We start from the raw sequence: 288,358 nt of genomic DNA, 5'->3' as shown, positions 1-288,358 counted from the left end.
TTGTCTCTGCATCTCTGGATAGGAAAAATATTTTAAGAATAAAAAATACACTTCACCTTTAAGTACAGAATGTTCAGGCACTTGTTGTCTTCAAATTATATTCCATGAGTAATGGTGATGGAGTCTGGTGAGGTTTTTGAGAAAAGAATCCATTGAGCAGATTTATTGCACAAGCCTCCAGCTGTGTGAATAGAGGAATATTGGTTGCCCTAGTACAGTATTCCAAAAAGTGGTGAGACACTTAGTTCTGAAATGAGAAATGTCCCTTTGTGAGACCCAGTTCATCCTTGTTTATGAAACATCCCTTCCATCTCCCCAGTATTCGGCTGGCGCAATGAAAGTGATAACAAGCCACTCTTTATTGGAGTGATTTTTGCAGCCCTGACATGCTGCCTAACATCAAGCTGTGGTGTGAAAGGGGGGGGGGGGAGTGTCAGATATGTTTAAACAGCCACTTTTCACACTAACTCCACTATTAAACTCCAATATACAGTATTATTTTTCAAATAAGATATGTCAAATCTATGTGCTGTGAAGTCTGTTGGAATTTTCTGGAGGGAGTGCCCTCCTCGGGAACTGGGCCTCAGGTAATTTTACAAGAAATAGCTTTTGGATTCATTTAAGTCTAGGAATGTGAGGCGCAATTATTGTTCCAGCATTTGTGACATTTCATGGAAAAGGGAGGTTACTGTCAGAATGTTTTGTTAATCCACAAGGAATGCAATTAATTAAGAATTAATGTTCTATTTTTTTCTATAGTGTTTATTTTAGCATAGCTATTGTCCCCAAAACAGGCACTCTTTTTCTTTATTTTTCCTCCAAAAAAAGGCTGAGCTGCATCTGAACTGTTAATAGCTGAAGCATGGTGTTTAAAGAGATAAGCTGTTTATTGTTCCCTATTACTGTATGCCTGCACTGTGACTTTAAGTTAAAAGGCGAACCATAAGAGCTCATATATGTCTACAGTGTATAATTTTCTAAGTAGGCCACTTATTTTATCACAAATTGTATTTTTGTTTCCCTGGTTTCCTATTCAGTAAAACACAACCATGTTCCAAACCAACCAACTCTATTCTAACAAAACCAGGCTGTATTTTCCAGCGATGCATTACAATGGTCTCAGTTTTCATCATCTACCACAGTGTAATGAATTCAACCATGACATTTCTTTAGCAATTGTTTTGAAAACCATTTGTGAGTTTTGGGAGCAGGAGTGAATTGTAGACAGGGCCAGTGTCCCAGAGCTTCAGACTGTCAAGGGCAGGCATGTGCAGAGGGGGTGGCTGTAGGGGCTCGAGCCCCTGTATTTTTGCTGAGGTGCCCTGTTCCAGGATGTTCAAATGCCACCCAAAATGAAAGCTTGCACATCTGAATGAAAGTAGGTTTTATTTTATTTTTTTGCAGCTAATACTTGTAGGGGTGTAAAAATGTATCAATATTATGCTGAAACTTTGATGCATTCATTACAGAATTTAATAATCAATTATAATGACTATTAACACCCAAGGTGTAACAAGAGGCTGTCTCAGATTACACACGCACAACAGAAGCAGGGTGCGTGCCTGAGGAAACAAACGCACACTTTAAATTAAGAAAGTTAAGTTCGGATTTATGCCTCAATGTTCAGAATTGCACTTGTCTATATAAGCTAAATAAGTATAAAAATAAGGCATAATCTACAATTATGTTATTAATTTAACCTGCATAATAATGACTTTAAGACATTCTAGACATCACAGCTTAAATTTTTGTTACAGCATGATTTTTTTTAAAGCTGCTTTGAAACAGTGTGTTGTGAAAAGCACTATACTACTAAAAATGACTTGGCTTAATAGTTGTAATTTTCTTACAACAATTAACATAAAACAGTATTGTATTTTTAGTAAAAGTATTTTTATAATGAACCAAACCTCCTTGTACTCCATATATACAAATAATTTTCATAAAAGATTTAAGCTGAGTCTGAAACCGTGTTCTGTCAGAGTATATACTGTATTTGATGAAGGACGCTCTTATCTGTACAGTACATTATTTAGGTATGCATGTAAGTAGTATGAATAGATTTCAGAAATACTTCATCCGAAGATGTGGGCATTGACCCATGACCCAAATATATGACGTAAGAACAACAACCACGAAAATTATCTGATTGTATTTTTTTTAACAAGCACCATTTATGCACAAGGAACATTGTATATGTAGCAATTAGAGTTTAGAAGAGCCATATGACTCGCAGATTACGTCGCCTCAGCTCCCGAGGGATTATGGGATCGTAAAGTGTCCAGTCGATCCGCACTTCAGAATCTTGCTGGTTTTTCTCGCTTACTGCTTCATAAATACTGTGGATTCTGAAATACTACATTGACATACTGTTTCTGGCATACTATATAGTATAGAAGTATGGATATTCTGACACACCATTTGAATCTTTTTACAGTTGTGCATTCTTCTGTTCAACACAATGCATTATGCATTTTTTTCTTATCCACAATTAAAAATATTTTGCCAATTATCTTGTAAAGTTAAAATGATCCCATCATTTATATTTTTGACTTCAATATCTTTTGGAAAATAATTATAAATACAAAATAATTTAATAAAATATTATGACTAATTATAGGGCACACACAAGCAGAAATTAATCAACAATACTCCAGTGGTTTAATCCATATCTTCAGAAGATATATCATAGATATGGGTAGGGAAAAATATCAATATTTAAATACTTTCAACTACAAATCGAATTATTGTAACTTAAATATTTATTGTTTCTCTGCCACATCTATCATATCACTTCTAAAGACATAGATTTAACCACTGGAGTCATATAAATGACTTTTTTGCTGCCTTTGTTATTTGTTATGCTTTAAGTATCTAGTCACGATTCACTTGCATTGTAAAGACCTACAGAGCTGAGATATATATATATATATATATACAGTGAGGAAAATAAGTATTTGAACACCCTGCTATTTTGCAAGTTCTCCCATTTAGAAATCATGGAGGGGTCTGAAATTGTCATCGTAGGTGCATGTCCACTGTGAGAGACATAATCTAAAAAAAAATCCAGAAATCACAATGTATGATTTTTTAACTATTTATTTGTATGATACAGCTGCAAATAAGTATTTGAACACCTGAGAAAATCAATGTTAATATTTGGTACAGTAGCCTTTGTTTGCAATTACAGAGGTCAAACGTTTCCTGTAGTTTTTCACCAGGTTTGCACACACTGCAGGAGGGATTTTGGCCCACTCCTCCACACAGATCTTCTCTAGATCAGTCAGGTTTCTGGGCTGTCACTGAGAAACACGGAGTTTGAGCTCCCTCCAAAGATTCTCTATTGGGTTTAGGTCTGGAGACTGGCTAGGCCACGCCAGAACCTTGATATGCTTCTTACAGAGCCACTCCTTGGTTATCCTGGCTGTGTGCTTCGGTCATTGTCATGTTGGAAGACCCAGCCTCGACCCATCTTCAATGCTCTAACTGAGGGAAGGAGGTTGTTCCCCAAAATCTTGCAATACATGGCCCCGGTCATCCTCTCCTTTATACAGTGCAGTCGCCCTGTCCCATGTGCAGAAAAACACCCCCAAAGCATGATGCTACCACCCCCATGCTTCACAGTAGGGATGGTGTTCTTGGGATGGTACTCATCATTCTTCTTCCTCCAAACACGGTTAGTGGAATTATGACCAAAAAGTTCTATTTTGGTCTCATATGACCACATGACTTTCTCCCATGACTCCTCTGGATCATCCAAATGGTCATTGGCAAACTTAAGACGGGCCTTGACATGTGCTGGTTTAAGCAGGGGAACCTTCCGTGCCATGCATGATTTCAAACCATGACGCCTTAGTGTATTACCAACAGTAACCTTGGAAACGGTGGTCCAGCTCTTTTCAGGTCATTGACCAGCTCCTCCCGTGTAGTTCTGGGCTGATTTCTCACCTTTCTTAGGATCATTGAGACCCCACGAGGTGAGATCTTGCATGGAGCCCCAGTCCGAGGGAGATTGACAGTCATGTTTAGCTTCTTCCATTTTCTAATGATTGCTCCAACAGTGGACCTTTTTTCACCAAGCTGCTTGGCAATTTCCCCATAGCCCTTTCCAGCCTTGTGGAGGTGTACAATTTTGTCTCTAGTGTCTTTGGACAGCTCTTTGGTCTTGGCCATGTTAGTAGTTGGATTCTTACTGATTGTATGGGGTGGACAGGTGTCTTTATGCAGCTAACGACCTCAAACAGGTGCATCTAATTTAGGATAATAAATGGAGTGGAGGTGGACATTTTAAAGGCAGACTAACAGGTCTTTGAGGGTCAGAATTCTAGCTGATAGACAGGTGTTCAAATACTTATTTGCAGCTGTATCATACAAATAAATAGTTAAAAAATCATACATTGTGATTTCTGGATTTTTTTTTAGATTATGTCTCTCACAGTGGACATGCACCTACGATGACAATTTCAGACCCCTCCATGATTTCTAAGTGGGAGAACTTGCAAAATAGCAGGGTGTTCAAATACTTATTTTCCTCACTGTATATATATATATATATATATATATATATATATATATATATATATATATATATATTTTAATCTTTATGTTCTTGGAAGAAATGGTATGAGGGTGAGTAAATGATGAGAGAATTATAATTTTTGGGTGAAGTATCCCTTTAAGAGGGGCTTATAAATTAATGACTCACTGTTTTGTAGGCAGTACAGAGAGGCCATTTTATAAGCTGTTCAATCTCGCCAAGGCCCTTTAAATATTCATTCATAAACTCCTGAAGCCATCAGTCCACATCAAACAGTCAACCCACAGGAAAGGCACTGAAAAAAATGTTGGAGGCATATGAAATTTGTCTAAATATTTTTGCTCTAAATATACCACACAGTCCAGTGCCTACTTAGTTTATGAGCTACAATATGCATCCTGATCAATATAGCCCATACAATTTCATTTATTTTTATGTTGTTTCAGATCTCTCTTCTTATATACTCAGCTCAGGTTTCCAATGATTAATTTTAGATGAAATGTGCAGTGATGGACAATAAGTACATTTCTGAGTAGCTAGGTGCTAGCTTTGCTAGTTTTTAAATCAAGTAGCTTTTCAGTAACAAAGCTATATTTTTGATTAGGTTGCAGTGTAGAATTGACAAAAGCTACAACGATACATCATACATCACACCGGTGATTACTAACGCCAGTTCTGAATCAGAACTAAAGTTGTCCGACTCACAATTGAATAGCGCATCTGAGTTGGTCGTTACAATGAATTGGTCAAACTTCATAGCAAAGCTGTCTGAATCAGTTCATGATTCAATCTGAATGATTCAGAAAGCTCATGCACGTGCTACTGAAATATTTGGTGCCTGCACTCACTTGCCAACATGCTCACAGAATATTTTAAAATATGAAAATATAAAGATAACGCTGGTTGCAGTGGATCTACAATCAATGGAAACCAAACCTGAAAATGATCGTTTGCCAATGATGAAGAAGGTCTTTATTAAGTTCAACACGTGTACAGCTTGAACTGGACTGTAGATAAATATTTTACCACCAAAATAATTTTAGCCCACAGGAAAGCACATCCAAAAAGTACCATGGCATTACCATGTGTTTTGGACATGTACCATTACCGGGGAGCACCATGTTAATACAGTGGTATACGAGAAAGGTAGTCATTTATTGAAGTACCATTAGTACCATGGTATTCTTTGAATTACCTTGAAGCACCATGTACATTTAATTGTAAATGAATGTAGTAATCATATATACAATTACTATGGTATTAATATGATTTTCTTTTAAGTACTTTGAAGCACCATGTAAATACATAATAGTACAAAAACATGGTAAAAGTACCATGGATACCATCAGTAATCACATGGCTATTGCCCAGATGTGCTCACAAACACAAGAAATTTGGCCTCTGATCAGAAGCTTCAGAAATACAACAGATACAGAATAACAGGATCAATTAATAGTATATGTAGAGTCTTTATACAGGAACATGCAAAGGAAATTATGTTAAAATGTGTTTGTAGAGGTATTAGAATAAATATGAAAACTCTAATGTAAAAATAGTGATTTTTCATTTTGAACACATGGTACAGGTAAATGCATAAATATTAATGTAAATGTTTTTACATGCATATAATTTGCACAATACTGCATTCCTGATACTGTATGTTTGCACTATACTGTACTATGCTTATCTGTGGCTTTGATAAACATTATGTGAATAAGTATTTTAGATGCTTTGTCTATGACAGTATGCTCTGTGCATCTCTATGAAAAAAATATGAAGTATTTTAAATGTATGGGGCGGCTGTGGCTCAGGTGGTAGAGCGGGTCGGCTGGCAATCGCAGGGTTGATGGTTTGATTACCGGCCCACACGATTCCACATGCCGAAGTGTCCTTGGGCAAGACATTGAACCCCAAGTTGCTCCCAATGGCAGGCTAGCCTTGTCAGCTCTGCCGCCATTGGTGTCCGAGTGTTTGTGTGAATGGGTAATTGGGACATGGTGTAATGCGCTTTGGTAACCTCTAATGTTTAAAAAAAAAGTGCTATATAAGTGCAGACCATTTAAATGTAGCAAGCTACTTTTGGTGTTTAGCTTGTAGTGTAACTTGATACTACCTCTGAAGTGAAGCTTTTAGCTTCATACACTGGAAATATGCTAATCAGTGACGTGCTGTCCAAAGCGCCTGCAGTCTGTCTCCTTATCTAAGTTCTCTAGATCACACAGTCAGACGTTAATTTTTGTGGCTACTGACCAGACAGCAGTCATAAGGAGTGGTCAGTGACCATTTAGATAACATGCACGGTCTGCATGATATTGGTACAGTAGCTTAAAAAGCACTGCAGCACACTGCCATCAGAAAATCATATGGGTTCCTTTTTTGGTGTTTACTGGGTGAGTAAACACCAAAAGAACCCATATGATTTTCTGTTTTCCATGTAACACTGTGGAGAGGAGGGGGGCGGGGCTGGGTCGGACAATATCGCATGCCCGGTCCCCAATCGGCCTGATGAGGCGCGCGAGGGATAAAGGCGGCCGGTGACGATGGTTCGAGAGAGAGAGAATTATGGGCATGTCCGTCATGTGTGTGTTTATGTTCATGTGTTTTGGTTTTGAGTTTAATTAAATATTATTTACATTGACAAGCCGGTTCTCGCCTCCTCCTTGCCCATCCTTAACCGTGTTACAAACACAAAAGGAGAATTTTTGCGGAACTCGTTGCTATTGTCCATACAATAAAAGTGAATGGGGATGGAGGCTGGGGCTGTTTCCTGGTGAAATGAACACTATAGGCACTGAAACAGCAATGACACAAATTTACTTTCACACAATTCACAAGAAAAACAGTAGCTTAATTGATAAAGCGGTGAATTTGCGATGCAAGAGTTGTACAAGTCCTGAACAGCACACAAGTCAACATGTCAGCCAAAAGTGTCATAGAAGCAGCACAAAATGACCCATTTCCCATTTCATTTTTATGACACTATCTGTTAGGTTTAGGTTTAATGTTTAGGGTAGGGAGATTTCAACCTCGATAGAGCATTAACTTCAGAGGTGCTCTCATTAAAGAAGTTTTACTCCTAAAAATAATTAATGCAATTTTGAAACTTGTATAAAATAATGATGACTCACATGAGATGAAGACTCCAGTCATATCAGTAACCTTATAAAAGCTGTATAAATTTGCATGGAGAGGGTCCCCTCATGGGGGCTGTCATGTTAGGATCACATGACCAGCTGAAATCTACTCAATTGATCTCAGTAACCACCCTGTTATTGGACGTTTTCACACGTGGATTAAATGAATCATGGCTGATAGTGAATAGAATGATTTTCTATTGGCATTTCGACTGAAAACTATTGCTTTGAATAATGCTGCATCCATGCCCCTAGGTGTCATTGTACACTCACCTAAAGGATTATTAGGAACGCCATACTAATACTGTGTTTGACCCCCTTTCGCCTTCAGAACTGCCTTAATTCTACGTGGCATTGATTCAACAAGGTGCTGAAAGCATTCTTTAGAAATGTTGGCCCATATTGATAGGATAGCATCTTGCAGTTGATGGAGATTTGTGGGATGCACATCCAGGGCATGAAGCTCCTGTTCCACCACATCCCAAAGATGCTCTATTGGGTTGAGATCTGGTGATTGTGGGGGCCATTTTAGTACAGTGAACTCATTGTCATGTTAAAGAAACCAATTTGAAATGATTCGAGCTTTGTGACATGGTGCATTATCCTGCTGGAAGTAGCCATCAGAGGATACATGGTGGCCATAAAGGGATGGACATGGTCAGAAACAATGCTCAGGTAGGCCGTGGCATTTAACGATGCCCAATTGGCACTAAGGGGCCTAAAGTGTGCCAAGAAAACATCCCCCACACCATTACACCACCACCACCAGCCTGCACAGTGGTAACAAGGCATGATGGATCCATGTTCTCATTCTGTTTATGCCAAATTCTGACTCTACCATCTGAATGTCTGAGACTCATCAGACCAGGCAACATTTTTCCAGTCTTCAACTGTCCAATTTTGGTGAGCTCTTCCAAATTGTAGCCTCTTTTTCCTATTTGTAGTGGAGATGAGTGGTACCCGGTGGGGTCTTATGCTGTTGTAGCCCATCCGCCTCAAGGTTGTGCGTGTTGTGGCCTCACAAATGCTTTGCTGCATACCTCGGTTGCAATGAGTGGTTATTTCAGGCAAAGTTGCTCTTCTATCAGCTTGAATCAGTTGGCCCATTCTCCTCTGACCTCTAGCATCAACAAGGCATTTTTGCCCACAGGACTGCCGCATACTGGATGTTTTTCCTTTTTCACACCATTCTTTGTAAACTCTAGAAATGGTTGTGCGTGAAAATCCCAGTAACTGAGCAGATTGGGAAATACTCAGACCGGCCCGTCTGGCACCAACAACCATGTCACACTCAAAATTGCTTAAATCACCTTTCTTTCCCATTCTGACATTCAGTTTGGAGTTCAGGAGATTATCTTGACCGGGACCACACCCCTAAATGCATAGAAGCAACTACCATGTGATTGGTTGATTAGATAATTGCATTAATGAGAAATTGAACAGGTGTTCCTAATAATCCTTTAGGTGAGTGTAAGTCTAAGACGACATGAACAACCTACTGTGTGCAGCTTTAAAAACATCATCTGTTTAGGGTAATGTTTAACATGCTTTTAGTGCTACTCAGTTGACATTTAACCTCGGAAGTGCCGCAATATGTGTAATGACCCGCATAATATTTTGCAAAAATGTCACCACAGTCGAGTAAATTTCACAAGATAAGCGTCTGATTTTTGGCAAATAACCACTCTGTTCCTCGCTCAAAGCTATCATATGGCTGCAGAAGACTTAAAATATAGCACACAAGTTATATGGACAACTTTTGTGGTACTTTCATGGGTCCTCATTAACTTTTAATGTTTGTAAAAAAGCAGCCTGCACACTATACTAAATTGTTCCTTTTGTGTTCTGCAGGAAAAAATGTCAGACGGTTTTGGAATGACATGAGAGTAAATGACAATAGAATTATTAGTTTATTTTATTTGTTCTTTTGGTTTTCATGACATTGAAATTTAATGTCCAAAAACCGGAACATCATTACCCTGAACCAAGTTCAGTACAGCTTTACATTTAAATACAAATTGTTTTTGTTAATATTATATTTATTCCATTGCATTTCACCAATAAGTGCATTCATGCCCATTGCTGATATTTTAAACACTATTAAAATATTGTAATGCTTTTTAAAGGAGCTGTAGTTCTGCTACTGTTTGTGATAGTCCATGTAGAGTTATCCACAGTGATAACAGTGCTTTAAAGCCAGAAACCGCTCACTGCCTCTTATTAACGCCTCAAAATTGTACAAGAACCATGCAAGGGAGAAGTCTGTAAGCTCTGTAACCTGCATGAATCTCGCCCCCACGCAAGTGCAACTTGGACTGAAAGGGGAAAACAGCCATCAGTCTGTAGTCTAATGGGTTAGAGGCAGGGTGTAATTTTCACATTTAGATTCAGTGATGTGGATGAGCCTGGCAGATCAACAAACAAAAAATCCCAACACAAACACTGGGCTGTCATGGTGGTCCTGTCGGCTTTCAAAATGTCTGACATGTGATGTGCTGTCTACAACAATTCCCTGTCTGACAGTCTCATTCTCTCGCTCTCTCTCCTTTATATTCTTTCTCTGAAACATTCAATCTTTACTATCTGGAATGTCCCAGTTAATACACTTTGGCATGACAGAGTTACACTTTTAATTAGTGGGACATTACAATAAGAGTGTCAGGTGGTGAAGAAGGGATGAAATGAAGGAGGAAGAATGTGATTAAAATGCAGCCAGGGCTGGGGAGGATGAAAAGAGCAGAGCTCACAGAGAGAAAGATTGGATCATGTCTCACTGCGCTAGAGCACAAAAACACAACCAGGGCTCAGACTCAGTATCAAACTTAAATTTGACTGTCACTGCCTATTAAGCTGGGATAGGAGAAACATTTTTAACATATACATTTAAAAATTACACACTTCACCTTTAATCGTGCTACTCCACAATCAAAAAGTATGACAGCGGCTTTTCAATCTACCATCATACAGACTCCTCACAGCTGGGTTAAATTTTGCCAAAGCATCCTCTTCTCTCTCTCTTATTACTTTTTCTATCTTTATCTCTCTCACGGGTGGACTGAATACATTTTCAACTGTCTTTACTTCCCTGACCCTCTGCTGAACCATGTTTTTTTTAGCGCAGTTGAAATTGTGAAGGCAAACACTATACAGCGCTTCCTGTTAAAGCAGCAGATTCTGCAGCAGCAGGCCACCATCTGTAATATTAATGTCACTTACCTCAGCATAGCACACTGTGACAGGCAAAGTGTGGAGAGAAACAATATCTTTTATGAAACATAAATACACCTCTTTAAACCCTATATGCTTTAGCTAAGTGTCAGTTTTTATTTATTTGTTTTTCTTTTTCGTCTGATTTTGAAAATGTACATGGGTGGTTCTTCAACTACTGACATGATATATAATAAATTAGATCCCCATAAAATACAATACATAATAAAACTAGATTTAATAAAAAGTATATTTGCCCCATGTAAATCACAACATATAGGAACTGTATCTAAAATAAATAAGGTGTGATAAATAAATTCTAATACAGCAGGCTGGAAAAATAGACATTTATTAATTTAAATATCCTATATATATTTTGAATATGTTGAAACTTGACACCGAGCGATGCATCCTGAAAACTGCACCGTTAGAATGGTTTAATGCTGAAGAGATACTTTAAAGTACGCTTTCTCTCTCTCATAAATGTAAACGAGTGTAAATGTCAACATCATACTGTATGTCGACATTATTGATGCCTGTCATGCAAAACATTAGCTCAATGATGTCATAAAATATCAGTCTGCTTTTTTTATTTCATCCGTTACTCCTGATCAGAGGCTTCCGTAAATGATTAGTTTATACGTAGGGTTACATTCTACCTAAGTTTAACGATGCAACGCTCAAATATTTAGCAGTGCGTAAATTGTGACTTAGTGCCCATTTATGCCACAAGTAGGCTAAGTTGTAACTTACCTATAGCTGGTGCAACTGGCCTTCTTTCCTGAAGAAGGAAAAATGAGAGGGGACTAAGCAGGAAAACACACAGCCAATAACTGTAACAGCTGTGTGCACAACTCCACAGTCTTTCCTCTCCAAAACCATCCTGAAAATAGAGAAATGAAAAACATCAACCCTGAATGAGCCAGCCTCAAATACAAATCCCCCCAGAGCCAGACAGGACCATCAACCACAAATCAATTAGATTTAGTCACATATTACCCATTTTACAGCAGTAAACTCGGGTATATGGGCACTCACGAATCACATGGAGAAACAAGCCATACAGATGTCAAAACAGAGTTTTCAAAACAGATGTGGGAAGATGTGGTAGGACACGGCAAGAAATTTAAATCCTAATTTCAAAGGGATAGAAAAGATGCTGGACACTGAAACACATCCCCCTGCAAACCCCTTAGGAGGGCAGAAGTATATAAAATCTATTTTGGTGAATGTCTGTACATATAAAATATAAAAATGATGAGAGATGTGTCCAAAATCGTCCCCTATCCACTATATAGTATGCTATTTTAGGTGTCGGACATTTTGTTGTAGTGTCTGAATTTATTTCCTACATCTTGTTCACTCATTCTTACCCACAATGCTAATTTCAAGTGAACATTCGATGTACACTCGATGACGGTTAATTGCCCATAATCCACCGTGGATAAAACGTACAAGCTGGGAGTTTAATGCTTCCTTCATTCTTGCAATGTTTATTTCATGCTGAATGTATTAAATAACTTTCTGATAAATCATTACTTGATTCAAATAACATATAGACAGTGGCAGGCTGTGCATTGAAAGTCTAGGCCTTCAGTGTGATTCATGTCTTTAAGAAAACACAGTTTCACAATAAATAAAACACCCTTTGGGCATCATACATTATGTTGCAGCTAACTAGTATAGTGGAGCGGCTAAGTGATATAATCGTTCAGTTTATGATACAAGCATGAAAATTGGAGTGAGCAGTCTCCATGGGTCACTTGACAAGTAAATTGTCAGAGCCACTTGAAATTTCAAGATGGCGGCCATTTTTCAAGATGGCCGACACCTGGATCCTCAAAAGATCAATTTTCCGATAGAAATGTATTGGTTTTTTTTTCATTAAGGACGATTTGGTGTCATTTTATTTTATATGTTTTAGATTATTCAAAAGAACAACTTTTAACGCATCAAAATACAGTTGTGTTGATTTGTTGATTATAGATAGATTAGACAAGAGTGAATATCTGCACTACCAGGGCACACTGGTGAGATATCACTGCTGTTAAACTCAGAGTGGGGTTCAATGTCAGCTAATTGTAAAGTTAGTATCCCAAATGCTGTGCAATCTACCCCAAAACAGTTAGATAGCAGCACCTGAATTGACAGGTTGTGCCAGCGCGGGAGAGCCGAGCCAAGGTTAATGGGGTTTTAGTTAACCGGATGGTGTACAGATTGCACAGGATATAAATGGCATTGGATGAACGATCGGACTAAGTGTAGGGTTAAGGCATGAACTTAGTTGTATCCCATACATCAAAGTGCTTGGTAAAAGGTGGTAAAAGGATAAAACCTCGGCCTCTGCCTATACATTTGCTGCAGACATGGCAGAAGCCATCATAACAGTTGAGAAAACTAACTGGGACAGATGTTTCATTTGTCAGCAGGACACCAAGGAAAAAAAGATATCCATGAGGCCAAGAGGATCCCAGCCCTCGAAAGTTTGTGCTTTATATGTGAAGATGAGAGTGCAATGTCCCCCTTACGAGAAGCAATGACGATGAAACTTAATGAAAGAGTCAATGAATGTGCCCATCAGAGACTGCTCATGCCAATTTTCATGCTTGTATCACCAAATAAATCACTTAACTGCTCCACTAAGGTGTCGGCCATCTTGAAAAATGGCCACCGTCTTGAAATTTCAAGTGGCTCGGACAATTTTCTTGTCAAGTGACCCATGGAGACTGCTCATGCCAATTTTCACGCTTGTATCATAAACTGAACAATTCTGCAAAACATAAGCACTTAGCTGCTCCACTAGTAATGTGGAGCAGCTAAGTGCTAAGTAGTCCTCCTTTCCTGTTCAATAAATGAAGCAAGCACATGGTCATGCAGAACATCTCAGGTTTTTAAATCCATAAGGATCTCTTTCTTAATGGTGATGAGGCAGTGACAGCTGACTCGTCAGACAGCTTGATCTTACGCTTTTCGCTCTCAAATTACTTACATCACTTAGGCTAGGCTCAACTGGGACATAGCCATGCATCACACCCACCAAGAACAAATAAATCAATCTGATTGGCTGATGAATCTGACAATCTGACATTAGTTGCCTTTCATTTGCACTGTTGAGGGATTCTGTAGAAATTCTGAAGGCCTGACAGGGTGGAGCTCAAACTCAAGCGATTTGTGATTGAAAATTAAAGTATGTAAAATATGTATTTATTTGGCATGTTAGGCCAGCAGAGAAGGCTTTGATGGCCCTGAGAATTCACCACTGCATCTAGAGAGGCAAAACATACAGATACATTTTAAAATGCACTCTTTATTTATACAGAATTTTGCAATTAAGCTGAAGACTTAATTTATTTACAAAATAATTAACTGAGTTGATATTATTTAGACTCAGGAGGTGTATAAGTCATCGTTCGAATTCATTCACTGCTGAGAGTGCACTCAATGCCATTCACTATACAAGAAATAGTGAACACAGCATAGATGTACTTGACATCCCTGAGCTGTGAAAGCCTTGTGTGAGAATTAATTGTCTAATCTAAAATTGGTGAACATTGTGAATAGCTTAAAAACAATATGCAGGGAATGATAATCCAAAGGTATGAAATCTGCATTCTATCATTATTATGTCGTTTCTTTGACATATTTTTAGATATAAGTCATAGTAAAAGTTTATGAGTACCTAGTTACTGAAGTTTTTACCTGGATGGGGTATCAGTCCGACAAACTCAATCCAAATCCGATACTGCATGTTGTTCTTGACGTTACTCTCAAGCTCAATGACAAATAATCTTCAAACCTCCATTAAAGTAGTCCATATAACTTGTGTCTTTTATTCAGGCACTTACAGTCATCCAAAAGCTTTGTGAATGGCAAAAGGCTGTTTGGTAATAAATATAGAGTCAGCATGCACAGCTAAGTAGTCTCTGTCACAACGCTTTACTGAACAAGCGCCGCTTTGCCGACACACCCACAGACAAGCTGGAAGACTGCGGTCAAGTGGGCCGCGCATTGAAAATACACGGTCAAGCCAGCCGCACATTTTTTTAGGATGCGCGTCTACTCGTGTACTTACGGTATGGGTGCTGGAAGCGGTCGACATTGTTTTTAAGACTCTATTTTCCGCTATTTTACATTTTATTAGGACACAAATAATACATTTTCATAATTTTTTTTTAAAAGTATGATTGTTTTATTATTATTTTAAAGTGTGTAGGCCTATGAGTTACATTAATTATTTCATAATATATTCATGTTCATAGTAATGTCAATTAACATTAATAATTTTTACATTTTTATTGTTAATTTTAATGTTTTTAGAAACTATTTTCTGCTATTTTCCATCTCATTAGGACACAAATAATACAGTTTTATGATTTTTTTAAAAAAAACCATTACTTTTTTTATTATTATTTTAATGTTTGTAGGCCTATATGTGATTCATTAATTACACAATTTATTCATGTTCATATTAATGTTAATTATCATACATCATACATTTTTTACGTCTTTATTGTTAATTTGAATGTTTATATATATATATATATATATATATATATATATATATATATATATATATATATATATATATATATATATGTGTGTATATATGATTTTAATGTTTTTATATATAAAGTATACATTAATTATTATACATAATGTATTAATGTTTATTTATTTATTTTCTTACATTTTTTATGTTAATGTAAATGGCAAATATTTGGCAAATAAATGGCAAATAAATACAACAGGCTTTTGGTGGCTTTTAATCTGTCAATTATAATTGAATTGCATATATATAAGCTATAAACACCTTTATACAATCTATGAAATATACATTCATACCTGAAGTATGAAATATGATAGGCTACTCAAAACACACACACACATACACACGCATGCACACGCACACACAAACACACACATACATTTTATATATAATGGGAGTTTTGCCATTTTACTTCAACTTCTAGCACTTACATCATGTCCCATATTCAAACATTCATAAAAAGTGTTCCTTCATAGGTTTGCCCATTCTTTCATTTGATTCCTGTTCAGAGTGACCCTGACTATTACTGTATTTATTTTCAAGTAATTTTACTGTATAGTTTTGGAGAAAAGTAAAGGCAAACTCAACCCCATCCATCAAAGTGCATTATAGCACTTACACCATGTCCTATATTCCAACACTCATAAAAAGTGTTCCTTCATAGGTTTGCCCATTCTTTCATTTGATTACTGTTCATATTGACTCTGACTATTACTGTAATTAGTTTCAAGTCATTTTACTGTATAGTTTTGGAGAAAAGTAAAGGCAAACTCAACCAGAAACATCAAAGTGTTTTCTATCACTTAACACCATATCCCATTTTCAAACACTCATAAAAAGTGTTCCTCCATAGGTTTGCTCATTCTCTCATTTGATTACTGTTCATAGTGACTCTGACTATTACTGTAATTAGTTTCAAGTCATTTTACTGTGCAGTTTTGGAGAAAAGTAAAGGCAAACTCACCCCAATCATCAAAGTGCATTCTATCACTTAACACCATATCCCATTTTCAAACACTCATAAAAAGTGTTCCTTCATAGGTTTGCCCATTCTTTCATTTGATTCCTGTTCAGAGTGACTCTGACTATTACTGTAATTATTTTTAGGTAATTTTACTGTGGAGTTTTGGAGAAAAGTAAAGGCAAACTCACCCCAATCATCAAAGTGCATTCTATCACTTACACCATGTCCCATTTTCAAACACACATAAAAAGTGTTCCTTCATAGGTTTGCTCATTCGTTCAAATGATTACTGTTCAGACTGACCCTGGCTATTACTGTAATTATTTTCAGGTAATTTGACTGTATAATTTTGGAGAAAAGTAAAGGCAAACACCCCAAACACTTACTAGCATTTACACCATGTCCCATATTCAAACACTCATAAAAAGTGTTCCTTGATAAGTTTGCTCATTCTTTTTATTGATTCCTGTTCAGAGTGACACTGACTATTAGTGTAATTATTTTCAAGCCATTTTACTGTATAGTTTTGGAGAAAAGTAAAGACAAACACCCCAAACACTTTCTAGCATTCACACCATGTCCCATTTTCAAACACTCATAAAAAGTGTTCCTTCATAGGTTTGCTCATTCTTTCAATATTTTCCTGTTCAGAGCGACTCTGAATATTACTGTAATTATTGTCTAGTCATTTTACTGTATAGTTTTGGAGAAAAGTAAAGGCAAACTCACCCCAATCATCAAAGTGCATTCTAGCACTTGACACCATGTCCCATTTTCAAACACTCATAAAAAGTGTTCCTTCATAGGTTTGCTCATTCTTTCAATATATTCCTGTTCAGAGTGACTTTTAATATTACTTTAATTATTTTCAAGTCATTTTACTGTATAGTTTTGGAGAAAAGTAAAGGCAAACTCACCCCAATCATCAAAGTGCATTCTAGCACTTGACACCATGTCCCATTTTCAAACACTCATAAAAAGTGTTCCTTCATAGGTTTGCTCATTCTTTAAATATATTCCTGTTCAGAGTGACTCTTAATATTACTGTAATTATTTTCAAGTCATTTTACTGTATAGTTTTGGAGAAAAGAAAAGACCAATTCACCCCCAACATCAAAGTGATTCTTTCAATGGATTCCTGTTCAGAGTGACCCTGACTATTACTGTATCAATTTTCATTTCATTGCACCATTGTTAAACACTAAATTATTTTCATTTTTGAAGGCATTGTTGTGCAAACATACCATGCTTATTTTGTATTTCATAATTAACTTACAGTATTTAATGTACAGTAGTGGACAAAATTACATGGAAATACATCATATACACAATGTCTTCTTGCATTTTACGTATTATTGTCATTTTAATTTAGTGAAAACCTTGTTTTTAACTATAAGAAATGATTATGTTCATCATCCGTTTGAGAAGTAATTTTTTTTTGTCAATGGTTACTACCTCACCTTTAGTTTCTTATGTCTACGTTTTATATCCTTATGTCTATGTTTCTTTTGTTGTTGTTTTTTTCTTTGTTTATGATGATTAAGTCTGCAAAACTGTTTTTTTTATGTTTACCTTAATCTGCAGTCTATTGAATCTGCTCAACTGGAATTTGTCATTTCCCCTCCTCCTTGACAGAATCATTACAAACATATGGTATTGAGATGAACTTTAAAATGAACTTTCTAAATGAAAATCCATATACAGCAAGTGTCACATCATAGAGATAAGGAGAAAGAGTTGATAACACAAAGAAAAATGAAACTTATGCAGTGTCATGTCCTTGTCCTTGAATATGATCACATTTTTATTAATTATTTGCTTTTCTTATTTCAGAAAACAACTATGTCCATCTTGCAACACCACTTTCGGCATGCTGTTGTACTCATGTACAACCCATCAGACTGCAAGTGTCTACTGTGGCTTTGGCACCTGCGTGGCATTGACTGGCTGCTGCACACTAATGCACACACCTAAAATAATCTTCTCATATTAGGTTTTTGTTTTATTACTTAAAATTACGTTTTTGCATTTGTATCTATTGTGAAATGTCATAACACAGGATACATAATACCTATCACACCATATTTCTGTAATTCTGTTTATAAAACTCTTGTTTAAATTTCATTAGGTTGTAGCCTACTGTAGTCTTCTGATAACCATTCAATACTGTGCTTGTTAGGTGTCATTGAGTATTAAAGGTGCCTATAAATAAAATGTATGATTATTATCATTACTATATTACAGGATAAGCTGCAGGAGAGGCTGTGGCAGACTGACTTTTATGAGTGTTTGAACATGGTGTAAGTGCTAGAATGCACTTTGATGATTGGGGTGAGTTTTCTCCAAAACTATACAGTAAAATGACTTGAAAATAATTACAGTAATAGCCAAGGTCACTCTGAACAGGAATTAATTAAAAGAATGAGCAAACCTATGAAGGAACACTTTTTATGGGTGTTTGAAAATGGGACATGGTGTAAATGCTAGAAAGCACTTTGATGATTGGGGTGTTTGTCTTTACTTTTCTCCAAAACTATACAGTAAAATGACTAGACAATCATTACAGTAATATTCAGAGTCGCTCTGAACAGGAATCAATTAAAAGAATGAGCAAACCTATGGAGGAAAACTTTTTATGAGTGTTTGAAAATGGGATATGGTGTTAAGTGATAGAAAGCACTTTAATGTTTGGGGTTGAGTTTGCCTTTACTTTTCTCCAAAAATATACAGTAAAATGACTTGAAAATAAATACAGTAATAGTCAGGGTCACTCTGAACAGGAATCACATGAAAGAATGAGCAAACCTATGAAGGAACACTTTTTATGAATGTTTGAATATGGGACATGATGTAAGTGCTAGAAGTTTAAGTAAAATGGCAAAACTCCCATTATATATAAAATGTATATGTGTGTGTTTGTGTGTGCATGTGCGTGCGTGTGTGTTTTGAGTAGCCTATCATATTTCATACTTCAGGTATGAATGTATATTTCATAGATTGTATAAAGGTGTTTATAGCTTATATATATGCAATTCAATTATAATTGGCAGATTAAAAGCCACCAAAAGCCTGTTGTATTTATTTGCCATTTATTTGCCAAATATTTGCCATTTACATTAACATAAAAAATGTAAGAAAATAAATAAATAAACATTAATACATTATGTATAATAATTAATGTATACTTTATATATAAAAACATTAAAATCAACAATAAAAATGCAATATAAATGTATGATAATTAACATTAATATTACATTTCATTGAAGTTAATAAATAAAGTACAATGATGTATAATATATATATATATATATATATATATATATATATATATATATATATATATAAACATTCAAATTAACAATAAAGACGTAAAAAATGTATGATGTATGATAATTAACATTAATATGAACATGAATAAATTGTGTAATTAATGAATCACATATAGGCCTACAAACATTAAAATAATAATAAAAAAAGTAATGTTTTTTTTAAAAAAAAAATCATAAAACTGTATTATTTGTGTCCTATTGAGATGGAAAATAGCAGAAAATAGTTTCTAAAAAACATTAAAATTAACAATAAAAATGTAAAAATTATTAATGTTAATTGACATTACTATGAACATGAATATAGTATGTAATAATTAATGTAACTCATAGGCCTACACACTTTAAAATAATAATAAAACAGTCATGTTTTTAAAAAAAATTATGAAAATGTATTATTTGTGTCCTAATAAAATGTAAAATAGCGGAAAATAGAGTCTTAAAAACAATGTCGACCGCTTCCAGCACCCATACCGTAAGTACACGAGTAGACGCGCATACTAAAAAAATGTGCGGCTGGCTTGACCGTGTATTTTCAACGCGCGGCCCACTTGACCGCAGTGCAGGACGGCTCTGATGCACTGCTCAGCAATGGTCGCTCCACACAAACTCCATCTCAGAAGTAGATGATCAATAGTTTGGTCTGCCTATAACATACAGTACATTGAGAACGGCACCAGACAAGCATCTAACCAGATGTTAAATGAAAAGGGTATTAAACTACTGTGAATTAGCCTACAAACAAACACTCAAACATTGACTTCCTGGAGCACTCAGCACTGGACTTTCAAAATAAAAGCCTTAAGAAATTACAGCTGAAATGTTTCACCAATGTAGAGTAAAATTATTATTATTATGATGATGATGATGATGATGATGATGATGATGATGATGATGATGATTATAATTATTATAAAAAATTACAACAAAAAAAAAATTACTGTGTGATTGAAAAGTTTATATATATATATATATATATCACCCTGTGAAAAAATAATAATTAATAATTACATAATAAATTAACCACTTGCTTGATCTGGACAAAGTAGGTGTTATTTTAAAGCTTACAATCTATGCATATAGCTGATCCTATCCATTTTTAAATAATGCTTTATTCATTTGCTGATAAATAAGAACTGTTTCATTCTCATTCTTCATTTCATTCTAACATAATTTGTTATAACAACAATTATTTTCAGAGTTGGTTAAACTATGAAAAATATGAGATAGCATGTGGTATGTACTGCTGGAAAAGTATCATTAGTAAAATACAATGATCTGCAATGATGCAATGAATTTGGATGCTCCTGAATGCTTAATATTTCTATTTGTTGTCTAATCCATTCATTCCTAATGGCCTGTAATTTTAAAAAGTGTAACAAAGTGAGAGAAAAAAAGTAAAGAAAATTGTATACATTTGTTTTGTGTTTTCAGATACCATATGAGAAAGTCAAGAAAGTAAAATAAATAAAATAAAAAAGGGTGGCAGCAGAATTGTAATTTTAGAGTGAACTATTCCTTTAAGAATCTACAGAACGTGTATACACTAACACATGAATGTTTTCTTATTTTTCCTTCTTCCTCTACATTCCTCTACCCATAAGGATATGCTTTCTTCTTGCTCACATGCAAATTAAACAAATTTGAACATCACATACTTCAGGAACTCTTTCTCATTCTCATTTTTCTCTCACTCACACAATCTCTCCCATGCTTTCTCTCTCACCTGTCTGCCAAACATGCTGTCAGTTCTGCATTCAAAAACAGCAGCTGCTGTTATGAACGATCAGTTGAGGGAGTAGATGCTGTCAGGATAACAGTACACACACACACAATTTCACACATTTCTAAAATAATAGCACAGTTTTTCTTGAGCCATTGTCAAACTACCTATCAGTTACATTTTAAGCATTACCTAAAGATACTCCTAATGTTTGAAAACAAAGTTTGCTTAAATGAAACCAGGGACTATTTAGAAGATTTGACTATACTCAAAATTTGTCCTAGGTAGCCCCAGAAGCTTTTTTAAAATAAAGCAATTCCATTTTGTGCCATTAGTGGCACTGAAATTACACACTTTAAAGTAAGTAAACACACATAAGATCTATTGCAAGCTAAATGGAGACTGATTAGGCCACTATTACAAAAACATGGCAATCCTTTGATAATTTAAGACATGAGGCTGTAGTTTGGTTACAATAACAAGTTGTGTACCTCAAGGTCCAATATTAAAATGGGCCTCATCTTTCTCTGTCCATAAAGCTGCTCTCATTCCAGCACGTATAATAAAAGAGGATACACTATATAGATGACTGTCTACTCCCAAGGGGTTTAGGAAATCACACAACCTCATGGTGACTGGTGGACGGAAAGGGACGTGTGCATGTGTATAATGTTTTATGTTAGTGATTTGTGTGTAGAATTTATGCCAGATTTATTGTAGTCAAGTTCCTGTCTCTGCCTCCTGTCCAGTAAATCACAGTCACAGCTGGAGCTTTAAACCAGCTCGAGTTAAAAGAAAACTCACCAAACATGATGAAAGCCAATTAACACTTATAACAAGCCCATATGAACCTCTGGCACTCAGGACAAAGCTACACAAACCTTTCCAGTGAGCTAGTGATGGAGTTAGGTTTATGATTTCGTTTTTTCATTTCTGTTTATTTTTCATTTGTCCTTTCAATTTAGTTGAGTTTAAGTTGGTTGTCACTCTTTGACTATTAGCTTTAGTTTTGTTTTTTGTTATTGTTTTTTCAGTTTAGTTTATTTTTTATTTTATTTTTTATTTTATTTTTACATCGTTTTTTACTTCTGTTTAATTTAGTATTTGTCTCTTCTGTTTAGTTGAGTTGACATTAGTTTTCACTCTATATTATTAGTTTTAGTTTTTTTTCTCAGTTTTCTAGTTTCAGATTAGTTTTCATTCTTTAGTAGCATTTTAGTTTTTATTTTTAATTTAGTTTAATATTTTAGAGGCTTCCAGTGCCAGGAGTAATCTGATTACAAAGTAATTTGTTAAGTGGTGAAGTGGTGGAGTGGTGGAGTGGTGGTGGCGTAGTGGCTAAAGCACAGGGCTGTTAATCAGAAGGTTGCAGGTTCTAACCCCACAGGCACCACCATTGTGCCCTTGAGCAAGGCACTTAACTCCAGGTTGTTCTGGGGGATTGTCCCTGTAATAATTGCACTGTAAGTCACTTTGGATAAAAGCGTCTGCCAAATGCATAAAAAATCTAATTATTTTACATTAAAAAAAGTAGTATAACTCATTTAAATTTTTTGTTATGAGATTACAGTTACTGAATACAAGTTTAGTTAATTACTTTTAAGTACACATTACAGATTTCTAAATATTATTATAAATATCATTTTATATGTTCACATGTTGGTCTGTTTTTGTTTTTGTTCCAGCTAAAGGGTGTGCAACAGTGAACAAGGATGAAAATATACACATTATTTTGAATATGTTGAGTGGAAAGTAACTTAAAAGTAAAGTAATTTGATTGATTTTTGGTGAAGTTATCAGTAAAGTAATCTGATTAAAAGTTTAGAGATGTAATTAGTAATTTCTTCTGGATCACTTTGTTGGAGAAAATTACCCACTACTGAAGGCTTCAAAATGGTCAGATAATGCATTAATTGATATAATTTAAATATGTTTAACAGCTATCTAATGGCATGTTCATGTTTAATGAAGGTAGGTCATTTTTCCAATTATGTTTTTCTTTCAGTTAATTAAAATATTTTCTTTGAGATTTTGTTTCAGTTTCTGTTCATTTGAATAGAAACTTGAAGTGTGTTGGTTTGATTTGTTCAACATTGCATCACACATTCCACAAGTCCCATATCTGGAGGCATACGATGTTATATAAGTGTAATATTTATGTGTCATGTTAACGTTTTCAGTGCTTTACATACTTTGCTTCTCAGATATTGCCCACATAAATTTGGACATTTATCAAAATAAGCTGTAATAAGCTGACTAACTGACAAATAAAAAAATAAAAAAAATGAAAAACTGAGCACAGCCGTCAGTCATCAATATACTGTATTTTATCCTAGGGCTCATAGAGCTGGAAGCTGAAGATGAGTTGTCAGCACACACACACACACACACACACACACACACATACTTGTAGTTTAAAAACATATGGTCATGACCCTTTGTTGCCTCCAGATCCATTTTTGTCATCACTCTTTGATGAATGACCTCAGTCGCATAAAGAGTAGAAGAAAGAAGAAGGTATTCTAGTGCAAAGTTCAGGGAGTGAAATTCAGTGAGTGAAACTCCACTGCTAGTCCATCAGAATTAAAACGGCTTTAAGGTTCTTTCATAAATTGGTGTCTTTTATTCAGATACAGTATATGGTTTGCTCAGTTTTACAAGGTCAATTATGTTTTCATCTCTCCCTCTCCCTCTGTCTCTGCAACTCTCTGTTACTCTCCTTTTCATCACGTGTGTTTGTGTATATCTTTGTATGTACTGAGCTAGTTTGGTGGAGCTAAATCTAAAAATCTCCCTTTTGGGACAGTCAAGAACATCCACTTTCTGGAAATTGTTTCATATAAAGTAAATACAGTTTTTTCAGTAGTTGCGGGTTAGGCATTGTCTGTAGAATACTGACCATAATTAGCTTTAGATAAAAACAATAGAAGTCTACGTCTATGTTTAGAAAGCAAATAAATGTTTGTGTATGCCAGCCTGTCTTAGTTTTAGATTCACAAATTCACATGATCATAAAATCCTTGAGCTAGATTGTTAATTTTAAGGACCTTGACAATGTATTTGAATGTATTGTATTTAACTTTTAATGATAACAGCACCTGGTGTGGTAGTTGTTAAAACATTTCAAAACAGCGTATGACTCTAAACCCTTGAATATACATTTAACACTCAGCGTCATCTATCATTAATGGCCATAAACATTTTTGGTCATCAAACCTCATTTTGTTTTACATATGTACATATGCACACTGTAACATCGGGTCTCATCAGTGCAATATAGGCAAATGTTATAGGCAATATAAGGCTATTAGGTAGGCAATTAAGATCACAGTTATGAAAACATAGGACACTATAGAGATCTTTCTACTGACTCTGAAAAACACCAAAAGAAAGATGCCCAGGGTCCCTGCTCATCTGCATGAACATTCCTTAGGCATGCTGAATGGAGGCATGAGGACTTCAGATGTGGCCAGGGCAATAACTTGCAATATTCTTACTGTGAGACACCTAAGACAGAGCTACAGGGAGACAGAAAGGACAGCTGATCATCCTCGCAGTGGCAAACCACGTGTAACAACACCTGCACAGGATCGGAACATCCGAAAATCACACCTGCAGGGACAGGTACAAGATGGCAACAACAACAGCCCAAGTTACACCAGGAACACACAATCCCTCCATCAGTGCTCAGACTCTATGCAATAGGCTGAGAGAGGCTGGACTAAGGGGTTGTAGGCCTTTTGTAAGGCAGGTCCTTACCAGACATTACTGGCAATAACGTCGCCTATGGGCACAAACCCACCTTCGCTGGACCAGACAGGACTGGCTAAAAGTGCTCTTCAATGACGAGCCGTGGTTTTGTCTCACTAGAGGTGATTGTCGGACACACGTTTATCATCAAATGAAAGAGTGTTACACCGAAGCCTGCACTATGGAGCAGGATCGATTTGGAGGTGGAGGGTCCATCATGGTCTGCGACGTTGTGTCACAGCATCATCAGACTGAGCTTGTTGTCATTGCATGCAACCTCAATGCTGTGCGTTACAGGGAAGTAATCCTCCTCCCTCATGTGGTACCCTTTCTGTAAGCTCATCCTGACATGACACTCCAGCATGACAATATCACCAGCCATACTGCTCGTTCTGTGCATGATTTCCTGCAAGACAGGAATGTCAGTGTTCTGCCATGGCCATCAAAGAGCCAGGATCTCAATCCCATTGTGCACGTTTAGGACCTGTTGGATCGGAGAGTGAGGGCTAGGGCCATTCGCCCCAGAAATGTCCGGGAACTTGCAAGTGCCTTGGTGGAAGAGTGGGGTAACATCTCACAGCAAGAACTGGCAAATCTGTTGCAGTCCATGAAGAGGAGATGTAATGCAGTACTTAATGCAACTGGTGGCCACACCAGATACTGACTGTTACTTTGACTTTTATTTTTGGTGGAAAAAAAAGCAGTTGAAAGTGAGAGGACGTTTCTTTTTTTTTTTTTGCTGAGTTTATTTTCTGCATCATGAAATCTGAGCAACATACAACTAATCTCAAATAAGTACATCACTAGCTACACACTTTATACAAAAGTTGCTTCCTCCCCAAGGTCAGCCATGCATTAAGCCAACATGGTCATTCCCTAACTGCCACCGCAGCATGACCTGGATAAATGCAGCAGTTTTCATACATCCCAAGAAATAAGTGATGGAGTTGAATCATAAAAATGAGAGATGTAAAGGTGGGAGGTTAAAGCTTGTTACATTTTTCAAGCATTAGCCCATAATTCATCACAGTGGGCACCCAGTAATTTCTGATGATACAGTGACATTTCCCAGCCAACCACAACCCAGGCTTGGTATAAATACACACACAGATATCTTGCACAACCACTAAATTATTGGCCTTCTTCAGAAAAATCCACTGTAAACACAATGTCTGGCAACATGCATTTATTCTTTGAAAATGTGAGGATTTTGCTTGGCCATGGCATGGGGTGACTTCAGTGGTGTCTTACTGCCATTGTATTGTCCTATGTACTATGGAAAGTTTCATTCTATGAACAGGAAAAAAATGCAAGGCCCACAGTTACAACAGAGTTAATCTCACATAGTCAGACCTTTGACTAAATAGCAAAAGGTCTGGTCCACATTGCAGTTTGTTCTGGCCAAGAACCACCTATTTAGACAGGAGCAGCTGTCTGACTGGCATGTAAAGGGGGCAATTTTTCATGCTGTTTAGAGGTGGATTTATCTGTGATAGATTATTATTGAATGGCGTGGAAAACAATTAATTTGAATTGAGGCCTGACAGTCTTAATGAACGATTGGACCAGCCTGGTCTCATGCAAATTACAGAACCGTGGCAAAAAATGTCAGTACGAAACTAAGTGCTTCATTATATGTTTGTTGCAGTTTCCCAGTGAAATATCCAGCATGGGGCACCAAAAGCAGGTGAAATTGTTTCATAATCAGGTTTTAATGAGTGAAATGTACCTCCCTAACCAAAACCTTTAACCTTAACCTAACCCATAGGTCGGCAACCCGCGGCGCTAGAGCCGCATGCGGCTCTTAAGCGCCGCCCTAGTGGCTCCCTGGAGCTTTTTCAAAAATATGAAAATGGAAAAAAAAAATTTTAATAGAATTTCTGCAGGAGGAAAAACATGACAAACATTCTTAAAGTTTTTCAACGTTGTAAAAATTTGTGTAATAAATATTTAATTTCAACATTTCTGTCAACGAAGAATTCACGTCATAGACTGCGACACACGTTTTTGTCAGATCGGCGTGACAAACAAACAAACCGGCGGGTGTGTCATGGGCCATGGATCCCAAGGGATAAAAGAGAAAGATAGCTGAGGAGAACAGAGGATTCAACAGTTCTTGGACCGAATCATTTGCTTTCATTGCCAATGCGGAGGGATTGCCTGCATGTTTGCTTTGTAATGAGAAGTTGTCAAATAACAAAAAGAGTAATGTGGAAAGACATTCCCAGGGAAAGCATGCTACATTTGCAGTCAAGTGCCCAGTTGGGAGTGAGAGAAAAAGTGCGATTGCATTACTTCTGGAGAAATTAGAGGAGCGCAAAGATAAATTTAAGAAGTGGATTGCATCTCCAAACTCCGTGGCATTTGCTAAAGAGATGGGGACAATGCACAGAAATCGAAGTTAGACTGTATAATTTTTGTCAAGGGCATGGGCTGCTTTTATGTTTTTAGTGCGTTTTACACTGTTTTAATGCATGTTTTATGCATGTTTTAAATACTTTTCCAGTTCGTTTCAAAAGGCTGCTGTTTTATTGCACTGTCTGTTGCCCAGATAAGGGGGGAAAGAGAAGAGGATTTTATTGTAGCTTATTGTATTATTGAGGATTGAAGAGGACTGCATTTTATTTCCATGGGGAGGTCTGAAATTACAGGTGGCCTATGCACGTTGCACATTTTGTTGTTGTTTCGAATACTAAAGTAAAAATGACATCAAAAATCTGATTTCTTTATTGTATTTCTTTAATTTCATAAATGCAAGGAAACAAAAAACATTACAATTATAATGGAAGTGAAACTTAAAGCACCACCGTACAGTAGATTAGTCACGTGGTGCGTCATTCTCTCCAGGATGCGCTGCAGGGAACATAAACATTTAATCATGAATGTTATGTATTTGTAGCCTACTTATCATTTTGATACTAGGTGGCAAACAAAGCTAATATAACACTTACAGCATGTGTTGCATTCATTATAAGGGTTATATAAGGCTTTTAATTTTTTGCAGCTCCAGACAGATTTTTCTTTATTTTATTTTATTTATTTTTTTTTTTTTTTATTTATTTATTTTTTTGTCCAATATGGCTCTTTCAACGTTTTGGGTTGCCGACCACTGACCTAACCAATAGTGTTCACAAGCTAATCTTGTTGGAATAAGTGTGTAAATCGTTTTTCAAATATAGAGTAAATGTCTTTTGATACCATAGCAATGTCAAAGTGATAAAGCAAAAAATAAGTGTTTATGAAGTCATAATTAGTCAATGCACTCGTGATTTGAGTAAAAGTGAATAAAAAGCACAGTTGTTGAAGCACCTCTAGTGTATATTTTACCCAAAAAAATGGCTAAATATAGAACGCGTCACTTAAAACTCCATTTGCAAAAATGTAGTTATAGTAACATCAGATCTGGCTGGTTTGGGCACAAAATACTGAAAAAAAGCAGTAAATGTGTTGAGACTTTAAGCTCTGTACAGTACAGAATATATGTATATTCAATAAACATATCACAGATCTCATGAAAATGAAGTGACTCTTGCAAAATCTTTGCTAAATTGCATCATATTATTCATTACACCTATCGTAGTAGTTCCGTTGTGAAATGTTCACTGAGTGGTACTAAAAGTGAGTTAAATTTTCTCCCAAACAGATGACGTTTTTAAGGTTAATACTCTTTCGAGTTTTAAATTAATAAAACCTACCTCCCTTCCCTAAACCTGAAACCTAACCAATAGTGTCATAAAATACAAAAATGACATGAAAAGACCAACTGCTGAAGCAACCACATGATTTTGCTGTGCTTCTATGACACTTTTGGCTCACATACGTGCTCTTCAGTGCTCGTACTCCAGTCCTTTCCTTCATAAGTGCAATGATCTATTAGTTGAGCTACAGTGCGATTTTAAAGTAAAATCAAGCTTATAAAGTAGTTATGTCATTCAAACACTAATATGTGTTGCCTTACAAGTCATCGTATGTATGGTGCAACCCCAATTCCGAAAAAGTTGGGGCAGTATGAAAATTGCTTATGTTTTCGCCCTTTGCTATATTGAAAGCACTACAAATAAACATTATATGATGTTTTACCTTATGAATTTCATTAATTATCTTTTATTTTTTTATGTAAAGAAATGTAAAATCGTCTCGGGTTACATGTGTAACCTTTGTTCCCTGAAAAAAGCGGAACGAGATGCTGAGCTTTGCTAAGCGCTTTTGGGAAAAATCCTGCATTGTGACCAGCTGTGAATATGTGTGTAACACGTCAATGAACATTGACCGGAATTTATAGCCTCAGCTGGTGAGATCATTAGATGCACCTGTGGTCAGGCTATAAATAGACGCGTCAGCAGCGTGTCGTCAGATATCTTTTTCTGAAGAGCAGTCCTGGGACGTCTCAGTGCGGCAAAGAAGCGCAGCATCTCGTTCCGCTTTTTTCAGGGACCAAGGGTTACACATGTAACCCGAGACGTTCCCTTTACAAAAAGCTTCACTATGATGCTGCGCTTTGCTAAGCGCTTTTGGGAACGCAATACCCACGCTGCTGCACTGGGGCTGTCCGGACCCCTACGGTTGTGAAGTGTGCTCTCAAGAACGCGAGAGGTCTCAGACATGAGCTTGAGATGTGGACTCAAGGACGTAAGAGCCCGGAGTAGCATGAACATCTAAACCATAAAATTTGACGAACGTGTGCGGAGAGGACCAGCCTGCTGCATCACGAACTTGTTCAGGCATGAGCCTGCCATAAAAACTGATGAATGTGCGCGGAGAGGACCAGCCTGCCGCGTCACAAACTTGTTCAGGCATGAGCTTGAGATGTCGACTCAAGAATGTAAGAGCCCGAAGTAGCATGAACATCCAAACTATAAAGTCTGATGAATGTGTGCGGAGAGGACAAGCCTGCCGCATCACAAACCTGCTGCAGAGGGACCCCTCTAGCCAAGGCTTTAGAGGAGGCGACCCCTCTGGTGGAGTGAGCCCTGACACCTACTGGCAAAGCTTGACCACGCACCTCATAGGCCAGGGCAATAGCATCCCTCACCCAATGTGACATAGTCTGCTTGGTAGCGGCCGTCCCCCTGTTGCGGCCCCCATAGCAGACAACTAATTGCCCTGACTTATGCCACTGGCTAGTGCGGTGGACATAAATCTGAAAGGCACGGGCTGGGCAGAGTCCGTGAAGTCTTTCCTGCTCCGGCGCTAAAAACGGCGTGGAGCAGAAGGCTCCCAGAATGACAGGATGTAGTGACGAAAAAGACACCTTAGGAAGGTAGTCAGGATGAGGATGCAGAATAGCTTTGGCCATACCTGGGGCAAATTCTAAACAGGCCGGCAAAACAGACAGAGCCTGTAGATCCCCAATCCTCTTAAGAGAGGTAATCGCCATAAGAAAGACCATCTTGAGAGTCAGAAGTCTGTCAGACGCTGACTCTAGAGGTTCAAAGGGGGTCTCAACCAGATCCTCCAGGACTATTGCTAAGTCCCATGAAGGAGTTCTGGTCCTAACAGGAGGCCTCAGTCGCATGGCTCCACGAATGAAGCGAGCGAGTAGAGGATGCCTCCCCAAAGGCACCCCGTCCATCAAGGCGTGGCAAGCTGCAATGGCGGCCACATAAACCCTGAGAGTAACGGGGCATATGCCTGCTGATAGTTTTTCCTGCAGAAAGTCCAGAACTGAAACAATCTGGCAGTTAACTGGATCTGCACCATGTGAACTGCACCACTTTTCGAAGACACCCCATTTATTGGTATAGATTCGTCTGGTAGAGGGAGCCCTAGCACTTAGAATGGTCTCGATAACCTCAGGTGACAGCCCTGTGTCCCTCAGTTGGTACTCTTCAGGGGCCAGACATGAAGTTTCCACAATTTGGGCCGGGTATGAAATATAGTCCCCTGCGCCTGAGACAGAAGGTCCCTCCTGTCCGGAATCGCCCAAGGCGAGCCATCGAGGAGAGATATTAGCTCCGAGAACCATACCCTGTTTGGCCAGCGCGGCGCTATCAGTAAGAGGCAAGATCCTTGCTGGTGAACTCTGGCCAAGACTCCCGGGAGCACCCAGGGGGGCTGGGTGACTCAGGGAGAAGTAGAGGAGACATTGCGCTGTTCATAGTGTCACGAACCCCGCTCCCTCGCTCCGCCCCCTCGAGCTTCCACGCTCATTTTGCTCCCTCGAGCTCGCACGCTCGTTTTGCTCCCTCGGGTTTCCACGCTCGTTTTGCTCCAACGAGCTCTCATGCTCGTTAGCAGGTCTCCCTCCTCGGGCTCGCATGCCCGCTCCCAATCGCCAGAACATTAAATACACCTGCACTCGTCCCAATCACCACATCATTGTTTACACCTGCACTCGCCTCTATAAATACCACAGCACATTCGTCTCACTCCTGTTGGTTATTGTTCTAGTTTACCCCTTCGCTTTGCCACCGCTAGTGTTCCCCTAGTTCCCTTGTTTTTTCATCCCGCTAGTCCCGTCTAGTTGTGCTTGTTTCCCGGCTTCGACCTCCCGCTCTCGTTGACCACTCTCTCCCGGATTTGCCCCCTTGTTTATATCTTGATTCCCCGGCTTTTGACCTAACGCTCACCCTGACCATTCGTCACTGGATTTGCCCTTTTTGTACTGTTGCACGCTTTGTCTTTAATAAAGCTGTTTGTATTCGACATTGTAACTATCTCTTCTTGTGCGGGTTACACATAGAGGCGAAGAGGTCCTCATCTACCCTGTAAAATATCACACAGATTTGTTCCACTACCTAGGGGTGGAGTTTCCACTCACCCGTCAGTATTTTCTGTCTGGACAGAAAATCTGCTCCCACATATGGGCATCCAGGGATATAAACTGCCCTGAGTGACAGGGGCTTGCCATGGGCCCCAAGGAGAATCCGACGTGCCAGAAATGTAGCTGACGTGAACGTGGACCTCCTTGATGGTTTATGTAAGAGACTGCCGCTGTATTGCCCACACGCACCAAGACATGGTAGCCTCTGGAGGAAGTATTTCAGTGCCAGAAATACCGCCATCAACTTGAGACAGTTACTGTGACAACCGAGCTGACGACCCTCCCATCCCATTGAGCTGGACGACCACTTAAGACCGCTACCCAGCCCGTCAGGGAGGCGTCTGTCGTTAGCAGCATGCGACGACGAGACACACCTAGAGTGGGACCCAAGGTAAGAAACCGGGGTCTGAACCACATAGCAAGGGAACGAAGCACGCGGCGCATAGCCCTTATTAGCCCTAGGGGACTGGCCCTTGGATGAAATCCTTGGGTTTTTAGCCACAGCTGAAACAGTCTCATATGGAGCAGGCCCAAAGGGATCACCGTGGACGCAGACACCATGAGACCTAGTATTTGTTGATACTGGTGAACAGTGCAACCTTGACCTAGCCTAAGTTTGCTCAGGGTGTTCTGAATGGACGTGATACGAGCGGGAGACAACTGTGCCCGCATCGTTATCGAAGTCCATATAACCCCCAGATAGTTGATTCCCCGGGTGGGAGAGAGAATGCTCTTTGACGTTGAGTCTCAGACCTGGAGAAACCAGATGAGCTAAGACAATATCCCTGTGCTGAACTGCCAGTTCTTGGAGCTGTGCTAAGATCAGCCAGTCATCTATGTAATTCAGAATGCGGATGCCCCGGAGTCGCGAAGGAGGCAGTGCTGCATCCATGCATTTCGTGAATGTGCGGGGTGATAGGGCTAGGCCGAATGGAAGAATGAAATATTGGAAGGCTTCGTCCCCGAAAGCGAACCTCAGGAACTTCCTGCGCTGTGTCAGAATTCCAATATGGAAATATGCATCCATGAGATCGATCGTGATCAGCCAATCGTAATGTTGGATCTGAGACACGACCGTCTTGACAGTTAGCATCTTAAACTTGAACACCCTGACTGAGCGGTTCAAGCCTCAAAGATTTAAAATCAGACGCAAAGATATCTGCTGTAATAACCTGACTCTTTCTCTGGAAGGGGAACACGTACTCAGGTCTTTCAGTAGGTCAGCCTGGTATGCCTGTAACACGGCCATGGTGTGCAGCGCAGCACCAGCCTGACCTGCCGCTTGACAAGCCCTCCCCACTAGCATGGAGGTAGTCCTGCATGGCTTAGTGGGGAGAGCGGGTTTCTTGAGTGATGATGCTTAACCCGGTGAGAGATAGCCCACAAGCGTCTCTTCGACCGGCGGCATCATTGAATACCCCCGTGTCTCAGCACCCACGATAGTCGAGTATAAAGACGTCGAGGGTACGTGAACTCGGGAAGTATATGGGTTCCTCCATGAGTGAGAAAGCTCATCATGGAGGTCATCAAAGAAAGGAAGGGACTAATATAGCGTTCCCTTTTTTAATTTTTTTATTATCATTATATATTTTTTATTTCACGCTTCAGCTTACAAGAAGGATCAGCTGGATCTGAGGAGAGAGAGCGAGCGATAGGGACGGACCCGTCTCTCCCTCCTCAGCCAGATATATGCGAGAGCCCCAAGATGAAAAAGTGGGCGCTGATTCCCGGAAGCGAGGCGAGCTCAAAGCATTTCGCCTGAAAGTAGGTCGCAGTGCGCGCACTCGCCCTGCCCCAACGTGAGAGCAGCATGCTCTTCCCCCAAACAAACAAAACAAAACTGATGCGTGTCCCTGACAGTCATAGAACGTTGACAGGGAAACACGCATCGTTTGCTTTGTTCTTTGACATTTTTCCACCTTTTTCTTTTCTATTTTATATATATATATATATACACTCACCTAAAGGATTATTAGGAACACCTGTTCAATTTCTCATTAATGCAATTATCTAATCAACCAATCACATGGCAGTTGCTTGGTGTGGTCCTGGTCAAGACAATCTCCTGAACTCCAAACTGAATGTCAGAATGGGAAAGAAAGGTGATTTAAGCAATTTTGAGCGTGGCATGGTTGTTGGTGCCAGACGGGCCGGTCTGAGTATTTCCCAATCTGCTCAGTTACTGGGATTTTCACGCACAACCATTTCTAGGGTTTACAAAGAATGGTGTGAAAAGAGAAAAACATCCAGTATGCGGCAGTCCTGTGGGCAAAAATGCCTTGTTGATGCTAGAGGTCAGAGGAGAATGGGCCGACTGACTCAAGCTGATAGAAGAGCAACTTTGCCTGAAATAACCACTCGTTACAACCGAGGTATGCAGCAAAGCATTTGTGAAGCCACAACACGCACAACCTTGAGGCGGATGGGCTACAACAGCAGAAGACCCCACCGGGTACCACTCATCTCCACTACAAATAGGAAAAGCGCTTATCAAAGCGCAGCATCATAGTGAATCTTTTTTAAAGGGAACAGATGATTGCAACACGCTCCAAAAAAGTTGAGACAGTCGAGTGTTTGTGTTTTGGACCTGATGCTGATAACAGTTTGGATAGTCCTTTTCCTCTTTTGCCCAGAGAACATGATGACTGTGTTTTTCAAAATATTTTAAATGTGGACTCATTGGGCCAAAAAACACAGTTCCACTGTTCTACTTTCCATCTAAGATGAGGCTGAGAGAAGTCATCAACGCTTCTGGACAGTGTTGATGTAGGGCTTCTGCTTTGCATAGTAAAGTCGTAACTTGCATCTGTGTATGCAGCGGGTAATGGTGTTGACTAACAAAGGTTTAGTAACGTAATCCCAAGCCCATGTTCATGATATCCATTATAGATGAATGATGTTTTTTAAGACAGTGTAATGTGTTACTATGAGACCGGGTTGGAGCATACAGTTTTGCTCATATTTATCTAGTATAATTGTTTATTTATTGAACTTGCTAAAGTACACAAAACTGATTTATTGTTAAAAAGATTTATTGTCAAACCTCTGCAAATGCAGTGATTATTTCTTCTTGAAATGTGCTCACTGTATCAACCCAGTACTTTATAAACATGACTTTATTTCCAGATAGACAGTTCAGAGCCAATGGGTAGTTGCACCCTTGGGAATTTTAAAAGGTGTGCTCCTCCAGACGTTGTGTCATATTAACTAATCAGATTACAGGTTGCAGTCAGTAAACGGACTGTGGGTAGTCTGTGCATGTGCGGTTTGATACTGAGACTTCTGTCAAATAAAATAAAATAAAATCCAGCCATGTTCAGACCCTTATGCTTTCTAGCTCTTCTTCTTCTGACATATAAAAAAAATAATGCAATCTTGAATGCTGTACAGTATTTTACACCCCACAAATCAAATAGACACGTGCCTTGAAGAACTGGTGACTACTGAGAGGAAGTATCCTGCTGTGGATAGGAAGAGATGGGGAGATTGTCTTTGATTTCCTGCATGGGTGATGTGGAACCAGTCTTCATGGCAAGGTCGGGCATTGTCAGTGCACCTTATAAAACCCTAATTAAAGGTGGCTGAGTCAAGGCATGTGCTTGAGTTTGTGCATGTGTGTGTGTGCGTGTCCTTGCATGTGTGTTCATGACAACAAAGGCCAAATTAAAACCCACCACATGCCCTCTTTCTCTAATCTCAGCATAGAGAGTGCAAGCCAAAACAAATTGCACTGTAATGGCCTCGGCTAAATGAATGGAACCGGACCTGGGATTTTCTCTTTTAACGCTGTAAATGCTGCAGTCATGGAAAATCTCAATAAATAATCTTGAGATTTTATATGAAATACAGATGAGGACAGCAATAATATAACCAGATGAGTCATCTGGATCATCATGAATCATAACCTCAAATGACTCGTTAACACTTTACCATAAGGTTGTATTTGTTAACATTAGTAAATGCATTGGGTGTAATAAACTAAATAGATATGTAATATTTGTCAAGACAAACTATGTTGGCTTAACAAAAGATTAATGCTTATACAGACATTACAGTAAGACAAACCACCACCAGCTAGCTACCTAGATAGTCAAACAGAACATTGTGTAGCTAGTCAAATAAAACATAATATAAATAATCAAAGTTAGATGGAGAGAGAGTGGGAGAGAAAGAGCGAGAGAATGCAACTTTGTTTTTTTGTTGTTTATTTTTACATTTAAAGTTTGACAGTTTGAACATTCCTTTGGTCTGTTGTAACATTCCATCAATGTTGTCCCAAATGGCACACTACTGACGTGTTTCATGGCAGCCGCCATATTTGTGACCATCATCAGAAGGAAACAATGGCGGTGAATGTTAAACTCCTGAGAAACTATATCGCTTTTGATCCATTCCAAGTCCCAGGAAAAGTTCATACAGGTCTGAAGGCAGCCCAAGTATTGCCAAATTGAACTTTCATGGACATTTAAATCCACGATTCAACTTCGTACAGCAGCGTACAAGTTACAAACACTTTTGTGTTGTTTTGGTCTGATTTAATCACAGTAGTACAAAACGTCTATGTTGATCCCATCTGTATGAATGTAAGAACTTTTTTTAACGCCTGAAGAAGGCTTTTGTTGTATCGCAGAGCGCAACACATACAGTGCGTCACATGAAACAGGTCAACACAATTTGCACTTACATAATATACTATGCACTCAGCCATATACTGTATGAATTTTCAAAGTGTAATATAGTCCCAAATGGAACAATTAATATTTTGTTTTACTACACGGAAGCATTTGGCATTTAACAGCTGACAGAAGTGATGTTTCAAACGCATTTGATGTGTTGCTGCTGGCTTTAGCATCTCAGCTAACCTCAGTTCAACACTTGTATCTCAAAAAACGTACACATTCACACAGCGTTAGGTGATGGTAAAGCATTTAACTTACATTTATAAGGTGCTGTCATCACTGAAGTTGCTCCAGTTGATTCTCCATTATTTACAACTGCTTTGTCAGACCAGTAACGCTGCCAGGTAACTCTGCCCCTTCCGCTATGGAAAGCAAGCTGTGAGCGCTAAGTGCACGAAATGTCCAACATTCCACACTTCGTTTTGACGATTGAAGAAGTGCATCATTCGGGTACTTGTAGTACACTTCTATTTGTTGCATATTCATTGTTAACATAGTAGTTGCACTACTTATATTGCAATATGACGTAGAATGGTGCAAAAGTGTGCGGTTTGAGATTAGTTACGCATAGCAATGCCCTGGCAACCACTAACATTACCAAGCATCATGGTGGCAAGTTTTGCGTTAGCAAACATCACTCATAGTAAACGGGTAAATTGCAAGTAGACAGCTAATTCCTATCCAGATCTTATTACTTCTCAGAAACTGATTGGAAAAGGTCAAGCATTGACCAATATATCTGTTCACCTTCTGTCTCTGTGAACTGCCTACATGAGCTACGTTGAGAAGTTAACGTGAGGCCACAGTGAGGTCATGACCCCCCACAAGAGCAACAAGAAGGCAATACTAAGAGCCATGCTTATATACTGGGTGTTATGCTGGTTTGAAGGGTCATATCAAGTTACAGCAAAACACTAATTTATCACAGATACATGATAAGCAGCAGACACAATTTGTCAAATACAATAAACAATCTCAATTCAACAGCTTCCCAGGACAGAAGTGCTGATGTTGGATGAACATCCTTCCTCAAATATTATATAGCTCATATAGCATATATCTATGCCACTGTGTATGTTTAAAAATATATAGCTAGCTTTTTAGAAGATAACATGTGTGGTGCTTGCCCATGCAAAACTCGCTGACACAGTGCAGAGTGTTCAGGACGGTTGCTAAATGGTTACTTACTGACTTACATGGCTCAGGTCCCTCCTTCAATGTATTCCATTGGAATTGTTTTCACCTATTTCTGTTTCTGAGTGAAATAATAAAGGCACTTAAAGTGTTCTTACTTTGGACATTTTGGCATTACAAACATTATCCTTGTCTGATCAGCATTATATTTGTGATTCAGACCAGTTACATTTCTGAATCAACGTCGCAAAAAAAAAAAAAAATCTTAGAAGTATACATAAAATAGCTTGTATTTTTTCTAATACTTTGGCAATGATGGCTGTATAAGTCACATTCCTGACGTTTGGAGTATTATTTTGAGTGTTATGAAGGGTAAAGGTAATCTTATATTATCTTCATGGTACTGTGCTGTCTCAAAAATACCTCACAACAGCCAGACTCCTTTGCCTTTTATGAGGGTAGGATGAATGGTTCAGGTCTCTCAATGTATACACAGACTTCTCTAATCTGACGAGAGGCTGTAATGTTTACATGTAACAAGTCAGCCACACTTCTCCCGTTTGACTGAGGTTGAGACTTTAATTCATCATTGAATTTCATGTCTTAAGACATCCAAGAACTGCTTAATTCCTATTCATAAGAGAGTCGTGTGGACACAAGGATTGGGCTGCAATTATACACATTAAATTATTCTGCACTGCTCACAACAAAACCATGGCAAACAGGTCCCAGAGGAAAATGGTATCAGAATGGTTGCTCTGTGATACCTGGAGACTTAAAGGTGAAGTGTCTCACTTTTGTTCAAATGTTAAAATATTTATTCCAGCTTAATATGCGTAGACAACTAAAAGAAAAAGAATCGGTTACTAACGTAACCTCGGTTCTCTCTAGATGAGGGAACGAGTATTGCGTAAGCTAGCTTATGCTACGGGAAAGATTCATCTTTTCTGAGATATTGAAGCCAAAAAATTATCCTTAATTTTGTATCCATTGTCAACGCAGTGCGGCAGCTGCAGACCTTGAGCGGGCTAGCTAGCGAGCTCATAGGTTGCTCTGCGGCAACTGCTGCATAAATGTATTCTTATTTTTTTTTTTTTTCAAATGTATCAGATTTCAACCTCATTGCACATTATATTCCGAGGCATAGAATAACTGCAAACCAGAAAGACAAGTAGTAGTACTTGTACGACTTAGTAGACAAGCTTGGGCGTAACTCAGCATCCAATGAGAGGCGTCCACACACTCACTGCATCAAAGCCCGCCAAAATGGGCGTGACTAGAGTGCATATAAGCGTAGTTCGTAGGCTGGAACCCTGGTTTTCATTGAATGAAGCGTAAAAATCGCCGTGGCGCTGAAGCACGGCCGGTTACGCAATACTCGTTACCTCATCTAGAGAGAACCGAGGTTACGTTAGTAACCGATTCGTTCTCTTACGAGAGGTTCTCTCGTATTGCGTAAGCTAGCTTACGCTACGGGAACCCTTTGTCAACGCCGTCGCTCAAGCATCCACTGCATGAGCCCCAGGGAATTAAGGGGGACCCGGGGAGCCCTTGTGAGTGGGGAATTAATATTTGGCTGGCAAGAGTGCGGGCCAGTGTGTGTGTAGTACATAAGCACATAGACAGAGCGGCGGTGCAGGTCTGTGTGGAATGTGTCCCATTAATGCAGCTCACCAGGGGAGCTGTAAGCGTATTAAACCGCTAGCAGTTTAGCCTGCAGAGCGGGTACTTCCAGATTGTAAAATCTGACAGAGGTGGAGGGGAAGCCCAGCCCACTGCCACACATATGTCGTGAATGGAAATCCCGCTGGACCATGCCCACGAGGAGGCCATGCCTCTAGTGGAGTGAGCCCTAATGCCTAGCGGGCATGGTAGGTCTTTTGACGCCGTACGCGGCAGCAATAGCGTCCACTATCCATCTGGACAGTGTCTGTTTCGAGGCGGCGAGACCTTTGGTGCGCCCTCCAAACGAAACGAAAAGCTGCTCAGAGCGCCTGAAAGATGCGGAGCGCGCAGTATACAATCTCAGTGTTCTGACTGGGCAAAGGAGATTGGCGTTACGTTCGCTATCAGATGCTGGTAGCGCCGACAAGGAAATTATCTGTGCTCTGAAAGGAGTACTGATCACCTTGGGGACATAGCCGTGTCTAGGCTTTAAAATGACCTTGGAGTCACTTGGTCCAAACTCAAGACACGCAGCGCTAACAGACAGCGCGTGAAGATCTCCCACCCGCTTAACTGATGATAGGGCAGTTAGAAAACGGTTTTAAGTGAGAGGTGTTTCACATCCACGGATTGAAGCGGTTCGAAGGGAGGGGCTTTCATAGCTTCGAGAACTATAGAAAGATCCCAAATAGGAACCGATGGAGGCGCGGAGGGTTCATCCTTCTAGCTCCCCTGAGGAAGCGGATGACCAGCTCGCTTTTACCCTGTGACTGGCCGTGCAGGGGTTCAGCGAACGCCGCGACGGCCGCCACGCATCACTTTGAGCGTGGATGGGGATCTGCCCTTATCCAGCAGCTCTTGTAAAAACACGAGCAGCGGCGATACCCCACATGTCCGTGAGTCCAGGTCTCTGTCGGTGCACCATTTTGAAAACACAGACCAATTTGACGCATAGAGTCTTCTCGTGGAGGGGGCTCTAGCGTGTATGATGGTGTTTATTACTCCTTCTGGCAAAGCGACGGGTAGTCGTTGATCACCCACGCGTGTAGCGCCCAGCTCTGGGTGGGGATGCCAGATCGTGCCGCGAGCTTGCGAGAGGAGATCTGCTCTCACTGGGATGGGCCACGGGGCTGTCAGTGACAGCTGCGTAAGCTCCGGGAACCATATTTGATTCTCCCAGCGCAGGGCTATGAGGAGCACCGAGTGGCGCGTTTCCTGATCCTCTGCATTACCTGTGGCAATAGCGAGACGGGAGGGAAGGCGTAAAGCGGGCGGTTGGGCCAGTCCTGGGCCAGTGCGTCCTCGCTCGAGAAAAATATTGGGCAGTGAGAGTTCTCTTCTGACGCAAAGAGGACTATCTCTGCTCTGCCGAATATGCGCCATAACGTCTGGACTGTTTGAGCGTGCAGGGACCATTCCCCTGGGGAATATTGTCTCTGGACAGTCTGTCTGGGCCGCCATTCAGGTGGCCTGGCACGCGCGTCGCACTCAGCGAGCGCAGGTGGCACTGGGACCAACTCAGTATGCATTTCGGTCAGATGGAAGAGGTTCCTGGATCTGACACCACCCTGACGGTTTAGATAGGATACCACAGATCTGTTGTCCGAACGGACCAGGACGTGGTGACCCTGAATGACCGGGAGGAAGCGCACAAGCGGCATTTTTCAGAGGCGTGAGGCTGTTCATCTGAAAGGCCGCTGAACACGGCACGCGCGCTGTGTAGATAAGCGAGCCGTCATTGCCACTGAGTCTAGTTCTATTCCAAGGAAGGAAATTGCCTGACAGGGCTGTAGTGAGCTCTTGGTCCAATTGACTGCAAGGCCCAAACTGTTCAGATGACTGAGGAGAACTGTCCTGTGAGACAGGAGCTCCGTATGTGATTGTGCCAAAATCAGCCAATCGTCCAAATAGTTCAGAATTCGCAAACCCTGACTCCGCAGGGGTGCAAGCGCCAGCGTCCATGCACTTCGTGAAAGTACGGGGTGCTAAGGACAGGCCGAACAGAAGGACGGTGTATTGATAAACCTGGCCGTCAGGCTGAATCTCAAGAATGGCCTGTGATGGGGATTTATCTGAATCTGAAAGTTTGCATCTTTTAGATCGAGAGAAATAAACCAGTCCCCCTGGTGCACATGCGTGAGGAGTTTGCTGGTTGTAAGCATTTTGAACGGTCTTTTTGCAAGCGCTTTGTTCAAAACCCTGAGATCTAATATTGGTCTGAGGCCGCCGTCTTTCTTGGGGACAAGAAAATAACGGCTGTAAAACCCCGACTCGCTCAGAGGCGGCAGCACTCTCTATGGCCCTTTTGCACAGAAGGTTTGCTATTTCTGAACGAAGCATTCATGCTGCTTCCGTGTTCACAGTAGTTTCGAGCCGCGCTCTGAAGCGAGGAGGACGGCGATCGAACTGTAGCAAATAGCCCTGTTTTATTGTGCTTAACACCCATTCAGATATCCCTGGAATATCTTCCCACGCTTTGAAGCGTAATGTTAGAGGGTGAATGGCCAAATCGCCCTGATTGCCGCACACAGCCGCTGAACAGAATGTGTGAGCGCTTAGTGTGTTTATGCATGACTGCTCGCAGACAGCAGAGACAGGCTGTTCTGTGAGTGACTTCCGATTGGGATAAATGGGGAAAGAGTCACATCTGATAAGTGATGTGCGAGCATAGTCACGGGCACGGGACTTACATGCGGAGAGGTGTTTGCTGGCCGTGTGACAGAGCGGGCAGAGGAGGGACGCGCGACGGGCTCGTGGGCGCGTTTATTAACTCTAACACTCGAGCGGTTCGTAACCGCTTTATGTGAGTGTGCTCTGATAGGGACACGGGATGTGTAATGCTTGTGTGTAGGGGTGAACACTGGGTTGTGGGCACATTTTCTACACATAGGGCATGTTTGCTCTTTACAAGATTTCTTTGGGTCGCCGTGAAAACGCCGTTTGAGCGCAGGCAAGCGGGTGTTAACACCGGCTTGTTGGCTGCTGAATCTACCACTGTAGTAGCATACATAAAATAGCTTGTATTTTTTCTAATACTTTGGCAATGATGGCTGTATAAGTCACATTCCTGACGTTTGGAGTATTATTTTGAGTGTTATGAAGGGTAAAGGTAATCTTATATTATCTTCATGGTACTGTGCTGTCTCAAAAATACCTCACAACAGCCAGACTCCTTTGCCTTTTATGAGGGTAGGATGAATGGTTCAGGTCTCTCAATGTATACACAGACTTCTCTAATCTGACGAGAGGCTGTAATGTTTACATGTAACAAGTCAGCCACACTTCTCCCGTTTGACTGAGGTTGAGACTTTAATTCATCATTGAATTTCATGTCTTAAGACATCCAAGAACTGCTTAATTCCTATTCATAAGAGAGTCGTGTGGACACAAGGATTGGGCTGCAATTATACACATTAAATTATTCTGCACTGCTCACAACAAAACCATGGCAAACAGGTCCCAGAGGAAAATGGTATCAGAATGGTTGCTCTGTGATACCTGGAGACTTAAAGGTGAAGTGTCTCACTTTTGTTCAAATGTTAAAATATTTATTCCAGCTTAATATGCGTAGACAACTAAAAGAAAAAGAATCGGTTACTAACGTAACCTCGGTTCTCTCTAGATGAGGGAACGAGTATTGCGTAAGCTAGCTTATGCTACGGGAAAGATTCATCTTTTCTGAGATATTGAAGCCAAAAAATTATCCTTAATTTTGTATCCATTGTCAACGCAGTGCGGCAGCTGCAGACCTTGAGCGGGCTAGCTAGCGAGCTCATAGGTTGCTCTGCGGCAACTGCTGCATAAATGTATTCTTATTTTTTTTTTTTTTTTTCAAATGTATCAGATTTCAACCTCATTGCACATTATATTCCGAGGCATAGAATAACTGCAAACCAGAAAGACAAGTAGTAGTACTTGTACGACTTAGTAGACAAGCTTGGGCGAACTCGCATCCAATGAGAGGCGTCCACACACTCACTGCATCAAAGCCCGCCAAAATGGGCGTGACTAGAGTGCATATAAGCGTAGTTCGTAGGCTGGAACCCTGGTTTTCATTGAATGAAGCGAAAAATCGCTCGTGGCGCGAGCACGGCCGGTTACGCAATACTCGTTACCTCATCTAGAGAGAACCGAGGTTACGTTAGTAACCGATTCGTTCTCTTACGAGAGGTTCTCTCGTATTGCGTAAGCTAGCTTACGCTACGGGAACCCTTTGTCAACGCCGTGCGCGCCAAGCATCCACTGCATGAGCCCCAGGGAATTAAGGGGGACCCGGGGGAGCCCTTGTGAGTGGGGAATTAATATTTGGCTGGCAAGAGTGCGGGCCAGTGTGTGTGTAGTACATAAGCACATAGACAGAGCGGCGGTGCAGGTCTGTGTGGAATGTGTCCCATTAATGCAGCTCACCAGGGGAGCTGTAGCGTATTAAACCGCTAGCAGTTTAGCCTGCAGAGCGGGTACTTCCAGATTGTAAAATCTGACAGAGGTGGAGGGGGAAGCCCAGCCCACTGCCACACATATGTCGTGAATGGAAATCCCGCTGGACCATGCCCACGAGGAGGCCATGCCTCTAGTGGAGTGAGCCCTAATGCCTAGCGGGCATGGTAGGTCTTTTGACGCGTACGCGGCAGCAATAGCGTCCACTATCCATCTGGACAGTGTCTGTTTCGAGGCGGCGAGACCTTTGGTGCGCCCTCCAAACGAAACGAAAAGCTGCTCAGAGCGTCTGAAAGATGCGGAGCGCGCAGTATACAATCTCAGTGTTCTGACTGGGCAAAGGAGATTGGCGTTGCGTTCGCTATCAGATGCTGGTAGCGCCGACAAGGAAATTATCTGTGCTCTGAAAGGAGTACTGATCACCTTGGGGACATAGCCGTGTCTAGGCTTTAAAATGACCTTGGAGTCACTTGGTCCAAACTCAAGACACGCAGCGCTAACAGACAGCGCGTGAAGATCTCCCACCCGTTTAACTGATGATAGGGCAGTTAGAAAAACGGTTTTAAGTGAGAGGTGTTTCACATCCACGGATTGAAGCGGTTCGAAGGGAGGGGCTTTCATAGCTTCGAGAACTATAGAAAGATCCCAAATAGGAACCGATGGGGGGCGCGGAGGGTTCATCCTTCTAGCTCCCCTGAGGAAGCGGATGACCAGCTCGTTTTTACCCTGTGACTGGCCGTGCAGGGGTTCAGCGAACGCCGCGACGGCCGCCACGCACACTTTGAGCGTGGATGGGGATCTGCCCTTATCCAGCAGCTCTTGTAAAAACACGAGCAGCGGCGATACCCCACATGTCCGTGAGTCCAGGTCTCTGTCGGTGCACCATTTTGAAAACACAGACCAATTTGACGCATAGAGTCTTCTCGTGGAGGGGGCTCTAGCGTGTATGATGGTGTTTATTACTCCTTCTGGCAAAGCGACGGGTAGTCGTTGATCACCCACGCGTGTAGCGCCCAGCGCTCTGGGTGGGGATGCCAGATCGTGCCGCGAGCTTGCGAGAGGAGATCTGCTCTCACTGGGATGGGCCACGGGGCTGTCAGTGACAGCTGCGTAAGCTCCGGGAACCATATTTGATTCTCCCAGCGCGGGGCTATGAGGAGCACCGAGTGGCGCGTTTCCCTGATCCTCTGCATTACCTGTGGCAATAGCGAGACGGGAGGGAAGGCGTAAAGCGGGCGGTTGGGCCAGTCCTGGGCCAGTGCGTCCTCGCTTTTCGAGAAAAATATTGGGCAGTGAGAGTTCTCTTCTGACGCAAAGAGGACTATCTCTGCTCTGCCGAATATGCGCCATAACGTCTGGACTGTTTGAGCGTGCAGGGACCATTCCCCTGGGGGAATATTGTCTCTGGACAGTCTGTCTGGGCCGCCATTCAGGTGGCCTGGCACGTGCGTCGCACTCAGCGAGCGCAGGTGGCACTGGGACCAACTCAGTATGCATTTCGTCAGATGGAAGAGGTTCCTGGATCTGACACCACCCTGACGGTTTAGATAGGATACCACAGATCTGTTGTCCGAACGGACCAGGACGTGGTGACCCTGAATGACCGGGAGGAAGCGCACAAGCGGCATTTTTCAGAGGCGTGAGGCTGTTCATCTGAAAGGCCGCTGAACACGGCACGCGCGCTGTGTAGATAAGCGAGCCGTCATTGCCACTGAGTCTAGTTCTATTCCAAGGAAGGAAATTGCCTGACAGGGCTGTAGTGAGCTCTTGGTCCAATTGACTGCAAGGCCCAAACTGTTCAGATGACTGAGGAGAACTGTCCTGTGAGACAGGAGCTCCGTATGTGATTGTGCCAAAATCAGCCAATCGTCCAAATAGTTCAGAATTCGCAAACCCTGACTCCGCAGGGGTGCGAGCGCCGCGTCCATGCACTTCGTGAAAGTACGGGGTGCTAAGGACAGGCCGAACAGAAGGACGGTGTATTGATAAACCTGGCCGTCGAAGGCGAATCTCAAGAATGGCCTGTGATGGGGATTTATCTGAATCTGAAAGTTTGCATCTTTTAGATCGAGAGAAATAAACCAGTCCCCCTGGTGCACATGCGTGAGGAGTTTGCTGGTTGTAAGCATTTTGAACGGTCTTTTTGCAAGCGCTTTGTTCAAAACCCTGAGATCTAATATTGGTCTGAGGCCGCCGTCTTTCTTGGGGACAAGAAAATAACGGCTGTAAAACCCCGACTCGTTCAGAGGCGGCAGCACTCTCTCTATGGCCCTTTTGCACAGAAGGTTTGCTATTTCTGAACGAAGCATTCATGCTGCTTCCGTGTTCACAGTAGTTTCGAGCCGCGCTCTGAAGCGAGGAGGACGGCGATCGAACTGTAGCAAATAGCCCTGTTTTATTGTGCTTAACACCCATTCAGATATCCCTGGAATATCTTCCCACGCTTTGAAGCGTAATGTTAGAGGGTGAATGGCCAAATCGCCCTGATTGCCGCACACAGCGCGCTGAACAGAATGTGTGAGCGCGCTTAGTGTGTTTATGCATGACTGCTCGCAGACAGCAGAGACAGGCTGTTCTGTGAGTGACTTCCCGATTGGGATAAATGGGGAAAGAGTCACATCTGATAAGTGATGTGCGAGCATAGTCACGGGCACGGGACTTACATGCGGAGAGGTGTTTGCTGGCCGTGTGACAGAGCGGGCAGAGGAGGGGCGCGCGCACGGGCTCGTGGGCGCGTTTATTAACTCTAACACTCGAGCGGTTCGTAACCGCTTTATGTGAGTGTGCTCTGATAGGGACACGGGATGTGTAATGCTTGTGTGTAGGGGTGAACACTGGGTTGTGGGCACATTTTCTACACATAGGGCATGTTTGCTCTTTACAAGATTTCTTTGGGTCGCCGTGAAAACGCCGTTTGAGCGCAGGCAAGCGGGTGTTAACACCGGCTTGTTGGCTGCTGAATCTACCACTGTAGTAGCCTGAGAGAAGGGGACTGACAGGGGCGAAGCTTTGACGGTGGTCCGGCCGCGGCGGGACTGATCCGTCGTTTTGTCAACAAAGCTAGGAGGACTTCGGTTGTTCAGGTTTCAGCACGATTCTAGGCCGAGGCCCGTGGGGCGGCGGTCTGCGGCGGCTGTCTGAGCGCAATCGAGGGCGGCCGCCCTGTCGACGCTGAGAAGTCTGGCTTTGCTGAGTTGAGCGCTGTGAAGAGGCTCGTGCAGGAGGCTCACGTGGGCGGCCTGCAGAGGAGTTAGCGCGACGAGGCAGAAAGAGATTCATGGCTTGTGTGGCTTTTTGGACCTCTGAAAACCGGTCAATGATACCACTCACCGCGGAGCCGAAGAGACCGGATGGAGAGAGCGGTGCGTTGAGGAACGTAGAGCGCTCTGCTTCTCCCATGTCGGCTAGCGTTAGCCACAGATGTCTCTCGGTCACAGTCAGCGCGGCCATGCACTTCCCTATAGCTTGGGCTGCAGCTTTGGTAGCGTGGAGGGCGAGGTCCGTCGCACTTCTTATGTCTGCAACCGCCTCTGGATGCCTGCTTTCCTCATCCCACTCCCGTAGAAGGTCCACTTGGAGGATCTGTAAAATGGCCATAGAGTGCAGAGCAGATGCAGCTTGGCCGGCGGCGGAATAGGCGCGGCCAACACAGGCGGAAGTTGTTCTGCAGGCCTTAGACGGGAGCACTGGTTTAGACCGCCATCTCGCGGAGGGCGGGCAAAGGTGTGCTGCTACCGCATCCTTGACCGGAGGGATGGAAGCGTAGCCCTTCTCGGTGGCGCCGTCCACCGAAGCAAGAGAGGTGGAGACGTGGGATTTGACCCTGGCCGAGAAAGGCGCATTCCAAGATTTGGAAAGCTCAGCGTGGAGTTCCGGCAGGAAGGGAGCGGCCCGGGTAGTGGGTGCTGCGCGGCGGCGGCTCTGAAGAAAGCAGCCGTCGAGTCTGTTGGGTGCCTGCTCAGGGGGCGGTGACCACTCGAGCCCAAGGCGGTCGACGGCCTGTGTGAGGAGGCGTGTTAGTTCCCCTTCGACTCCGGCGCGGGTCCTGCTGGATTCCTGGACCGAGGAGGAGGCGTGTGAGCCTGACCACTCCTCGTTGTCTGAAGCCATGATGGAACACGCTTCTTCGTCCGAGATGGCAGCAGAGCAGCCGCTCGGCGGCAACTGCACGTCCCGGGTGGGCGGGGAAGGTGAAGGCGATGCTCGAGGGATGGGCTCCGGCGAGGCAATCGCTTCTACCACTGGTTCCGGCAGCCTTTGAGAGCGGCGCTTTTTTCTGCGCGGCTGAATAGAAGGCGGCGCGGCGGCTTCGGTCCTGAGCGCTTCGAGTCGAGCCCGCAGGGTCGACATCGGCAGCTCCTCGCAGAGATCGCATCCGCCTTCAGCGAGGGCGAGCTCTGCATGCCCCAGTCCCAGGCAGAGAGCGCAGATGATGTGGCGGTCTCCGGTGCTGAGAGGGGCGCGGCATGAGGCGCAAGTGGAGCGAGGCATCTTTAAAAAGACGCTCGTACTCTTTTGTGAAGTTCTTAAGAACTAGCTTGCTTTAAAAAGGATACGTCGCCGGATGGCGTAGCTCGCAGGACGGCTGAAGGTGGCGAAGACGGCCGGCTTCTTCGAGCGCTGTCCACGCTTGTTGATGCCCCTCGAAAGGCGACGCGGCTTCTGGTTCAGAGATGCGAAGAGCTTCGCTGAAGAGATGAAAATCAGGGTTCCAGCCTACGAACTACGCTTATATGCACTCTAGTCACGCCCATTTTGGCGGGCTTTGATGCAGTGAGTGCGTGGAAGCTCGCTAGCTAGCCCGCTCAAGGTCTGCAGCTGCCGCACTGCGTTGACAATGGATACAAAATTAAGGATAATTTTTTGGCTTCAATATCTCAGAAAAGATTAATCTTTCCCGTAGCGTAAGCTAGCTTACGCAATATGAGAGAACCTCTCGTAAGAGAACCATATGTAGGTTAACTTCCCATGAAGATGTAAACACTGTGCACACATGCTATCAAAACATTGCTCTGTTTTTTTGAGCATCCCAGCCAGTCCGACACAGCAATATTTGGCTTGACTAATGGCATGAGTTTGGGGCGGGACTGTATAATGGGCAGATTTACACACTACATGCTTTTTGTCCTAATGCTCACTGCAGCATGGCCAGGCCGAATATATTAAACTGTTGTGCTAAAGTGCAGAGAGTGAATGAGTGAGAGAGTGAGTGAGTGAGTGAGTGAGTGAGTGAGAGAGAGAGAGAAAGAGAGAAAGAGATTTTTGATTTTCAAAAACCCTTTTTATTACAAATATTTACATGTCACAAACCAATATAAATAACAAACAAAACCCATAAAAACAAACAATAAAAACATCCTAATTAAAAGGGGAAAAATAACTCCTCTTCAACAATTTCACAAATGATTCCATTTAAGCACCAAATTGCTTCAAATGATAAAAGATCGTGCATTAATCTGTAATAATGATAATCAATCAGAACTCTGGATTTAACTAATTTTACAAAGACAGCTTCTATACTACTAAAAACATTTTGTTCCATTTTCTCTTTCCTTGTGGTGTATATTGCCATTTTTGCTTGACCTATTAAGAAGTTCAACAATTGACACTTCTGACGATGTTTCTTAACATATTTAAAACCACAAATAAATACTTTCATTGAAAAAATTTCATCAAAAGAAATGAAAAACATATTCAGGATATCAAATAAAGGTTGTAACCTGTCGCACTGCATAAACGCATGGAAAATAGTCTCTTTTTGTGAACAGAAAGGACAACCTTCAGTAACGTCAGAATTTATCAAAGAAACAAAAGCATTGACAGCAATGGCACCATGCAACAATCTCCACTGTAGATCTCCAGTTCTTTTGACTAATGGTGATTTATATAGTGCTCTCCATTCAGGCTTTTCATTTACATTCAGGTTAAGTACATTTCGCCATGGTGTGTCACACTTGTTATTTAGAGATTTTTTGTTAAATGCTTTTACACAACTCTTGTACATATCTTTGCCAAGTGCAAAGTTTGGACCCACAATTATTAAATCTTCACAATCTAACAACATGCTACTGCACTCACATAAAACGGGAGATAGACTCAAATACGGAAAAGGGTCTTTGTAATCAGGATAAATAGATCCCTTTGAGTATCGATCCAACAGTTCTGTTTCATCTTCAGTGAGGGCTGACCTCCATTTTTCCATTGCTATAGTCACAATTCGGTGTGATTTGATACTGAGACGCTCAGCAATGGCATTCACATCTTTAAACGCAGACCCTGCTACTTGATGTAAGTGTCCGATTGATAATACCTCGGCATCACGCAAAGTCCGTTCAGGTATGGCAAATGACATCTCGCGAGATAAGTCCAAACGTGAGCCAAGGACCAATGGTTCTTGTAGTAACCAAAACAAGGAAGACACATCGTTTTCCCTGCTTGTTCTAAATAAGGACCAGACTTTGAACAAATTGCGATAAAAGACTGGAGAATCATGCAGTTTTAGTCTTTGAGGATCCAGCCAGAATAAAGCTTTGTCCAGTCTTAAACCTTCAATACTCCGGAGAATTGCACAGGCAGCACCCATCCAACTCGACTCATCAGAGCACCTTAAGAGTCTTTGTATGTATTGCAGGCGAAATGCAGCCGTTCTGCTCTGCAGGTGTATTAAGCCAAGTCCCCCTTCATCTTTAGACAGGTACAAAACACTTTTTGGTACCCAATGCAGTCTGTCCCAGAAAAAGTCAATTAAAATGGACTGAATTTTCATTAAAACTTCAGCTGGGGGGTCTATGCAGGCCAAACGGTGCCAAAGTGCAGAGGCTACCAGATTGTTGATGATCAGAATGCGTCCTTTGTAAGACATTTTAGGGAGCAGAAACCTCCACTTATCCAGTCGCCCTTTTACTTTCTCAATAGTACCTTCAAAATTCTTTTTCACAAAATGTTCATCACCTAAAAAAACACCCAAGTATTTGAAGCCATCTCTGGTCCATTTTAACCCGTCAGGAAGGCTTGGTTTAACCTTTAACCATTTCCCAACTAATATTGCTTCACTTTTTTCCCAATTTACCTTTGCTGAGGACAGAGTTTTAAAATCATCTAAAATCTTTAACATAACATTGACATCATTAGAATCACTGATTAAAACAATAACATCATCAGCATACGCTGATATTTTAAAAGTGTTATTGCAGTTTGGTATAGACAGTCCATGCACATTAGTTCTTAGCTTGTTTAATAAGGGTTCTATGGCTAAAGTGTACAACATGCCTGACAGTGCACAGCCTTGTCTTACACCCCTATTTACCCTAAACGGAGAGCATAAATCACCATTAATCTTTAAAATACTCTCAACGCCACAATACATAACTTTAACCATGGAGATAAAATCAGAATTAAAACCAAAAGCTTTTAAAACATTCCATAAATAAATATGTTCGACTCTGTCGAAAGCTTTCTCCTGATCAATTGAAATCAATCCAAAATCCAGATCAAAGAGTTTACCACAGTCTAAAATGTCTCTAATAAAAGAGACATTATCAAAAATTCTTCTCCCTGGCACACAATATGACTGATCAGGATGAACTATAGATGCAAGAACTTCACCTAATCTAATTGCTAAGGCTTTAGAGAGAATTTTATAATCGTTACATAGCAAGCTAACTGGCCTCCAATTTTTTATATCATTTAAATCTCCTTTTTTAGGCAAAAGAGTAATAATTGCTCTACGGCAGCTCTGTGGCAGTTGTCCATTAACCAAGCTTTCATTAAAAACAGCTACTAAATCTGGACCCACCTCTAACCAAAAAGATTTATAGAAATCTATTGTTATTCCATCAATGCCCGGTGCTTTTCCACTCTCCATTCTTTTAAGAGCATCCTCAAGTTCTCCTAAACTCAGTGCTTTACCGATTTCTCTGTTAGCACCTCTAGTTACTTGTGGTAAATTTTCAAAAAAACCAAACCTTTCATCTTTAGCCTCTAAAATCTCATTTTCATACAGTTCTTTGTAAAATTGTACAGCTCTTTTTCTGATGTCTAGGGGATTTGACAATAAGACTCCAGTTTCAGACTTCAAACCATGAATAAACTTTTTCTGTCCATTTTTCTTTTCCAGGTTAAAAAGAATTTTGAGGGAGCATCCATTAAATCAGCACTCTGAAAACGGGATCTAATTATTGCCCCTTGTGTCGTCAAACCCAATATATCGGCCAATAGATTCTTTTTCTTTTTAATGCTTTCTGAAAAATTGACACCTTTTATGGAGTCTGCAAGCCCTTGTATTCTCATTAAATCATCTTCCAAGACCCTCATAGACTTATTTATGTCACGTGTAGCGTTGTGAGTGTATTGCTGACACAACTGTTTGATTTGAACTTTTGTAAAATCCCACCACTGCTGTAATGTCAAGAAAGAAGATTTCATAGCTTTGGCATTTTTCCAGAATTCTTTAAAAACATCTCTGAAAAAAGAATCACTCAATAAATTATTATTAAAATGCCAATACGCACTTTTTGATTTAACATGATTTTTTACCACAATACATTTTACCAAACTATGGTCAGAGAAACTTACTGGGATTATTGAGCATTCCCTGAACATACTTAGCTGGTGCTTAAACCCATAAAATCTGTCAAGCCTTGCTAATGATAACTGATTATCATAAGCATGAGCCCAAGTATATTGTCTCTGCGTGTCATGGAAATTCCTCCATATATCAATAATACTGTGAGACTTCATCAATTGAATTAAACTCTTTCTTGATTGCATGTGTGGTTCGACATGATTCCTGTCTAAGCTATTTTCAGTACAATTAAAATCCCCTCCCACAAATAAAAGCTCATCAGCATTACAATCATTTAAAACATTTCCCAAAGTATTTAAAAAGATCATTCTCTCTAAAGCCACAGTTGGAGCATATACACAGACAAATATAAAAGTGCTATTTTCAAATGAAGCTTTTATCTTCAAGAGCCTTCCTTTAATTACTTCTTCTATATTATAGGAATGTGGAATAAAATTCTTAGAAAATAAAACTCCAACTCCACCACTTAAAGAAGTAAGATGACTTAAAATGACTAAACCATCAAATTCTCTAGCCCAATCTGTAGTATTTGATGTATCGCTGTGGGTCTCTTGCACAAACAACACATCAAATTTCTTACACTTCATTGTTTCATATACCTGTGCTCTCTTCTTATAATCTCTTGCCCCATTAACATTCAAAGAAGCAAGGTTTATTTCCTCCATTAAAAAGAAAAGAAAAGAGCAACAGAGGCAAAAAAGCCAAAAAGGATATACTATGTTATCCATTATTAAAATTTTGCAATAAAACTGCTGACTAGTTATTTAACTTTGTAACAATTTTCTTTAGACGGTAAACCTCCTGATCAGCGAAACGGTTTTCACTTCTGAAAAGCTTTACTTTTTCAATGAACTGCATAATGTCAGGGAAATACTCATCTACTTTCACATTCCTCATATTTTTCGTCACTTTTAGGAAGGATTGTATTTCCTCAACAGTGTACTCTCTGCTAGAGAAACCGCTTTGGGGTAAACTGGCATTAAAACTACATTCTGACATATCATTTTCACTCTCATTGTCAGTCTGGTTATCACAATTACCATCTAATCTTTTAGCTTGTTTGTCAGCATGACAACCCAACAATTTCCTTTTTTGGGGAGTCTTAAGAAAACATTCTTTGTCCTCTAACTCAGAACTCTCCATTTCTTGTATCACCATCACATTTTTCGAAGCCTCATCTTCACTGTCGCTGTTCTCCGACTCATCTGAGTCACACACCTCTTTTTCAGTTCTCAAAACACTTCTGACTTCTTCCTTCTCAGCTGCAACTTTTCCTTCTATTTCAACCGTTTTTCCTGGAATCTCAGAACTATCTTTCGATTTATTTAAGCCAACCGGTGCCCTGCTTGGGCCTGGCATCTCATCATCATTTGCAACAGTGTCATTCCTCACTTCAGCTACATTCTCAGGAGTTACATTTAAAACGGTTTCATTTTGAATATTTGCACTTCTTGGACAAGCACGTACAAGATGTCCATTTTCGCCACAACCAAAACATTTCATTGTGTTTGTTGTAGCGTAGATCACATAATTAAATCCCTCATGACTGAAATTAAGGGTCAGATCAAGTTCATTAACATTTTCTTTCAAGACCATATATACAAAACGTCTGAAAGACATCACATGCTTCAATAAAGGTGACTTGCTTCCAATTGGGATCATCTTTATTGGAGAGACCATTTTCCCGTATCTAGCTAGCATTCCAACAAGAACATCGTTCTTTATAAACGGCGGCACATTAGACAGAGTTACTCTTTTGGAGGGAGTAGAAAGAGGGAGTACAGGTGTAAAAATACCACCTATCTCAACTCCACTCTCAACCAACAAATTTGCTAAATCAATGGTCTTGACGAACAGAACATTAGCGCTGTTCATACGCGATGCTGACAGAACATTATCATGCCCGACAACTGTACTAACCGCTAAGACACATTCCTCAACACTTGCGGTAGTATCGATTTTTACCCCGTGACGTCTTGTCAGAAACTCCAAACTTTCCACACCTGGAGCGGCCATACTCCCAGTACACAGACTGGGAGTTAACAACAGCCCTCCCTAAAACAACCGCTATACACTAACCGAAACTACCAAAAAACAACAACAAAAAGAAAAGAAAACACAACGTCTACTAACCACAATAAACAGATAGAAAAAAGAAAGAAAGAAAGATACCAAACACTCGTACCTTACTCAGCAACCAAACACTCCGCATCCACGCTCCACACTCGCTCAACGCATGCGCACACACAGAGAGAGAGAGAGAGAGAGAGAGAGAGAGAGAGAGAGAGAGAGAGAGCAAAGATAGCATAAATGGGGTGGGAAACTGGAGCCAATCAAGTCTCTGGGAGGAAGAGTGGCTTTATTTAGGCCAGGCTGCTGCGTTTACATAAACTGAGAGTGCCTGTTTCCCCTCTTGGCACACATACACACATGATCGAAAGACTATGTACACTAATATTTAACATAACACTACTCAGATTCCCTGGCAGCAGTTCTCAATGGCTTTACAACATACGCACGTCCAACTGTACAGTGCATACAAACACACCCACACTACTGAGCTTCCAAGCAGCTATCTTTAACATATCTCCAGTAGGAGCTAAGTGTGTTCAAGTGTTTAAATATATGTGGTTTAACTCCATATTGATAAGAATGATCTCTGACTTAATCACTCTCCATCATTTGTTTTCTCTCAGTCTTTCTTTTTTTTGTTTTTTTGTTATGAGTGTGTTTTCAAGTAATAGTTCACCTGAAAATGAAAATTCTATTATAATTTACTCATTGTCATTTTGTTCCAAACCAGTAGGACTTTCTCTCTTCTAGCTAAAAAAAAAAGCACAATAAAAGTAGCACACATTTATGTGCACCATATTTTAGGTCTTAAAAATACATGATAGCTTTTTGTGAGGGACAGACTGAAATTTATATCATCAGAAAATACTGCTTTGAAAATCTTTCTTGATAGCCTTGGTAAACATTCACTTTCATTGAATATAATCGAGCAGCTTTGACATTGTACTATAAATACTCAACAAAACTCCTTTTTGGGTTACATAGAAAAACATTATACGGTTTTGAAAGAAATCAGTGAGATTGAATCATGACAGCATTGTAATTTTTGGTTGAACTATCCCTTTAGTCAATGTAGATAGAGGTTCCTGTGTAATATATGAACATGAGAGAGTGAATGAGGGTTTAACATTACATGTTGCTCATATGTCTCTTCTCTGGAACTGCTTTATTAAGACTAGCTGAGTTTTTACCCCTGTTGCACTCTTGGTGTGGACTCCAGGTCTAAGGTTTCAACACAGTTTCCATATTGACTGTGACTCTACCAGACTCTAATAAGCATATATACTTGAGCCAGCTCTCTTTTATTTTACAATTTATAACTAATTTTTACTGCCCCCCACCCAAACATATCATCTTACACAGTAAGTCACTAAACATGCATTATTCTCACAATCACATAAAATACATAACAACATACACAGGATATATTTAAAAGCATAAGACACAATTAAAATATATGCATGTCACTGCATTATATAAAAAATATTAACATAAGTGGCATTTATTTTACAGCATACCACAAATACACTTTTTAAGGAAATATTTTCTCAAAAAGAAGTTTGTTAGGCTTCAAATTGTAAAACAATAATTATATTTGTTCAAAATAAAGACAAAATATTTTGTGACACGTTGGGGCTGTCAAATGTTAGTAGAACAATAGTTAATGCAATGTACTACATCTGTGGTTTCTCTCCTAGCACACCTGTGTAAACTTGAGGGGAATTGACATCATACAGCTACTAAAAATCCCCTTGCTTAAAAGAAAAAAAATTGGCTTTGAAAAAATGAAAAGTTAAGTAAGTTCTAAAAAAGCTCTATTTGCAGATGCTACTTGGTTTGATATTTTGTTATCTAATCCAATGAAGTTCATCCTTTTCTAAGTTTGACTGAAGTGTTCAAAAATGTCCTCATACTTTTTGGTGCCTCTGTTCTTTTGTTGACATAAGCATGCACACATACCGTACACATGCACACACTCATATACACACACACATATATATATATATATATATATACACTCCATAATTGCATACTTGGCCTGGGGTCTTAAAAAAACAGTGTAATTCCCTTACCCCGTCTTGGGCAGAAGAGGGAAAGTACAGAATCAGAGCAGAAAAAGATCTGTCAGGGTGTTTCAAAATCTTCGCGAGTTCAGCATAGTTCAGTTTCAGTTCGCTCAACCCTGGTGGCTGAGTCTGCCACCAAAGTGCTGGGAATGTTTGTCAAACAGAGTGATGATATAATGCAGACGCAGAGAGGTTGAGCCATCAAGGTAGAGAACAAAATAGACTGTCAAGAAAAGACAAAAGAATTCCAGCTATATATATAGCCAATATAAATTTAGCTTTAAATCTTCCTCTTCCCTATCTGGGTAAAGCTTTTTTATAGCAGCCTTTTAAAATCGCAAGGATGGGGGAAAGTTGATGATGTGCAGTGAAAAACAAGGCTAAAGAAGAGAATTTAAGGACAGCAGGTGAAGCTTTGTGAGGCAGGGGATTTAATGTACTATTTTAGGTGAACCATGAGCCTATGACATTTGTGGATTGGTGTGAGTGACAAAGACAGGCAGGCACTTAGCAGAAGAGGTACCAAAACAATGTTTATAAAGAAGCCACGGATTAAAGGAAAAGTTCATCAAAAAATGTCATGTCATTCCAAACTTGTACATTATTCATTTTTCCGTGGAACACAAAAGCTGAATTTATTTTTAAAATGTTTACACAGCGCTTGACCCAACGAAAGTTCATAGTGACCATGCTTGTCAAACCCCAAAAAGGAAGAAAACAAATAAAAATGACCACAATTGAAGTATTCCATGTGACTTGTGTGCTATATTCCAAGATTTCTGAAGCCATACGATAGCTTTGTGTGAGAAGCAGATGGAAATTTAAGTCATTTTTCACTGATAATCACTTCCAAAGCTTACGTCAGATTCAAAAATGGCACTTCAATGTCATTACCATCTATTAACGACTTAAATTGTTGTCTGTTTCTCAAACAAACTTTCAGATAATATGGAATACAGTACACAAGTCATATTAACTACTTTTAGCATACTTTTATGATGGGGGTTTTTGTGTCATTTTTGGAGATGGTCATTGTGTGGTTAAGAGCAGAACAAAGATTCTTCAAACTGAAAACTAAACCCATATGATGTTAAAAAAAATAACAGCATATGGGTTTGGAACAACATTAGGGTGAGTAAAGAATTATGGATTTTTTATTTATAGACAGACAAATGAAATGAATGAAAATGACTTCTAACAAAATAACTTAAAGCATTTTATAAATTTTAAATCAGCCTCGTGGTTATTCATAAAACAATTACTGCATATAGAACCCTTAAAGCCAAACCATTGGTTTCAGACCAAAGCAAAGCTAATGTCGTAATTGATTGGAGAGCAACATTTGCAGTCTGCTTCTTGGGAAATCAAGGAAGAGAGCAGGGATGGTGAAATTCAGCGTGTAGAAATAAGAGGAGGAGAGAGAGAGAGTCAGAGGAAAGACATGTCAAATCATTGGCAGTGTTTGCTGTTCATTTCAAGCCCATCATGAGGAATTGAGCTTGTCAAAATCCTTTTGATAAAGTGAGAAGTATGTCACACCAAGTTATTTGATGCTGCTTTGTTTAGCCCTGCTTTCATCCATGAAGATATTCCACGCCAAGAGAGCTTTGTGGATCTAGAGAAGAGCCACAGAAAATCAAGAGGGAAGCCAAGACGTGATGGAAAGAGGCTATTCCTGATCCATAGATACAATTTAGTTCAATCAGAAAACTCCTTACTCCTTACCTGCCATAAAGGCTCTACCTAGTGTCAATCTCAGACAGCATACCAAAAGAACAACCACAGTCTTCACATCTGATTGACTGATGTATGTTGTACACAAAACTAGATTTGCTCAATATGGCTGGCTTTGATTGGCTGATTTTATGCAACTTCTGGGAGTAGGAGCATGATTAGTCCTTAAGTTGTTTGTACAAGGAACTGGGTTACAACAATGAGTACTTTTGAAAGTTAAACAATCACTCGATTTGTATTAAATTCATAAAAGTTTAGACGAGTTTTGCTTGAGGCACTTAGTACAGACTGATCTCACTGTTAATTTGACAACAGTATGTCAAAAGTTTTGCCTCTAAAATCGGTCTGTGCATACCGAAATATGAATCAGTACCCCTGTGGTGAAATGACCCTCCATTCCCTCTCGTCATCGTGGCCCCACCTCTGAGAGCTGTCCTTCAACAAGGCTCATTATAGGAGGTGGCAGGAGAGAGAAGAGGCCCTCATTTGGGCAGTGGGGTGGAACAAGGCACACATGATGGGTGTTTGGCCTCGTCACCTTGCCATATAAACGCAAAGCGCGCCTCTTCTCAAGGAGCCGGCTTCTATTCTCCATGTGTGCACACACTAGGATCCTCGCAGATCCAGGAGCAGAGCGGGGAGGGTCCAGCCGAGTTAGATGCATGCCGAACCCTTACAGCTGGACCCCTGGCACGAATTTGATTCCACGCTGGGGGATTGAAGCACGTGTCACGGCCGACGGGCACCGATGCCGGTCTGTTTTCCTCTCACCTACACCCTCGGCTCTGCAAAGATAGGCCACAGAGGAAGCTGCCACACCACGCGCCATGGACCATGATTCTCCTGGATTCTCCTGTGGAAACTACCCCTTCCTTCATGAAGTTACCTTCACCATGAAGACACCAGATTATTTTAACACCATTCCATCTGGACACTATTTTCCCCTTTTTATGAGTATTATATGTTTATTATTCTCAATAGATGCTTCTCCGAGGCTTGACGCCACACCCACTGTATCTGTCTCTTGCTCACCCTGCCACACCCCAGAGTGGCCAAATCTGGAAGTGTTGTTGAACGTATGGGCATGTGTGAGATCCAGTTTCCAGTAAAACCAAAAGCGAGTTGTAAATTATGTTATCATATTAGCCTGATAGCTAACTAGCAGCTACAGAGAATCATCAAAGCCTTTTTAGCAAGTCAGTTCACTTGTCGGCCATCTTTGAAACGCTCCCGGGCAGCTATTTTTATATGTAAACAAGCGGCATACAGTACAGCTCCAATCTACTTAATGGGAAAAGAATGAAATCTCCAAAACTGTTGGTCAAGATTACCATAAAATAACATAGGCCTGTATCAAATCAGCAGTAAAATCTGACAACACTGGAATCATAAATTGTGCTTCTTTACCTCAGATTACGCTAAAAAACTGGCTTGTATAGTTAATGCGCATGCACATTCTCGAGTTCATTGACAGTCTGTATCTAAAAGGTAATTTTGGTCTGGAAAAATCTGCAATGTGGACCAGACCTTTTGTTGTTTAGGTCTGTCAATTTAAAACTCCAGTCAATGAAAAAAATAACACTGTGCAATCCAAGACCAGGGTTTATCTGCATTCAGGAACAGAGCTTCATTTGTTTAACAGGGCCTATGTTGTTTGTGCGTGGACATGGTGTTTAGCGTATAGTGAATTTGCTCAGGGTCAATCCTACTTGAGCATATTGATCCCTCGACATAAACAAGCAGCGAGCAACTAGAGTTTAGAGCAGAACTGGGAGCCAGTAGCATGTGGTGAGTGTTACTGCAGACATCTGCTTCAGGAGCTGCCCACGGCAATCCATAAAACCATTCCACCTCAGCTACCACTGCACGCTTCTGTCATTACAACCTGTAATACGTTCACAAGTTGTAATTTTACCATGATTTGAGGCACTCCTTAGATTTAGAAGTTTTTATATCACAAAAACACATATGTGTTTTATATATTTGACCCTGAATAACGAGACTGGTCATTCACCATTTGGTCCTCCGAGGAATATTTAGGGAGTTAGGGAGATCGCATTACAAGGTGTGTAAAGTTTAATATCACAGCTGCACTAACTACACGTATAGTTCAGACTGCAAATAAACATTGGCATTTCTGCTATAACTCAAACTACCATAACAGCCTTTCAGCAAGTTAAAATGACCAATTTATATGCAATCTTTATTTTAATTAAACATAATTTCAAAATAGGCCATTGTTTTTCCATATACAGTTGGTTTTCAAATAACAGCTTGATTTAAAGGCACAGACAAGGCACAGGAAATGGAACTAAACTTTGGGGTATGGTTAATGCGGAGCTAAGGATAAAAGATTAATGTTGTCATTAAATTTGAGCTTTGGCTCATTAGCCCTTTGACGCTGATGCATGTAAATCCAGCATAGTGCTAATTAAAACATAGTTATTTTGATTGCTTGTTTTTCATTAGTGAGATGAAACAAAGCCTGAATCAGTTCTTTAATGTGATTTTCTCACTAAAAACCATTGTTGTGTAAGAGGTTGCTTGACTGACCATAAAGGGACCCAAAATCACAAATCAGGTCTTTTTTATATCTCTGTTGTTTATGATAGACAACAATGAGATAAAATGAATAGCACAGTAGACTTTAGCTCCTGCTTCTCTGATGTCTGCAATCAAAAGTCAGAGATTGAGTTAAAAATGAGAAGTCTTGTTCTGAGCTATGAAAGAGCAACCTATTAGCAACAAACTCCTCCTCTGAGGAGCAAGAAAAAAGGAGATAACGAGATATGTAGGGTCTGTTCCAAAACTTAGTGAGCTGCCTCACTATCTACTGCCAACCTTAGAGTTGTCCAAAACAAGATACCTTAATAGGCAGCATAATTAAGATGACTAGCTTTTGGAACAGCCTTCATGTTGGGAGCGTGCCTATGATGCCTAAAATGCTACCTCCGGAGGACGCTCACTAGGTTTTGGAACAGACCCATAAAGTTGTGCTGGTGTTAGAGAGATGCTGAGATGGAACACATTGAGAAAAAGAAAGGAAATGTTTGTTAAAGGTTCTCAAAAGGCAAAACTTGGACTGGCTACATGTTGGAAAGCCCTCATTGGGCGGCCATTTGGGGGAGTGTGTTTGGATGTCCCCTGTTGGAGAGATGCAGGCACATATGTACACTTTAGATAAGAGCAAGAGAGAGGAAAAGAGAGAGATTCGGATGGAACAAGTTTCACGGTCGAGCTCACAATCTCCACATCTGTCTGCCACAGCTGTTATCCTCTCATAAAGTGCATAGAGTCATTTTTGCATTTATTTTTGCATTCTGGTCAGCTGAAAGAGAGGTACAAATCTGCTCCATGTACCTTCATCTAGTGTGATACATGAACAGAAGCAGTATAAACAGGCCAAACCAGCCCCTGGCTCTCTGGGAGCTGATAGTCTTTCATTAACCTTTAAAACTCTGACACATCCACTGTGAAGTTCTTTGTGTTTACACTGTTTGCAAACATTTGGACATCACCCACGCTACTAGGCCCAGAGTTTTGAGGATCTTATGAGAAGCACGCAAGTGATATCAGATTATATGTAAAACATAATTGTGACTTCTGTTAACATGATTTTGGACATGGTAATACTTCTTTGTCTAACTTGTGATAAATGGTAATACCATGGTATTATTTAAAATGCATTGGATTGTCATGTAAAGCATTGGCAAATGTATAAACTACGCATTCAGTACCATGGTATATATCAAAGTACCATTACATTTCCAACTAGTATCACTGTAATCTGAGATTAAAGGAATAATTAATTCAAAAATGAAATGAAAGTCAGTCATCATATACTCACCCTTATGTTGTTCCAAACACATATGACTTGCTTTTCACTGTGTAAAACACAAAATTAAATGGTGACTCAAACATTCCGCTTAACATCTCCTTTTGTGTTTAAAGGAATGAAGAAAGTTTTATGGGTTATGAACAAGATGAGGGTGTGTAATTGATGAGAGGGCTTTATTTTAGGGTGAACTATCCCATTGAGACATTTTAAGACCTGAATTGCATTGTTTTTCAAGGACCAGGAAAGAAATGGACTTTCCTTCTCAATAAATTTGGCTGTGCTCCTCAGGCACACGTGTAGCCAATGTGTGTGTGTTTTGGTGTGTGTGAGTATGTATTTGCCCATCTGTGTACTGGTATTATGCCGTGAGCACCTGCTGTCATTCTACACACATCTTTCTGTGCTGGATTAACTAAACAGGCTGACAAATCACTATAAGACCACTCACTATCTATCTTTGCGAAAGTGAGGGAGTGTGATGGTGTTGTCAGTTCTACCAACTGTCATTGTCCTGAAAATCACTGCTGACACCCCAAACAGTTATCTGTTCACTCTATCATCAGCCAATCCACACAAACACTTTCAGAGTATTGTCAGTATTGTCGCCTACACTAATCTACACACACAAATACACAAATCTTTTTTAAATCATGTGCAAAAAAACAAAAACAAAACAAAAACACCATCTACACACATGTTGGTCTACCTATCATTATGAGGACTTTCCATGGACATAATTATTTTTATACAAACTATAGATTCTATCCTCTAAACCTAACACAACCCCTAAACCTAACCCTCACAAAAAACTTTCAGCATTTTTACATTTTCAATAAAACATTGTTTAATATGTTTTTTAAGCTATTTAAATTATGGGGACACTAGAAATATCATCATAAACCACATTTATAGCATAATACCCTTGTAATTACCGGTTTGTAACCTAAAAAATTTTCCTCGTAAACCACACACAAGTGGTTGCATTTAATTTTTTGATCATAGTGGGGACATTGACTATTTGTTATTATTGTTTTTATATTTAGCTATATAAACTAAATTATTAATTTTCTTCCATCTACAACATCCGCTAAACCTCACGGAAACCTTTATAAAATTTCAAATTTTCATTAAGACATTATTTCAGTAGTATGTTCATTAAAGGAATATTTCACCCAGAAATTATAATTCTGCCATCAGTCTTCTCAAGGCATGTGATGATTATCTTCTGTTGTTTTGATGAGAAACAACCCAAAATCAAAGTCATTTTACAGTGAAAATGTAAAAGGATACCTGTTGTGCATTCCTGAGCACTACGAGAGATGCTTGTTCACAGTGGCACGTGTTTACACGAGAAAGCGTCTCCAGTTACACATAGGTGTATTTCAGACTGGGCCAATTGGGCCAGAGCCCAGGGGCCTTTGACTACAAAGTCTCGTGGCCCATCAACTTTGAAAACAAATGTTTATATACGCCTGAATATGTAGGCCTCACTGCTTATAAAAAGCCCCATCAATAGGGCCCTGTGAATATGAGGGTACCTAGCCCTTTTATAATAATAATAATAATAATAATAATAATAAAACCTTTATTTAACCAGGTAAGCACATTGAGAACACTTTCTCATTTACAATGGCGACCTGGCCAAAAAAGACCTTTATAGGACCTTTTTGCCTTCTTGTTTCTCATCCAATTTTTGAGCCACTCTTTAAGACCCCTTAGACCTTGGAGGGTTAACACTATTATGCCGTGAGTATCTTATTTGGGGTGGGGGGACACGGAACCTTATGCACTTTGATGTGGTCAAAGATCGCTAAAATGTGCAATACCAGTAAGACAGCATGTCAGCTTCGTCGTCTAACTCAACATGATATGTTTTTGATATAAAAAACCATGCAAAACCTGGCAGCTGTAGCAAAACTTCATGAAATGTCACTCAACTGACCAGAGCCTCTTTACATAACTGCATGAGGATGAAGCGCATCAAACTGACTGTCGCATGGCCAAGTGCTTGTGAGTTTACTTTTCCTGGATTTTGGAATAACTGCAACATCATAACCATGCACTACAAGACTGCAAAAACGTATTAAAACTGCATACTTTGTTGATGGGTTAACGCAATATAAGAAGACCATCAAAAGGATACAGGGCACTGCATCGGGGTGAATGAAATAACAGTAGAAATGAGTTAACAGCAAGAAATGTTAAAGTATCGTGTCTATTGAGGTTATGTAATATCCCGCTGCATGGCAAAGAATGCTCATTCCAAAAAATCTATATGTTGTAATACATTATTTTTATCAATTGTTATACTTTTGCTTTATTTTTGCATTTATCACGGCCTTGGATGAAGGTGCTCCTTCTCTCGCAAGCGAGAGATGAGATATGACACAAAAGCCCTGCATCCCTTAGTTACTGACGCCCTCAAGTTTTCCTGTCGGCATCTGTTTTAACAGAAAGCACAGAGAAATTATTAAATTACCTCAGCAATTATTTTATAACACATTTGTCAGAGAGGGGACAGGTGAATCTTTTGGAAATACCATCTGCTGGATGGTGTCCGTCGACGGCAAAGAGAGGGCTGTTAAAACAAGATGATTTTCGTAGTCAAGACGAGATGATGATGGTCTTGAAGGAAGAAAATTCTGAAGAAATGGTGATTGAGTGCCCACTTATATAGGACAAATGCGCACCTAAAATGACAGGGCTCAATCTCCATTGCCAATCATAAGATTGCCGTTATGATACAAGGGCTTCAACTAGGTCATCATCGAAGGAATTCCTAAAGCGTTTTATCGCAATGTCGAGAGAACGGAATCGATATGGAACTTTTTTGTGCTAAACTACGCAATTTCTCATGTGAACACACACACTCATACATAAAACACTCTCAAATCACCACGTGTATACCTGTATGTGTGCATTAGTAAAGGTCTCTGAGGAATTGAGAGTGGGAACCTTTGAAGTGAAGGATTATATCACTGTCGAGAAACTACTAATTTTCATTGACTCGCATGAGTGTGTGACCTCCAGGATTGCACTTAATTGTTTAGCCCTTTCATTTAACTGTAAGCTGTGTGCCCTGCCTAACTCCAGTGGTCAGGTGGTCACAGGTGCTTTAAGTGGCTGGGAGTGTGTGGACGAGCATGTTATTTTGTTTAAAAGCAGGGCTAAAGCTTAGCAGGCCTTCACACACACAGCAATGTGAATATGAGTGCCTTGTGTAATCTGCTTAGCGGAGTGCTGATTTACGTAATATGCTTCTTAGACCCCTTTCAATTTTTACTACCTAATTCCTTAATTCCTTCTCTCAATCTCTCTCCATTTCTTATTTATCTGTGAATCTCTCTCTCTCTCTCTCTCTCTCTTTCTCGCCCTCTCTCTCCCTCCCTTTTCAATTTCACAGTGCTTTATTGCCTTGAATGTTTTACTTATAATATTGCCAGAGTATCTATACAAACAAAACAATAACTTAGTAATACTAATGAATAGGAAATATATGAATAGTAATGCTTTATTTTGTTTTATTTTTTCATAAATATTTAACTGAACAGGACATTGGTGGCCATTAAAAATACATAATTGTATAGACATAGACAACAAAAAATACGGTGATTAAAATCTCTTTTAGTGGATAGGTGTACATTGAAGGGTGAGGTGTATTTGTGTGAATTGTTCTGCACTGGTTGCATAACTGCCCTTCTCTAATATACATTTGTAAAACTCGTTTTCAAGGAGGGAAGGAGGACACAGGAAACAGGGCTTCGAAAATACAGGTAAGGCTTTAATTGCCGTTTTCTCTTTATCTGTAAATATAACACAATGATTAATAAGCGCATTGGGTTGGCTTGTCAGACTCTCTCTCTCTCGACTGGAGGATCTGTGGCTGCTTTTATGCCGCTCTCTAACATATGGACACATACATAAGGGTGGAAAATTGTCCACAATGTTTTTCTCGGATGTTTATAAATGTATCACCATGAAGGATAAAGTGTACCTCAGTTTCCTCACCAGTCTCGCAGTGACTACAGAGTCTTTCTTCCACAGGATGCTGTGTTTGTTTACTGTACGTCTGCCTTTTTTCTGTGGCTAGACAGTGGTCACTCAACCTGTACTTGGTAAGGCTCTGTCTCTGCTTTATAACAAAGTTGCAGATACACAATTTATATATTAATCAAATGGCTGAATCTGTATTTATGGTTCTGTGTGTGAGCAAGACTGTGTTTTTGCATAGAGATAAGCAAAAAAGAGCATCACATAGAATAAACTGTAATGAATTAGAAGAAACCTTTTAGATTAGATGTATTCTCAGTATGTGATAATCCATTCAATTTCTGAGAAACCTTTTTAATGTAATACCTCAGACTGTGACTGTAATGACACACACATACATACGCAGTGGCTTGATCTCTAAAATCATTACTGCATCTGAGTGAAGCATAATTTTCAGGATTATTAGTCTTTCACAGTAACATCACTGGAGGAATTCAACATCATTTGTGCATAAAATACACAGGACGCATGAAAAAATAATGATCATTTTTGGAAAAACCCAAACAAAATCACACTGTACACTGCAAAAATAAATAAATAAAATAACGAAATAATATTAATTATATACAGTATATTTAAGCAATATCACACGAGCTAGAGTGCGATATGGCCCTACATCAGCACTGCTGTAAGGCACAAGGCCGCAGTTCGAGTGCCGTAGGTAATTACAGCAGTGCTGATTTAGGGCTTTAGGGCCATATCGCGAGTGTGATATTGCTTATATAAAACAGTTCAAAGAACAAGTACATTTTAAAGAATTAGGAAAAACTGAGTACGGTCATAAAAACGCATTTGTGCATGGAACTACTTTAATACGCGACCGATCAGAATCTGCCGTTGCTGGTTTCTAACAAGTCATTGGATAAAGAAGGATAGACAGATGGATGTGTGTGTGTGTGTGTGTGTGTGTGTGTGTGTGTGTGTGTGTGTGTGTGTGTGTGTGTGTGTGCGTGCGTGTTTTTGTTATTTATGAGGACAATTTTGTAAGTTACAAATTAGTAATTACAAGGGTATTATGCTATAAATGTGATTTATGAGGACATTTCTAGTGTCCCCATAATTCAAATCGCTTAAAAATCATACTAAACAATGTTTTATTGAAAATGTAAAAATGCAGAAGGTTTTCTGTGAGGGTTAGGTTTAGGGGTTGTGTTAGGTTTAGAGGATAGAATCTATAGTTTGTACAGTATAAAAGTCATTATGTCTATGGAAAGTCCTCATAATGATAGGTAGACCAACATATGTGTGTGTGTGTGTGTGTGTGTGTGTGTGTGTGTGTGTGTGTGTGTGTGTGTGTGTGTGTGTGTGTGTGTGTGTGTGTGTGTGTGTGTGTGTGTGCGTGTATTTATCACTTTGTGGGGACCAAATGTCCCCATAAGGATAGTAAAACCCGAAATTTTTGACCTTGTGGGGACATTTTGTCGGTCCCCATGAGGAAAACAGCTTATAAATCATACTAAATTATGTTTTTTGAAAATGTAAAAATGCAGAAAGTTTTCTGTGAGGGTTAGGTTTAGGGGTAGGGTTAGGTTTAGGTTTAGGGGATAGAATATAAAGTTTGTACAGTATAAAAAACATTATGTCTATGGAAAGTCCCCATAAAACATGGAAACACAACATGTGTGTGTGTGTGTGTGTGTGTGTGTGTGTGTGTGTGTGTGTGTGTGTGTGTGTGTGTGTGTGTGAGAGACAGAGAGAGAGAGAGAGAGAGAGAGAGAGAGAAAGAGAGAGAAAGATGGAGCGTGTGCAATCACCTGTTGCCACACCCAATCAGAGACACTTACAGCTTTCTGAAGGTCAGTTTTCTCAGTGTAATATAGACGTCCAAGTGGGGTATTCCTCTCTATTTTGGGGTAGCTTGTGTGCAAATGTCACTCACTATAGAAACAGCGATGTCCTCTGCCATTTTAAACACTATGTATCCAATGTGGAAACTTACAGAGCGCTGTTCTATGTAAACAATGACTAACGAATTCACTTTAAGGCACCAACTGGCTCATATTACACATAAAAATTACATTTATCTTGCAATCTTGTAATGCTTTTCATCTAACATGCGCAGCTCTGTTTCCCGCTATTTGTGGAGCAGGATCACCCGGTTTCTCTTGATGTCATGCGTTTCAAAAGTACACATCACCACCCTTAATAAAATAAAATATTCTTTATAGAGATTACTTCAATCATTAAGAGCCTTATGAAGTGTTTATTTTCTTTTGATATTTTTACTCACGTATAATTTTATTTGTTGCATTGCTTTGAGAAAATGTTGAGTTTCCTGAGGAAAGTTTATAATAATAATATTACAGCGTTATATATATTACTATATTACGATATATTATTATTATGTATATTGTATCATAATATAAAATTGTGATATACTGTAAGGTTTTGATTACCCACACCAATGAATTACTTTTATGCTCCATTTACTGTACATGCTTTTTGAAAATCAAAATGTTGGTACCCAATCAATTGCATTTTATGGACCTATAGAAATGAGATATTCTTTCCTGTTGTCAAACTATTTGGAATGTACACTGGCCAAAATTTTGGAATAATGTACAGATTTTGCTCTTATGGAAAAAAATTGTTTCTTTCATTCACCAAAGTGGCATTCAACTGATCACAATATATAGTTAGGACAGTAATAACGTGGAAAAATTGGAGGTCACATGACGCCATGCAAGGTTCGGATATGTAAGAGGTGAGCTCTGTGCACTTTGCTAGTTTTAACACTTTTAATGATATAAACCGGTGAGATTCGTTACATCATGTTTCATTACTGTCCCAGGAGGACAATATGTAAAATAATTCATAAACCTCTGGCTCTGTAGTAATTAAAAGACACTTATGTGCTCAAGCTGACATGCCTCAGGAGGCCTCGAGCCAAGGAACTGATTTGGCTGGAGAAGTGAGGGAAATTCAGTGAGAATTGTTGAACATGCCAGCAATGCTGATGAAGGTCGTTGCTGTAAAACGTCGATCCATCACTGCCATGGAGACGAAATTCACTGAGGTGGTCGCAAGAGTGGGGGATATCAAGAAACGGAATGATTATCTGGAGTCATCGGAGAGGGAACTAGCTGCTAAGCCACTAGCAACCAAGGTGGATTTGGAGCGCGTCTGGGAGAAATTGGAGGACTTGGTGAGCAGTAACCGGAGGAATAACATCCGAATCGTCGGAATTCCTGAAGCTGAAGAGAGTCAGGATATGTTGAAATTCCTGGACAAGCTTTTTCTGAATTTGCTTGACATAACAGGCCATAAGCTGGAAATCGAGTTCACAGAGTTCAGGCTTGGTGGTCCGCTGAGGGAGACAGGCACTGATCAATTCTGGCCAAATTTCTGAGATAGTCCAATAAAGATCTCATGTTACACGAGGCGAGGAGTACAGGAAGGCTTTTTTGGAAGAATCACAGCAATTTCTTGTTCCCAGACTTTGTGAATTCGAAATGAGAGAAATGTGATCGATTCAAGGAATTCAAGAAATTCTTACAACAACTTTTGCACTGATGTTCAAATTGCCAAATTGAGAATAGATGCTAAGGATGGCCACAAAACATTTACATGTCCCCGGCAAGTGATGTCCTTCATAAAGTCAATGGACTAAGTCATTTTATGGTACTCACGTTGTAGCCGAATGGACTGTCTCACTGAACATTCACTTGACTGTTCGAGGAACTGAGCGCCTTTTTTGTTTCTTTTTGGTGCTGGTTCTGCCTAGCGGCTGGAGTTTGTTTTGTGTAATAATAAACCTTCGGGACAGTTATGTTGATGTATCTATAAGTTCTTTGTGTTTATTCCGCCTATTGGCCGGAGTTTGTTTTATAGATTATATTTTGTTGTGTAACTGTCTCACAAAATGTTTATAGAAACACCGGACTTGAGCAATCCAACAGCAAAGTTGTCGCGGGGGTTCTCGTAGGTGTACATGGACTGTTTGAGTTTGGAGGGATGGACGCCAGTTGGCACTGTCGTGCTTGGGGTTAATGCGCTCATTTTCCTTTTATCAATTTGTTTGGTTCTAGGTTCAGGGTTTGATTGTTGCACTGATATTGGAATGTGGTCTTGATAATTTTGTTTTTGACACACAATCTATTTCTTCTCATATGTCAAATTGTCAAATGTTAATATGAGTGAATTATCTCTCTCCACATGGAATGTGAATGGGTTGGGGCACCTCATAAAAAGAAGGAAGATTATTTCTCTTCTTAAGCATAAGAAATATAATATAGTATTTATTAAAGAAACGCATCTTTCCCCAAAGGAAACTGAAAAATTTGGGGGGTGGACATATTTTCTTAAGTGCTGGCTAAAGTGAGAGCAGGGGAGTCATTATACTGATAAGCATCTACAATTCATATGTCTCAAACAGAATAAAGATTCATTAGGAAGAGTAATTTTTGTTTTAGCAGAAATTCAGGGGCAAATTAATACTTTGACTAATATTTATTCACCTAACTTTGATGATCGGGGCTTTTTTTATAGATATTGAAGGGATGTTGCATGCCACTGGCACCCCTCATGGCATAATATTAGGAGGAGACTGTGGCAGGGTGGAGGGCGGGGCCGGGTCGTGATCCTACACACCCGGTCCCGTATTAGGCTAATCAAGCCTCCGAGAGGGATAAAGGTCGACTGCAGAGGATCGTGCGGGAGAGAGAGAGATCGTTTACGGACATGTCCGTCATATGTGTGTGTATGATTTACATACACACAGATTTGTGTGTGATAGATTTGCTCTAGAATAGATTTATATATATATATATATATATATATATATATATATATATATATATATATATATATATATATATCCCTCATTTCATCTGTTTCATCAGGACTGAAACATTTTATTCCTGGTGAGTTTAGAGGTGTTGCGACATATGGAGAAAAGGAAATCATATAGTTGGCGCCTTAATGTATAATATAATACTATTTTGTCAAAGAAGGGGGAGTTTTGGCTATTCAGGGCAAGAGAGTCATACTTTGAGTCAGGGGACAAGGCAGGAAAACTTCTGGCTAGATATATAAAAGAGAGAGTCTTTTTCTACCATTCCCTCAGTGAAATCTGCTGGTGGGGAAATGTTTACCTAAGCCATTGATATTAATAATGCTTTTAAAAAATTATATCTTGATCTCTATAGTTCCACATCTTCATCTAATGGTTCCACATAAACTTTGTGGAACCATTAGAACTTCCTAAGCTGATGGCTGAGCAAAACAATTATCTTGATTCTGATATATTCTTGGAGGAGCTTGGCGAGGTAATTAAGGCCTTGCCTACAGGCAAGGCTCCGGGGCCAGATGGCTTTGCCGGTGAGTTGTTTAGATCTTATGGTAAAGAATTGGCTCCACTTTTGCTAGAAGTTTAGATGAAATCATTAAAGAATGGAAAGCTTCCGCCAACCATGACGCAAGCCCGAATCAGTCTGATTCTTAAAAAGATCAAAGATCCAAGTGAGTGTAAGAGTTACCGTCCAGTTTCCCTGATCCTGATAGATGTAAAAATTTGTCAAATATTTTGGCTAAACGATTAAGTAAAGTTATGACATCTGTTCTACATATAGATCAAGTGGGGTTTATTCGGGACCATAACTCTGCTGATAATATTAGGCATTTCATCAATATCATGTGGTCAGTGGCGAATTATCAGGCTCCGGTCACTGCCATTTCACTTGATGCCAAAAAGGTGTTTAATATGGTAGAGTTGAATCTTTTTAAGATTTTGGAATTGTACAGGTTTGGGAAAACATTTATTGGTTGGATTTAGTTTCTTTATAGACACCCGGTAGTGGTGGTACAAACGAATGGATTAATTTCAGATTATTTTACTCTTGATAGGTGCACCCAGCAGAGTTGCCCACTTTCCCATTATTGTTCTGTCTTTCCCTGGAACCATTAGCAGCCGCAATAAGAAAGGAGGATGATTTTCCAGGGGTTGTGACGGGAGGTGTGGCGCATAAACTTTTGCTTTACACAGATTATATTTTATTAGTCATCTCCGACCCTACTAGATCTATTCCTTGCCTCCACAGAATTATTAATTATTATTAATACTGCCCGGTAACATCTTTTCAGCTGGGCACCATCCAGTGGCCCAAAAAGGGCACTAAGTATTTGGTATCTTATTCCCAGCACATTTGTGTGATTTAGTTCATTTTGACCCTTTAATAAAAAGGTTTGAGCGATTTGGGCAGGTGGGCTTCATTACATTTATCTATGATTGGGAAGGTTAATGTTATTAAAATTAATTGTGTTCAAAAATTCAACTACCTGCTACAGTCTCTCCCTATAGATGTCCCCCTGTCTTATTTCAAGCAATTTGATAGCATAGTGAAGTCCTTCATTTGGAATGGTAAACATCTCAGATTACATTTCAGTAAATTGCATAGGCCGATTGACAAAGGTGAACTTGGCCTACTCAAGATTTTGTTTTATTATTATGCTGTCACAAACCCCATTCCTCTGCCCCATCTCCGCTTCCTCACACACGCACACTATCTCCCTTCTCACACACGCGCACTCCCTTGTGCTTACTCGCTCGTTCCGCCCCCTTCGAGTTCGGACACTCGCATTGCTCGCTCGAGCCCTCACGCCCACTATGCTTCCCCGGGCTCTCTTGTTCGTAAAATATCTCCTCCCTCTGGCGCACTCGCCTCAATCAGCCTGAACATTATGACCACTTGCACTCACGCGCTTCCTATCTTCACACATTATTTACACCTGCACTCACGCGCTTCTTGTCCCCACACGTTAGTTACACCTGCACTCGTCTCGTCACCTGTCATTGTCTACACCTGCACTCGCCCCTATAAATACACTATCCCTCCGTTTGAATCCCGTTGGTTATTGTATTTAGTTCCCCGTATCGTTGCCCTGCTAGTCTCGTCTAGTTTTGACCACCCCTCTGTTTGATTACCTCTTAGCTTGCCAACTCCCTTTTCCTCTCGTTTCCCTGTCTTTGTTCCCGCTAGTCTCGTCTAGTTCATCGCCCTACTTGTTAACTGTTTTCCCCGCTATCGTTCACCTCCCTCATTGGATCTTCCCCCTTGTTATGTCTTTGATTCCCCGGCTTTTGACCCTACGCTTCCCACGACTACTCTTCATTGGATTTGCCCCTTGTTTGTACTTTTGTCTGGACTGCCTTTTATTAATAAAGCAGTTTTCATCCAACATTGTGACTGTCTCATCTTGTGTGGGTGTGTTCGCTACAGAATAACCAACCTCACCGTTGACAGTCACAATGCCCCGCGCTAAGGATTCGCGCGGCTCAATAGAGCGGAGGAACACGTCACATTCAGCGCGAGGAGCTACGGTGTGGAAGCATGATCGCGCGCTCACAGCCCAGGGCCAGCAGGTACGTGCGATTTTTTATTTTTGTCACCCTGCGTCACCTGTGTCTGCCCCTGAGCCCGTTTATGCTTCCCATGCGTTTTTGATCGCCGTAAGCTCTCCACCCCCGGAGAGGTTTTGCGGCTCTTCAGACGCTGACCAAGGGGTTTTTATGCGAGGCAGCGGTTGTGTAACCCATAACCCCGCCCTCGGCATTATGGACCCAGCGGCCCAACTCGTGGGTTTGCGTCAGGGGAGCCAAACCGTGGAGGCTTATATTATGGATTTTTGTGTCCTGGCATACCAGGTGAATTTTAATGAGGTGGCTCTGAAGACCATTTTTCAATGTGGTCTGAATGAGCCAACCTCATCATTAATGCCTGGTGGTCGCTGCCCCCTTAACCTGGCTCAGTTTATTGACCTCGCCCTACTGTACTCTGGTTCCTCGTTCACTGTGGGGGAGGCAGACACTGAACCAGTGCTCCACACCATGGCCCCCGTCTCGAAGCCGACCACGGCCCCGTCTCGAAGCCTACCACGGCCCCCGTCTCGAAGCCTACCACGGCCCCCGTCTCGAAGCCTGTCACGGCCCCCGTCTCGAAGCCTGTCACGGCCCCCGTCTCGAAGCCTGACACGGCCCCAGTCCCTAAGCCTGACACGGCCCCAGTCACGAGGCCTGTCACGGCCCCAGCCTCGAAGCCCGCCACGGCCAGTGAGCCAGCGCCCATGCCCGCCACGGCCAACGAGCCAGCGCCCATGCCCGCCACGGCCAACGAGCCAGCGCCCATGCCCGCCACGGCCAACGAGCCAGCGCCCATGCCCGCCACGGCCAACGAGCCAGCGCCCATGTCTGCCACGGTCAGCGAGCCAGGCCTGTAGCCTCGACCGTCCCCATGGCCACGTCCCCTGTTGGCCGAAGACGTAAGAGAAGGAAGAGGGCCCCTTCTCCCCAGTCTCGTCTTGTGCTCAAGACCGCAGAGGGTCCCGCAGAGTCTCCCACGGCTCTGCAGACCTCTGCTCCGCCCTCAGGGTCTCCCACGGCTCTGCCGGGTTCTGCTCCGCCCTCAGAGTCTCCCACGGCTCTGCCGGGTTCTGCTCCGCCCTCAGAGTCTCCCACGGCTCTGCCGGGTTCTGCTCGCCCCTCTGAGCCCTCCCGGGCTCCGCCTCACGAGTCTCCAAGGGCCCCTCATGAGCCTCCTAGGGCTCCTCCTCACGAGCCTCCCAGGGCTCCTCAAGCCTCTCACGGCTTCGCCTCTCGAGTCTCTCAGGGCTCCATCCCTAGAGTCTTTCATGGCTCCACCCCTCAAGCCTCTCACGGCTTCGCCTCTCGAGTCTCTCAGGGCTCCATCCCTCGAGTCTTTCATGGCTCCACCCCTCAAGCCTCTCACGGCTTCGCCTCTCGAGTCTTTCAGGGCTCCATCCCTTGAGTCTTTCATGGCTCCACCCCTCAAGCCTCTCACGGCTTCGCCTCTCGAGTCTCTCAGGGCTCCTCCGCCTCTCAGGGCGTCCCCTCTCGAGTCTTTCATGGCTCCACCCCTCAAGCCTCTCACGGCTTCGCCCCTCGAGTCTCTCAGGGCTCCTCCCCCTCTCAAGCCTCTCAGGGATCCCCCTCTCGAGTCTTTCGGGGCTCCTCCTCCTCTCAAGCCTCTCAGGGCTTCGTCTCTCGAGTCTTTCAAGGCTCCCCCCCTCAAGCCTCTCGAGCCTCCCAGGGCTCTGCCTCCCGAGCCTCCTATGGCTCTGCCTCCCGAGCCTCCTATGGCTCTGCCTCCCGAGCCTCCTACGGCTCCCCCTCCAGAGCCTCCTACGGCTCCACCTTCCGAGCCTCCCAGGGCTCGGCCACTAGAGGCTCCTATGGCTCTGCCTCCCGAGCCTCCTACGGCTCCCCCTCCAGAGCCTCCTACGGCTCCACCTCCCGAGCCTCTCATGGCTCTGCTCCCAAAGACTCCAGAGCTTCCTAGGGCTCCGCCTCTCGAGCCTTCCACGGCTCCGCCACCCGAGCCTCCTACGGCTCTGCTCCCTAAGACTCCAGAGCCTTCTAGAGATTCGCCTCCCGAGCCTTCTACGGCGCCACCTCCCACGGCGTCACCTCCCCGGCTCTGCCTCCAGAGCCTACCAGGGCTTCACTCCTGGAGCCTTCTACGGCGCCACCTCCCACGGCGTCACCTCCCTCGGCTCTGCCTCCAGAGCCTACCAGGGCTTCACTCATGGAGCCTTCTACGGCGCCACCTCCCACGGCGTCACCTCCCTCGGCTCTGCCTCCAGAGCCTTCCAGGGCTTCACCTCTGGAGCCTCCTACGGCGCCACTTCCATGGGCTCCACTTCCTGAGCCTTCCAGGCCTTCGCCCCTAAAGCCCCCCTTGGCTCCACCTCCAGAGCCTTCCAGGCCTTAGCCCCTAAAGCCTCCTTCGGCTCCACCTCCAGAGCCTTCCAGGCCTTCAGCCCCTAAAGCCTCCTTCGGCTCCACCTCCAGAGCCTTCCAGGCCTTCGCCCCTAAAGCCTCCGTCGGCTCCACTTCCAGAGCCTTCCAGGCCTTCGCCCCTAAAGCCTCCGTCGGCTCCACCTCCGGAGCCTTCCAGGACCCCACCTCCAGAGCCACCTACGGTGCCACCTCTGATGGCTCTGCCTTTCACGGCTCAGCCCGGACTTCCTGACCCTCTACCTGTCCTGTGGCCTCTTCCCTGGCCTCCGGACCCTATTCCTGTCCGGTGGTCACCTTCCAGACCCCCGGACCCAGTCCCTGTCCTCCAGTCGCCTTCCAGACCTCCTGACCCAGTCTCTGCCCTATGGCTGCCCCCTAGACCTCCCGACCACCCGCCTGTCCACTATGTTCCCCCTGACCTTGTCTTGAACTGCCCATTGACCCCCATGGACTGTTTCATTTCCCTTTTGTGCCTTCTGCCCCCGCGAGCTCACACGCTCGTTCTGTTCCCCGCGAGCTCACACTCTCGTTCTGGTCCCCGCGAGCTCACACGCTCGTTCTGTCCCCTCGAGCTCACACGCTCGTTCTGTCCCCTCGAGCTCACACGCTCGTTCTGTCCCCTTGCGCTCCTCGCAGCCGAGCGCGGCCGTCAGGAGCCGTCCTATTCAGAGGGGGGAGTACTGTCACGAACCCCATTCCTCTGCCCCATCTCCGCTTCCTCACACACGCACACTATCTCCCTTCTCACACACGCGCACTCCCTTGTGCTTACTCGCTCGTTCCGCCCCCTTCGAGTTCGGACGCTCGCATTGCTCGCTCGAGCCCTCACGCCCACTATGCTTCCCCGGGCTCTCTTGTTCGTAAAATATCTCCTCCCTCTGGCGCACTCGCCTCAATCAGCCTGAACATTATGACCACTTGCACTCACGCGCTTCCTATCTTCACACATTGACCTCAATGTACATATGCATTCAGTCTCAGACATTTGGCCCATTGGTCGCTTCCACCTGAGAGAGCCCCTCCCTGGTTTTGTGTTGAACAGGAAGCTCTTGCCGCTATTTTGCCATTGCAAAGACTTTCTATCAAACTAAACATAGAAGTTACACCCCTTTATCTCGCATTTGCACTTGGTATGGACAAAAGTATCTAGAGTGTTTAATTGTGACATTTATTTAAATGTTGCCTCGAGCATATGGCTGAACACAAAATTATGTATTATTGAGTCCCCTTTCTGCTGGTCAGAGTGGATTTTGAGGGAGGTTAATACACTTGGTGACCTATATGAGAGTGGATTGTTAAGATCCTTTGAAAATTTGCTTCAACGATTTGGGATTCCCAGATCTCAGTTCTTTAGGTATTTACAGCTGTGCCACCTGCTCTGTACTATTTTTGGGAGTAGCATACACCCCCCTCTATATGCCCCTATGTGGGCTAGGATTCTAAAAAACGTCAAGTCTGCATCTAGAGATTCAAGGGTACGCCTTATGCAATTCAAGATTTTACATTGATTCTATTGGATCCCCTCTAGATTGTATAGGCTTTGTCTTAAAGACACACCCACCTGCTGGCAATGCCAATCAGAAGATGGAGACCCAACCCATTTTTTTAGGTGGTGTGTTAAGATCCAAGAATTTTACGGGCCTGGGTAGATAAGCGAGTAAAGACACTGACTACCACCCCTGGAACTGCGAGTTCGAATCCAGGGCGTGCTGAGTGACTCCAGCCAGGTCTCCTAAGCAACTAAATTGGCCCTGTTGCTAGGGAGGGTAGAGTCACATGGGGTAACCTCCTTGTGGTCACTATAATGTGGTTCGCTCTCAGTGGGGCACTTGGTGAGTTGTCTGTGGATGCCGCAGAGAATAGTGTGAAGCCTCCACACGTGCTATGTCTCCACGGTAACGTGCTCAACAAGATTAGATCCGCATTGATGGTCTCTGACATGGAGGCAACTGAGATTCATCCTCCGCCACCCAGATTGATCCTTGGCATAATAGCTGTCAGTTTGTGCAGATAATCAGGTGAAATTTCTTTTCTGATCCCACAAAAGCTCAATGGGGTTAAGATCCAGAACACTCTTCCAATTATCTGTTGTCCAATGTCTGCATTTCTTTGCCCACTCTAATATTTTCTTTTTGTTTTTCAGTTTCAAAAGTGGCTTTTTCTTTGCAATTTTTCCCATAAGGCCTGCACCTGAGTCCCTGAGTCTTCTCTTTACTGCTGAACATGAAACTGGTGTTGAGCAAGTACAATGAAGCTGTCAGCTGAGGATGTGTGAGGTGTCTATTTCTCAAACTAGAGACTCTGATGTACTTATCCTCTTGTTTATTTGTATCTGGGCCTTCCACATGCCCTTGTTGGAGCCTATTGTCCTTTGTCTTTGAAAACTGTAGTGTACACCTTTGTATGAAATGTTCAGTTTTTGGCAATTTTAAGCATTGTATAGTCTTCATTCCTCAAAACAATGATTGACTGATGAGTTTCTAGAGAAAGCTGTTTCTTTTTTTACATTTGTTACCTAATAATGATCCTAAGAAATGCCAGTTTATTGCATACTGTGGCAACTCAAAAACAAGACAAAGTTAAGCTTCATTTAACAAACCAAATAGCTTTCAACTGTGTTTGATAAAATGGCAAGTGATTTTCTAGTACCAAATTAGCAATTTAGCTTGATTACTCAAGGATAAGGAGTGATGGCTGCTGGAAATGGGGCCTGTCTAGATATTATCAAATATTACTTTTTTCAAATATTAATGGTGCTGTTTTGTACATCAGTAATGTCCTGACTATCCTTTGTGATCAGTTGAATGCCACTTTGGTGAATTAATGTACCAATTTTCGTCTGAAACAGCAAAATCTGTACATTATTCCAAACGTTTGGCCACCAGTGTACATAATTGATGTGATGAACTACACCTGTGGTTACAGTACACCTGTGTAAACATGAGGGAACTGACTTCATACATCAAATAAAATGATCTTGGCCAACTTGGCAGTGGTGTCACTGTGTTTGATATTCTGTTTTCTATGCAAAAAAAATGAATTGTAGCATTAGTGTCCAAATACTTTTTAAGGCCACTTTACATCCATTTTCCATTGATTTACGTGATTCACTTGCAAATGTGTCTGATGTAATAGTCCCTTTTATACAAACCCATACACACATCCAAAAAAAAGACAGGTAAAATGAAAGAATCCACCCACACATACAACACTGTTCTCCCACAGCTCCAGATGACAGGATTTCAGTCTTGTTACAAAAGAAACTATTATGTAAATCCAAAGCAATTACAGTTATTCTCTAAAAAAAAAAAAAAAAAAAAGGTAAAATTGCAATAATACAACGCATTATGCAGTTCTGATTCTCAGGGCACTTCAGGTGGCTCCGTAATGCGACATTCAGACTCTGACATTTAATTTTATGGGTTTGATTTTCTATCCAGCAGGGCCGCTCTGTGCCAATCTGGTGGTGAGTGGAGTCACCGAGCTCCCTCTTCATTAAAAAGTGCTTCGTTCTAAGTGAATGGATAAAGATGAATTAAGGGCAAAAAATAGATGAAAGAGAGATCCAGAGAGACAATGAAAGGCTTGAATGGGAGAAAAGGGAATGATGCAGAGAAAAGAGAAGGTAAAATATGAAGACCTTCACTGTAATACCAGTGTGTATTCTTCTAATACCAGGGAGCATTAGGGCAGACTCAGAGGAAGTCCAATAAAGGTCTTTGTGTACCCTTTGGAGACGAGTGTGCATGTGTACATGTGTGCATGTGTGCGTGTGTGTTAAATACCAAGAACTCTTAAAGGTGAAGTGTGTAATTTCTGCTGCTCTTGGCAAAATTGATCAAATCTGTTTTAAAAATAGTTTCCTCAACACTGCACTATGACTTTGACATCCAGTCCATTTTAAGTTGATTTAGGATTGATTTATAATCTAAACCTGTGTGACTTACTTTCTTCTGTGGAATACAAAAGGAGTCTTTTCCATACAAAGAAAGTAAATGGTGACCACAGCTGTTAAGCAAGATTTTCAAGGCAATTTTCAGTTAATAATATAATGTCAGTCTATTCTACACACAAAGAAATTGTTTGGTTTTAGAAGACATGGAATATATTGCGCAAGTCATATGAACTACTTTTAATTATGCTGTTTTTGCCCTTTTTGGAGCTTTACAGTCCCTGGTCCCATCCACATTCATTGGATCCACTTTCATTGAATGCTTGGTCCTTCTGCTAAACTTCTCCTTCAAGATCATTGAAGTTCAGATGAGCATCATTTTAGACTGACAATATTACATCAAACCACCTTAAATTTAATATTATTACATAATCCCTCTCAGGCGTTAAAGTAATAGTGTATCACAACAGTGTAGTGTTTTACAGTGTATCCTGACAGTGATGTCATCACTTTAAACCACTTGAAAGCAGAAGGCGCTGGCTGTTTATGTGAACATTTGAGGAAATGAGACCCCAAGATGTTGTAAAACCTCAAAAGGTTTCCATCAGCTCCTGGGGTCCCAAGAAGACTCTCTTCTAATGACTTCACGTAGATGTGCTATGTATAGTCTAAGAGAGAGGGAAACGTGCAGTGAACAGCAGGCTTTGATTTTGGTTTCCTTAATGTGTTTCCTGTTCTATTTGGCCTCAGATGTTCAACTGAAATGGTGAGCATGGAGGTCAGTTCTCCCAGCACTCTCGTACTGCATAATTTGGTGCTAATGGCCAAGTGTATTTTTATAGGCTGCTACAAACAGCCACTTGAATTTTACTAGCTACAATTTTGGTGTGTGTGTTTTATGAACGCTAATGGCAAATGCTGACCTTTCAGCAAGGTTATTATCGTAAACTAAAACGAATATGAGAACTAAATGTAAAAAAGCATTTTTGTGAACTGAAATAAAAATTAACCTACTTGGAAAAACTGAAAGTAAACTAAAATAAATTTTCATGGCTCTGATTTTTTTTTTTATTATTATTATTAAATAATAATCGTAAAAAATATTTAGTTTTCCTTTTTGTTGCAAAAGGTTTTTAAAACTTTAAACCTGCTATGACCTTAACACGAAGATGCCACTAGGTGGCAATAGCAGGAGCAGATGCCCTATTGCCCTCATTACACTAGCAAAGACTGAGCAGGAGGTAATCACTACAATACATCATGGAGAGAAGAAAAGTAGGTAAAAAAAAACTAGGGTGACCAGAAATCGGTTCCAGTTTTACGAGGTGTGTCCCAGTGTCCTGTCATTTCTTTAAAAAATGTAATTCTTTTTTTAAATTAAATATCCTTTACATCCTTCTTGGTATTGATTGCAGGGAAGGGAAGATATTTTATTGTATTGAACGATGATTTGACGATATTTTCATTCTATTAAAATGCAGCAGTCTGCTCAGAATCTGGTTACCATGAAAACAACTCATGTGCTTGGCGCTCTCTGCTGCAATCTTTCATCATCCAATGCAAATTAGAAATGCCCAAATGAAAATGTATGTTCAACAAGCTGAAAGAAGCCAATCTATTTCTTTGCACAACATGTGAAAATGGAATTTAAATGTTTTGCTGTCTCTGTAAATGTTCACTTTACAACGGCCACAGTGTTAAATAAGAGATTGCAGGTCATATTCATACAGCTTTGTCTAAAAATTTGTAGCTGACAAGAAATTTCAAGCACTGACAAGTCATATAATTATTACACATACAATATGACATCATAAGGTTAGAATAGGCTATATGGAATTTATACGTTACAAATGTCTAAAATGTCGTTAAAATTGTTTCACATACTAAAAGATGTTGTATTGTTGTATTTAGCTACATATTTTAATACAATGTATGTATTCATATACAGTATATATACACCATATACTGTGTGTGTATATATGCATGTATCACGAACCCCACAGGTGTCCCAGTTTGCGACTTTCAAAGTCTGAAAGTAATGGCCTAGATGTGTCTGAGACTTCAATTATGACACATTTTTACTTTTATTTGAATGACTGTTTGTGGTGTTGCCAATGCATTATGTTAAAACAAAGAGAACAGAAACAATATAATATCCAGTAATGTAGTCTGACACTCTCTCTCTCTCTCTCTCTCTCTCTCTCACTCTCTGGTGTTCTTAAAATGTGAAAATCTAGTAAAGACACTGATTGAAAGCGGAATTTGCGTCAAGGAAACTTGCATGCCTGTAACACCTTTATATGCTCCAGCTACAAAGGTTACCTTCTCAAATATACCACCGTTCATAGGTAATAATGTAATTATAAAAGAGCTCACTAGATTCTGTAAAATTGCAGGTGGGGTGAAAGTGATTCAGCTTGGATATAAAAATGCCTCACTCAAACATGTGATGCCTTTTAGAAAACATGTTTACATGCTTTTGACATCTCCCGACAAAACGCTTGATGTATTTTTTCATTTGTTTCAAGGAGAGACCATATGGTGTATGCAAGCACAGAAAGTTTGCATTGTTTTGAGTATGTAGACATTGGACATAAACTATTTACCTGTCTGCACAAAGAGCACCCTACTGAGAATCAAGGCTCAAGCGGTTGTGGAGAATCATACAGGGCCGGAGGATAGTTCGCAAATAGGGATGGTCAATTCTGTGAAAAGAATCTGATGTGTTAAAGATTCAGAAAGATATCAACACTGAGGTAAGACAAAAAGTTTTTGTTGTTAATGATAATTAAACGCCTAGTGGGAGTGGTGTTGAATGTGTTGAGCAGAATATTGATGGTCCGGTTTGTGAAGTACTTCTGGATAAGAGAAACGATGAGGAGTGTAGTGATGATGAAATGGACAGAATGTCAGAGGTTACTGTGGGTAGTATAGATGATGTTTGTATAATGTATTGATGGTGATGTAGGTAAGGCCTGTGAAGGTGAGCTGTATACAGTTGAACTGATCAATGCTTTCTTAGATGAAACAAAAGGAAGGAATTTGTAACTTTGCAAGTTTTTCCCGGATCCAAATATATTGACAGAATCAGTGATGAAAATACATTATAGTAGAGTAATGTATTGAAATGCTGTCTCAGCAGAAGACATTTAGGTTAAAGAAATATACAGTATAATGGCAATCAGGCAAGGATCAAAAACTGTTTGGACTAAGGGTCGGACTACAAGAGGCAAATCTAAATAAGAGCACATGGGTGTCTATCTTGTGTTTCTTTTAACAGCACTGGTTTAATCTCTCAACTTATTTTTTATGGATGTCCTAAGAGTATGGTCCTTAAATGTAAATGGGGATAGAGAAAGGAATTAATTGACTCATAAAAGAATGTATTAATGTCATGTTTCTGCAAGAAACACATAGTGACAAAATAAATTAAGTAGACTGGGTTTTGTGGTGAGATGGGGAGTTTTTTCTAAGCCATGGCACTAATTTAAGTGCATGGGTGGAAATACTCTTCTCATCCATCCATCCATCCATCGTCAACCGCTTATCCTGTGTACAGGGTCGCGGGGGGCTGGAGCCTATCCCAGCTAACATTGGGCGAAAGGCGGGGGACTACTCTTCTCATCAAAGACTAAAATTCATATTTTATCTATATGTGAATTAGAAAAAGGATGTTTCCTGTTTTTAAAAGCTGATATAAAGAATAAGGTTTTGCTTTTATAAATGTTTATGCTCCTACATTAGGTAGTGACAGAATAAGACTTTTTCAGAAGATTTTTTTGCACTTGTGATCATGATGATTTTTTAATCATTTGTGGGAGGGCATTGAAACTGAACTATAGATTTTATTAGTGACAGAAATGGGGAAGAACTCCATCCCTTTTCTGTGTCAGCAATTGTTGCTGATATGAGACAGGAGATGTAGGATCTATTTGCAGGCTTTAATAAACAAAAACAAAAAACAAAAGGAACTCAAAACAACAACAAACAACAAGAACTGAAAAAGGAATGCAGAAACTAAAGGGTATTATACAAACAGAAGCTAATGAGGGAATGTAAAACAGGTGAGAACAATGAGGAACAGATGGAAGTGGTGAGGACAGTGCATGATGGGAAACGTAGTCTGGTGGAAACACTTCAAAATAAGAGTTGTAGGAAACATGAGGGAGACAGACTGTGACATAACCCCCCCCAAAAGATGGCTGAGGAGGGCAGGAAGATGACCAGCATGCCAGGGAGGAGACCCCAGGGTAAGGATTGGGTCAGGAGGCCTGGGGTGGCCACAGAGCTAGGACTGGTTCAGTTGGCCTGGGAGGTGGCCACAAGGCAGGGACTGGGTCCACTGGAGGAGGGGCAGGCAGAGCCGCTGTAAGAGGATTCTCCGGGAGGGTGTACGGAACCACTGGAGGGGGAGTCTCCGGTTGAGCGGGCAGAGCTGTTGAAGACTCTGAGGGCGGAGCTGTGGAAGACTCTGAGGGCGGAGCCGGGAGAGGCTCAACGAAGGCAGGCGGAGCCGTGGGAGAATCGAGGGGCGGAGCCATGGGAGACTCGAGGGGTGGGGCCGTGGAAGGCGGTGCCATGGGAAACTCAAGGGCAGCAAATGGGGAATGACCTCCGTGGTCGTGAGCACGGGCAGAGACTGGGGAACGACCTCCATGGTCGTGAGCACAGGCAGAGACTTGGGAATGACCTCCGTGGTCGTGAGCATGGGCAGAGACTGTGGAGAAGTTGTCCTTTTCCTTCCCGTCCTTTTCCGGACAGCTGGGAGCATATCAAATTTTATGGGACAATTACCTCAGACCCTCAAGAGATGAAAAGACTTGCGGTGGATTTTTATTCTAATTTATTTTCAAAAGAGGACTCTGGGTCTTGTCTTTCAAATGATAATGAACAATGTTTAGAATCCGATCTTTCACTTGAAGAAGTGACTAAAGCTGTAAATCAGCTTGGCTTAGGAAGAGCAGCAGGCACTGATGTCAATAAAGCTTTTTGGGGATTAATTGGACAATATTTTTTCAGTGTTTTAAAAGAAAGCTATAAATTGAAGATACTCCCTAAAAGCTGGCTGTGAGCTGTTCTTTCTCTTATTCCAAAAAAGAGATTAACGTGTGCTTAAGAACTGGAGGCCTGTGGCTGTTCTTACCACTGACTATAAGATACTCTCAAAGTGCATTGCTAAAAGGTTTAAAAATGTTTTAGAGAGTTTAATATTTGAAGACCAATCTTACTGTATACACAAAATATCTATTTATGACAACTTGTTTTAAATGAGGGATATTTGAAACTATTCAGAGGTGTACAATGGTTCAGTGCCTTGTTTCTCTAGATCAAGAGCAAGAGTTTGATCATGTTGATCACCAATACCTGTTTCATGTTCTTAAGTGTTTTGGTTTTGTAAAACTTTTTTGTCATGGATAAAAATGTTGTATCAAGGTGCTTCATGTTTGATTAAATTGTGGTGAGTTGAGTGTCCCTGTATAAATGGGAAAAGGTATTAGGCAAGGTTGCCCAATATCAGGACAACTATATATTTTGGCAATTGAGCCATTATTAAATTTTTATGTGGTTGCTACCCCAGTTGTCATATAGGGGAAGAGCACTGTTACCAATAACTTAATAGCTTCAAAACTCTGGCATCAATTTATGGTTCTTGATATACCATTACATTTGATTGGAGGAATTCAAAGGACACGGAATTTGGTCAGGACAGCACTGGCTATGGCCGGCAGTCCTCTATTTGCCTGTGCAGGAAGGTGGACAAGGACTCATTGATATAAGATTAGCAGCTTTTTGTTTACTGGCTGCTCAGCACCTCCTTTATCATCAACATCGTGTCAGGATCGATATTGTATGTTCTCTTCTGAGCAAGGCTGGAAGAATGGGCCTGGATAGGAAATTGTTTGCAATGAAAATGAAAGGAACATCACTGGGAGGTCTTACACCATTCTACATTGGAATTTTAGAAATATAGCAAACTTTTTCTCTCATTAGAGAGGAAAAATCCTGAAATATGTACTTCTGAAGAACCCATGATGAGCAGGAGGTCTCCAGTGGAGAATTGTACATGGGATATTAAGTACAAACATACACCTAGCACTGCTAGATCCTTTGGAAGGGGAAGGACGCCCTTTCTTTAATGAAATTGAGATTGTTCATGTACTCATGCAATGTTCTTGTCTAAAAAACAATTTGGAAAAAATGTAGGAGTTTGAAGCTAATGGGTAATTTTAATCTCAATTTGTTTATTTATGATCCAAAGTATTCAGTCGATAAAAAGCTGAAAGTGGTTATTCTCTGTATGGTATGACTAAATTATCAATTTGGTGATACTATGAGAAACCTATATATGATCAGCAAGCGATTTAAAATTCTGCACAATAGGCTTCTACTGTTAAAGGCTTTTACAATACTGTAAAATAACCAGTGATTATGTAACACCTCTGTACAGATGTAATGGATTATAAGGTCAGCTATTAAATAAATTAAATTCTGTGTCGTGGCCCACACCATAGCTTTATACCAGATTATCACACAAAAAATATATAATACTTTACCAGGAACACAACTATGCAACTACAAGTAACTTGTGCAATAAGGCCTGTTTGTTTTTTTATTTTGTTTTTGTATTTTCATCAGTAATGCATTCCCTATAACTATCAAAGGATAAAACTGGATAAGAGCAGCAGAGATTAACAGTTTGAATGATTTTTCAGTTTTACCCACAATGGAATATTACTGGATGTGTGCTTTAGTGTTGTTAATAATCTTTGAACGGCCTCAAATGTTCTGTTAATTGAAAATTAATGCTATAAAGTCTATACTGTTAATTGTCTATACTAAACATTGAACTATATTATTGTTTAAAGGTACTGCAAGTATTTAAGCCATTTTGCTAACTTAATGCACATGCTCTCTTTCTAAAATCCCACCCTTTAACTGATGCCAACAAATCTGAACATGCAAAATGATTAACAGGTAAAAATTGTTTCTGATTAGCCAAAAACAAAGTCCCTGCCGCTCTCCCAACCTAGGAAGTAGGAACATTTTATGCAGGGTATTGAAAAATAAAACACATCTCTTTTAATTTAAACAACCTGGTCTCATAGAATGAATGTTACTCTATATACATTTTTGCAAACTGACTTTTACGTGCCTCTCTCTACGTTTCGCTGCAGTTTCCTGTTTAAATGAACACAAGAGGTGCTACAACAACTGTCCGTTTTATTCAGTGTCACACAAATCTGTGTCAGTACAAGTAATGATTATAACTTACTTTTTTACTCTATTTGTCACCCCCTGATATGTTATGAAATCAAAACACTTTTACTTTAATGCTTGATTTAAAAACTTTAACACTTGTATTACATTGCCACCTACATTTACACACTCATTCCTACATACATCATTAGCATGTTTGGTAGCTCACTTGAAAGAGTGTTGGACTTATGTCCTCCTGATGACTGCAGTTTGAGACCAGCCAATGAAGCAACGAAAGAGAAAGTGGCATAGATGTGACACAAAATGATGAGGATGGTTCAGTAAATGTATTTCTTATTTTATTTTATTTAGAATATGCATTTGCATTTGCACACTATCAGTTAGGGTTAGGTGTTAGTTAAGGTAAGGATGTCTATTTTGTTAAACTCTCATTTATCTTTTCGGACACTATTGGTTGGGTTTAGGCTAAAGTTGTAAGTTAGAGAGGTACGTTTACTTAAAAACCTCCATCTAAAATTCACCTTAAAAACCGTGTCTGATCCCAACCCTAATTTAACTTTGTTTTGTCGCACCCCACTGGAAATGTAACTTTAAATACATTTTATTGTTATTATACAAATTTTGAGAGATGATTTTGTTTTCTGAGCCGTTAATGAAAACTTCAGATTTATGTTTACTGAAAGCTGATTTTTTGTTCTCACAAATAGGTTGGTTTTTACAAGCTCAAAGGCGAGCAACAATGCTCTTCAAAAGCAATATGGATTCTGTGTGTGTGTGTGTGTGTGTGTGTGTGTGTGTGTGCGTGCGTGCGTGCGTGCGTGCGTGCACGTGCGTTAACACATCAGCATACGACATATAAGGTGTTGATACATTTTTGATTATGCTCAAAGGTGTGAAAGTTTTCTATAAGAATGGCATAGAAAATACAAAGAAACCTGGTGCATTATTCACTTTGCTGGTGGGGAAGCAGATTGAGAAGATATCAAAAGATCTCTGTGGATTCCTGAACAATGTTTTCTCACTTCTTTCATAAAAACTTCCATTGCCTTTGTTATTATGTAATGATTATCCTCTTTATATGTGGAAAGGGGGGCTTTCTAGAAAATAACTTTGATACACACACCTTGGCTTGGTTACATAAGGTTTACAGGTGGGACATCGTAGTACAAATAAGGTGTAAAAATATAAAAGACAATCTATCTATCTATCTATCTATCTATCTATCTATCTATCTATCTATCTATCTATCTGTCTGTCTGTCTGTCTGTCTGTCTGTCTGTCTGTCTGTCTGTCTGTCTGTCTGTCTGTCTGTCTGTATGTCTGTCTGTCTGTCTGTCTGTCTGTCTGTCTGTTGCCTTCAGATACTGTGAGCTAAAACAAGATGTGTTTGTAATATTGGTTTTATCCTCAGGGGAGGAGGAAAGATTTCAATGATGTCTTTGAAATGATCTCATCAACGATTGACTTCGATGCCTAAAGCTGTGAAATGCTTTAACCCTCTAGACAAAAAACTGCTCTCAATTAACAATCGTTTGAACAGAAACACTGATTGTCATCTAGGGTTCCACATTCATAGTAATGCTCTTTCTGACTATACACGCGGTGCATTGTAGCACATGTCTGCACTTGTTAAAATGAGTGTAAATGAATAATTTACAAACCTCTTCTTTTGTTTAGAAACTTCCATTTAGGCAGCATTATGTTGGATGCCTACCACACTTACAAACAACACAAACAACCTCACAACAACATGTATGAAGAAGAACTGGCAACGCAATTGGAGAGACTGATTGGATGAGCTTTAATTTAGAACTCTAAGCACATCAAAAGAAAGGTCATTTGTTCAGATAGAGAAGAAAATCAGAAGTAAAGACAGATAAGCAAATCCTTCCTCAAGGTTTTCAATGTTATATGAAGGAGAGGTACATGATAACTGGCACCAGTCCTTTTAGAATGGCACAGATTTAAATTAAATATAAACCAATTATAAACCTGTAAATCTGTGTTGCATACAATCTCATTACCTTCAATTATAATGTTTTCTGGATCAGAAGCGTCTTTGTTATAAGTTGTGTTGAATTAAAACCTGCTTTTTTATCCAAAGTTAACAGCTAATGGGTAAAAGGAATAATTAACCTAAAAATAATCTACTCACCCTCATGTTGTTTAAAAAAAAACCTTGACTTCTATCTTCCGTGGATCACCAAAGGGGGTTTCCGAAGAATATTCAGGCCACTCTTTTCCATTTCAAGAAAATGAATAAGGACTGGGGCTGTGAAGCTCTAAAGTGACAAAAAAGCACCATTTAAAAATTATAAATGTGCTCTATATGACTTGCATATTCCAAATCTTCCAAGTTAGAACAGACTGAAAGTCGTTAATTACTAAAATTCTATTTCTATAACAAATGAGTTGTTAAATGGTACATTAAATAAACATTATAAATACTGTTTTTTACAGATGACTCTGGCAAGAACAGTTGTTATATTATGGCCCTCTAATGAATTCAGCTTTGAAAACATTTTAACCTGGAAACCGCTTCAGATAAATCATTCATGGTGGAGCCATCCATGTCTCTGACACAACAGGATCCAAACCTCTTAAATTGCCTCATGAAGCCAAACAATAATGGCTGAGACCGAAGGAGGGGAAATCATTGAGGCTGGATTTTTATCTAGTCTGAGAACACTTTTAAACAGCTTTCTCTCCATATGCTGTCCGCACTAGAGAAGGCGTTGATCCCTGCTGTTATTGATGCACCATTCTGAGACCTGTTTTTTTTTTTCCACTAGCATTATCCACACTAATGATCACAGATACTTGCGGCTTGGGGTGAGAGGACAAAACATATTGCAATAACAGACAGATCAATAGGCAGACGAGAATAGGCCTGATAGTTAACTATTACTTCTTTTAAAGGCAAGGTTATTTATTGGCAACAGTGGCTGACGTCAAGGAGCTTATCCTTTGGACCTTATGTTCAACCAATGTTTACCAAGATTAGATTGCCTAAAAAAATCGAATAGACTACTACTTGATGCTATCTAATTGTGCCAATTGTTTATATGGCTAATGGAGTCACATCCCTTTTTAAATATCATATAGCTTAATATTTGGTTGACTTTGACAAAAAAATTGACAAATTAAAATGGATAAAATAAAGTCTGTAACTATATTTTTTTCATCATATATTTTATGAGGATGCCTCTTGTCCTGTCCCCAGTCCAGTGTTTCCAACTTCTCATCGGGAGTTAGCAAATATGCACATTTTGAAAAAAAAAGGAAAATATTGAAATAAATGTTAGAATTTAGTATTTTATTCTCTCTAAAATATGTTTATGTTGTAGTGGATGATGTATGTTTTAGAGACTTTGAGATGTGCCCCCAAGTTATGTGTCAACCCTGTTACCATCATAAATTCGCATATTAAAATAATATGAAAATTATAAAATATATAAATAATAAAAAACTCTACAATTACAAGTGTCTCCTCTTTTTCATAATTTTATCTTGTATTTTCGCTGGTTTGTCAGTAAGGAATGGTCTTAAATTGTCATTCATGTTACCATGATTTTGTACATAAAGCAACTGATTATTAAAAGAGGGATATATGTAGAAATAACAGCTTTAAATTCTCATCCTAATAAACACCTTGTAGTCTCATGACCTTCAGCATAATTCTAGTAATGGCTAAATTAATTGTTTCCATCAACACTGTTAATTTTTAAAGAATGACATAGCAATATCCCAACATAAAGTAAAAATATATAGGGTATATAAATATATATAATTTAACTTGAGATGGTACTGTGCAAGTAATTATAATATTACTTTAAAAATCACCTTTTTGAAATTGAAAAGTTGCAGATTTTGCGGAATGACCATATGTTCTTTTGTGGTGTCAAAAAAACAGATTATTTTCAAAGGACCAACAGTGGGAGAATGTGGTTTAAACATTAAAAACTATTTTATAAATTGAAATGAAAAAAATTAATTTGAAGTAATGAATTGATGATTAGATTCTGATTTTGAGAGGCTGTAGTAATTAAATGCATTTTAAAGAACTCTGTAGTAGAAATACACAGTCTGCATGCCAATCGAGAGAGTTAAAAGGGATTCATGAAAGAGGGGAGGATGATAGGGTGCTCGGTCTCTAAAAATTGCCCACAGCCTCACTTTGTTGAGATAACAGAATGCTGTCACCGGGGGCAACGGCGGACACAGAATTCAGATTACATTGTTGATTGTGAGTGAGTGTGTGTGTGTGTGTGTGTGTGGGTATTTGCCTGTGTGCATGGAAAATCCTTCGTTTCCCTACTCTTCTGCAGTCTGTGCCACTGGCATCAAAGGCTCTCAGGTAACCAGATGGGGCCATCATGCTTGGTTAAATCAAGGCACAATTCAAGGCAGTGGCAGAGGTGCTGGGCTTCTGAAGAGGACACAAATGCTACACACTCATAGTACTTAAAGGGGGTTTCAAAACACAGCAGCTAAAACAGCAGGTGAAACGGGTGCCTTTTCTAGTTTAATAAAGGGATTTCTAAAGTATATTTATGTACTATTTTTAACATTCTGCAAGACAAATATTGTATTTAAGTGTTAACATTGTACCATCTCGACCTCGATTAATGAATTTGAATGTGTTAGGATGTTATATGCTTAATTTCAAGCCCTGTGCTGAATATTATGAAACAACACGATGGTATAGAGAATTGTATGTTTGCTGTAATTGTATTTCTACAAATATAAATTTTAATTTTCAGTTGTTCACTACTCAAAAACATGTTGACAGAGTTGACATTTTAAGACTGTCATAAGGTGCTAAAAAAGGAGACTTGTACTTGTCCTTGAAGAATTCACTTGTTGAAAGGATGGGGATTACTATGAAATAGTAATCCACTATGAAATAGTTTTTCTTTTTTCATTTATCAAACAGTTCATTACTGTAAAAAGGGGAATATATGATAAGAGGGTTGACACGCAACCTATAGGTGTACAATTTTAAGTATTTTTGATGTATTATTATCATTATTATAATCAACCAATATATATATATATATATATATATATATATATATATATATATATATACATATACAGTATTAAACTACTTCAAAGTGTTCTCATAAAAAAATCCTCCATGTGCAGCAATGACAGCTTTGCAGATCCTTGGCATTCTAGCTGTCAGTTTGTCCAGATACTCAGGTGACATTTCACCCCACACTTCCTGTAGCACTTGCCATAAATGTGGCTGTCTTGTCAGGCACTTCTCACACACCTTACAGTCTAGCTGATCCCACAAAAGCTCAATGGGTTTAAGATCCATAACACTCTTTTCCAATTATCTGTTGTCCAATGTTAGTGTTTCTTTGCCCATTCTAACCTTTTCTTTTTGTTTTTCTGTTCAAAAGTGGCTTTTTCTTTGCAATTCGTCCCATAAGGCCTGCACCCCGAGTCTTCTCTTTATTGTTGCACATGAAACTGGTGTTGAATTGTGTTGAATTGAATGGTGGGAGGAATTCAATGAAGCTGTCAGCTGAGGACATGTGAGGCATCTATTTCTCAAAATAGAGACTTTGATGTACTTATCCTCTTGTTTAGTTGTACATCTGGCCTTCCACATCTCTTTCTGTCCTTGTTAGAGCCAGTTGTCCTTTGTCTTTAAAGACTTTAGTGTACACTTTTGTATAAAATCTTCAGTTATTTGGCAATTTCAAGCATCATATAGCCTTCATTCCTCAAAACAAAGATTGACTGATGAGTTTCTTGAGAAAGTTGTTTCTTTTTTGCAATTTTTGACCTAATATCGCTGCAAAGTAATTTTTTACACATATCTATCTATATACATATATTTGAGTGACACAAATGGCACTCATTGTGTAGAAAGACATAAGTACAGAAATAGAGATGCATTCACGAAGAAGATAAGAAGAAAAAGAAAAACCAACTTGCCTTAAAAAGGCAAAACATCTTTCTTAATCCTTTATGTTCATTCTGAGTCACTTGAGGGGTTCACTGCCAACATGGCAACATCCTCCATTCAACCTCTTTCTCCGTTTTTGTGTTTGCAAGAAGGGCCGCACACTCAAATGTAGCAGGTATGATTAGACTGTAGCACCATGAATGGGTAAAGGATGGTTCTGGAATGCTTTTGAAGTGGAGGAATGCGCGAAGAGAGGCATTTATGAGAGATGGGCTGAAATTCCTAAAACCCTTTGAGAATTGTGGTCACATGGTGTTTTTCCTGGTCTTACATTCAGCTAGTCTCAGTGCCCTATGGCAAAAAAAAATGGCTTAAAAAAGCTTCTCCCTATAAATTGATACTGTGCCTCAGGGGCGTCATACACCAATTGTTTTGTAGGGGCATCAGTGGCAATCCTAGTTTACGTGATAAAAAAAAAAAATCTATAAAACAACTTAGCAGTTTTAAAAACCTATGTCTATGTTGTGTTGTAAGGCACCAGATGAGAAGTGTCATGCTGCGTACACACAAAAGTTACCAAGGTTTTTCCCTTCTTCAAGAATGAACAATGCTAGAGTAAATAATCTATGTCCTTTGATAATTGTTTGGGTCATTTGTCTGTCTGTCTGTCTGTCTGTCTGTCTATCTATCTATCTATTTATCTATCTATCTGTCTGTCTATCTGTCTATCTATCTATCTGTCTGTCTGTCTGTCTGTCTGTCTGTCTATCTATCTATCTATCTATCTGTCTGTCTATCTATCTATCTATCGATCGATCTATCATCTGTCTGTCTGTCTATCAATCTACATGTATCAGCTGGGCAAACACACTTGAACCAGCTAATCAAGCTCTTGAAAATAGAACTAAACCATGCAGGAAGGAAAATCTCTGCCATAAAGGTTAACATAACAGCTAATAATGACATAGACTAGACCCCAACTTTATGGCTCATTTACTGTAAAACAGTGCAAGGCTCATTTGTAGCAGCCCTTGTACCATATTTCATTAAAAAAAAAGTATTGAGTTTAAAAGTTAAGACTATTTCAAATTCTTTTTACACCTGCTCAATCCTTAACTTACACCATCTCTAGAGTAACTCAATAAATTAGTATTCTTTTTTCTCTAGAGCTTAGCTTTTAATTAAAACATAATTATTATAAACAGACCCATCAGAGGGTCTTAATCACAACAAACTTTAATTTCCAACGGTGCCACAATGAGCTTTGCATATTTAAATTAAACTGTGCCGTCATGTTGTAGCATAGACATGGCTCAAAACGGCAGAGAGCCCAAGTTCATAAGAACTGATTTTCCAAATCATATCAAGAGGAACTAAGGTGACATATTGGCATTCATTACCAGTCTGTGTTTATTCAAGAGAAGGAATGATTAAGTGACAAACTGAGAAGCTTGTCATTCCTATAAACTGAGTTTGTTGTCAGGGAGAGGAATATTATTCATCTTTTTCACCAAGTAATTTTACTTTGAAAGTTTAAACCCCTCACTTGAGAGTTGAGGATTATGCAGGGTTTGGTAATAATCTTCTCACATCGTCAGTGAATTGCACCTGCGTCACAGATTAGAAAAAGCCTAAATCCAATCCTCCCTCTTAGAACTGCCATTAAAATGGGGCAGGTAATTGTTGTTTTAACTTTCGATTGACATACTTGACCTCTGCCTTGGGCTGGTTTTAACACCCAAATTAAAAAGCCTTCCAGGGTTGAATGGAATTCATATGTAGTTCAAAGCATTTACTTTTTAAAGAGCGAAATGAAAATATGAGTCAAATAATTGGAACCTAAAACATGGATCAGAATCTAAGTCAATTCCAAATTGTTTGTAATTGAACAGTCCTAGGAAATACATTAACACAAGCCAGAAAACTGCACTCATCAAGTTTCAGGGTCTTTAACACGCTAATTAAAAAGCCCTCAAGACTCTTTCATAATGGAACCTGGTGTTATGAGAAGTCAAACTAATTCTGTACAAGCTGGCTACATCGTATGAAATCATACAAGTTTGTTTGTATGAATTCGTACAAATTTTAGACGTGCAAATATATGGAAGTGCAATGTTGAATTAAGTGAAAGTTCCACGTTTCAGACTCTATGTACATGCTTATTAATTTGATGCCCTAACCCAAACCCCATACCTAAACCTAACCATAGAGTAGAGTAGAGTCTGTAAGGATGCTTTGAATCCTATTGTGAATGACGGAAGACTGTTATTGCCATGTTTTAGAAGGAGATGAGGGAGCATCACCTGATTTGCTGTTGTAAAAGTTGTATGAATTTGTACATCCAATGATTTCATACAATTTAGCCAACTTGTCTTTTTAACAGAACTCAGGAACCCCTTATACTGTACTTCATTAAAGATTTGTACCAAAGTTTTTACAATAATAAGATCCATTAATTTAAAAGTCAAGAGACAGTCTGTCAATGTAAACAACTTTTTACAGGTTACTTCTATCAAGTTACCTTTAAAAGGTTCTGACATCAGTTCTCTACTGGGACAAAATTCAGAAAACATGATAATGAATGGCTTCTTGTAGAGAAATGTCAGCTGCTTGATTAAAGCGCAATGAAAATGTTTCCAAAGTGACACTCTTCACTTCCGTGCATGATCTCCTATGCCCTACTAGCGAAGAGAGAAAGCCCAAGTACACCTCCCACCCACAGGGACCAATTACTCTGGCATCAAGCCATTTTTTTCTCCACCAGTCAAAACTTTAATCCGGGAGAGTGGATCCTTCCACAAATGAACACTGTGTAGAGTTATCCCTAGCGTGATGGCTTTCAGACAGAGGCGACGGGTGCATTCAAGAGTCTAATACTGACTGTGCAAGCAGCACATCTGGCCACTTGGTGGATGAGAGACAGAGACAAAAGAACTCTACTTCCAGTATGGGGTTTGATGTATAACCTGTACCAAATGTATTGTAACCGTACCATGCTAGTGATGGTATCAAATGGTAATACTATGATGCTTTGATATATATCCTGCTACTGAAGGATTACCATATTCATGTACCATGCATGGTATGTGAATGGTATGTGCATGGTACTTCAAGGTTCTTCAAAGAATATGACAATAGTGCGTCTATATTTTACAAGACCAACAGTTTTTTTTTTTGTTTTTTTTTACATTATTATTATTATTAATGATCTAATTTGAGTGGAAATCGAAAAATAGTGTTTTGAAAAGAATGTTAAAAATCCACAAGGTCATTACCAATTATGAATGTCTTAGCGTCATTGTAAGAGATTTTTTTGCAATATCACATAAAATTGTGCAACCTGACAGATATCACTGAGAAAAGCATCATGAGAAGCCCTGAAAAATCACAGTCACTCTGTGACAGTGCTAGACTAAACAGCAAAAAAGAGTTCGGGAGTGGCTTTTTTTTAAAGCCAATTAGAAAACTAGTCCATCAAAAACCCATTCCAGTCCTCATTTTGTATTTGGGTTGGTTGGCATGTTTTTACAGGGAGCAGATTTGTAGAGTGGGTGTGGTTAATGTTAGCACAATGATGGAAGTTACATTTGAAATTACTGTAAAAAAAAAAAAAAGTCAAAGACGAAATAGTTACAACTAGAACTTTAATAAATAAACAACTATATTTATAAATAATTATTAGATATTATATGTATATATATATATATATATATATATATATATATATATATATATATATATATATATATATATATATATATATATATAATATATAAAATATTTTATGTAGATATTATCTAAAATAGTTTTTTTTTTATTTTGTTAATATGCTCTAATGAAGCCTAGCAGTATGTTTACTTAGCATGGCATTTCCTTGAAGTTTCTGCATGGTTTGACATCTACGGTTGGCCTCTTTAGTGAATCAGCCTTGTTTCTTAAAGAGTAGCCCTGGTGGCCTTTTGTGCTCCAAATGCATTCTCTCATTCTTCTGCCCTTTTGCCCCCTCCTCTATCCCTGCCCCTATTGAGAAAGCCCCTATAAATTTAATGGACACTTATCAAGGAGCCATAAATTCAAGGAGCACTCATAATCAGTACAACACAAATGGGGCGACTGAACTAGGTGAGAGGGTGAGAAAGAAGGCTGACTGGGTTGCATTCCAGTTAAAATGTTTTAATGAGACTGGCACGCAGGCAGATGCTACAGATCACAGTCTATAAAGTAAGCCATGCGCATCTGCCAAGGATAAGGCTATAGGCTTGACCTCTTGATTATATGGGAAAAAAACACCATTAAAATTTAAATAGAAAAAAAAAAAGGGGGTTGGGGGGCTAAGCAAATGGGGGCTAAAATAATGTTATTATTGCAAACAAACGTTTTCAGATAGAAAAGTATAGAGCTATTAATGCTTACCAATTACTTATGCACTGTAAACATACATATTTCAATATTATTAATTTTATAAAGAATGTTTGATATTAAAGTATTCATTTTACAAATATTAAAATTTTTATATTAAAATATCAATATCAATTAAAAATGTCATTCATGAAGTAACATTTAAATAAACTGTTTTTTATTTAAATCAAATATAATATTTAAAATCATTTTAAGTCATATTAGGGAGCTCTTTAAACTGCTCTCATTCACTTTTTACTGTACACTAGAACGGATTATAATTTACTAAGACTATATTTTAACACTGCCCTCCCAGTTAATTAAAAAGACTTGGCAATTTGGTTGTTGTGAATATAAACACAGCCATGATCTTGGACAGTAATATTCAGATTTGTTTCCATAAAGGTCAATCATTTGTATTGCACCATCCATGACATTGATCTGAATAAGAGGGCCACTGGGATTAAGCTTTGGCACAGTAATCCCAGAGGAGAACCAATAAAGATTAATAAATACAGAAGTAATCTGCGGTGCTGAGCCCATGTGAAAACACTCTCAGCATTAATCCCTATGGTTCCAATTTTACAGTCCCTGCATGAGATTCCAGACACGGGGAAAGAATTTTTAATACATGCCATGCCAATTCCAATAGTTTGCTTTCAACAACCTGCAATAATTAGACAGACAGCCAGAGAGATAGAGATGGATAAACAGACATTGATAAATAGCTGGCTAGCTAGCATGCTAGATAGACAGACAGAAAAAATAACAGTGCAAAAAGCAAAATTAGGCCACAATGTTTATTCAGTAGTGTTGTTTTAACTTATAGGTACAATACTGTCTGCTTTTTGTACAACAAAAAAAAAAAAGTTACCATTTCATTCTGCTGTGCTTACACGATAGCGATCACTGTAGCCATTCTGGCATACACATTGCCTCAAATCAAGACAGACATTTGCATGTTTCCAAATGGTAGGCACTTTGAAGGTTTAAAACATTTGTGAATATACATTTATATATAATTCTATATAGATTTTTTCCCCATACATGAATAAGTAATTGGACTCGATGTCAGATGTCTAGTCAAAACCCAAACAAAAACTAAGTGTGGCCAAAGGAAAATGCAGCAATGTGAAAATCAAATGAGTCTTTGGGTTTGCCTATGTTTTCTCAATACCTTGCTTTGTTCAGCTCCAGCTTAGATGGGTATGGGTCAGTACAGTCACTGAGGGGTGTTGGTCACAGTTGGGTACAGTTTTACAGAGGAACAATGGGGGAGAGAAAGGACAGATTTTAAAATCGAACAGGACTTCACAACCTTTATATGAATCTAAAGAGAGAGGGGCAGTGCTTCTTTAGTTATACTGATCAGTAGAGGACATTACTTTTGATTACACCATTACATGTCAACCTCATTTCAGCAATGACAACTGTTTTACAGATGCAACTGACAGATTTTATATGATCACCAACCAATTCCAAACTAATACCATTGGAAACCACATTCAAAATTAATCACTTCTCAATTTTCAAAAATGATTCCCCAGTGGTGATTTCATGTATATATATGTTGACTCATCTTGCTAGCTTGTTTAGTCCCGGTAGGACAGCTGCTCCCTGTAACAGTAAAACATCCGTTCTACTTTCTTGATGAGCTAATAAAAACAGATCAGTACAGAATCTCTAGCTTTTCATCACTGGAACATCAGAACTGCACTTTGATCAAAGGAACATCTAGGGGTGGGCAGGCCATGTCAGCGCCCCGAGTAGAGCCAGTCTGAGCTACCTCATCCTCTTATTGTAACGACAGAGTAATGGAGGGAAGGCTACGGGCTCATCAATTCGATAAATCTAGCTCTCTGCAAACATCTAAGGGCAGATTTACAGTCGGCATGACGTGGATGAAGACAACTGATGTATGGGAGTGTACAAATGGCACTGGTAAATTTTTTTAACCCACAAACACTGCTGGGCTCAAGCGCAGATGAAGCCTCAATGCTCAGCGAGCAATCACAAAAACATTTGCAAGACGTGTGGGTCTTTTAACACAATTTTTTTCGTTCTAAGACCAAGTACAGAAAAAGCGAACATAAAACAAAACACCATAAACGGTCGTTCTACCAAGTTGTTGTGAAATAAAATAACAAACCTGCAGAGAAAAAATGTACATTGACTCGTTAAGAGTTAATACAAACTACAGAAAGGCATTTATCACCATCCGAGAAAAGATAAATTAATGAATACACACTTATGATCAACATCAGACATGCTAGGACAAAAAAATAAAAGAAATAAGATGAGAAATGAAAACAGGACTGATACAGAACAATTATATTCAATTATTCCACTTTAAAAATTGTCTTTACAAATACATACTGCTACAGTTCAAAAGTAGTCAGCGACTAAAAACAGCTCTTTTGACAGAAGACGGATGTGGAAATTTTCTCACCTTTACAGATTGTGGTTGTCTTTTCAGCCATTTCATATACACAGAAAATCATGTTTAAATACAGAGAGATTTGCCATTAAATAAGCAACACTTGCTTTTTTTTTATAAAAAAAGAGGAAAGAAAATGTCTTAATTACAATACTCTATGCAAAAGCTTTCCTTTGTTATTTTTTTCCCGCAATCATGATTTTACTTCATAACTAGTTTGTCGTAGTCATTATTATTAGACCACCACTCTGGTTGGTGAAGCTCGGTTTCTATGAGCGAGTCTATGCGTAAAACTCCTTAGTGGGAGCTTTCTGATAAGCCGCTCCGGAGGGCTTCCTCTCACCGAGGTCGTAGCTGCCTTCATCCTTCTTTCTCATGCGGTACACCAACAGGAGGATGAGGAAGATGGCAAAGAGGAAGCCGATAACTCCACCCGCAATGACAGCTGAAATAGAGGATATAGGGAGGTTTAATGAGTTTTAAACGGGAGTCAGCTATTTCTCATGCTGTATGTTGACAGCTGGTGGGCTATATGAATAAAGTGTTATCTGGGATTCTATGGCTCATAGAAAGCACATCTTTTACTCATCCTACTCAGCTTGGTCTTATATACAGTAATTGGATAATTAAATAAGGACCCCCTCAATATTGCTTCAGGGTCAAGAGATTTAGAGATAGGAATTGTGTAAACCCCAAACAGGAAGACTTTATATCTTCACGTTCGGGTTCTGTCTACATTCTACAGGATATTAAACAGACAGCCAACAAGCTGAGTGTAGTTAAGATAAACATTTGACCCTTAAGAAACATCAATAAATTGATGTTATATTTGAGTGGGTTGTATGGTAACATCTTTTGCATGTGTGCTAAGATGAAGGATTAAGTGGGCATTCTGGTAAGAGAAAAAAAAAAGTGCAGTAAACTCTGAAAGCTCCCAGTGAGGGTTGCAGCTAAAGTTCGAGAAAGTGCATGCTGGGACACCATAAATTATGTGCAAGAATTCATCAGAGCTCCTCAGAAATCCTCTATTCAAAACATCTGTCATTACTTGTTTGGTGTATCTAAAGCCTAAAGTTACTCAGAAGCATCTCACAGTGCTGCCGTAACTAAGTAACTGGCCATACTAACATACTGATGACGATTAACCTACCTGCCAAAACCTCTGTCCTCTGGAAGAGATTTTCAGACTGGACATCAAGGGGATCCAACGGGGATCGAGGGAAGCTGGTGGTGCTTGTGACTAGGTTTCTGCTCGAGTCCTCTGTGGCAATAACTGGGGGCTGATTGTAGACATTGAAGTGTTACAATAAGTGAAAGATGAATTTCATAATAATGGGCTTTCTGCTGGATAACTGCACATATAAACCATTTACACTCAAAGTTCAACTTATGATGGACTTTACAGCACACTAAGCTAGCACTCACCTCAGTCCTAACTCGTTTCTTTTTGTCTTTGGGGACATCGCGGGCTGTAGATGTCTCCACTTTCGGTGTGAAGTCTTTGGTGGAGTCCTGTGTGGGCTCTGCTTTAGGCATGATGAACAATGTGTTTACTGTGAAAGCTTCCTCTATCTCATCTCCACCTCCTGAAAGACAATGAAAATCACATTTGATTGATTCATTAGATTGTGAATCTAGAATCAATTATGGTTGATTCTACTCTGCTTACAACAGCATCAATTTCCATGTTGTGCCATGTTCCACTGCAAAAAAAATAACTTTTTTAAAACCATTTTTTTTTTCATTCATCCACATTTTTGCAGTCAACTTATCTGAACATCTTTAAAAGGATAGTTTACCCAAAAATGAAAATTCCCATATCATCAAATTCCCATTTATTCACCCTCATACCACCTCAGATGTGTATGACTTTCTTCAGCAGAACACAAATGAAGATTTTTTGAAAAGTATTTCAGCTCTGTAGGTCCATACAATGCAACTGAATGGTAACCAAAACTTTGAAGCACCATAAAAGTAATCCATATCACTCCAGTGGTTAAATTCATACCATATACATTCTGAAGTGATTTGATAGGTGTGGGTGATAAAACAGAAGTCCTTTTTTACTATAAATTATCCTACCTGCACAGTATGTGGCACAAAGATTGGCAAAAACAAAAGAAGAATGTAAAAGTGAAGATTGATAGTAAAAAAGGACTTAAATATTGATCTGTTTCTCAACTACACATACCATTTTGCTTCTGAAGATGTGGATTTAATCACTGGAGTATGAATTACTTCTATGCTGCCTTTATATGCTTTTAGAGCTTCAATGTATTGGACACCATTCAGTTGCACTGTGCGGACCTACAGAACTGAGATATTTTTCTAAAAATCTTTGTTTGTGTTCTGCAGAAGAAAGAAAGTCTTTCACATTTGGATGGCATGAGGGTGAGTAAATGAGAGAATTTAAGTAGCAAAATTGCAAATGCTAATGAAAATAGTTTTCAGAGATTGTATCTTGATTCAAATGTTTTTTTTAAATGTTGTTTAAAACAAGAAAAACATTTCCAATGTTTTAAGAAAAATACATTTATTTTAACATACAATATCTGAAGTCTTATAATCTTATATCAGAGTTTTGCTTTTTTTGTAAGTTTATCTTGTTTAAGGATGTTTACTCAAAAACAAGATAAAAAATAATAATAATTAAGATTGACATTTGACATTTTTGCAGTCTGCTGGTCCAGTGGTACAGCTGGTTGACAGAATAGTCTTTCTGGTGAAGCTGGATGACCAAAGTAGTGTTACTGTTAGTGTCATACTTAACTTAACAGCCTGTTTGGGGACAAATCATCACACCAGCATTCCATGTTGGAGAATTGCATCTAAAACACAACATATGCCAGCCTTGCTGGTAATGTCTGCAGGGAAGGCACTCCTTCTGAGCACAAAATGTGGAGATGTTACCTGATCCTGATCCAGAGCTGAAGTCATCGTCATCTTCGGGGTAACCTCCTGATCCAGCCTCTTCCAGGTATAAGTCATCAGTCGTGGAGGGGGATTTGGCAGCTGAGACTGCTATCTGCAATGGCAACAGTTAAATGTGAGTCATAAAAATGGAGGTTAAGACAGAAAGAACAGTGTTTCTTCTTTCATCGTCTGTCCATATTACTCAAACACCTTGACACAAGGAGGACAAATGAAATAGATTTTCTTTCTCAGTAATGTTTCTGAAAGCAGTAAACTTCCTATTTTGCCAGTGTGAATGAGTCCCTTACTTGTCAGCTCACTGCTCAAATTTGAAAGTCAATATTTTCTGCCTTAATACGTATTATACACCGTCTAACCTTGCCATCAAAATCCTCTGCACTGACACAGGCCCGGTAGCTATAAGTAAAATGTTCTCCATAACCAAGCTTTCAGAATGAACTGCAAGCTTAGCTACTTCTATAGAGCCACTTTAAGATGAGACACTCCACACCATTTTATAACACATTAGGAAGTTCACTTTCCAACAACAAATTTACTCTTCCAGCAGGAGCCCATCAAATCAACTCCTCAACCCTGCCCCTATTCCACTAAAAACCATCTAGAAGTGTACAAGCCAAGGGTTTATTTTCAATCCAAAAATTGTTGGAATATATAGAGCTAATTGGATGGTTGACTCTGCATTGTTTGCAACCTCAACAACTAGGGCTGTCACGATTACTCGATTTAATTCGATTCCTTGACTTAAAAAAATCCTTGATTACAAAATTGCTCAAATCGAAAATAAGGCAGAGGTGATGCAGTCCACAGATGAGGGTGCGCGTGTAAAGGTAGCTGGTAGGTAGCTGTGCAGTGTGTAAAACTCACTCCCCGGCCTCAAGAAGCACACTAGTGACTGACACTAGAGGCCGTAGCCTTATGCGACTGCTGTGCAGCGTGTCCAGATGTGCGAGAGATGTTGAGCCTTTCATCGCAGCATGGGACACGCTGAACTCAGCAAAAACACCACAGGTGGGCGGGGGGGGGGTGCTTACCCTGAGGGAGAATATGCCTCCCCTCTTCATCGTGCCTCCACAGACCTGCTGGGGCCGGCTCTACTCTGTACACCTCACTTTTTAATGCTCCTCATGTTAGATGGCCAACATTCACACTCCTACTTAAGAATTAGGGTGTGCTGAGTGGAGGGCCTGAAGAGGTCCTGCACTGTTGCCCCCCACTTCTTTTTAATGCATCTCATATCATTCACTTAATCACACAATCAGTCAATAGGTAGGGAAATGGGTGGTGCTTGAGGTGGATCTTAATAAGTTCTACCCCTTGCGCCGCACCTCTTTTAATGCACTTAGACTTAATTTAGACCCTAGAAGACATAACACAGGGATAGTGAGGTGGGTAGATGAGCTGGCCCGTCAATAGAATAGCAACTGACGGCGGGACAGAGGAGAGCAGAAGTGGAGAGGGGTTCTGGCACTGTGTGCCTCTGGATCGGGTCCCCAGCCCCCCAACGCGTTCGAAGCCTCACTCCCCCTATCTCCTAGGATTAATATGCTCCTTGGCCCCGGTGAGGGCTGGAGCAGTCAGAGGAAAGATCCGTTGAGCCTGACCCAACCCAACCCATTCCCTCTTATAACTAGGACACAGTACTTTAATTACAACAATTCATATTATACCAATCCTGCTGATTCCAACATTTCAATACAAAATACTCAATCATACACAAACTTACACGCATGGTAATGTCCATTCTAGCACACACACACACACACACACACACACACACACACACACACACACACACACACACACACACAGCCTTCCTTCTCTACCCTCTTGGTAATCTATCCAAAAAAAAAAAAAAAGGGCGCTATTTTTTTTTCATTATTATTGTCCTGTCAATTACTGTTCTTATTTCTGTTATGTTGAATGTGTGACAGAAATAATAAAAATTATAAAAAAATTTTAAAAAAAGACCACAGGTCTGACTGTATGCTCAGTCAAAGCTCAACGCGAGTCACAGCCACAGCTGCGCATCTCACGCCACACAGACGCAATACAACTTTTGGCTTACCTGAGTGAGAAATGGCTATCTCCGCATGTGAAATGATTACGTTCTTGCTCAGTAACGAACTGAATGTCTTGATTCTTAAGGGCATTTTACACGGTATGTGGCAGGTGACAAGCTTTTTGCGATCTGCATGCAGCACACACGTAACAATGCCTCAACTGCTGCAGCTCAACGCGAGAGTGAAAAAATGTATCCCACGTGAATATGTATCCCGTTTCACATGCAAGTGATAAAACAAAACAAAATGGCTTTTATATCTCTATAAAATAGTACATAACATACAAATAACTACATAACTTATCTTCAATAAACAAGATTGGTGGGCAGATATTGTTTCTGAAAAGATACAATATTATATTTCCATGGCCTGTTTTTTCCATATTTGAGTTCTAGTAAAAAATGGCTAGATCATGTTGAAGTAGTTAAAGGGTAATTAAACCCTAAACCAACTTTTTTTAGTTAATGATCTGTAAGCATGGGGCTTTATTAGTACTGGTCATTGATTCAAGTAATTTTTTTGACATTTGTGTATAAAGTGTTTTAATTCTACAATATATGGTGTAAAAACGTCTGAGTGCTGCCCTCTTCAGGTTGAATGGTGGCTACTGCAGTTGCATTTTCCTATTGGCTGTTTGCGGTACTTCGTGACGTAAGCGGTGACAGCTGACGTAAGCAGGTTCCAGCTCACCATGCCAGATTCATGTACATGTCGTCTTGCGACCGTGTGAGGAATAATAATAACATAGAGTCTGACAGCAGCTGTCAATTAATCCGTCACTACGAGTCTCAGGTGCCCAGGTGCCCAGGTGCCCCCCCCCCCCCGCTCAGCACCGCACTCGGTTCGTTCCCTCTATCCCCGCCGGGGTCTGCCCACTTTTTCTGCATTTTCAAATATTTCTAGTGGGTGGAGTCAGACTCTGAGCAGGTGTTTAGTTACCCTTTAAAGAAAAAAGTAGATCCTGCATTTAAAAAGTTGGGCACACCTGGAGAAGCCAATCTCTGTCAGCTTGAATAAACATCTTTTTATATTATAGATATGCTTTGGGTGTCTGTTGGCTTTAGATATTGTTTGCACAATTGTTTTGTTGTTGTTATTCAATCGTAAAACACATCAAAACTAAGGCTAATTAATTAACTTTAGTCAAACGTGACCTCACCTAGACAACTTTATGCAATCTGAGTTATTAAATTTTTTTTCTGATCACTCGATTAATCGAACAATTGTTAGATTACTCAATTACCAAAATAATCGATAGTGACAGCCCTATCTACAACCAGTGACCAATCAATAAAATCACTATTGAAATATCTGTGATAAGTTGTAATGCAAATGGGGATATATAGGAATGGGAATCATAAGTAATTTAACAGATCTGTTTCCGATGGCTCTAAATGATTTCGATTCATAAATGTTACATTAACAATTCTTACTTTTGAGGAAAAAACATATGGAAGTGAATTTTAATTGCATTAACATTTCAGATTAATGCATCTAATAATTGGTCCTACTTTAACTATATATTAAATATAAATTCAAATCAAACAAAAATGTTTTAAGATCTTTAAGTACAGCATTACATATCAAAGTAAATTCTTGGTTCATTTTGAGTTGGTCATAACTTCTAGGTCAGTGAGATTACGTCAGTCAGTTTTCTGGTCGAATTGCTTTTGATTCACTACATAGAACATGCCCATAGATGCCCATTCATCCTGGAAGCGCATTACACTGGTTGCACTGTGTGTTTCACCCTGTGGAGTCAAAAGAACAGGCTCATAAGAGTCATTCGCTAAGGAATCGGAATAAAATCAAACTACACTCTGTGTTGCGAGACATGTTCCGGATAACATATTTAAATGGAACCGGTTCTGAATAAAAATGGTTTTCGACTCCCAATCCTATTATATGATGTCTACAGACAGGCTATTCAGATAATTAAAGTCCACTTTGAAAATATGGGATTCAATTAAACCTGAAAAAAATATATACTAAATATTAAATTGTCACAAACCTCTCGGCTGTATCATTGTGTGCATGAAGTATGCTGTGTGTATGTGTGTGTTGTCTTTCTCTCTCTTTGTTGATTGCTCTCATGTGTGCTGTGGCCAATGGAGCTGATTATTGTTGGGGCATATTGACAAGTTGACTCAGACATTTGAGCCCCACTGTATATACAGTATGTGGTAAATATCTGTAGAGGATTTTGTAGTTGTGCAAATCAGGATCCTTTGTGTTATCTTTTGGTCTTAGTGGAGAAGTTTACCAGTCTGATGGAAACCAGCATTCAGGGCCAGTCCTGCCCTACCTGAGACGATCTCTCCATACTGATGCAGCTTTAGAAAAAGTCATAATATCAGTGGCATAGATTCCAAGGGGGATGTGAGGGAGGTAAACCCCCAAATAACCCCCAAAAATCAAGTACAACCCCCCCAACCCAATATTTATACAATAATGAATGGAAATACCCCAAATATTCAAGACAAATCTATGCCCTTGCATAATATGGTCACCTATAAATAATGCTTGAGGGCTCAGGAGTTGATTACAGACAGTCTGCAGCACAGATATTGGTATCTTTGATCCAGAAGTTGTCCCTGTTTGCAGCTGATATAGCCAGAGTGTTAATGAACACAAATTGATTTTTTTTTTCTATGGGTGGGAGGACAGGAGACAGAGGAGTGTTGGAGATTCCAAAGTAAAGAGTTTTCTTTCTACTGTAAAAATATATGTATGACTCTATAAGGTATTACTAAACTGTGTATTTGTTTGTATGTCTTTGTGAGACCTAGCCTAAAAAAAAGCCTTTATAATTTCTTATAAAGCGACAGAGCTGCAGATAGGACACAATGATAAACCAGAACCATATCTGGCTCATTCAAAAGCAGCAGTGACTTCTCAAAGAAAAGCATCTAAGGCAAAGTCCTGATCAAAGAAGGAATTTGTTCAAAGCAACTTTATCTTAACCTCTATAACTCAGCATTGCTATTCTCTCTGTGGACAATTCACTTGCCTGGCCCACACAACACCACTGATTGAAATGCAAGGTACAAAGGACACAATTGTCTGGGCCACACACAGGAGCATCAGCTGGGATCAATATCCTCAGTCACTTCTTTGTCAATGTAATTCTAGTTAAAGTTCTCTGATGAGGTGTCTAATGTGTCTTTATGCATTGCTATGGACAATCAAAAGCCCACAGAGTCCTTCAGAGGTTTTAAGACCTTTTCAAGGAATGCATTTTACTTGAGTGCTTTTGAACAATTATCAATTTTCTAAATGTCTAGCTTTGAAAAACTCAAATGCCACCAGATTAATGGGATTCTTTACAGTCTCAAAGTGCTTTTGTGTTTGAATCATGTATTTATATTCTTCAATCAGCATGGAAAATGAAAAAGCAATCATCACTAATTGCTTAAAAATCACTAATTGACTTTGTGGTCTATTCATGAATGATACCTCAAATAAATGGTTTGTTGAGGAAAGATGAGCTATTACTTTCTCAGCCTGGTCCCCCTAAACCGAATGAAATGAGGCTGTAATCAGAGGAGGTTTATAAGGTGAAATTTAGATGGAGGTGTTTATAAGTAAATGAACCTCCCTAACCTGAAACTTTACCCTAAACCCAACCAATAGTGTCCGAAAAGATAAATGAGAGTTTAACAAAACCTTACCCTTAACCAACACCTAACCCAAACCAATAGTGTTTTAAAATGCAAATTCAAAACAAAACAAAAAAGAAAACACACATTAACTGATGCATTCATGTCATTTTGTGTCTCTTCCATGCCACTTTCACATGTCATATAGCTGGTTTTGAACAGTAGCCGTCAAGCTCAAAGTCCAAACCTCTTTTAAGTGAGCTACCAAACAAGCTGAAGACATTGGAATAAGTGTGTATTTGTAGGTGGGTCTGTAATACAAGTGTTAAAAGATGCAGTTTTTCAAATCATGCGTTAAAGTAAAAGTGCTTGGATATCATAAGATAGCGGGGGGTGAGACCAGAATGTAAAATACGTTTTTATAAAATCAAAATCAGCAATTGTACTTGTGATTTGTGTGACAATGATTAAACCACACAGTTGTTGTAGTGCCTCTAGTGTTCATTTCAACAGGAAACTGCAGAAAGATTTAGAAAGCGGTACATACAAGTCAGTTCGCAGAAATGTATATAGTGTAACGCTCAGTCTATAAGACCAGGTTGACTTATTTTCATCTCGCAGATGATAAAAAGAACTTACATTTAAGGAGCAACCAGAATATCATAGAGATTTGGGGTAGGCTCTTTTGACCTGGACCATCAAGTAACCATCACCATCAAGAAATCCCCTAGCAACCAGCCACAACACCCTAACATCACGGAAGTTGCTTTTGCACCACTCTAAATAAAAATTTAAAAATTTAAAAAACCTTTCTTTAAACTCAGACATTCACTACTCAGATAATCAATGTATCATGCCTTAAATATTTGCTATATAAGATGGTTAATTGATAACCTTTGAACTATACTTTTATTTTTTTTAGATTAGACATATGCCAGAGCACAGTCTGATACAAAGACCCAATAACGCCCATTCACCTCCCCTGACACATGCTCTGAACCCTAACATCATCGCAAACTCACCCAAACACAAGCCCACAGAGTGGAGTTTCTTTTGGACATTTCTTTATGTTTAGTTTCAGTATTTTCCAGATATGTTTTAATTTTTGATTGTTTTAGTTTTAATAGGTTTAAATTGAGTTTTAATTTAGTTTTCATCATGATAACACTGGTTTCAATCAGATGACCAGATGGTGTCACCTTCTGTCACTAAAAGACATATAAAAGTTATCTAAAATAATTTTAGTTTTTGATATACAGTAGATTATAAAATTTGAAACCTTTTAAACCCACCTTCATTAAACATGAAAATGCCACTAGGTAGCAATAACAATTGACAGCCATGAGAAATTTAAGATCAAGTTAAACAGTTAGAAAACTAAAAAAGTCACACAGTGAAAATGTATGGAATAACAAATAGAAAATAACACGGAAATAATAATAAAAACAAATTAGAACTTCAAAACTATAATAACCCTGCCAACAACACAATTTCCATTTCCCAGAGAAAACTCAACGAAGAGTTGCCGTGGATGACTTTTTCCAGTCGTGGTAATGGCGTCATATCCCATGTGTTACTGAATGCAAATCAGTTCACGTCTTGATCAGTGAGGACAGTGACTGAGGGAGTGATAGAGCAATGAAGGCCCTAACGAGCACTGTAGAGTGGCCTAGTCAGAGGGGGAGTTGGCAGTAATGAGGGGGCCAGCAGTTTGTGGCCCCCATTATGAAATAGTCACAGAATTTACTTTTGTGTGTCTTTAATGAACAGGCAACCAGCAGGAGGCTGCTCCGTTTCCATAGTGAGCCTGGGTGTGAAAGAGAGAGACGGAGAAGCCAGGGAGGGATGAGTGAGAGAGGACAGTGACGGCGAGTGAAGAAAGAGGGAGGGAGGGAAGCGAAAGAATACCGCTGCTATAGACAATCTGCTGCTTTCAGGTTACGTTGCTAAAAGCCTGTGAAATTGCACATCCATGCCTAGCAACCTTTGAAAGGCAAAAAAGACTTCCTCTGTCCGATTTATGCTTTAAGCCATGTTATTGTTAAAGCAGGCAGGGGAAAATGGAGGGAAGGACAAAGATAGCTGACTGGTACACTTTTTGCAGCCTGACCCTCCCACACTTTGCTATTCTTAAAAACTGATGCATATCTTTTAAAAGCAGTCTGAGTGGTTGTGTGTGTGTGTGTGTGTGTGTGTGTGTGTGTGTGTGTGTGTGTGTGTGTGTGTGTGTGTGTGTGTGTGTGTGCGTGTGGTCATATACTATGGTGTCTTACTGCCTATTCAGGCGGATATACCTTTCTAGAATACAGGCTTCCATAGACACCTTATGTCTGGGTAATAAAACTCAATATTTTGGAGTGAGAACTCTATTTTCTGTTACTTTTACCCCAAAAACATGCTGAAGCCTTTAAGTTTATCTATACAAACAGAGTGGAACAGCTCTTTTCCACAATCAAAAACAAACATTGCAGTGGTGCAATCAATACTGACATTTTATCCAAACCTCAGGCCCAGGAGCTCCATCAATCAGCAGTGTGTTTATGAGGGTAAAGGAGAGGGTCTGTAATGGAGAGTGGGGAAGAGCATTTAGGTCATTTTAACTGCTTGATTACGTGACTGATAATAAGCTGAAAACTTGTGCACTTAAAGTGGGACTTAAAGTGGGACAGGCTTTTCACTTCAATACGTAAAAAGAAATGCGCATAATATTTTTGCACATAGAATAACCTGGTAAGAACGCTGGTAAAGGTGTTCAAATGCAAAGCGAAATCAGGGGAAGTGGCAAATAGAAAGAAACTTTAAAGCATTTACATTACCTTACACGTCGTTAGCTTATTAAGCATAATCGTGCAAGATCGTGCATGTAAACGCACCCTTTGATTTAGAAACATGTTTTGAGTTGAGTTTTGAGTACACTAAAGGGTAAGACCAAACTTTTTAATTTAGCACAAAAAACTTACAATGCATTTCTGTGTCTAAGTGAAAAAAAATTATGTTGCAGACATTGTTAAAGTTGCCTCAATAAAAGATTGATGTAAAATGGAAGTTACACATGGCTTAACTGGGCAGTCAAAAGTACTTTTAAAGCAGAAATTGTCTTAGGAAACTACATTGAGGCAGAATTTAAAGTAGACCGGTGTAGAAGGGGTATGATCACTCTGTTCTTCTAAGCCTGAGGTTTTATTGCCCATCAAAGGTTCATAATCAGGAACTAATTAACAGTCTTTCAGGAAAATGAGGCGAGGGGAGCAGTTTGGAGCTTCATCAGGAAGTAGACACCAATCAATGTCAAGCTAAAACCCAAGCGGGTCTGGAAAACATCCAGGAGGAAAGTTTGTGAGGTGACATCATTCATGGACTGTGAGGAGACTAATCTACAAACCAGAATCTCCTCATCCCTCCTGTGAGACACATGAGGCCCTTCCTCTTTCTCTGTGGGGAGGGTCGAGAAATGCTTTGAAGCCGACTTTGACTGATCAAGCGACTGATGGCGAGCTACATAAATGTCTAAAACTTTGAGGGAAGTGCTTATTGAGGTCTAATCCTTGGTCTAGCAGAACACAATGAGGAATCAACCACATGGACCTCCAAAGTAAGTCTCTGCAGTTCTGTGCTCCAGAGGTGACTATATTAATCACAAAGAAAGCCAACAAAGACCCTTTCCACTGATTCATTTAAGACTCTCTGTCATTTACCCACAAGAAAGTCTCTATTGTGAAATTTACAGTCCTTCGAACAATATTTCAAGGCCTGTATTCATTCCAAAAAATAAAACATTTATCAAATTTTGAATAGAATATAGAGACAGCTACAGCTGAGAGAGCTGAAAACAGACAATTCATCACCAACAAATCTGGGATTCAGAGAGGTAAATGTAAACAAGGGAGCTGAGGATCTCAGCAGGCTGAATGTCTTTGGGCGAAACTGGCAGCCTTTTGTCCACAACTCTGTTCTGCCTTGCACTTTCATTGCCAAAAGTGCGAGTGAAAGCATGTTGGGCAGAGAAGCAAGTGCACTGGCCCAGCACAGATTAATACCCTCTCAGATTCCAAAACAAACGGCTGTCTGACATACACGGGCCGGCGCCACATTCCTGGGCTTGTGCCCCATATAAGGATACGAAGGGTCTCCTTCCCAAAGCTACAGGGCCAAAAACGTTTCCAACGATAGAGCAAGCACTCTGCCTGTCGTTTATGCAAAATGTGAGGGTCTATTCAGACTTCACTATAAACAACAACATATTTTAAGCATCTCTGCATTTTCTTTTGGCTTTAGGGATGCATTTGAAGTCTAGCAAACAGGTAAATCTGTTTCTTCATCAAAGAGAGCTATGAAAATAGCAAATATTTTAGGCAGTGCTGAAGCTTTCACGTGTACAGAGCATATATGTGGCTCCTTGGCAACCTTCTACGCTGTAACCTGGCATTATACCTCATAAAGGACTGGATGACCAGCAACAGCCAGGGCAGATAGCTGCCTGACCCTGAAACTGACCAGGGCCATAAATACCTAATCCTGTGGCTCGTGAATATGTAAAGGCAATCTGACAATATTTGACAGACTGTCTTTGACAAAGATTAGGCAAAGCATTTGGTGAGTGCCACAGTTTCCCATTAAAAGAATTATAGCACACTTAAGATGCTCTTCAGTAGATAATCATCAACATTTTAATTTAAATGAAGCTAGCACTGTGTAACACGGTTAAGGATGAGCAAGGAGGAGGCGAGAACCGGCTTGTCAATATAAATATTAATTTAATGGAAACTTAAACCAAAAGCACAAACATAAACACACACACACACACGATGGACATGCCCATAATTCTCTCTCTCTCGAACCATCGTCACTGGCCACCTTTATCCCTCACGTGCCTCATCAGGCCGATTGGGGACCAGGCGCGGTATTCCGATATTCCGACCCGGCCCCGCCCCCCCTCCGCTCCACACACTGCAGACATCCTCTAAAGCTTTTATGAATATTTATCATTAAATAATCCCAAAGGTTAGAAATCAAAATGTTTAACAAGCCCACTTCAGTCATTGTCATGGGACCCTCTTAATAATTAACTCATAAATGCCATTATAAATGTTTTTAATCTAACCTTCAAGATTACAAACTCCTTGTGACTCTGCTGTGGATGGTACCTGCTCTGTGATACCTCTACCTAGTCAAACAGCTTTTGATACTCGCAAGAAACCCAAGATTTGTTTTGAGAGTCGTGAAATGTTATACGCTGTAAAATGGGCTTCACCCTTCCAGTGAAGTTCAAAAGACAGTTAAAGATTTGTAGCAGAGCGGCAGGTCTGACGCCTCTGGTTAAAGGAATAGGACAAGTGTGTACAACACCTCACAGGGATTCAATTTCACATTTGATTTCATGAAACACTTCTCATACATCTCATCATCATGAGGGATGAATACAAATCATGTATCAGAGACTGATGAAAATAAGAACAGTTATTCAATAATCATATGCCTCTGGGAAAAAACTTGAATATTTAGAAATGCTGCCATAATTTATACTTTATTATGAGTGGTACACACTTTGCATTATGGATGGACATCAGCAGGGACATGGCGATACAATATTATAGTTCTGGGTCATGATTAGATATTATTGCAAATATTTATGTTCAAAGTATTGTGATACCACAGTATGTGTCGCCTTTCACATACTTGCTCTGAGCAGAGATCTCTTCCCCAAAAAAATATTAATCTGAAAAATATAATAAAAAAATTAGGGCTGTCAATCGATAACATTTTTTTTTACTAATTAATCCAAAAAATATATATAAATCACTATGAAATTATGGCACAAGATACATTACAACAAACAATAAAATTCATCATAAATATATTTACTTTATACTTTGTCTCATATAACATGCAAAAAGTTAGTTAGTCATAATTTATTTTTATTATTTAAATATGTACATGTTCAGTTTTGTTTTTGTTTTTTTTGTGGATATTGTTCATTAGACATATTTTTTACAGAAATTAAAACTTTTACATGCATACATTGCATGCCATAAAATCAGTGGACATTTTCCAATTACAATTTGGGCAAAATGTTTCCAGTGGACTATTTTTTTTTTAAATAGGATCAAATGGGAAAATTAAATTCACATTCTTTATCGAGTACATTGTCAATGTATTATTAGACACCATACATACAAATATAAAACATATTGAATGCTGAAGTTTAATTTGCTGAAGTTTAAAATCTCAAAACTATTATTTTCTCTGGTTGCCGTTCAGTCAAGTATACTTGGCTGCAGCTTGCTGAATGGACGGGTCCTTCTCAGTCTGTATTGCGTGCACGCTGGGTCTCACTCGGTCGGTTTAGTTTCTGAAACTGCTTCAGATGAAAGTATGTGAGAGTTTTCGGGTGATGTGAAGCAAACCCCGACCTAATCGTAGCCTTTAAGGCTGAGTAGCTTGTCAGAAACAACTCAGGACATCTTTCTTCTGTCACGTGAAGTTTCAGGAAGTAAAAAAAACGGATACTGCTTTAACTGTGTTAATGTTTTTTAACACATTGAACAAAAAAAATTAAAGTGTTAAATTTCAAAGCCCTAAAAAAAGGCTTTTAAACTAGCTTAACCAGCTTTGTCAGAAAGACCAGCTATTTTTTGCTGGTGAAAAGCATGGCTATTGTGGTCCACCAGCAAGACCAGCACCAACCAGCATGACCAGTCTAGACCAGCATGGGCTGAAAACCCTAATAAGTTGACTTTACTCAATTTATTTACTCAATCGAATTTACGTCATAAAATGTATTCTATGTGGTAACATTGTATCTGTTTTGGTTGTGTATTTTGGGGTGGGAATGTTTAGTTTTGCATGTCTGTTTTTCCCATGACTTTTCTACTCTCTCGTTCTCCCTCTTACTCTAATCACTACCAGGTGAGAGCACTAATGAGGAGTTCTCCTGATTGGTCTGGCTGTGAGCTGATGGGAGGATAAAAGCTGCTGGAATGCTTCATTTATCCTCTCCCAGCTCAGATGTGTTGTTATACGCTCTTGTGAATTTGTGGAATACTGCTTGTGATTACGTTTGTGCCTATTGAGTGAATTGTTGTTAAAAAGGTATTGTTCTAAATGCCTTAGACTGATTACTTTGGGAGTGTTTGTAGGGAGGTGGGTACCATTTTGTTTCAATATTGGTATTTAGCTTATAAGTTGATTAACTTTTTTTTTTTTTGCTCTTTGCCCCCTCCTGAAGCTTTTAGTGCCTCCTTTCTTATCAAATGAATGACTCCTTTTGCTTTTCAAAAAGACTGGGAATGTAACTATAACCATTTACGGCAATGTGAGAAATTGCTCGCATATGCAAACAAATCCCGTTATGCAGCCAAAATGTATATATTTGGCGACTGGCTGGTTTTTCATTTTAAAGACTGTTTACACCTTTTATGCACACTACAACAACTTTCAGAAATATATTAGTGCATGCTGATTTTTATAAATGGAATTTTCAAACAAAACTGATTAGAGTGGACAAGAATGGAAAGCACAAAAAAGAAAAACAAAATGCAATGTCCAAAGATGCCTTACTCAACTGTATGGCTTATTGATCTGTTGAATACTCAAGTACAGAAAATAAACAAAATCTCTGGATGTATGTGCTACCTTCTAGTTGATCTTACAGAAAGAACATTGCAAGTTTATCTAAAAGAAAATATCATCATCGATTCAGGCACAAGAAATACGCCTTGAGCAAGGTATACAACCTCATTAGGAGCCTTAAAGACATTATCTGAGAGCTAAAGCGCACACAAAACAATCAAGGCACTCAGGACACTGTGTTGTCCTCAAGGCAGAGGAAAAAAAGAGATACCCTGATATAATTTTCTCTCCTTTAGCGTTTTCAGAAATCTTAATACTCACTTTTACTCCCATGCTTCAACGAATAGTTCACCCAAATGTTAAATTTCTCTCATGATTTATTCACCCTCATGCCATCACAGATGTGAATGACTTCCTGAACGCAAAGTGTATCACAATTCTGAATTACTTCCGGTTGCTCTTCAATGCATGTTCATGTGAGGACAGCGTAAAAGCAACCACTTGTGTGATGTAGGCACGTTGGCATGTTCAAATGAAAGCAAAACCAATGAAGCTTGCGAACAGCATTCTGTTGTAAATAAACCAAGCTGCACTTCCAGTTGTAGCGTGTCAGTTCAACACGCATTGGACAGGGACCGGAAGTAAACAGTTATAGTAAAAATTACTTAAATATTGATCTGTTTCTCTCCCAAAGCAATCGTATTGCTTTAGAAGACATTCATTTAACCATTTAAACTCTGGATTAGTTGTAATACTGTGCTTTTTGGGAGCTTTAAAGTGCTGATCACCATCCACTTGCATTATATGGACAAGAGCTGAAATATTCTTCTAAAAATCTTTGTGTTCTGAAGAAGAAAGAAAGTCATACATGTCTGGGATGGCATGAATTAGAATTTTTGGTTGAACTTTCCCTTTAATGAATTAACCTTTTCATTTTAAATGAACTATACATACTATACCCAGGCAGTGTATTTTACTGAAGTATGGCTAAAACTAAAATAGGCTAAATATTAACCTTTTAGCGAAACTTTGATGTTTTAAGATGTGAATAAAAAAAAATATGTATATATATCACAGTTGACTAATATTTGAGATAAAGACCCCACAGAAGACATACAGAACTCGTAATAGATGTGTTAAATAGACAACTGGTGCAGCAATTAGCAAGAGCAAAAATTATCTATTTTGGAGGATTTTAGATTTCAAGAGAGTGATCTTAACAACTTTCAATCAGATTTCCTTTAAGGGATAGTTTGCCCCACAATGAACGGTTTGTCATTTCTTTAATCTCACATTATCCTAACATTTACCATAACATTCTCCCCAACATCTCCTTTTGTGTTCCACAGAAGGAAGAAAGTCCTTCGGGTTTGCAACAACACAAGGGCGAGTAAATGACAGAATTTGTTTTTGTGTGTGATCTAACCTTTTAAGCTATGTAATATGTTTGCTTTTTTTTAACTGCATCTAATGTACCGGTAAATTCTTTTTTGATCTGAATGGGTAAAATGTTTACTAAGTGCACAGGTTTAAATCTAATGTAAATTCTGCAGTGCTCCAATGTGAGTTTATAGAACAAACATTTATCTTAAAGACAGCAAATGGCATCTTTATATCAACAACCCTGAACTGCTCTTTAAAGTCTTGTAACATCTAAGGTTTACATTGACAAGACAGGTTAAATTGGTCAAGACAGGAAATAAAAAATCAGTACCTTGTGCTGGCAGGTACTCTCACAGGAGCCCAGAGCAAGGATCAAGGTGGCTGTTGTAGGAAACAGATGCTTCAGCTATGTAGTGTTTCCATTTTGAAAGCCCCTTAGAGACAACAACAGCTAAACCGCATCAGTCCGAAAGAAAAGAGCTGGACTAGATGGCCTGTTGGCGTGTAGTTGCAACCTGGTCTCATAGTGAAAATGTCACTCTTTATAAATTTTTACAAAGCTTGTTATACGTGTCAACAGGTACAATTCCCTGCAGTTTCCAATAGAAATTAACACTAGAGGCGCTACAACAACTGTGTTTTATTTACTTTCACATAAATGATGACTTAAATGGCTGATTATGACTTTATAAATACTTATTTTTCTCTCTATTACTCAGACCCTTCTATTTTATGATCTCAACACACTGTCTGTTTATGAGTCATTGAAGAGGCACAAAATGAGTTGGCTGCTTCAGAAAATTTGCTTCTGCATTTCACTTCTGCATTTTAAAACACTAATGATTAGATTTAGGCATTGATAAGGTAAGGATTTTTTTTAATCTTCTCATATATATTTTAAAACACTAATGGTTAAGTTTAGGCATTGATTTGGTAAGGATGTCGTTTTAAAATGTCTCATTTATATTTTAAAACACTAATGGTTAGGTTCAGGCAAAATTTTAGGAAGGTAAGTTTAAAAAAAAATTGTATCTAATTTGCATCGTATTCGCATCTGAATACGACACCATTTTACTTGCTTTCGGTGCCCCCAGCTGGACATTTAATTGGAAACCTGCAGCCAAACGTGATATACAGCATGAACATTTTGAATTGCAAACATTTTGTCATGTTCACATAAATTTCATGATACCAGACTGTGTAGTTTTGCTCTGAGCACCTTGCTGCTCTGCTCTGATCCACTCTGTCAGTGTTTACAAGACATTCATGAGATGCAGAACAAGACAGGCAGGAAGTCCCAGGCAAGATATTGGCAATAGGTCCATTAAAGGGTTAGTTCACCCAAAAATGAAAATTATCCCACAATTTACTCACCTTCAAGCCATCCTATGTGTATATGTTCGTCACATCTCACCAGAGTTTACGCTACGCCTACGTCATAACTTGATTCTCTTGAGAACCCGCGGATGGCCGTTACCGGAAGCCAGTGATTATAGTTTATAAAGTTATAAATATGGATTACTTTTTTGATGGATGGGTGTGCTTTTTTGAGGTTCAAAATCTAAGGTACCATTCACTCCCACTATAAAGCTTGGAATATGTTTTAATATAACTCTGATTGTGTTTGGCTGAAAGAAGAAAGTCATATACACCTATGATGGCTTGAGGGTGAGTAAATTGTGGGATAATTTACATTTTCGGTGAGCTAACCCTTTAAGGACAAGGTTTACTGATATTGAAACTCAAATGAAAATGTTATTTTTTATTTTAAATAACTCTGTAGATGAGACAGTTAATGTCAAGTATGGCCTTTTAACGATATTCAGTACATATCTGTTGCCAATCAAAATGCTTCATGTAAAATATAGAAACAACCAAGATTTATTAAAAAATAATCAAGGCATGTTTTCCATACTGCGATTGTTTTAACTAAACACATGGAAGAATGATGTTAAATCATTTTCATTTATATGCAATAATTAATTGCATACATTTATTCGAAAACATTTTAAAATGTAAAAAAATATCATGCAGAGCTTTCAGTGAAAATTTCTGAGCGATAGCATATGAATCATTGAATTTTTACTTGATTATTTGAAATGGACAATTTCAACTGACAGGACTTTATTAAAAATAATTTACCAATTTGTAGTCTTTTTTAAGAAATTAAGAGTCTCAGTAAATTAGCTACTCAGTAAATCCAAGAAAAAAATGAGTGAGTGTACTTCTCGGGTAGAAAAGTATAATTTTTAGTTTTTCTGAAGTTAGATTATTTTTAGGCCACCAGGCTGCTGAATGTCCTTTTTTATGAGCTACTTAGGCGTTTTACTTTAGAGAAATGTATTGAACTTCATACTCCAACAATTTTACTTGTTAGTTTGAATCAGAGATGCTATTAAAACATATCTGTCTTAACGCTCTCAAAGCGAGTCTAATGACAAGGCCGTTACGAATTGTAATGGCAAAAAAAAAAGAACATTAAAATCATTGTGATATTTAAAATTTTGCTTTATTTTATAATCACCAAAAAATCATTGCGATTCACAAATATATCATCCATACTCAATAAATCACCCAGCCTTAATGTCACCTCGGTATATAGTAAGCAATTTCAAATCTGCAATTGAATTTACAATAAGCTGGTATTGAGAGTCCAAAAATGAACCACATTCTAAATACTGCACAATTTGATACCTGAAGAAGCAAAAGGGAAGCCCATGTGGCCACATGAATATTTAACAAAGGATATAAACACACATGTTCCCGAGCAGACCTTTGCACAGACTGTTCAGTGTTGGCACAGCATCATGAGAGGGATGAATGCAGCATTTCAGGCCAGAACGTGTCTGGCAAATCCCCCAGCTCTCTAGAAACACAGGTGGTGTGTTGGGAGGAACCCAGGGGGATAGCATCTTGACAGCCTATGTGATTAGCACGGTCAGTGTGTGGACAAGCAGAGTCAAGCAGTCAGCTTTGTGTGCAAATTGAAGAGACCCGTTTCACAAGGTGCAAGACCACTGGATAGATACAGATATCGCAAAATGTCTGTTGCTTATGAAAAGATCCAAAATACAATATATAATAAAGGCTCACACTCATGTCCAAACCACTATGACCTTCTTTCTTTCGTGGAACACAAAAGGAGTTAAAGATTTCAAGCTTCAAAAAGGATCCAGAAGCACCATAAAAGTATCATAAAAGTGGTCCACACTAGGTATGTGCACGGATAGTTGACATCCGATTAACCGTTCGAAGTGCCACTATTAGAATATCAAAATCACTATTTGGTTATTCTACACATGCAATAGACCCAGACTCAATGAGTTCCGTCAAACTGCTGTGTTATCCGACCAGGTTTGGGTCAGTTTTTCATGTATAGGGCAAGTTAGGAGCTGTTCAATCATGTTTTTGTGTGCATCTGCACTGTTTTTCTAAATGCTGCTAACACACGCACTGGATGGACGTCCTTGACTGTTGCACTTAATCTCGTTGTTTTTCCTTTCAGCGTCTTGCACATTTTTACTCACTAAGTAAAGTTAAAAATAACTATTTCTAAATGCATCTTCAAACACCTGCATTGTTTCATTCGTTGCGCCGCATTGTGATAAATGTTCTTTATTCCTGCATCCCGAAAAAATTATAAACTGTTTGTAAAACCTCATGATTAACTGAATGTTAAAAACAGTAACCATGCACATCCCTAGTCCACACAACTTTTGCATTATATTCCATGTCTTCTGACGTATTTACAACTGCTTTGTGTGAGAGACAGACTGAAATTTAAGTCGAACATGGAAGGTAGAAAGCCATGGGGGCTTGGAATGACACGAGGGTGAGTAAACAATGACCGAATTGTTCAATGTTTAACTGAACTATATACAATTTCAGAACAACAATCTCACTTTGTCAAAAAGGTGCAACGGTACAATACGATCTACTGGCATGGTTTTTGCAATACACAAAGCTCCATTTAAAACGTTCTTATGATTCACTGGGACTGAGGGTCAAATGTTGCACCATGCAATCAAAGATAACAAACCCCCGTCATGTGACTGAGCCAGTGAGCCAACTCTAACGGTCCATGTTTCCCTTAGTGTGCATTGATAAAGGCTTGGCTTCAATTAGCATTAGACCTGGGCTTTGTGCTCACAATCTCCAACCACCACTAAAAACTTCAGGCTGCCCTGTGGACAATGATGTATAAATTAGCCAGATCAAAGTTTAATTGATTCCAGATTCCAGCCACTGCTAAAGTGGAGCAAAATGGTTTAGAAAGTAGGTGGGATGTATTGTCCAGTCTCACGCCCTCCTGTCCACCCTCCTTCACAGACAGGAAGCTCTGGAAGAGTGCTTTAGTTTCAGCTCATTAACCTCTAAGTGGTTAGAGAACCCTGAGCATGAAATAGTCTCAAACTGAAAAAGAACAAAGGCCAGAACACGACAATGCTACAATGTCCCCTTAAGAACATTAAGGAGACGAGTATTGGCTCTGTTTTCTTACACTCTCTGGTCTGTGGTGTTGCAGTCGTCACTTTTAAGGTTTTTAAGGTTTATTTCATGAAACTTTTTAGCACAAACTTTTGGGAAAAAGCTCCAAGTCAATTTAGATTGCTGTGCTAATAGGGAATCATGTGACTATCTAGAACTTTAAGGGATAGTCCTGCCGAAAATTACAATCCTATCATCATTTACTCACCCACATGTCATTCCTAATCAGCATGACTTTCTTTCTACAATGGAACACAAAAGAAGTTTCGAAGAATGCCCAAGCTGCTCTTTTCTATTAAAGTGTATCATAGGGATGTCACAATTATGAAATTTGGCTGACAATTAATTGTCAAGCAAATAATTGTGATTATTACGATTCATTGTCTGTATTAGGGCTACGATGATGAATTGTGTTTTTAGGGCTTTCACGATTAATTGTCATATAAATTGTAATTTTTCTTAAGTATATATTTGTTTGTTTATATTTTTGCAGGCATTTTGCGCGAGCCTTTGCTGACAGGATGCGCATCAGAGCACTTGAGAAGCGATTCACGTGCTATTCCAAACAGGAGCTGCTGTGGTTGACATCTGCGTTATGGCTCAGTGACTCTCGAGTTCAACTGAATGACACACAAATGTGTTGTTGATGGCATATTATATATTCATTTGAAATTCCCTTATTTGGGAACTAAAATGTGATATGATGTGAATAACCGCTGTGGAGGAATGACCTCCCCCTCTCTCTCGTCATTGTCGCCCTGCCTCTGAGGGCCATCCTTCAGCCAGGCTCACGGCGGGAGTGGACAGGAGATAGAAGAGGCGCATAATTAATAAGCCTTGTTTGGGCAGCAGGAAAATGAGTCTCACCTGATTGTGTGTTTAGCCTCATCACCGCTGCCAATAAAATGCCAGACCCCCAGGTGCAAATTAGATGGGATGCTGTGGAGGACAGCACGTGTTAGAGGCTGGGACGCCTTACCCTCTCACCTGCCGTGGGCCTGGGAAGACATGCCGCCAAGGACGCCGGAGGGGAGCATGTACAGCCGTCGGACACCGCTCACGTCTAGGCCATTCCTTGGACACTTCCCCAACCTACACGGATCCTTGTTTCACTGCATGGACACCAGATTCCCCTTTATTTTGATCTCCATTCTCCCTGGACACTATTTATTCCTCTTTTTTTTACACATTTTGTTTATTATTATTTTTATAAAATGCTTTTCCGAGGCTTGACACCACACTTACTGTGTCTGTCGCTTGCTCAACTTGCCACAGTGGTGGAGAATGGGTGTAGACGGTACAGTTGTAAAAACATGGTGACATCACTTTTCTTCTTGTTTGCCATTTAGAAGGAAAGCTTGGAGTGGTATGGTGAGAAAACAAGGACAGCCTCCCAGCCACAGCAAAGGGTAAGTGGCATTTAATAAGCATTTACCCTGCGGTTGGTTGAGGCTGCCATATTAATTTGTGTTTTCTCTGTTTCCACCCGGGTGCGAGCGAGAGGGATAGCTGACCCGGAGAGGTATCCCCCATATGCACACTCTGACCGTAGGGCCTGGTTGAGGAAGTAGCATTCCCGTGTGGGCAGAGAGGAGGGTGCACCTCCGGCTCTGGGATTTGTGTCCGGAAAGGAGCATGGGCGTAGGTGCTGACAGAGCGACAGTTGGGGAAGGGGGGTGGATGTGGCGGAATTACCTGCCCCTCCCTCTCGTCATTGTTGCCCCACCTCTAAGGGCCGTCCTTCAGTCAGGCTCATGACCGGAGTGGGCAGGAGAGAGAAGAGGTGCATAATTAATAAGCTTCATTTGGGCAGCGGGAACAGAGCCACAACTGATTGTGTGTTTTGCCTCATCACTTCTGCCAATAAAACATACAGCATGCCTCTTCTCAGGAAGTCGGCTTCTATTCTCCATGTGTGCACACACTAGCATCCTCGTAGGCCCAGGAGCAGAGCAGTCAGGGTTTGGCCACATTAAATGCATCGGTGGACCCGCTCCTTGGACCCACAGCACGAATTAGATGCAATGCCGAGGAGGTCAGCACACTTAGCGGCCGACATGCTAGAAGCCGGGGCCCCTCCCCTAACACGGGCCGCCAAGGACGCTGCCTCCCAACATGACTCGGACTAAGGAGGGGAGCGCATGCGGCCATGGGATCCTGCTTACGCTTGGGCCATTACATGAACACTTCCCCAACCTAAAACGGACCCCCATTTCACCATGAGGATGCCAGATTCCCCTTTATTTTGATCACCATTCACCCTGGACACCATTTATTCCCCCTTTTTGGACATTTTATATTTAATATTGTTTTTAATAATTGCATATCTGAGGCTTGATGCCACACCCACTGTGTCTGTCATTTGTTCACCCAGCCACACCACTATCAGACGATTATTTAATAATCACAATAGGCCTAGCAGTTAAGCTCCAAAAAATTACAAAAGTACCATAAAAGCATCTTAAAAGTAGTCCATATGACACCATTTGATAGCATTGTGTGAGCAACAAACTAAAAGTCATTGCTTGACAGCTGATGTCACCATTCACTTTCATTGTATGGAAAAGAACCACTTGGACATCCTGATATAAATAATTCCCTTAAGTGTTCCACAAAAAAGAAAGTAAGAAATTGATATGGGTTTGGAACAACCTGAGGTTTAGTAAATAATAACAAAACTTTTATTTTAGTGAAGAATCCTTTGAGGTTTAGCTAGTCCTATAAGCACAGGAAAACTGATAGACTTTTTCCAGAAAGATTGTGCTGACAATTGTTTTGGCCTTCCGGTTGCATAGGCATCAAAAATTATGACCTGCCAGTTGTTCATCACTCGGCACTGCAAATGGGGCCTTATCTGCAGAGATAAAAGCTGGAGGTGATTTCGATGCTCAGTGGCTGATCTGCTTCAATCCTCACTCTGTCACAATTGAATTCCCCTCCAACCTTTCCCTTAAGAGGATTTTGCTAAAGGGAGTCAGGAGGCCATGGCATTTAGGAAGAGGGGGATGGGCAAAGCCGGTCACAAAGACTCAAAAATCCCCAAAAGACCCAAGTTAGGTGAAGAGAGAGGTGGAAAGGGCAGGGAAAAGAGGACTTAAGACAGCAAAAAAAAAAAGTTATTAAAAGTGAATGGTTGGCTTTCTAAGAAAACTCTTTCCAACTGCAAATTATTTAGATAGAAATAAACATATAGCTGCGTAAAAAAAAATTTTTTTGTTCAAGCTGTCTGGCGCACCAGTCTGGTGCATGCATGCTTTTTTAGTGGAGCGAAAAGGTGTAGCACTGTGGCACTTACTAATAAAGTCAAAGAGGGATCCAGACCACGGCAGAAAGCTGCAGGTGGTGATCTCTGATCCCATTATGTGTGGCTAATCCACAAACTGGAGCACACATTCTTATTACAACCTACAATTTCTGTTCTGGGAACAGTAGCACCTTCACATGAAGTAGCCCAACCTAATCTGCCTCTGTTCTAAAGAGAGCCACAACTCTGTTCCAGGAACAGCATCTATTAGGTTTCACTTCACCTACACAATCAACAAAGAGAAGCAGTGTTCTGATCACAAACCAAAGGATTTTGATATTACCATAAAGTGCGGGCACTTTTTTAAAGCGTAAGGGAACTGTCGTGCAGTAGATAAAACTGTGAGTTGCTCTTTCACACAGAAGCAAAGTTGCATTAGGGATTAGAAGTTTGTCGTGGCATCAAGGTTATAGTGGCACATGCAAGAGATTAGTTAGATTGCCAGGGTTCACTAGGTAAATCAGGCCACATGCTAAAGAGTCAACAAACAAACCTATATTCAAGTGCTTCAATCCTGATGCACTGACAATGATTTTGACAACATTGCTGTGCTAAACCATATGTTCAAGAAATGTAATAATGTAATAATGATAATGTAAAGACAAATGTAAAACAGGATAACAGACGAGAGGCTCTTTGGCAGGGCTCGACATTACGCATGGTCAACTGCTTGTCCTTCGGACAAGTAAATTGGTCATTCACTTTTCAGAGTAAAAAGGTTACTTGTTCGGAGACAAAAACAAAAGGAAGTAAGAAATAAAAAAAGAAATGCCTGCGTCGTCATCATTTACACCTGATAGGAATTAAGAACACACTGCAGAAAGACAGTCAATTATTACTCACCCTCAAGCCTGTATGAATTTCTCTCTTCTGAGGAACACAAAATTAGATTTTTGGCAGAATGTTACTCAGTCACTATTTAATGTCACTACGGCTGAAACGATTAGTCAACGTTATTGACAATGTAGACAATAAATCATTTTCAACAAAATGTTTTCGTTTGATCTCATTTAACGTAACATGAGATCACATTAAACTCTAATAATGACACACGAGGGCAGCACTGCAATTCGTGCCTGAATGAGGAGAGGACGAATTACACAGCTCACAGTCCAGATGCACTCTAAACTTTCCAAACAGCTTCAGATGATGTTGATCGCAAAGTATGAGGGAATTATAATGCAAAAATACAAAAATACAGAAGTACTCTAGTTGTGGAATAAGTGGAGCTGGAGCTGCCACTCCGCTGAAGCAAAACATGCACGTCGAGCGCCTTTAAAGGAAACCCTGACGTTACATCTTTAATGCAGTTATATATAATGCGTTATAGGTTTATTAAATTTCAAATAATATGGAAGCAGATCATGTAAATAACTACAACCTCCGAAACCGTAATTTCCCTGTGCGTTCAGCGCCTCTTCTATGAGTTGCGTGAATGTCCCTATTTAAGGGGGAGAGATTGAAACTGCACCCAGCTGAGGCAAACACTGTCGCGGGGACTCTTGTTCCTCATGTGCACTTGCTGCAGCAAGATTATAACGTGATGGCTCACGACTTATTGAATTATAATATGTCACTGTGCATTTATTATCGTGAAGAAAATTGGCAATACGCAGCTTTATTAATAAGAGAGAGTTTGTTTTTTGTGAGTTAAAGATGGATTGACGTGAACAGAAAGGTGAGAGAGGACGTCTTCACCCCATTATACACTGCAACAAAACACATTTTTGATTTGTTTTTGTTTTGGCTTGTTTTCCTAACCAAATATCTAAAACTCCTTTAAAACAACATACATTTTCATCCAGTCTCTTTAAACCAAACCCCCTGCTCTGATTGGTCAGCTGGCCTAGTCTGTTATGACTGGTCAACCTTGTAGAAGCTGTGTCAGAAATGTAATGCCCCTTGCTATAACTGAGTTTCAGGCTTCCTTAACAGCTGTAAACACTATTGTAACTATGGTAATGGTGGCATCAGTTTTTTTGCTGTACGCAGTCCGAGTCCGATAATGAAAGTTTGGAAGAACAAGCTGACCGACCCAAACCACCGTCGCAAGCATGACTTGAGCAGGACGTTTCACAGTGGTAGGTTTTAATTACGTAGCTTTCTTAAAAGTGCACTGTTGATTATTGTGAACCTAACAAAGCTTCAAGTAAAAGACTTTGATAGTGCATCTAAGTTAGTCATCTTTTGCTGGAATGAGTGTAGCCGAAGGTTTTTCACCCGAGATATGAACAGAGAACAGAGAGCTTCCTCCTGGTTAGTGAGCAGCTTGTAATAATTATATAATTATATAAGACTCTTGAGATTGACCATTTTGTTACACAGTTTTAGGTAAAAACTGGCCCACAGCTGAACGGTAAACCCTTGCCAAAACAATAACATTACATAGCAAGTTAGCTTATTAATTATGCACCTCTTCTCTCTCCTGGCCACTCCGGTCGTGAGACTTGCTGAAGGACAGCCCTCAGAGGCGGGGCAACAATGACGAGAGGGAGGGGCTAGTCGTTCCGCCCACTCCAACCCCCCGTCCCCTTTTGCGTGGAGTTTGTGCTTTGAAACTTTGCAGACATTTTACATGCAGTTATATTACACACTAAAGAGAAGATAAAATCTCAAAAAGCATAATAGGGCATCTTTAAGGATTTTAGACTATTTTATATGGAAAACAAGTCAAAAAGACATGATAACAATAGGATATTTAGCAGTGAATTTCTTTAGTGAATTAAACTTAAAGAATTTTTACCCTTTAATTCAGTGAATGTCATTTAGAGGTATTTTTAAATATATCATGGACAAATTTATCATGGACAAATATATCATGGACAAATGATTTTGTCCACTTTATTGTTAGTAAACACATTTAATACATCCTTTTTAAGCTGGGGCAAAAGCTGAATAATCTGTTAAGAGCTAATGATTAATCATTGCAATAATCGCAGAAGAGTCAAATAATCGTTCTAATAATAATTAGATTAAACGATTATCAAAATAATCGTAAATTGCAGCCCTAACTGTCACTGCATCCTTTATCCATTCAATTAAAGTGAATTGAGACCGAAACTAACATTCTCCCTAACATCTCCTTTTGAGATCCACGGAAGATAGAAAGTCAGACAGGTTTGGAACAACATAAAGATGAGTAATAATGACAGAATTTTTGGTAACACTTTACAATAAGGTTCCATTCATTAACATAAGATAATGCGTTAGCTATCATGAAATAACAATGAACAATATTTTACAACATTTATCAATCTTAGTTAATGTTAGTTACTAAAAAAATGGTTTATTGTTAGTTCATAGTGCATGAACAAATGTTAACAAATACAACTTTTTATTTAAAAAAAAAACTTATATTAAAAATTATTAAAATTTTGGAATTAACATTAACCAAGGTTAATAAATTATATTAAAGTGGTATTTATTGTTAGTTCATGTTAACTGATGTAGTTAACTAATGTTAACAAATGGTAACTTTTTCTTGGGGGTAAGAGTTTTATCGCATCGCTCGCTTATAGAGACATGGCACAACACCAGTCGCATGTCAATTAACAGGTTTATACCTGTATATATATATATATATATATATATATATATGTAAAATCTAACAATCCATACATATTTTACAAGTTGGCTATTTCATATGATTTCGTACGAGTTCGTTCACATGAATTTGTACGATTTCATCACGTGCAAATGCACGCAAAAGAAGTAAGCGTGAGTTTTGCGCACGAGGCATTAAGGACATGCTTATTAATATGATACCCCAAACTCCTTATCCAAACCTAACCGATCAGTAGTGTGTAAACATGATAGGAAGCTGTTGTGTGTGAAAGCAGCAAGTAATTGTCGTGTACCGTAATTTCCGGACTATTGAGCGCACCTGAATATAAGCCGCACCCACTGATTTTTAAATAAAATATTATTTTGAACATAAATAAGCCGCACCTGTCTATAAGCCGCAGGTGCCTACCGGTACATTGAAACAAATGAACTTTACTCAGGCTTTAATGAAACACGGTGTGGCAGCAGGGGCGTGGTCAAGCGCCCGTCCGGGAGAGAAAAGCGGTAAGGGCGCTTACACCTGAGCTAAATTATGTCTAACACCGGTGTCTAATTTCAGTAAGCATGGGGAGAGCGGCATAAAAAGGCAGCAGCCACAGAGCTGAGAGAGTGACACACGTCAGTCTAGTGTTGGCGCATAGAAGAATTGAGAAATTTTATAAAATTGATTGTAAACATTGCTGTGGCCATTAAAAGCCTTACCTGGAACGTCAAGTGCCCTGCTGAAAACTGTCACACTGGTGCCCGTGTGACAGTTTTCCCAAGAAGGACACGTGAAGCAGGGCACTTGAAATTAGACACCGGTGTTAGACATAATTTAGCGCAGGTGTAAGCGCCCTTACCGCTTTTCTCTCCCGGACGGGAGCTTGACCACGCCCCCGCTGCCACACACGGCTTGTAATAAAACATTTGCAGTAAACAGTAGCCTACCAAGAAAGTCATTGGTCACTATCTTCCTCGTTCTGTGCACTGAAACCACTGAAGTCATCTCCTTCGGTGTCGGAGTATAGCCTCAGATTTAGTTGTCTTTTTGCACTGAGTCAATTCCTCACGCTGCTGTTTCCAACGTCTTATCATCAACTCATTAAGACCAAGCTCCCGTGCAGCAGCCAGATCAATCGCCTTCAACTTGAAAGCAGCATCATATGCGTTTCTCCATGTCTTTGCCATGGTGAGGGTGACAAAATTACTACCGTTATCAGAATGATGGGAAGTTTGAGCGCGCTCGATTTAATCTAAAAAGTAAACAAAAAAAGTTGTTTTGACCTTAACCCGTTCGGCAATTTCATTGGTCTAATGAAAGCTTCACGCCGCCAAAAAACTGAGCACGTCACAGAATGTTTTTTTTTTTTTTTTTTATAAAATTTGAAAGCGGGAAAAATCCATATATTAGCCGCGTCACTGTATAAGCCGCGAGGTTCAAGGCGTGGGAAAAAAGTTGCGACTTATAGTCCGGAAATTACGGTATTAGATGGAAACGATGCCCAGCGATGTCAATGGCTGAAGCAAAAGTCGTACGAATTCATACGAGTGCAGTCGAACGATATCATATGAACTAGCCAAATTTAGAAAAGTCATATGAATCCTTATGATTTCTCCAATCTAAAATTCTGTAATTATGCACTTCCCCACTGCACACACTCAAAAGCTGCTGAATGCTGCACCATGAGTGAAGGCGAGAGGGAGAGAGGCCTACGTGATAGAGGGAATACCCTGCATTTTGAAAGTGAAACATGCAGGAATTATTAAAATTGTGCTCAATCCCCGCAATCCAGCGCTACTGAGCTAGCATTCGTTATGGAGATTTTAAGCAGGCTTCTTGTCCGGTCGGGCAAGTAAAATTCTCTTTAACTTGCCCGCTCAAAATTCCACTTGATCTGGACAAGCGGACTAGCATTAATGTCGAGCCCTGTATTTGGTTAGCCTAATTAAAAACAAAGTAACAAAAAACTACAAACTGCAACTAAATCATACTACAAATTTTTAATGATGCACAATGAAAAGAGCAAAATAAATGTTTGAGAAATGTTAAAAATTCAGTTTTCAAAAGGCTTCTTGCAATATACACATTGGGGACGAAATGTCTAAAACCACATTGAAAATCTGTGTTTTTTATTTCATCTGAACCAGGAAAAAAAAAAGTTATGACAAAATTAGATTCTATAAGTGTCTGCATTATTTCTATGTCACTAATCAAAAGTCAGCATATTTGTGACTGATAATATTAACTCCCTTCCATTAAAGCACAACATATGCTCTTTGAAAAATTCTTAAATCATGAGATTTTGCACAAACTTCTGGAGTCCATAAGTGCTGTCATTAAACCAAAAGGAGAACCCAACAAATATTTAGAAATTCTGATATTAATTGAATCCAAAATGCAACATTTCACTCAAATTATAATGCTAACAATATTTGTAGCAAAATTTTGTAGATGGCAAAAGAGAGGCATTTTCCTTCTGCCTCAGCAAACACTGCATTTAAGATTGTTGACAAACTGTATCACAAAAAAACAAGATTCAAATCTCTGCCAAGCCTCACACACACTGTTCAGCCCTGCTCTTTTTACTCTCTGTTGTAATTCTAAAGGAATGCGTGTGGTTTAGGAAAGTTGCAAGTCTCCTTTTTTCAGTCCCAGAACCATTGAAAGCCCCCTTCAACTTTACTGATACCATATGGCTAACCTGCCTTCAAAACAGCACCAAGAGCCACACTGACTGGGGATCCGGATCTAATGTTTACAGATAAGACTCGATTTGATTGTTGTATGGAAACACTGAGTCGTAATTGATAGCTAATGTTAGTTTGTACATCAAACAACCAGCGATCTGATGTTTGTCAGGCTAATTGGTAACAGGCGCGGAAAGCAGTGTGCTGAATTAGCACTTGTCTAGTGGCTATCCAAGCCACACCAAAGAGGAAACATCAAGAGTTCCCCAAATGGTGTCTCAGTCCGCTTCATTATTAATGCATAACAAAGAGTAAACATTAAATTAATTATCCCTTGTAATTCAACAAGAATTGTTCAGGTTTTCTCAGCCAGTACGTTTACATGCACTTTTAAAGTTTGATTTCAGATGGACTAAAACAATGATTAACATTTTTAAATTTCATGTAAATGCTATCGTCCAGAATAAATTTAATTAGTACGTTGCATTGAAGTAACATTACTTCAATAACGCAAGTGTAGCTCAGCTTCGTCCAGCATGTATACACGTTAATCGGCCCATAGATAGCTTTGTTCACTGTGGCATATAACTCAAAAACAAAACAAAAAACGCATTGTGTAATATAATGTCTCCTTGGGCAGACAGATCAAGGATGCAGAGGGGTGTAATGGTATGAAAAGTTCAAGGGATGATAACCTTCACAAATAATACAGCGGTGTTATGGTAAGACTGTATTAAGATGCCTTGCTACATTAATAGCAGTTTAATATTTAATTATGGTATAATGAATTTTCCTGAAATAATGTCGCCTGAGTCCCAACTTCCCTTCATCTGCCCAACATGTGCGACACATTCTGTTATCAAGATTGGATAAAGATTACCTCAGGAAATACTCATCTCTATGCTTTGTAACTCTATGTGTAGACAAATAAGCAGCTTTTAGTTTGTGAGAAAAACAAATAGCCTGTTGAATTCTATTCATTCTTTAATGTTAGCTTGTCTATAAATATCTATCTGTGGATATTTCTTATGTTTGCAAACCTCTTTGCTGTGCATTAATTATCCGTCTGACAGAATGTTCTTACTATGAGTAAGATGAAACTTAGAGTTTGTTATAAAAATAATGTTATGCTGGACAGAATCAACCTTGTCTCATAGAATGAACGTTACTCTATACATTTTTGCAAACTGACTTCTATGTGTTGCTTTCTACAATTTGCTGCAGTTTTCTGGTGAAATGAACAAAAGAGGCACTACAACAACTGTGGTTTAACTATTGTCACACAAATCATGAGTACAATTGCTGATTTTGATTTTATAAAAACGTATTTTTCACTCTATAACTCATCTCCGCTAATTCTTCAGTTATTGTGTGTTTTCTTCATTTATTTCGAATTTGCAGGTGTTGGTTAAGGGTAAGGATGTCTGATTTGTTAAAATCTCATTCATCTTTCCAGACACTCCATCAAATTTCGTGGGTGTCTTTATGGAAAACACTAACAAACGTTGCACTCGGTGCATTGTCATTTGTAACTGCAAATCTCAGCAATAATATTAATAAATTATGTTGTCGAATAGTCGCTTGATGTCATTTAACATAACTTGAGATAATATTAAACTATAATGATACATGAGACGAGAGGAGCGCTGCAGCTCGATTGTCTGATAGAAACACAGATCACAGCTTGCCGATATATCTTTATTTCATCCTTAATTAAAGTTAATATAATATGGGAGCGTGCCAGGTAAAGAAACACAAACTCCAAAACTGTCATTCTCGGTGCAGTCAGAGCCTCTTCAACCAGTCGCAAAAGAGACCCAATCTGAGCGGGAGTCGAGACGGGAGAGATTTAAAGTTCTGCCGGCTGATGCACACTCTAACACGGAGACGCTCGTCTCTCACCCCCACTGTGTTCAGCTCACAACATGTTGCATCATTGATGATATCAATCTTATGTGAAAAATAACACTAAAATGACAACAACAATAAAATATGTGTGTGTGTGTGTGTGTGTATAATGGTTTTGGATAGACAAGATTGACAAATGCATATCAATAATACTCTCATGGCTAAAAAATGTCAACAGTTTTCATTGACTACATTAAAAAGCCCAGACTTTGTCAACTAAAACTTGACAAAAAAAAATAAATAGGATAAGGTTGACTAAATATGATAAAAACTAAAAATGACATTTGACACAGGACTAAGACTAAATAAAAAAACAGATGATAAAATTAACAATATTATTCAGTTGCCAGGTCATTAGGAGTGTATTAATGCAAAGCTAATGTTTACGTGTTCTTAACGTCACTTTTTTGATCAGTATGTTACCACCGCCACCTCATTTTGAGCCAGGAAAAACCCTGTATTGGTTAGGTTTAGGGTACTTTTTACTTATTAAAACCTCAATCTAAAAATCACCTTAAAAACTTGTTACATCCTCATTTCATGAAATGTTTGGACATTCGACTTTAAAATGGCAACCAAACGTGTAATGAAGCAAATAATTTCAGTATTGCAAAAACGTTGCAATGCTCACATAAATGTCATGAGACCAGGCTGGACAGAATATGTAAACTGGTTGTATAAAGTACTTGAGTGTAAGCTTACATGTTTTGGTGTGAGTACATTTTAACGGCCAACGTTAATTATGTATAAATTATGTATATACCGTAAGTTGCTTCGGACTTTAAGTCGCAGGGCCTTTCAGATGATAAAAATAGACGCAACTTATATTCTGGAAAATACAGGTAGTCATTTCCTGTACAGTTCCCTGCCTGAGCCAACACTTGTTTTCAACAAAGTTAACAAATTGGGTAACCATCAACATTGATGGTGCCTTGTGGGTCTTTTAAATAAACAAAATATTCCCACGCTGCAGACTTCAGCTGCTTGGCGAGGGGAAGTAAAGTTTCAGGATTTTACATTTTAGTGCACTGCTCTCTCCCTGCCATGCAGTCTGGCTTTTAAAATGAAGTGATGGTTGAGTGAAACAGGAGACATACGTATGTTGCAATTTAGAGAATAATTTGATCAAGTTGATGCTGTGTAAATTTTGTCAATTCTCTCTTAATCTAACTGATATTTGCAATGGAAACTTTAATTCATTTACTTGGATTTTGCCGTGAATGCAATACCGTGAATTATAAATGTCAACGGTGTACAAACAATCTCTTTTTAAAAACATAGACCATGAAATCATGACACAGTTACATCCCTAAGCTCGACTACGCAAAAACCTGCTTTAGATCAATAACAACCGTGCATGTAAACTTACTAAGTTTTTCAATTGAATGGGGCCCCGGCTATATAGAAATGTTTCAAATCTGATTTATATTGTCAGTGCAGCATGAAAAGCGGAGAAAAAAACAACAACATTTACTGTAGGACTTTGAAGAATAGCTAAGAAGGTGATACAAAGCAGGAACAGATGCAGAGTACAACTAAAGGAAGTTCACAGAGCCAGAAATCTGTGTTTAAAATCCTATGGGGCCAATATGCAATAGCAAAGGATGCTGAGGCCAGAGCATGCAAGATATCCTGAATTTGATGGATGGTGAACATTAGCCTAAATACCACTCATACACAGCTCTTTTGATTACATGATTATATGTGATCTGCCTCAGTAGGTGGGCTTGGCCAGAGCACCACCATTTTTCTACAGTTTTGTACTGTTGAAAATTAGACTGGGGCGGTGCAGGGCTGAACGTGTCAATTTCATTTGAGCGAACAATGACAACACACTCATTTGACAGGCTTTTATGAATTCACCCTGTTCTCATTTAAAGAGAGTAACAGAAGACTACTTGACGAGAAAGGAGATCAGTGTGCCATTTATAGCACACAAATGGGTATAAACGGAGTGCATTAGGCCAGATTAACGGCAATGTGTGGAGCTGTCGAATTAATGCGTCTGAGCATATCAAAACTCCCACAGGGTCAGTTTGCTTTCTGAACAACAACGATTAAAGATCAACCAAATCTCCAACTGGGACACTTGTCTCTCAGCCGCAATCCCTTTCTAGGCAACGGACCTACTCAAGGTTTGATTAGGTGGACACAGTTAAAAGATATTGGATATGGTGCCACCAGTATCAGTGTGCAATCGATGTTTGAGAACAGCAGGGGGAGGGTGTTCAGTATTCAGAATCTGCCATGGCAAGTCAAGTTCTTAATCGAGTCTATTAAACGTCACCTCTTAAATTAATCATTGCAAGGCCACATGCACTGAAGCAATCAAAATTTGTGTAAAATACTCTGCTTTTTAAGTGCAGCTTTTGACATAGTTCCCATAACAACCACACGTCAGATTGTCACTGTATGGGGTGCATGTGAAAATTAAAGAAATGCTTGAATACATGCTGAGAAAATATCAGTCTAAGACACTCAAGCTATGGTTAATTTTTACAGCTATTTTCAAAAAAGGATTTTTTAATTATTAGTGTTCATTTTAATCAGATACATTCATCACATGAACAAGCATTAGCAGATGCATTTAATGCAAATTGGATTTAGTTTACAGGTATTTCACATTTACATATTCATTAAAGCATGATGAAACCTGCTGACATATATATATATATATATAAATTCAGATAATTAAAATACATTACATTCTTGTGGCAGAAGAGTTAATCATTGATTAGACAATACAAAAACGGCTTTAGAATATAATGTATTGTTTACTACCATATTATTGAACATAAGCCAATCATTGGCATACAGTTCACAGCAATCCATTTCACAAGTTAATTTGTCAATCAGTTCGAGAATTATTATGAGGGCTTGTTTAATTGTTCAATTTCAACAAGCGTCAGACATGCTTGTGTCGCGTCTCGGGTGCGTTGCATCATAAACATAAAATGTCAAGTTAAATATAATTTAATACTTAGAACATATCTTGAGATCCCTTAGTTCAAATTTGCGCTCCATCAAGTGTTTTGAACGCAAGAATGTAATGCATGTATGTGTTGTGTGTCTGCTGAAGGTTGTTTTCTTCAGTGTATAAACTGTGCGTTGCCACACAGCTGAAATTTCAATTACTGCCCTCTGGAGTACACATGTGGTACTACAAGCTTGCATTTCTCAGGAATCTTCTGTATTACAATCCGGGTTCATTGCGATTAAATGCATTAATTTTTTAATGCATTACTTTTAATTAAAAAAAAATCGCACTGAATTAACGCGTTAAATAGACAGCCTTAGTTAAAAGATAATCTGTTCGTTTTGAAGCATAACTGTCCAATATTGTTTGAATATTTTTTTACATCCAAATGATATATATTTATATTTCTTTAAATTTAGAGAATCAAGTATGGGGGCATAGAAACACTTGTGACTTTGGAAGGATGGTTCAGGTGTATCCCCTGAGAGAAAATGTAGACAATGTAAAAGTCTGAATGTAAGAAGTCTTTATATTTTCATTAAAGTGAGAAAGACTAAGCTACCAACTAGTAATTGTTTTGTCTTTCCTTGTCATCCATGCCTGAGATGATGACATCTGATTAATATTCACAAAATTAGAACAGGAATCTACATGTTTATTGCTAAAGGCTCATAACATGCTGATTAATAAAGCTACATATAAAAAAATATTCAATTTACAGCACAGAAAGATCAGAGATTGTGTACACAGCATTGTTGTTTTGTTGCACTGCTCACTAGAGACGATGAGAGTTGCACAACCGTCGTCATGAAGTCTTCAGTGTGGATGGAATCAATACAGGTCTAATGCAAGGCACCTAACGTTAGCAAGTTCATACAGTTTGGCCCTACAGAAGTTGAGTGCCACACTCGCAAGGTGGATTGTAGGTTTGACAGCGGTGTAGAGCAAGCTGTTTCCTAGAGTTGTGAGCACCTTTGAGCATATTTCTTCCACGCTAGTGGAAATGTAGCCTAAGAAAGCAAACTGCTTGTGTTTTTAGGGACACGCACCCGATCATCTACATATAGAACATAGGCTAAATATTGAAAATTCCTCAAAAGCTTATCATTGACATCATGGATTTTTTTATCACGATAAACATTGAGATCATTTTATCATCCAGCCCTACTTTATGGGCAGTTCCTAAACCAAAGAACAAAGAAACATGGCATGTTAATTTAAAAAAAAAAAAAACTGCAGCAATAAGCATAAGCCCACCCTGTAAATCACTAACACAAAAATAAATAAAGCAAAAGAGCAGAATTTACACATTATGCCAACAAAATGTCTCAGTGGCAATTGATTGAGATGAACTCTGGCTAATGTCATGTAAGTGATTGTTAATTTTTCAAAGAATCTGAGCATTTACAACCTTGCACAACATAAAGCTATGAGAATGGGTGAGCAATGCACCCTGCTGCACACAGATGGTGTCTATATCTCACACTGGTTTTTACATTTACACTGAACAAGATGGCTTCTACACTCATCAGCTCACACAGTTAGGAGCCTCTTCACTTTCTTAAAGCTTCTTCCATTAAAAGAGACGTAGCGAAGAGCACCGAGCCTTATAAAACAAGGGATTTCACACATTCCCTTTGGCACAAACATCTTACCAGGCTCAGATGTTGTAAACACAAAGAGCAGAGCAGTTAAAACTGCCCCCCTCCATTTCAATCGCTGTGCTTAAACCAGAATCCTCCAAAGGAACTTTCCATTTGCTAAGCTAATAAAGAGCAAGAAAAGTGAGAAAGGGAATGAAAGGGGTGCCCTTTAAACGGTGGAGTAAGCTTAGGATTTTTTTTCCCCACAAGCCTGTGTGTTCACATAAGGAGGGCTTTGGGTCATGGCTTTGCACCCTTGAGGCTCCTTACTGTCTACAGTAACAGGGCTGAAGCACTACTTTGGCAGCACAACTTTCAGCACAGAGCGATTCAACTGGTGTGCTGTGCTGGTCTGCCACTGTTGCTTCCCTCTGAACTCGACTCTGCTTGTGCTGTTTGTCAATTCCCACTGGTATGCATAACTTTATCCCTGTAAAAGAAATGCCTCAAACTCTCAGAGAAGAGAAACTGAAAAAAAAAAACGAACAGTGCTGCTTTGAAGCGAACGCACATTTGTCTCGCAGATGTTTATGGTGCCGACATAAACAAGAGCAAGGCATGTGCCATTAGAGCATAGCAAGGCATATCTTCTTTTCCCCCCTCCTCTCCTATGCCTCTTCATTCTTTCCATCTGCTGGGAAAGAAGATAAAGAATAACTCCACTGTTCTTTGGAGTAACCGAAGACAGGGTAATAATAATGACGAGCTTAGCTGCAGGAAGAGAAGTCGGCTTGGTTGGAGTTGCATGGCTGATGACAAAACAAGAGCGCACTGGGATTCCTTTACCGGCCTAGCAGCCCTGTGCCTGCTGAGGCCATTAAGGATTATGCAATGTGGAACAATTAGAGTCAACCAAAAAGAACCCCCTAGGGAACCGAGGTGGGATGCAAGATTTCTCTCCCACGTGTCCATTTTATATGCACACTGGAGAAGAAAAACAGGAAGTTTTTAACAGGAAGAATTTTCTACAGTTGCTCTGCTTTACAACATTAAATATATTCTAATTGTGTGAATCCTACTGTTATATTCAACAAGGTGTTCCAGAGAGTCCTAAATTTCTTCACCTTTAAAGGTGCTGACAGCCTCCCTGGTGGTTTGTGTATGTGTTTTCATTAACGGCTAATCATTAGCTGAAACCTGCAGCATGCCTCTAATGAATGGCACAATATGTTAAACTATAATTATTTCCTAAGTGAATGTTCCAATCTCAACCATAAATATTTACCAAAAACAATTCTAAAGGGCATTAATCAGGATGGCCCTCTCTGTAGACCCCATGCATCAGTACGCAGGATTAATCTGGATATGTGGCCATTCGCCTTGCTAATAATGAGTAGAAAAACAGCCTCAGGTGGAAGACTGACAGGAGTGAAGGATGAGAATGTGGTCAATGTGCAAATGTCTCTCTCTGTCATTCATTTCATCATGGACACATCACAGTCACAAAACACTGGATAAAGTAAAAAAAAATACTGTAAAGTGGTGACAAATCTAAAATATGCAAAGTTTAGGAAATGGTGCAATGACCTACTAACATTTAGCAACATACATGAATAAATATGTATTCATAGCTCTGTTTATGCAAATACTACAGTTTATTTGAAATGCTTCCAAAATGCAGATTTGAACCCAACTTCGTTACATCAACAATTGTATTAAAGGAATATTCTGGGAACATTTTGAAACTCAATCCACAGCATTTGTGGCATAATGTTGATGACCACAAAAATCTATTTCGACTTGTCTCTCAAAATATCGAGGTTACAGTGAAGCACTTACAATGAAAGTAAATGTGACCAATTTTGTTATGTTTTAAGGCAAAAATATGAAGTTTATAATTTTATAAAAGCATTTAAAATAAGTCTTCTATTAAAACTTGTGCATTATTTGAGCTTTAAAGTTGTTTAATTGTCATTTTTTCAGGATTACATGGTTCACAGCGTTATGTCATCAAGGCAACGAAGTTGTAAAATTGGATATAACTTTACACAGAAAAAGTTAGTAAGGGATTTTATCAAACTAAAATCATGTTAACACGCATATTGTTTACATCTTGTGGCTATGCTTTTGAAACAGTGAATATTTTAACATTTATGGATTGGCCAAATTTACTTAATTTATAGTGCCACAAATGCTGTCAATTGAGCATAACTTGTATTGAACCCAGAACATTCCCTTAAAGATAATTAGCATGTCTCCTGCTGCTTTATTTCCACCTAGTCTCATAGAATGAACGTAACTGTATCAAAATTTTTGTAAACTGAATTTTACATTTACGAGGCGCAACAACAACGCGTTTTATTCACTTTTACTCAAATCACGAGTGCAACGACTGATTATTACTTTATTAACACTTATTTTTCACACTATTACTCACACAGTGCTATGTTATGATATCGAAACACTTTCACTGTAATGCATAATTTAAAAACGATGCATTTTAATGATTGTATTACAGACTCAACTACATTTATACACTTTTCCTAATGTGATTAGCATCCGTGGTAGCTCACCTGAACATAAGAGTGTTGGACTTTGGATGTACATGGTTTGAGACCAGTCAAGCAAGCAAGCTGACACACGAGACGAGTTATAGAAGCAACACGAAATTATGTGGTTGCTTCAGAAAATATGCTTATAATTTCGCATTTTGATTATGGACACTATCGGTTATATTTATGCATTTGGCAGATGCTTTTATCCAAAGAGACTTATAGTGCACTTATTACAGGGACAATCCCCCGGAGCAACCTGGAGTTAAGTGCCTTGCTCAAGGACACAATGGTGGTGGCCGTGGGGATCGAAGATAAGGATGTCTATTTTGTGTCTACCTCTCACTTGATTTTTGATCACTATTGGTTAGGTTTAGGTTAAAGTGTTAGGTTTGGGAGATATGATTTACTCATTAAAACCACCATCTAATATTCTCTTTAAAAACTTTTTTACGACACCATTTCACTCGCTTCTGGTGACGCCCGCTGGATATTTCACTGGGACACTGCAGCCAAATGTATTAAGGCACGTATTTTGGGTTTGCAAAAATGTAGCTGCCATGGTCACTTAATTTCCATGAGACCAGGCTGTTTATTTCTGACACTCATTTCGTTCAAAACACTAAAAATGTTTCATTTGATTTTGCTTGGTTGTGTGAAAACTTTTCTCATGGGATCTTTCTTAGATTACAAGGGTGCAGAAACCTTGCATAAAATCTCAATTTTGAAGAGAATGTTCACACTTCCCACTAAAACACCATGCTAATTACATCCTCAAACATCTGTCCACAGACAACACACCAAATCATGACATGTTTGCAGCATACAATTTCAGAGAAAGCAGAGGTCAAACAAGCATAAAAAGAAACAAAACATCCCAAGGACATGGTCTTTCTATCAATTCATGAGGCACATAATTATTTAGTTTTTCTAAACCATTTATTTTTGTTTTTGGTTATCTGAGGGGCACAATGTGGTCTCTCAGGCTCATCACTGGCAAACACATGGATCATCCTGGTGGTATCATGCCAGATAACTTTAATTGCTCTGTGTACATGATGCAGTATAGAAAATCTATGTGCTATGCTGGGTCTCACTGAGATTGATGCTACCGTCATGGCTGCAGGGCAGACTGAGTGAGCTCCTGATCAATGGGAGGAGACAATACAAACCAGCATGCCAGTCAACCATGGAATTACAAAGTGCGGGTGCCAACCCTCTGGCATTTCATTAAAAAAATTATAATAATAAAAAGGGAATGGCTTATTCAGGATCTGGATTCATCAAATGTCATGTCAATGAATTGTATAATGAATCAGCCAGAAATGCAAGTAAATCCCCTAAAACATTAATTAATTATGGAAACAAAAATACTTGTGATGCTCCAGAACACACATTTTTCATCCTTTGCTTGAGACAAACTTTTTTCTTCTTTGATTTTACAGGTGTAATGATGACTTTTAAGAGCCAGCAGAAACGAGAAACCTCATGCGAAACAGTCAGACATGAGAAACACTGTTGACTGCATGTGTTCACATGCCAGCAAACTGAGCCAAGTGTGACCAGGTGTAAAACAGGGTTAGTGTCTGATTTACAGCTCCTGCAAATTAAGCTGCACCACAAGGCACTTCGTCTCTTTAAGCAGGAGTTTATGAACAGATCAGCCACAACATTAAAACCACCTACCTAATATTGTGTAGGTCCCCCTTGTGCCACCAAAACAGCGCCAACCCGCATCTCAGAATAGCCTGGCTGATACTAACAATCATGCCACGTTCCAAATCGCTGAGATCACATTTTTACCCATTCTGATGGTTGATGTGAACATTAACTAAAGCTCCTGAACCATATCTGCTTGATTGTATGCCCTACACTGCTGCATGTAATCGCATGGATGATTGTTGATGCCAGACAGGCTGGTTTGAGTATTTCTGTAACTGCTGATCTCCTGGGATTTTCACACACAACAGTCTCTAGAATTTACTCCAAATGGTGCCAAAAACACCATTCAAGTTATATGGACGGAAAAACCTTGTTGATGAGAGAGGTCAACAGAGAATGGGCAAACTAGTTCGAACTGACAAAGTCTACAGTAACTCAGATAACCGCTCTGTACAACTGTGGTGAGAAAAATATAATTTAAGATGCGGGTTGGCGCTGTTTTTGGTGGCACAAAGGGGACCTACACAATATTAGGCAGGTGGTTTTAATGTTGTGGCTGATCGGTGTATAGTAGTTGACGACCTTTTGCATTTGAATAAAAGAAATGCCAGTGAAAATGGGAGCTACTGGCCTGTAATCGAAAAGGTTTGTGGTCCAGTCCAGCCTAAATGAATGCTGAAATCCCAGTCTTTTCTTGACTAGAAAGCAAATTACAAGTTCCCACTGCATAGACTCCTTCCAATGCAGCCCACATATGAATCTATATTACAGTAGCTTATAATAGTGTTTACTATTTAAGTTTAAATGAATAGGTTAATTGCAATAAAAAATTAAAAAATCTGTTTCTGCATACGTCTATATTTATACATGTCGAAATGCGTCCACAATCTAAAGTTAGTTGTTTTGTGACACTGTAACTCATGAAAATATATCATTACATTACCTCATGTGATGCATAAATGCTGCCTTAATTAGATTTAATGCATTGATACATTACCTCTAATTATTTTAAACATTCTTAAGTATGAATCAGCCCGTCGACAATATCAGCCCAGTTTGACTAGTAACATATTAAGGGTCGTTCACCGAATTTTTTATTTGTTTGTTTTTCTATGCAAACACGTCAAGCTGATTTTTCAGCGTCTCGCGCAGAAGCGCCGCGCTTTTGAGACACTGTGAAGGTAAAAAAAAAAAATAAGATCAACTTTTAAAACGTGTCTCGATCGAGACACCAGAGTTCTGTTCTATTCGCTGCGCTAAAAACAAACCAGACACACCGCAAGAACACTCTCTGTCTGAACGGCCCCCCAACACTGCTGGACTTCACGCTCAACTACCCCCTAGCATATCGCTTATTGTTCTCGGTCGAAACTCACCCTTTCCCCCGAAAGAAATACTGTCAAGCAGAGAGTTACAATCATCCAAGCGTTCCTCATAATTCCTTAGAAAGATGTGCGTCTCCAGTTGAGAAAAATGAAATATCGTCCCTCCGTCTGTTTCCACTTTTGGAGAAACTCTTCTCCCGCTTTTCTCTCTCTCTCTCTCGCTCTCTCTCTCTCTCTTTCACCAATCTCTCTCGCTCGCTCTCTCTCTCTCTCCAATCTCTCTCGCTCTCTCTCCAATCTCTATCGCTCGCTCCAATCTCTCTCTCTCTCACACACACACACTCTCAGGAGGACTCAAATCCCACCGGATACGAATTCCTTTTCTCTGCTTATTCCTCAGCGCACTTTTTTAATCCTAAAATAAATGTGTTCTACGGCCGTAGCGTTTAATTCTGTACTTGTGTCGTAAAGGTAAATTTAACATGAGATCTCGCGGCCATATGCTTTTCTGTCGAGCCACCCGCCGGACTGAGAGAGGTAAATACAGGTCTAACAGAGAGAGAGAGAGCTTGAGCAATGGTTGACAGATAGCGCGACCTAATGGGCGTATGGTCGAAGAGAGAGGGAGTCAGATTTAACTGAAAATTTTATAGTATTTTATGTTTTCGTTTTTAAGACCTCATGCCTGGTTGATTGTCGTTAGAAAAGACGCTAACACTTTATTTTGCATTGTCCGTGTTACATATAGCCTATGTCACGTTATTAGTCATTATTATAGTAATAACTAGGTCTACGCAAATACATCTAGCTGAAAAGTATTAATCAGCAGTTACAACAGTAACTACATACACAGTTACAGGAACACTGTAAAATGAAGTTAGACCAAAAATAATTTTACGACAACCCTTTAATTTCAATTTCATTTATTTATTTATTTATTTTTTTTTTTTTTGGTTTGTTTTTTATACATTATAACAGTATACACACACAAAACATTTTTTGTCATTGTGGGGACTCTCCATTGACTTCCATGCATTTTATGGATAATATATATCCCCTACCCCTAAACCTAACCCTCACAGAAACCTTTTTGCATTTTTACATAAAAAAAAATTAAAAGAAATACAATTTTGTATGATTAATAAGCCATTTCCGTCATGTGGACCGCTGACCGTAGGTGATCTCAGGGTTTAATATCCTTGTGGGGACATTTGGTTCCAACAATGTAGTATAAACATGTAGATAGATAGATAGATAGACAGACAGACAGACAGACAGACAGACAGACAGACATATAGATAGATAGATAGATAGATAGATAGATAGATAGATAGATAGATAGATAGATAGATAGATAGATAGATAGATAGATAGATAGATACATGAAATGTGCTATTTGGTGATACTGTAAATGTTTCAATAAATGTATGGTTACCCATTTTACTCTAGCTGTATGCTTTGTCTCCCCCTAATGGACAATTGTGAGAGAGAGGGATGTGTTTACTTTCTTAGAGTGACCATGGCCTGTCAATAATCTGAAAATAAAATGTAAGCCTAAATATTTGGTAACAGTACAATGCATATGCAAGGTATTACAGAATTCATTTCAGAGTAACTGGGACACTTGCCTTCTGATCTTGATGACTCCCAAAGGTAGCCTAACCAATTAACACCCTCAACAAAAACACAAACACACACACTCAACCCTTTTTCACCCATACAGATGCAGATTATTAGCAGAGGTGTCCTAGATTACCCTGCCAGTTGAGGTGATGTTGGTAAAGCCCCTTCTGCCAGAACCCTGAGGCCTCTCTTGTGCCTTGATCTGCTCTTAATGAACGCATAGACGTCACATTATACATCAAACAGCAATCCAATACTAATGCTACAATTATAAAATAAATAAACAATATATAATAATCCATATAGTGTACACAGGGTTGGGAGGGTTACTTTTGAATTGTATTCCACTACAGATAACATGCTGTAAAATGTAATTTGTAACGTATTTCATTAGATTACACGAGGTCAGTAACGTATTCTAATTACTTTGGATTACTTCTTCAGCACTTGTAGATTTTTTCTCTTCTTTTGACTATAAAACTCTGCCAGTACAGTAAGACAAAATACACATGTTAAAAATACATTCTCTGAAAAACCTAAATATCTTATGCAGTGTTGTTTCTAAAACAAGATGAATCAAATTGATCTTGTTTTAAAGCTTTTTTGATATTTTCACAGGAAAACACAAAATGTATTATCAAGAATACGATTTTTTTTTTCAAAGGTCTTACTAGAAAACAGAAATATGATCCAATGTTAATTTTATTGATAAATAAATATGATCGTGTCTGGTAACGCGCTAACATGTGCTATAAATAGCATTTTAGCTTAGCGTAAAGCTTATAATTTGCACAAGGTTTATTTCTATTTCTTCTGCTCCAAACTTCCTTCAAACTTCTCTGTCTGCTCGTACACATCATAAGAAAATGTTTCACCACTGTTCAAATGCACTTTGGATCATATTATATATGTGTATAAATGTTTTCCATCTGAAAGGACTAAATATTAAATGAAACAAATGACAATAAAATGCAAAGTAATCTTCTAATCTACTTTCTGAATGTAACATTATACTATTTAACAATTATTAAAATTGTAACTGTAGTGGACAGTATAGTTGATTGTGACACAGGAGAAACATAATGCATGGTGTTTATTTACAGAGGTTTGCATACTTCTCTGGATTTTAGAATGCTCAATATAATAATTTCCATCCCTAATTGGGGAGGTTTACTATGAACTTTATTAGGCATGAAGCAAGCGAATAGCAATATTTAAAAGTTCCTAATTAAATGCTTTGAATCATATAGCACACTGGACATGCAAAATAATTAATTGAGAGAAAAACAGGGATAAAAACACAAACGGTAGTTTTAATGCAATGGTGGTTGATGTAACAAAACTGACACATTCAATCTGTGTCAGAGTACACTCCCTCAGTGGTAGCTCTGGAGACAAAGTCAACTTAGCCGGAACAGCTACATATGTCTGTAGTTGTGGTCATCAATCTTTGGGCCGTGACAGAGGTTTGCTCCTGATGTGCATGTGTGGGTCATCGCTCACCACAGCAGCGTTTTTGCCCTCTTTTTCCTCATCCTCCCTCTCGGCTTCACTTTGTCCTCCCTGAGGATTTAGAGTCTTAGAGCTGAATTGCCTCATAGGCCTTCCAAGAATTCCTAAGGGCAAAGGAAAGTTGATTTAGGAATGACAGACCAGAAACATAATCAAGAAACTGAGACTGGCAATGCAAAGAGATAGAGAGAACGTGAAAAAGACTATACATGCCTGAATTTCTGTTTTTCCATTATCTTTTTGATCATAAGGGATTATGCTTAAATGTTATCAGTTTTGTAGACACATTTAAACAGTGCCTACAAATTTAAACAGTGCCTGATCTTTATATTTTAATTTAAAAAATTTTTTTTATAATGGACCAGTTGGACCAGATAGTGAAGAAATGTCCATCTGGGAACTCCCTCAACACTTTTATAAGCCTCTCAGGTTGCACATAATGAAGTTGGGAGCTATAATGCAAAGCTGGCAACTTTGAAGAAGCTAAAATACAAGACAACTTTGATTTGATTTGTCACTACATAATTCCCATAAATCCATTTGTGTTATTTCATAGTTTTGATGATGGAAAAATCAGTGTGTATAAAAGACAAAGAAACACAACAAAGTTGACATGCAGAAGGGCAACCTTCTGCATGTCATGATGAGTCATGAAAAGTCACAAATGACTCTTCATGACTCATTGTTTTCATTATGTAGGAAAGTAAGAGTAATTTGGACCTACATATAACATCCTGAATTGTTACACATTCCTTTTGTGAGCTTTTAATTGAAGTCTTTAAGGCATCCAATTGAGCAGGTCCCACAGCATTCCACTGAAAAATGAAACTGATTAAATCAATTGCTTTGAATAATAAATCTTGCCTAATGACCACCATGTCAAGAGAATGAAACAGAGATATAATTATTTCCTGATGTAAAGAAAGTGGAAAGACAGACTACTTTTGTCACTTCTCCATATTCTTTCTAAAATGTTCTTGGTATGTGGGTGTATTATTCTTTTTTGTCTTCTCATTCACCTCTACAGATTTTGTGAAAAAAAAGACAAGCAAAAATTGAACCATATAGGTCGAGATCATCAAAAACAAGGTCATAAAATATCCTGTATGCTGTCACTAACAGTTACTTACCTTATGAGCTTTGTGTTTCGTTGTTCCAGTTCCAGCATCCAGATGAAGGCATAGTTATGATCTGTCATGAAAGTAATACTGTGGCAGGGCGGGATAAAGGTCGACTGCAGAGGATCGTGCGGGAGAGAGAGATCGTTAACGGACATGTCCGTCATGTGTGTGTTTGTGTCTTCTTTAAGTTTATCATTAAACTATTATTTATATTGAAAAGCCGGTTCTCGCCTCCTTTCCATTCTCTCTCTCTCTCTCACACACACACACACACACACACACTCACACTCACAGATCTTTACAGCCTTAACAGACTGTAGGGGCAAGTGCTGTTAGCGAGCACCTCGCCAACACACACGCCTGCCTACACACACATACACACACACGCACACACACGCCTGCCTGCCTGCACATGCATGCACGCTCACTCACTCACACACACACACACACACACACACACACACACACACACACACACACACGTCCGTTAACGATCTCTCTCTCCCGCACGATCCCCTGCATTCGACCTTTATCCAGAGGCATAATTAGCCTAATACGGGACCAGGTGTGTAGGATCACGACCCGGCCCCTGCCTCCGCCCTGCCACAAATAAGAATCATATTCAAACCCTGTCACGATGTCCTGGTTGTACTGTATTTAACCTCAAATTAAAACAAAACATAATTCAAAGTTTTGCATACAAAATGAAGCCTATATTAAGGACCATGTAGATTTTTTTCATTAGGCCTACTGTAACACGTCCAGATGTTTTCCTTTTCCCATTGTTTTCAATGATGATTCTCATTACTGTAATAACATTTTATTTTATTTAAAATATTTCTACAGTATTTTTACTGTATTATTAAAAGATGTGTTGGTGGCCTGGGTAGCTCAGCGAGTATTGATGCTGACTGGAGTCGTGAGTTCGAATCCAGGGTGTGCTGAGTGACTCCAGCCAGGTCTCCTAAGCAACCAAATTGGCCCGGTTGCTTGGGAAGGCATAGTCACATGGGGTAACCTTCTTGAGGTCACGATTAGTGTTTCTCGCTCTCAATGGGGTGCATGGTAAATTGTGTGTGGTTCATGGAGTGCAGCATGAGCCTCCACATGCTGTGAGTCTCTGCGGTGTCATGATAAAATGTGCAGATTGACGGTCTCAGAATCGGAGGCAATTGAGACTTGTCCTCCGCCACCCGGATTGAGGCGAGTAACTGCGCCACCACAAAGACCTACTAAGTAGTGGGAATTGGGCATTCCAAATTGGGGAGAAAGGGGAGTAAAAAAAATAGATGGTGTTGAACATTGATTTAGAAAATTAAAATCAGTGAAAATAAAAGGCAGTACAGAGAGTACTATGATATGCTATATTATTATTTTAATACAAAATGTATATATATACATATTATATATTAATGGTCCTGAAATAGGTTACGTTTCTATATGTAAAATATAATGTTTTTTTTTGTAAAATAGTAAGAAACACCCTAGGATACTCCAATACAAATACAAATCCAGTAAGTTTTAGGAGAAAATCTACAGTAGTGTACAAACGCTCTGTGCCATGTAAGTGCAATGATTTTTTTACTAGTCCTTTGATCACACATGATTTTGCCATTAGTAATCCACAATGCACTATTGCACTGCGATATTCAGCAGGCTACATTTCGGAAACTGCTGTTCACGTTGAGCGTCCACTGTATCGTAGCTCCTGCTTGAACGTGCCAGAACGTATGACGTAGGCTACTGCGTACGACGCCAACTATTCACTTCCTATTCATGTTGTTATGAAACTTTACAGGTGCTGGGGGAAGTCGAGAAGTGAAAACGTTGTCTGGTAGACACTGAAATTGTTAAAGTGAGGTAACAAATCTGAAATCTTATCAAACACTGATTCGTAATCAATATAAATTGCAGGTCTGTTTCAAAGGCAGGGAAATGCATTGACAAAAGCCATATGTCTAATATGAATGTTTTAAACGTTAATGGCTTTTAGTTTTTATCAGTACGACTATTTGTTTTTTAATTAAGATCATGTTATGCTATGTGTCAGCGTTTACATTCGTCGCATTTAGAGATGATATGATATGCATGTAACATAACAATGATTAAGCACATACAGTAGTTCACGCGCTTTCCTTTTGTGAGCGCTGCAACGTTAGCTTTGGTTGAGTGCTTTTCATGTTTTTTGACCCACCAACAAAAAGAAGACTAGTTCTCTTTCATTCTTTCTTTTGCAAAAAACATAGAAGAATATCTGAACTCCGTAGGTCCATTCAATGCAAGTGAATTGTGGCCAGAATTTTGAAGGTCCAAAAAGAACATATAGGCTTCATCAAAGTAATCTATACGACTCCAGTGGTTAAATAAATGTCTTCAGAAGCAATATGAATGGTGTGTGTGAGAAACAGATAAATATTGATTACTTTTCTTTTCTTTTCAATTAATCTCCACTTTCACATTCTTCTTCTTGTGTTTTGGCGATTCACACTCTTTGTGCATATGGCCACCTACTGGAAAGGAAGGAGAATTTTGAGTAAAACATGATTTAAATATTGATCTGTTTTACACCCACACCTATCATATTGCTTCAGAAGACATGGATTTAACAACTGGAGTCTGGATGGTATGGGTTACTTGAATGGTGCCATTTTGTCCTTTTTGGATCTACACATTTCTGACCACTATTCACTTGCATCGACTGGACCAACAGAGCTGAGATATTCCTCTAAAAATCTTCCTTTGTGTACATACACATCTGGGATGGCATGAGTGCGAGTAAATTCTGAGATCATTTTCATTTTTGGGTGAACTATCCCTTTAAGCAATGGTCCTGGGATTAATGTCACGTCTTGGACTTACTGATAAGAATGTGATCATACATTTGGTCACATTCTTATCAGTTATTCTTAGTTTTGGTTTGGTTCTCAATTTGCTAGCTGCTTTGATAATAAATTGTGTGCTGGGAAAAGTAAAGAACAAGTTATTCATGATACTGTATATATGTAGTCGTTGTTCTCATTAGACTAATTCCAAAATCCAGGTTTTGATTGAGAGTCTGAAGAAACAAAAATCAATACAGCTGAGAAGAGGAGTGAACATGTCTGCCCAGGCAAACAGAGTGATGGCCTTGTCAGAGTGGGAGGACAGGTGGCAAGAAGGAAAAATTGGTTTCCACAAACCTCACGTGCACAAGTAATCATTGTCTCATACATTTGGTCACAAGCAATATTCACAATTGCGCTCTGCAGATGTGAAGTAGTAGTATGTTATAGGAGTTTAAGCAGGCAGATGAGTAGGGTGAAGTCACCACACAGACTTTGAAAAAGTAGAATAATAAAAATACATAAATAAATTTGCAATGACTGAAACTGGTCAACACTGGTAAAGATGCTCACGGCTTTACAGTACAGTTTGGGAAACTCACAGCAATGTTCCCTCCCTTTCTCCCTCCTCAGGATAGAAATAACCCTTTTATTGTTTCTCACTCTAAATCGTCTAAAGTATCCATCATCCAGAAAGAAAGTAAGACTTATCTTACCTCACATGGAAATAAACTATAAGTATACTTTATATTCTGTAACAAACAAATTTATCAAACTTTGTCAAATTAAAAGACATAAAACACTTAATTTCGACTCTGATTTACACCCCCACATCACAACAATCAATCAGTTTACTCTGTAAGCTAAACATTACAGTTATATTGCCCCCCCAACCCCCACCCCAAATTGCGCTAATGGAACAGACCATCTAGCACAGCCTGGAATAAAAGAAGTGTGTCTAACCCCAGCAATGACATGCAGGTATACAGATGAACACAAGTCTGATCAATTTTAGAAGATGAGAAATTAACCAAGCTGGCCTTCAATTACTGTTTCCATATGTGTAAGGCTTTTAATAATAAACTGTCATCAATATGTATAAACTATCCTTCCCAGTTTATCATAAGACATGCAATGAAATAAAGCTGTGCACACCATAAGCAAGAATAACTACAGGACATTAATTCAACACAGACAGAGAAATAGCAACAATTAATTTATCAGTCAACATTAAGACAAAACCATTAACACACTTCGGTGACATCAAGTCCTTATGTGCACCTAACATTGCAAAAATGCAATGACGGCATTAAGCTGCATTGTCAAAGCCGAGATGTGTCTGCTCTATCACTTTATTATTTTGAGATCATACCGTGTCACTTATGAATGAATAATATTAATTTGGAATGATCCATACATTTGTAGAGGCTGTTACTCATTTCTTGTTCTTCATTGTTGTGTGTTGAATTTCTCTTTTCATTTAATTTAGTTTACTTGATTTCTGTTTCTTGTAACTTATGGTAGGTTGCTGGAAAACAACTTGGACAAAATCATATGTGGACGAAAGAGTGTTCCATTCTTCTTCCCACTATGTGGAAAAGCTGTAGACATGAAATGGTATGAGATCTCAAGTCCATTTTAATTAATAATATTACAAATGTTTCTAACACCCTAAGTTTTCCATCATGCTTACTTAGGTTGGCCGATATGGGTCATACGGTTGTTGGAGTTGAAATTTCAGAAAAAGGAATTAAACAATTCTTTGAAGACCAAAGTCTTGCATACCATGAAGAACCAGTACCAGCTATTCCTGGAGCGAAAGTGTTCAAGGTATTTGGAACACCTCCCTTTGGCACCCACAATGCCTTGGTAAAGGCCTTGCTTGACACAATCCATTGATAAAAGTAGCTAGACAGGTTTACAGTCCCTCTAAATCCTACAATGAGTCACTAGTTGTATTGTTAGAATGGCATTCGGCAATGTAGCTTAGTGGGTACCTCAGATTAATTTCAGACGAATGCCCCACATTGTAGCTGTAGTACTTCATTTTTCTTAAATGGAAGTGAAAGGCATGATGGTTCTATGTGAGTTACAAGTCATGCCCACTCAACTAATGCGTTTTCCTTGTTCTCAGAGTGCGGATGGAAAGATCTCCATCTATCAGTGTGATTTATACAAGTTCTCCAGGTGCGTATTTCACCTTCTAATTTTAGATGATTAAACATGTCACTTGACGTACATTTAAATGCACATCTCTCTCTCTCGCTCTCTGTCTTTGGGATTTGTCCAAACACAGTACCATTGCAGGAAAGTTTGGAGGAATATGGGATAGAGGAGCACTGGTGGCTATAAATCCATGTGACAGGCCAAAGTAAGTAATGAAAAACAGTTCAGTATGTACTATTATTGTAATTATATTTTATTGTACAGTGCTGTGCAAAAGTTTTAGGCACTTGTGAAAAACTTTCAAAGTGAGGATTTCTTAAAAAACAATAATGACAAATAGTTTTCATTATTCCATTAATGTCATACAAAGTCCAGTAAACAGAAAAAGAGCTAAATCAATATTTGGTATGAACACTTATAGCACCAATTCTCCTACATACACCTGGACACAGTTTTTCTTAGTTGTTGGCAAATAGGATTTTCCAAGCTTCGAAGCCACAATTATTTTATTTATTTTGGCTGTCTCAATTATTTCTGTCTCTTTGTGTAATCCCAGACTGACTCAATATTCAGTGGAGGTCTCTGTGAGGGCCATGCCATCTGTTGCAGAGCTCCCTGTTCTTCTGTTCTATTTGCAAAATGAATGTTTGGGAGTATAACATGTATATATCCTAATGACACACTAAAGTAGAAGATATAAATAACCATCTTAAATCAAATGTTTTTATGAAACATTTTATGTGCCTAAGACTTTTGCACAGTACTACACAATATGCATAGATCACACACCCATGCTCTTATTCTCTATCTCTTAATCTCTAATCTCTTCATTGTAAAGGTATGCTACTCTCCTTGTTTCCTTAATGGACAGCAACTGCAGATATCTTGTTAACACACTGGAATATAATCCTGAGCTGTATAAAGGTAACATTTGGAAAGAAAGCCAAATTGAATAAGCATTTGTGTTATATGTGCTCTATTTTATGTTTTCTGTCACCACTTACAGGTCCACCATTTTTTGTATCGGAAGAACATTTAAACAATTTATTTGGTGAGTTTTGGTAACTTTCAATAGGTTTTTTTTTAATGATGTTGCTATGTTGTTGTCTTTAACAATTATACTGCAAGTCACTGGAGCTAATATTTCCTGAGAAATTATTTCTCTATAGTTTTGTCAATAATCATTGCAATGACTCTGTCATTCCAGGAGGGGCCTGTGGCATTGAATTGGTTCAGTGTGTAGATGGCTTTGAGGACAAACACAAAACATGGGGACTGGAATCAATGACAGAGAAAGTGTACCTTCTCACTCCAAAGGCCCAATGATTAATCGATTGTAACCAAATGGAACAATGGCAGTTGATATCTGGAACAATTTATGCCCTTCTTAATTACAATTACAGCTGTCCCCGTAATGCCCCTCTTTAATTTAGATTGGAAGGTCATAAAAAGTCACCATCCAATGTAATAAACCAACAGAGTATAACAGTAGAGTTAGCAGCATAAGAATAGCAAATTGCAACATCCTTTCAATTTACCCTTTTTTCTTATTTGGTAATTGGTAAATACTTAGTTTAATGGATTAATACTTGAATAAACTCAGTGTTAAGATATTTTAATAAAGTATGCTGATTGTATATTCATATTGTGTATTTCCGAACTGGACTATAGGCATTACTCATACTATGAACGAAGAGTTCTCAGTTTGACCACAAGAGGGCAGTGGTTTAAAAGTAAAGACATAACCCTGCACGTTTTGGTGTTAATGTATTATCGAGAATGTCCTGTTTTGTGCATTCTCGATTTGCACTGCTGCTGCATCATGCATTGATTTTTATTTTGACTTTATTCAAGTAAGTTAGGTTTATTTTTATTCATCCAAAGAAATCATTTATAAATGGTTATAAATGGGTGTATAAAAGTACCAAATTGCCTTAAATCTGTACATTATCCCAAAGTGTGTGTGTGAGAGAGAGATTTAAATTGTAGTTTTAAACAGAATATTTTCTTTCACATTATTACTAATGATTTAATTAACTTTTTTTAGTTGTAGCAAATGGCTTATTTGCACCTGCTCGATAGCTTTAGTGCCGTGTGTACGGGAGCGTTATTTCGATTCACGACGGTGTTACGATCACTCTAATATTGAACTAGGATGGATAGTTTATAGCTTTTCAACCTTCTAGCTGCCCAGGTCAGTTCTGGTTGACTGCAAAGCGTCTGTTTGCGCGTGACGCTCCTGCTGGCGACCTTCAGCGACAGTGACGGGCACCGCTGTCCAGATGTTCGTCTGACTGATTCAAATATTGCTCGCGCGAAGGCACCCCGAGTCTTTGAGCCAATCATAAGCGCAGAGGGGCGGGCCAGACTGGAATGTTGTATATACGCGGAAATGAACAATGTAACCCTAAATGCTGATGCCATCTATAGGCGCCAACTGTACATATTTAATATTGTCCAGATGTACAAACAAAGAGAAACGTATCTGGACGGCACCGGCAGTGAATTTTGGAAGGTTTGGGTGCGAGTGGACGGGATTTGGGGAGTGCACCATTGAGCGTCTGCTGAACTTCAGGGTGAGCTAGCCTACTGTCATACAGAATATAACGATGTAGTATTGTGGCTCTGCTTTGCTATAATGGTTCAGTTCATTATGCATTACGATTTCTGATCCCATACAATTATTTGTATCATCAAGTTCACATCAGTACCTGGGACCTTAAACTTAAATTGTTGCGACCGAGCGGAGTCCACCCCAAGGACACTGCGACCATTGTTTCCTTGTCATATGGCAATCCTTTTATCATACACCGACATCTCCCATACACCAGCTCACTAAAATATTAACGTGGCTGCTGGCGTTTCAGTTTCCTTTATGACTGCATATATATATATATACACACACACACACACAGACGGGAGTCTCGTCTCCTCATTCATCCAAATGATCTGACGCGCGATTAATAAACTAAGAACCCACATTATTTAAACAGAGGAACGCCTCTTGTGATGAACCATCACCGGACTGGAGACCGACAATTGAATGTAGACTCATGATAACTGGAGCCCGAATGGAATATTAATATTTGCCAAAAATCTGCATGTATCATTACTGAGTGGGAAGATAGGGAGGGACAGAGAATCGCACGCGGGAGGAGGTGTGAGATTATGCGCGCGCTCGGTGCTTATGCTTGCGCGAGACGCTGTGTAACTCAATCAGGTTGTAGAGCTGGTAAAGCGAGAGAACACACGCTTCAGAGGCGAGGAGGGGGTTTGAAGGCAGCGGAGGTGTCTACGCAGCGGTTGAGGGGTGGACTGTGTGACTTGAGTGTTGTTGCATCACGTAATATTTTGCTACTGAAAAGAAACTGGGCTATTTCACACTGACAGACAGAGAGAGAGAGGATAGACGGGAGCTTTCAGTATCGGTTGGGGATGATGATGAGGATGCGGCCATACTGAGGGACTAGTGTGATATAAACAGGTAACGCACTTAATCCAACCTTTACGCGTGATGAAATGATAAAGCGAAAGAAGTATAATAAACATCAAAATTAGAAACATTTTCATTTGCAAATGGTACAATGATGAAATGCAATTAAACTGATATGACGAATATTAAACGAATTAACTTTAAATAAAATATCAACATTTTACAGAAATATTAAAACATTCAATAACCCATATTAAAAATGTTTAAATAACATTCAAAATATTAATATTATTATTTACTTTATGTATAATTGGATAATTGGTAACAGCCCCATAGTGTGTATGCTAATAATACAATGCAAATTAGATCTCAATTACCACAGGTGTTTCAGGACCACCACAGCATTTTAATACTGAGCACAGTGATTTTTTGTTTATTAGATCCCAAGATACCAACATGCATATCAAATACATGTCAGACCAGTAAGTGCACTTATTTGTTCTGCTAAATAGAGTTGAATTTGACAGTCCTGTAAAGAAATCTGACTTACTGATGGGCCTTGGCATCTAAATAGATATTTTAATTGTATTTGTGTGCCAATGTGAAAGCGCCATGTGAAATGTATGAAGCGTCCACCCCTGCGGTGAAGTTGAAAGAACAGGGAAACCGGGAGGGGACAGAAAAATGGCTGGAATCACGGCCCCTTTGACAGACTATCCTAACTCATTCCATGGCGTCATATAACATAATGTATATGACTTCATTTGGGCCAGATGACGGTAAAAGAGAGGAGGGATATAGACAGGAATAGCCAGGCACTGTGGCACCGAAATCTTATGTTTTTTTAGTGGGTGTAAAGCAATGAAAGCTATTGAGATTTCCAGCTGGTTCAAATATACACCATATTCATACAGTTGTTAACTATTACGGATGGCATCCTCCAATTGTCCTAGCCTATCATGTTTGTCAGGATAATTAGCCGTTGTGGCATGTGTGCAAGGAGCATATTGTTCAAACATAATTAATCAAGCCTGCTGGTAATTATTGTTGTCCATAAATAAATCATGAGTTGGTGTTCAAGATGTAACCATCTTAATAGCCATATTGTACCGTTTTGCGGTTATTAAGAAAAAAAAATAACTTCTTTGCCTTCGTTTTTTCATCTACTGATCCTTCCTTGCTTTTTGTGAGAGATTACTTCCAAAGAACCATGTATGTTGGAAAGGCGATTTGATTTTGGGATTTTTCCGAAACATCCCCTACTCTGAAATTGCACTGACATTAGTCATTTTGGTCTGTGTTTTCTCAAAAGCCCAATCTTGTCCAGGTCAGACTGATGTCCCGACAGGCTTAAACCACAAGCTCTGTATGGGTCAGTCTCAGCACCACAAACATGCTTCAGAACTTTGGCTGGGCTGTTGGATTCAAGTCTGTTGTCGCTCTCCCTTGACCTGTAATGACAGAGTTTCATGTTTATTTTAACTCTGTCGCACCCACCTCACCACACCATTTGTAGTTCCAGCTTGGGGCAGCTTTTGCTTAACTGAGGAGGAAATCACAGAGCAACTCCAGAGATATATTGTGAAAAGACAGTTTTCTGAGTTTAGACAACGCAGCAGTCTTAGTTTCAGCTGCCTATTATTAGTTGTCACACTGAAGTGGTGCCAGCATACTCAAGTCCCAAATGAGATAGGTCAGGAAACGTGGTTAAGGATGTGGACTTGTTATACAAATTATTACAGTAGATCAATTCAGTGCAACGGAAATTTGTTAAGTGAAGCATTAATGAGCAAATACTTAACCCCAGGTTGCCTCAGGGGGACGTTCTCCCCAAGCAGTGTATACTGTAAGTTGCTTTGGTTTAAAAGAGTCTGGAAAATAGTATGTTAAATACTTTCTCGTATCCCAGCTTAATATGTAGAGATAACTATAACTAAGACATTCGTAGGTTGATTTCATCGAAAAGTGTAAAAACTGTGGCTCTGTTGGGCTATTAATATATTTTGAGCAGTGTAGCATGGTAAAATTGGCTCAACCAATATCTTGAGTTTGAACATTATTATTTCATGTCAGTTTGGTGATGCTAGTGGTGATGCTAGTTAATCAGTTCACCATTCAAATAAAAACTGTGGATTTAAATACAGTATATACTGTATAATAAGTATATATAATAAGGTTTGGAGGGATGAAGTGTTCTCCAAGCAGGCTTTTTAGCATAGTTCAGATTCATTCTCCAGAGAGGGAGATGGGCCAGGGGAGATAAGCGCTATGTCCAGCTGTCACACACTCATTATGTGAGAAAACGACTCATGCTGTAGCTGTCTGGGCAGCAGGCACAACACAGGAAACTAAGTCACCATGCTTGCAACTGCTGCCTCTAGCTGCGTCCACCTGCTCACCGTCCTTCTCAATATTCACATTATCGTTTGCCAACAGTCGAAAAAGCACTAGAAGATTTTCCTTCAAACAGGGACATTACAAAGTGGAAAACATTTGTTCTGAAAGCCAATGAAGTGTCTAGAAGACAGATCACTCAAAGTTTGGAAGGTTGTGTTCATTTATCCAGCTGTTTACTGTCAGGGAGATTGAGCAATATGCCATCACATCCCCGTCTCACTGCACTGCCTCCTGATTTATTCAAGAGACCTACCTTGTTTTCATGTATGGTGCAGAAAATGAAAAACTTAGACCTATAGAATCAATTCTATATTGACCTGTTAAAGCAAATTTTGGTTATAACCAAAATTATCTGTCTGACAGGTTTGGCTTAAAGTTGAAATGTGTAATATTTTCGATGTATACTTTATCGTATCCCAACTTAATATGCAGAGATATCTATAATCTATAGATATAATCCATAAAAAGCCATTAGTAGGTTGATTTCCCTGAAGAGTGTAAACACTGTCTTTGAGTCACTACTGTATAAAAATGACTCTGTTTGCTTGAGCGGAGAAAAGAGTGGTACTATTGTAAGATCCCTGTTAAAATGGACTATCAAAAAACAAACCTTGTCTCATAGAATAACTTTACTAAATCTGCATTTTTGTATTATTTGTATGTGGCGTGTTATATACATCTTGGCAGTTTCCTAGTGAAATTTACACTAGAGATGCTACAACAACAGTGACTTCTATTCAGTTTCACACAAATTAGAAGAAAAACACCAGAATGTTCACTCATAAACACTTTAATCTTATGACTTCAAAACACTTTTACTATAGCAGATGATTGTTAGTTGATAGGCTACATAACGTATGCATTACATAAGGAATGCTCAGCTGAAAGAACATTGCACTTGCATCACGAAGGACCAGGGTAAGAGTCCCGAAGAGCATGCAAGTTGAAACATGAGTTGAAAGTGTCATAAAAGCGCCACAAAATGGTGTCTCACATTTGCTTTTATCACACTATCAGTTAGAATTAGGTTTAAGGTTTATGGTAGGAAGGTTTGTTGATTTATTTCAATAGACCAAAAGGGCCTTATTATAAGAGACATAAGTCATAAGCACAAAGTCAGTGGACATGGCCATGAAGTTTTGGTATTTTCGTACACGTCTTGGCGCAAATGGGTTTAGCTAAATCACGCATGCAACGCAATAATGGGCTGGGTCAAATGCAATCTAATTAAAAAGTTTTCTCTGGTTATTGCAGCATCTACGTCCTGTTATATAGTCCAATCCCTTATGGCCTCTAGCCGTTCAAAAATAAAACTGCATGCATCTTGCGGAAGGTCATTATTTAAGTTGTGCTTCGGCTCTGCTGCTCTGTGCGGATGAATGTGGTTTGAGGCACCTTTGTACACTGGATACAGGACATCTTATCAGAGCGAATTGACGAATAAATAAAAGAAAAGACAGATATCCCAAAACATGTCATCTGAGCAGATAAGTGCCATATCTTATGTTGTTATTTTGGCTTAGTGGAAACATTGATGTTTTGAAATAAATGATGTTACAAAAGCTAGGCAACATTTGTTAGCATTAGACATAATGTTTGCTAGTCTGATAAGGTCAAACGTTGTAAAACTTTTATAACTGCAGGATATTCTGGCCAAATAGACGATGATAGTAATTATATATTGTCATTGTTACCAACCAGTGGTCAACATCATTTCAAGACTCACATGTCCTTGGCAAGCTTAGGACTAAAGGATTTATTTATATAAATTATTGCCGTTATAATAAAAATAGGCATGTGTGCTAGCAAGTGAAATGTTATGCACCGATTACAGTATAATTATTGTATTTCACTGTGTGTGCATGTGTTTCTTACCTGTTGAGTAAGAAAAAAGCCATTGCTTTAAATCTGATGTTTCAGATCTCTGAACTCAATCGCTTTCCATTTTTTGACTCTGTACAAAGTGATTCCCTGGTGGTTTGCCTTTGAATGATCCATGATACATTTTTCTTGTTCGTTGTGACAACAAACTTTCAGCTTTAGCTACTCCCATATGTGCGCTACAGTAGCTGGATCTTATTTTCTGTGTATGGATATGACGTTAACACGCATGGGTGAATGAGGTATGTATGCAATTTCCTGCTAAATTCATCCTGACAGCGCTAAAATATTTGTTATATTTTATCATTATTATAGGTTTATAATACATGGTTTGGAAGATGGATTTTTGTTGCACTCTCTCATTAATAACATTTTGTTATTTTTTTAGTGTAGCTTTAACCACCCAAGTGATCTAAACAAATACAGCACATTCATAAGAAGTCGACAGTGTAAATGGACTGTATACAATTAATTAGAAGAATACAAAATATGGACACGCTCCTTTTACATGCTTAGGAACTGTTATTCTCGTCAGGATTTGGATGTAAGCTCGGTTATTTTAATTATAGGGAATGTAAGAATTATTAATTATTTTCATCTACTGACATACAAATCATGGCTAGTATTGGCATTGGATTCATTTCATTTTGGATTATTAAATTTTTCATTTCATTTATTGAAACAAAAATATTTTTCAATTCAAATTACACTTCAAACGAAACAAAAATATGATCAAAATAATTAAATCGTAAAAACTATTTATTTGCAGTGACTTTAAAATCACTCTTTGATCTTAGTTGTAAAAATAACAATATAGATTAGATAATGAATTCATAAACATAATAATAGTTAAAAAATAATAATACATGAACTATAGTTAAACACAAATATCTATTTTTTTTTTTTCATAAGACCGTTATCATCAGGGACATAATTGGATGTTGTTTGGACATGAACTTTATTAATGGAATCTCAAAACTGCAAATGTAGGAACTGAGTTTGGACTGAATGCAGAAGTGGTATTAAAACATTGTAGTGCAATGACTTCTCATGAAAATAGCAAATGGAGCAATAGCGCTGTGCTTTGCCCACTCACGAAAATAGAGCACTAAACCTTAAAATCCTCTCTTGTATCTTACACCTGCTTTTTAAGACACCATCGGTTAGGTTTAATGTTTAGGGTAGGGAGGTTTTATTTTATTATTTAAAACTTGAAAGAGCATTAACCAGAAAATTGTAATCTGTTTAGAAAACATTTACCTCAATTTTAGTGCCTCACAGTGGACATTTCAAATTAAATTAACCAAGTTATGTAATTTTGCAAAAATGTCGCCACTGTCACGTAACATTCATGAGATCAGGCTGTGTAAATTTTGAAGCCAAGTGTTGGTGTAGTTATTGTGCTTTGAATTTGTATGGCAGTATACCTAAACTAAGATAGACCTATTGCATGAGGGAGAACAGAATGCAAGAGTATGAATAAATCAGAGAAAGCATAAAGTAATTGAGTGTGAAGGCAGAATCAGAAATGAACAAAAGTGAGAGAGAAACAAACTGTCCCTCTGGGTCTGAAATTAGCAATCACTCCCTCCATCTCGTTCCAACCTCCTGTCAGCTGTGTGTCCTCCCTGTTCAGCTGCTGGGTTACTCACATCCAAACATGTCCTGAATTTGCATTGTCCTATATTCATTAGGTTGGTTTTGGCTTTCACAGCTGTGCATAGCATGGGTGTTCCTAACATCACGGAAGTATAAATCTTAACTGCAGTTGATGGAGGGAAAATTGAGATTAACTTTACCTGTGAGGCAAAAAAGCCAAACGAAAGGAAAGAAGAGAAATCAATGTCCTAACTAAGAGTCATGCATTAATAATGAGCAGCATGTAATGGAATCCTCTGCATCTGTTTCCCGACAAATGTGTTTGGCTCGCAGTGTTTAGTGAAGGGAGCTTTACAGTGAATACAACAGCACGAGGGTCTTGCGATAGCCTTTGCATACACATATGGACACACATTCTGTATCTATTTCTTACACACACACACATGCAAACAAGTGTATATTTGTAATACTTTGTATATGTCTGTAATCGTTACAGTGCCCCCAATATTTTTGGACACTTAAAAATGTATGAATGCATTTGCATTACATACAAAATATCAAACCAAGTGACATCTGCAAACAAATGATGCTAGACATTTTCTCCAAACCAATTCAATTTTCGTAGCCATTTTTTTATTACTTTTAACTAACTGGTCTCAGTGTAATTGTTAGTAGATGTGTGAAGTCAGTTCCCCTCAAGGTCACTCATTAGGTGTCCTAGCAGAGGAACCACAGGTGTAGTTCATTAACAGAGATGTTGATAAGTATTTCATCTGAAGTCAGTCAAGCCTGAAGTCTTTAACACTGGGGTCCGAGTCAAGTCTCGAGTCTTTCCTCACGAGTCACTTTCACGCTTTTTAAAAAAATATATTCTCTACTTAAAAATCATATTTACAAAATTACATTATATATCCAAAATGTATTATCTTTGAAAAATCTGGGATACTAACAGGATGTTACCTGAACTTGTAAAATTTGATTTTGATTTATTAAATTTTATATTATGATTTCACAGACTTTGGGTCGGTTCCAGAGCTTAGTGAGCAGCCTCGCTGTCTCCTGCCTACAAGCATCTGTCTTCTATGGCATCATACTTATGGAAATTATGCCTCATAAGAGACTGATTTGGAACACTCTACATAGGCGGCACTTCTCGTGTTATTCAAATAGTGCTTCTTAAAAATAGTCCGAAAATAGGTAATTTTCTATGACATAAAACATTTTTCTGTATTGAATGTGTTATGCATGTAAGTACATTTATAATCAAATTTCCTCTCAATTCGTCCACCGTCTTGGATTTATTTTTCCATCAAGCTCATCACTGTGCAAGTCAAGTCTTGTAATTTCTGGTCTAGTCTGGAGTCTAATCTGAAGTATATTAAAATGTGACTTGAGTTTGTTTCTCTAACTTGAGACCCCATCTCTGGTTAATTAAATTATGACTAAGTCATATTTCACAAAGTTTGACAACCAGAGGGTGTCCAAATACTTTTTATATTTAGATGTTTTACAAATGAAATCTTAGGGGCCATCAAAAACGCATTTTGCATCTGTCAGTGCTGTTTTTCGAATGTTTTCCTTTGTACACATGCACTAGATGGATGTCTTTGACTGTTATTTTTTCAGTTTATTAACACCTGCCCTATTTTAGGGCAAGAAAACATTCAGAGGGAACAGCCCCTGATCAAATGTTTTGTTTGAAAATTGTGCTTGTGCTACTTTTTAAAAAAAATATATATAAATGCCACTTGGTTTGTTATTCTGTTAAATAATTCAAAGATATTCATACATTTTTAAGTGTTGCTAAAGTGTCTGAATACTTATTGGGGCGACTATATTAAAGCATAATCGTAAAATGTAAATATGCACACATATGCATGCATAAGCAAATGTATGCATAATCCGGCCATATATTTTCATGTAATGCTTTAGTTTAGATTGTACTTAGTCAGATAGTGGTCAGTAAGCTTAAAGAGACAAGAGAGAAACTAGAGGAATTTAGCAGAAAGGCAAAGGTAGAGAAGAAGTATGAAGAGAAGAGAAAAAAGAAAAACAGAAGGCAGGTGAAACCTGAAAGCTGTCTTTGTACGTTGCCTGGCAGTTGAAACACTGACCTTCTATGTAAAGCGGCACACACACAAACAGGTACACCCTTTGATTGTTGTGGTGCTGTTGGGGGGGTTGACAAACAACTCCCCTTCAAAAACCGTTGCAGGCTTCCCAGCAAAACAAACAAAATAAAAAGTGGTCTGCTGAGATTAACTGCCATCAGATTAAAATAGTTAGTTTATGTTCCCTCCTCCCACTGTCGATTTAAGTTTCCAAAAACTGCCTTATTTTTTCAACCCCTTCATCTACACTTCCTCTCACCAGTTTAACTGGAGCTTGCAGAGGGCAGATGCTATCTCTTCCCAGCTCATGTTTAGCATGTTCACTCTAAACACTGCACCAGTGTGTGTGTGAAAATAGCAGAACCGACTCAGTCCACTAGAATAAATGCACCAATTTCAAATCAAGCATGACCTCATACTGATGCACACAAAGTCTTTTGTGCACACCACCAGGGTTGGGCATGCAATGAGACACACGATAAAACATTTGAGTAGGACTTTGATATTGTGCAAAAATGCCCTCACTGATGTATGTGTTTACCTTCTGCCTTTTTTTAACTGCCCATTTATATTCAAAGATAAAGAATGGACCCAAAACGTTTTGGATATGAAAGCCACACTTAAAAATTATTGAATTTCATAGCATTTAAATAAAAAGCATCAAACAAACAATGCTAGAACTTTTCTCAGATCTAACATTTTTAGGCATTATTGCAATTTATCAACTTTTCAACAGGGGCCGTGTTACAATTTTTTTTTATCGGGATACTTAATGGCACAGCTCTCCCCAAAATGAAAATTCTGTTATAATTTATTCAACCATACTCATGTCATTCCAGACTCGAGTAACTTGCTTTTGTCTGTGGAACACAAAAGGAGATGTTTCAGTATGCACTGTATGTTAGCTTTACTCACCATTGTATCTTCTTTCCATACAAAAGTGTTTGGTGACCGGGACTAGCATTCTGCCTAACATCTCCTTTTGTGTTCCACAGAGGAAAGAAACCCACACAGATTTAGAACAACATGATGATTGGTGAGTAAATGATGACATCATTTCCATTTTGGGTGATCTATTCCTTTAAGTTAAGATATGTCAAGTTCAAGTTTTCTCACTGAATTTGCATACTAAACAAATAAGATACGATTAAAGAATTAGGAGGGTGTTTCATATGGTCCCTGGTCCAAAAGTAATGTTTATGGCCATGTTCCACTAAGTTTTTGGGTTCAGTACAAGTTGAGTTAACAGCATTTGTGGCATGATGTTGATTACCACAATAATTAATTTTGACTTGTCCATCCTTTTCTTAAAAAAATTTAAAGAAATAAAAAGAAGCAGAAATCTGGTTACATTGTAGCACTCACAATCTGCAAACATTAAAATACTCAGTGTTTTGAAAGTATTGCCACAAGATGTAAACAATATGCATGTCTACCTTATGTAGTGTGATGACATTGGTTACTAACATTTTCTGTGTAAAATAATATTACATTTGACATCTTTGTTGCCATGACGACGTAAAGCCAATTAACCTAAAACCCTAAAATGACAGTAAAAAACAATGATTTACGGAGTTTTAACAGAAGAAATAAGTGATGCTGTTGATTTGAGTGATGCTGTTGATTGATCTTAACTCTCATTAAACCTGGAATATTCCTTTAAGTGGATTCAAATCATTTTTGGCGTCACTTTTGCACTGCACACAATTTATTGTATGGCAGTATAATACAGTGCACTGCATTAAAAAAGATGCATTATTTGTGACAGGGTTGAAAATAGCCTTTCACACTGTAATGCACTGCCATCCATGGTGCATTTCTTGCTACATCTCACTAATGTGTGGATGAGTTTGTATGCAGTGGGTGTCAAGTAAGGACGGAATGAGAGTGTGCTGAAATAAATGAACAGAAGTCTGTGTACTGAAGTGTGTTGTTGATGTCTTTGGTAGGGGAGTACTGAGGGATTCACTGAGCCATGCAGAGAGCAGGACTACTACGAGAGGAGAAATTGTACTGCACCACTTCCAGTGGACAACAGCGGAGCGTGCACACACTTCTGTTGCATGGGCAGAATATGCTGTGAGCAGAGTAAGAAGGAGCTTGATGGAGAGAAAGTGTGTGTTTTGAATTCTCTTTTTTGCTGATGGACAAGTGGATATTGAGACTATGCTGGAGCTTCGGCCCCTGCTGTCCACCACATCTCCACCCTGCTGAGGCTCCCGGCACAGCCCTGGAGCACAGAGGGTGAGAGAGACGGCCTCATGCAGGCGCGCAAGAAGTACGTGCTATTGGGCCTGTGCACGTGCTGCTGGCTGCTGCTCTATTTCTGGGGCGGCTTACAGGAATGGCTACTGGGTCTCATCACCCACAAGAGGGGAGGTGGTGCAGCCCTGGCCTGACTGGTTGGATCGGGCCCTGCTCCTAGGCTTTGCTGACCAGGCTGAGCTTCAGAATGGTGGGGGACCCGGTGATTCACCCAGGCAGCGGCGGCAGGCATGGACCGGAATCTACAAGGACAGTCGCTGCAGGATGGACACCTGCTTTGACTTTACCCGGTGTCAAGGTCGAGAGGGCTTTCGGGTGTACGTCTATCCACCAGAGAATGGTGACCGGGTGTCAAAGAGTTATCATAAGATTCTCACCTCTGTTGCAGAATCGCGCTATTACACGTCAGACCCACGTGAGGCATGTCTCTTTGTGTTGGGCATTGACACATTGGACAGGGACCAGCTGTCCACACAGTTTGTTCCCAACGTGGATGAACGCATTCAAGGTTATCCCCTCTGGAACGATGGACGTAACCACGTTATCTTCAACCTTTATTCCGGAACCTGGCCCAACTACACTGAGGACTTGGGCTTCAATGTAGGTCAGGCCATTCTGGCCAAAGCGAGCCTGAACACAGAACACTTCCGACCAGGCTTTGATGTTTCCATACCATTGTTCTCTAAAGAACATCCACAAAAAGGTGGCAAGAGGGGTTGGTTAATTCGCAACACTGTCCCTCCACGCCAGAAATACCTGTTGATGTTTAAAGGTAAACGTTACTTAACGGGCATTGGCTCAGACACTCGCAACGCTTTACATCATATCCACAATGGCAAGGACATTGTTTCCCTAACAACATGTCGTCACGGCAAGGACTGGGAGAAACACAAGGATGCACGCTGCGACCATGACAACCAGGAGTATGAGAGGTAAGTCTCTTAAATGAGCCAGTGGGGAGTTTCTGTACCTAGTAGCATGAGGTTTTGAAGAGGAATTATGATCATTATGATATCAGTTTCAGTGAATAGAGCTGACTGAATGGGGTTTGTCAGGGACACCTTGGGCTATGAACTCAGGTTGCTGTGTGGTAAATACAGGATGCCGTCCGTTAATGCACGGTGTAGATTACTTACGTAATACATGACGAAGTGTAAAGTGTGAATAACAGGGGAAATGTATCAAATGTGCTGTTGTTAAGGAAGTGTAAAATCTGAATTGGGGATTTAGAGTGGTTCCCTACATTGGTAGAGTGCAACAATCGGTTCCGGAAGAAAAAATCCCATGCATTTTTTCCATAAGGTAATTGATTAATAATGATAACTTGTAAAACTTTAAAGACTGACCTACCATGAGCTTTGAGGTTCATTAATGATCTGCTTCTACTGACACCATCAGTTTGCATTATTTTCACTTTATTTATTTCAGCATTGAATTTTTTTTAATTCATGTTTATTAGTAGAATTCATGGTGAAGAACTACAATATCCATGATCCTGAGAGGGAATCTAATCAGAGAATTGCAGCAAAAAAAATTCTACAAAAGAGCTCTGATGCAACTGCCTGCTCCCAAGACCTACTTCGAATGATGCAAACAAGTCGTTTTCTCTTCACTCTTAAACTACATATATATTTGTACATTTATGTAACCTGGCAAAATACTTTATATGTATTGATTCTGTACTTAAAATCAAAAACTTAAAAGCAATATTTTTATGTTTTCCATTGACTTTAATTATATTACACCATTCACTATACTTCATGGGATTGTAGTTTATTCTCTCATTAAAGCAGTACACAAAGTTTTACTTCAAATCAAAGTCTGTAATGTTGTGATTCACTTTGGAGCTGATTAGTTTGTTTCATGGCTTAAAACTCTTTTTTTGATAGACTTTATGAAATCCCTATGGAAAAATGTATGGGAAAATACTTCCGGAACCAAGAAGGCTGAAAAGTGGATGGGCACTGTTGCACCTTATTGGGCATCATTAATGCTACACAAATAGAATTAATTTCTATGTAAACTTGACATTCAGTTCAATGCAATTCAATGCATCAATTTACATACATTTTGTCTTGTGTTTATGAATGTGGCCTGTTGTGTATATTTTAATGGGATCATGTTAGTTAAAGCACAAAATACTTTATTTATTTTATTGTTCTGTAATGTAACTTAAGTTAATGCAAACATTCACATAAAAATGCCTGCATAGTGAACATTACACTCCAGTCTCACTCTCAAGCTTTTCAGCACAGCTGTTCTGTGGGTCACAAACATGGTTCTAACATTTTCTGTAGATTTTTAAATAGTTTTGTAATGCACGCATGACTCAAAGGATCAAAACAGGTCTGGGTGGAGAGATATGGGAGACATGTGGGAAAGGAAGGGAGGAGAACTAATACAGGGCTGCAGAACTACCACAGAGAATGTGTATCAAATCTACTGTGGGTCTTAAAGGAGCAGGCACGTCCAAGCAGAAACCGAAGATACGGTCTCGAACCGTTGAACGGTTCTTCGGTCTTGTTTGCTTTTGGTTTGTGGTGGGGACAGAGTTCCTCTCAGTACTGGATGAATGAGTTCATTTATTCCACACGATGGGTTTGGGGGGCTCTCCCACGTAGGAAGAAATTTGCTGTACTTGTAGCAAGAGGGGTATTAGGTGGTCCATGGTTCATTTGAGGAAGAAAAACATTTTTTTTTTTTATTGGAATGAAAATGACGGCTTGCGCCATGGAGGTCTAGGCAGGAAAAAAGGGTTTAATTTAGACCTAGATTCCACTGGCAGGGATGATTGTAACTGCTGTGGAGTCTTCAAGGGGATTGGACCCAGAATGTTACACACTGGAGGGAAAATTTGAAGATGAGCAGTGCCACAGGAACTGGGTCGCTCTCTCTGCTGTGGTACCATTAGGAAATCTGAGGTGCCAAACTCGGAAATGGCTCTTAGGAGGTTTTCTCGGGTTAATATTCACCAGCATCTGCTGCTTCTGCAGATTAACCTGAAGCCACACAGAGCACCCTACTGAACTCTAGCCCAGGGTGGAGAGAGAGAGTGAGAGGGAGAGAGAGAGAGGTGCTTCAGAAATGAATTGGAAAAACTTGCTGCAACCAAATGGCCTACATTCATTCACTTTTCAGGGTTCTTTTTAAAAAATAAAAGGGGTTTGGGGGGATGCATTGTACTGAGAATGTAAATGAGAAAGAGTGAGAGAACTTGTGGGAAGAAAAATAGGGCAAGCTGTTTCGGAACAGTTTTGGGACACACACAGAGAGACGGGATTATACAGCAATGTCGATTATACTCTCTTCAATACCACCATAGACTTCTGAGAAGGCATTAGAATGCATGTGAGTGTGTAGATTCTTGGCTATAATTTGGAAACAAATTGGTCCTCGGAAGTGTTCTAAATATGACAAAACCTCACCTTGGGGACATCCTCATTTGGAAAACTATTCAATGCATAAATTAAATGTTGTTTTTTTATTATTATTATTTAAAACATGCCAAACGTTTTCTTTTAGGGCTAGGGTTAGTCTACAGTAATTAGCTTTATATAAAGTGAATTTCTTGGACCTCAAAACAATTGAGGTCTAGGTATGTCCCCATTTAGATAGCTATTTAAACATGTGTGCATGTTTGTGTGTGTGTGTGTGTGTGTGTGTGAGACCCTTACATCCTAAGGGTGTAATAGTTAAATGGGTTTCCTTTCTTGAGCTAACAAGGTCTCCATGAATACATTTTTACCATGTGCAAGACATTTGAATGGAAGAAGTGATTATTCTAGGATCTCAAGGAGAATAGAAGTTTAATAAAGAACTCTGTGCTTAAAAAACTGCACACTGCCTTTTTATAATCTTCCATTACAAATAAAACACAATGATATGAAAACATTTGCTCAAGGCCTACATATACCATCTTTACTGAATTATCACCTTCGAAGCAAATGGAAATGATCACAAAATGTGCTTATTAAGGACCTTAATGTTGGGCTCTCTCGTTCTGTGACCTTGTGTATGTGCGTGTGTTTGTGTACCATTGTTGGCAGGGCCCAATAAGAAATGCTACACCCCATTGTAATTACAGGGATGTGAAATTGTACCCCTAGAGAGAGTGTGGTTTGTGTAACTCGTGCACAAGCCAGCACTAACTGGGTTTATTTAGAACAAATAAAGAAAGAGACAGAGAGAGCTTTCCATCTTCCTCACTTGTCTTTTGTGCTTAATCTTTCCTCCAAGTTCTCACATTCTCACTCCAAGAAAATCCTGCCCCCACTCCCATACCTCACACCCAATCCCTTGTCCCTCTTTTCCCTTCCCATTTATCCAGGCCAAGTCCTTTACACAAACACACACATACTTATCAGCGCACAGACTGAAGCATTCAAATTTGCTCTTCATGCATGGACACACATTTTCAACCAATCCAGCGTGCACAGACACCTCGGACACAAACCTGCACACGCTTATCAGAGCACTTAATAATCTCAATTCATAACCAGTATAAACACATTAAGAGGGTTTTAGGATAAAGGGCATGCCCTCCATTTCTGAAGATCCTATTTAGGCTAATCCTAGAACTTGATAGAACCTCTTTCACCAGTGACTCAATTGCCTTTGACTACTAAAGGGGTAGTTCACCCAAAAATAAAAATGTTGTCATCATTTACTCACTCATGTTGTTTCAAACTCAAAAGGAGATGTTAGGCAGCATGTTAGCCTCGGTCACAATTCACATTAATTGCATTGTTTTTCCATACAATTAAAGTGCATGGTGACTGAGGTTAGCATTTCGCTTTTCCTTTTGTTTTCCATGGAAGAAAGAAAGTCATGCGGATTTAGAACAACATGAGCATTAGTAAATGATGCCAGAATGGACATTTTTGCAGTGAATCTAACATTATAATAATATAATATACAGTGCATCCAGAAATTATTCACAGAGCTTCACTTTTTCCACATTTTGTTATGTTACAGCCTTATTCCAAAATTGATTAAATTCATTATTTTCCTCAAAATTCTACAAACAATACCCCATAATGACAATGTGAAAGACGTTTGTTTGAAATCTTTGCAAATTTATTAAAAATAAAAAGGAAAAAAATCACATGTATACAAGTATTCACAGCCTTTGCCATGACACTCAAAATTTAGCTCAGTACATCCTGTTTCAACTGATCATTCTTGAGATGTTTCTACAACTTGATAGGAGTCCACCTGTGGTAAATTCAGTTGATTGGACATGATTTGGAAAGGCACACACCTGTCTATATAAGGTCCCACAGTTAAAATTGTATGTCAGAGCACAAACCAAGCCATGAAGTCCAAGGAATTGTCTGAAGACCCCTGAGACAGGATTGAATCGAGGCACAGATCTGGGGAAGGGTACAGAAACATTTCTGCAGCATTTAAGGTCCCAATGAGCACAGTGGCCTCCATCATCCGTAAATGGAAGAAGTTTGGAACCACCGGGACTCTTCTGAGCTGGCCGCCCGGCTAAACTGAGCGATCGGGGGAGAAGGGCCTTAGTCAGGGAGGTGATCAAGAACCTGATGGTCACTCTGACCGAGCTCTAGCATTTCTCTGTGGAGAGAGGAGAAACTTCCAGAAGAACAACCATCTCTGCAGCACTCCACCAATCAGGCCAGTATGGTAAAGTGGCCAGATGGAAGCCATTCCTCAGTAAAAGGCACATGACAGCCCACCTGGAGTTTGCCAAAAGGCACCTGAAGGACTCTCAGACCATGAGAAACAAAATTCTCTGGTCTGATGAAACCTTTGGCTTGAATGGCAAGCATCATGTCTGGAGGAAACCAGGCACCGCTAATCACCTGGCCAATACCATCCCTACAGTGAAGCATGGTGGTGGCAGCATCATGCTGTGGGGATGTTTTTCAGCGGCAGGAACTGGGAGACTAGTCAGGATCGAGGGAAAAAGTGAAGCGCTGTGAATACTTTCCGGATGCACTGCATAGTTACAGTTAATCTCTTAAACCACTGTAAAAGGTTATAACGTCTTACCTTGTTTTGTTTAGTTTGTTTAGTTTTTAGATTTTTTATTCTAAAGTATGTTTAACAGAAGGTAATTAAAATTATTTATAGTTTTATAATGACAACTTTTTCCAAGTTGCTCAAGTTTTCCAGCAGAATGTTTTGTGTTCAAGTAGGACATTGAGAGCTGTCAAACAGGAATCAAATTCTGCACCCAGTAGGCAGCGTTAGACAAGCACATATCAACAATCAAGCTGTCACAGAGGTGACAGATGGTGATCCAGGTGAATGCAGACAGCTAAAGTTTATCGAAGTATAAGAGAGAGTCTGCCTTCTATATATACATCATTTTTAAAACCTGGTATGTGGTCGAAAAGCTGCATTAACTGTACACGTGCAATTCAACAGACTCATTCATAAGGACCACAGAATGCTGCTTCCTAAAAGACTCATTGCCACCATATGAGGCATAAACCAGTCTCATACATTTCTTTGTATAAATAGTAAAATAAATATTGGGTTGTTCTCACGACACCTGGTAAGAAAATGGAGAAAAAATGGATCAGGAAAGTTTATTGACAGGTTTCATGTGAATCACCCCATTAGAATTATAGGTTTAAGTCTTCAAATAGCATGTATGTATGCTGTGGACCTCTACTGCAAAAACTAAATTTTCAGCACCCATTAAACAAATGATTGAATGATTTCTTTTCTACCACAGATCAGTTCACCAATCAGTTTCCACCCGGATAGGCGCGAAGTTCCAGCCCTCAAGGTCAAACACCCTTCATGTCAAATAGTGTGTATGTGTCAGAATAGTAATTTATCATTTAAAGAGCTCTAATCGTTATTTTATCCTGCTCTCTGCACACTGCAGAGGTATATATGAGAGAATCCATATGCATCACGTCTGTTATTGTCTGCCTTTGCTGGAGCTGAAAGCTTTTTAGGGTGCATGAGCCAAGAAATCCAGGAGTCTGACATAACCACACGTCTTGCGCCCACTTAACCCGGTTTCTACACTTCCTGTTATTTAAGGCATGAATTCCACTGATTTCCCTTGGTTTACCTCTGTTCCTGAACACACCAAAAACATGTTTCTACAATCGCACTGAAGATAAATAGACTACCTTTGAGAGTTGGGATTATGTAGCTCCCCAATGGAATGCAGTTTCTATTGATTTTTCACAAATACATGACTTGTATTTGGATAAAAAAAAAACATTAGGTTACTTGAGAATTGAAGAGCAAGCATGCCTTTTCTTATAACAAATACATGGCCTTCATCAGTTTTTTTTTTTTTTTTGTACTGATGTAATGTAAATACAGTGACCTCAAATAGTGAGACACTAAAGCCAAACTTTTAAAATGTCCTTTCATTATATAGCAAATTATCAAAGCAAGTGCCATTTAAATAAATATAGCACATACACAACAAACAAAACATTTTACTATTTTTAAGGATGTTTATTAGATTTATTAGAGTATTGTGGCATATTTGGTTGTCCATATTTAATGTGATAAACTACACCTGTAGTGACTCTGCTAGGACACCTGGTGTACTTGAGGGGAACAAACTTTATACATCCACTTAAAGGGTTAGTTCACCCAAAATGAAAAGTGCTCTCATCATTTACTCACCCTCATGACATCACAGATGTGTGTTTTCTTTAATTTTTAGAGGAATATCTCAGCTCTGTAGGTCCATAAAATGCAAGTGAATGGGTGCCAACATTTTGAAGCACCAAAATCCACATAAGGGCCTCATAAAAGTACTCCCGATGACTCAGATGGTTAAATCCATATCTTCTGAAGTTATATGATAGGAGTGGGTGAGAAAAAAATACCTTTTGGAGCCACTCTAAATGGCCCAATCTCCCAAAACAATGTTCATATAATGTAAGAATTCTGATCCTGTTTGTTGTTTTTTTTCCAGTGTACAATAACTCTTGGTTGTGCTGCTTTAAAATACCACCTTCAGCTATGTTAGATTGTATTATTTGGGCATTAACAATATAATGAGTCTAGATTTCATTACCCAGACTATATGGCGCTGATTTAGAATCAGAGCTGAAAGAGAAACCAATAGTGTTGCATTAATTATGGAACATATGATACTATATGTGTGGCCCATTTTTAACATAATGGGCTTCTACATTTGTTATTTTGACCATTTAGATTAATATTTGTTAAGTAAGATTAATAAGTCTTATTACGTGGGGGCAAGTCTAAATGAGCTGGTTAAAAAGTGCAATTAACATATCAGGTTGAAACTTTGGCACTACTTTGATTTTACATAAATAATTAAGGCAACAATTAAACTTTAATGGGTTGGATTTTTTAGTGCAGTGTTATTACTTCCCTCACCAAGCCTAGGTCAACCTGTAAGTGTAATGATCATATGAAGGATATAGAAACACAGCTGGCCATCATTACGGAGATACACCTGAGCCCAGGCCAGAGGAACACAGCTAAAGTTACACCCAGCCAACTCCCTCTGGTCTCTGCTTACTATAAAGCACAGTAAATTTTGGCTGTATAAACTGTCATTGCACAGACAGTCTTATAGTGTTAAACACAGGTGCTGTGATGCTGCCCTAGATAAGCCTGTCAGCCAGGCAAATGTGCAATGTATTCAGCTTCATAAATTAATCATTTGAGATTTTGTTGAACTTTTACTTGACAAAGGCCTCATTGGCAGCGTTCTCGCCTCACACTTGCCCCCCGCTGCCTCTTTGCTCACCTGCCACAGTCAGATGGCAGCACTATCACAACAGTTTAATGATTAAGTATCTGTGCAAGGTCTAGACGCCAAGTGCGCAGTGTATCCATGGAAACAGTGGTCTATATCCATATATACCAGATCTTTTTTTTTATGTCTGTATTCATGAAGAGACCTAGGGAATGTACCATATTGCTTCATATAAATATAAATAAACATCATTCTACCTGTAAGAATGTACTACATACAAGTATGGAAATGTTTATAACTGCAGAATTCCTGTGGTGTTTTCACTTTTTCTGTGCTCATTGTGAGAGGAAATCAGTATTTTATATATATAAAAAACATCAATAGGTAATGAAATGAGGAAATCACCTTTTTTGGTGAGTTTTGCTTTAGATTTTGTGGCATATCAAAAAGTTCTGGCAACTTTAAATAGAAAAAAATGTATTTTAAAATATATATATATATATATATATATATATATATATATATATATAATTTGTACTGCCTTTTGTTAAACAAAGTATTTCAAGTAAAGACAAAATTGTTGCTAATAAATTATTTTTGGCAGTTTTAGAGATTCACTTTAATTATATTGTATTGTATAATATGAGTATAATATTTTAGAAAAATATTAGGAATGGCATACAATGTTGAGACATTGATCATTGATTGCTACAAATATTGTTCACGATACGTTTTTGAGGCATCAAAATATTAACATTAGCTGACATCTGAATTAGAAGCCTAATTTGTGTGCTTTCCAATTCACTGTCAGTTGGCCTTCTGTGAAATGTAGTCTGGCGTTGTAACTTTGGGAGACCACAATGGGGTGATATAACATTTACAGTACTCAATACTGAAGGACGCATCGATGCAGTGCAGGTGGCAATCCAAAGTTGTAAATCTAGTCACTATACACACAAAGAGTTACAAAGTATTTTGTACATCTTCAAGAATGAACAAACTGACGATGATGAGTTTGCAGGTTACTGTATGAAACTTGTGGAACTGCGCAAACTGAACAATTAGAAATGGCGACGTTTATTATGCAATTTCTCTATTTATCCTTGAATAGGTTTCATTCAAGCTGTCAAACCACAAAATACTTGAAACTGAAAATTCATTGTGCAGGCTATATGAACGATATATACACACAATATATCATGGCTAGACTAATATCTTTTAATTTATCTTTTTATAGTGATTTGAATCTAATTTAATGGAAAACTATGGAAGTTACACTCAACCCCCTTTAAGTTACCCTGATGCTCACACTTTACCAAAGTTGTGCTGAGAAATATGCATGAAGAGACAAAGACTATAGTGCAACGATTACCCTTATTTATATCTGGAAAAAATGCAAATATAAATTGGTAATCATCTGGAAAATGTTCTAATTATCATTGTGTGAAAAGGCATTGATCCCAAGCCTAAAAAACACATATTATAATATTTTATTTTAAATATTTCAATAAATGTTTGAGTTAAAGGAATAGTTAACCCAAAAAACGTGTTTACTCACCCTCATGTTCCAAACCTTTATTACTTTTTCTGTTTCATGGAACAAAAATGAGATATTAGGCAAAATGTTAGTGTCAGTCACTTTTCACTTTTTATTATATGGAAAAAGAGGCAGTAAAATACTGTAAAACATCTCATTTTGTGTTCTATGTAAGTCTTTAAGGTTTGGAATTGGAATAAATGATGACAGAATGCTTCTTTAGATATGAATGTGTAGAAAACTACACTCAAAGCATTGGCAAATTAGCCAAAATTATTTCACAAACACACAAGGGGCATTGGATAAGTAAAATATTGTGAATGATGTCCATTTAAATTAAGGAAATCTGTGGGAGTTTAAGGCATTGATTCTGTGCAGACCTTTTTTGCTAGAATCACTTTGTTCCCCTTATTAATTAAGCAATAATAAGCGGTTAGATGTGTGATGTGCAACTATATTGAGCATATTGTTAAATAAATTTTTATTTAAATTTTTTTAATTATCAACAAGCTAATCTACCCTACCCTAATCTATAGCCAGGTTTTGTTGAAACAATATCTTGCAAGCATGAACGCAAAACTAACACCGTGCACACGTGTGGCTTGAACAGTCTTTGTGTTCTAACTCTCTGGTTCATACCCCATTACAAACACATAATTCCCTCTCCCACTGCATGCTGTTGTTTGCATAATTTCCATAAACGTTGATCCACTGCAATCTCTATTGTCTTCCCCTTGTTTTCTCTCCTCATAACTAAACTCTCATTGTTCACTGCCCACCATCCCCTTCTTGCCCTGTAACTGACCGAGCAGCATTCTGTACAGATCGGCTTCTGACACACATCCTGCATAAGTGGAAGTTTTGATATTTTGGGACCACCACTACACGCCCTGTCTTTTTTCAGTGTGTCCCTGCTTAGCCCAGTGATCTGGCAGTTCCCCCTTCCTCAGCTGTCTCTATCCCATCATCCCCTCCCCAGGCTACATTGGCGGCAGTGCCAGGCACACGCCTACAGTTGGGAATGCAGAAATCAGAGCCTCTCTCCCTTGCATCCAAACTCTCTTTCACCATCACCATCATATTCCTCAGTCACCATTCACTTTAATTGTATGGAAAAATATGTAATGAAAGTGAATGGTGACTGAGGCTAACATTTGACCAAACATCTCCTTTTGTTTTCCACAGAAGTTGTAAAGTGAAATTTCATTCTTGGGTGAAAAATACCATTAGCTTATAATGAATGTTCTGGGTTCAAGACAAGTTAAGCTCAATTAACAACATTTGTGGCATAATGTTGATTACCTCAACGAAAAGTACTTTCATCTCATCCCTAGTTTATTTAAAAAACAACAAAAGGAACAAAATCATGGTTAAAGTAAGTCACTTAAAGTACAATGGAAGTGAATGGTGACTGTAAGTCCATAAACAAGTTTCAAAAGTATAGTCACAAGACATAAACATTGTTAACATAATTTTAGTGTTTTTTAATCACTTCCAAACCTTACCTGTGTGAAGTTACATTCAATATTACAACTGTCCTTGTCATGACGAATAACACCTCTAAACCTGCTAATCTGGTAAACGCTGTTACTCCGGCAAATCCATTACTTTATCTACTAAAATCATGTAATATTTGTCGTGTGGTTTTTCAGACATTGTATATTTAATGTTGGAATGGACTGGCCCCATTCACTTCCATTGTAAGTGCGTTACTCTAACCATGATTTTTGCTTCTTTATTTGTGTATATATATATATATATATATATATATATATATATATATTTTTTTTTTTTTTTTTTTTTTGTGGTAATGTTGAAGCACTCAAACAAACAGAGCAATGTTTTGAAATTACATATTTCTGACAATTTGTAACATTTATACCTAAGTGGTCTTTAAAATGTCTTATAAAGTCTTAAAATGTGCTTCTTGAAACCTGCATAAACCCTGCTGGACTGTTTGGTTGTCACTCTTTCTTTCTCTCCACTCTTTCAAAATATCTCTGATTGCCTCAAACTGCATCATACAAGTCCATTTCCTCTCTCCCATTGTTTCAGTACTGTATCTCTGTTTCCTTCTCACCCTGTTCAAAAACCTTTTTCCCTCCTCTCTCTCTATAGTTCTCTTTCTCTCTGCAGTAATGTGATCAGGTGCAGTGAGTGAGTTGTCTCCACTCCAGTAACTGCATTAAGCTCATCTCCTCTATAGCATCTTCCCACATTGCCCGTATCACTGCTCGCAAGGCCAGGGTCACAAAGCCAGAGCTGTTCCTGGAATGCACACAATATATCCCAGGTTTGTATTGGAAGCCTGGCACCCTCTCTCTGCTGTCGATACATGGGATCTATATTCATTTATCTCCACCACAGTGGCCCTGAGGATGCCAGTGAATCTATAGATCAGATAACCCCATGCACACAAATACATAAGCATACAATCCTGAGGGAGAATTTGGGCACCAGCTGAAGTACAAATTCTCTTGCATTGCCATTCTAATGCCATGTTATTTCACAACACTGCAGTTAACGTTGCATGGAGATAATGCTTGTGGCATGTTCCAATGTGAGAAAGTGACAAGCGATACAAGTTCTCTGTTTTTGTCCTAACCATGACAAGCAACAGGATTTTTGTTTTGTTTCTGTTTCTGTGGTGAAGCATTCAGTAGCAACGCCCAAAGTAAAATCTCATTAGTCCGAACTCTACAAATCTCATTCCACTGTACATAATAGTACATTAAAAGCTCCATTAAATAGCTTTGAGTGCAGTGTTCTTTCCTAAGTTGGCATATATCAGGATGTTTGGGTGGGGCATATCGAAGGCTTGTTCACTTTTTTTTAAATAGCCAATAGACTTTAGTTACATCACATTTGATTGGACAAAAATCTGTATAGTGCAAGATGAGTCATCAGTATTTTAGGTGTATTTTCCTGGAAAAGAAAGACTGTACTTGTTAAATGTATGGGAAACCCCAGGGCTAGTTGTCATATGGGGACCTTGTCACAAAATATATATCTTAGTAAAAATAAGATTTGGAGTCATGAGTTCAATTGCGCATATTTGCGAAATTGTTTTCTCCAGCAGAGGTTTTGTATGTTGGTTTCAAACAACTAGTTCAAAAAAAGAATCTTTGTCATTCAAAGTAATTTTTCATATTTCTGTTCTCTTGCGTAAACAAACAAACATAATCAAACCACACTAAGAATACCTCAAGGAAAAGGTCAACTACTGTATGTTACGATGACAGAATTATACTGAAATATTTAAATGTGTTCTTTGGCCAAAAGTTTTTGTATGTTACCTTTTGCATTTTTGTGTGGTTTATAATTGTTTTACTTTTTAAATTAGCTGAAAGCCTATAAAAAGCTGTAAAGCAGATGTAGATTTAAAGATAAGCGTAGATTTTGCTTTGGTGGAACTTGAAAACCTCCCCCACACACACACACACTTTATTCATATGGGCAAGAATATCCTCCTGAGACCCAAAATTGTAAATAATACCAAGCTATAAATAGTCAAAAATGTTATCAAATTTGTATTATGTTTCCAGGAGTGTTGGTTATTCATGTTTGCTGATTTTCTGTATTGCCTTGGAACTAAGGCTTGGTGCATCGAAAGACAAAACACAATGTCCACGTGGAAGAACGCAGGGTCGTACAAGGTTAAAGATGGCTTTAAAGCTCTAGACCTTATTCACACTAGCGCCATCTTTGATTTTTAATGGGAATGACAACGAGGCTGTGAGGGATAGACCTACAGTCTCTTCAATGGGCTGTACTGCAGTTTAAAGTGTTTTTGGATCATTCTGTGGACAAAATTTTGATAACATATCTGTCCAAGAACATTCAGTATACAAAAACCTCCAGACAACATGAGTTGTGGAAATTCAGATGTGATCTAGGAGCTTTATACAGCTTTATACCGTTTGTGCCATTGAGATGGTAAGTCTATCCCTCACAGCCTTGTTGCCATTCATATTATAAATCAAAGATGGTGGTAGCGTGAATAAGCTCTTTATAGACAAAATGAAAAGCCACAAAACTCCAATTTTAACTTTAAAATCAAATATCTTCTGATTGCGTCATGTCACACTGTTCGCAAAATTGCTTGTCACCGGAAACTTGGCAAATTGCATCTTGCTGGGGCACGGTACAAGGATGGCCGTGGTTACTGCATGCTAAGTCACCCTGAATCTTTAACTCTAGCTCTTTATAATGAACTGCCACTACCAAGGTGAATAAGTGCACATGCTTTTTTATTGCTTCTTTACTATTTGCACACACAGACCCACCTTAACAAGCATTTTTGGATGGATGGATGGATGGATATTGTTTTTCTCATTTGAGTGGCTAACCCAACAGCACGGTTGTTGCTAGTGACATTTCCATTTGCACTTCAAATCAACTTCACGGTATTCCAAACAAGCTCTCATACTCATAAACAAGCTCTGCTGATGGGTAATTTTTCAGTGAAGTGCATTACTGCTTTTGCTCTCCTGCACTCCTTCTTGGAGTAATTGAAGGCTATTGAAGTGGAGTGTGCAACTCTCGGTTTATCCGCCTGTGTCAACCAATTCACAGCTAATGCACAAAAAGATTCCTGCGTCAGTCTGGTCTCAATTAATTGGACATTCCACTTAACAAGACAGTCTGACACATAGCACTGAAATCGGGCATCTAGAATAGGACAGGAGAGCATGAATTAATGTGTTTAATGATGCATCATGCACACAGAAAACACTGAGGAAGTCAGTTTCTGTGTTAGTTGTGGTGATTGACAGTGCCAAGCTGTGAATGCCTGGCACCATGCCAGTTGTTTTTCACTTATGGGCATCCTAGCCCACCCACCTGCTGATCTGTTTGCCTGCCATCCTGTTCACTTTTACTCAGATCCATCAGAATGAAAGGGAACTGTAGTTCCATTTACTGCAGTATGTACTGACAGTGGCCTTTCAAGTAAGCTCTGTTCCAGCCTAGTGAGCTCTCTCACTGCCAACATAGGTGTCCTAAACATCATGGAACTGGAAAATTAAGTCGTCAATTTTATTGTTTACTTTACTTTATATTAATACTATAATTCTGACTCTGTAGGCATCTCACAAGGTTTTCGAAACAGAGCAATAATGTGTTCTTACTTTAGAGTAATGCATTGATCTAGTTTGACAAAGAGGCACTTTAGTGCACTCCTTTCCAGCACTGTCTGTTTGACCGTAATTGCTTTCAAAAGATGCATCGGAAGCCAAGGTGGCATCAGCATGCAACGTTATTCCCTGACAAACTGTCTGTTGACTGAAAAGATTAACTAAACAACTTTCCTCCTCTGCTCTTAAATATAGTATGAATATAGCAATGTTTTTAATTCAAAACCATGCTTACACGCAATATATCTAATGGCACGTCCAACAATCTGGACTTCCTTTGATCGATACGTACATTATTTTGAGATGTACATGCATGAATAGTTCAATGCTGTCCAGGGGAATTGGCCGTCTGACAGCTGAATATATCAACCCTGAATTTTCCATTAGAATAGAACACAACTAGGCTCTTGCAACAGGCGGCAGAAGCAAAAACAAGAGCTGTGTTTACTGCCTGAATGAAGGGTGACATTTCAAAATGCTACATGCAAATAGACCCAACGCTGACCTTCTCTTACTCCACTTTTGGACTGTTTGCCAATGTCCTAGCAAACTCTTTTTAATTGACTAGTATTGGGAATGGCCCATCAATCAACAATCAAGTTTATTGATTGGCTGTCAGTCCTGTAAACATGGGTGCATTGATTTCCACAAACACCAGTGCCAGTGTTACTAAGCTTAAAATTGGATACCAAGCCAAATCATGAAACAGAAAGTATGGAGAGTAGTAAAGATGCTCAAGCTTGTAAAGAGTAATAGCCAAAAAAAAATAAAAAATAATCAAAATGCAATAGCGTACTGCATAAATGGTATGTAGAACACTATGCATTTTGCAACGATAAGGCTGAGTTTGGAATGGCATACTACTTTGAATATTTCTGCCATAATAGTCAAAGTAGTATGGTAGTATACCTGTGCAATCTCTGCCAGTGTGTTTTAAACAGTCGTATGCTACATTGTTGTCACATGATTTAATTATGTTGCATTATAAATATTGCAGGATCAATTCAAGTTAAACTCAATTAACAGCATTTGTAACAAAGTTGATTTCTAAAAAAATAAAAATATAATGTTTGACTTGTTCCTCCTTTATTTGAAAAAAGCAAAAATTGTGGTTACAGTATGACAGTTTTTCCTTCATAGTGGAAACACAGTTGTCAAACTGTATAGCATTATGCTGCAATGTATTACTATGTGGAATACGTTTTTTATGAACCGTAAAATGAACTACACCCATATGGCAGGCAGATGTTAAATAGATCCTAGTGTTTTTGTGAATATTATGGGATAATTGTAATCAAGAGAGAGAAATTGATGCAAATGTATACCTCTCTCTCTCTCTCTCTCTCTCTCTCTCTCTCTCTCTCGCCACCTGTCTTTCCCTCTGCTCATGTAATTCTGACTCACTCTTTTATTTCTCTGATGTTGTAGCTAATTTTTCATTTCTCAGATAGCAAGTCACTCATCTGCAACTTCAATTATGTGTCAACAAACAGCCAGCTAACACTCATGTGCCCCAGTGAGCTTTTAGTAACTCCTTGCCTGCTCTCCCTCTCTCTCTCTATCTCTCTCTCTCTCTCTCTCACGCACACACACACACACACACACACACACACTTATAACACACATACAAAAGCAAAGATTGAGGTTACAGTATATACATATAGGCACTTACAATGGAAGTGAACGGAGGCCAATTTTTTAACATTAAAATACTCACTTTTTCAAAAGTATAGTCACAACACATTCAAATATGCATGTTAACATGATTTTAGTGTGATAAAATCACTTATTAACCTTTTCTCTGTAAAGTTATAGCAAATAGCGATGTAATGTCAACAAACCCTAAAACCCTAAAATGACTAAAAATGACAATTTAAACAACTTTACAGTTCAAATAAACATGAGTTTTAACAGAAGAATTAATTTAAGTCCTGTTATAAAATTATATGGTCCAATTTCTACATTTAAACCCCCCCCAAAAATTGGCCTCATTCACTTCCATTGTAAGTGCCTCACTTGATTTTTGCTCTTCTTTTTTTTTTTTTTAAGACAAGGAGGGACAAGTGTAAATACATTTTTGTGGTACTCAACATTATGCCTCAAATGCTGTCAACTGAGCTTAACTTGTATTGAACCTGGAATATTCCTTTAAGCTTCCCCAGAATTGTATCAAATAGCATTTGTTGACATTAATAAACTGTGGTTAGTGTTTTCTCAACAGAAAAATAGCATAAGTCATTTGTGGTTTATTGTTGCATGTGTTGTTGTATGTGTCGTCAGCATCTTCTGAACTCACTGACTCAACACGTTTGATGTTGAGATTAGCAGTGTTGTGATGTCATGTTGACATTTGTCTCATTGTTTGTGTGTGTGTGTGTGTGTGTGTGTGTGTGTGTGTATGTCTGTGTCCATATGGACAGAAACCATTGCCAGGCTGTCTCTGGAAGGAAACATAAGGAAGAAAAAAGATGGGTATGCTTGCAGCAGGTTGGCAATTGACAATCATATGGACAAAATACAGACTTAGCCAGAAAAGAGCATTCCGATAAGCTGACAGCATCTTAAAGGAATAGTTCACCCAAAAATTAAACTTCTGTCATCATTTACTCACCCTCATGTCATTTCAAACCCCTTTGACTTTCTTTCTTTGATGGAACATGACTGTTGCTGGGATCAATCCCTTTAAGAGCTATGGAGTGACCTCATCCAAAACTGTGGGTCTGTTCCAAAACCTAGTGAACATCCTCCGGAGGCAGCATTTTCAGAAAGCATTAGCAATCCTGATGCAAAGGCTGTTTCAAAAGGTAGGTATCTTAATTATGCTGCCTATAAAGATTTTTATAGTTTGAGCCAAATTCTAAGGCAGCATCGGATGTATCCTTCCCCGGATAGGCGATCCCAGAATGCACCGTGATGAGCTCGGCATAAAAATAAATCCAAGATGGCGGATGAAGCGAGAGAAATTTAGATTATAAATATACTTATAATCCATTCAGTCCTGAAAATTATCGATAAATAACAGTTTAATATGATACAAAACCAACTATTTTACCCAAAATGTGTGTGTTCTGTGCGTATTGTTGCTCTTTAGAGGATTGCGTCATTTCCCTCGCTTCACCTTTACCGAAATCAGTTGCCAGTTGTGTGCCCTGTGCGCTGCATGTGAGGAGAGCTATTTGAATGATGTGTGGAGCTACCATCAATGTAGATTATTCCAAATTGCTCGCTTATGAAGCATAATTTCAGAAAGGATGCTGCCATAGAAGACAGCAACCTATGTAAGTTGGAGACAGTGAGGCAGCTCACTAAGTTTTGGAACAGACCCTGTGTGTGATGAGAGAGGAATGTACTCCGATTGTGATTTGATGGAAAAGAGAAGCCCAGCAGGAGAGTTAAATTCACTGATATCCAGATCTGATTAACTCTATCTGTAATTGTTACCTCAACTACTACGGGTTGAGCATGTTTGTTTAAAGGAAGCTTGCTATGGAAGTGTGGGTGTATTAAAGAAGGAACACAATTCTACTTCTTTCTTGCAATAGAACATCTTTCTTATACGCTTCAATGAAAGACAAAGTGAGGACAAGCGGAGGATGAGAGCAGTGGATCAACATCACAAACAGCAAGTGACGGAGCTGAACTACAGCCATTACACTTTCAGTGTGTGTTTGTACATTGAGTGTGTGTTTGTGTTTGAGACATACTGTGGCAAGAACGTATCAGAGTTGGACAGATGCAGAAGTATTAGAAGAAATAGGTTTGTAACCATAGTGATAATGATAATGAGAAGGTTAATTGCCACTAGCAGGCTTCGCTTCCATCTGTCAGCTGTTACAAATACACAGTCACTCATATTTTTGGCTGGGTTTAGGCATTATAAATGATGCTCACTTGTGAATGGAATACATCAAGTTTTGATCCCTCATGATCATACTGGACTAACAGAATGAGAATACTACCGTAATTTCCGGACTATTGAGCGCACCTGAATATAAGCCGCACCCACTGATTTTTAAATAAAATATTATTTTGAACATAAATAAGCCGCATCTGTCTATAAGCCGCAGGTGCCTACCGGTACATTGAAACAAATGAACTTTACTCAGGCTTTAACGAAACACGGCTTGTAACAAAAATAAATAGGCTTTAACGAAACACGGTGTGGCAGCGGGGCGTTGTCAAGCTGCCGTCCGGAGAGAAAAGCGGTAAGGGCGCTTACGCCTGAGCTAAATTATGTCTAACACCAGTGTCTAATTTCAGTAAGCATGGGGAGAGCGGCATAAAAACGCAGCAGCCGCAGAGCTGAGAGAGTGACACACGGTAGTCTAGTGTTGGCACATAGAAGAATTGAGAAACTTTATAAAATTGATTGTAAACATTGCTGTGGCCATTAAAAGACTTACCTGGAACGTCAAGTGCCCTGCTGAAAACTGTCACACTGGTGCCCGTGTGACAGTTTTCCCAAGAAGGACACGTGAAGCAGGGCACTTGAAATTAGACACCGGTGTTAGACATAATTTAGCGCAGGTGTAAGCGCCCTTACAGCTTTTCTCTCCCGGACGGGCGCTTGACCACGCCCCCGCTGCCACACACGGCTTGTAATAAAACATTTGCAGTAAACAGTAGCCTACCAAGAAAGTCATTGGTCACTATCTTCCTCCTCCTGTGCACTGAAACCACTGAAGTCATCTCCTTCGGTTTCGGAGTTGAATAGCCTCAGCTTTAGTTGTCTTTAGTCAATTCCTCACGCTGCTGTTTCCAACGTCTTATCATCGACTCATTAAGACCAAGCTCCCGTGCAGCAGCTCTATTTCCTTTCCAACAGCCAGATCAATCGCCTTCAACTTGAAAGCAGCATCATATGCGTTTCTCCATGTCTTTGCCATGGTGAGGGTGACAAAATGACTGCCGTAATCAGAATGATGGGAAGTTTGAGCTAATCGATTTAATCTAAACAGTAAACAAAAAAGTTGTTTTGACCTTAACCCGTTCGACAATTTCATTGGTCTAATGAAAGCTTCACGCCAAAAAACTGAGCACGTCACAGAATGTTTTTTTTTTTATATATATATATATATATAAAATTTGAAAGCAGGAAAAATCCATATATTAGCCGCGTCATTGTATAAGCCGCGAGGTTCAAAGCGTGGGAAAAAAGTTGCGGCTTGTAGTCCGGAAATTACGGTATATGTGTGCAATATTGGGAATCATGGGAATCATGTCTACCACATTTTGGAATTTATTGGCAATAGGCCTAAATTACCTGAGCAAATGCAACTAATTGTTTGAATTAAAATAGTGTTTTTAATGGAAATTTTTACTATATTAAATATAATACTAGTGTTGTCAGAAGTACAGGTACTTTGGTGCTAAAATAAAAAAAGATTTAATGATACCAGTGTTTCTGCAGTACCAGTAGTACCGAGTACTGACTCTGTCCGGTAACAGCACGCAATATGACTGACACACGACAGCTTTAAAATGCTCACAGGCTTATTTTGAATGCCTGCTCTGTTTCTCCTTTTAAACTGAAATGAACAATTAATCCAAGTGACGTCCTACCTGAAGGCTGTAATCTTAGTGTGGATGAGCTGCGTACTTTATATGAATGTATAAATCTGACCGCTCAAACTCTGGGGTTGACAAAGCAGAGCATTAATCCACTGTGAAGCACACAGAACATGTAAACTAAACTTATGTGTTCAATAGCACATTATCATATTAGCATATTTTTGCTGTCAAAATTGTTATCGAGAACCGTGAAGTTTTACTGGTATTGGTATCGACTTCAGAAGTGTTGGGACCGTGACAACACTATATCATACATACAATTGATTGTCCTGTTTACCACAATTTAACATTTAACCAGAAAATAATTTTTTAACTCTTTTTTTAACTAATTTTGTAAGAAAAATTTAATAAATAAATAAAAATGGTAGAAAGTCACACTAGTTGTGTTCCCTGTCAAAAATGACAGACCCATTAAAATCTCTCATTATGAATATATTTTCACAAGATATTTAATTTGATCTTTTTGTTAACTTGAGTTCAAGTAATTCAAACAGGTTTTGTACTTTTTGGAACTAAAATAGCATTATTTATTGATTGTTTTGACTATCTACAGTTTTCCTGACCAACCACGTTGGTGTGTGTGTCATGATGATTCTAAGTGCCTGTTTTGTATTTCTGGTCTCCAGACACCAAGTAAAAACTGCCAAAACGAGCAAACCAGAGGACAACAACAACCATTTAAGTGTTGCTTAGTGTAAAAATGTATTTCAGGCACAACATATGCAGTTGTTGGCTGTCACTGTCTATAAAAAATGGTCATCTGTACACTGTGAAGTATCTGCACATTTTTTGACAATTTTTACAATGTAATACCTTAAACAATACATTACCTGCTAAGAATAAGTGAAATAAAAAATTTAAATAAAATGGTCCAATTTTTTTTATTTTTTTATACAATATTTCATAAAAATTAAAAAAAAAAAAAAAAAGATTGTACGGGTCAAAATGACCAGAACACAACATAGGGGTTAAATTCACAATGTCCAGCCCTGATACTACCTCTTAATGTTAACACATGAACTTTCCCACCACCAGCGAAACACACTGATAGTGCAAAGTAGAAGTGTGTGAATTCGTAGCCTGAGCTTTGCATTTGAAATAAATGTTTCTATTAGTTTTGTTAATTTGTCTTTTTTTTACTTGTTACAAAAATACAAGTGTATTTTGCCTTAAGCCTCAGTCACACTACACTTTGCACTCATTTCACTTCCGTTCACACAGCCAAATATGGGAGACCAGAAGCTCATGCAAAGAAACTTTTACATTGCACTTAAAACAAGTTTAAAAAATAAGATAAACACATACACTTACAGTCAGGTCCATAAATATTGGGACATCGACACAATTCTAATCTTTTTGGCTCTATACACCACCACAATGGATTTGAAATTAAACGAACAAGATGTGCTTTAACTGCAGACTTTCAGCTTTAATTTGAGGGTATTTACATCCCAATCAGGTGAACGGTGTAGGAATTACAACAGTTTGTATATGTGCCTCCCACTTTTTAAGGGACCAAAAGTAATGGGACAATTGGCTGCTCAGCTGTTCCATGGCCAGGTGTATGTTATTCCCTCATTATCCCATTTACAAGGAGCAGATAAAAGGTCCAGAGTTCATTTCAAGTGTGCTATTTGCATTTGGAATCTGTTGCTGTCAACTCTCAATATGAGATACAAAGAGCTGTCACTATCAGTGAAGCAAGCCATCATTAGGCTGAAAAATCAAAACAAACTCATCAGAGAGATAGCAAAAACATTAGGTGTGGCCAAATCAACTGTTTGGAACATTCTTAAAAAGAAAGAACGCACCGGTGAGCTCAGCAACACCAAAAGACCCGGAAGACCACGGAAAACAACTGTGGTGGATGACCGAAGAATTCTTTCCCTGGTGAAGAAAACACCCTTCACAACAGTTGGTGGCCAGATCAAGAACACTCTCCAAGATGTAAACCATTGGTGAGCCTCAAAAACAGGAAGGCCAGATTAGAGTTTGCCAAACAACATCTAAAAAAGCCTTCACAGTTCTGGAACAACATCCTATGGACAGATGAGACAAAGATCAACTTGTACCAGAGTGATGGGAAGAGAAGGGTATATAGAAGGAAAGGAACTGCTCATGATTCAAAGCATACCACCTCATCAGTGAAGCATAGTGGTGGTAGTGTCATGGCGTGGGCATGTATGGCTGCCAATGGAACTGGTTCTCTTGTATTTATTGGTGATGTGACTGCTGACAAAAGCAGCAGGATGAATTCTGAAGTGTTTCGGGCAATATTATGTGCTCATATTCAGCCAAATGCTTCAGAACTCATTGGACGGCGCTTCACAGTACAGATGGACAATGACCCGAAGCATACTGCGAAAGCAACCAAAGAGTTTTTTAAGGGAAAGAATGTTATGCAATGGCCAAGTCAATCACCTGACCTGAATCCGACTGAGCATGCATTTCACTTGCTGAAGACAAAACTGAAGGGAAAATGCCCCAAGAAGAAGCAGGAACTGAAGACAGTTGCAGTAGAGGCCTGGCAAAGCATCACCAGGGATGAAACCCAGCATCTGGTGATGTCTATGCGTTCCAGACTTCAGGCTGTAATTGACTGCAAAGGATTTGCAACCAAGTATTAAAAAGTGAAAGTTTGATTTATGATTGTTAATCTGTCCCATTACTTTTGGTCCCTTAAAAAGGGGGAGGCACATATACAAACTGTTGTAATTCCTACACCGTTCACCTAATTTGGATGTAAATACCCTCAAATTAAAGCTGAAAGTCTGCAGTTAAAGCACATCTTGTTCGTTTCGTTTCAAATCCATTGTGGTGGTGTATAGAGCCAAAAAGATTAGAATTGTGTCGATGTCCCAATATTTATGGACCTGACTGTAGATGCCTCACATGTCCTCAGATGACAGCTTCATTGAATTCTACCCACTTAACACTAGTTTCATGTAACAGTAAAGAGAAGACTCAGGGGTGCAGGCCTTATGGGAAGAATTACAAAGAAAAAGCCACTTTTAAAAGCCACACTGTAAGGTGTGTGAGAATTGTCCGACAGTATAGCCACATCTATGGCAAGTGCTACAGGAAGTGTGGGGTGAAAGGTCACCTGAGTATCTGGACAAACTGACAGCTAGAGTGCCAAGAATCTGCAAAGCTGTCATTGCTGCACATTTTTTGATGAGAACTCTTTGAAGTAGTTTAAGAAATGTTTTTTTTTTTTTTATTGTAATAGTAATTTTTCATTACACTTGTTCTGGATTTTTGTGTGGCTGGTAAACAATGTCCTCCTGCTTCTCTCCAATTGAGTCCAGCCAGAGGGTCAGATTCAACATCTGCCTCATATATAATGAAAGAGAATTCTTTACATTCTTATTGGAGACAACATGTGAGTGCATATGTACAACAAATAATGGTTGATAGATGACAGTCAAGATGATGTTTGGTGTGAGATCACATTGCTGTCAGGCATTCTTTCTCCAAAGCAATAAACGACATCCAAGCACACTCACTTCTCCTTATTTTGACCTCTAATAGAATTATTTATCAGTTCAATATGTTTTCACAGGTGTCACACACTTCTACACACTGTCTTTCTGCACTGCATTCCACCCAACAGCTGTGGCAAAAACTGCTGCGAGGAACAAATCACCATTAGTGTTTTAGGGAGATTTCCACAACCATGATCTAAAGTCTACAGGACCACAGATTTGTCACATGACCTAAAAAAGGAACATATCCTGCCAGGCTGTACTATTACAGTAATATCCTGGAGCTGTGGGGGTCAGCGTGATTACTCAAGCAGGAACTCAATAATCCACTGAGAGAAATGAATGGGATTCTTGTGAGGATAGCATACATATTTCATAGATTTAATCATAAGATAGTCGCCAGTTAACATCTTATTGCAAGAGCAGCATAAAAAAAACTTCTCTGGCAAATACTGTTTATTTGCTTCAAACCTGCAATCTATTGGGGTTGATTATTTGCACACTCTCGCTGTGTTGTTTTCGCATCCAATTCCCTATAATAATTATGCAGAAAGGTAATGGGTAATTGCACCATATGCAAATAGGAATAAGGTAATGGTGCAAGCACACCGAAAAATCAATGTGTTTTTTTACGGAGCATCTTGCAGACTGCTTCTGAATTGAAGGTTTTGCAGGATGCATTAGACTACACAGTGATCTGCCATACTCTATTGGAATTGTACTGCATTGCTCCACCACTGTTATCCAGACACATGCATATGCTGTTTTATATACCACCAAATCAACTTAATAATAAACTCAGTAAATCAAATATGGTGGCTATGTCAACCTAAATCAAACCCATTGACATAAATAATTACATATTTAAATTTTTGGTTAAACTATTTCTATAAATACGGTGCAGCACATTTCATTTAAACTCAGGGGTGAATTCACTAAATGGTTGCGGCACATTTGCACATTATATTTTAGCACCAAAAGCTGGATAATATTTACTTACCACATGCAATCTTGTTTAATCAGCACTGAAATAGCACTGCATCCTTTATATGTAAAGTAGACTCATTATAGATTCACCAAACTCTGTGCTATTTGCTTTGCTCCAATTGTCTTGCACACAATTACTGTCTGAGGAGAGCAGGCAGTAAACTGAATTTTATTCAAAATACATTTTTGTGTAAATTTTCTATAGATCATGATAGTAGTAATGATTAAATGATGGAGAAGAGCATTATAACTTGGAATATATTCAGAAGTACACTGTAGTCTATATTACAGTGATGTGCTACATCCTCAGATGCTCACTCAGAACCGACCTGTGAGATAGGAACTGTGCTATTCAGCACAGATGATAGGGGTGCATTTGCACCATTGCGTGATATTCCTTCCTTCCTGGCTAAACCAGCACAGACATGAGTGCAAATAAATTACGCTTTACCAGGAACAGGCTAAAATAACACAGGCAACAGTGTCACAAAGGGTGAGTGTGAGTGTGTATGCAATGATTAAGGAACAGGATTTAGCTGTGTCAGACCCATAAAACACAAGCAGTATTTTGAATTACTTGTTACTTCTGAGAACAGGATATTTAATCTCTCATTCCTCCTCTTTCTCTTGACATCTGAGACAGATGATATGCATTTATCCTTCAACCAAACATCATCTCTGCTTCTCTCAAATTCTTTCTGATCTTACTTATTTCACCTATTGTGATGTTTTATTTAGGGATTACAGAAAATAAACATGAATTATGCTGCAAAATGGCCATAAGTAAAGCGAAACAAACGCTAAATCCATCGGGATATATTAAAACGCAGTCACGTGCCAAAAGAGGCACGGCAAAGATCAACAGAATAAAAGAGAAAACAGAAGCAGACTGAGATGGAAAAAGGGAAGCTCAAGAGGAGGGCAAGACAAGAAAGAACAGCTGATTCTCTCTTTGTTCTACATACACCTGTGTATGGGAGAGGAGCTCTCATGTTAGCTCAGCTGCTACAATCGAAAAATGTCTGCGTCTGTTTGTATAAGCCTCAAAAACAGTTAAATGAATATTTCAGGTGTTTGAAAGATGAAAGATGGATTAACTGACGTATTATCGGGGAATGGAGTGAGTTGTAAGACCATGTAATGAGAGAAAAAGTGTTTGTTTTGCAATGCACGCTGCAGGTTGTAAGGGGTGAGTGTCTTTTTAATGGAGTACGCGGCTCGGCCGGGCCAAATCTGAGGAATGAAAGAACAGTTTGTCTAGCTTTGTTATTTGCCATTCTTTTGATGCAGATCTAGTGTTTTAAAAGTCTATATTGAAAATCTGGGATTCAACATCTTATTTAAACCTGAAAATAAAGAAAGTGTTTAGGATTTTGTAAAACGTATAACAAATTCAACTTTTGATTTAAAATAAAGATTAAATATTTAAGATTCTGCACTATTTCTAGGTCACTATTCAAATAAGCAAATTTGTGACATCCTCTGTACAGAAGGTCAGATGTCGTTGCTTCCTTTGAAACACGCAAGATGATCTCTGGAACATTTTCTAATCATTCTGAGATAACATGGATCATCAGATTTTACACAAACTTATGGGGAAAATGCCAGTTTAAGTGGATGCTGTCATTAAAGCAAAAGGGAGACTACTAAATACTGAGAAATTATATACGGTATATGCTCTCTCTATACACACAGCAGACACTCTTACACACTCACACAGCCATATAACCACACATGCACACACAGAGTAAGACCATTCTCAGGCACACACTCAGCCCCTCTGAAAACAGATTTGAAAACCAACATCAATTTCATGTGAAAAAAGAGCAATATGGAAGAAGAAAGAGAGACACACAGATGGTCATTGATGTGTAAATTTACAATAAATAATTCAACAGTGATTTTTTTTTTTAACCAGTAAGAACCGAAACATCTCTGCACTCTACTCTCCCTCTATCCCTCTCTTTGTCTCTGCTTATTTTTTCCCCAAATCTTTCTCTCTTTCCTCAGTCTTCAGGAACAGGCTTTTTGCCTCTATGTCTAAGTTTTATTTTCCTTTGCATCTCATTCTCTGTTTTTCCAAACTTGCATTGGCAGAAATGCTCTCTTTGCCACTGTGCGTGTGATCTGATGTCTAAATACTGTAAACCTTAATGATTCAGTCTGTTTGAGCCCATCATATTGTATGTACTGTAATATAAACACACACCATTGTGTTTGTATTCTGCACATTTCACATCAAAGAGGGGTCTGTTTCACAAAAATGTCACTGACCATGTATCATTTTTATTATGTTGTTTGGTAACATGAATTGGTTTGTATCAAGAGTGTGTATGGGGAGCATAAACGAAGCATAAAATAAACTAAATGTTTTACAGAGAAAGAGGAAGGAAGGAGTTCATAAAAAAGAGCCTTTATCAGTGTCAGAAATTAACTATTTTTATTAAGTGGTGATGTTTCTGGATTTTAAGGGACATTTTGTCTCAACTGTTGACTTTGACTGAATTGATCAAATCATTAATACAAATTGTATGCCACAATATGTATAATGATGATTAGAATCGAATATGGAGAACTGTACCCGATGTTACAAAGAAGAAGAAAAAATAATTCATTACAATGGCATTTTTGGTGGCATTGTTGTCAAGAAATGACATTAGATCGGTGATAAACAATTGCAAACTTATTCAAATGCAATAATGTATAAAGCGCCCATATTCTACATTTTCGTTTCCTCTAATAATTAACTATTTTCCACAATTATATTTCACAATCTTTCTAAAACTTAAAAATAAACCAACCTGTTTATTTTTGCTACTGTAACTTTAAGACATCTGTAAGTAAATTACCTCTTTTATGATTGGCTATAATTTTCACATGTGAAATAAGTAACAGCATTTATAACAGACATTGATATGTAAATGTGGGTGTTCAAATATAAATGTGCTCATGACTGTGATACTAGTACCATGATGATTTTTCAATGACCTGTTTCTCAATATCAGCTAGCCATTTTTGCAGCTTTGTTTTCTGCAAGTGATCTGTCCTGAGGTGGACTGCTGAGGGAGCTTTGCTTTGTGATCGTTAGAGAATGTAGCAAAAGAAAATCCTGTTTCCCACAATATGACCCCTTTAAAACACACGCAGTGAACAGGAGCCAAAAGTGGTGGTGTAAATGTGTGCTGCAGGCTGATAACAGATGAAGGTGTTAGAAGCAGGAGCTAATATGACTGATCTCAGTGTCACTGCATTGCTGTATGACTCATAAAGCAGTAGGGGTGAAAGGTCTGTGTTCACACAGGGCTCTGGGACTCTTGCCAAATCTGTCTGGAGTGTGTGTGTTTGTGTGAGAGAGTGACAGACAGAACGTAAGAAGAGATAGGCTTATCATGCTGTTTTGTAGTAAAAAAGAACCTCAGTCAGATGTACAATCAGATTAAAACATCTGTGTGGGCACTCACTCACACACAAACCAAAATATTCAGGATTTGGTGCAGCAGAAACAAAAATTACACAGACTGAGAGAGAGAAAGGGAGAACGGCTTCCAAACATTATATTGTGGTTGTGTTAACGTGAAAATATCCAGTTTCCTTAATTTGAGAAGAACATTAGTTAAAAGTTAGCCTAATATTCCTGAAAATGTGAAAACTTAATTTGGCAACGTCTTAAAAATTTGACATAGTATAAATGACGTACCTACAATAATGCACTAAAAACGTTTTCTCTTTACATTGTGAGAATTTATGAAATACTAAAAACGTCATAAGGATTTCCCATTATTTTTAACAATGTTTGGTTCTTACCGTTACATAGCGCTATCCAAAGTTGTTGAAAAGTTTTCAACTGAAGGAGTAAGATGTGAGGAACCAAAACAGAAAGAGTGAATGATTATGTGTATGTTTGCGCATTTTACAGGCTAGGGATATAATTACTGATATAAGATATTTCTTTTAATGAGATTTTCATTGGTCCTCTGTTTTCCTTCTCTCACACACATTTTCTTTTCCTCTCATCCCAATATCCCATCTTTCTATCCCTCTTTCCTTCTACTACTTTTCTGTAAGTGGATAGTTTCAGCTTGAATTCCACTGAGGGGCAATTCAAGGATTTTAGCTTTAAGCCCAAAGTATACTTATATTTTGACTAAAACGCTCAGCGTCTGAGAGCCTTTCAAAGGATACTCCATCTGACAGACGGTTAGCGCATGCATGCTACTACTGCTGTAAGATGCCGGACTATTTCTCTTCAGGAGTTTAGACCCATAAAGATGTCTTTATATTCCTTCAGACTCAAATTATACAAATGCAAGCATCTCCTGACCTCCTCACACACCCACTCTTGACGTGCATATCTACTGCTGTTGTTTTTTCCTTCATCTCCTGTTATATACCGGCAATTACATTTTATAGTGCTTCTTCGTGACAGCAGCGGCTGTCGGTCTGTGCTTACTGAAAATCGCTGTTTTTGAGGTGAATTGTCCACATGGGTGTGCCAAAAGCGAGTTGTATTTTTAGTTGTAAATGACATGATACAGTCAACAGTAATGAATATTTTACTAACCCTACTCACCAACTGAAACACCCAACCCAAACCTAATCATCAGTGGAGAAAAATGTAATTTTAGTGCATAAGTGCAAAATCATGTTGCAAAGATTGCTTGCGCAATTGATTGATTGCTTGAAGTGGCACAGGGAAAGGTGAATATCTTTGAATTTATGCAAAATATCTGATGCGGATAGTGCTTGTCAGTTATTGGAGAGGTTGGGGCAATTTCAGGGTATTTGAAAATTCGGAAGCAGCATGTTGATTTCCTGTGTAATCATGTTGGAAAAGTCATAAATTCAAAACTTGCTCAACTAACACTCTTTTATTAAACCTATAAAAACAGCTCATGCAGGCTCCATAGATGATGTTCTGATCCACAAAAGTGATGGAAATCTTCAGAAGGGCCATTCCTGGTGTTTCATCTCCCTCCCTGGAGCCATTTTCTGGTCAATTTGTATGAAGCTTTAATCTAAAACAGCTCTATTTTTAGGGTGCCTAAAGTGTTTGTAAACGTACATTTTATCTATAGTAATACCAGAGATATAGGAAGAAGGCAGAGACATGCTGTGCTGCTAACTCTCTTGTTCTCTCTCTTTCAAACGAAGGAGTGTGACTTAAAGTGTGTAAGGTGATGTAAATTGAGTAACATTTGGTCACAATGGTCCACACTACATTGGGATCTGATAATAACAGATTGTAGGGCCACAGAACCAGAAATAGCCTTTCGAGGCACACCCAGTTAGTGCCCTTATACATTTCCATTGTGGCTAAGTGCTTTTATTTTGGTCTCCTGTGTAATCACGCTTAAACAGTGGGACTTATAATACTGCCTAAAAGAAAATCACTGAGAAAACTGTCAGCTTTGAAAATCCACTGAGCTTAATTTCAGACCAGAATGTCACGGTAACAGCTCTTGTCAAAATACAAGCTTGTAGGTATTTAAAATGTCCTACATGTGTTCTTGGATTTAGTACTTGCAGTTTATTGAAAATTATGGCTTTTACATTTTTTTTAACGGAGATCTAAAATATCCCTCCGCCTCAACCACCTGGGCCCCCTCCCTCTCTCTCTCTCTCTCTCTCTCTCTCTCTCTCTCTCTCTCTCATTCTCTCTCTCTCTCTCTCTCTCTCTCTCTCTCACTCTGTGCACATTCTTTCTAACTTTCTGTGTTATTGTATTGTTGTTTTTATGTTTTTTGTGTGTGTAATTCAAAATATATATTTTATATTTTTTTCTTTGGAGAAAGTTCTGGGTTTCACAGGAAGCATGGCTGCTCCATGTGTTATGAGTTGTGATTCTAATTCGGCGTCATGTGATTAAAATGTTTTATAAAACCAGTGTTGAGGCATGTGTTTTAGTGGTTGGTAATGTGGTGGGTTATAACTCCATTGTTTCCGTATCTAGGATGAACAACGCAATTGTTCTCTTTTTAAATTCAAATGAAAAAGCTAATGAGGTTGTTCAAATGGAAGTTGTAATGAATGATGTGCTTACACCTGTACTCCCTCTTAATAGCCCTTCAAGAAAATGTATTCTGTCAAATCTCCCTCCATTTGTTTCTGATAATTGTCTTCCTTTGGTAAGATAGTCTCTCCCATTAGGAAAATTGCTCTTGGCTGCAAATCACCCTTGCTGAAACATGTAGTGTCTATATGATTCTGAAAAACAATGCTGACAAGCTTAACCTGTCCTTTAATGTTAAAGTCGAGGGCTTTGACTATACAGTTTATGCTACGTCTGAAATTATAATGAAATGCTTTGGCTGTGGCAAAATCTGATATGTGCTTTTCTTGAAAAAATTTATGAAAATGCTACTGTTCAGACAAACTCTCAGAATAATCTCACTGAGGCTGTCACAGAGGATGCTGCTGCCTCTGCTACTGATCAGTCAGTTACTGGTGTGCCGGTTGAGGATAAATCAAATAAACCCACTGTGGCTGAGATAACTGCAGGTATTTTCACTGTAGCTGAACCCATGGTTTTTGAGTCATCTAATATAAGCAGTGACATCACTGTAACTACAGATAACATGCCAACAACTGATAAACAGGACTGATGGTGATGTTGAATTGGAGATGGAGACAGAATCAATCTTCAAAGTCCCCACTAAAAGGAAAAACATTTGTGAGAACAAGGTGAGATTAAGAATAAAAGTCTGAAAATTTAGTCTCAGACAATGATGGCGATTCTACGGATTCCAATACTTCTGACTCTTCATATCTTTCATCACTAAATGAAAATGAAAACCAGATGGCAGTATACAAAGTATAGCAAATTTGAAAGAGACTAAAGGGCTACCTGGAGTTCAGGTTGAGGGTTACTTCCCTGACCTTTCAAATTTCATTAATGACGCAAGTTTTTAATTAAAGAAGGTGCCTTTGTCGTTGAAGAAGTTTAAAATTTTTTACAAAAGGACAATTTTGAGTTAACTTAAAAAGCAAATCCTTAAAGATGAAAACAAGATATGGTGTAATTGTATTTTTCTGGCAGAAGTCTTTGCTTTTCTGACTGTTTCATTTATTTATGTTTGTTTCTTTAAAACATAATTTAATATGAGATATTTTAGAATTTGAATGGTGCTTTCGAGTACAACACTTTCTACAGTTAATGTTTTGAAAGCAGTAAATCCAAAAAAGAGTTACTTGCAGACTTATATGGTGTGAACGCACAAGGGGTGCTAATTTGTTCATGCTTTCAAAGTATCACACAAATGGATGCAACATCTAAATTTAGTTTCAATTTAGAAAAAAAACAGTCAAAGTTGTATCATTCACTCATTACGCTCCGACGCAAGAAAATAGCTTACTGAGCCTAGTGAAATACACAAACATGCTGTTGAATTCTACTCAGATTTATATAAATGTGAACTGTCTCAAAGAGAAAATGAGGACTCTACATTTTTAATGATCTCCCAAAGGTAGATGAGGAGTCTAATACTATGCTTAAACAGTCTCTGATTGGTATGGATAATGGGAAGACTCCTGGCACTGATGGGCTACCTGTTGATTTGAATACAAAACATTCTGGCCAGTGATTGGTGAAGATCTCCTTATGGTTCTTAATGACAGTTTGAACAAAGGCTAACACTAAGCTATAGAAGAGCCGTCATCACTCTGTTATCCAAAACATAAGTAAATGGAGACCGATATCTCTTTTGTGTGCAGATTATTAAATATTATTGAAGGCTACAGCTACAAGGTTAAGCAAAGTACTGAGTCAAGTAATACATTCTGATCAGAATTATTGTATACACAATAGGTCAATCTTCGATAATATGTCATTGGTTAGAGATGTTCTAGATGTGGCAAGGTTATCAGGTATTGAATGTGGTCTGATTTCGTTAGACCAGGAAAAAGCCTTTAACCGTGTAGAACACAAATACTTGCAAAATGATTTAGAAACTTTTGGTTTCAGTCAGAGCTTTATAAGCATGATTTAGACCATGTATCATAATATTGAGAGTGTACTAAAGTCAGTGGTGGTTTGGGTGCTCCTTTTGAAATTCAGATGGGAGTTAGACATGGATGTGCTCTGTCAGGAATGTTATACTCCCTAGCTATTGAACCACTACTTTAGGAATTAAGAACTGAGTTAATTGGGTTTACTATGCCACACTTTAATGTTTCTATATACCTTTCTGCTTATGCTGACGATGTAATTGTTTTTATATCTGGATCTGGCAATGTTAAAAAATTGGAGCTTATTGTTAATGAGTTAAAAATAATTTCTTCTGTATAAGTCAACTGGGGGAAAAGTGAGGACGTTTACAAAAATGGAAATGGCTACTTCCCCAACTGTTTTATAGAGATCGCACACTTATAATCAACAGCCCGGTGTGATCCTCTCTATGGCATAAACTCGCTTGTGTAGATTCGCCTGTTGGACTTTTACAGCTTTTAAAGCTTCAAGGAGAGATGGTTAATTTTTTCTGGGACAATTTGCACTGGATCTCTCAAAGTGTTCTTTTCCTGCCATGAGATGAGGGGGGGTCAAGGTCTGGTTAATCTTGTCAGCAGAGGAGCAATTTATCGTTTACAGTTCATTTAGAGATTACTGATGAGACCTCAATGTCTAGTGTGGAAACCACTAGCACAAAGCATTGTACGTGGGGTGAGCATTGTACATGCTGCACTGTTTTTAATGGATCATACTTTTCTGGATTTTACTGGATTACCTTCTTTTAATCAAAGTCTTTTTAAAGTGTGGAGACTTTTTAAGCATCAGTGGATAGAGTCAGCTACATCACTTTTTTGGTTGCTTGAGGATCCTGTGGTTTTGCAAGTCACCTCTATGTGTCAGTAGATGACATTCCAGGGCTTAAATATTTTGTCAAAGAAATTACTACAATTGAAAGATATTTTTGAAAAAGCAGGACCTTGACTAAAAGAAGCTGTAGCTTTACATCTGGGTATAAGATCAGTGAGATTTGCTAGAAAGTGTCTAGACAAACTGGAAGCGGTTTTAAACTCAAAAGCGAAAGCTCTTCTTGGGAGATACAGTATTTCCCCTGACGCTAATGACTTTCTCTCTCTCTCACTCTCTCTCTCTCACTCTCTCTCTCTCTCTCTCTCTCTCTTTAATGTAATGGTTTTGCCCCTGAACTGCATTGTATGCTGATACATGCGCATAGTCAACACAAGCCAGATTAAACATCTAATCCTGCAAACACCGAGATCTAGACAGAGGGTGTGTGGAAGAGAGGGAGAGAGGAAGTGAAAGTGATTTACTAAGACAGACAGAGAGACAGATTGACAGATCGACTTGACTTTCTAGGGTTATGAATTAACCAGAAGTACTGTAGGTTGACTCATTATTTCCAGTAATTCGACTGCCAAATGTTTACACTAAAATGGATTTAAAACTCAAAAAAAGATGATCCAATATGATAACTGGATGCCACCAAGTCATGTAAAAAACATAGTGAGGTCATTGCAAAAACAATGTAGGATTCTGCTGTTGTAAAACAATGCATAATGTGTTATTTATAGTAGGCCATAAACAGCATATACTGTGCAGTATTTGGCTAGTATGTAGGTTAGAGAGATAGACTTAATTTATGTTGAACACTCTGCATTGGGACCAGCAAACCTGACAGGATGTAGCACCCTGAAAAAGTACATTTGAAAAATAGAGCAAATGAAGGAGAAAAAGTGAGAGGTATATGGAAAGAGATATGGAACAGTTTAACCAGGATGTCTTTGGCAAGACTTTGCTCGATTATATCCTCTTTGCCTCCTACAAGGATTTCCTCCATATTTCATTTGAAATATCTTACAAAATTTTTTCCAGGAGAGGGTAGATATTGAAAGTATGTCTGCAAAGCGTCTGCAGGTCATGCTGTAGTGAGCATATGCCTGTGCACATACACAAACACACATGCACACAGTGAGTGCCACGCATGACCATAGATTACAGCTGACACTTACCTTCAGGCATCTATGTTTAACTGTGCCTAAATTTACTTAGCAGGAGCACCCAAACACACTTACACACACAGTCAGACTCAGAGACCGTGCTTGTGGAAATTGCTTTGTGATCTATGTCTTTAACAAACAATCTCATTGTGTTGGATCTGAATTCATTAATGAAAATGATCCTATTCAGACTGATTCAAAATTCAAACAAGTACACACAATTCATAAAAGCAATATTCCACTCAAATCCAATAATTTACAGTTACAATTTAAATAATTGGTCATTAGAATTCAATAAACTTAAACTTAAAAGTGATGTATTAAAATGACAATAAGCATTTTTTGACTTTTTGAAGTATTACAAATAACTGAACAGTGATCAGAAAAACCGACTGGAATTATTTTGCCGCCTCTAGCAAGATTTGCTTGAATAAGTACAGTGTTTTGATTACTGAAGAGATTACTTTGCATTTTATTGTCATTTGTTTCATTTACTATTTAGTCCTTTCAGATGGAAACATTACACATATAAATGATGCAATCATTTCAACAATTCTCATTCTCAATTCTCATGTAATATTCACCTGTTTTTGTCAATGTGTGAACGGCTTGTAACGCAAGAGCTTGTAAAATTAGCCCTTCCCGGACTTCCTAGGTTGCCTGTAGGCTGATTTTCATGGGAAGGGAGCAGGTCACTTTTGTCGTGAAAATCCAAAGGCTGTGACGTTTATGCACGCTCCCGAGAGCCTTGCCTCAGTGCTTCTCTTCCACTATTCAACAGTGACACCATATTGCAACACTAAGTAACGTTATCTTAGAGATGGAATCCATCAAATGGCTACCAGCACAACACTGACTCCTACACAAACTCAGAGTAAGCCAAAAAAAAAAACATTTATCTACAGAATCCCGTCTGGCTAAGCGAGAACGAGATCGTGGTCAAGCGAAAACTAGAGTGAACATCAGCAGGGCATTTGATTCCTGGAGGGACCTTCCTTCGGTTTTGGGGATCTGAACTGACGTTCTTCTTACTGGACAGGTAAGCATACATAACTGCAAAGTAAGGATTGATCTGTGTAATTTTAGCTAAACTACAATAACAGATGAAATTAATGTTAGTTAGTTATACAGGAAATATATACAATCTATTATTATAAAACAATAGCACTTCAATGTATCAAAATGACAGTTGTGATGGAATCACATCAATACTGATTTGTGTCATGATATTTATAATGTGCAGTCTATTTTAGAAACAGCTACTGTCATCATACACCAAATTTAGCTAACAACTATTGATAAAGCTGACTAGCTAGCAAACGCCGACATATCGTATAAATGCAGTCATTGTATCATGCAAAGAAAAGTGATTACTTCAAACTTCAGTCTCGCATAGCCAGACCTATATCCACACTTTGTTTTAGCCCTGTTTCAGCACTGGAGAGTCAAATATAATACATTTTTTAAGTTTGTAGTAAAACAATCATAACTGTGTAATTTGAATTATGCTACCAGCATATGTCAGTATGATGCCGATGAATCACATTCAGTCTCTTTGTACCTTACGTCATTGTTTTGGTAGATGCTCGTTCGCTCGTGTCACTATGCAGTGTGTGCACAAGCGCGAGCACAAGCAACAGGTAGCTGGCTGCAGTTCAGTTAACGGCCACAGGTGTCAATAATAACAAGGGTTTCTGAATCTTACATACTGCACCTTTAATGAGCAAATAGAATACAACTCACAGACTAAAAGCTGTTTATTTGTGCACATCATAGAGTTACAACAGATGTGGCTTATTTGTTGCATTTTTATTTATTTTTATATGAAACATAAGCAGAAAATTAAAAGCTGTTGCACATGATTACGTTGAGTAAATACTCCAGATTAAAATACGCATTGATATACTGAGTAGATGTAATCTTCATGCATTTTGTGCTCATACTTATAAACAGATGCTACCTATCTGTGTTTTTTTTTCTCTCAACAACACAATTTTGACCCAATGTGATTTGTATTCAGGTGTGACTTTATTTTTGTAAAATACGATATGCTACTCCGAAACATTTCCTTAGAAATGACTAATGATTTAGCTAATAAAGAGAAGATCTCTCAACAGGTAGTAAACAAAAGAGCAGATTAGAGCTTCTCCAAACAATCCAGCCTCTCTACAGGGCCTAAGTGTACAAAGAGCTCTGATGATTGCAGAGTAAACAACTACCCGTTACGCACACTTTGTTGGACTGCTATCACAATTAGAGATCCTTCCCTGCTGCAAAGACCAGCTTAGATCAGCACAAATTTTTCTATCTTAGTTTATGCTTAAATGGCGTGACTGGAGACATTTAGCTAAATAATATAATGTGGGTCATTACAAAGGTGAAATATTTTTGTTGCACTAAATCGAGTCACATTTTCTTTCAAACAGATGTGGTTTTTAAGGTTAATGCTCCATCGAGTTTTAAATCAACAAAACCTACCTCTCTACCCTAAACCTAAACCTATCCAATTGTGTCATAAAAGTAAATGTGAGATGAAAAATGCAATTGCTAAAGCAACCACGTTTTTGTGGTGCTTCTATGACACTTTCAGCTCATATGTCGACTCGCCAGGAGTCGGATCTCGAAAAACGCTCAACTTTACAATGGACCGTTGTCAAACAACCGATTTCCTGCATAATTGTGCTAGTTACATATCTCTTGTAGCCGTGGCAATAAACTGGATAATCTACAGTCAATCAGTCAGTGTTACCACAATATAAATCCAAAAGAATCTGCAGAACGTCCAACTGTATTTAGGACTGCCACAGTATATACTGTAGGTGCCCTACTGTATGTAATTTTTTTTATTTGTGTAAATACGATGTAGATGCTCAAAGATCTTGCATGTTGGAAAAACTGATATTCAAAGAGGTATGCCAAGGAAAACTGTGGATTCATTCTCAGAGTGCTTTGAGGAGAGTGCCAAGAGAGCAAAGATGAATGGTAGTGATTTTTACTCCTCTGGCTCTCAGGTAAATACACATGCCTCCTGCTAAATGGATATAGAGGTGCTTTTATACAAGCACGTTTGTGCTTCTGTTGGAGGTTTTTTGCAAGCCAGGCACCGTGGACTTGGTCTGCTGGGCTGATGGGGGAACATTGGGCTCTTTCAGGGTGGTAATGGCTCTACCCACACAGGGACAATCTGAAGCCAAGCAAAATGAGTCTTGCAGTGAAAACGAGACTCAAATGATATCCAGCAAACAGCACAGCTTAAGCACTTGAATTAGAGGCAACAAATGCGTATGTGTCAATGAGAAGTTTATTGGCACAGCAGTGGGTATTTTTGCAAGTTGTTGAAAATGGGAATATACAAAGCTGGAGCTTCAAGTTCTACTAACCACAATAGTTTAAACAAATTACACCTGAATTTGCAGTCTCAACAATCATTAGGTGAAATGGTCAGAAATGGTTGGAAATAAAAATGAGTAAAACATTTTGAGATGTTCAGGTCACTAACATTGATCATGTTAACTCCTTTTTACAAAATATCTGATTTTTTTGCTTTCATTGCAGCACAAGATGCTCATTATCAAATCATGTTGGGATAACAACACAATTTTTACTTTTTCACTTTCACACCTACAGCAGACAGTTAACATTGAATATGTTTGGCTCCATCAATAAATGTTTCTCAGGGTTTTGTTGAATTTTCTATGCAGGGCAAAGGGCATCTCACTGCTTGCTGTGTCCTGAGCTGAAAGAACGTCTATCTGGGATCAGACCTGGTGTACAAAACCCAGTTTCCATACTCATTAACACTGTGGGTTGAACTATTTTTTTTTTCTTCCCACCTTCACCCTCACTTATCATCCAGCAGTGGCAATCACACAAAGCTTCTGGATTCAATGTATTCTTAGAAACCAGAAATGGTTGCCAGGGACAACAGCTCGAGGCAAAGACGATGGCTTGCTTGGATCAAACACTTCTCCTAGCATGGCTGCATTGTGAACAGTGCCAGTGTGGGTCTCCAAGACCTTTAAGACTTCCCTTTAACAGGACTTAAAAGGTTCTTTTTTATATTTGCAGTGTGGTAAAAGTTTAACTGAATTTTGTTGGCTTTTTTATTTTACTTTTGCCAATTTTATTAATGAGACAGCGAGAAAAGGAACAGGAAATTATCTTAACACACATTGCCCACATGAACTCTACAACTCAATATGTCAGAGCATGTGCACTATCTGTTACACCACATCTCTGACTTTAACTGAAAATAGTGGAAGTATCATTTTATTTCTTTGACGGGAATACAAGAATGGAAAAAGCAGCTATTAAAATGTAGATAGTTAATGAATAACATGGAAATTGACTATTTTTAATCAGCATGGTGTTACTTATGTATGAACGACCCAAGTTTGGATCAGGTCATTTCCAAAACCCTGTATTCACACCCCTGCTCAAAATTAAAGCTTGAACCAGCCTAAAATGGTTTGCTGGTCTTTCCAGTCTGGTCTGGATTGCTGGTTTTAAAGGGGTTTGGGGCACTTGTCAGCTTGGTCATGCTGAAAGGACAACTAGACCAGCTTAAACCAGCTAAGAGCTAAAAGCCAGCTTAGGCTGGTTTAATTAATCAGTTTCTTTTTTCACCAGGGTGTTCTCCCTGTCTGATTTTGTGCACTAACCACTCCATCATTTGCCCAGTTTTAACCCCATTTTGTTTGTTTTCCTTTGTAGATTTGACTATCAAGAGCTCCTTCACAACTCCACATTCTGTCTTGTTCCACGTGGTCGGCGCTTGGGGTCATTCCGTTTCCTGGAGTCTTTGCAGGTAAGAAATAAAAAATGTGCCTCTTTCTGAACTACTAAAAACTGTCAAGAATGCTTCCACAAGTGACGGGACCTTTTAGCGATGCACAAGGTGGATTATGAAAACAGTCAGGTCTTGGATTCTCCCAGATAAACAGCACATTAGCTGTGGAGTGGAAAAACGTCCCAGGCGCAAATATTCTTGGACGTCCCAGCGTTGTGAGTGAAAGGGCCGGAAACTCGCACAGGGTGCCCTCGACTCTGCCGAGTTGTGCTGAATGGATAAATCCACAAAACAGTGGGTTTGGCAGCCAGCTCAGCCCTCACACTGATTCTTTGGCATCCCTCACTCTTTCTGTTCTCCCTTCATGCTCTTCCATATAAGTCCCCTGTCTAAATTTCATAGATATTTTCTCTTTGAGGCAGCCAAAGCCAAGAACTAGCAATTACCAGCACAGTGGAAAAGTTCTAGAACAGTGGTTCACAGACATTTAAGACTAAGTACCAACATTGATCAAATCAGAACATCTGTCATTTTTTCGGCATTGAGCAAACTGAATCTTTTAAAATCTCTTTTAGCTTAAAGCTGAAGTGTGCAACTTTTTTTTATATTAAAAAAGTTTGTCCCATCCCAGCTTAATATGCAGAGACAACTATAAGCCATTTGTGAACGGACAGTCGATATTTTACAATGGTGTGTTTAAATTGGTATAATTTTAAGTGTATATGCTTTTCCCATCGGACTCGGACATTGAATTGTTGATGGGCTCCATCCAATGACGTTTGTTATCTGGTCTGTTCACGCACATGTGCACTCCTTAAAAACCTGTAAGTACACCGCTTATGCCTTTACATGTCCACAATAAGCCGCATTCTCCAGGAGAAAGCTAGATTTGTTAAAACACTTTCTCTTAATGCTTAAACAGCATAAGTAAATCTGTGTTCTTGTTTACATGATGTTTCAGAAAGCTGCTTTCTGCACATGCACTGGAATAAACTGTTTTCTTAAGTGCAAGTAAATGTGGTCAGTGTCTCTGTGGTGCTATAAAATTGTTCTGTTTGTTTGAGCGGTCCATCCATCCCAGGGAGTACCATCTAAAACAACAGTGTAATTGCAAATGTTAATATGCTAATTTTGCAGTTGAATTCAAACACATAAATAAAACTAAATTTTGGAGTTGAATCTTAAAACTTTATCTCTCTGTCTATAAGCACCTGGAGTCAGACTGGTTACATTACTGATGCCGTGCTCAAAATGTAAAGCATCTAGATTAATATCTTTTTTAAATATATTTTGCTGATAACTTCAGTTTTATGCTGCTCTCTTTAGCATGCAGAATAAAATTGTGGCGTGCAGTCTCTGATCAGCGCACAGCTCGTGAAGAGCCAACACGTTACTTATTTGCCTCCCACATTGCAGCAGTGAATCTTACAAAGCTATATTAAAATTGTATATTCAGTACATCATAAATTGGAAAAAATATTTTCTGTATATTTTGTTTATTTTTTTATGTACAAAATATTAACACTGGGCCAAATATTATATTAGTATTGACCATTACAAAGTTAATTTGTGCCTAAATACAGATTGGATTAGATTTAGGGGCTTCCACATAACTCGCATCAGCGTTGCTAAATACATTGAGCTATATAGAGTGAAGCATCAGCGTTACCCCCGTTGACCCCATTGTCTTTGACCTTTCAATGCGGCAGCCAATGTTTACCAGCCAATTTGCATATAAGCAAAGTCTGTCTTTGCAATGACAGGTCCAACTTTACAGCACATGTTTTATCCACCAGAGCCAGAACAAGTTTCGAAGTGGTGGGGGGGCAGCAGCAAACTGGGCTGTCTTTGGTTTCGGATACTTCTGTGTGTTCTTGTTTATGGGTCTCTCTATTTTATGTATCTATTAAATCGTTTGATAGTCTTTTATTGTTTGTGTTTGCATTCAACAATGTTACACAGTTACAAAATGCACTGTTTTTTATACCTTTTTAAAACAGCATATTGCATTCGACATTGTGTGACTTGAAGACTTAAGGGTTACATTTATTTCCTCATCCCCAATAATAGGATACAAAGCAATATTTCTTCATTATCCTACTTTGTCTAACGCTGATGACTTTTAAGACTGATCATATAATGCAAGTTATAAATACTTACTTACTTGTGTATAACGGAACATCTTATTGTTCAACGCATCTACAAGCAACATAGAATGACAGTGAAAACTAGCCAGCATGCTCTCATCCACTTTCACTCTTTTATTCAGGTTTCTGGGCTTTTGTAGATCAGCGGTTAGATGGATCGATCAGACATCTGCATTGTTTAATTTTCTTGGTGCAAAGGGCAAAATGGCACATTTACCTATTTAAATGAATATCAGATGCTAAAACTACATTGAATTATAGTCCTTACCAGGAATATACTTTAACGTCTGTGTGGCAGGGCGGAGGGCGGGGCCGGGTCGTGATTATACACACCCGGTCCCTTATCAGGCTAATCAAGCTTTCAAGAGGGATAAAGGCTGACTGCGGAGGATTGTGCGGGAGAGAGAGATAGTTTACGGACATGTCCGTCATGTGTGTGTTTGTGTCTTTTGTTTCAGTGTAAAGCAGTCAATGGAAAGGAGGAGGCGAGAACCACTCTTTGAGATAAACTTGGTCATCTCAAGGCGTTTTGATGCTCTGAGTCAAATGAACCAATTGATTAGGATATTGAGTTACTATTTTGAAGGACTTTTAACACCTTTATCACTGGTGGAACTTGCTGATGAAATCACATGAATTGGCCAGTATGATGCATATCAAGAAGAATCAGTTTGAAATAAATGTTTGTTAATATTTCAAAGCTTACAGACTTTCTATCAAGAACAGCAAAGCAATAATTCAGCATCTAGTCACGTCTGTTCTGTCAATTCTCATGCTATATTACTATTAATTAATGCGCAGAGTGCGCATATTCTTATGTCAGCCGAAGCTCAGTTGAGGTGTATGCTAAAAGTGTTTGGCACTTTTTTAAATGTTCTTCATTGTTTCTGAGCATTTGGAGATGAGACCTCATTTCTTTAATTCAAATTCACCAAGAATATCTCAACATAAACAAGTCCTCTTATTACTTTCTGCAATTAAAGTATAAAAGAAATTGCCAGGAATTTTTTTCACTTCTCCAAATACATGTTTTCCATGTTTACTGTGTACACCTCCTACTTTCTGACTTGACAAACTCGAAAAATCGTCATTCAGTGACACCATCTGCAAAACTTTTCATGTGGAGGTTTTTTTGTCATTAACTATTTATATTGATTCCAAACTCAAATCAACAAAAGCAGCACATGAAAACACGGAATCAACTTTCATCAAAATATGTTCTCCCTCTCCAATGTTTGTTCTTGGCAACCCTCTAAGAAGGCCAAATAAGTGCCCCACTCCTTGTCAAAGGCACCCAAGCTGCCCAACCATAATTTTTTCAAATGCTGCGACTTTTCCCAATTTCGGTTCTCCATTCATGAAATTAGGGCACACTAGCCGACTTCCATTCCCCAAGGAGCACTTTCCTGCCGATCATCACACTGGTAAGGTCCCAGTTTTTAATGCATTAACACCCACCCCATCACCCAAAATAAAAAGACTGGAGAAGAGTGAAATCTAAGGCCTCAGGATCTCACAGACATAACTCTGAGCCCTCAACCAAAAGTCTTAAATCTTAATACAATACCAAAAAACACAGGCTATGTCCCCATCCTCGGATTGGCATCGCCAGCAGGTGTGTGTGTCTTTAAGACCAAGCCTATGCAATCTAGAGGGAGTTCAATAAAACGATGCAGAACCTTAAATTGAATGAGGTGCACTCTTGCACCCCTAAACAATTCAAGTCTCTCTCCCAAGGGATGTCAAAACCCCATCCTATAGACTCTGAATTAGCCAGGAATAGTATGCTGAAGCCTCGTGACCCTTTCCAAAAGCCGCTAGGACCATCTCAATAGTGTCTGCAAATGTCCGAATTGAGCATGCAGGAAGCTTTTGTCCACACTAACTGCATGTGTGAGATAACGGGATGTGTCTTTACTTCTCCAGGCAGCTTGGTAGAAAGACATTGCAATGGTAAGATAGGGGCAAGGATCTCCTGGTCAATAAAGAGCCAGGGAGGAGCTCTTTCAGGCAGAAGGGACCAATGTGCCAAATGTTTGAGACCAAAAGCATAATAATAAAACAAAATATTGGGGAGACTTGGGTAGACCTGTGTAACTTGTTAGAATGATGTTTACCATTCCAGGTAAAGGATTTAGCTATACTATCAAAATTTTAAAAAGAGGGTATCTTCAATTGGGAGAGACTGTAATAGGTAGTTACATTTTGGAATACAATTAAATTTTATTACATTAACCTTCCCAATCATAGATAAATGTAGTGAGGCACACCTGCCCACATCACTTGAAAACCTTTTTATTAATAGGTTCAAATAAATTTGGACTAAATCACATACATTTGCTGGGAATAAAATACCCAAATACTTGATGATCTGTTTGGTCCATTGAAAGGCACCTAGCAAAAAATCAGTTACTGGGCAGTACGCTGTACAGAGCCAAAGTTTCGGATTTAGACAAATTAACTCTAAATCAAGTTTGGAAAAGGAATTGATAATTCTGTGGAGGCAAGACATAGATCTAGTAGGGTCGGAGACGAGTAATAAAATATCACCTGCGTAAAGCAAAAGCTTATGCGCATTACCTCCCACCACCACTCCTGTAAGATCACCTTCCTTTCTTATCGTGGCTGCTAATGGTTCCAGGGCAAGACAGAACAATAATGGGGAAAGAGGGAAACCCTGCCGGGTGCCCCTATCCAGCGTAAAATAATCTGAAATTAATCCATTTGTTTGTACTGCCACTACAGGGTGTCTATAAAGTAGCTTAATCCACCTAAATAAAGTATTTCCATCTGGCCCCAGAGCCTTGCCTGTAGGTAAGGCCTTAATTAAATCGTCAAGCAAGTTTATCTCAGAATCAAGATAATTTTTTTGTTCAGTCGTCAATTGAAGGACATTCTAATGGTTCCACAAATTTTCTAATGTCTTCATCAGTTGATGAAGACGTGGAACTATGAAGATCAAGATGGAACACTTTAAAGGCATTGTTAATATCAGTGGCCGAGGTAAATATTTCACCACCAGCAGATTTTACTGAGGGAATGGTAGAAAAATAAATTTTATGTATCTAGCCAAAAGTTTTCTTGCTTGCTCTCCTGACTCAAAGTATGACTTTCTTTCCCCGAATAACCAAATCTCCATCTTCTGTGACAAAATAGCATTATATCTGTTTTTTAATTGGGTCAATTTTCTGAGGCCATCAGATAACATTCGGCACTTCAGCTCTGCCTCTGCACTTTTAGTATTCCCTTCCAACTCCACGAGTTCTCTTGCTTTGGATTTTGATGAATGAGGCTTACCTTATCCGACCCCTAAGAACTGCCTTAAGTGCCTCCCAAGCCACGCCCACAGAGGATACTGAGGACCATATAAACATTGATACCAGCCGTTAACATTTGTTGGAAACCAGGATTTCGCAAAAGAGATACATTAAAGTGCCAACTATATGATTTATTTTTCTCCATATATGGCAACACCTCTAAATTCACATTTATAGTCCCTCCCAGATGGGTTCAAAAGTCTCCAAATATCTGTAAAACCGAGGTTTTTACACATCATTTGAACCATCAATGTTGCTCTAGGGGGCTTACACACTTTTGCTTCACTATGATCAAGGACTGAGTCCATCAAAAGATTAAAGTCTCCTCCCAATATTATATCATGAGGGGTACCAATAGTTTGCAACACCCCTTCAAGAACTATAAAAAAAAACCCTGATCATCAGCATTAGGTGTGTAAATATTGGCCAAAATAAGACTTTGCCCCTGAATTTCAGTGAAAACAATAATGACTCTTCCTTATTTATCATTAGAAAATATAATCTCTTTGAGAAATTTGAATTGTAGATGTTTATTTATCAATATAATGACTACCCTGCTTTTACTTGAGCCAGCACTAAAGAAAACATGTCCACCCCATATCTTCCCAAATTTTCCAGCTTCCTGCGGGCAAAGATGAGTTTCTTGAAGAAACATAATATCATATTTCTTACATTTAAGAAATGAAATAACCTTCCTTCTTTTTATGGGGTGCCCCAACTCATTCACATTCCATGTGGAGGGAGACAATCCACACATATTAACATTTTACATTTTGATATAATTTAAAGAATAAATTGTGAGTCAAAACAAAATTATAAAGACCACATTTCAACATTAGTGCAACAATAAATATCCAAACTTCCCCCTGAACAAAACAAACAGGAAAAAGAAAATTGTATGCATTAACTCTGTGCAGGACAGTGCCAACCGGCTTCGATCCCTCTAAACTCAAAGAGTCCATGCACGCCTACGAGAGTTTCCGCAACAACTTTACCATCGGATTGCTCAAGTCCGGTGCTTCTATACAAATTTTGTGAGGCAAAATTACATAACAGAAGAAAATCTATAAATCAAACTCCAGCCAATAGAAGGCATAAGCACAAAGAACAAGCAGATTCATCCACAACTGTCCCGAAGGAATATTCCACTACAAATCAAACTCCAGCCGCTAGCGGAACCAGCACAAAAACAAACAAAACAGGCATCCCGGTTCCTCGGACAGTCAATTGTATATTTAACATGTATATTTCAAGTTTTAGCAAGCGTCATTTAATTTCTCCAGAATCCAAGGATTTAGAATTTTTTGACATATTGATTTCAAAGAGCAAATATGTAGCACGGTGTATCAAATCTCACCGGATTATAACACAAAAATAATGAAAAACCAGCAAAGTGCGCAGAGCTCGTCACTCACACGTCCGCTCCTAGCATGGCGTCACCTGACTCTCCCATGTGGAGTTTAATATGCCATGCAACGCTGGTGTTGAGCAGTGCTTTGACGTCTCAAATACATAACATACATGAAGTATTTCTCCTCCCTTTAATAGATGAGAAGCCTGATTATTTTGCTATCCTAAATATGCACAATTATTTGGTTGGTTGCATTTCATTATTTGCATTTAGCTTTGTTTTCCCCGCTGTCCATGTCTCTATCAGAACAGACCTAGATTGAGATGAGAACCACCTTTCTAGAATATCCTCCAACCTCTTTCACCCTGACACTGCTGCTTTCTCTCATATCTCACACCCTCTATCTCTCTAGTTCTGATTCCTAGATACACTTCTCTTGCAAAAAAAATGGCTGAGCATGCAGCCATGGAATGGATCATTGCCAAGTGGGATCCATGCTAGTCATGCAGCCATAAAGCTATCATCTCAAGCTTCTGGATCTCTGTGGGCTCAGCAGGCCAAGGCAGCAATCAGTCACCTTTAAGCAATTTGTTGCTGTCTACTCATGTGTCCTCTAACGCCTGTTTAGGATGAAAGCCAGGCCACACAACTGTTGGAGGGGCTGTGTTTGATAACAAGATCGCACTCTCTTGTGATTTAATTAAAAATCAGACCAGAAAATGGGCTGAAAGGCAAAAAAAAAATAAAATAAATAAAATGAAGAAAAAGGCAAACAAGGAATCTGGGAGCAAAAGTAGTGCAACATCAAAAGGGGGTGGTAAACAAGAGGGAAGGCGAGCATCAAATTCTACTTCAATAAATAATGGACCCCAGCTCCACTCCAACCTATCCCTCCTCTTCTACCACCCCTATGGGGGACGGGGGTAATTAACACATCTGTCTGGCTGGATCTCTGATAAAAATCATTGGATGGGAAGACTGAGACTTCTTGCAAATCCAAGCAGCCGTTTCAGCACACACTATATTCAATCTCATAACCTTGCCTGAAGGGAAAAATAACATGCACCATATCTATATTTAAGTGCATTTTGTGGTTAAGTCTATTTTTCTTGTGCTATTTTACAGATGATCAATTGATTGTGCTGATGCTAATTATAGTATATAACACTTTCTCTGTCTCTGATGGTTGGGTTGTCTCACAGGCTGCTTGTATCCCAGTGTTACTCAGTAATGGCTGGGAGTTACCCTTCTCTGATGTCATCCAATGGAACCAGGCAGTCATCGAGGGCGATGAGAGACTGTTGCTACAGGTAACAAGCCTTCCGAATGGGACTATTTGCTAAAAGTAGTGGAAATAGTTTTTATTTCTTGGAATGGAACATAAGGCCATTGATTAAAGCATATGTACGTACTTGACAAATTATAGTGATGTAGGGGGTTTTCAATATCATGATTTTGGATAAAAATGTATATGAATATATAAAAGAAAGTGTTTATATTTAGATGCTGTGACATCAACTTTATTGAATCACTTTGTTTTAAATAGTCATTTTAAATATTCATTTTAGCAGTTTACCCATACACTTGGGATAATTCATCCAAAAATCCAAAAATGAAATTGTCACCATTTTCTTACCCTCATGTCATTCCAGACCCATATGCTTTCCTTCTTCGGTGGAACACAAGAGGAAATATTATGCAGAATGTTAACCTCAGTCACCATTCACTTTCATTGCAATTTTTTTTCTCCAATCAATGAAACTGAATTGTAACTGAGGCTATCAGTCTTTAACATTCAACTTCCATTCATTTTCCTTGAATTCTTCCTTTTGTGTACCATGGAAAAAGAAAGTATGATGGTTTGGAGAGACGTGAGAGTGAGTAAGTCACAAAGAACTAAGATTTTTCGGTAAACTACTCCTTTAAATAATAAAAACAAGTTCTTCCTCTTAATATGTCATTTTTGAAAAATAAAACCAAGACAGGGTGATCAGAACCCCAATGTCAATTTGCATTGTTTGAAAAAGGCTGTACATTTACCTGCTTTTACATAAATAAATGGAAAAATGGGAATACTAATTTAAATAGAAATTCTTTAAGAATGTGTGAAGTAAGAGACCACAAAGACATTAAAATAACAAAGCTACATAGTAAAACACTTTAGTGTATATTATATAAAACTATTTAACCAATGGCGGATTTAGGAATGCGGGAGGGGGCGCAAGGCAAGCTACAACCGCTACTGATTTGACCACAGAATACTGCAATGGACCAAAAAAAATAATAATTATAATTAATTAATAAATTAGAAAATGCTGCATAGCTTTAGATGGAGTATAACATTTTGTCTCTGGTAGTGTTTGTGAATTGCCAAAAGGTAAAAACTTGCCCGGGTAATTATATGTCACTTTGTTCCCTCAGGTACCTTCTACAGTGCGAGCTGTGGGCATTGACAGGGTGCTGGCTCTACGACAACGCACACAGATGCTCTGGGAGGCGTACTTCTCCTCAGTTGATAAGATTGTACTCACCACACTGGAGGTGAGAGCTGGGTCAGCTTAGATGTGTATACGGCAGCGTGTCTGACAGAGAGGAAAGTTCGTCAGGGGAAATTAAATGAGCACAGGAAGCCATACATCATTAGTGCACACTTAGTCCCCTGCCCTTAGGTTAATTGGCAAATGTCAATTTTGTAGAAAATGATGGTGTTGGTACGCCCCCTGCTGGCCAATATTACAACTATCTGCTGAAATTAAAATGAGCTTGAACACTGATCATTATATACAGGTATATAGATTAACAAATGTGTTTGACTTTTATTAACAGAAATTTAGTTAATTGTTTTATTTAATATTTGATTTGATCATTATATTTAATGCCGTTGCCCATTTGTCAAACAGATCATAAAGGACAGAGTGTACTCCCACATCTCCAGAAATAAATTCATGTGGAATGCCTTACCTGGAGGGCTGCTGGTTCTGCCCGAGTACTCTACACATCTGGCCCACTACCCGTTCTATTATTTAAACCTTGGTAAGCTTATAACCTTAAAAAGTCATTGTGTAAATGGGATACAATATGTAGTGTTTTGGCAATATTTGTAATGAAGTACTGGTGTACTACTTTGTGTATACTGCACAGTATATACTGAATATTGCCTGCATACTAATTTTTGAAAAGTAATATGCAACAATAAATGTTTCAAACAGCTGGATTGCTACATTGTTGTCACATGACCTCATTAAATTGCTTTTTTAATTCTGCGAGTGGTGTCCAGTTACAGTCCAGTAAAATAAATAATATTTTGCGTTTTTGTATACACTTGTATACACTTTTGGCAGTCCGATCAAAAAATGAGCCAAGAATGAGATGATAAAATGCATGCCTGATATGTTTACAGTGCATTCATACTGAAAGTAGAAGGTAAAGTATATGTTTGGCAAATATAATACGTCATCTCGTTATTCCACGAATACAGAAAATTTTGATACAGAAAAAATGTAATGAGTAGTATGCTATGTTATTCCAAACAAGTCATTGTGTACTATGATATATATATTTGTACTATAGAATAGAATAGAATAGAATAGAATGTATAGTTCCTTCATGGCAAGGATGTCTCTGACTCTTTTTTCCTTTGTTGATGTAGGGATCAGCCCAGGTCAGGAATTCACCGCTGTCATTCATGCCACCTCACCTCTGATTTCCCAGTCTCAGCCAATCATGAAGCTTCTACAGGTTGTCTCCAAATCAAAATACTGCTCACAGGTAAATAGATAAAACTTCCAGACTCTGGTTGAGTTTGCACCTTTTTCAACTTCACCCTAGTCATCAATGCATATAGATTAATGTTGTATTAAACATTATTATTATTACATTAATACTAACTGAATGGAAATGCATTCATATTTTTGAGCTATTTAATACGTTTTAATATTTTAAATCTATTAATAATTGTCTGTTTAATTTTAATATAGTTTTGTTTCCTTTTACATTAATACTTAATATGAAACTTCATTTATAAACTTTTTTTAATTCATTAATAATTTTCTGTTAAATTGTATTGCATGAATTCTTAATTGATATGGAATTTCAATATTTGTTAGATAATTTATAAATTTTTTAAAGTTTAATCATTTGTAAACATGTTTTATTCGTTAATAATTGTTATTATTAAAATTATTATTATCATCATTATTACATACAAGAATAAGAAATGTAAACAGAATTTACGTAAATATCTCAAAAATATTAATGGAGTTCCATATCAAATGTTAATGTAGTTAGACCATGACAAAAGCCAAGAAAAAGTCACATCAGTCAGTGTGGAGTTCATACTGTGATAGTGTGTTTTCTTGTTTGGGTTCTTGTCAGATCATTATCCTTTGGAACAGTGATAAGTCGCCCCCTCACCGGAGTAAATGGCCGCCTATGCCAGTACCCCTTCTCGTCACAGATGGCAGAAGGAAAGTGAGTATCTAAGTGAGAGTGCAGTCAAGCTGTCTGTGAGCAGTGGCGAGATCTCATGCTCTTTCTCTCCCTCCCACACCTTGCTCAGTTCTTTTCTCTGTCACCTTCACAGACAAGCAGTCGATTCCTGCCTCATGCTGCTATTGAGACAGAGGCAGTTTTGAGCCTGGATGACGACACAGTTCTCTTGACCAGTGAGGTAAACAATAAATCCAAGCACCTCCTGCTTGTAGATGCTACTTAAATAAATCTAGAGCCTTTGCCCTATTAATTAGTGGCTCAAACTGTAGGGTTTAGGGATTTGAACAAACCCCTTACACTAAGTATTAAACTTCAGTAAGTAACTTGTCCCATGGTTCTACGGACATGAATTATACCTCAAATCAAGCTGCTTTTTGAGGAAAGGTGACTTACATTTTTTGTCTGGTGGATGATAAAAGAGAGGAAAGAATACTTTAGATCAAGACATATCTAGAGAACAGAATATCATAGAGACTTTGGGGTGGGCTTTTTGACTTACCACCCAGAACACCCTACAGGCCAATTTGCATACACTTGCAGATCAATTTAGCTTTCATTATGTGGCAGTTTCCCAGAGAGAAATCAGATCAGATAAAAATGGTCAAGTATAGCCAAGTCATATTGTAATTTGTTTTTCTGCTCTAATCTCACACATGCAGATCAATTTTGCTTTCCATGTGTGGCGGAGCTTCCCAGAGCGGATTGTTGGCTACCCTCCCAGAAGCCATTTCTGGGACCCTGTGAAAAGAGCCTGGAGCTACACTTCTAAATGGACCAATGAGTACTCCATCGTCCTCACTGGGGCAGCGTTCTATCACAGGTAATTGACATCAGCTCACATACCCTGACAACACACAATGTTTACATCTTGTCTATCATGCTTGATCAAGCCATTGAATATCTGTGTGTCCTGTGCTCTTGACTATGTGCTAAAATCTTTGTTTCTCACAGATACTACCATCACCTGTTCTCTCAGTACCTCCCCTCCTCTCTGCGTGTGCTGGTGGATCGTACGTCTAACTGTGAGGATATCCTGATGAATTTCCTGGTCTCCTCTGTGACACACCTGCCACCCATTAAAGTGGCACAGAGGAAGCAGTACAAAGAGATGCCCGCTCTACAGGTGAGGCCAGAGCCCAAGCTAATTTTGTTCTTAAATTCACTGTCACCATATGTGGGTTTGTAAACTGTACTGTAAATTGACCAATTGATCATTTCTACCACCAGTTGACGTATTGGGTTTGTGTCATGTATTTATGGATCACATGACCTCAGTTGTGCTTGTTCTATTTGATAACACAAGGAGAAAAATTACTGTCCACAAACTGCGTGGGCATAGATGCAGCATCACGTAAACATTGAAGATCTCAGTTGCCAATGCCATTGTAAAAAATGAACAATTCACAATCATCTAGTGTCATGGATGTATTTTTCAACTTCTTTTTTTCTCGGTCTCCTCTCAGGGCACTAAGATGGCGCCATGGGCAAACCCTGAGCACTTTACCAAGAGGCAGGAGTGTGTCAACACTTTTGCGAGCTGGTTCGGTTACATGCCTCTAGTGCACTCTCAATTTCGCCTGGACCCTGTACTCTACAAGGATCACGTGTCTGTCATGCGCAAAAAGTACAAAGAACTGGAACGTGTCTGAGCCAAGCTAACAGCTCGACACTCAGAACAGACTGAGAGAGGAGACCGGTCACAGACTGATAGAGTCACTGGTGGGAAACTCCTCCGCTAACACAGAAAGAGTCTGATGACCACCACTTCTGGCATGTGGTGGCCAATCAGTGGACAGGATAGGGGTATTTACCTCTTATGGCCGGTTCTCTAAATATGATTGACAGTTTCATGAACTAATTCACTTAAGAGTGAAAGCAAAGCAGATCTGTCAGTCATTCCAGCTGCTGTTTTACTGGAGAACACTTTGTAGCATAACGGGTGCCTAGCAGGCTGCTAACGGTGCTGTGGACTAACAAGCAAGGGGAGTGAACAAGCAACTGACTGATGATGTGGAAACAACATGACCAATAAAGTAATTCTGAAATGCAAACTGTGTGGCAGAATTTGTGAACATATACTTTTATTTTGAGGTTTCGTGCAACAATGCCCAGAAACCAAGGGTAGCTAACAAATAAATATTTGTATTATTTTATCGACATAAGAGAAAAAATAAATGTAGGCTATATATATATATATATATATATATATATATATATATATATATATATATATATATATATATATATATATTATAATGTTTTAAATTAGAACACATTTATATATACATATAAATATAATATATAAAATGCATTCACATACAACAAGAAGCGATTGTTTCGCGCGGCGCAATTACATACAAAGTCAATGCAAATATGCGAATAGACACGAATGCAGCGAATGGCGCAACTCAACATGCAAAATCGCTTCATTCGCGTATTCCATTCGAGAAATACGCATGACGTGTTGTCGCGAAAGCCTATCAGCATTGAAATTGTCTGGATGTCGCTGACGTTCTGACGTAGTAGCAGAAGAAATCTGGAATAATGACACAACACCATACATGTACACAGACCGGACGAAAAAAGACATCGCTTGGAGAAAAGTGAGTGAGGATGTTGGACTACCTGTTAAGTTCTGAAAATATGCATGTCTACTTGAGTCCAGCTATTGGTTGTAATTTGCTATGAACCAAGATGTAGAAGCCCCGAAAGAGAAGGGGGAATACTCGCGCAATGAGAGTAGTGATGTGTCGTTCATGAACGATTCGTTCATTTTGAACGAATCTTTAATATGACTCGGGACTACCGAGTTGTCTCAGAGAGTGATTCGTTCATTTTGTGTTGACCGCGCATGCGCGCAACATCGCATAAGGTACATGAAGTCATAAATGATTAGTTCATCTTTCGCGAGTCTTCGGGTTCGGCCGGGTCCGAGTCTTTCGTTCTTCCTGTCAGTCCCATAGAGACTATGCTGTTGTCAGTACCGGAAAGAGAAATGATTAGTTCGTCTGGTTCGGTTTCGGCCGGGTCCGAGTCTTTCGTTCTTCCTGTCAGTCCCATAGAGACTATGCTGTCAGTACCGGAAAGAGAAATGATTAGTTCGTCTCTTCGGTTCGAGTCGTTCGTTCTTCAAGTCAGACTCACAAACCCATAGCACTATGCATTTTGCATATTGTGATTTAAGTTATATGGTTATGCTCTGTGGCTTTATAGTGTCCTTTTCATTCTTATTTATTTTTTATTTATTTTTATTTAATTCCTTTTTGGATAGTTATCCAATTTTTTTAAAGCATTGTTGGCAAAAAATAAACAAACAATAAACATCCAGTCAATATAGTGTGTACAGTGTTGTAATAAGCTATGTTACAAAGGTGTAGGTTTCATAGGTTTATTAAATAACTGCATATTTAAGTTATATACTGTGACTTTTCACAAAACAACTCGTAGACTTTTTAGGTGATTTTTTATGGACTAAAAAACATAGTGAATGGAAAAATGCATGAATACTACATTCTACATTACTACATTCAATGTTATAGAAAAGAATCTTCATGACAGAAATTCACAAATACATATGAAAAAAGATACAATTTGAGACCAGAAACGTAACATGTAACTGTAAAAGTAAAAATCAAATAAAAAAACTAACTACAACATGTTTGTAAGAATGATGTGAATTATGAACTAGGTTAAGTATTTAATAGGGCTGTCACGTGACAAAAGAACGAAGGACTCAGACTCGAAAGATGAACTAATCATTTCTGTCTCTGCATAGTGCTGTGCTATGGGTTTGTGAGTCTGACTTGAAGAACGAACGACTCGAACCGAAGAGACGAACTAATCATTTCTCTTTCCGGTACTGACAGCATAGTCTCTATGGGACTGACAGGAAGAACGAAAGACTCGGACTCGGCCGAACCCAAACCCGAAGACTCGAGAGTCGAGACTTGAACTAATCATTTATCTTTCCGGATCCGGACCGGTATGCTGCATGTGCATGCAGTCAGTGAGTGCATTGGCTGCTGTGTCACACCACACGGCCCACACACAGACACTGACGAGTCGACATCGACAACTAAGTATTTTTAACGTTTTGAAGTTCGAACCCGATGACACAAGAGGCGGAGAAAAAGGAGGTGAGGTGAACTAACTGCAATAGCTTAAACTTAAGACCCAATTAATAAATTAACATTTCGGTTTCTTATAAATTGGCTTTGGCTGCATTACCCTATAGTTTATTTTTATTTATTTATTTCAAATTGAATCAACATTTTCGTAAGTAGACTACTTGATGTTTTGGGCTATTTAACATGACATTTAATTATATTCTGCTGAAATGAACGAAATGACTCGAAAAAAGATTCGTTCATTTTGCTGAACGAGACTCAAAGATCCGAGTCAGTAAAATGATCCGAACTTCCCACCACTAAATGAGAGGCAAAAATTTTCTTCTCGTTGTATGTGAAACCCTCATTAGGAACACCTTCTTTCCACATGATTATCTAATCAGCCAATTGTGTGGCAGCAGTGCAATACATAAAATCATGCAAATACAGGTCAGAAGCTTCAGTTAATGTTCACATCAACCATCAGAAATGTGAAAAATGTGATCTCAGTGATTTCAATTGTGGAATGATTGTTGGTGTCAGATGGGCTGGTTTGAGTATTTCTGGAACAGCTGATTTTCACGCACAACAGTCTCTAGAATTTACTGTGAATGGTGCCAAAAACAAAAAACATCCAGTGAGCGGCAGTTCTGTGAACGGAAACACCTTGTTGATGAGAGAGGTCAACAGAGAATGGCCAAACTGGTTTGAACTGACAAAGTCTACAATAACTCAGATAACCACTCTGTAAAACTGTAGTAAACAGAATATCATCTCAGACTGCACAACATGTTGAACCTTGAGGCAGATGAGCTACAACAGCAGAAGACCATGTCGGGCACTTTATTAGGACTAGTGTTCCTAATAAAGTGCTCAGTGTGAGATATATATATATATATATACACATTTAATTTACATTTAATTTTGAATTTATAGGAATGCAAAAAGTTAAAGTGTATGTTTATAGATGGTGGTAAACAATTTCAAAGAGACAAAGTTCAGTAAATTCAAGATTTTAATTAATTTTTATTAACTATAAAAATAAGCCATGATATTAATCATTATTAAATATTTTGATCCATTGACATCCCTATTTTTCTGCAAGACAAGCAACTTTATTGATTTGGAATCCGTTTAGTGTTTCCTAAAAAATCACAGAGGACCAACAAGTTATTTTTCTTTTTTTATTTTGTATAAAAACAGGTATTAAAAAATTAGTTTACAAAAACAATAACCACCCTACAATTCATTAGATTACTTTTTATGTTCCCTAACCCAGAAAGAAGAAAAGTGTAATAACAGAACTAAGAGAAACTGCAATCACACTCACTCACCCCTAAACACACGCCATCCTGAATAGAGTGAGGAACAAGAGTGTGAAACACATCACACAGATCAATACACAAATGCCTATACTGTAAGCACTATAATTTACAATAAATAGGTCTGTGCTGCTCATTTATCATGCCAACAAAATGACTTAACATTACTGCCAATTTGCTCAAACCTTCAGTGCTTGATAAAGCAGTAATTATCAGTGCTTTGGTATTTAACACTGTAAATGTGGCAAGACCACAAAGAGCTGCAAAGTCTTATCTCATTTGTCAAGATGAAATATTATGTGACTAGCACCACCAATCTAATATTCTCTGCTGCCTGTGTGAGAGCACCAGTACTTGTGTAGGAAGATGAAATAAGAAAAATTGACAAAAGCAGGTCAGAAGGTTATTGCTGTCATTTTCGCATGGTGAGCATGGCATTGACGTCCCACAGGAGGTTCCTCATCTGGTCCATTAGCACCTTCATCTCCTGGTTCTTCTGCCTCACTTTCTGTTAAAAAAACACATGATATGACAAGATCAGCATACTGTTACTACGTGTATCATATGTTCCATCTAAACGTGAGCTTAGAATGGGCAAAAGCGTGATGAGCACATGTTCTACACCAAAGAAGAACATGTTCAGTATATCACTTTTTTGCAACTTTAGAAATATACTATGCACAATGACAAGAATGCAGTGGAATAACATCATTACCGGTATTATGTTCACTGAAAGAACTGATGCATGAACTTTATTTAACAAACCTCTAAAACTTCCTGTCTTTCCTGAATAACCGCTGGGCTGCATGGCTCCACCCTCACAGAAGCAATCTCCTCTCCCACGTAAGGAACCAGCTGGACCAATGCACAAGGATGGAAACACCCATTTTATTAATGATATGCAAAAGACCATAATGTTGGTGTTAATGGGTGGCAGTCACATCCTATTGAACAATAAATGTGCATCAAAGGGAACGGCGCATTGGGCACAGCTGTCATTCAAATCAACACTGAATTAGGGCTGCCAAAGTTACCATGTTAACTTGTGAGATGAATTAAATTCGTTTAATGCTGTTAAATCTACCAGATTTATCTGGTATCTAGAATCTAATAGTTTAAACTTTCAGACAAAACTGTGTCAAGCCAACATCAAAGTTTATCTTGAAAAATCTAGTTCAAATGTATTCTGCAAATTTCAGCTTAAAGGTTTGACTTGATTAAGATCTTGTAGCCTATTTCACACTTTACACGCCACTTCGAGCATTCTGGAAGGACAGAGACTCTGTAAAAGGTCTTGCTTATCGCCACTCTTAAGGTTTTATGTTGAGTCTATCAGCTAACAATAAATAAATAAAAAGTAAAGCTAATAGCGAGACTTCATTGTTTTTGCTGGCTGCTACTGGTAAGTACAGTTTTAAAGTTTTTTTACAAAAAGACAAGCAGAAAAAGACTCTTTTTCCTGTCAGATATCACTTATATAGGTGCCATGAAAAATTACACCTGTCTCTGTAACAGGCCTACGCTGAGTAAACAGCAGGGTAAAAGATGTCCGCGGGTGGCAGTCAGATCACTTCTTTAGCCAATCAGAAGACTTTCTGTCTGTCAATCATTGTGTGCAATTCACAGGGCAGCCCATATATATCATGAGTGCCGGTATGGGGTCCTGCTCAGTGAAAAGAATTTAAATTTAGATTTGTTTCTCACCCACATTTATCATATTGCTTCTGAAGACATGGTGTTAACCACTGGAGTCATATGAATTAATTTGATGCAGCCTTTATGTGCTTTTTCTAGCTTCAAAGTTCTGGCCATCTTTCACTTGCATTGAATGGACCTTAGAAATTCTTCTAAAAATCTTAATTTGTGTTCTGCAGAAAAAGTCATACACATCTGGAATGGCACAAAGTGGAGTAAATCATGAGAGAATGTTCATTTTTGAGTGAACTATCCCTTTAAGTAAAGTCTAATTACTCTCTGAATCAGTAAATACTGCAGGTTGATAGTAACCCTGTTACAACATGTAACTTAACATGTAAATCTATATAAATATTTCAGTATTACTTTAAGATATGAGATGAAATGTGATATTTGGTGGGTAGTTTTTATTTTTGCTTTTATGCATGTAAAATATGTAATTTCATATTGCACAGTATTAAAAGGAATTTAAGATATGCATCAAGTAAATACAAAATTTATGTTAAACCCCCTCATTTTTGAATATCTAATAGGGTGATTCTCGCGAAATTAGACATATGAGGTGTCATGAAACATTTTGATGATAAAAGTAAATGCTATCAAAATAAGAATAATACAGTTATAAACATCTCTTCATGTACTATTTTGCACATGATTTCAAATGACATCATAAATACCAATTTTGTTGTTTTTTCCACATTTAAGGGGAAATTTGTCATTACCGCAACGTGTCCATGACTGGATTTGTGTTCTTTAAGATGGAAATATTTATAATCAAAAAATATAAAAAATAAAAAGCTTCAGTGCATGTTATACTATAAACATTTACAGTAAAGAAACATGTGGTATTTGGTGATCATTGGTAAATCTAGTGACAATAATAAGGAATATATATGTGTCCAAGACCAATTTTCTCATCCTCCGCAACAATTTTCAATCATTGTTTAAGTCCTCAAGGAACTAACATTTTCAAGAAATTTTGTTGGAAGGGACATAATTGACTGTGACACTCAAGATGGCTACCAGGTAAGCAGTTCTTATTTTTTCTCTCCAAATAAAAGTTACAATTTTTGTTTGTCATAGTACCTACACGACTTTTTAGTTCTCATTACTGAAACATGAGTTTGTGAAGTTTTAAAAAATGTTGCTGTTTTAATTTTTTGATTACTATATACCCCATTATGGTCTAAATATAAAAAGAGAGGGAAAGTTTAGCTAACCCTCATTTAGCTTCCACAGTTAGCAAGAATGTTTAAGTTCGCTCATCCTCCGCAACACCATTATCATTCACCGCAACAATTGAAGGCCTGTTGCGGTGGAGATACTCAATGTTTCGGTAATGAGAAACAGACTTATGAAGGAGGGATGAGCACTATAACTCTTGCTCATTTCTTGCCTCACTCATCCGCTAATCTTGGGTACTGATTGGCCGAGTTTTAAAGATATTTTAGAGGGTATTTGCGCGGATGGGTCCTGCATAAAGAGGTGTGCGGTGTGCGATGCTCTGGCAGGGGAGGCGGAGCCGGGGCCGTCCTCGGCTGCTCTGAATGACGAGGGAAGGGGCGAGGTGGCCACCCCTCCTCTCAGGGAATTCCCTGAGGGGGACTTCCCTCTAGAGCAGTCGCGAGACGAAACCCTTAAACATGCTCTTGACCAAGTGAGAGTAATTGATGGTCAACAGCTTCGGCCGGGCATCGCCATTTCATACCCGTATTTTGCCATGATTAAAGATCGGCTATATAGAGTGATGCAGGACGCTCAAACAAAAGAGGAAGTGACCCAATTGTTGATGCCACGGAGCCGCCGGGAAATGATTTTCCAGGCGGCTCACTATAATCCTATGGCCGGTCACCTAAGGGAACGAAAAACACTTCTCTGTCTAATAGCCCGTTTCTATTGGCCGGGCATTGGCGGTGACGTCCGCAGGTGGTGTGCGGCGTGCCGTGAATGTCAGCTGGTAAACCCACCGGCCACCCCAAAAGCGCCATTGCACCCTCTACCATTGATCGAGGTCCCCTTCGAAAGAATTGGGATGGACCTCGTTGGGCCATTAGAACGGACAGCACGCGGGCATCGCTTCGTGTTAGTCCTAGTGGATTACACGACGCGATATCCGGAAGCAGTGCCTCTGAGCAACATCTCCGCACGTAGTGTTGCAGGGGCACTCTTCAAGATAATCTCCCGGGTGGGGATTCCGAAAGAAATCCTCACCGATCAAGGCACGACTTTTATGTCACGAACACTTCGCAAACTTTACGAGCTCTTGGGTATTAAGTCGATTCGCACTAGCGTTTACCATCCGCAGACTGATGGCCTAGTGGAACGATTTAATAAAACGCTCAAGAACATGATTCGTAAATTCGTACACGATGATGCTAGAAATTGGGATAAGTGGCTGGACCCCCTGTTGTTTGCAGTACGAGAGGTCCCACAAGCCTCCACAGGGTTCTTCCCGTTTGAGCTGCTGTACGGGCGACGCCCACGCGGGGTCCTCGACGTCATCCGCGAAGCTTGGGAGGAGGGACCTTCTAATAGCAAAAATGAAATTCAGTACGTTCAGTACTTAGAGCAAAACTCCACACACTGGGGCGACTAACACAGGAGAATTTGCTCCAGGCTCAAGAACGCCAACGCCGGCTGTATGCACCGGGAGATAAGGTACTTGTATTGCTCCCAACGTCGAGCTCTAAATTACTCGCCAAGTGGCAAGGACCCTTTGAGGTCACACGACGAGTTGGGGATCTCGATTATGAGGTTAAACGTACCGATAGAGGGGGCGCGCGGCAAATATATCACCTCAACCTCCTGAAATTGTGGAGGGAAGAGGCAGCCTCTGTGACGTTGGCCACGGTAGTTCCGGAGAGGGCGGAGCTCGGACCGGAGGTAAACAAAGCCCACAGTCGCAACACTCCGGTTACTTGTGGAGACCACCTCTCACCGCGTCAACTCACAGAGGTTTCCGATTTACAAAAGGAATTTGCAGATGTGTTTTCCCCTCTACCGGGCCATACAAACATCATACAGCACCACATCGAGACCGAACCGGGCGTGGTGGTACGGTGCCGCCCCTATCGCTTACCCGAACATAAAAAGAAAATAGTTCGGGAGGAATTAGATGCGATGCTCGATATGGGCGTAATAGAGGAATCCCACAGCGATTGGTCCAGCCCGGTTGTTCTTGTTCCTAAGAGCGATGGGTCTGTTCGATTCTGTGTGGATTACAGAAAAGTTAACGCGGTGTCTAAATTTGACGCGTACCCAATGCCCCGTGTTGATGAACTGCTCGATCGGTTAGGTAATGCTCGTTTTTATTCGACCTTGGATTTAACGAAGGGTTATTGGCAGATCCCCTTGACATCAATGTCCCGTGAGAAAACCGCCTTCACTACGCCGTTTGGATTACACCAATTCGTGACGCTTCCTTTCGGTTTGTTTGGGGCACCAGCCACGTTTCAGCGTCTTATGGATAGGATCCTCAAACCTCACACCACGTACGCCGCTGCCTATCTAGATGATATCATCATTTATAGCAATTTATAGCCATTGACTGGCAGCGGCACATGCAACATCTGAGGGCCGTCCTGAGATCGCTGCGGCGGGCGGGGCTCACAGCAAATCCTAAGAAACGCGCGATTGGGCGTGTGGAGGTACGGTATCTGGGGTTCCACTTGGGTCATGGCCAGGTGCGTCCCCAAATTGACAAAACCGCGGCAATTGCGACTTGCCCTAGACCCAAGACCAAAAAGGGGGTGAGGCAGTTCCTGGGGCTGGCTGGCTATTATAGGAGGTTTGTGCCTAATTATTCGGATGTCACCAACCCGCTGACTGACCTCACTAAAAAGGGGGCTCCAGATCCGGTCCAGTGGTCGGAGCAGTGCCAACAGGCGTTTATGCAGATTAAAGCCGCACTTTGTGGGGGGCCGCTTCTTCATGCACCTGACTTCTCTCTCCCTTTTTTATTACAGACGGACGCTTCAGACAGAGGGCTGGGGGCCGTACTCTTGCAGGTGGTGGAGGGGGAGGAGCGCCCGGTGCTGTACATTAGCCGTAAGCTCTCCTTAAGGGAGACTAAGTACAGCACCGTGGAGAAGGAGTGTTTGGCCATCAAGTGGGCGGTCCTCACCCTCCGTTACTACCTGCTGGGGCGGGCCTTCACCCTCTGCTCGGATCACGCCCCACTGCAGTGGCTCCATCGCATGAAAGATACTAACGCCTGGATCACCCGTTGGTATCTAGCTCTCCAGCCCTTGAAATTCAAGGTGGTCCACAGACCGGGGTTGCAGATGGCTGTCACCGACTTCCTCTCCAGAAATGGGGGGGGGGGAGTGGTAGGCAGGCTGGATGATGCCCCGGCCTGAGTCGGGCGGTGGGGGTATGTGGCAGCGGGGGCGTGGTCAAGCGCCCGTCCGGGAGAAAAAAGCGGTAAGGGCGCTTACACCTGAGCTAAATTATGTCTAACACCTGTCTCTAATTTCAGTGAGCACGGGGAGAGCGGCATAAAAAGGCAGCGAGAGGGCCTCCAGGGGGGAGAGATGACAAGCAAGCTCAGAGCGCTGATATTGTGTTGTATTATGTGTGATAGCGGTGTTGTAAGAAACAACGGAAATTAAAAGCTTACCTTGTGGTGAAGACCTGTTTCCTGTCCTCCTCCGTGTGGGAAGCATTACACACGTTATATGAATAATCACATCAATATATTATTCCAAGGTGGTCCAGTTGCCATGACCACAATCTGGCAACCTACAACCCATTTGCACTGTTGATATCTGCGCAGGTAGTAGACGCGGGATGTTAAATCAAGCATCACTGGTAGATGGGAGGAGAAGAATCAGCTGGTGCTCCGGTGAAAAAACAAAATATACATGTACATTTAACAACAGCTGGATGGAAGAATTGAATTTCATATCCCGAAGCCATATCGACAATGCCCACGCCTTTTGTAATGTGTGTCGCACTGATTTAATATCGGGAAAAATTACGTTAAATCACAACGGCACAATTTGTATGTATTTAGCCTGCCTCTGCCATCCAGCACCCCCCTTCCCCTCTCCCGGATTTGTGTACCCAAATGTTGACAGATAACAGGCTGCGTGTGTGACATGACACGAGATTAAACAACTCGAGCAACGCGAGGTCGGAAAGTACCTCATACTCTGTATCGAGGAAATTTACCAGATTTCTGAACCCTTTGTCCTCAACTATGGAGAACAGCTGGTCATCCAGGGCCATGAATTGCATAATTTTCCTTGTAATTGCTTTGGTCTTTTCGCTGCTCATTCCAAGGAATGATAGGAGAGGCTGCTGACTTGTGGCTGGCTCTGAGCTCTGGCTAGCTTTAGCCGCTTTCACTTTTTAGCTTCTTTTTTAAAATGGGCATTTTCAGCTGGGTGATGGTGTTATAAGTGTCTAATTAGGTTTGTTGTTCCGAAAGTTATTGTGGTGGTTCCCCCACGGTTTACTTTGGCCTTACAATTATTACATATTTCGAACTTTATATATACTTCACTCACACAGTGAAGATCTCCCACGCCAATGACATGTTTACATGAGGCTGTGACGTTATTGCCTGCGCCGCTGGCAGCAAAACGGACCGGCTTGGAATCGGTAAGACGTGAGGCTGACCGGCCGGTTACCGGTCCGGGCCGAGCATGCGGAAAATCGGCTAATTCCGGTCCCTGGCCGGTCGATCGGTGCATCTCTAGTACAAAGCAGTCGTTCCAGTTGTTTGTTTTAGTTGTTTGACCAACTCATAAATCGAGTTGCTGCTATTCAAGTTCTTCACATGAAATTATTCTCAGAAAAAGGTTGTGTGGTTGAATGTCAGGACCAAAGTGTTTTAGCTAAACTAAAATCTTTTTACAAGAGCACATGATGCTGTTACATTTAAATGTTTCTCAGGACCACATGATAATATGTTACATTGAAAAAGTTCTCATGAACACCTGATTATATGTTATACTAGAATGATAATATTTATACTAATGGTTGTATATTTGTTAGTACTACAGTGTAGGCTACATGACATGATTCTTTATGAGCATAACATTGTAACTTATATACACAACACTTGTTAACACAAGGCATGGTACTGTGATGATTACGATAAATGAGAAAATGAAACTCTGTTCATGAAATAAATATTATTTAAAAAATTGTATGCGTTTTAAATATGTAAAATAGGGTTAGGCATCAAACCCCTTTGTCAACAGTTAATGTGTGAGCTAAATCTCATTTCCGAAACATTGATTCTCATTACCGAAATGGCATTTTCATTACCGCAACATGTATCTTTTTTACAAATTAAGTAATAATTAGATAATCATATTTTGTTTTAAAATGTATATACATATTACAAAACACTACTTATTTAAGGTCTGCTACATAGCAAATGTGTATGTTATCTTTTAATAAAACAATTAAATAAAATAAATTGTAAATCATCACGTATGTTTCGGTAATGAGAGAAAATAAGGAAATTACAAAAAATAATAAATATGAAAAAGTAATCTCTCCAGAGTTTTACATAGCTTTGAGCACGAGTAATAAGAGTCTACTTTAACATTAGCCAAAAATAAAAAATTTTAACCATATATTTAATGTAATGTCATGTTGCGGTAATGATAATTTTTTATGGACTTCATCTAAAAATGTAAATAATTATATAGGAAATATTTTTTTAAATCTTGTAAAAATAATGGTTATAGTAAGTTCAGACCTTAATCTTATATGTGCAAAAAGAAAATTGGCTTTAAGGGCATTTTAAAAATTCGGATGCTGGACACCTTCTAAATCTGGATTTCGTGAGAATCACCCAATAGCTTTTTGGCTTTATATGCATTGATTATATCAACAACATATTGCAAACATTTTCATGATCAACCTTTGTCATGTTTTTAATTTAAGCCAATTTAAATCCTTATTTTTTGCGTTCCAATGAGCAGTTAAACTACCATTTGGCAAATTGATCATTCTCAAAATAATTTCTTGACTTTATAAAAACAGATCTAACAGTACCAGTATATCTATGCATGCACCAAAAATGTTACTAACATTTTTATGATATGAATATCAGTCATGACTCATGAGGCCAAACACAATAAATCCTTACTTGAACCTAAAGTGACAAATTATAAATATCATTCCTAACTAAGGGACACTAAATAACCAGTTAATCTATTATGTCAGTAACAAAAAAGTTCTTGCAAAAACAGGCCACCACAGCAGGACAACTAAATTTACATTTAAACCATAGGCTGGGTTTGCCATCTAGTGTTCACCACAAGAGCTGTTCAAACTATAAAATACAAATATAAAATACCGTAATATATATATATATATATATAAATAACAAATTCAATGTCTTCAAAAAATAGATCAGGCAGACTCACTTCAGCTGGTGACTCTTGGAGGTCGGTTGTCATCTCTACACACCGCTCATACAGCAGACGCAGCTTACGAAAGAGCAGTGTCAGCTGCCGCAGATGCTCCTGCAGTTTCCCAAAGCGGTCCTGATATGCTGCCTGGCTCTGCGTCACACCATTTGGCAGCTAGAGGAGACCAAGCCACACCATTTAAAAAAAAAAAAAAAAAAAGCCACTCAAGTATTCCTCAAATGAACTAGTTATGTTTAGTCTGTAAAGATTCTATGCTAAGTTCATTATCCTTGCTTGTGCATGTTTACAAGCATACATACCATATTTTAAAAAGACATTTCATTTAAAAATGAAAATTCTGTCATCATTTACTAATTTTCATGTTGTTTAAAACCTTGTGACTTACTTTCTTCCATGGAACACAAGAGGAGAGATTTGAAAGAATGTTGACACTGCTCTTTTTACCCATTCAATGAAAGTGAATGGTGACGGAGACTGTCAGTACCCAACTTCAGCTAAATATCTTTTTTGTGTTCCACAAAAGAGTGTTATGTGGGTCTGGTACAACATGAGGGAGAGTAAATGATGACAGGATGTCCAGTTCCTTCAAGAAATAAGAATTGAGACTTTGTGGTCAAACTGTCTTAACATTTCCTCTTGAAAATCAGTATCATAATCACAGCAGGAATAAATCTGTTCCCTTGGTTTTTAACTCAAGTGCTATATTAAAAATAGCAGAGCAGCTGAATGAAACTGAATGGCATCTCCATTTCTGAATTGTAACATGACACTGCAGCTTTTAAAAGCAACACGATAAACATGACAATGGTCAAAGACGTCTGTGTAATGCATGTTATATGCACAAACAAATTCTAAATAGTCCAGATGGATCCCCTTTGGTGTTCAGGAATAGTTGGTCACACTAGGCCAGTCTCTCTTCCTCTCCGTTTACGATACAAACTGAATGCTTGTGGGTGGGGCAAAGGGTGCGATGACATGTTGTGGGGTGTGTAAGTACAACTGAGCAATATCTCGTGACATCACGAGACGTTTCAAACAGTTGGGAACTATAAATGCTCTTTTTAGACTGGGGAGGAAGGCTTGAGTTCTGAAATTTACAATATATATTTATAGTACAGTTACCTCTAATACATCTAAATATCAAAGAAAATTAGATTTTCCATTTCATAACTCCTTTAACATTTCCTGTCATTAGCTAACATATCCCTAAAAAAAAAATAATTTTTGTTATTTTGACACGTTACATTTTTTGGGGTTTACATAATTCAGTTGTTTCTATCTACTCAAAGAATTTAAATAAAAATGACATAGTATTTTTTATTTAACAAAACTCATTTCAAATATGTAGATTAATTGTCCATAATTAAATCAAGTTCAGCCAAAGAGTTATTTTTTGGAATGCTCTCAACTGGCATGTTATCAAAGTCATCATATATCTTGGTCACCTCATAATGAAGCCAGTAGCAAAACATCTTAAAAAATGAGAAACAAATCTGGTTGACTAGAATAACTGTCTCTACTAGTAATGTTTTGCAGAAGAGTTCTCAATTTGGATAAGCATAGATGCCTCATAGACAATATTCAAGAACACAAACCCACCTGAGTGGCACGTGCGATCTGGAAGATCTCCATTGTGCGTGTGACAATGTCCTGGACAGTCTCCTGACCAATGCGACACAGGTAGACGGGAGAGATTTCCCGTAGGGCACCTTGTGGAGGCATGCCCGGCTGTGCAGGGCCAAGGGGTCTGAGTGTCTGCAGCAGCTGCTGCTGCTGTTGTTGAGGGGGCATGACAGGCATACCTGGACCCAGACCCTTCTTTGGGATTGAAGCAGACATCTAAAAACAGAGAGAATTACTAAAACAACTTTAATGCATTTCTGTTCATCTAATCTTTCAATATACATATAGTTTTACAAATTTTCAAGGATAACAAAATGAAACAGAGTGAAGGAAACATCCCCCATCACAACCACAGATATCAATTCTGTATACAGTAATAAATAAATAAATACACACATTATAATCTGTCAGCCACAACATAAAAACCACCTGCCTAATATTATGTAGGTCCCCCTCGTGCCACCAAAACATCTCAGAATAACATTCTTTTTTTCTTTTTTTTTTAGATCTAGTCTCTGCCTAAAAGGTTTACTGGGCAAGCTGAAGAGACATTTTTTAGTCTTCTTTTTCACACAGTTCAATTCAGAATGTTTAAGATGGTTTTTACTGCCTTCTTTATTTTTGCCAAGAGGCCCTGAACAAAGTGATATCTTATCACACTACTCACTTCTGTGCCCTTCATCAGACCGATGTAAACTCTGACTGCCTTTTTATCTTGGCATTGAACAGATCAACTGTTCCCCTGTCTCTTGTCTGGTATTGTGGACAGCCTCCCAAGTTCTTTCTGCCCAAACCATCTGTCCTCCTCGACCAGGAAATTATATCATCATAGGCAACTGAAAGTTGGGGGTTTAATGATTACACATAAAACTATTTAAAATATTTCAATTTAGGCATATTATTTCTCAAATGCTGTGCATACTTCTATTTATTTATAGTTTTACTCATTTTTTTTTTGCTTTTTCTAACAGTCAGATGTTTCTGATCTGCCAATCCCAATTCGGATCTCATTCACAGTCCCAGAACCGATTATCTTGTGCACAATTATTCTAAGAAAATCCAAACATTTGTTGGAAAAGAGAAAATCTTATATTCACTGCTAAATAGTTCTTTGAGATCCTGTGCAGACCTGTAAGAGGAATGTGCCGAAGAATCCCCAGTCCCAGACATGCACTTCCTAGGTGAAAGAGTCCCCAGTCGGCTATCAATATCTTTAGGGGAAGGGATTCCCAGTCACTCCCAGCAGGATCCCAAGGATTCTTATCCATGACAACAACATTGTGAAAGAATTGTCTAAGAATGATGCATGAAATCAGATGTTCTCTTTTCCAAAGTTTAATTGCAATATGGCTGGGAGTGTTCACAACAGAAGTCTCAACAACAAGACAAAGGGTACATTACATTGCAAAACAAAGAAACATTTAATTGTTACATAAATGTCAAGGCTAAGAATGATTAATTCCCTCCCATTTCTCTCTGCCCTGTGCTCAGTCCATCTTATCTGATTTTTTTTTCTCAGCACATTCTTTAGAAGTACACTCTATTCTATATACATAAATTTTTTCCCCCCGAAGAAGCAGAGAACATGTAGTCTGGATTACGTTATCAGATTACAAATATAGAGTACTTGTAATTGGATTATTTATAATATGCATCACAAAATTATATTTACTTTAATGAATTACATGACAACATTCTTAATTACATTACCAATCAGCCAACGGCAATAACTAGTGCGTAATTTACTAATGATGTCCCTACATTTAAAAACGCGGTCTGAGCCGGAGCCTGAAATAGTCTACATGTGATAGGTCTAGCCAGGTGGTACTACATACATTGAACAGTATACAATGTTCTGTTCCTATTTGACCACATACAAAACAAATTTGACTTCTAAAGAGATAGCAGTTAAAAAAAATCACTGAGAAATGCAATCTTTGCCTAAGAAGTATATCATCCATTGAAAAGGACTTCAAAATCCAGTCTTAAGAAGAACTTGGAGGTTCTATATACATCTGTAGGGTACAATGGGGCTAAAGGCTCCATGAATTAAAAGGCACATTTGATTTTATTTTCCCCAAAAACACTAAATGACAAAAGAAATCTACCACAGTACATTCCTAAACACCTGTTTGTCACTATGCAATGCAAAATTTTCCTCATCAATGAGATCATTGCTTGTAATATCTAAAGGTTGATTTTGAGATAATTTGAACTAATATTTAATACTTTTAAAATGTGCATGTTTAATACTTTTAAAAGATAATGTATATCCCAGGAATTATCACATTTATTTTGAGACAAAATACTTATTTGACATTTTCAGTTTTGTTCAAGGTGATTAAATGTTTGTTTTTTTAAACTGTCAAATAAGTGAATGGATAGTATTTGGGGTAAAAATCCCCTCTGTTACAGGGGCTAAAGGCCCCTTTTAAACACATTGTTTTTCTTAAGTGGAGGGAATAGATTAGTTTAAACCAGGTTGCCTTTTTCAAGTTCTGAACAAATCAAATTAATACTGTATCCCCACACTAAAATAAACCCACACAATAGGCAGGAGCACACATTCAACATAGCATTAACAGTAAAACTCAAGTTAAAAATACTCAAGACATGTTGTCCACATATACAGTATATCAAATTAAAATTGGTTTATGTATTATTATATAAATACAAATTAGAGGTCGTCTTTAAAGGCAATTCACTTCTTCCAGCTGCTTATTCAAACGGATAAGGGAAATAAAATATGCTCTCCTACAGTAATCTACAATGTATTACAATATAAATAATTAAAAGTAAACACCATCATGTCATGTGTGTGTGTGTGTATATATATATATATATATATATTGTATACTGTATTTACTGTATAATTTAAGTCATGCAAGTAGCGGATCACATTTCAGAAGTAATCTGCCCAGCATTGTTTGTATGTATTTATGTATGTATGTATGTACACATACTATATACATAAATATATATATATATATTTTCGCTTTATTTAGTCAAAAGAAAAAAGCTTGGTGTAATTTCTTCTGTTGCATGCTCTTCTGAAATTTAATGAGCATTAAAAAGAGAGGAAATAACATGCTAGGGATTAACACTTGTGCACTGTTAAAGCTAGACAGCATCAGACAGACGCGTGAAACTGAAATGAATGAACTGTCAACGCCGCCCATTCTGTGCTTCAAAATAAGTGTTCTGTATTTACTCTGCACTCTGTGGAGATACTCACTTCGCTTATTGTTTTGTTCCTTGTCTTACGTAGTAGATAACAGCAAAACCTGCTAAAACAACACGGGAGTTTTCCACTCGCTCTCTTTCAGTTTCAAACAGAGAACCATTATCCATCAATTGCTTCGTCATTTCCGGTTTCCTGTGATGCATAAAGGTACTTTTACAACCGTCACAAACAGAATCCATTATTTTCTGTTTATAAACAGACTCGCGTCTAGGCTAACCTCGGGGTCAAAAACACAAAGTGAAACTTGACGTTTCTAATAGATTTACTAGGTAATCATGAAAATGATTCACAAACCGGTTTGTGCTCAAGTAGTGTATGAACAACAGACAGACCTTTAGTGTGTTGTTAGTACTGTAATCCGTTGATCGAAAGCTTTTAATTTGAAATGGTGTATTCTTCTTAGTTTTGAGTAAATCTCGCGAGATTTGCCGTGTCTTCTCTCCACGCAGCTTTAACGTGTGTGTAAGTTATCCATCCTGGCTCCAGGTTTGTTATCTACTTATTCTGTGTTACAGAAGCCTTTAAAGGCTAGGTCATTCATATCTCCTGAAAATTGATTTACTAATGTATTTAGTGTTGAGTCGCTTGCTTGCTTGCTCCCCAGATGGTCAATTCCTTACTAACAGATTAGTTATTCCTAATACAATTAAATAACTTTATAACTAAAGCATTGGTCATTTAACATGTGAACGTTTAAAGACGTTGCCTGAATATGATGTAGACATGTAATTAAATCCTATGGTTTTTGCCCATAGTAGAACAAGTGTCTGTCTGACGCCGATCTAAACTTGATTTGGACTAGAACTTGAAGTAGATAATAATGACATGACTTCTGATGCCCAGGTGTCTGATGCCTGTTTATAGGTTGGCACTGAAGATGGCAGAGGATGGCAGTTATCTCAACCCAGAGGAAATCTCTTCCCAGCACAATCTACCCAATATGGATCAAAACGGAGCAGATGGATTCAGTTCTGCACCTGGATCCTGTGGCCTTTCCGCCTCTCAGAGTGAGGTTCTGGAGCGCTGTCTGCATACTCTCGCTCATGCCAAGAATGACAGCCACACTTTAGCAGCGCTACTCCTGGTAAACATCAATAGCTTAAACGGGTTGTTGTTTGCTAGATTAAGTGTCTAGAGTGTTATCTTCATGGCTCAACAATAGAGCGCAACTGAGCCCACCCATTAAGTGTTTTCGCCCATTCGTTTTTTGGATTTAAAAGCATCCTTCATAAAAAGAGTTCTAAGCCATAGAATAAACCAACCAACTCCAAGGTAAATCATGCCATTACAAAATTTGATATGGAGCAGAAAATTATTTTAAAATTTACTGTTTTTGATGAGAGCATGAACTACAATCTCATGAAGCATTGCGAATGTAATCAAATTACAAACCATAGAAACAAATATGAATTTATTCTTTTAAGGTTATAAGTATATAAACCGTATATTTTAATTTTATTGTAAAATATTAAGGTAAATGGTCTGCACTTATATAGCGCTTTTTTTAACCTTAGAGGTTACCAAAGCGATTTACACTCTGTCCCAATCACCCGTTCACAAACTCGCACTCATACACCAATGGCGGCAGAGCTGCCATTGGGAGCAACTTGGGGTTCAGTGTCTTGCCCAAGGACACTTTGGAATGTGGAGTCGTGTAGGCCAGGAATCGTACCACCAACCCTGCGATTGGCAGCCGACTGCTCTACCACCTGAGCCATAGCTGCCCCCAAAAGTCAAGTTAGTCTTCCTACCCTCTCAAACTACTTACATATTTGTATATAGACCATTTCAAGAATGTAAACAAATTAATTAGAATTGTCCAAATGTATTTCCGGATCCTCTCTTTTTCAAGGTAAGTCATATCACTCCGCGCCTGTCTTTGGAATACTCTTGGGCAGTTTGGGCAGTTATTTTTCCATGTAAATATGCATCATGACAGTGCAGCTCCTATCTATCTGAATGGGGAAAGACCGAAATCTCCAAAACGGTTGGTCAAGATTATGATAAAAGAACATATTTCAAATAAGCAGTAAAATTGTATTGGTCCGAGGCGCATGTGGCGTTGGCTTCATTTGTGTGGCGCTTACTTAACTTGTGTGTGCCGGGGCTGTGGGATCTAACTCACACCGGACCCTCACCGCTCCATTCCTTGACCCGGGAAGACGCCACCAGGTAGAGACCGGAGAGAGGCATGCTCTGTGTTTTTAAGGCAGCAGTGATGAAGCTGTATTTCTTTTGCCGTTGACCATTGGCTGCCATTGGGTGTTCCAATTTCTTCCATTCAAGTGGCCCGTCTCTATTTTACAAGCAAGAAATGTTCACGGAACAGTGCTGTCACTTGATATCACCAACGAACTGTCCTTGAAATGGTCTAAGTAGTTTGATGGGGTAGGAAGACTAACTAGATTCTGTCATTCCACTATTAAACATAATCTCTAAAAATTACATTGACGTAACATAGAAGGATGGCTTCAGCAGAAGCACTTATCATTGATTAACGACCTCTGAGCTCATGATAGGTCTGTCTTAAAAGTTTTATAAGTCATGGTTAAAAGTTAAAGTAAAATTCCTTCTAGAACCCAACTGTTACGCTCTAAAAGGATGACCTGATAATCTGGGGCCTGTGTGAGTGTTTCTGGCTAGTTGATGTAAATGTATTTTTAAGCCTTGTCAACTTAAACATTAGTATGTTATGTATTGATCGGTGTTCCAGATTCTGCTGATTTTAACATATCACTAAGGTAACATTGCCTAATTGGCTTACATAGATGAGATTGAAATTTCAAGAATGACTTGATAGTCTTGGAAACAACAGCTAGAATGGGTTGAATATTATGAATAAATGCACCATGTGCCATTTATTTTCTGGCAGTTTATTGCTGATATTTAGATAAATACAGTTTGATTTAATTTTGATAAAGTATGTTGTTAGACATATTTATAATATTTGTGTCATGGCCAGTGAAAATCCTGGAAGACTAGTAAAACTGATCCACTGGGTTGACGGGCCACCCTACAAACCTCATTATTTAAGAAAACCCTCAGTAATATATCCCCTCCAATTATAACTGTAGGATGTTTTGTAAGCTCTAGTGCAATAGTTTCCTCATTTGTACTGTATCTCTTGTAGATCACTAGGTTGTGTCCAGCAGGCCAGCTAGATAACGTGACTCTACACCGGATTTTTGAAGCAGTGGGCTTGAATCTGCCCGCACGCCTCCTGGTTACAGCATTCCGTGGCAGTGACAGCTCCGGGTTGCCTCCGGAGGAGTTGATCTCTCTGGGCACTGCTCTGCTGGCTGCCCTTAGCACAGACTCACAGATGGCTGCTCATCCACAGCTCCTCAGCACAATCCCTCTGATCCTAAACATACTGGAGAATGGACCCAACTGGACAGACACACAGCCACAAACACTGGGGGAGGAATCCGAGAAGGACTCGCCATCTCAAACCATGCACACCAATGATGGTGGTCTCACAGCTACAATTCCACAGACAAACCAGAGCTCTTCATTGGACAAAGAAGCATGCACCGATTCCTCAAAAACAAGCAATGCAGATGGGCCAGATCAAGCCTGTACATCTAGGCTGGATGAGGCTTTGGCACATGACTGCTACCAAGTTCTCAACGCTGTGTGTGGTTTACCCCAAGGCAAAGAGCAGCTGCTTACCCGCAGTGTGGTTCCTGCTCTATGCAGAGCCATACTTAAGAAACAGACTCTTAGCTTTGAAAAAGGTCTTCCACTGCTGGGTCACCTCCTGTCTTCCAACATAAGAGAGCGGGCTTGGACCAGACATTCTTCTGATCTTTTGTCACTCTTGGGTTCTGTCTCTCAGAACTTCTCCAGAGCTTCAGATCATGATAAATTAGCGATGTGCTCTCAGATACCGCAGTTCCTTCCTCCACCAGGGGCTGAATCAGAAAACCAAGAGATTATGGAGATTGTAGCTAATCTATGGGCTCCCCTGCGACCCTTGGTTCAGAGTAAACTTAGCAAAGAGCAGCTTGGCCCAGTTTTAGTATTATCTGCGTGCCTGTTGGATCTACATGGCTGGGATTCTGTGGGATCTCCTAAATTCTGTTGCCTGCTGGTGAACCGGGCATGTGTGGAGGTAAGAATGGGTCTAGAAGAGCCGCCTGGCACTGAGCTTTCCCCCCAACTTCAGCACACACTTACTGCTTGCTATCGCATCATGGAGGCTGCTATGGAGCAAGCTTGCAGTCAGGGGGTGGTCCCAAATCCTGCCCAACTACAGACAGCCATTACTGGGCTGAGTCTTAAGCAGAGCAGGCAGATCCTAGGGGTTCTGGAGGAAGCCTTCTCAGCAGTAATCTATTACCTGAAGCAGGTGAGATTGTTTCACTAACAACATTCAGCATGTTTACATGCACAATCTTACATAAATTATGCTTAAACCGATAACATATAAGTTTATGTAAACATCTTTGCTTTTTCAGGGTTAGTTCAGGGTAATATTTAAGTTAAAACAATTGACAAGATCTGTAGATTTTTACCCATTATCCCGATTTTGCATTGCATGTAAACACCTTTACCGGCATTCTTACCAGCTTATAGAATGTGCATGATCGTTTACATTTTTACACCAAAAGCAGAGGATAACCTGATGATTTCAAATCTCATGTAAATGGCGATTTCCTGCATTTTCAGATTTTTTTGGTAGTTATCAGCGAATTGGTGTGCATGTAAACTCTTCGTAAAGGCTTTGTGAAATTAATATTTTAGTTTTGTGTCTTTTAGGACATGTCTGTTAGCTCTCAGGGCTTTGTGAGAGTGTACTACTAAATGTCAAAAATGTACTTTTAATGGACGCTTTCTTGAATGAGGATGTTCCCTCCCTCTAATAACCTCCTGCCTCTGACTAGCAATAGCAAGTAGAAAATCATGATTCCCGATTGTTTTGTCATTTCATGGGGTCCTTAAATATTAGATTTAGAAATAAATATTACTATTATTCCAAGTATAATTGCTTTAAGAGAAAATGACACATCTTTTACTCTAATGGAATATTAAACATAAATTTGTCCTCTTTAGGCGGACCAGTCCCACCATGATGACCCATTTCTGTTTGCCACGTTCCGCTCCCTCTGTGCTTGGCTTGCTGAAGAAACCTCATGTCTCAAAGAGGATGTTATTGGCCTCCTGCCTTTTCTCATTGGCTATGCCAAATATCACTTCATGGGAGGGAGAATAGGCAAAGGGCTTGCTGACTGGATGTCAAACATGTCCATCAACAACAGTTCCCAAGATGGGACATGGCCCAGTGAAGCTGCTTTGAGGTAAGATTTTAAAATCTAGAATCTTTATTTATCGGCACACAACCAGGCCACATTTTTCTTGATGTCGCCATAAAATGTGTGAGCAACCTAGAATTAAAGGGATAGTTCACCCAAAAATGAAAATTCTCTCATCATTTACTCATCCTTATGCCATCCCTGATGTGTGACTTACTTTCTTCTGCTAAACACAAACAAAGATTTTTAGAAGAATTTCTCCGCTCTTTTGATCAATACACAAACATGGACCAAAGTGAATGGGTGCCAAATTTATATAGCTCCAAAAAGTCAGCGTAAAAGTAATCCATAAGATTCTAGTGGTTGAATCAATGTCTTCAGAAGCGATGTGAAAGGTGTGGGTGAGCCCACTAAAGACCACTTTCACATTCTTCTTGTTTTTATTTTTTATGCACATTCTTCATGCATACTGCCCCCTACTGGGTAGTGAGATGAATTTCAAGCAAAAAAGTACTTAAATATGAATCTGTTTCTCCGCTATACCTATCATATCACTTCTAAAAATATGGATTAAACAAATAGTGTTGTATGGATTACTTTTATGCTGCCTTTATGCTCTTTTTGGAGCATCAATTTTGGCATTTGGCATTTACTTGCATTGTATGGACCTACAGATCTGAAATATTCTTCTAAATATTATCATTTGTGTTCTGCAGAAGAAAGTAAGTCACACACATCTGGGATGGCATGAGCGTGAGTAAATGATGAGAGAATTTAAATATTTGGGTGAACTATTTATTTTAGTGCCTTGCTCAAAATCACAATCGTGATCGTTCGTGGATCGCTCCTTCTGGTTACTGGCCTCAAGTCTAAACCACTACACCACACCATCCACCCATGTGTACCACATTCTCTTGCATGTTTTAAAGCTATTTATGACATTTAGGCTGTTTTTGTACAAGAAGTCGACCGATATATCGGTTTTACCGATTAATCTGAGCTGATAATTGCTTTTTGGACCTATCGGTTATCTGCAAAAATCAACACAGATGGTTGCTGATAATTTGTTTCTCCATGATACTCCATGGACTCAAAATATGAGTCCCTGGTACTTTGGGCTTGTTCTTAGTTAAAAGTCCTGCATTATGCACCAAATATTATTTTTTCCTGATTTTGGTTGCACAATAAACTCCATCTGGGATTTTATTCATTTTGGACTCCTGTTGCCTTTTTGTCTGTGCCTGACACAGTAAGGAAAGACAAAAATAATGTGTTGATGTTCAATACACTGATTTTAAAATCATCCGATTAATCGGTTATCTGACTTATTCACATTTTTAGTTATTGTTTTGGCAAAATCAAATATCGGTCGACCTCTACCAAGTACCTGACTAAATTGTACACATACTGTATGTACATTCTCCCCATTAGATATCTTCTCCCTGCGTTGTGTCATCTCTCAGCTGAAGATGGACCGAGGAATGTTCTTCTTTCTCTGGATACTCCATCGTTGCTAGTTGATTTTCTGAGCAAGGGTTGGGGGTCTACAAAAGGTCAGAGTCAGAAAAAAGGGACCGGAGACCCCAGTATGGAAACAACGTGTTCTGCTTTACTCAACTTTGTCATCACTGAGCCAGAACGTGTCAGGTACACAAAAGTCAAAACTTGTGAATTGCAATTTAACGTAGCAATGATTTTTTCTTAATGCACCGTTCCTCCTCGCCCTCAGGAGCGATCCTTGTTTTGTTGCTCTGGAGACCATGCTGAGTGAGGCACTACCTGTTCTAATTCATAAGCCACGCCTCTTGGTATTAGCAGCCAACTATTGCACTTTGGGTCTCATGATTGGCAGACTGAAACCAGCTTCTTCAGGTATACCCTTTGGCCTGGCATGAAACCACACACATTATGTAGTGTATGTTTTTCGCATAGGACTGCTAGGTTAGCAGGATGCGCAATTTTAAAGCATGTGTACAATTACAAGTATAAACATCATGTTGTTGTCTTAATGATAGGTTTCCCAAATCTTTCCAGACCCTGTAGAACCTGGTCAGCGTCGTTTCTTCTCCTCAGCTCTGTCTTTTCTCCTGAGTGCTATGCAGGCTGGACAGGCTTCTAACCCGGCACGGATCAGCGCTCTCTGGGAGGAACACTGGGAAGAGGCGGGAGAGCTCTGGAGGCTCAGTCTGCAAGCTCTGGGTGGCTGTGTTAGGGCTCAGCCCTGGATAACCTCCTTGATCAGGGAAGAAGTATGGCTACAGAGCATCTTCACTCTGCTGGGATCCAGTGGAAAGCTCCCAGACCAACAGTCACAGGATGCTCTGGAGGAAGTGCTGTGTGCCATTGCTAAGCAAAGTCCTGTGTGCCGTCATGACATTAGTGTGTTGTTGAAGACTGCAGGCTGTGGATCCCTTCAGTGTATGCCTCAGCTAAGCAGAATTTTGGTGGACTAACATCTCTATAATTCTATAAAAAGATTGACAAAGCACATAATATGTTGCCTGTTTGTCATAATAAACATACAAATTGTAATGCTGTGGTCCTCTGTGGCCAAAGTGTAAACCAGAATGTGGAATAAAAATATTTTTGCTGTTCAAGTGATTTATTGCCATTTTATTCATCATAATCTATTGTACCTACTTGTATTCGCATCCACCTCTCAATGTATTGATCTGGTATGTCCAGTAGGTGGCGTCGTTACAACAATTTAATTATTAAAAAATCGACAAATGGTTTCTTGACAAATAATATGTTTATGTAGTAAAATAGTTACTACTGTTTTGTCAACATTAAGATTTTAGTTTAGAATTTACCAAGATGTTTATGCGAAAGTATAATTTAGGTGCTGTGATTAGTCATTATTTCTTTAAAGTTTTTATAAAAATGTTTTTACTTGTGTACCTTTGTTTACTTTTTTACTTCCTCCAATTCAAGACATGTTACATACTGTTAACATTCCTTTCAATAGACACAATCATTTAATGCTTTTCCTTATTTTTCTGTTTTTTGTTTTTCTACCACCACCTATAAATGCATGTTATGCATACATTTTCAAAAGTACAAATATTCCCTGTAGTCTCTCAATAAGAAATAAGTATAAAAAATATTACATGTAGTCTCTCAATAAATAAATCACTAAACTTTTTTTATTAACAAATTGTGTTTAAAATGGTTTTAGATGGAGTATAACATGTTGTCACTGCACTGAAACATAAATTATGTGTTAGACTTACTTAAAATACATATTTAGGATTTTTGCATCACATTTTCTTTTAAGTAAATTCAACATATGGTAATTTATGTCAATGTAACTAGAAAACCTTTGTTAGTTAAACTCATGCGTATGAGTTTAAAATGAGTTCATTCGACTTCGGATTTAACAACTACTAGCAATTGGTAAAATAACATTTTATATTATTGTTTCTACGAAATTGAATTGGCTAAAATGAAAATAATGACTGATTGTAGTTCAGTCATAAAGTAAACATGATTAGGTGTAAAATTGTAAGTTCAGTTATGCATATTCACACGCACAAGAAGAAATGACATGCACAGGGTCCAAATTCACCCTAATGGTGACTTCATACAAAACAATTGTTTACAGTAAAATAACACCATAATAATAAAAAGAGATCATACTAAATGACAACTAATTAAATACCCACATAAGTTCCTTTTGTAGAGTAATGCAAATTAAGTAAAGATAAAAATGATATATTTAAATTTCTGTGTAGGTGTTATTAATTTTCTTACATAATTGATGTCAACAAATAATTTTTTTCAGTGTATTTGAAATTCCATGGCAATTACACAAAGTCTTTAATGACTCGTGGTCGCTTACTGCCATTTAGGTCCTTAGCCTAATTGTAACCTACACTGGAGGTATTGATCATAATGGACATATGTCGAGAAAATAATTCGTAACTCAAAAGATTTGTTAAATGTGTTAGATAACGTGTTTAAAATAATTATCCTAGTGATTATCCTACGCAGACAACTATTGCGTCATAATACCCTTACAAAAAGATACTAAAGATGTATTTGATACAGTATCATACCAAATATATATACTTTGATATAGTCTATATACCATGTTCATGGGCATTTTAAAGAATATCATGGTAGGCCTACTACAATGGTGCATGACCAAAAACAGTACCATGTCAAAATAATAATAATAATAATAAAATGTAGGCCTATATATCAGGGTACTTTTTGGTATTTTTAGGCGCATATATTTGTGGGCATCGATTTGATCATCATTACCAAAAATGCTGCACGCGCTATGATGCCCAAAAATGGTTGTCTGCGCGTACACGTTTCTGCATGCGCTTTATCACCCAAAATCAGGATCGCATTTGCCTTTGCCCCCTCTTTTTTGTCTCTCGCTCTCCATCAGTTGATCTCCACCTATCAGCCTACGTCTCTCTCTCTCTCTCTCTCTCTCTCTCTCTCTCTCTCTCTCTCAACTCTTGTCTCTCTTTTTGTCATTAAAACTCCCGTGACTTTCCCGCACCTCTCTCACGCACAGTCTGTTCTCTCTTGTCTTGAGTTCAAAGGACTAGAACTTCATCCAGAAACATGTTGTGGAAATCACGGACCAAGACAGAACCTTACTGCTTACAGGTAGGATTGTATTTTCAGTTAAAAGTTTCATTCGTGTTTCACTTTACAATAACTCCTATAGTTAACATGCATGAACAAAACTTGTACAGCACGTAATACTCTTGGTTTATATTCATTAAACAGAGGCTACTAATATAGCTATCTCTGAACTTATTTATGTTCACATAATGCATTATAAAAACAAATAGAACCTCATTGTAAATTGGTACCCTTTGCTTTAATTTGCATGTAGTGCATGTCACATAAATTACATACATTTAAAGAAAACCATTTAGTTTGGTTTTATATCTAATGAAAAAAATATCTGGTAGTAGTTAAGCTAAGGAAGTGTTTTTTTTTTTTTTTCTTCTTCTTCTTTTATTGGAGTAATGCAGCTACTCCACTATAAAATAGAGCTAATTGCATTAGCGTTTACATTCATTATCAGAAATGGTAAAACAATAGAAAAACTGACTTTTTTATTATTATTACTATTATCCAAAATCACATTATCACTAAGTTATAAATGATAATAAGGTGTAGAAATCTTCCAAAATAAGCAATACATTTTAAGAATAGTACTGACCTTTTTTAATAAATGAAGTGGATGAATTAATTTAAAGGAATTAATTAATGTCCCTTTAAGGTGGTCTGCCCAACCCCTCCCCTATAGTGTCGAGCCATAAGAGCGCTCGAGCGTGATTAACGGGACACTCTGATATAGAGCGTCACACAGAGCACAACACGGTTACTTTACACTCACAGGGACTTTCGGATCCTCCGTTAATGGATCAAGCACATCTATGAGAAAACTTGGGCGTTTAATTAGCTGATAGATTTAAGGAGGACAAGTCAACTTACAAAAAGTACATTGGAGCTATTTCCAGATGTTAGTCCACACCTACTCGACCATGGTGAGTTAAAGAGTGATGCAAAGTTGCTCCGGTCTGATGTGTTTGACTCTTCATTAAGATCATTGTCGTGTGATATTTAGCTGAGGTTGAAAGCTCATATATGCGTCGCATTAGCCTACGCATTTACTGGTAAGAGCAATCGGGGTCAATGTTAAGTGTGTGTTTAATATGGAAGAACTAAACTGTGCTGGAGTGTCAGTGGAAATGTGTCACGTGCTGCCATTGCTTTAAACTGAGATAACAGACTAGCTTTGTCTTATAATGTGCGTCATATCTTGCGTGTTTAACCAAGATTATCTTTAAACTCTGTGACTGAAAAAAAAAAAACATGACAGTTTATTTTTTTTTTTTTTTTATAAATAAGCTTATATGTCTCTCAGTCAGTAGCTGAAAAGCTGATGGTTTGTTCTGAATTTACTTTTTGACTTAGCTGCAAAAAAAATCAAATATTTGCCTATATGTGACAATGACAACATAATAAAAAGCTACATTGTATAACACAGAAAATTTTATAAATCTTGCTCATTATTTTGTTGTAGTTTCAGATGTTTAAAATAGGCCTAAGTGTCTTTTTTCCATTAATCATAAACCTATAAAACAATCTTTAAATTTGTAATGAAATAAAGCCTAATTGAGCATTAAGACATATGACACGGTAAAGGTCAATCTCTTAAAGGTCAAGACTCTTATTTCTGGAGATTTTGTAGCCTAATATTAATTTCTTCATTATAATTGTTTCAATAAATAATCATAATCTGCTAGTATGATTAACAACAATTAAATTCATATATAGTCTAGATATAGGCAAAAAAAAAAAAAAAAGATAGTATAGGCTAGCTTTGGAAACACTTGACATTTCAAAGTCATGTAGGTCTAAACAGAATTAATGATTCAACTGTAGTAATAACAGTATTGTAATGCCCCTCTGACATATACATTATATTTGTATTGTATACCTCAATGGGTTAGTGGGCTTACTTTCATTAAGTTATTTACAGCTACTGTTGTATAGGCTATTGGTGGGCTATAGCTTTATGTTGGAGTTAATATCGACATTCCCGTGATAACTAAATGTCTTTTCCTCCCCAAAGGACCGTGCCGACGGACTGTCAAGCTCCTCTCCGAGCGGCCGTCTCTCTCAGCTCTCCTCGCTGAACCAGGCTGCCTATTCCTCGGCTCCCCCTCTCTGCCACACTCCGGCCTCCGACTTCCAGCCGCCCTACTTTCCACCTCCATACCCCCAATCCTCGCTCTCTTACTCTCAGAGTCAAGACACCGGATACCCGCACTTATCGGACCCCTATCCGTCCATCAACTCGCTCCATCATCACCAGCAGGCAGCGTGGCATTCTCAGCGCTCGCGCTCAGAGGACGCGGGGCTTCTGTCGCAGTCACACCGGGCGCTGAGCTTAGACCCGCGGCGGGAGTATCCGGGCGTACCGCGGCTGCTCCATCATCATGGACTGGGTGAAGGAGCAGCGGCGCTGGGTGAAGGCCCTCTGGGAATGCACATAGTGGGTCATCACGGTCTGGACGACATTCAGGTGAGTTTAACCACTTTAATCTTGAACTTTCTCCTGTTTCCCCAATGTCACGAGCTAGTAAAGAATATCGTCCAATCACAAAACACAAACTAGCAAATCCTGGAATTATTTGTGCTGTTGTGATTAAAAAGGGTCAAACAATAGGCTATGTTAGAATAATAAAAATGTTTGTATGATTCTACAGCCTTTAAGGTGTTTCTTATTTATTTCGTGTTACGTTCAGATTTAGCTTTTCGTATAGATAATTTGTGTATGCTATTTATTTTTTATTTATTTAAATAGGTTATCCACGTAACTTTTTCTCGAAAGACTCTAACCAAAAATTCAAAACGCTGAATAGGCCTAGCTAATAAATAATAACGTTTTCATAAAACGTCAATAACATGAAACGGTTACATAAATATTTAAAGAGTGTTATTGGAATAATTTCCCCCCTATTGCCCGTTTGTTCTGGCGTGAAAATACATTTTATAAGTTTGAATAATGTTTTTATGTTTTTATTTTATTTTTTGGCGCTCGATGCGGATAAAATATTTACATTGAAATACTAATTTTGTGTAGTAGCAAGTCAATTCTATATTGTCCTCTAAAATGCTGGTTAAAAAAATAAAAATGTCCTACCAATAAAAAATAAAAAACAGATTTTATACAGAATAAATCACATATCCTGTGAAATCAAGAAAGAAAATTACATATTTAAAAAACATCAACATTTATTTGAAAATGTAATTCTTTTGATTTTCAGCTGTAGCTATGACTGATGTCTGTTCTTTCACTTCTGCGGCAGGTGCACAATGAGTTCATGCAGTTTATCTGTCAGGAAGCTAATAGCGCGTCCAATCGGTTTCCTCGGCAAATTATTCAACAAACAACTCGACCCCCTTTGATCATATGCATCCAGCATGTCTGAGAACTGAATTTAGACGGAACAAGTGTCATAGTTTAACTCGCCATAAATCAAGCTGCAAAGAAGCAGGGTTTTATTTATTTTCGGTCAGATCTGCGACTTTAAATAATGTAATAATGTTAGGGTATAGCCTATTGTTTTACTAAAACAATTATTTCAGTGTATAATAGCTAATGTGAAATGAAAGAAAATAAATTCGACCCTGTGTAAATTTAAGAAGGCCCTATCATACAATCATCGTTTTTAGTCAGATCGTATTTTTTGTGTTAGCAGATTAAGCAGTGGTTTTAGATTAAATAAGGAAACAGACTGTCCATCATATTTGACTAATTGCTATGCTGTCTTTAAAATCATAAAAATGATCAATTGTTCCATAAAAAAATATCACAAATCTGCTTTTTAATTATCTTTTCTGTGCACCAGGATTCAGCAACCTAACTGGATTTATGAGCCTAATAATGCACATAAACATGTTCATAGTCAATAGTTTTTTAATGGGAATATTTTATACTGGGTCATGCCCAAATACCTGTCATATCCTTAAAGGCCCTGATTTTGATGTAAATGTGATCATTTAACAAATAAATAACCTGTTATTCTGCCTCTTAAGACTGACTGGGAAATCGTTAAACAGTAAGAACCAATGGCATGCTCTTTTGTTTTAACAGGGGATGGAGGAAGCATCAGCTTTGGGAATCCTGGACCATTCTGTTATCAAGAAAGGTGAGAGTTTGTGGTGCATAAAGTGAGAGGATGACCTCTCCGGCTAGAAAAGGATTTTATGTAGTGGTGCTCAACCATGAGACATTAAAGGATTCAGACACAAAGACAGACACACACACACACACACACAATAATTCTGCTCTGCAATTTCATTTGAAGTCGAGAAATCCTGTAGCACTCTGTTTCACCCTTAAGGCAGTTGCTGTTAATGAACTGTTCATGGTCATATGAGAGAAAGAGAGGGATAAGAGACAGATGAAACGGAAGTGCAGGAAGAAAGCAGATAATACATGTATAAAGAATTCAAAGCATTATTATTTCTTTCCACTTAAAATGAAATATATAGTGTTTTTATGTACAGGGAATGGATGGTTAATAAGAACTGCTGTTTGAAAACATTTTGTTCTGGCTCAGTGCAGTACAGCTTTTATCAATTACGTTTCCATTTATTTTAGATTGCATTTATTTTGAGCAGTAGCCGAATGGAATCAGAACAGGGCAACAGAATGGATCAATTTTACACTCATGGGTATAGGGAGATTTCACGGCCGCGCGCTCGGAGCCTGTTTGTGTCCGCAAATCAGTGCTGCGCAGCGGGGAGTAGCGAAGACACGCCCACCGCCCACAGCGAGCCAGTACTATAGCTTACTTTATCTGTACAATAATGGGTATAAATAATGTAAACAGTAACACCATGCATCATATGCCAATCTGCGGAAAGAGGGAGGAGATATGATCTGCGCACACAGGAGAGAAATCATACAACTGACCAGTAGCTGTAAAATAAACAATATTATAGATAGATACCTTTCAAGTAGATTTTTCTACCCAGTTAAACAAATTAAAATAAGTAATGTTGAATGATTATACAATCAGCTTTATAATGGTTAAATAGCTAACAGCCTCCTTTTCTGTTTTGATGTTCCTTTGATTGAATTCCTTATTTTCTACATTAGAATCTGTAGCTTAATTTAATAGTCAGATTTTTAAATAGACAGATAACTTTAATTACAAGCACAACAAAACATCAAAATGGTTGTGTGCACAACAGATGGACTAAAGCTTTTCCCTAATGGAGATGCAACACCCATTTAAAAATAAGAGTGAGAAACAGAAATGAAACACTGTTTCACTGAGTTAACAGATGTCAACCTGTGGGAGTGCACACAACTAGTGTCTTGTGACTAAGAAGGTTTTCATAACAGAAGTCTGAATCCAAAAGTACAAATTATCACATTTTTATAAATCTCATCACTTTGGTTTAAATAAGACCATTCTGGCACACATGCCTTAACCACTGTCTCTTTGTATCTCTTTCTTCAGTTCCCATCCCTTCTAAGCTAAATGGCTCAGTGGTCTCTGCCTTATCCCTCACTAAAGAGGGGCTTGGCTTGGGGTGTGTGTCCAACCCTGCTGAAGTTTTCTGCTCTGTTCCTGGTCGCCTGTCCCTCCTTAGCTCCACCTCCAAGTACAAGGTCACAGTTGGAGAGGTGCAGAGACGTCTAGCACCACCTGAGTGCCTCAATGCCTCGCTGCTTGGAGGAGTCCTGCGCAGGTAAATGGAAGGGAGGGAGGAGAGAGAGCTCTAATGCGCATTAAGTAAATAATGAAACTAAGACAGCATTAGACACAATGAATGCAATTATCACATTATTAGCAATGTGTCCCAAATGTATAATAGCCATGAATAATAAACATGAATAATATACATTTATGACATTCCTATAATTAAACGATGTCATAATTTACTCACCTTCATGATGTTCCAACAATAATGGCTTTATGTATTCCATGTAACACAAAAGGAGTTGTTACAATGTTAGATTGCAGTCACCATTCCAAAGAAAGTAAATGGTGGCTGAGGTATGATGAATAAATGATGAAAGAATTTTCATTTTTGGATAAACTATACCTACTTTAAAGTAGGTAAAACTGAGGTAAAACTACACTTCTCAGTTAAATGATTACCAGAGCTACTTTTAACAAGCAATTATTGTCTTTCAAACAGTAATATTTTCAAATATTACAAAAATGTGTGGTACAACTACCCAGATGTCTTCTACAATATAAATATTAGGCCTAGTAAGGTCTTTATTTTGAGTGTAAGGACAGAGGGGTGCTGCCTGAAGGCACAGCAGATGGTTAGGACACATCTGTGAGGTGTTAATCTTTCTACCTCTCTTCCCTCAGAGCCAAATCAAAAAACGGTGGCCGTTGTCTGCGAGAGCGTCTAGAGAAGATCGGTCTCAACCTGCCTGCCGGTCGGCGAAAGGCAGCCAATGTCACACTCCTCACAGCTCTGGTGGAAGGTAACGAAACATTTAATAATAACCAGACACATATTTTATCAGATTACCTCTACTGCTGACACACTGCCTCGTACCTGCTGCAGTAATTGTCCCAAACACAGCATATATTAGCCAACGCATGCCATTATCAGTCACGGAGGTAAGCATATGAGAACGTGAATGTACACGTGAAACAAAAACCTCCAAAGGAGTGTTAACTTATAAGTTGCAACACTATGTAAGGAGTCATTTTCAAATGTAATAGCCTATTATCATCTCAAGGTTTCAGTCTATCTTCCCCCTTTCTTCTCAGGTGAAGCGGTTCACCTCGCACGGGACTTTGGGTATGTGTGTGAGACTGAGTTTCCCGCCCGGGCCACAGCAGAATATCTGTGCAGACAGACGGACCCAGATCAGTTGCCCACAAGACGCAGTATGCTGCTGGCCACAAAGTGAGTAATAGAGATTGGAGAAGGGGTTATAACACACTTTGTTACACAATAGGGGAATTGTTTAGGGATGGAAGGAATTGGATTTCTCTAAAATCTTGTTTACTGCCCTTTGAACACTTTAGAAGAAGTAAAACCTTTATATTTAGATTATAATAAAGAAATCTGAATGACATGCTGGAGATGATTGAATGTGTATATTCTATAAATAGCAGAATAGCCCTGAAGAAAGGCTGTACTTCTGGCTGGACATATTGTAGCATCACTTTACCACACAGAATTTAAAGTCAACATGAAATGGCATTCGCCATCCATGTTACTTCCATAATATTATGTATTTCAGAGTGAAACAGTATTCAACCAGGGGAAAAAAATGCAGGACGTGACTTTTTTTGTATTTTTGTATATACAAAAAAAATTAAGATACCACTGGAAAATGATAAGTTTTTCTGGATTTACTATTTATAGCTATGTGTTTGCATAAAATATTTTTTTTTGTTTTATTCTATAAAGTATTGACAACATTTCTCCCAAATTCCATATAAATATATTGTCATTTAGGGCATTCTTTTGCAGAAAATGACAACTGGTCTAAATAACAAAAAAGATGCAGTGTTTTCAGACCTCGAATAATGCAAAGAACATATTCGTATTCATTTTTAGATGGCACAATACTCGTGTTTTAAATTATGAAGAGTTCAGAAATCAGTATTTGTTGGAATAACCCTGATTCTCAATCACAGCTTTCATGCATCTCGGCATGCTCTCCGCCAGTCTTTCACATTGCTGTTGGGTGACTTTATGTCACTCCTAACTAAAAAAAAATCAGCAGCTCGGCTTTGTTTGATGGCTTGTGGCCATCTATCTTCCCCTTGATCACGTTTATTTACGTTTATGTATTTGGCAGACACTTTTATCCAAAGCGACTTACAGGGACAATCCCCCTGGAGCAACCTGGATTTAAGTGCCTTGCTCAAGGACACAATGGTGGTGGCTGTGGGGATCGAACCACCTTCTGATTAACAGTTATGTGCTTTAGCCCACTACACCACCACTGATCACATTCCAGAGGTTTTCAATGGGTTCAGGGCTGGCCATGACAGAGTCTTGATCAGGCGATCCTCCATCCACACCTTGATTGACCTGTCTGTGTGGCATGGCGCATTGTCCTGCTGGAAAAAACAATCCTCAGAGTTGGGGAACATTGTCAGAGCAGAAGGAAGCAAGTTTTCTACCAGGATAACCATGTACATGGCTTGATTCATGCGTCCTTCACAAAGACAAATCTGCCCAATTCCAGCCTTGCTGAAGCACCCCCAGATCATCACCAATCCTCCACCAAATTTCACAGAGGGTGAAAAGGCTTCTTCAGGTATCCATCTAACCATTAGATGACCAGGTGGATGATCGGTGATGATCTCGGGGTGCTTCAGCAAGGCTGGAATTGGGCAGATTCATCTTTGTGAAGGACGCACAAATAGCACAGGATCCATTTTCAGTTCTCTAATTCTCACTTTGTGCTTGCGTATCATTAGCAGACCATATTTTCAATAGGTAGAAAAATGTATTTATGTAAACCAATTTAATGGTGATTTTTAGGGGTATTGTAGTGACGTACACACTCTCACCACTCTGTCCAAATCTACAGGGAGATCTGCAAGGAATTTGTGGACCTGATGTCCCAGGACAGGTCGCCGTTGGGCGGCAGCCGCCCCACCCCCTGCCTGGAGCCCGGGGTGCAGAGCAGCCTGACCCACTTCAGTCTCCTCACCCATGGTTTCGGCACGCATGCCATCTGCGCCGCTCTGTCGGCCTTCCAGAGTTACTTGCTAGAGGCCCTAAAACTGCTGGATAAAGGAGAGGGAGGAGGGAAGGGCCACCACGACAAGGAACTGAAGCACCGTAAATGAACAATTCGGAGAGAGACAGTCCTCCCTCGATTTTAGGAGTGTATGAGTGTATTTATGTGTATGAATGTGTGCGTGTCTGCCAATTCATGTGCAGCGTCTTGCTGCTGGGTCCAGATTTCAGTCATCCACAATATTTCCAGATACAAGCTTGTACTGACTGGTTAAATTTGTCTCTGATGAAATCTGGGGTCTCCGGAGAGATGCAGAAGATGCCACAATTCTTGATATGTGCCACATGTGGACCACAAACTCCCACTGGAACTTAGGTGATGAGATGACTGACTTAAATGGGGCCTACATGGGTTTCTCTATTTGTTCTCTGGAGACTGCAGCCAAGAAACCAATCAAATGAAAAGAAAGATGGCACAGACATTTAAGATTGGAGGTGGCAAAGTAAATTAGGTTTTGACAAATTAATTTGAAAATCTCATTTTGTACTTCATGTTGTATGTTTATTATCAATGTTACTGTTATTCTTATTGATGTATTGCAATGTAAATGTAATATATTATTAAAGCAAAACAAAAAAATAATGCAACTGCCTTAGAACGTAAATCTTAAACATGCAGTGGGGTCCAAAAGTCTGAGGCCACATCCACACTAATTTGTTTTAAGTTATCTAATGTCATAGTTTCCCAAAGTATGCGGTAATGGAGAGCATTTTTGAAAAATGATGTTCCAGTGTGGATGAGGTGTAAAATTAGCTAAAACAATTCATTTTTACAATGCATTAATACACGGAAATGTATTAGTGTGGACGTGGCCTGGGACCAGATCTTCTATTTTGCATCATTCTAATGTAATACTAAATATTTATTCAGAAATTATATTATCAGCATAACAAATTGAGTGAGAAGTGTAACTGAAAATGTGAGTACATTTCAGAACTTCCAGGGATACATTTTGTCCAGTGGCGTAGCTAATGGTGGTCCCGGTGGTCTTTGGCACACCCAGAATATTAGAGATTATTCTTTGGCTTCAAATAACATTTTTTGTAAAATAGTAAAACAATTGCATAAATTCTGATTTATGAACGTGTGAAAAAACAGTTTGACTGCGCCGTTTCTCGGTTAAGGACAATTTTGTTAAAAAAAAATTTGAGACCCATCCAAAAGTAATTTCCTGGCTACACCCTTGGTTTTGTCCCCATTTTGAGTTAATGGGAATGCTCTAAAGCTAGCATGGACCACAAGTTTGTGCAAAACTTGATTTATCACCTCAACATGGTTTGAGAATGTTGAAAAAAATAATAAAATTGTGCGCTTCAATGGAAGCAAGGAAATCTAACATTTATACAAAGGCCACAAATTTACTTATCTCTTAGTAACCCAGAAAAGGTGCAGAAATGTAAACATTTCATCTTTTTACATTTTCTTGGTTTAAAATGTTAAAACACTAAACATCCAAAGCTTTTATTTTCAGATATAAATGAAAAAAATAAATAAACAAATTGGACCCCACAGCATTTCTGATGTACAACCACTTCAAGATTAGCAAATAATTGCTTAAAAACCTTGCATGAGCATATTTTTAATAAAAACCTAGTTGGTTTTTACCTTGTATAAATGGACTTGCAGGTGTGGTAAAAGTCAAGCGTGATTACAAAATTAGTGTAATACAAATTGAACACCCAGGGGGATGTTTGAAATTTCTAGTCCCATTTGCTAAAGGCATGGTGATATTACCCAAACCGAAACCTCAATGTGACACAGTGACAAATCCAGCAGAATTACCTCTGAGATAAAACAGACCTGACCAGTAACCCCAGGGGACTCTGCAATCACTACAGTCACTGAACGCAGCGAAACAGTTGCTAGGCTCTGTCTTCTACCGTTTCGGTCTCCTCACACCCCATCTGTCACTCTACCTTTCTTCGTCTGCTTAGGAGCCTACATCTCCATACCTGCCCCCCTGCCAGCTCTCACTCACACACAAACACCCAAACCCATCCATGAGTGTCAATTCCCCGCTCTCCCTCTCCATGACCCCTCTCCCTCCCTTCATCTCTCTGACACTCAGCAGGGCTGCTCTGCATTTCTCTCTGCCTGCAGGCGAACATATGCTGCTCGTCCCTTTAGATTCCGGTGTGTTCAAGATAGCGGGATTGTTTAATGTTTATTAATCACCTGTCTGTGGTGGGGAGCAAGAGGGAAAGGAGGCACGCTAGTGCACACGAGTCGAGTGTAAAAACACTTGTGTACAAAGGAGTGTGGAAACAAGTACACAGCCAAAGATAGAATAAGTGCGCATCTCTCGTTACGACCCCCACCCCCCCAAATACTTTTTATTTTAATCTAAAGACACTCATTAAAGGGACCACCCCTCCAATGAAAATGAGGATAATATCTCCTTTTGTGTTCCAAAGAAGAAAGTATGTCATACTAGTTTGGAACAACATGACAATTTTCATTTTTGGCTGAACTATCCCTTTAAGAATGGAAGAAGAAACACACAATAAGAAGAGCATATAACTAACAGAGGGTTGATGATTTATTAGAGCACAGAGGGTTACATTTAGAGTACAAAAGAGTGTGTGGCTAGAGGGAATAACAGTAGTTGCTCATTTGGGGTCCACAGGGAGCTTCTCCATGTCATGGATGCCATCCTTGTCGATCAAACGGACAGTGAATGAAGGCAGGTTCATGATAAAACGTTTGTTGAGCTGTTGGAGAAAAAGAAAACACACCAAAACTGTTACAACAAGACCATATACTGTAATTGTATATACAGTTTAAAAAAACCTTTAAACTGACTTTCTTCTGCTGAACACAAACGAAAAGTTTTAGAAGAATATTTCAGCTCTGTAGGTACTCACAATGCAAGTGAATGGTGACCCATACTTTGAAGCTCCAAAAGCACATAATCCATAAATTAAATACATGTCTTCAGAAGTGATATGATAGGTGTGAAGCAGATCAATATTGAAGTTTTTTTTTTTTACTATAAATTTCCACTTTTTTAGTTTTTGGTGATTCACGTTCTTCATGCAGATCACCACCTTCTGGGCAGGGAGGAGAATTAACAATAAAAAGGACTTATATATATATATATATATATATATATATATATAAATATTGATCTGTTTCTAACCCACTATCATATTGCTTCTGAAGATATGGATTAAACCAATGGAGTCACATGGATTACTTTTATGTTGCATTTATGTGATTTTTTTAACCTTAAAGGCTCTGGCCACCATTCAGTTGGATTGCAAGGACCAACAGAAATGAAATATTTGTTTGTGTGAGCTCAAGAATGAAAGTCATGCACATCTGGGATGGCATGAGGGTGAGTAAATGAGAATTTTCATTTTTAGGTGAACTATCCCTTTAAAGCTGCTCTGTGCCAGCGCAAAATTCTTTGTAAAGACGGAATGCTGCATAAAAGCTGAAAAGACTAAATGATGCCTGCTCTGACCCGCCTCAGCCCCCTAGTATCAAAGTAAAATAAATAATATTTAAATAATAAATCGATAATTAAAACATTATTAACTTTTTAAAAAGTGCTTCCTGCCAGCGCATCACATAGCTGTCGCGTGACGCAAATGCGTCGATGAGTTCACATGAGAATTCGGAAGAGGCGCTTATTATTCGGAATAGAGCGAACGCAACGTCATGTGAGAAGTTGGCCATTCAAACGACATCAGAGCCCTAGACAGAAGAGCCCATTTAAAGTTAAATTATTTACCTTTTTCTTACATAAACTTATCGATTCACTTCAGAAGAAATTCATTGATCAACTGGAGTCGTGTGGATTACTTTTATGCATCCTAAATATGACTTTGACCGTCAAAGTGCTGGCACCCGTTTACTTGCATCATCTTTCGACAATAAATTGATTTGATTTATAAGGACCTGACAGAGCTCTATCTACTTCTAAATCTTAATTTGTGTTCTGCTGAACAAAAACAGTCATACACATCTGGGATGGCATTAGGGTAAGCGAATAATGAGATAATTGATTCCTTTAAATTCCTTTGTTCTATTCCTTTAAACTTGTTGTTGACATTTCATTTAGTTTCAAATTCAAAAGTGTAATTTCCTGTTTTCATTAATTTCATATTTCTATATTTGTTTTATTTAAAACACATTAATGTCAAAATATTTTATATGTAATTGCTGTGTGAATACATTTATGCCACCTCAAAGCGGTCTATAATATATATATTTTCTTGGCATATATGCCAATTCAGATATAGCTTCTGTGCCAACTTTGCAGTGTAAAGATTGCTTTGGATGATAACGTTAATTCTGACAACTATTTAGCCCAGTGTCTGATATGGGCCAGATTCAAAAGATTGTGTTTACAACTTAAAACAGAGCAGAAAATCAGAATTGGGCATTTTGGCATTAGGTGTAAATGAAGCGCTAGCAGCACACTTAAAATCTGCTAACTAGAAAGAGAGAAACTATGAACTCAATGTGGATGAATAGACCAACACATGGAGACTGCATCTTACCTCCACTAAACACTTCTTCAGCAGATCCATGGCCTCCTCACGAGTCAGATCTGAAGTAAAAAAAAAAAAAAAGTAAAAACAGAAAAAGTTTAAGGGTTCAAAACAAAAAAATCTACAATAACTTGACCCTCTCGAGTGAGAGTGTAGATTCACCTGGTCTATAGTATCGGTCCAGGATGGAGAGGGTAAGGAAGGCACCGTATCCGTGCGCAGCGAAGGGAGCTTTGGCAAGTGCTGACAGGTAGTCCATGTAGTACAGTCCTGGACCATCAGTCTCATCATATCCTGCCAGAAGCAGGTTCACATGGTATGGAGTCTGAAAAAGAGAAAGAGCTTTGAGTTACCACTTTTTTGACAACTTGTTAACAACTATCATTCAATAAATCCAACAGGTGAGGAACAATGTACAGTCATGCGGTCATTTTCACTAAATAAACCCAGACATGAAGGTGATGGATCTTTTATCATGAAAATAATCTAGACTGTACATGATCCTGCTTATTATACAGCTATTAGAATAATACAAATAAATGTACATGAAACACTAATTTGAACTGAAATAATTGTATTATGTGAGAAGAAAGAGACCCCAGACAGCAATAAGAAACGAATCGGTTACCTAACGTAACCTCGGTTCTCTCTAGACGAGGGAACGAGTATTGCGTAAGCTAGCTTACGCTAAGGGAAAGATTCATCTTTTCTGAGATATTGAAGCCAAAAAATTATCCTTAATTTTGTATCATTTGTCAACGCAGTGCAGCAACTGCAGACCTTGAGCGGGCTAGCTAGCGAGCTCATTGGTTGCTCTGCGGCAACTGCTGCAGCCTATAGACGAACTTGGGCGAACTCGCGTCCAATGAGAGGCGTCCGCGCGCTTACTGCATCAAAGCCCGCCAAAATGGGCGTGGCTAGAGTGCATATAAGCATAGTTCGTAGGCTGGAACCCTGGTTTTCATTGAATGAAGCGAAAGTCGCTCGTGGCGCGAGCACGGCCGGCTACGCAATACTCGTTCCCTCGTCTAGAGAGAACCGAGGTTACGTTAGGTAACCGATTCGTTCTCTTACGAGAGGTTTTCTCGTATTGCGTAAGCTAGCTTACGCTACGGGAACCCATTGTCAGCGCCGTGCGTGCCAAGCATCCACTGCATGAGCCCCGGGGGTGGGGGGACCCGGGGGAGCCCTTGTGAGTGGGGAAATAATATTTGGCCGGCAAGAGTGCGGGTCATTGATTGTGTAATACATAAGCACATTGTGGGAAGGGAACGACAGAGCGGCGGTGCCGGTCTGTGTGGAATGAGTCCCATCAGTGCAGCTCACCAGGGGAGCTGTAGCGTATTAAACCGCTAGTATTTTTGCCTGCAGGGAGGGCACTTCCAGATTGTAAAATCTGACAAAGGTGGAGGGGGAAGCCCAGCCCGCTGCCACACATATGTCGTGAATGGAAATCCCGCTGGACCATGCTCACGATGAGGCCATGCCTCTAGTGGAGTGAGCCCTAATGCCCAACGGGCATAGCAGATCTTTTGACGCGTATGCGGCAGCAATAGCGTCCACTATCCATCTAGACAGTGTCTGTTTCGAGGCGGCGAGACCTTTGGTGCGCCCTCCGAACGAAATGAAAAGCTGCTCAGAGCGTCTGAAAGAGGCGGAGCGCGCAGTATACAATCTCAGTGCTCTGACTGGACAAAGGAGATTGGCGTCGCGTTCGCTATCGGATGCTGGCAGCGCCGATAGGGAAATGACCTGTGCTCTGAAAGGAGTACCGATCACCTTGGGAACATAGCCGTGTCTAGGCTTTAAAATGACCTTGGAGTCACTTGGTCCAAACTCAAGACACGCAGCGCTGACAGACAGCGCGTGAAGGTCTCCCACACGTTTGACTGATGACAGGGCAGTCAGAAAAATGGTTTTGAGTGAAAGGTATTTCAAATCCACGGATTGAAGCGGTTCGAAAGGGGGGGCTTTCATAGTTTCGAGAACTATAGAAAGATCCCAGATAGGAACCGATGGGGGGCGCGGGGGGGTTCATCCTTCTAGCTCCCCTGAGGAAGCGGATGACCAGTTTTTTCCCAGTGACTGGCCGTGCAGGGGTTCAGCGAACGCCCCGACGGCCGCCACATACACTTTGAGCGTGGATGGGGATCTGCCCTTATCCAGCAGCTCTTTGTAAAAACACGAGCAGCGACGACACCCCACATGTCCGTGGGTCCAGGTCTCTGTCGGTGCACCATTTTGAAAACACAGACCATTTTGACGCATAGAGTCTTCTCGTGGAAGGGGCTCTAGCGTGTATGATGGTGTTTATTACCCCTTCTGGCAGAGCGACGGGTAGTCGTTGATCACCCACGCGTGCAGCGCCCAGCGCTCTGGGTGGGGATGCCAGATCGTGCCGCGAGCTTGAGAGAGGAGATCTGCTCTCACTGGGATGGGCCACGGCGCTGTCAGTGACAGCTGCGTAAGCTCCGGGAACCATGTCTGATTCTCCCAACGCGCGGCTATGAGGAGCACCGAGTGACGCGTTTCCCTGATCCTCTGCATTACCTGTGGCAATAGCGAGACGGGAGGGAAGGCGTAAAGCGGGCGGTTGGGCCAGTCCTGGGCCAGCGCGTCCTCGCTTTCGAGAAAAATATTGGGCAGTGAGAGTTCTCTTCTGACGCAAAGAGGTCTATCTCTGCTCTGCCGAATATGCGCCATAACTTCTGGACTGTTTGAGCGTGCAGGGACCATTCCCCTGGGGGAATATTGTCTCTGGACAGTCTGTCCGGGCCGTCGTTCAGGTGGCCTGGCACGTGCGTCGCCCTCAGCGAGCGCAGGTGGCACTGGGACCAACTCAGTATGCGTTTCGTCAGATGGAAGAGGTTCCTGGATCTGACACTGCCCTGACGGTTTAGGTAGGATACCACAGATCTGTTGTCCGAACGGACCAGGACGTGGTGACCCTGAATGACCGGGAGAAAGCGCACAAGCGCGTACTCGACCGCTATCATTTCCAGACAATTTATGTGAAGGAGCTTTTCCTGAACTGACCATAGGCCAAAAAAAACCGGAGAGCCCTCGCAGACTGCGCCCCAACCCGTGTTGGACGCGTTTGTCGAGATGACTTTTCGGCGAGATACAGCTCCCATCATCACTCCCCGCTGATACCATTCGGCCAGTGTCCAGGGCTGCAGAGCTGAAATACAGGTCTGAGTCACCTTGATCGGCTGGCGGCCTGTGGCCCAAGCCCGGCGAGACGCGCGGGTGTTTAGCCAATGCTGAAGCGGGCGCGTGCGCAGTAAACCCAGCTGAAGTACTGCTGCGGCTGAGGCCATGTAACCTAGCACTCTCTGAAATTTTTTCAGAGGCGTGAGGCTGTTCATCTGAAAGGACGCGACTAGTCGCTGAACACGGCGCGCGCGCTGTGTAGATAAGCGAGCCGTCATTGCCACGGAGTCTAGTTCGATTCCAAGGAAGGAAATTGCCTGACTGGGCTGTAGTGAGCTCTTGGTCCAATTGACTGCAAGACCCAAACTGTTCAGATGGCTGAGGAGAACTGTTCTGTGAGACAGAAGCTCCGTATGTGACTGTGCCATAATCAGCCAGTCGTCCAAATAGTTCAGAATTCGCAAGCCCTGACTCTGCAGGGGTGGGAGCGCCGCATCCATGCACTTCGTGAAAGTACGGGGTGCTAAAGACAGGCCGAACGGAAGGACGGTGTATTGATAAACCTGGCCGTCGAAGGCGAATCTCAAGAATGGCCTGTGACGGGGATTTATCTGAATCTGAAAATAGGCATCTTTCAGATCGAGAGAGATAAACCAGTCCCCTGGCGCGTATGCGTGAGGAGTTTCCTGATTGTAAGCATTTTGAACGGTCTTTTTGCAAGCACCTTGTTCAAAACCCTGAGATCTAATATTGGTCTGAGGCCGCCGTCTTTCTTGGGAACAAGAAAATAACGGCTGTAAAACCCCGACTCGCTCAGCGAAGGCGGCACTTTCTCTATGGCCCTTTTGCACAGAAGGTTTGCTATTTCTGAACGAAGCATGCAGGCTGCTTCCGTGTTCACAATAGTTTCGAGCCGCGCTCTGAAGCGGGGAGGGCGGCGATCGAACTGTAGCAAATAGCCCTGTTTTATTGTGCTTAACACCCATTTGGATATCCTGGGATAGCTTCCCACGCTTTGAAGCGTAACGCTAGAGGGTGAATGGCCAAATCGCCCTGATTGCCGCACACAGCGCGCTGAACAGAATGTGTGAGCGCGCTTACTGTGCTTATGCATGACTGCTCGCAGACAGCAGGGACAGGCTGTTCTGTGAGTGACTTCCCGATTGAGGTGAATGGGGAAAGAGTCACATCTGTTAAGTGCGCGAGCATAGTCACGGGCACGGGACTTACATACAGAGAAGTGTTTGCTGGCCGTGTGACAGAGCGGGCAGAGAATGGGCGCACGCACGTATTCGTGAGCGCGTTTATTGACTAACACTCGAGCGGGCTGTGTCCGCTTTATGTGAGTGGGCTCTGATCGGGACACGGGAAGTGTAATGCTTGTGTGTAGGGGTGAACACTGGATTGTGGGCACATTTTCTACACATAAGGCATGTTTGCTCTTTACAAGATTTCTTTGGGTCGCCGTGAAAACGGCGTTTGAGTGCAGGCAAGCGGGCAGCATCACCGGCTTGTTGGCTGCTGAACCCACCACTGCAGTAGCCTCAGAGAAGGGGACTGACAGAGGGCGAAGATTTGACGGCTGTCCGGCTGCGGCGGGACTGAGCCGTCGTTTTCTCAACAAAGCTAGGAGGACTTCGGTTGCTCAGGTTTCAACGCAAGCTTAGGCCGAGGCCCGCGGGGGGCGGCGGTCTGCGGCGGCTGTCTGAGTGCGACCTAGGGCGGCCGCCCTGTCGACGCTGAAAAGTCTGGCTTTGCTGAGCTGGGCGCTGTGAAGAGGCTCGTGCAGGAGGCTGGTCACGTGGGCGGCCTGCAGAGGAGCTAGCGCGACGAGGCAGGAAGAGATTCATGGCTTGGGTGGCTTTCTGGACTTCCGTGAAATGGTCAACAATGCCACTCACCGCGGAACCGAAGAGACCGGACGGAGAGAGCGGCGCGTTGTCCGTCGCGCTCCTTAGATCTGAAACAGCCTCTGGGTGTCCGCCTTTCTCATATCATTCTCGAAGGAGGTCCGCTTGGAGGATCTGTAAGACGGCCATGGAATGCGGCATAGGCGCGGCATAGGCGGAAGTAGTTCTGCAGGCCTAGACGGGAGCACCGGTTTAGACCGCCATCTCGTGGAGGGCGGGCAAAGTTGTGCTGCTACCGAATCCTCTGGATTCCTGGGCCGAGGAGGCGGCTTGGGAGCCTGACCACTCCTCGCTGTCCGAAGCCATGATGGAACAGCAACCCTTATCCTCCGCCTCGTCATCCCAGATGGCAGCAGTGCGGCCGCTCGGCGGCAACTGCGCGTCCCGGGGGGGCGGGGAGGGTGAAAGCGAGACTCGAGGGAGAGGCTCCGGCGAGGCAGTCGCTTCAAACACCGGTTCCGGCAGCCTTTGGGAGCGGCGCTTCTTATTGCGCGGCGAAACGAAAGGCGGCGCGGCAGCTTCGGTTTTGCATGCTTCGAGTCGAGCCCGCAGGGTCGACATCGGAAGCTCCTCGCAGAGGTCGCATCCGCCGTCAGCGAGGGCGAGCTCTGCATGTTCCCGTCCCAGGCAGAGAGCGCAGATGAGGTGGCGGTCTCCGGTGCTGAGAGGAGCGCGGCATGAGCCGCAGGAAGTGCGAGGCATCTTTAAAAAGACGCTCGATACTCTTTTTGTGAAGTTCGCTGAGGAACTTGGCTTGCTCTAAAAAAGGATACGTCGCCGGATGGCGTAGCTCGCAGGATGGCTGAAGGTGGCGAAGACAGCCGGCTTCTTCGAGCGCTGTCCAAGCTTGCTAGATGCCCCTCGAACGGCGACGCGGCTTCCAGTTCAGAGATGCGAAGAGCTTCGTTGAAGAGATGAAAATCAGGGTTCCAGCCTACGAACTACGCTTATATGCACTCTAGCCACGGCCATTTTGGCGGGCTTTGATGCAGTAAGCGCGCGGACGCCTCTCATTGGACGCGAGTTCGCCCAAGTTCGTCTATAGGCTGCAGCAGTTGCCACAGAGCAACCAATGAGCTCGCTAGCTAGCCTGCTCAAGGTCTGCAGTTGCTGCACTGCGTTGACAAATGATACAAAATTAAGGATAATTTTTTGGCTTCAATATCTCAGAAAAGATTAATCTTTCCCGTAGCGTAAGCTAGCTTACGCAATACGAGAGAACCTCTCGTAAGAGAACCTGCACAGCTATGCGGGAATTCAGTTGCCTGGGACAACTGTCAATTACACAGTTTAGCAGTCATTATATAAATGTATTTGACCACAGAATGTTGCAATTCCAGAGAGCCTGTGTCATTGTAAGAGAAGTTCAAACATATTGCAACAGTTGCAAATATGATTACAGCAATTCAAAATTAGGCTAAAGCATGGACTCAATCTGAAAACACATATCAAGTTATATCATCGGATGCAGCAGTAAAAGGGTTAGATGGAGGCAGCATGTAAGAGATGGAGAGAGAGCAAAGGGAGGGGTGTGAAACAGCCGAGAAAGGGGAGCGAAGGGAGTGTGGAGCGGTCTGGGGGGGTCGCTGGTGTCAACAGCAGTGTGACATCTGCAGGAAGACGGCACCCCTGCTGCCGCGAGCACCTACCCACCTCCTCTCTCCTCCCCTCCTTCTCCCGCCCTCACCCCAATGCCCTGGAGCAATGCCAGCTCTCATTAAAACTTATTTTAGTCCTCTTCCTCCCTCTATCTCTACTTCCAAATCTCAGCTTCAGCTAAAACTACATCCACTTTCCCACAAGTTGCCACCATCACTCTCAGATTGCTCAGATACTTTGCCAGTGCAGTCAGTAACATTGCAGATTGAAAGGTAAGCATTAGAGCAATTATTTGCAGCTCAACACACAACGATGCAGTGGTGGATTGTGTCTGTTGTGTTGATTTCACGCTACGTGAAACCTAGTTGGTGAGACGCAGTGCTGGAAAGTAAATAAAGTTCATCTTTTACTCTCTGTAACCATGAGCTTGTAGCTAACTAGCTAACCACATAGCTATTTTCATTGCTTGTCAGCGGAGTGGAAGCTAATGTGTAGACATGTATTCACCAAACAGTTTTGTTCAGGATTCGCAGTCTGGAACCCCCTTCAACCGAACAATTCCAGTCATTGCATTTACAAAATATAATATTTAAAAGTCTGGTTTTCTAACATTGAAAGTTTCCCCTGAACTTGTATAGCAGAATACGGTGTAACATCGCTGCCGCTGTTTATCTCTTGACTTGGCAGTTGTAAATGCTTGTTTTACAACCTGCCCCTAATTGACTGGCAGTATTAAAATAGTCAGCATTTGACTGATACTAAACAGGACTACTAATGTTTATTTAGCTATTTATTTTATTTTTATTTATTCTTTATTTAAATGGTCAGCAACTGACTGATACTGAATATACAGTACTGGTGTTTATTTAGCTATTTATTGTATTTCTATTTATTCTTTATTATTTTCTCAGTGTTCATTTCTAGAATTTGTTGACAATGTATATATAATATTAAGGTCAAATATTCTTTGATAAAAATATGTTTAAGAAAGCAGCCTTCTTAGTACCTTTGCATAGTCATATCGGTGCAAAATCCACATAGAAATGTCTGTTTTCATTCCAGCTCAGAAATGTACTATATAGGCCACCATATCAGTAATCAGTGAATTTCCCCCCTCTAAAATCAGTATCGGTCTCAAAAATCCCATATCGATCGGGCTCCTATTCAAGATATCAAATATTCCTTTACAAATTTACATCAGCAGTGTCTTGACAATATTCTAAAGAATTTTGAAGCAATTCATGTAATCATAAGAGGGCTATTTCAAAGTCTGTTAGTGACATACTTCCTGCTACCAGTTGGTGGCGCTATGACAGTGACCCATAATAGCTGCATCAATGTAATCAGCCCTCATTACCAAACGTACAGCAAAATGTTCATCAAAATTGTGCAATGCACACAGAAGATATAAGGCAAAAATGTATTGCTTCTCTATGGCGACACCGTTCAAAATATAAAAAATCTGTTCGCAATTTAGCATCTTTAACGTCTTGACATAGTATCGCCAAAATTTCGTGACAATCACATGAATCCCCAAGGATCATTCAAAAGTTCAAGCCTGCAATTTAAAAAAAATGCACATTCAATCCAACGACTTCCTGTTGAGTAGGGATGGGCATTTCCATCATTTTGTCTACTCGAGTACTCTGAATAATTACTTGAGTACTCATCGAGTACTCAAGGGGCAATGACATGCACGTATATAACTGTATATATAATATGTCTGACAAACGTCTTTGGCTGCTGAATTGCATCTTGTTGTTCCCTCTGTCTTACTGTTCTTCCTTCAGGTTACTGTAGTAACCTTAGTAAGCATGCACCAGTTTTTTTCATGACTGTTTGAACCGTCTATTTTCAAATCACTTTCAGATTTGAAGACACTGCATTCTGTTCCATTTAGCTGTGCTCTGTCTAGCTGTTTGAAACACATGCCTGCTGTATATACATTAACTCCACTGCCTTTCAACTGGGAAAGTGCAACGGAATGGCACTTTATGTCAGACTTATAACTTGGAATCTGGTGCGGGAATCTTCAACTCGCATTTCATTGAGATGCAGGTGTGCGTTACATCACTTAGGGCAGGGAGGTTTACAGTCAGCGACATTCACTTTGATTAAATAATACACATTAACGAGTCAAATTTCTTACATTAAATGATAATAAAATAGTTTCCACTTCAACCCACCGGAGTAAATTTAATCTGATCCAGGATGCCCTTGTTCTCCGTAGATCTTTGGGGGCACGATTGGGTGAGTAAACATCCCCTAGAGAAGCTCACCTGTGCAATATGCTTTACTCCCAGCAGGAAGGTTACATGAACTGGGGGCTCATTGAAAGACAAGATTTGTAAAGAAATCCCCCCGAGTGTCATCTACCCCTATCTGTATAAACTCAACACCTGTTTCATACATTCTCCACCTGCCTCATAAGCTACAGTTCAAACACAACAGCTTTTTCAGTCACCTGAGTCCCAATGTCTAAAAAGAAAAATCAGAGAGGCAACAATAAAGGCTTTTTCTGATGGGCATTTGGACAAATAACAGTATTGTACTATTCATCCTGTCTTTCTCTCCGTCTTTTATCCTCTGTTCCTCATCCCTTGCTCACTGCCCTAGGACATGTTCTTGTCGTCGGCATCTCTGCCCAATCTACCATATTCATTGTTCATCTGTAGTGGAACAGGGAAATGCCTTGCAATATGGCATCAGTAATTATTTGTGTCAGTGTGCAGGGAAAGAGTGTGGGGCCAATATTGTTTCACGTGTGCCAATAATGGCAAACTGTTGCTGGACTGTTTTGGGGATAGCTTCAAGGAAACTTGGATGCAGTCATGATTTCAAATGAAAAGCAAAACACATAAAACGACCACAGTACATGTGGTTTTGGCTGTAAAGTGCCTGTTTAGATCAGTAACTCCCATTTGATGGATTTGATCATAGACAATGAAGCTTGTGCAGGTTAATCAGACTGTTTCATGTAGCCTACCTATTCTCTCTCATGTTCTCTTTTTCTGAAAAGTTTTATCAGAGGACCAATTCACACTCCAGGGGAGCCCCAGAGGCACAGTTGTTTTTTAGAAACCTGGCACTTAAAGCGTGCTTGACATCCCTCTCATTTAAACATCCCGAAGGGGTTAAGCACAAGTGTAAAATGGGTCTATACTTAAAACCCTGACTTAATTAAAAACTGCCATAAGGTTGCATGATTACTTCTAAATTCTCTAAAATATAACTTATCATGCTCAAAATAAGAATTTGAGAAAAAAACAATTTTGTTAAATATTTATACACATCAGCAGTATCCAAGTATCAATATGAATAAAAAGAATGATGTATATTAGCCAAACATTCATTGCTTAAAGGCAAATTAGAGAGAAAAATATTGAAACAGACTAATTTATTCTTGTTCTGTGGGCAAGCACTGTTTAAGGAAGAGTAGGCCGAGGTGAGCTAAAGCATGCCGAGTGCTCACCTGCAGCACTTTCTCAGCCCCAAAAGACATCCCATTTGCTGTCTTTGTGGTAGGGATGGGTGAGGATTGTCAACCAATCGGTTAGTAGACTAATGAGTTATCGAGATTTTACAGTTTTGTAGCATGTTTTAAGGTGATGAATTTAGATATGCAACTTCTCTGAAAGGATTTTAGCCTGCTTACATCATGTTGTGCATTAGTGTGCCAACAGTAGATATTTTAACTGCCAGCATGTTCAAACCCTCTCCAAGATGTTGCATATCTAAATTCACAAACAAAACAAATTTAAAAATTCATCGCCTTCAACAATAAATAATTTAAAAACTATTACCGTTGGAACTGTTGTGAGTGAAGTTCGTGTTATTATACAAAGTCTGCTGGTCTCCATGTGAGAAGTATTATAGTTATGGTCATTTGCAATAAAAGGACCGTTATTTAGCCTCTTTATTTGTGGATATCTGTCAGTTACCATTTTGGTCTCCTTCCGGTCAGCAGCAAACGCATTCATGAGAATGCGGAGTTCACGTGTTCTCTGGTGTGCCGAATTCGCGTGTGATTAATTTGCGTTGGCATGATACAGACGTGATCTCGTGTTTTTCTCTCAGTTGAGACATCCAGGATAAGCAAACAAATGCACCATTGTGAAAAACATACAGATACAAATACAGTTCTAAACAAAAACCAATGGAGGTCCTGTACAGTGTTCCTCCTACTCAGTTGTAAACAGCGCTCCTCTACCGGGTGTGTCGGATGTTCATCAGTTCTCACATGAACATGCCAACACAATTACGTCACACTAATGCTGAACGGAAGTGATGGTTTATAATTCAAAAGTACTAAAGTATGGATCTTTTTTGCACCAAAAGCAACTGAATCGCTTTAGAAGACATACATTTTACAGCTGGTGATTTCTGGAGCTTTAAAGTCTGAACACAATCCACTGGCATTTTAAGGACCTACTGAGCAAAGATATTTTTCTTCAAATGTGTTCTGTTGAAGAAAGAAAGTCATACACATCTGGGATGGCATGAGGGTGAGTAAATGATGAGAATTTTAATTTCCTTTAATTCCTGACTGTTTTAAAAAAGATGTAATTTTCCACAACATTTATGGAGTAAGGATCATTTAGGAACAAAAATATATTTTAAAAACTAATCAGATTTCATTTTCTTTGTTTCATATGTATATAGATTAAGTTGAACAATGTAAAGAATGATGCAAAAGTTAAATTAGAGGTTCTGTACTCACTCGACTCCTCAGATAGTCTGAAAGGTTTTTCCTTGTGAAGTTTGCAGCAGCTGCTGGGCTGAGTTCATATCCTGATAAAGGGGACATTTTTAGATTAAATCAGGATAAATCCATAAAACAACAGAAAGATCAGCTGGGATGAGTGCTTATCCATATTGAAGTCTTGATTTAGAAAAACTATGCGATATTACAATATAATAAAACATTTAAAAAAGAAAATAAAAAGAACATGCAATTATCATTTCTTCTTTTTCATCAAATGCACAAGACATCTGCAACACTGAAGTAAACTAATTCCACAGGTAAATCATGTAAAGACATCACATTAGACTGAAAAAGGAGAAATGAAAAAGAGACTTCGGCATACTTTCCACAAGATTCATTAAAAGCAGTTATACTTGAGCAGGAATGAGGAAAAACTAATGCTTACCATTTCTCATTTTGTAAAGCTGGACATTTTTCTGGATGTATTCCGCAAACTGTACCGTGTCACCGGCTTCACCCACACACAGGAGCAAGATCTTGTCACTGAGCTTGAACATCTTGTCATAATCTGCCAAACACAGGTCACTATGTTTAAACGATCTTATCACATTGATTGCTAGATGGTAAGTTTTCGCAAGTACTCTACAACTCGATTACATTTGCAAGGTATTGTGGTCTTTAATTAGTGTTCTTGTTTTTTTTTTTAATCACAGTGGAACACATTAATGTCAGATCTTTCATGTGTCATCCTCAGCAGTTCTTTTGCAATTGTATACACATCACTAAGCAAGTTCTACACGTGTCAGCTGATTTTGAAAAAACAGAATATTGACACAGAAAATTAGTGATAAAGACTTGGCAACTTGGGCTGGGCTGAAACGTTATTGACATAGGGTCGAGATTAAATAGGGCTACATCACAATAAGGATGCATATTATTGCTTCTTTATGGCAAATCAATTCAATTTGTGTATTCCTTTTACGTAAATATGACAAATGGATAGATGTCATTGTAAAGTCAGGGAGGTTTGGAGTCACGCTCATACTTTCACTTTCACAACAGAATCGCAAACTCATCCTCTCATAACTGACACTCGAGCACAAAGACAGAAAATAACGGACGTTTTGCTCCCACGAAAGGTTAAAAAAAGTTTAAGTGAAGTTAAGTAGGCTAGGAACCTCTCTTTCAAATAAATTAATATGTAAATCCGTTCAACGCTCGAACTATGTTTGCAGAAATTAGCTAAGATAACACGGCTAGAACTTCTTCACAGTTACTAACTATTTTGAAGCAGGTGAAAACAGTAAAAACATGTATAAACAGTCAAACGTGGTTAATACTTATGATCTGTAACAATTGTATCGACATGTTTGAGTCGTTATGTGGATAACAGACCGGTTCCTGGGATGCTAACATGCTGCTACACATCTGACAAACTCACCTTGTTTCATCTTGATTATACTGCTGGCTGCTACATTATCTGCTGCAACCAGGACAAAGTCTGGACCTTGAATCCCGATCAAGTATTCCATGTTGCGATTTGAGTTTAGATAAACGTTTAAATACAGACAATTTAGGAAATGGTGTTGCAGCGCAGCTCAATCAGATATTACACAGCAAAAGCTGGATGAAATTCAACAGCGGCGCACTGTTTACTCGTCATCGGAAAAGCGCCCCACTGTCACGTGATCCAAATCTGTTCATGGACAAGGCAAGCTGGTATGTGGCTCTGCTCTATTAGTCTAAAAAGTGACAGTTTCTACTTTTAGACATAATTGGACAACATAACAGGGTTACATATGTGATTTCCAGACCTAATGAGAATTTTAAAAAATTGGGATAAGTCAGCTCTAAAATATTGAATTTGTTAGAAATTGCTTATTCACAGTGAGTTTTTATAAAACATATTTTTAATTAAATCTGTATTCATTAATTAAATCTTTAAGGCATGTGCATTCATTAAGTAATTTAAAATACTATCTATCCATCTATCTCTATTTATGTGTGTGTGTGTGTGTTATACAGTACTGTGCAAAAGTCTCAGGTACATAAGATGTTTCACAAAAGCATTTGTCTTAAGATGGTTATTTATATCTTCAGCTTCAGTGTGTCAATAGGTAATATAAATGTAAGACTCCCAAACATTACTTTTGCAAATAGAAATGATTAGAATGGGAGAACAGGGAGCCCTGCAACAAACCCTCAAGCAATGTAGCTCTGAATTAAGCCTTGCTTTTAAACATGTACTAGCATTTCAATGCAATTTTAACATGGTCCTGGTTATGTTTTTGTAATTCTAAATAATGATTACTTAACTTTTCAAGTAATTTTAACATTACTTAAACATGTACCAATGACATTTGGAAGCCTTTCACAGAGAAGCTTAGTGCATACTATGTGGTCTATTAGGTGACATCACGTTGCATTACTGGCAATAGTAACAAGATGCGCACGCAGACTTCAACACTTGGTGTACAAAACAAATTGTATTAGTAATTTTTCACATTATTAATGTCCTGACTTTACTTTGTGATCAGTTGAATGCCACTTTGGTGAATAAAAGTACCAATTTCTTTCCATAATAGCAAAATCTATTACTATGGCCGCCAGTGTGTGTGTGTGTATGTATATATATATATATATATATATATATATATATATATATATATATATATACACTCACCTAAAGGATTATTAGGAACACCTGTTCAATATCACATTAATGTAATTATCTAATCAACCAATCACATGGCAGTTGCTTCAATGCATTTAGGTGTGTGGTCCTGGTCAAGACAATCTCCTGAACTCCAAACTGAATGTCAGAATGGGAAAGAAAGGTGATTTAAGCAATTTTGAGCGTGGCATGGTTGTTGGTGCCAGACGGGCCGGTCTGAGTATTTCACAATCTGCTCAGTTACTGGGATTTTCACGCACAACCATTTCTAGGGTTTACAAAGAATGGTGTGAAAAGGGAAAAACATCCAGTATGCGGCAGTCCTGTGGGCGAAAATGCCTTGTTGATGCTAGAGGCCAGAGGAGAATGGGCCGACTGATTCAAGCTGATAGAAGAGCAACTTTGCCTGAAATAACCACTCGTTACAACCGAGGTATGCAGCAAAGCATTTGTGAAGCCACAACATGCACAACCTTGAGGCGGATGGGCTACAACAGCAGAAGCCCCACCGGGTACCACTCATCTCCACTACAAATAGGAAAAAAAGACTACAATTGGCAAGAGCTCACCAAAGTTGGACAGTTGAAGACTGGAAAAATGTTGCCTGGTCTGATGAGTCTCAATTTCTGTTGAGACATTCAGATGGTAGAGTCAGAATTTGGCGTAAACAGAATGAGAACATGGATCCATCATGCCTTGTTACCACTGTGCAGGCTGGTGGTGGTGGTGTAATGGTGTGGGGGATGTTGTCTTGGCACACTTTAGGCCCCTTAGTGCCAATTGGGCATCGTTTAAATGCCACGGCCAACCTGAGCATTGCTTCTGACCATGTCCATCCCTTTATGGCCACCATGTACCCATCCTCTGATGGCTACTTCCAGCAGGATAATGCACCATGTCACAAAGCTTGAATCATTTCAAACTGGTTTCTTGAACATGACAATGAGTTCACTGTACTAAAATGGCCCCCACAGTCACCAGATCTCAACCCAATAGAGCATCTTTGGGATGTGGTGGAACGGGAGCTTCGTGCCCTGGATGTGCATCCAACAACTCTCCATCAACTGCAAGATGCTATCCTATCAATATGGGCCAACATTTCTAAAGAATGCTTTCAGCACCTTGTTGAATCAATGCCATGTAGAACTAAGGCAGTTCTGAAGGCGAAAGGGGGTCAAACACAGTATTAGTATGGTGTTCCTAATAATCCTTTAGGTGAGTGTGTATGTATATATATATATATATATATATATATCTCATGAACAGTTCATTTTGAGTGGAAAATGAACTTCAGACTTAACAAAACAAGAGGTTCCTAAACATAACAAAAATAATTAGTAATAAAAATTGTGTAAATAAACTTGCAAACAGTGAAACCATGAAAGCTCATGAATTATTCAAGCTTGTGCATGCTGGGAACAGCATTTTTCAAGTAAAATGTACTTATTGTATTTTATTTACAAGTGAAATTTACTAAATTAGCTAATAAATATGACAAGATTTTCTACTATAGGACTGATACAACAATCAAAATAATATGTACTTTTAAGCTAGAGCATTTGTTTTTAAAATGTTTGAATTAAGTACAAATGTAAAATGTACTTAATATTTTCAAGTTCATGCTTAAACTAACTTATTCAATGTAGAACATATTTTTTTGTTTACTTAGGTTGCCTTTGTTTGATGTTATATCTCATTTGAAGATCTAAAACAATTTAGTATGAAAAATACTATACAATTACCACTATGACTCCCATTCACATTCAGTTTTGTTTCTTTGTGTCCTTTTGACTTTACTGTAGTGTTCTAAGCCATTAACACACTTCACAGAAGTAAAATCTGTAAACACATTTGCAAGAGGTTTCTAATGTGAGACACACAGTGGAGTACAAATTATCATAAAAGCTAATTTGTGACATTGACCATGTTAAATCCGCTAGGTAAGATTTTATTGCTTTCATTGAAGCACACAAGATGCTCTTTCGATTGAATCTGAAATCATGCTGGGAGAACATGGATCATAAGATTTTGCACAAACTTTTGGAGTCCTTGCCAGCTCAAAACAAATACCAAGAATTCCTGAAATTCATGTTATTATTATTATTATTATTATTTTCAATTAGAATTTTCATACAAATTGTTATGCTAATATTATAATTTGAAAATGAAAAAAACATTAAATGAAATCACCATCAAAAGTGGCATCAGACTTTTGAACCCCACTGTATATTATATTTATTTTGTCTGAGAACTTTCAGTCTTTACCAATTTTTGTCATAGGCTGCAGATGTTTTTGTATTTTCACTGTAATGTTAAATATGTCTTTGGATGGTAAATTGTGTATCCATGTGATGAAAGTATTTCTGTCTCTTCCTTTCTTTCTGTAGTTGTCACTGGTTCAGCCTGACTGCTTCGTTAGGACTCATCATTTGCATTCAGATTAATTATATAATTACCCACAAATGTCCGGCGGCCACCCCACACCAGCTCATCAGTTCTGCGCCTGTAATTATTTTAATCATTTACTTTCATCTGGAGTGTTCCTGCCATACTCCTGTGTTTAGAGGCCATTCTTAATTACCCTGCCAAGACACTGTTCCCCTCTTTTCATGTGAGGGAAAGGGGCAGAGAGAGAGAGAAAGACAGAGAGAGCCCGATGGGGACAGAATCCAGGAATCTTGACAGCATCATAAAAGCTCCTAGCTCTGCTGGTTGTTCACTCTGTTTTTCCCCACACAACTTCTCCCTCTTTCTCTCCTATTCTCTGTCTCTGACTCCCCACCCCCCGCCAACCCACATCCTTCTCCAGTTCTAACTATTTCTCTCTCGAACTCTCGCTCTCTCTCTCTCGCTCCCCCCACACCTCCTTCACTTCCTCCAGTTCCCCCTTTATCGCAAGCACACACAGGAATCGCCTCCGGGGCCCAGTGCTCTGACTACTAATACACTCACACACACACTGTGACATACATCATGCACCACACTCCCTGCATACAATCTATTTGGAAAATCTATACACCTCACTGTCTGTGGCCTCTCTTTATTTAGACACCACCAACTCAGTTCATGGCTGCATCTGGTTTGTGTCTGGTTGTTGCTGGCTCAATTCCTGTCATGGCTGCTCTCACAATTGTGCCCTCTCAGCAATTGTGAGACACACTGCACTGGTGCAAATATATAAGCTATAATTGGGGCCTCTGGCTGTTTATGGTTTATTCCAACTTTGGAATATTTAAAGTCTGGATGTTGGTATTGGAAGGAATAAGGTTTCATTACCATTAATAACTCATTAACAAGTGTAGAAAATGTGTGTTTCCAATCATTCAAAAAAATATTACTTGACCAAAGGACTGAAAAAATTTTGTTTAAAGGGAAAGTTCACCCAAAAGTGAAAATTTAGTCCTCATTTACTCACCTTCATATTGTTGTCAGTGTTGGGTAGTAACTCAAAAATATAATCCACTAAAAAATACTAATTACTTCTCTAAAATTGTAGATTTTTTTAGACTTCATCGGAAAAGTAATCACATTATTAGTTACTTTTAAATTGCTGCTTCTTCTGTTGTTGTTTTATGGCGGTTGGCAATCCAACTTAAATGGTGCATTCCCGCCACCTACTGGATTGGAGTGTGGAGTGGTAAATGGTTGGAAAGTTGGAGAAAGGGGACTTTTAAGTTGCTTTCTAAATCATTTTTAATTAAATGTTTTGATTTTCTGCTCAACAAATAAAAAAAATGTCTTGTTCATTTTCGCATACCCTTCAACTGTCACAGAAATGCACATAAAGACATACATATATGAACATTTGAGTTCATATTTTAAATATATTCTACATAAATAATATTCTTTTAGAAATACATGTAACCCATTAAATGTACTTAAAAGTAATTGCCTTAATTGAAATGCAGTAACTGTAATCTGATTTCAAGATTTTACAATGTAATGTGTTATACAACATTTTGTGTAAAACGTCATTACATTACAATAAATAATTACAATGTAATCAGATTACACCCAACATTGGTCATTGTAAACTCTTTCTTTCTTCCAAATGACTATTCACAATATCTAGCAGAAAGTTGCTTTTTTATTATTATTCATTTTTATTGTATGGGAAAACGCAGTTTAGACATTCTGCTAAATATATCCATCTATGTTACATGGAAGAACGAAAATCATACACGTTTGTGACAATGTAAGGGTGAGCAAAAGATGACAGAATGTTATTTTTGGGTGAACTTTTAACAAAAGAACGACATTTTCATCATGTGTTCAAAGTGCTACTCAGGATAGAGCACAATATTTGCTTCACCCAGATAAAATTGGGATTTATTCACTCTATTGTCCTAATTTGAGATTAGCCAGAAAGACTCAAAAAGAGAAGAAAAAAAAACCAGTACTGAGCATTCAAAGACATGATGTTTCTGCCATGACTTCAGAGAGTTTGGGGATTATGGACTCATTGCCCAAGGGTAGGCCTACTTTGTTAAGAATGGGGCATATTTTGAACTCAGATTAAGAATATAGTTGGTGCACTCTGGGGACAGACCAAATTAATTGCAGGCCTATTCATTGGTTTTGTGTGGGCCCAGGCCCAGCTTCAATCAGGGAATGAGAAATATGGAGGTTGCAATCTTCAATGTGATACCACATATCTCACAATGCACTGTGTTGGGGGTGAACGATCACACTAAGTGTCATAGTCATACGTTCATGTTTCTTCTTTATCTTGACTAAACTTTAATTCTGACCAAAGGTTGCATACGGGAAATATAGTCAGCGTTAAGAGCGTGTTCGACATTGCAATTTGCGCATTTGCATTCTTGAAAGAACGTAACAGGGTTATAATCTATAATTTCACGCTACCGAGAGCGGGCCGGGTTGAACACATTGTTCTGGCCTGTCGTCGTTTAGCGACGCTTTGCTTTTGTTAAGTGACAGAGGGCGTCGATAGGACCCATGCACGAGAGGGACCACTTCATCTGAAGGGGTGAAAAAGAGCAAGATAAATGGAAGTGACAGCCTCTGAAAAAATTCCTACCTCCCAGCTGGGAGGATTTGACATGGCGAGCTCCCCCACAACAGTCGGCCCTGTGACCCCGTGCATGGCACACGCACCTGCCGCTCTGAGTCGCGCTTTCACCGGCAGAAAGATTATCGTGGGGCGTGGTGTGGTCGGCCCGTCCTCAATGAAGTCCTGTGAAAAACCTCTTATGCGTGAAAGAGCCCCCATTCAAGCGCCTTTGTTCAGCACATTTTTATGGGAAAACATTGGCCATTATGAGGTTGCGAGATTTACATGGGACTCCATTGAGGGTATAATCCTTTCAAGCAGCAAACGAATAAAAGTTTAAACCTGCTGTTTTCATATTTATTAGCTGGTTAATGCAGACGAGACAGCTGATTCAACTTCAACACATTCTTCAATTATGTGCAGTCTCACAGCCTTTCCTTCTCTTCAATCCATAAACTCTTATAACAAAATCAGACTCTTGAATCAATGACCTTAATCTTAAACTAATTTTGGACTCATCCAGTCATAAAACAGGAATATAACTATCTATCTATCCATCCATCCAGCCATCCATCCATCCATTCTTAGTTCCTTAGTTCCAGACACGTCTTTCTCATGCATGGACCCCAAGGCTCCCAGCATCCCCCGGACTCCCTGCCACCCCTTCTCTGTCCGAGCTGATTGTTTCCATGCCAGTGGAGTTCTAGGGGCTACTTCACTGTCACACTGCATCATGAAGAGGGAAGGATGAAGAGAGAAGTAAGAGAGACAGAGAAATAGAGAGCTAAAAATCTCAACTATTAGAGGGCGAACACGAGAATGGATATGGTTACCAACATTGATGCCCATTTACTTGAGAATAACTGATAATGCCTCCTAGTGTTAAAAATAATGCATCCAACAAGTGCAGAGGCTTGCTCTCATTGGACGCCAATGGCTCTCATTCATACCCAGTTTTACCTTGGCATATTTAAGCAGTCAGTGACACCTTCAACAGTTTCTCTAAGGGAGTTTGTGGCTGGAAACAATTTTAAATTGGAATTGAGGCACGTAACCCTCTGTAAAAAGCCTTGAGTGTTGCAGGGTTAAAATACTCCAAAAAATACACATTGTGAGAGACAGTTCGCCTACTTTGTAACTGAAAAACAGAAACAGTATAGCTAATGACAAGATCTTGGTAATGGCATGTTATTTATATTAATATTATAAGGCCTAGTAGGCTAGTAGTAGAAATTGAAACATTAAAAATGTTAAATAATGATAATACATGGCTGATTTAACGTCAAATATCCCAATTTAATAGGCCTAAATTATTTGAGGCAAACACTATAAACAGGCTTATAAAAATAGTTTCTTTAGTAGGCCTGCTGTAGCTTTCTAAAAAATAGCAATAGAAACAATAGCCTATTACAACAATTTTACCTGCGTTCAGTATGTCCTCAATGCTTTGGGGAAGCATTTAAAGGTTGTATTCAATGTAACAATGAGGTATTATAATGAAAGTGAATGGGGCATTTTTGAAGGGGTTAAAGACAGACATTTTATAAAAGCACTTGCTTTTACTTCTGTTAAAACTTATGTGTGTGTGTGTTGTTGTTGTTTTTTTTACTGAAATGTTAAAATGTATGTTTTTATGGTAATTGTAGAGTACACTTAAGTTGTCATGGCAACAAAGTTGTACAATTTGATATAACTCTACACTGAAAAGATTAGTAAGAGATTTTATCACACTACATTTATGTTAACATGTATGTACTTGACTGTATTGTTTACAACAGTGAGAATTTCAAAGTTTGGCCCCATTCACTTCCATTGTAACCTGCACTTGTAACACAGGTTTATTTTTTTATAATTTTTTTAAATTTTTTTTAAGAAAATGAAGGACAAGTCCAAATACATTTTTGTGACAAACTGTTGATTGAGCATAACTTGAATATTGATATTATTTCTTTAAAGTTAAATCATTTGCGATAGCCTAGAGAAATAGGCCTAATGCGTATTTAACCAGTCTTGTGCTTGCTTCGCAGCTGTGTCTAAAACCCCAACGGTGGTCATTTAATTTATATAACACTAACATAACTTCATCATGCGTCATATCTATCTTTTTTTTAAAGCATAAAATCAGCAGCCTCGCACCAGGAGAAACACGCCGTTTCATCCTGAGATTCACCCGTATACTTAATCTCCTCGGGTGTAGTATTCTCACCGGTGCCGTTATTCGCGCCCAGCGGGGACCTTCTCACTCAGCAGTTTGTCCCACTGCCTACATTAAACAGTGTGGCTTTTGACTTATTTATTTATTTATTTAGATGTTTTCTGGGTGAAGACACACCGAGTTACATAAAAAAAACACCGCTGAACTATCAACAGCTCACCTCTTCTTTTTCTCCAGTATAACTCAAGAGCCTAGCTATAAATCTGAGAAACAAAGAAAAGGCAGTTTCTTTTCAATTTATTTGAAAGTTTATTATTATTGTTTGTATTTAATAAAATTAAGTTACCTTTCAAACTCTCAAAATTACCTAAACTTTAAAGGGATAGTTCATCCAAGCATTCTCACCCTCATGACTTTCTTTGTTCTGCAGAACACAAATGAAGATTTTTCTGAACAAAACAAGTGAATACAGAGTTTTCTTATCTCCAAAAAGCATTTAAAGGCAACATAAAATGAATCCACATGACTTCAGTGGTTAAATCTATATCTTTTAGGTGTGGGTTGAGAAACAGATACATATTTAAGTCCTATTTTACCATAAATTCTCCTCTCTGCCCAGTAGGTGGTGATATGCACAAATGTGATTTGATACAAACAAAAGAAGAGGAATGTGAAATGGAAAGTGGAGATTTATTGAAAAAAGTGACAAATATTGATCTGTTTCTCACCAACATCTATCATATCACTTCTGAAGACATGGATTTGACCATTGGAGTCGTATGGATTACTTTTATGCTGCATTTATGTGCTTTTTGGAACTTTAAAATTTTGGTCACCATTCACTTGCATTGTATGGACCCAGAGAGCTGAAATATTCTTCTAAAACTCTGTTTGTGTTCTGCATGAGAAAGGAAGTCATACACATATTGGATGGCATGAGGGTGAGTAAATTATGAGAGAGTTAAATTTTTGGGTGAACTATCCCTAGTCCAGTTTGCTGCATATTTACCCAAATTAGCTTATTGTGAGCCTATTTGTTAAATGATAAATGTTATCCCTTGTAGCAAACACGTTTTCTTGTGCATTTTACGGGCTAATTCTCGCAGAACACTGGTGTTCCAAGACAAAAACGCCTTCAAAGACGTGTAATTCTCTCAGATTGCACTTTTGGTAGTGTGACGTGAGTCAAAGACGAGCCACCAAATCATTAAACATGTTAATTCCTCAGAACATTCGCGCCAGGGTGTGATAAACGCACAAGGTTAGTCGTGTATAACTCCCAACATTTGGTGAGAAACTGACGGGATTATCCTTCGTTTTGCCCCGGGGTTTTGGCTGCTGATCCTGACAGAACCTGCAGGCTCAACGGGCCGGATTGGACCAGGTACCCTGAGGCACGAACTGTCCAAATCCCTCAGGGACACGAACCAGGGCAACTCGCACCCTGCAGCGCTGCTTTGACTGTGGATAATAGGACAAACGGCGGTATCTCCATAAACACTCAGACACACATATACACAGAAAGGCCAGACATTCTAAGCCCTGGGCACCAAGATATAGAGCCCATGCAATTTATACTGATGCAGGCCACTTTGGTTTAAAACTCTCTCCCAACACTTTTCTGTGTGATAAGAGGAAACAATTGAACATTGTGTGGTTTTTAAAGAGAGCACTGCCACTAAAGGTCAAGCAGAAGACCATCTAGTAGAACATATTATGTTAAAATAACAAAAGCCTCACAGCACAAGATTTGACAAATGTTCTTATATAAGAAGTCAATCCTAAACTTGTTTCACTATTTTTCCACACTGGCCGAGATGTGCCATTGTTACCTTAAATGAGCTATTTCCACCTGATCTTAATGGTTTAAACTGAAAAAGTGGTAACCTGCAATTGTTTCCTCACAAATTTATTTCTACTAAAAATATGTTGTTGGTGTAATCTAATTTGTCAGGTTGATTCAGTCAGTGTAAGTTAATTTAGTTATGTTAACTTAGATGTTACCACTTAGATGTAAGCACATTACAGGTTATCTGACATTGACAATTATTGGCATATGCGCGCGCACACACACACACACACACACACACACACACACACACACACACACACACACACACACACACACACACACACACACACACACAGAGTAACCCCCAATGCATGTTGTTACATCTAAATGAACTGGTTTGAAGTCAAACATATTATTGAACATCAGTGATTAAACCATACATATTAGCTTACACCAACACATTTATTTTGAAGGGTTATATCAAAGAAAAAATAGATCCTTAATGTAGCAATTGCAGATCACCACTTTTTACAGTTTACTTTTATTATTGTTGAATCAGTCATGTTAAATTATATCTTACTTTTGAATAAAACCAGTTCATTTAGCAGATTATATTTGACAATGTATTAGTGCATCACTTCTCAAATCACAACAGAGCTCATTCATTGTTAAATATAATTTATTTTTGATATTTTATTTATTATATTTATTTTACACACAAAAACACACATGTTATATACTGTATGTCATTGTTAAAACAGGTCTGGAAGAGTTAGGAAACCAAGGTGGATTTTTTGGAGAATGCTTAACCTCATATATGACAGTGATAAAACTTTGCGAAACATTAGGTGATCAGCAGTTCAGAGACCAAGGGGGGAATCTGATTCAAAAGAATCAAAGAGATGCTAAGATTACTTTTCACATGACTTCAATAAGTCATTTGCTTCTGTGATCCGCTTGTCTCATGACTTTTCTTAGTTTTCCTCTGTTATTGGGCGGCAGTGGCAGCACCCATGCGCAGAAGCTCTTTCCTGTGTGTAAGAATGATATCGAAGCTGGACTGGAGGCGGTTCTGTTGCTCCTGGACCCGGTTTTGTAAGGTGCGAACCCAGCGGATGAGGGCCAGGCGACGGTACATGGTCAGCTGGACCTGGTGCTTCTCCATCTCCTGTGCCTTAAACCTCTCCCGCTCCTGCAGAGTCCAAACAGCTTCCATAAGGTCTGGCTGCTTGGTACAGGGGTAAGAATCTGAGTCCAATGCACAATCTTCAATTGGATCGGTGCCATCCAGACTCTCTTTGTGCTGCTCTGCCTTTTTACCTCCATTGCGATTCTCATCTTTCAGGGGGTCTGCGGTCATGTTCCCATTGTTTGCTGTTGGACGTCCATGGCAGATTTGATCCCAGATGGAATTGTGGGCCCCTGCACCCTCTATGTCACCACTCTCCATGCTGAATGGGGAAGAGCTTTCAGATCTGTAGCTAAATTCAAACTCTTCATCACTGTCCACCCAGTATATCACTCCATCTTCCTCTTCATCCAGCAGTTCCTCTGCTTTCTCACTCTCCCCCATTGCCTGCTCCTTTTCATCATCTGTCACTCTCCTCATCTCTTCATCCACTTTACCTTCCTCTGCGCCATCCGGGGGCACTCTGCCGCCCATATCGTCTCCACTTTCAATCTCAGGCAGAGGCTCCAAAGGGCTCCAGCAAGGCAGACGGGACAATGGGGAGAGGGGCCCTGGCCCATAGTGGCTGGAAGAAATGGATGAATCACGACCTAGTGGGCCCAAAACTCGTGGACGCACCTGGTTGCGGTTTTCATCGCCCATAATGGCATCATCGTTTTGGCCCAGGAAGTTAAAGTTGCCATCCTTCTCACATCTCTTCTGATTGTTGGAATGGATATGAAGAGTTGCCGGTGGCCCTACCAACCCCTGGCCTCCTAAGACAGGGTTCATGGCCTGATCTTGCTGATGCATTTTCAGTTTTGTCTGAGATTCAATCGCTCTTAGAGAGATAAAATATATAAGAATAAGGTCAGTCAGTTGACCAAAAGGTCTTTATGGTATTCAAAGCAAAATGATACATCATATTACTATATTTTGGCAGTGAATATAGGTTCTGACAAAACAGGAAAATGTAAAAAAGCCGCTAACACACAGTAAATAATATCTGTCCTAATAATATCCTAAAATCCCTCACTAATAATGGTCGAAATAATACATGAAATATTCAGTGGTGCAATTCCACGACATGTTCTCCATTTCGGTGACATTAAATATTCAGATGTCCTCTCTCACAGATATAGTCCACGTAATAACTCCGGGGGCCTGTCAATCACTCGGCGTGACGGGCTGTGCGCGGCCATGTGGTGCTGAAGAACAGCAACCAGCGATTCCGGGTGGCGCGCCTCAGGCAGAAATAATAATCGCCTTCAAATGATTGAGGACATAAAATCTGCAAGTAGTCCAAATTTTGCCTCAAGATCACGAGCAGAAATGTGTGCTAACCTGAACGACTCTGTGCAAATGCCTACCGTAATTCCATGCGAATCGATTGTAATTGCTCAGAAGAGCGTCATAAAAATAAAATGAAATAAAATGATATAAAAGCAATGCATGAAGGAAACGAACGAACGTTAAACCACAAGTAACGCATTTGAGATAGACCAGCTGAATCCAAGCATGATGTTGACACCCGCGAGAAACAAGTCAGTAACAGCCAACCGTAAACGCAAAAGAATAATAATAATAAACAAACAATAGCGAATAAAATAAGCAAAAATATAGGCTGGATTACGTAAGAACGATGTTACAGCTGTCTCACCCCATATCTCGTCGCGCTCGGGGTGAAAACGAAGCGACACACCGCGCATCCACAGAGAGCGTAATCCTCGCTCCTGTTTTATATAGCGGTTGCATAAACCACTGATTGAACATTACATTCGAGAAGCAATTATTAGAGAGCATTGTCTTACGGGTTGTTGTCCGTTTTCGTCCTCGAATAAGATCCAGTGTCCTCCCTGTTTTCTCCTCCTCCTCCGACCGACCCTCTCTGGCGATGTTAATCTGAATCCTCCTCTCCCTCCCTCCCATCCGCTCTCGTTTCCCGTGTAACTCAACGGCCCACTGGCCTGCCATGACTCACTTCCTAAACTGGGAAGGGACCGCGTAACTGGAAATTGGTGAAATTAGTGGGAAATAGTCTACTTACCCTTTGACTAAAATTAAAGTTATATTCCGGGTTCAATACAAGTTAAGCACAATGAACAGAATTGCACCCAAGACTTTCACCCACTGTTGCACTTGTGTATGCGGAGTGACAATAAAGGGATTATTTTTTACATAGAAATAATAGGCCTACAGTGAAGCACTTTCATTGCAAGTCAATGGGGCCAAATTTTGGAGTGTTTAAAGGCAGAAATGTGAAGTGTATAATTTTATAAAAGCATTTACATCACTTTTTCTGTTAAAACTCATGTATTATTTGAGCTGTTGTTTAAATGGTCATTTTTACAGTCCTTTTAGTGTTTGTTGACTACATCGTAATGCCAACAATGTTGTAAAACTTGCTATAACTACACACACATTTTTATTATCCCACTAAATCATATTAACATGCATGTAGTTTAACGTTTATGGATTGCTCCCATTCACTTCCTTTTTAAGAGCCTCACTGTTACCCAGATTTTGCTGCTTCTTTCTTTTTCTTTTTTTAAAAATAGGGACGTGTCAAAATACATTTTTGTGGCAATCAATAGTATCCCACAAATGCTGTCAACTGATCTCAATTTGTGTTGAAACAGAATATTCCTTTAAGGGATGTAAGGCTGATATTATATTGGTATTATGGTATGCTGAGACTATAAAAGCTACTCTTCATTGCACTCATCATCATATAAGTGTTAAGGACATTTGAGAACCATTTTACCATCAGCTTTATTTCCTTTAATGGCACTGCAGTTTTTGTTGTTGTGATGGCTTATCATGAGGCACTGTGACTGTTTTGGTGCTAGCACATCAGACAGACTCAGTAAGTACATTCCCTCCCTATCCCATGACAAGCAATTGTTGGCGACAGAAGAGAACTCTCCTCTTCCCCCCGCTCTGTCCAACAACATCCCCATTCAAGTGTTGCACCTTCAGGCTGTCTCTGGTCTCTCCCCCCTTCCATCTCTCAATAATAGCCTTAACACATGAAAAATACATCAAATAAAAAGCCTGCCTGTGGCTTTGTCACATGGAAAATCATCTACAGTACATCAAGCAAACAATCCGGGGAATGAGCTAGGATGAAGATGAGCAAGAGATGCTTGAAAAAGTAAGCACATAAAATTATGTTTAACATTTGCTGTATCATTTCTGAAATATATTACCAGCAAAACACTATGGTTGGAATCAAGATTGTCACTAAATAGAAAGAGCCAGAATGGGTAAAGCAAATCCATGATAACTTGCTGTAAAAACGTTCCAGAAAACTGAAGCAGTTGCTTGGATGTGAGCGCCCTGCAGTTATGACCCATTTCCCTCAGTTCAGTTGCATGTCTCCACTTCCAGCAGTTTGAGAACCCAAAAGGAACTCACCCCTGGCACTGCTGTCAAAAGCCACCACTCAGATCCACTATGGCAGCTACTGCACATTCAACCAGTTGCCCAGAAGCTTTCCACACACACAGGCTACATGGCTTGGCAGCCACCATGGAATTAGTTTTCTAGTTTGACAAGGTCAATTATCTTCAAGAGAGCATGTTTTTAGAGATCATGGGTTACGCGAGAATGTGTGATATGGAGGCACAACATGTTGCAAGAACTGGGCTCTAATGAAATTGCATGTAACAAATGAAGCCAGAATCATCCAGTAGCCTCTGAGAATGGCATTAACATATCTCAGTATTCTCCTGACAATTACAGCCCAAAATTAGTGGCTGTGACCACCCTGGAGCAAGGTTGTTCCATTTTAAAAAAAAACTCCACAAAAGTCGGGGAAAATTAAATTTAATGAGGAACCCTGGCTCTTCTCCCTAGAAGCTCAAAGAGAGCTGATTAGAAGTGCTCTCATTATGAGTTACAGATGCAAAAAGACAGGCCATAAGACATCTGAAATCGCCAACCAGTGACACTCAGACTGTGACT

The 288,358-nt window shown here is 39.3% G+C and overlaps 8 protein-coding genes across 14 annotated transcripts; 4 read left to right on the top strand and 4 right to left on the bottom strand.

The window, feature by feature from the left end:
• Nucleotides 1-98,184: 98,184 nt before the first annotated feature.
• Nucleotides 98,185-143,942, bottom strand: LOC127650544 (syndecan-2-A-like). Its single transcript, XM_052136016.1, has 5 exons — nt 143,465-143,942; nt 102,746-102,860; nt 101,261-101,421; nt 100,986-101,115; nt 98,185-100,280 (listed from the first exon to the last, which is right to left on the bottom strand). The coding sequence occupies exons 1-5, from the start codon at nt 143,522-143,524 to the stop codon at nt 100,117-100,119; spliced, it is 630 nt and encodes a 209-aa protein (XP_051991976.1). The 5' UTR covers nt 143,525-143,942; the 3' UTR covers nt 98,185-100,116.
• A 5,464-nt stretch (nt 143,943-149,406) lies between these two features.
• tpmt.1 (thiopurine S-methyltransferase, tandem duplicate 1) lies at nt 149,407-154,450 on the top strand. Of its 3 annotated transcripts, none has more exons than XM_052136014.1 (9): nt 149,407-149,529; nt 150,710-150,861; nt 152,016-152,108; nt 152,189-152,321; nt 152,626-152,678; nt 152,788-152,862; nt 153,496-153,581; nt 153,664-153,708; nt 153,865-154,407. In XM_052136014.1, exons 2-9 carry the CDS (start codon nt 150,767-150,769, stop codon nt 153,981-153,983), a joined length of 699 nt encoding a protein of 232 aa, XP_051991974.1. In that variant the 5' UTR covers nt 149,407-149,529; nt 150,710-150,766; the 3' UTR covers nt 153,984-154,407. The 3 variants fall into 3 exon arrangements, with proteins under 3 accessions (XP_051991974.1, XP_051991973.1, XP_051991975.1); XM_052136013.1 differs by having other exon boundaries at nt 149,424-149,529; nt 150,692-150,861; nt 153,865-154,408; XM_052136015.1 differs by having other exon boundaries at nt 149,451-149,524; nt 150,692-150,861; nt 153,865-154,450.
• A 1,423-nt stretch (nt 154,451-155,873) lies between these two features.
• LOC127650535 (exostosin-1c-like) lies at nt 155,874-219,837 on the top strand. Its single transcript, XM_052135999.1, is given in 14 exon segments — nt 155,874-156,141; nt 165,074-165,114; nt 166,028-166,416; nt 166,418-167,275; nt 206,412-206,505; nt 214,505-214,612; nt 215,724-215,843; nt 216,203-216,335; nt 216,952-217,070; nt 217,677-217,772; nt 217,885-217,971; nt 218,453-218,613; nt 218,745-218,916; nt 219,257-219,837. Coding segments are annotated over 12 exon segments (2,211 nt in total). The 5' UTR covers nt 155,874-156,141; nt 165,074-165,114; nt 166,028-166,339; the 3' UTR covers nt 219,443-219,837.
• Nucleotides 219,838-223,106: 3,269 nt separating this feature from the next.
• Nucleotides 223,107-237,519, bottom strand: LOC127650547 (mediator of RNA polymerase II transcription subunit 30-like). Its single transcript, XM_052136022.1, has 5 exons — nt 237,169-237,519; nt 233,910-234,149; nt 232,305-232,463; nt 223,987-224,076; nt 223,107-223,729 (listed from the first exon to the last, which is right to left on the bottom strand). The coding sequence occupies exons 2-5, from the start codon at nt 234,147-234,149 to the stop codon at nt 223,634-223,636; spliced, it is 585 nt and encodes a 194-aa protein (XP_051991982.1). The 5' UTR covers nt 237,169-237,519; the 3' UTR covers nt 223,107-223,633.
• Nucleotides 237,520-237,569: 50 nt separating this feature from the next.
• On the top strand, nt 237,570-245,090 carry LOC127650533 (neurochondrin-like). Of its 3 annotated transcripts, none has more exons than XM_052135996.1 (7): nt 237,570-237,663; nt 238,042-238,261; nt 240,308-241,528; nt 242,233-242,477; nt 243,864-244,079; nt 244,162-244,304; nt 244,467-245,090. In XM_052135996.1, exons 2-7 carry the CDS (start codon nt 238,055-238,057, stop codon nt 244,883-244,885), a joined length of 2,451 nt encoding a protein of 816 aa, XP_051991956.1. In that variant the 5' UTR covers nt 237,570-237,663; nt 238,042-238,054; the 3' UTR covers nt 244,886-245,090. The 3 variants fall into 3 exon arrangements, with proteins under 3 accessions (XP_051991956.1, XP_051991954.1, XP_051991957.1); XM_052135994.1 differs by having other exon boundaries at nt 237,617-237,663; nt 238,021-238,261; XM_052135997.1 differs by having other exon boundaries at nt 237,617-237,663; nt 238,021-238,261; nt 244,448-244,686.
• Nucleotides 245,091-246,971: 1,881 nt separating this feature from the next.
• Nucleotides 246,972-256,373, top strand: LOC127650539 (transcription factor AP-2-epsilon-like). 2 transcript variants are annotated; one of them, XM_052136006.1, is made up of 7 exons: nt 246,972-247,058; nt 249,043-249,495; nt 251,071-251,125; nt 252,449-252,680; nt 253,316-253,434; nt 253,727-253,865; nt 255,511-256,373. In XM_052136006.1, exons 1-7 carry the CDS (start codon nt 247,014-247,016, stop codon nt 255,770-255,772), a joined length of 1,305 nt encoding a protein of 434 aa, XP_051991966.1. In that variant the 5' UTR covers nt 246,972-247,013; the 3' UTR covers nt 255,773-256,373. The 2 variants fall into 2 exon arrangements, with proteins under 2 accessions (XP_051991966.1, XP_051991967.1); XM_052136007.1 differs by lacking the exon at nt 246,972-247,058 and adding an exon at nt 247,784-247,951.
• Nucleotides 256,374-258,224: 1,851 nt separating this feature from the next.
• Nucleotides 258,225-273,236, bottom strand: LOC127650546 (proteasome subunit beta type-2-like). Its single transcript, XM_052136021.1, has 6 exons — nt 273,031-273,236; nt 272,035-272,157; nt 271,605-271,675; nt 260,385-260,547; nt 260,232-260,281; nt 258,225-258,434 (listed from the first exon to the last, which is right to left on the bottom strand). Exons 1-6 carry the CDS (start codon nt 273,119-273,121, stop codon nt 258,333-258,335), a joined length of 600 nt encoding a protein of 199 aa, XP_051991981.1. The 5' UTR covers nt 273,122-273,236; the 3' UTR covers nt 258,225-258,332.
• Nucleotides 273,237-283,893: 10,657 nt separating this feature from the next.
• On the bottom strand, nt 283,894-286,348 carry LOC127650540 (uncharacterized). Of its 2 annotated transcripts, none has more exons than XM_052136010.1 (2): nt 286,204-286,348; nt 283,894-285,233 (listed from the first exon to the last, which is right to left on the bottom strand). In XM_052136010.1, the coding sequence occupies exon 2, from the start codon at nt 285,203-285,205 to the stop codon at nt 284,213-284,215; it is 993 nt and encodes a 330-aa protein (XP_051991970.1). In that variant the 5' UTR covers nt 285,206-285,233; nt 286,204-286,348; the 3' UTR covers nt 283,894-284,212. The 2 variants fall into 2 exon arrangements, with proteins under 2 accessions (XP_051991970.1, XP_051991969.1); XM_052136009.1 differs by lacking the exon at nt 286,204-286,348 and adding an exon at nt 286,053-286,194.
• Between the last annotated feature and the right edge of the window lie 2,010 nt (nt 286,349-288,358).

This window comes from Xyrauchen texanus, chromosome 10 (assembly GCF_025860055.1).
Source record: "Xyrauchen texanus isolate HMW12.3.18 chromosome 10, RBS_HiC_50CHRs, whole genome shotgun sequence".
In the NCBI taxonomy this organism is placed as follows: Eukaryota; Metazoa; Chordata; class Actinopteri; order Cypriniformes; family Catostomidae; genus Xyrauchen; species Xyrauchen texanus.
The sequence above is the reverse complement of the archived record's forward strand: the minus strand, read 5'-3'. Positions and strand labels throughout refer to the sequence as shown.

Excerpts from the sequence above, each read along its gene's own strand:
- LOC127650546 (XM_052136021.1), bottom strand. The coding sequence starts at position 273,121 with ATGGAATACTTGATCGGGATTCAAGGTCCAGACTTTGTCCTGGTTGCA. Across the intron at positions 272,158-273,030 it reads TATAATCAAGATGAAACAAG|ATTATGACAAGATGTTCAAG; the intron begins GTGAGTTTGTCA and ends TGTGTTTGGCAG. Across the intron at positions 260,548-271,604 it reads CAGACTATCTGAGGAGTCGA|ACTCCATACCATGTGAACCT; the intron begins GTGAGTACAGAA and ends TCTCTTTTTCAG.
- tpmt.1 (XM_052136015.1), top strand. The coding sequence starts at position 150,767 with ATGTCTGCCCAGGCAAACAGAGTGATGGCCTTGTCAGAGTGGGAGGAC. Across the intron at positions 152,109-152,188 it reads AAAGCTGTAGACATGAAATG|GTTGGCCGATATGGGTCATA; the intron begins GTATGAGATCTC and ends ATGCTTACTTAG. Across the intron at positions 153,582-153,663 it reads TAATCCTGAGCTGTATAAAG|GTCCACCATTTTTTGTATCG; the intron begins GTAACATTTGGA and ends CACCACTTACAG.
- LOC127650547 (XM_052136022.1), bottom strand. The coding sequence starts at position 234,149 with ATGTCTGCTTCAATCCCAAAGAAGGGTCTGGGTCCAGGTATGCCTGTC. Across the intron at positions 232,464-233,909 it reads AGATCGCACGTGCCACTCAG|CTGCCAAATGGTGTGACGCA; the intron begins GTGGGTTTGTGT and ends GGTCTCCTCTAG. Across the intron at positions 224,077-232,304 it reads TCCAAGAGTCACCAGCTGAA|CTGGTTCCTTACGTGGGAGA; the intron begins GTGAGTCTGCCT and ends GCATTGGTCCAG.
- LOC127650540 (XM_052136009.1), bottom strand. The coding sequence starts at position 286,165 with ATGTTCAATCAGTGGTTTATGCAACCGCTATATAAAACAGGAGCGAGG. Across the intron at positions 285,234-286,052 it reads CGAGCGCGACGAGATATGGG|AGCGATTGAATCTCAGACAA; the intron begins GTGAGACAGCTG and ends TATCTCTCTAAG.
- LOC127650533 (XM_052135994.1), top strand. The coding sequence starts at position 238,028 with ATGCCTGTTTATAGGTTGGCACTGAAGATGGCAGAGGATGGCAGTTAT. Across the intron at positions 242,478-243,863 it reads CCCAGTGAAGCTGCTTTGAG|ATATCTTCTCCCTGCGTTGT; the intron begins GTAAGATTTTAA and ends TCTCCCCATTAG. Across the intron at positions 244,305-244,466 it reads ACTGAAACCAGCTTCTTCAG|ACCCTGTAGAACCTGGTCAG; the intron begins GTATACCCTTTG and ends AAATCTTTCCAG.
- LOC127650539 (XM_052136006.1), top strand. The coding sequence starts at position 247,014 with ATGTTGTGGAAATCACGGACCAAGACAGAACCTTACTGCTTACAG. Across the intron at positions 249,496-251,070 it reads ACGGTCTGGACGACATTCAG|GGGATGGAGGAAGCATCAGC; the intron begins GTGAGTTTAACC and ends TTGTTTTAACAG. Across the intron at positions 253,866-255,510 it reads AGTATGCTGCTGGCCACAAA|GGAGATCTGCAAGGAATTTG; the intron begins GTGAGTAATAGA and ends CCAAATCTACAG.
- LOC127650544 (XM_052136016.1), bottom strand. The coding sequence starts at position 143,524 with ATGAGGAACGCTTGGATGATTGTAACTCTCTGCTTGACAGTATTTCTT. Across the intron at positions 102,861-143,464 it reads TATTTCTTTCGGGGGAAAGG|ATAGCAGTCTCAGCTGCCAA; the intron begins GTGAGTTTCGAC and ends TTGCCATTGCAG. Across the intron at positions 101,422-102,745 it reads CAGCTCTGGATCAGGATCAG|GAGGTGGAGATGAGATAGAG; the intron begins GTAACATCTCCA and ends ATTGTCTTTCAG.